The 235,296-nt window shown below is 39.4% G+C and overlaps 32 protein-coding genes and 5 long non-coding RNA genes across 72 annotated transcripts; 18 read left to right on the top strand and 19 right to left on the bottom strand.

Annotated features, from left to right (window-relative positions):
* Positions 1-9,666: 9,666 nt before the first annotated feature.
* LOC110844021 (spectrin beta chain) lies at positions 9,667-32,982 on the bottom strand. 17 transcript variants are annotated; one of them, XM_035847590.1, is made up of 44 exons: positions 32,296-32,982; positions 27,741-27,898; positions 25,889-25,950; positions 25,709-25,798; positions 25,590-25,643; positions 25,343-25,462; positions 24,863-24,916; positions 24,587-24,767; positions 24,459-24,506; positions 24,374-24,396; positions 24,134-24,229; positions 23,813-24,051; positions 23,641-23,742; positions 23,503-23,569; positions 23,239-23,407; positions 23,018-23,151; positions 22,916-22,933; positions 22,775-22,802; positions 22,615-22,703; positions 20,799-22,538; positions 19,663-20,707; positions 18,955-19,518; positions 18,621-18,863; positions 18,494-18,526; positions 18,178-18,261; positions 18,013-18,097; positions 17,856-17,946; positions 17,674-17,788; positions 17,485-17,614; positions 17,332-17,397; positions 17,100-17,257; positions 16,934-17,023; positions 16,746-16,852; positions 16,479-16,541; positions 16,028-16,196; positions 15,775-15,831; positions 15,503-15,634; positions 15,146-15,238; positions 13,039-13,083; positions 12,602-12,692; positions 12,477-12,527; positions 12,276-12,404; positions 12,080-12,195; positions 9,667-11,907 (listed from the first exon to the last, which is right to left on the bottom strand). In XM_035847590.1, exons 2-44 carry the CDS (start codon positions 27,871-27,873, stop codon positions 11,828-11,830), a joined length of 7,284 nt encoding a protein of 2,427 aa, XP_035703483.1. In that variant the 5' UTR covers positions 27,874-27,898; positions 32,296-32,982; the 3' UTR covers positions 9,667-11,827. The 17 variants fall into 17 exon arrangements, 11 of the variants coding, with proteins under 11 accessions (XP_035703483.1, XP_035703484.1, XP_035703480.1 ...); XM_035847591.1 differs by lacking the exon at positions 16,479-16,541 and having other exon boundaries at positions 32,296-32,981; XM_035847587.1 differs by lacking the exons at positions 27,741-27,898; positions 32,296-32,982 and adding an exon at positions 26,068-26,598.
* Positions 32,983-33,650: 668 nt separating this feature from the next.
* LOC110842828 (vam6/Vps39-like protein) lies at positions 33,651-37,881 on the top strand. Its single transcript, XM_022088658.2, has 14 exons — positions 33,651-34,007; positions 34,096-34,302; positions 34,371-34,468; positions 34,557-34,760; positions 34,841-35,072; positions 35,146-35,520; positions 35,580-35,722; positions 35,797-35,934; positions 36,051-36,191; positions 36,261-36,690; positions 36,773-37,071; positions 37,155-37,289; positions 37,387-37,481; positions 37,560-37,881. Exons 1-14 carry the CDS (start codon positions 33,866-33,868, stop codon positions 37,648-37,650), a joined length of 2,730 nt encoding a protein of 909 aa, XP_021944350.1. The 5' UTR covers positions 33,651-33,865; the 3' UTR covers positions 37,651-37,881.
* On the bottom strand, positions 37,689-42,478 carry LOC110842829 (REST corepressor 1). The gene is made up of 14 exons (XM_022088660.2): positions 42,179-42,478; positions 41,700-41,834; positions 41,528-41,607; positions 41,255-41,451; positions 40,882-41,149; positions 40,725-40,787; positions 40,522-40,599; positions 40,221-40,435; positions 39,902-40,141; positions 39,139-39,236; positions 38,996-39,053; positions 38,623-38,772; positions 38,368-38,539; positions 37,689-38,087 (listed from the first exon to the last, which is right to left on the bottom strand). Exons 2-14 carry the CDS (start codon positions 41,777-41,779, stop codon positions 37,924-37,926), a joined length of 1,863 nt encoding a protein of 620 aa, XP_021944352.1. The 5' UTR covers positions 41,780-41,834; positions 42,179-42,478; the 3' UTR covers positions 37,689-37,923.
* Positions 42,479-43,008: 530 nt separating this feature from the next.
* On the top strand, positions 43,009-45,624 carry LOC110843855 (activator of 90 kDa heat shock protein ATPase homolog 1). Its single transcript, XM_022089903.2, has 10 exons — positions 43,009-43,220; positions 43,316-43,372; positions 43,444-43,486; positions 43,558-43,637; positions 43,756-43,806; positions 44,051-44,199; positions 44,277-44,397; positions 44,473-44,705; positions 44,798-45,022; positions 45,197-45,624. Exons 2-10 carry the CDS (start codon positions 43,336-43,338, stop codon positions 45,296-45,298), a joined length of 1,041 nt encoding a protein of 346 aa, XP_021945595.1. The 5' UTR covers positions 43,009-43,220; positions 43,316-43,335; the 3' UTR covers positions 45,299-45,624.
* Positions 45,625-45,635: 11 nt separating this feature from the next.
* Positions 45,636-47,204, bottom strand: LOC110843854 (E2F-associated phosphoprotein). Its single transcript, XM_022089902.2, has 2 exons — positions 46,987-47,204; positions 45,636-46,883 (listed from the first exon to the last, which is right to left on the bottom strand). The coding sequence occupies exons 1-2, from the start codon at positions 47,064-47,066 to the stop codon at positions 45,734-45,736; spliced, it is 1,230 nt and encodes a 409-aa protein (XP_021945594.1). The 5' UTR covers positions 47,067-47,204; the 3' UTR covers positions 45,636-45,733.
* Positions 47,205-47,609: 405 nt separating this feature from the next.
* Positions 47,610-51,761, top strand: LOC118434335. Its single transcript, XM_035847592.1, has 11 exons — positions 47,610-47,800; positions 47,939-48,523; positions 48,595-49,068; positions 49,140-49,274; positions 49,342-49,482; positions 49,544-49,896; positions 49,984-50,216; positions 50,301-50,374; positions 50,475-50,999; positions 51,077-51,328; positions 51,540-51,761. Exons 1-11 carry the CDS (start codon positions 47,786-47,788, stop codon positions 51,645-51,647), a joined length of 2,895 nt encoding a protein of 964 aa, XP_035703485.1. The 5' UTR covers positions 47,610-47,785; the 3' UTR covers positions 51,648-51,761.
* A 3,678-nt stretch (positions 51,762-55,439) lies between these two features.
* On the top strand, positions 55,440-57,441 carry LOC118434358. Its single transcript, XM_035847661.1, has 5 exons — positions 55,440-56,327; positions 56,419-56,737; positions 56,825-56,941; positions 57,007-57,087; positions 57,221-57,441. Exons 1-5 carry the CDS (start codon positions 55,440-55,442, stop codon positions 57,439-57,441), a joined length of 1,626 nt encoding a protein of 541 aa, XP_035703554.1.
* Positions 57,442-57,613: 172 nt separating this feature from the next.
* On the bottom strand, positions 57,614-58,678 carry LOC118434572. The gene is made up of 6 exons (XM_035848370.1): positions 58,541-58,678; positions 58,427-58,468; positions 58,274-58,364; positions 58,023-58,163; positions 57,859-57,939; positions 57,614-57,786 (listed from the first exon to the last, which is right to left on the bottom strand). The coding sequence occupies exons 1-6, from the start codon at positions 58,583-58,585 to the stop codon at positions 57,710-57,712; spliced, it is 477 nt and encodes a 158-aa protein (XP_035704263.1). The 5' UTR covers positions 58,586-58,678; the 3' UTR covers positions 57,614-57,709.
* A 1,608-nt stretch (positions 58,679-60,286) lies between these two features.
* Positions 60,287-62,948, bottom strand: LOC118434357. The gene is made up of 5 exons (XM_035847659.1): positions 62,939-62,948; positions 61,897-62,388; positions 61,403-61,809; positions 61,034-61,321; positions 60,287-60,935 (listed from the first exon to the last, which is right to left on the bottom strand). The coding sequence occupies exons 1-5, from the start codon at positions 62,946-62,948 to the stop codon at positions 60,288-60,290; spliced, it is 1,845 nt and encodes a 614-aa protein (XP_035703552.1). The 3' UTR covers position 60,287.
* Positions 62,949-63,411: 463 nt separating this feature from the next.
* On the bottom strand, positions 63,412-65,521 carry LOC110844894 (keratin, type I cytoskeletal 9). Its single transcript, XM_022091221.2, has 7 exons — positions 65,398-65,521; positions 65,288-65,323; positions 65,172-65,204; positions 64,596-65,101; positions 64,190-64,532; positions 64,067-64,089; positions 63,412-63,998 (listed from the first exon to the last, which is right to left on the bottom strand). Exons 1-7 carry the CDS (start codon positions 65,441-65,443, stop codon positions 63,543-63,545), a joined length of 1,443 nt encoding a protein of 480 aa, XP_021946913.1. The 5' UTR covers positions 65,444-65,521; the 3' UTR covers positions 63,412-63,542.
* A 313-nt stretch (positions 65,522-65,834) lies between these two features.
* Positions 65,835-67,487, bottom strand: LOC110844047. The gene is made up of 4 exons (XM_022090156.2): positions 67,268-67,487; positions 67,011-67,166; positions 66,504-66,950; positions 65,835-66,426 (listed from the first exon to the last, which is right to left on the bottom strand). The coding sequence occupies exons 1-4, from the start codon at positions 67,353-67,355 to the stop codon at positions 65,906-65,908; spliced, it is 1,212 nt and encodes a 403-aa protein (XP_021945848.1). The 5' UTR covers positions 67,356-67,487; the 3' UTR covers positions 65,835-65,905.
* Positions 67,488-68,239: 752 nt separating this feature from the next.
* On the top strand, positions 68,240-72,081 carry LOC110843669 (neurogenic locus notch homolog protein 2). Its single transcript, XM_022089677.2, has 18 exons — positions 68,240-68,479; positions 68,559-68,749; positions 68,814-68,917; positions 68,993-69,117; positions 69,247-69,374; positions 69,446-69,509; positions 69,589-69,759; positions 69,911-69,937; positions 70,003-70,073; positions 70,198-70,555; positions 70,627-70,676; positions 70,755-70,775; positions 70,892-70,910; positions 70,984-71,211; positions 71,285-71,345; positions 71,416-71,468; positions 71,554-71,634; positions 71,713-72,081. The coding sequence occupies exons 1-18, from the start codon at positions 68,404-68,406 to the stop codon at positions 71,850-71,852; spliced, it is 1,968 nt and encodes a 655-aa protein (XP_021945369.1). The 5' UTR covers positions 68,240-68,403; the 3' UTR covers positions 71,853-72,081.
* A 573-nt stretch (positions 72,082-72,654) lies between these two features.
* LOC110843038 (cysteine sulfinic acid decarboxylase) lies at positions 72,655-75,585 on the top strand. The gene is made up of 13 exons (XM_022088948.2): positions 72,655-73,242; positions 73,313-73,343; positions 73,411-73,482; positions 73,654-73,785; positions 73,855-73,942; positions 74,018-74,149; positions 74,208-74,295; positions 74,404-74,463; positions 74,535-74,644; positions 74,714-74,832; positions 74,898-75,098; positions 75,171-75,209; positions 75,269-75,585. Exons 1-13 carry the CDS (start codon positions 72,896-72,898, stop codon positions 75,401-75,403), a joined length of 1,554 nt encoding a protein of 517 aa, XP_021944640.1. The 5' UTR covers positions 72,655-72,895; the 3' UTR covers positions 75,404-75,585.
* A 403-nt stretch (positions 75,586-75,988) lies between these two features.
* LOC110842607 lies at positions 75,989-78,290 on the top strand. Its single transcript, XM_022088370.2, has 3 exons — positions 75,989-76,374; positions 76,447-77,665; positions 77,746-78,290. Exons 2-3 carry the CDS (start codon positions 77,550-77,552, stop codon positions 78,155-78,157), a joined length of 528 nt encoding a protein of 175 aa, XP_021944062.1. The 5' UTR covers positions 75,989-76,374; positions 76,447-77,549; the 3' UTR covers positions 78,158-78,290.
* An 8-nt stretch (positions 78,291-78,298) lies between these two features.
* LOC110842605 (2-oxoglutarate dehydrogenase, mitochondrial) lies at positions 78,299-88,180 on the bottom strand. 7 transcript variants are annotated; one of them, XM_022088368.2, is made up of 31 exons: positions 87,895-88,180; positions 87,646-87,743; positions 86,448-86,740; positions 86,338-86,371; positions 86,183-86,200; positions 86,093-86,113; positions 85,831-85,994; positions 84,602-84,648; positions 84,467-84,522; positions 83,927-83,962; positions 83,659-83,856; positions 83,541-83,579; positions 83,418-83,442; positions 83,167-83,348; positions 82,950-83,048; positions 82,195-82,212; positions 81,991-82,115; positions 81,780-81,909; positions 81,560-81,687; positions 81,341-81,467; positions 81,116-81,256; positions 80,964-81,030; positions 80,706-80,880; positions 80,459-80,609; positions 80,337-80,395; positions 79,975-80,126; positions 79,801-79,891; positions 79,558-79,732; positions 79,434-79,483; positions 79,116-79,342; positions 78,299-79,034 (listed from the first exon to the last, which is right to left on the bottom strand). In XM_022088368.2, exons 3-31 carry the CDS (start codon positions 86,712-86,714, stop codon positions 78,938-78,940), a joined length of 3,099 nt encoding a protein of 1,032 aa, XP_021944060.1. In that variant the 5' UTR covers positions 86,715-86,740; positions 87,646-87,743; positions 87,895-88,180; the 3' UTR covers positions 78,299-78,937. The 7 variants fall into 7 exon arrangements, with proteins under 7 accessions (XP_021944060.1, XP_035703075.1, XP_035703076.1 ...); XM_035847182.1 differs by lacking the exons at positions 84,467-84,522; positions 84,602-84,648 and adding an exon at positions 85,043-85,163; XM_035847183.1 differs by lacking the exon at positions 86,093-86,113 and having other exon boundaries at positions 85,831-85,937; positions 86,189-86,200.
* Positions 88,181-88,759: 579 nt separating this feature from the next.
* Positions 88,760-96,468, bottom strand: LOC110843963 (nuclear factor related to kappa-B-binding protein). 2 transcript variants are annotated; one of them, XM_022090033.2, is made up of 18 exons: positions 96,044-96,468; positions 95,801-95,958; positions 95,673-95,731; positions 95,395-95,558; positions 93,157-95,302; positions 93,070-93,083; positions 92,726-92,941; positions 92,579-92,640; positions 92,199-92,471; positions 91,949-92,096; positions 91,786-91,881; positions 91,596-91,712; positions 91,480-91,516; positions 91,328-91,404; positions 90,512-91,265; positions 90,290-90,446; positions 89,346-90,207; positions 88,760-89,222 (listed from the first exon to the last, which is right to left on the bottom strand). In XM_022090033.2, the coding sequence occupies exons 2-18, from the start codon at positions 95,951-95,953 to the stop codon at positions 88,957-88,959; spliced, it is 5,601 nt and encodes a 1,866-aa protein (XP_021945725.1). In that variant the 5' UTR covers positions 95,954-95,958; positions 96,044-96,468; the 3' UTR covers positions 88,760-88,956. The 2 variants fall into 2 exon arrangements, with proteins under 2 accessions (XP_021945725.1, XP_035703228.1); XM_035847335.1 differs by having other exon boundaries at positions 92,732-92,941.
* A 1,609-nt stretch (positions 96,469-98,077) lies between these two features.
* LOC110844538 (transcription initiation factor IIA subunit 1) lies at positions 98,078-101,126 on the top strand. The gene is made up of 6 exons (XM_022090759.2): positions 98,078-98,234; positions 98,988-99,174; positions 99,267-99,514; positions 99,611-99,910; positions 99,985-100,080; positions 100,164-101,126. The coding sequence occupies exons 1-6, from the start codon at positions 98,205-98,207 to the stop codon at positions 100,269-100,271; spliced, it is 969 nt and encodes a 322-aa protein (XP_021946451.1). The 5' UTR covers positions 98,078-98,204; the 3' UTR covers positions 100,272-101,126.
* A 175-nt stretch (positions 101,127-101,301) lies between these two features.
* Positions 101,302-103,785, top strand: LOC118434271. Its single transcript, XM_035847336.1, has 6 exons — positions 101,302-102,200; positions 102,280-102,501; positions 102,595-102,673; positions 102,742-102,801; positions 102,891-103,370; positions 103,447-103,785. The coding sequence occupies exons 1-6, from the start codon at positions 101,846-101,848 to the stop codon at positions 103,634-103,636; spliced, it is 1,386 nt and encodes a 461-aa protein (XP_035703229.1). The 5' UTR covers positions 101,302-101,845; the 3' UTR covers positions 103,637-103,785.
* A 905-nt stretch (positions 103,786-104,690) lies between these two features.
* On the top strand, positions 104,691-108,121 carry LOC110842696 (DBH-like monooxygenase protein 1 homolog). Its single transcript, XM_022088481.2, has 12 exons — positions 104,691-105,022; positions 105,219-105,368; positions 105,491-105,613; positions 105,864-106,037; positions 106,116-106,362; positions 106,438-106,506; positions 106,622-106,905; positions 106,994-107,119; positions 107,183-107,355; positions 107,450-107,596; positions 107,663-107,771; positions 107,849-108,121. Exons 1-12 carry the CDS (start codon positions 104,744-104,746, stop codon positions 108,023-108,025), a joined length of 2,058 nt encoding a protein of 685 aa, XP_021944173.1. The 5' UTR covers positions 104,691-104,743; the 3' UTR covers positions 108,026-108,121.
* LOC110842695 (ubiquitin carboxyl-terminal hydrolase 2) lies at positions 108,109-124,724 on the bottom strand. 2 transcript variants are annotated; one of them, XM_035847298.1, is made up of 9 exons: positions 124,414-124,724; positions 121,640-121,842; positions 120,684-121,511; positions 111,045-111,149; positions 110,841-110,964; positions 110,646-110,751; positions 110,418-110,531; positions 109,772-110,326; positions 108,109-109,690 (listed from the first exon to the last, which is right to left on the bottom strand). In XM_035847298.1, the coding sequence occupies exons 3-9, from the start codon at positions 121,428-121,430 to the stop codon at positions 109,603-109,605; spliced, it is 1,839 nt and encodes a 612-aa protein (XP_035703191.1). In that variant the 5' UTR covers positions 121,431-121,511; positions 121,640-121,842; positions 124,414-124,724; the 3' UTR covers positions 108,109-109,602. The 2 variants fall into 2 exon arrangements, with proteins under 2 accessions (XP_035703191.1, XP_035703190.1); XM_035847297.1 differs by lacking the exons at positions 120,684-121,511; positions 121,640-121,842; positions 124,414-124,724 and adding an exon at positions 118,977-120,677.
* Positions 124,725-124,911: 187 nt separating this feature from the next.
* On the bottom strand, positions 124,912-126,037 carry LOC118432931. Its single transcript, XM_035848432.1, has 3 exons — positions 125,699-126,037; positions 125,549-125,635; positions 124,912-125,474 (listed from the first exon to the last, which is right to left on the bottom strand). The coding sequence occupies exons 1-3, from the start codon at positions 126,020-126,022 to the stop codon at positions 125,016-125,018; spliced, it is 870 nt and encodes a 289-aa protein (XP_035704325.1). The 5' UTR covers positions 126,023-126,037; the 3' UTR covers positions 124,912-125,015.
* An 11-nt stretch (positions 126,038-126,048) lies between these two features.
* Positions 126,049-127,158, bottom strand: LOC110843555 (ubiquitin carboxyl-terminal hydrolase 26). The gene is made up of 3 exons (XM_035847658.1): positions 126,996-127,158; positions 126,107-126,918; positions 126,049-126,060 (listed from the first exon to the last, which is right to left on the bottom strand). Exons 1-3 carry the CDS (start codon positions 127,156-127,158, stop codon positions 126,049-126,051), a joined length of 987 nt encoding a protein of 328 aa, XP_035703551.1.
* A 693-nt stretch (positions 127,159-127,851) lies between these two features.
* On the top strand, positions 127,852-131,529 carry LOC110843967 (glucose dehydrogenase [FAD, quinone]). Its single transcript, XM_022090038.2, has 16 exons — positions 127,852-128,060; positions 128,139-128,288; positions 128,367-128,460; positions 128,517-128,622; positions 128,735-128,807; positions 128,925-128,970; positions 129,033-129,068; positions 129,145-129,176; positions 129,264-129,395; positions 129,476-129,597; positions 129,654-129,824; positions 129,894-129,938; positions 130,267-130,368; positions 130,443-130,827; positions 130,981-131,279; positions 131,354-131,529. The coding sequence occupies exons 1-16, from the start codon at positions 128,024-128,026 to the stop codon at positions 131,387-131,389; spliced, it is 1,866 nt and encodes a 621-aa protein (XP_021945730.2). The 5' UTR covers positions 127,852-128,023; the 3' UTR covers positions 131,390-131,529.
* A 1,909-nt stretch (positions 131,530-133,438) lies between these two features.
* LOC110843048 (inositol hexakisphosphate kinase 1) lies at positions 133,439-135,532 on the top strand. The gene is made up of 6 exons (XM_022088960.2): positions 133,439-133,914; positions 133,992-134,150; positions 134,214-134,326; positions 134,413-134,699; positions 134,764-134,939; positions 135,054-135,532. Exons 1-6 carry the CDS (start codon positions 133,831-133,833, stop codon positions 135,489-135,491), a joined length of 1,257 nt encoding a protein of 418 aa, XP_021944652.1. The 5' UTR covers positions 133,439-133,830; the 3' UTR covers positions 135,492-135,532.
* A 103-nt stretch (positions 135,533-135,635) lies between these two features.
* Positions 135,636-138,706, bottom strand: LOC110843049 (coiled-coil domain-containing protein 85C-B). The gene is made up of 6 exons (XM_022088961.2): positions 137,141-138,706; positions 136,808-137,059; positions 136,522-136,750; positions 136,326-136,445; positions 136,187-136,245; positions 135,636-136,112 (listed from the first exon to the last, which is right to left on the bottom strand). The coding sequence occupies exons 1-6, from the start codon at positions 137,468-137,470 to the stop codon at positions 136,074-136,076; spliced, it is 1,029 nt and encodes a 342-aa protein (XP_021944653.1). The 5' UTR covers positions 137,471-138,706; the 3' UTR covers positions 135,636-136,073.
* A 151-nt stretch (positions 138,707-138,857) lies between these two features.
* Positions 138,858-143,132, bottom strand: LOC110843771 (mitochondrial basic amino acids transporter). The gene is made up of 7 exons (XM_022089803.2): positions 141,928-143,132; positions 141,800-141,843; positions 141,170-141,253; positions 140,736-141,090; positions 140,609-140,662; positions 140,205-140,466; positions 138,858-140,110 (listed from the first exon to the last, which is right to left on the bottom strand). The coding sequence occupies exons 1-7, from the start codon at positions 141,959-141,961 to the stop codon at positions 139,432-139,434; spliced, it is 1,512 nt and encodes a 503-aa protein (XP_021945495.1). The 5' UTR covers positions 141,962-143,132; the 3' UTR covers positions 138,858-139,431.
* A 3,649-nt stretch (positions 143,133-146,781) lies between these two features.
* On the top strand, positions 146,782-161,092 carry LOC110845319 (protein numb). Of its 2 annotated transcripts, XM_022091719.2 has the most exons (12): positions 146,782-146,897; positions 147,861-148,328; positions 155,120-155,459; positions 155,931-155,978; positions 157,022-157,093; positions 157,183-157,260; positions 157,454-157,557; positions 157,623-157,659; positions 158,331-158,351; positions 158,447-158,876; positions 158,954-159,189; positions 159,275-161,092. In XM_022091719.2, exons 3-12 carry the CDS (start codon positions 155,367-155,369, stop codon positions 159,908-159,910), a joined length of 1,755 nt encoding a protein of 584 aa, XP_021947411.1. In that variant the 5' UTR covers positions 146,782-146,897; positions 147,861-148,328; positions 155,120-155,366; the 3' UTR covers positions 159,911-161,092. The 2 variants fall into 2 exon arrangements, with proteins under 2 accessions (XP_021947411.1, XP_021947410.1); XM_022091718.2 differs by lacking the exon at positions 146,782-146,897 and having other exon boundaries at positions 147,680-148,328.
* LOC118434369 lies at positions 152,975-154,602 on the bottom strand. 2 transcript variants are annotated; one of them, XR_004833965.1, is made up of 3 exons: positions 154,301-154,602; positions 154,000-154,239; positions 152,975-153,897 (listed from the first exon to the last, which is right to left on the bottom strand). It is a non-coding gene; the product is annotated as an uncharacterized LOC118434369 (long non-coding RNA). The 2 variants fall into 2 exon arrangements; XR_004833966.1 differs by having other exon boundaries at positions 154,000-154,235.
* On the bottom strand, positions 161,086-165,071 carry LOC110845318 (DDB1- and CUL4-associated factor 5). 2 transcript variants are annotated; one of them, XM_022091715.2, is made up of 12 exons: positions 164,932-165,071; positions 164,459-164,852; positions 164,199-164,379; positions 163,982-164,118; positions 163,780-163,909; positions 163,423-163,709; positions 163,233-163,348; positions 163,055-163,150; positions 162,914-162,955; positions 162,641-162,830; positions 162,111-162,575; positions 161,086-162,019 (listed from the first exon to the last, which is right to left on the bottom strand). In XM_022091715.2, exons 2-12 carry the CDS (start codon positions 164,670-164,672, stop codon positions 161,307-161,309), a joined length of 2,571 nt encoding a protein of 856 aa, XP_021947407.1. In that variant the 5' UTR covers positions 164,673-164,852; positions 164,932-165,071; the 3' UTR covers positions 161,086-161,306. The 2 variants fall into 2 exon arrangements, with proteins under 2 accessions (XP_021947407.1, XP_021947409.1); XM_022091717.2 differs by having other exon boundaries at positions 161,086-162,016.
* A 271-nt stretch (positions 165,072-165,342) lies between these two features.
* On the top strand, positions 165,343-167,627 carry LOC110843983 (acidic fibroblast growth factor intracellular-binding protein). Its single transcript, XM_022090061.2, has 9 exons — positions 165,343-165,680; positions 165,750-165,951; positions 166,034-166,153; positions 166,281-166,388; positions 166,462-166,490; positions 166,709-166,974; positions 167,065-167,200; positions 167,313-167,364; positions 167,441-167,627. The coding sequence occupies exons 1-9, from the start codon at positions 165,596-165,598 to the stop codon at positions 167,517-167,519; spliced, it is 1,077 nt and encodes a 358-aa protein (XP_021945753.1). The 5' UTR covers positions 165,343-165,595; the 3' UTR covers positions 167,520-167,627.
* Positions 167,628-169,359: 1,732 nt separating this feature from the next.
* On the top strand, positions 169,360-170,297 carry LOC118434367 (pancreatic lipase-related protein 2-like). The gene is made up of 4 exons (XM_035847695.1): positions 169,360-169,430; positions 169,524-169,635; positions 169,717-169,885; positions 169,969-170,297. The coding sequence occupies exons 1-4, from the start codon at positions 169,389-169,391 to the stop codon at positions 170,084-170,086; spliced, it is 441 nt and encodes a 146-aa protein (XP_035703588.1). The 5' UTR covers positions 169,360-169,388; the 3' UTR covers positions 170,087-170,297.
* A 133-nt stretch (positions 170,298-170,430) lies between these two features.
* Positions 170,431-176,949, bottom strand: LOC110843601 (protein suppressor of forked). The gene is made up of 18 exons (XM_022089574.2): positions 176,672-176,949; positions 176,104-176,432; positions 175,719-175,910; positions 175,417-175,449; positions 174,143-174,240; positions 173,879-174,032; positions 173,574-173,807; positions 173,421-173,493; positions 173,213-173,331; positions 172,926-173,117; positions 172,386-172,433; positions 172,071-172,223; positions 171,962-172,007; positions 171,801-171,870; positions 171,623-171,719; positions 171,446-171,534; positions 171,164-171,351; positions 170,431-171,086 (listed from the first exon to the last, which is right to left on the bottom strand). Exons 2-18 carry the CDS (start codon positions 176,104-176,106, stop codon positions 170,671-170,673), a joined length of 2,205 nt encoding a protein of 734 aa, XP_021945266.1. The 5' UTR covers positions 176,107-176,432; positions 176,672-176,949; the 3' UTR covers positions 170,431-170,670.
* Positions 176,950-178,312: 1,363 nt separating this feature from the next.
* On the top strand, positions 178,313-190,459 carry LOC110843054 (DNA-binding protein Ets97D). Of its 6 annotated transcripts, none has more exons than XM_022088968.2 (14): positions 178,313-178,587; positions 178,674-178,738; positions 183,783-183,954; positions 184,055-184,230; positions 186,926-186,966; positions 187,059-187,168; positions 187,248-187,388; positions 187,503-187,715; positions 187,819-187,959; positions 188,047-188,190; positions 188,266-188,362; positions 188,431-188,461; positions 188,546-188,576; positions 188,753-190,459. In XM_022088968.2, the coding sequence occupies exons 2-14, from the start codon at positions 178,730-178,732 to the stop codon at positions 188,848-188,850; spliced, it is 1,404 nt and encodes a 467-aa protein (XP_021944660.1). In that variant the 5' UTR covers positions 178,313-178,587; positions 178,674-178,729; the 3' UTR covers positions 188,851-190,459. The 6 variants fall into 6 exon arrangements, with proteins under 6 accessions (XP_021944660.1, XP_035703586.1, XP_021944659.1 ...); XM_035847693.1 differs by having other exon boundaries at positions 178,670-178,738; XM_022088967.2 differs by adding an exon at positions 179,590-181,481 and having other exon boundaries at positions 178,313-178,738.
* Positions 190,460-191,956: 1,497 nt separating this feature from the next.
* On the top strand, positions 191,957-222,147 carry LOC110844461. Of its 3 annotated transcripts, none has more exons than XR_004833962.1 (3): positions 191,957-196,069; positions 220,500-220,589; positions 221,717-222,147. It is a non-coding gene; the product is annotated as an uncharacterized LOC110844461 (long non-coding RNA). The 3 variants fall into 3 exon arrangements; XR_002547435.2 differs by lacking the exon at positions 191,957-196,069 and adding an exon at positions 211,495-212,053; XR_004833961.1 differs by lacking the exon at positions 191,957-196,069 and adding an exon at positions 215,382-216,074.
* Positions 201,146-206,713, bottom strand: LOC118434368. Of its 2 annotated transcripts, none has more exons than XR_004833963.1 (3): positions 204,950-206,713; positions 201,366-201,581; positions 201,146-201,304 (listed from the first exon to the last, which is right to left on the bottom strand). It is a non-coding gene; the product is annotated as an uncharacterized LOC118434368 (long non-coding RNA). The 2 variants fall into 2 exon arrangements; XR_004833964.1 differs by lacking the exon at positions 204,950-206,713 and adding an exon at positions 201,656-203,324.
* A 5,355-nt stretch (positions 222,148-227,502) lies between the features above and the next one.
* On the top strand, positions 227,503-228,542 carry LOC110845046. Its single transcript, XR_002547482.2, has 2 exons — positions 227,503-227,974; positions 228,057-228,542. It is a non-coding gene; the product is annotated as an uncharacterized LOC110845046 (long non-coding RNA).
* A 4,935-nt stretch (positions 228,543-233,477) lies between these two features.
* Positions 233,478-234,800, bottom strand: LOC118434517. The gene is made up of 2 exons (XR_004834090.1): positions 234,085-234,800; positions 233,478-233,882 (listed from the first exon to the last, which is right to left on the bottom strand). It is a non-coding gene; the product is annotated as an uncharacterized LOC118434517 (long non-coding RNA).
* Positions 234,801-235,296: the final 496 nt, after the last annotated feature.

The raw sequence follows: 235,296 nt of genomic DNA, 5'->3' as shown, positions 1-235,296 counted from the left end.
ATGCTCGGGAGTGATGATTAGATGAGCAAAATGTATGTTTTTGTGCAGCTCTCTACCTCATTATTCATCTTTTTGCCTGGTGTACAAAAAACGTCGGAAGAAAGCACATCGAGGAGGGTGCAGCACTGACGAATGTGAAGTGGTTGAATGAATGAGGGCATTTCTGCCAGCCTCCAAATTTCCACTCTGATTCATTTCTTTTAATAAAACCGAATTGAACTTGAAGTACAAGTTTTCTCCTTGCTTCAAGAAAATCGAAATATGCGATGTCTGAGTCACACTTGCTAGTTTGTGGATCGGCGCACCACTGGTTCGCAAAATATGCGCACCGAACCACACCGCGAACCACACCCGGTGTGGATCGCGGTGTGGTGCGCTGGGTTTTCGACTTTGGCTGGTGTGGTTCGCGGTGTGGTGCACTGGGTTTTAGGCTTTTGCTGGTGTGGTTCGCGGTGTGGTGCGCTGGTTCGTAGCTGAGGTTCGCGGTGTGGTGCGCTGGCTCGGAGGTGCGATTCGTTATTGTTAATCGCAAATGAACCTTTAAACCTTTGGCACCATTTTAAGCTCTGGTAAAAACTTGGCTCAAGAATGATTCAGTGTTTCGTTTTGGACGTTTTTTTTACTTGCAGTGTCCAAAATTGTCCAATAATAAGACAATTTGCCTATTTGCTACAGCTTCTGTATTCATGCCGTTTTGGTAAATGCATTTTCAGATATAATGTCCTTTCAATTTTGGGAAATGTAATTCCCAATACCACGAAATTTGAGGATAGCCTTTTACTAAATATGTGGTATTATATACGAACACATGCAAACAAATATATCTTACGCATATATCTTGAGAAGTCAATCATAAATTCTCTAAATCGTGCCGTGTCATACTGTGTATACATAATATGCTCAAACTGAACAGGAATAGCATCTTCCAATAAATAATCCAGCAATACATTTTGGAGCTCCGAACTCTGAGGTCCAAAAGTGGTTAAAACCATGTTTGGACTGCTATTTTGGCCGGTAGTTACAACCACCACGAAACACTGGAATAATTATAAAAATATATTTACTATACAAAATAATAAAATGTTCCATTCTGAATTGATAAAACTGGTGAAAATGTGAAAATGTAGAATTTTAATAATTATGTATGGGGAAAGTTTTTTACAAGTCACAGTATTGTTTAAACATAACATGTGTGTTTGTCGTATCTGTCGTATCACCATTGGTTCGCAAAAAATGCGCACCGAACCACACCGCGAGCCACACCCGTGTGGATCGCGGTGTGGTGCGCTGGGTTTTAGGCTTTTGCTGGTGTGGTTCGCGGTGTGGTGCGCTAAGTTTAAGACTTGGCTGGTGTGGTTCGCGGTGTGGTGCGCTAAGTTTCCGACTTGGCCGGTGTGGTTCGCGGTGTGGTGCGCTGACCCAAACTAGCAAGTCTGTCTGAGTTGGAGGGTTTTGGGAGGTGGAGTGTGATGGTGGTAAAGAGATCGAATGATGCAAAAGCTGCCAATTTCACCTCCTCCAGTCATTCGATAGCTGGATCAATGATCATTAAGCAAACCGCGTATAAATGCCGCGATCGTGTGATCGAATCCGCATGCACATCTTTCCATACGGCATGTACCGCTCTTTACCGCAAAACCGCGTCGTTCTCACTCCTTGAATCGGCTGTGTGTGATCTCTCTCTGGCCAACTTGGAGATGACGGCCCCACGAGAGTGTTACTGTTATTGCTGTTCAGGTTCAGTGCAGCAGGACAAAAATCAGCTCCCGTTCCGCCCGGTTTTAGGAGTGGAAGACAGGTGTGTTTATTTTATGGAGCTCACACACAACCCACGCTGCTGGTCTGCCTGATGGGATGTGAACCCATCACATTGCATTAGAGTGGTCCGGACAGACGAGGCGTGTCGTGGATAGAAAAGCTTTTACTCTTCCATCAACCAGTACGTAGTCTCACTCCTCGTTTACCATAGTAGTCAACGGCCTTTTGCTGGGATTTAAATCCACATCCTCCTCGCTTTCTCTCGCTCCGAGGTAGTTCTAGTCCTAGGTGATTTTCACAAGTTGGACAACTACTTACTTTTGCGTGAGGAAAGTGGAGTGGAGTGAGTTTCACTCATTAATGGAGCTCTTGGGCGAAATTCAATTTCATTTTGCGACCTTGGGATTTATTGAGTAGGATTTATTCAAGGGGTGAGGATGACACCATTTGTCGGATTTTAGATATTGTGAAACCCTTCGCCTCCGACGTACATCGTATGCACGCCGTTAAAGAATAATATTCCAGAGTAAATATTGACAGTTGTTCATTCAATGGAGAGAATAGTAAATGAGATTGAAAAAAAATGCTGTAGGCTTGGATTGCGCAATATGTTAGTTGTGTGTACACATTTCCGTATGCGAACTGCTGAAGTACAATATACTTTGCAAGGAAACGCAAAATTAGGATTATCTCTGGATTTTCACCAAGTTTGAATGTACATGCGCTTGTGTTGGTAAAACTTGAGATTAGAGACTTATTTCTTTTTACTATCTGTCTGACGTCGAAGTGATCATATAATTTGAGAGAAATTTTATTGTCTGGTACGACCATTCCTTCCGACGGATTGAATCTTGCACGACTACATATTGTTGCACAAAGTCATCTTTTGAATAATAATAATAATGTAGCTTTGCGAAACGAAAGTTTTAATGCGTAGCCATCCATTACAGAAGAGTTTAATTAGTTTCTCTTCTATGGCAAACTTATTGTTCGTTCGTGGTGGTACATTTTGGGAGAAAGTTGTGGGTTGTGGAGCAGAAGTACGTTCGTACGTATCGTGGCAGAGATTGCATGAGTGCCGTAGGTGGTAGTAGTCAACTATCAAACTGCGACATGGTTCACCTGCAAATGTGGAGGGGGACAGGAGAAGGAGGAAGCAAAAGCCATTTCGAATCCATCCTCGAGTAATGTCTTCTCGTTGTGTGTGTTAGGCAGTCGTTTTGTACGTAATATTTGCTTTTGTTACTCCTCATTTTATGTCTCTTAACCTCCAACTAAATCAAATCGAATGCTCCGAAACACAACAAAGATACAGAAAACGATGGACATAAAAGCTTATCAGTTTTATTAAGTTGTACCAAACTTTACAGCTTCTCTCTTATTTATGTATGCGCTTAAAACCCCAATATTTTACTTTTCTACTTTACTGCTCCCTGTTAGGAATGTCTTATCGTGGTTTGATTTTTTACCAGCTCACTCTTTCCACCAGCAAATGATGATGATTTAGATTAATGTCCTTATATTTAAATAATGACGACAAGAATTCATCACAAGGACAAATATATTATTCAAATTTATGTAATGCAGAACTTCTGCGCATCACATAATTTGTTCATCGACAGAATGGGAACGGTTTGATTAAGACGACGCACAAGAATAATAAAACATCCACCTGAACAAATTCGACAGACTTAAATTCCATTGGGCATTGTTTATACTTTCTCCTCTAATAAGAAATCAAATTTCACTCCACTTTCCCCGTTCGTCTGCTGCTGCTGCTGCTCCCAGTGTTTCTGCTGTTTAAAAACACCTGCACAAAATTAGTGCATAAAAATGTTTTTATGCGTTTAATAACACCCACCAAAAATCCGGAAAAGTGCACAAAATGCACAAAAATGCATAAAAATAATTTAACTGATTACAATGCAATAAAGCTGAATGTTTAAGATATTGGACGAGTGCTAAGCTATGTTACGATGTTTTTCAACAATATTAGCAATGTCAAGCCATTTTCTAATATTTAGAATTTACAAATATTTTTCGTAATTTCCGACTTGATAAAATTTTCATTGTTAGAAAATGGCAATGCTTAATTATTGTTGAGCGTATATAAAAGTCAAATATGAAATTAGCGGCATCCTGCCTCCATATTCATTTTTATGCATTTTTATGCATTTTTGTGCATTTTTGTGCATTTTATGCATTTTTGTGCATTTTATGCACTATGCATGCATAAAAATAATTTTGTGCGCACAAAAAGAAACACTGGCTGCTCCTTCGCCGACATGACACAATCGATAAAGACTTGGCAGCGAGGGAACGCCGATCAAATCCAGTCTCACTTCAATACTGTGCACCGTCTCATGTTCTCATCCTTTAAGACAACTCGGTAAACCTAAACGGCCACTGTTGAGCAAACGGTGAAAGCAAGTACACAAACAAACAAATAAATATCAAGGACTGACTGATGGGAGAAATCCGTTGTTGAATTCTGACACTGCACACGTCTCTTGATGATTTTTGCATAGTGGGCAAAAAAACGAGAGTTGAGTGGGTGAAAAAGGGTTGAAAGATGGTTATTTTTTTCAGCACTATGCATGTTGTCGGATATGCGAGACAAGTTGTTGTGCAATGAGGAGCGGAGAACGAGGTTCACAATTGACAGGTGAACGGATTGATATCGATTTCCTGTCGCGGTATAACTCTCTGATTTCACTTTCAATTTCCAAAAAAAGCTTCTGGGAATTGCACACACACACATAAACGTCCTTACTTACTTATGGGGCTCGTAATCGCAGACTTGGAGTGAAAGAGCTCCATTTTGAAATATAATGATATGGTGCAACCTACAGACTATGGCGACACTTCTCTCTCTCTCTTTCTCTTATTGACAGCATGTCACACAAAAGGACAATTTTTCCATAACGTTGTGTACACAAAGGAAAATTCCATCATATCTGGCGTACGAATCTTTCCTGATTTTCTACTTCCGCCACCAAATTCTTTTTATCACAATCATTCCTCTTCCTCCGTTCGTCCTGCTCAGCGATGCATCTACAGAAATCCATTCACCTTTTTCCTTGACTAACGATGATGATGGATTTTCCCGTCCCCGTTTTTTTCTCAGAGCGAGAGCAAAACAAGCGATGACTGATTCCAAACTCTCATTTTTGCACTCTATCAAAATCAATAAGAGACACGCTTCGAAATTAGTCGGCGAATATTAAACAAATGCAGACGCCGCGACCGTGCACGAGAGACAACGTCGTAGATGTGATGATGAGCTGGATTTAGACATCAAACTGCGTCAGTTTCATCTTTCAGTGCTGTCACTTCAAACACATTCCAGCCAGTTGTTGACGGAGATAAATCGCGTCATCATCCAGGACCAGATACATTTATTTATTACAGCCGTACCAATAAATAAGCTACATCAAAGCATAATTGCTTCACAATGAGGGGAAAGAAGTACTAAAAATGTTTCCAAGTGAGACGGAGCAGAGCCAATCTGATTGATGTGAGATTGGCTCAATGCGACGAAAATATTTCAATATTCCAATTATCACAAATAGTTTTCAAACATCAAAAACTGACTAATTGTCCTCCATTTGTATGACATTTAGGAAATATGCATATCTTTAGGATTGAAAATGTACACGTAGGCATCAAAATGACATCGAAATGAATCGAGTTACTTATTTTCAGCTAGAATATGTAGCTCGAAAGCTGAAGAATGAGTAATGGTCTGATCGCCTGCATTAGTTGGAAATTGGGGATCAAATGTCGCATTGAGTGGAAAACCTGTCTCAATGATGACGACGATATCAGTTGCAGGTCTCCTGCTATTATTATTCCAGAGTTTAATAACACTTCAAATTTGGAGGTATTGAGCGGAGAAAAGAAAGTCGAAAGGAAAGCCGTCCTTCCCAATTTCACTTTTCAACTCGTTAGAGAGAGATTTTGCCTTCTCCAGGCGTCCACGTAACCGAGGCGACCTGGCCTGAAAATGGATCACTCCTGACTACATGATCGAACGGGAAAGTATCATTCTCCTCCAAAAGTAAGAAAATATCCAGCAGACGACTATTCACAAAGTCAAACATGAATTTGAACTGATGAGCGTTCTTCACTGCTGTACATCATTACAGGTGCACAAATCGAGCCACTCTGAGCCAGGAACGGAGAACCCATCTCTTTCTCTCCCTTCCCTCACCAGTCACAGGATAGAAGATGTTCACTAACAAACGAATGGGGAAATGGGAGCAAGAAGAGTCGCAAAAAATGGTTACACAAGAAGAAGCACTTTATTTCCACCACGTTTAATTTATAACATCAAAGTGAAGGCAGAAGAAGGAGAGATACTTTTTTCAGCAGCATCCGACCACACTTTGTGCAGAGAGGAGGATGGAGAAAGCTTATTACTGCACGAGGACGAGGAGGAGGACGAGAGGGGCGAGAAAGAGCAGTGGGCACTAACTAATACGGAATTAGGCTGATACAGAGAAAGCTATGAACAATTACGCTGGCTGGCACACCTCCTTTAAGGACTTTTCCATAAACTTTCTCCTGACTCATCGCCACCATCACGGCGTTATTCTTCTGTCGACACGAGGTAAATCTTGATCCTTTCACTGCTCAGAGAGCTGAATGGGCAGTTTGGCCTGTGAGAAAATAATTTAACTGTATGGAGGACGAAGACGAAGAGCGGGTTGGGCTGAGGAGAATTCCGTCTCAAGTTTTCTATACAAATCTCCTGGAATCGGAGGAACGGAATCTCCACATCTGTCCGGACTATTAGCTGAAAATGAGTTGGATAATAGGATTAATGCTCAACACAAGAGGAGGAGGGGGGCAAAAACTAAGCATTTTCCACGGTGAAAGCATAACTAAGCTGAGCTTGAACAGCTTATGAGCTGGCTGAAGAACAATTCATCAGCTCCAGATGGCAAAACGTTTACTTTACGCAGACAATGCACGCAAGGAGGCAACGACGTAGCAAAGTCCGATAAGAATATCCTTCACGACTTTCTCCCATCCACACAGATATTTACTCATGCACATACATGGAATATACGTATTTTATTTATATTCATACGGCCAAGTCGTCGGTTTGCCAATAACCAATGTAATTATACCACATAATAATGGTACATAATGATTTACGATGCTGCAATGCATGTTTTTATCACCCTGAACCATCAATCTCTGAAAAAGTGAGACGTTGAATTACTAAAGCAATGGGGTTACTGGCTAGAACTGAGGTATGCAAATAGGCAAGTTGACGTGGAAATGGGTGAAAGACAGCGAGTACGAGCTCTCTGTAATAGCGAGATGGTTCATATTTACATATATGCAAGTAAGCACAAGCACGTAGGCACAAAGTTCATACGATGCATAGATGTCTCATAGTTTTTCCTTATCCTGCGGCCCGGAGTATGTGGCAATGTCATTATTTATTATTATGTAACAAACCTCGCATGCTTTTGTACGTCCGTTCCTTGCACAATAGCTTGTTATCAATCTTGATACATACATACATGAATAGGGATACACATTTTCGAAAACATGATGGATGGAAGATTGCGTTTTTCGCCGTTGTCTTGTTTTCACGATCAGGCAACAATTTGTAATTTCGCTTCCTTTTCTCACAATAATAACGTAAAATTCTCGAGTGCTCGTAGCAGGGAAAAAGCTCCTTTCGCTCAGCTACTAACCGGAAGAAGCCACTAAAGTCTTGACTCGAGCGACTCGAGGAGACTCCTCTTCTTCTTAATCCAGACAACGTAGACTCACAAAAGTCAGATTTTATACTTTCTTCTTGTCTAAAAAATGTAGACAAATGGTGTAATCATCATCACACTTCTGCTTCTATGTATACTTACTCGTTCCATACAATCCAACTATTGGAATAAAATCCAAAGACGCTGTACTTTTGTAAGAGTTTTTTTCAGTTCATCTTTACTTTCTTTACTCTCTTGTCTGCCTGCTCCTCATTCTCAGTCATTGGAGAAAGGTACAAAGTTTAATGAACCAAGCTCGCCTGCATAGACGTACAGTGTCGGACAGATGTCTACGTCCACATAGTCGCGTCAATTTCATTTTCAAATTGTCACTGAACTACTGAACCAATTTTCATCATTGATATATCTAATTCTCACAAATTTAACGTAATTTCATAAAACATATGAGTTATTTCTGAAAATTCTGGGAAAACTGAGAATCATAGTGCAGAGCGAGAGAGGATGAAATTTGAGCGGACAAAAGTCTACGTCCACTTCACTTTAATTGTCAACAACAAAAATCTCTCCAATTTATAAAATCAGGTAATTTAATAAATCTATCAATAACATATGCCGCATTAATTTTTAAATAATTTTCTTCCAGAAAAATATGATGGCGTCGACACGCAAGGAAATTCCTATCGCTATTCGAGATCTTGTCATTCAGGACTGGAAGGGTGGACAAAAAGGGGGGCTGTCGCAGAGACAAATAGGGACCAAGTATAAATTAGCAAGGACAACCATCCAGACAATCATTAAGAACTTTAGAGCTAATGGTTCAGTCCAAAACAAGGTCAGAAGTGGTCGAAAACCGATTTTGGCTCACCGAGAAGTACGCCACGTGCTCAACAAAGTCAACGTTAGACCCTCACTTAGTGCTCCAAAGCTATCGAGATCAAGGAGATGTTCGACAAACAAGTTAGTCCTAGGACCATCCAAAGAACTGAACAAGGGAAATTTGAAATCCCACAGAGCAGTCCGGAAGCCTCTTATTGTACCGAGGAATGCAACCAAACGAGTGAAGTTTGCCAGAGACCACATTTCCAAGCCACAAACATTCTGGGACAGTATTTTATGGACTGACGAGTCAAAGTTCAATGTCTTTGGGTCAGATGGGCGTCGTAGAGTGTGGAGATATCCAAAAGAAGCATTGAATCCAAAAAATCTCAACCCCACAGTTAAGCACGGCGGCGGGTCGGTAATGGTGTGGGGATGCATGGCTTCAAGTGGGGCAGGAAAAATGGAATTTGTTGACGGAATTATGGACCAATACAAGTACCAGGGAATACTTGACCGTAATATCCAGGAATCTGTTCGAAAACTTGGACTTGGACGACGATTTGTCTTCCAACAAGACAACGATCCGAAACACTCTGCCAAGTCCACCATGGAATACTTCAAGAAAAAAAAATTTCGAAGCTAGAATGGCCTCCCCAATCTCCAGACTTGAATCCCATTGAGCATCTGTGGGACCACATTGAAAGAGAAATAAGAAAACAATCTTTTTCAGGAATTCCGGGCCTAAAATCCAGAATTCTTGAAGTTTGGGAAACCATTTCTGAAGATGTGACCAAGAATTTGGTAAACTCTATGACTCGACGCCTTGAATCCGTCCTTAAAGCGAACGGAGGCCCAACCAAATATTAAAAATTAATTGTTATAACATTCCTTATAAATTACAGTTTTTTTTGTATGTTTTCTCTGACTGGACGTTGACTTTTGTCCATCCAATTGTTTTCATTTTGAATTAAAATACATCTCTGGCCTAAAATAAATTTTTTAGCGGAAAACTAATAATGTGCTATGAAATTACGTTAAATTTGTGAGAATTTGATATATCAATGATGAAAATTGGTTCAGTAGTTCAGTGACAATTTGAAAATGAAATTGACGCGACTATGTGGACGTAGACATCTGTCCGACACTGTATATGCATACATACATATCTGCGTATGTACTTAAGTAAAACTTTGCCAGAGAGAAACTGTCTGTCAACGTGGAACAAGTTTGGACGACCGAGGACCAAAGTTTAGACTTTTTCCCATCGTCGTCGTCCGGATGAGAGCATGCCAAAGTTCAGGAGAGATGAGAGCGAACGAGCAAATAAATGAATCTGAAAGACGCTGAATTCATTACTGGAAATTTTTATTTAAAAGAAAGCACAAAGCTAATAATTACGTTAAATAGTTAAACACATAGTTGAACACCGAACCAATGAGTGTGGCAGAGTGAAGTTGGATCCACGGCAGTTGCAATATTTTTCAAACCTTCAACATATAATAAGGGCAAATAGTTTAAAGAGCTATTTATATCATACAATTAAAATACTCGTCATCCTCTTCTTCGCTACTGCTATGAATAACATAATGATGCCAACGTCAAAATTACTAAAAATAAAACTGAACATGACAAAGAGCATTTGTCTCTCTGGTATTGTAATAAGTATAATTAGTAACCGGATTACTTAATTTCTGTCTCACTTGCTGGTGGGATGGTTGGCGTCATGAATTATTATATTGCTGCTTAGGCAGACACGGTAGGTAGCACACACTCAACACTACTTACTTACGTACAGAGGTTCTAAAATTATAGCAGCATCGTCAGCAGCAGCATTAACAACATCTTACTTTTAGTCGGTTAAAGGAATCGGCATAATAATTTTGTTGCGACATGTATGACATTTTTTTAAACCTTTTTGCTACACCAGTATTTCATATATCTCTGATTCAAGCACAATTCACTAGACATTTAAAAAGGTAACATTCGTTTCTAGCTTATAGATTAGTTGACATTTCTCTCGCTTCCACCATTAAACAATTGCTAGCAGGCCCAATAAAACTCCTAAACGTTAGGTAAACCTTAATTAATAGTAATTAGTTTTATCGTATTACATGCATAAACCAACTTATTTACAACAACTAATAGTCAAGCAAACAAAGCTTTGCATAGTCTTCATTTCATAATTATTTAACGCTACTAATTGTTCAATTTGGTGCCCACATAGTATGCTTTTATATCATTACGTTAGTTCATAAATGTTCCAAAACCTAATCCGTGAATACAATGCAGGTAAGAAAAGCTTCAGTGCAATATTATTATTATACATAGCCAAGTAGCAACTATGAAAATTTTGCTATTTTTAAACAAGTATGGAACTTTTCCCTTGTCGACTGTCGGGAATAAAATAATAATAATAACGATAATAATGTGAAACACGAACTTGGAATTTTTCAGTTTCGATTAGCCACTAACTGTTTTCTAGTATTTATAGTTTGTAGTAACAATTCATGTCGATACAACATTGAGGAGACAAAAAATTATCATATCATCATTATTATTGTGTATCACTGCAGTGACTGTGGGTTCAAAACAGTTGAAGGCAATTCTGCAAGTTTTGTTTTGTTGGTATTTGGCGATATATTCGCATTTGCCCTGCATGTCGTCGCACTCATTATTATTTTATTAGTATTATTGTTATTCTGACACTCACTTGCTCAGGATCCATTAATGCTTATCATGTGTGTGTTGAGTGGATTTATATCTTTGCTAACACTAATGGCAGTACAACTTTGAATATGACAAGATAAGTAAAGATATTGGAAACTTGGTGTGGTTCAAGTAGTCAAAATGTACAAGATGGGGAGTTATTATTCATAAACAGTATTACATTCGTTTCTACTAATCACTTTTCGATTTTTTTTTCAGTCACAACACCAAATCTTCTTGTCCAAACGTAGAAACATTTTATAAACGAGAGGCATACAGCGTAGATAGGAAGCGCATATCATCAAACTAAATAGAATCTACTAAATCTATTTGTTGGTTGGGCATGGTAAGCAATGTCAAAAATTGTCCAAGTAAATTTGCCCATGTTGAGGAACTGCTTTTACAGAGAATGTCTAGAAGAATTAGTTGGGAGCAGGAGGGTCAGCATGTTAATTGTAACCTGTTGTCCATATGAAAAAGTCATGAAGTCACCGTATATAGTTCATCAAAAATGAAATAGTAGAGAAATTTTAGAAACCTTATTCCATAATTAGTTGAACCTACGTATTTATGTATAGCGAACCAGATAATGCTGCTGTTGAGAAGCAGTAAAAGTGTCTTCATGTATGTTGTTGTTTTCAACCTAATAATTATGAGGAGGAGGGGGTAAGGCTAATTCTGATCCTCTTATTTTGGTGTCGTCAGTGTTAAAGCAAATCCAACTAGCCAAGTTTTCGTCTTATAAATACTTGTAACATACATAATCTAGCTTAAATTGTAGTATAAAGCCTTTCTGGTGAATTTTATTTCTTCTTCAGTGTAAAAAATCCTCTCTTCTTTGGCTCATCCTTCTTTTCCATGGAGGAGGCTGGAAGTGTCTGAGCTGTAAGCATATAAATTAAATGCATCAACAAGGGAAACTAAATTTTTCTGCTTTAAATAGTAATTGTTTACTAGATAATTTACTACGTAGGTTGTAGTTAATTAATTTACAAGGTCAACCATGGATTTTTAAGCATCAATCCATAAATTGTTCTTGTTCTAAAATGAGTTACCTCTCGATGGTCCTGCTCCAGCAGCTTCTAGGCTAACTTCCTGAATTCCTCGAACCCACAGGTTCATTTCCTCATCGTCTCGTGCTTGGAATAGGTATTCTCCTCCAGAGGATAACCTATGATTAAGTTTTTACAGATTGAGAAATAAGTTACAACGGACGTCAATAATTAGTCAATCAGTAATCAATGTATGTACTTCAGCCTGAAGACATTTTTCTTCTTGGTGTAGTCGGATGCAACTTCAACATTGCCACTGGAAAGGTCCACAGGGTTTTCACCACGGAAATACGCATCGGGTTGAGTTTTAAAGTTCTTCTGGTCTTTGCTGAAATATGATTTTCATATTCACATTGTGTTCAACAGTTTATTTTACACTATGAACTGCCAGTTTACTTACTAGAAGAGCAGAGAACCTCCCTTCAACACGGTGTAGACTGCAGACCAAGATCTGCACATAATAATTAATATTTTGTCTCACATTTCAGAATACAAAACTTTACCAACTTTCATTTTCTGACATACCTGTTGGATGCTTTCTTTGTTGTTGATTCCCACTCATGCTTTCTTATCAAGGAACCTTCAATTACACCATCTTCACTTGGACCTGGCCGTTCTATTATAATACAAAACAGCGCAACAAGGCATTAACAATAATACAACCATTTCGAAAGTGAAATTTAAAGTTTATTTAGTTTAAGAGGTATAAATAAAAAGCACGAATTATAGCAAACAGCTTTACGTGAATACGGCGAAAATAGAGGACATAAAGCGAACTTTACATGTACTAATATTCATTATTACTTGTCAAACACATTAGATTTACCAGAATCATGTCAACCCATCACCGCAAGAAATACCGTGGCCAGATGTAATAATAAAGAGTTAGCACCGCTACAAGAACTTTGTAGTACTACTGATAAAGAAATTGATGTAGCGAAACATAAACTTGTTAACAATACCTTTGTATTTCTGAATATTGGATTCGTCATCAGACGCGCTACCGCCTGGAAAGTAAATATTTGTTTACTTTTATCAGTCAGCCGGCTTTTCTCTCTCTCCACTCTCCAGTGCAAAAATATTATATTTTTAAAATTACAAAATGGATAAGTCAGACGAGAATATTAATCAGGTAAGGTCCATATTCTAATTTAGTTGTTGTTAGCGAGTTATGAAATGTTTTCTTTTGTAGGAGAATCCAGTCCCTCTCAAAAGGATCAGGATTTTGGTGGATATGCCCGTGTCAAAAGCCCCATTTAATTTAATGACCTGTAATTCTCAAGGAGAACATGTTGAAGTAAATGGTGAGCGTACTGCTTATAAAAATTGTTGTTTATGACATGATAATAATAATGTATTTATTTGTAGTGTTACAAATTGAAGACGAATCACCGTCGACTTCGTCTAAAGTGAAAGTGGATTCAATCCTTAAAGCTGTGCTGCAGGGGATGATTGACAGTAGTGGATATACAGGGACAATGGAGTCTTTCTGGAAATCGGATGAGAGGAAGACATTGACTGATGACTGGGCTAGTCACGTTAAGAAATCCAAGACTGACACGGAAAAGTATACCCCCCTCGAAGTATTTTATAAGAAGGACAAGATTGCGATGCAATTGGTGGATGGGTTGCTACAAGTGGTAAAAATGGAGAAAGTTGGGAATGAATGGAAATTCAATAAGTGGTCGGGTCGCCAACAAAAATGTAGTACCGATACTTGTACTGCTCTTTGTCATGTAAATGAAATCATGATCGTTAATTATGATTGCAATTATAACTACCGTGAGCGAATAAACGTTTATATTATTTCGTAGGTTGGAAAATTTTGCTCGTCTCACGGTCCTAGAGAGGTTATTTTACTCCAGGATATGCGAGCTACTACACCTGTGCTGGCCTTGTTAAATCCTGAACCCACCGCTAACCCTTACACAGATAGTAAGATACGTGAAAAACTGGCTGAATGTGGGGTTATGAAAATGTGGAGAGGAAACCAAATAGAAGGGGGAGCGGAAGTAAGGAATCAAAGCATCAAACTCTATGAATATGTTGTAACGAAAAGGGCCAGTAAAGAAGAGACTTTCTTTCGGATCATAAGGCGATGGCCTTTTCAGGGCGACAAAAACAAAGTCCGTTGTTCTGCATATGTAAGTGTGCTACGTACAATAATTACTGTAACCATTACTTAAAACCTATATATCGGTAATTGTAGTTGGCTGTGTCATTGATGGTGATGATAAAGGGAGGTGCTACTCTGCTGAATTCTAGTATTCTCTTCGATGGTGCTGATTTGACATGGATGAAGTCCTTTTTAAATCAAAACGGGGTGCTATTCGAAAAGGGAGAACAACTTCAAGAGTCTGCCAACTCAACTCCACCAGGCGTGTCGGGAGAAGTCAATCGTTCTCTGCCGTATGTCTATTTCGGCAGAAATGATGAAGGTCAATTCTACACAGGGATTCAATCTGAAATAAGACCACGATCCTCTGGGGCAAAAGCTTCATATCATGAAAATGTGAAGGCTGAAACGGGGATGATTTCGTTCAAAGAGGATGAAGAAGAGGTTCTTTTCCAAAGCCCTATCCCTAAATCGTTGGAATACGTAAATTACACTACTAAACGTATCAAATTCAACCCAGAAGAAGAAGCGGAATTTTGTAAAATGGAGGAGGCTGCCAATAAATATGAAACCCTTGCACACTCAGTTTTGAAGATTGGAGAGATGGTCGGTCAGACCTACAAAGGGGCGCTAGTGAAGGGAACTCCAAAGCAGTTGAATCATTTTAATGGTGCTATTAATGTTGTTGATCTCATGTCTACTTACTCTTTCTTGTTTGAATCAAATCTGGTTATGAATGAAGTTAGTCAATTAGAGAAAGGTGGTGATGGGAAGGTTGTTATCAATTTTGTTGTTTAGTTATTTTTTGTGTCATTTAATTGTTTCAAATACTCTTATAAGATGAATTTCTCCTATTTGTCTCAAATGATTTAATTAAACTTGGAATAGTCTACTGATGGTTTTTTACCCACTACATTATTTGCAAGAATTATTAATAAAGCATTTCAAATCACCTGGAATAGCTTCTAAAGTAGAACTCTTAGATTTTTTCCAGCGGAAACTCCTAAACGGTGATTTTGACCGAGACCGACTGCCTTTCTTGGAATCTTCAAGCGTGCAAGATTAGTCACAAAAATTTAAAACAATTTGCAAAACATGACAAAAAGTTAAGCACATTAGTATAATAATAATACATTTGACATAATACGTCACACAAACACACAAAGCATTAAAGTTCATAGAAAATAGATGGTAAATTAAATAGACGACAGAATTATGAACCATATATAAAAAGTTCACGTCTTGTGACAATACGAGACACCCAAATGCTGCCCCGAGAAGACAGATGGTTGTGGAACTAGTAGACTCACTGGCGTCGAAAACAAAGTCATCGTCATCATACGGATTGTGTCCGGTTGAACTGCTGGGCGAAACGGGAGAGGACACCCTTGAAGACTGGGACGGCGTCATCCTTGGGGACTTTACTGATGGTTTTTTACCAACTACATATTTAATTAGCGGACTATATATTGACTTATTAGTAAAGCATTAACGAGCAAAATTACTATTCTACTTCATGATTACGTTGTCAGTTGTTTTACGGAAATGAGTTTGACGCACACACACGTAATTCATCAAGTACCTTTTGGTTTCTTGCCCTCAGGAACCACGGGTGGTGGAGAAATGGCTCGTGGCCGACCTTTATTGAACCAAAAGCATTGGAGAAAATCATGCAAAAGAGCAAAAAAAATCATGCGGAACAGAAATCTGCTCACAGGAACAGATTATGGGCTTTGATTAAATTAGGAACGTCAGAATATCAGATCAGCAAAAAAAGATGATAACACACACATACACACACACCACTACTTATTAAATTAGCTAAATCACAATACCGGCCGAGGGTGGAGAGTGAACAGAGGTGTCTCGTGAAGTTTGTTCAGGTGACCGACTGCCAGCGTCCCGTTCATCGGGTGACTTGGGAGGCGATTTCTTTGCAATTTCTTCGGCACGTCTTCGTTCTTCATCGTCTCGTTTTCTTTTTTCTCGATCTCGAATTTCAAACTGTAAACAATGCATATCACTTTAGGTTAGTTTGCAGCCTTGGTTTTTGTGAACAGACATGTACTAAATTATTTTGCTCCTTCCTCATCGGCAAAATAGGAATCCACATATATACATTTTTTAGAAATATAAATGTGTGCACGTAGCACATTGATTTGGGAAAATTTAGTTAAACAAAAATAAATCATTAGATGAACAGTGAAATTGAAAGCGAAATTCTGTTAATTTGAGTTAATCAACAGTTAGCGTTGCTAAACACTGCAGAAAATAGAAATTGGTCACCATTTCATAAGGGTAGTATCCCCCTTCCTGCCCCATACTCTTTTCGTGCTCTCTTATTTCCAGCTAGTATGAACATAAATCAAGAGGGATAGAGTTAGATTGAAGAAAATATATCCAACAAGTCTAATTGAAGACGATACGGGACTAAAATCACTATTATCTTTTTAAGTGGATACAATCTGGAGCGAACATTCAATTGGAAATTATTGTACCAACGATATGGCGACCATACTTGACTAAACATTCACAAAAGGAAATTATTAATACCGTGGTTAATCGTTCCAGTGCAATAAATCGTTCTTCCTGCGCTTGTGCAGACTTCTCGAATGCTTCGTGTTTCTTTATCAGATTTTCAACTTCATCAATTGTGTATCCTAATATGAAAAATAAATAAATCAAAATATTCTTTGCGTGTGTAAGAACAATAAGTTGTAGGGTCAAATCAAAGCCTTTACCTAAGTCGGAACTCAACAAGTATGGTTCTTGGGCAATCAACCATGCCTCGGCAACTGCTGCGTCGCGAGCAAATTGGTAAACTTCCAGGACTACAAGTTCACAAAATGCAATAATGATGTCAATAACGTCATATAACGCTATATAACTGATTTTAATGCTACTCACTCAGTTGAAGATGTTCCCATCGTTCTTCCCATCGGTGCAGCATGCCATTCCTTTGATTTGTCAGACCAACGACCTTTTCTTTGATTTCGTTTGCGGCATAATGACTACGAGACAAAAGTTCTTTTCCAAGGCGGAAACATGCGGAAAAGTTATCCTCCCTGCAAAACCATCAGAATATTACATTTGGACAGAGGAAGTTAAATGCAATTCGCATCAAATTATTATTCCTAACCTTGCGTCAACTTCAGCCTTTAGACTCTGGTGGTTGTTCATCAGCAACTCGACACCGCTGACATCCCTGATGATTATCAGATAGAAAATAGATAAGTAAATTCCTGCCGTGCATAGAATTACAGCCACCCCTTAAATGATAGTCACTAAATACCTCGGCTTCTCAGAGGTATTCATCTGGATAATTACATCATCCATCCAGAGCATCAATGTTCTGACCATGTTGAAGAATCGGAATAAATCTCCAGTATCACCGAGTTTGACTTTTCTAGCCTCGCACATTCCTAAAACAATGTACAAATTGGAGCTCTACATAGTAATTCCAAATGCAGGTGAAACCAACCTTGGAGATTCATCCATGCATTAACAACTTCAGCTTCTCGGTTGGTAATCTCCTTCGCCTTGTCACCAGCATATGCGGCTTGCAGTTTTCGCGAATCGTCTTGAATTTGCTCAACCTATGGTTTGTTTTTATGTTATTAATTATTTGACTGTCTATTAGCATTTCGAAATAGTGATACTAACCTCGGACTGTAGAGCTTGGAGGTCTTGCATGTACTGCACGTGTTTCCTCTGCAGCGCAGAGACGGAACCGGTATCTCGACCAACTTCATCACTATATTAGTCATAAAGTAGTAAACCTTACACCTTTCATGTTTCTTTGCCATATAATCAAACTTACCTGTTCAAGAAGCAGTGTTTCTCTGCAATTCTTCCCAGTACGTCTTTGCAGTCATGGAAGAACTTGTGGAGTTCTCTGGAAGCAGCTAGATTTATGAAAAAATTTAATTAGCAAGAGTTTCAATGTTTCTACGATAAATATTCGTTACAAAAACAATAACCTAACCCAGCATTTGCGTGCGAGTGTCGATCAGTTCAAGGAGGTCAGCCCATGCTTCGTTCAGTCCATCTTTCCATTCGGCAATGGTTGCTAAAATATATATTATTACAAATATTATAAGGTACACCAATTACAGCACTTACTTAACATACATATACAAAATATTAAGAGTCGTAGTTCGTGCAAAACCGCCGGAAACAGAAGTTGTCGACATCAAATTTCATGGTTTGAAGGAGACAACTTCTGTGATTTCTCAACCGGACAGCGACGAATGGCCTCTATTTTATCAAAACCTAACCAAACCACACAGAATTGTACCCACCTGCGTCTGAATGTTTGCTGGCAATGAGTCCATCTGCAATTTGTTAAGCAATAAATAATTAATTAACCAGTTGTAACTGTAATATGCTTAGGCATTTAGAAAGTAGCTCTTAACAAGTAGTACTTACCAGCCATTTCGTTGACTAAGGCAACTCGTTCATTTCCGGTGGATTCCGTCTCTCGTGCAAATTCCTTAAATCGCTCCCATAACATCGTGACATGGTCATAGTCCTGTCCTAATTCATGTGAACTAGCGACAACCTCACGTTCAGCAATCCATTGTTCCAAGTCATCAACTTCTCTATTCAGCATAAACAGTTTCAATGCTTCTTCGAGTTTAGATCTTCGCTCATGTGCCAAATCTTTAAGGCCTGGAAAGCAGAAAGAAAATTTATGCATACATTTTCAGTAATTTTCATAAGTTTCATCGACCATAATTTACAAAAGCAACTATATTTTTACCGGCATAAAGTTTATCAACTTGGGCTTGCTTCAGACCAATATTATCGCTTTCTGGATGCTCTTGTAAAATGAGTTGTCGAGCAGTTTCACCCAGTTGTCGAATAGTGTCCGCATAGTCGTCAATGTCATTCTCCAAGGCTTCGTGTTTCTTTATTAGATTTTGAGCGGAAATCTCGTCTTTGCCTCTATCTTCCGCCATCATGTAAAGTTCTTGCTCCGACATCCAGGCTTCAGCCTCAGACGCGTCAAACAAATATTGCTGGGCTCTTTCGGACTGAATTAGTCTTTCCTTCCGTTGATCAACGGCATCCTTTAGTTCGTCCCATTTCTTTTTCAGTTCGTTATTTAATCTCTCAAACTCATCGGAATCTTGATGTCCTTCATCTATCAGCTTCTCTCCGTTACGAATAATTGTAATGATTCTGGGCTCATGGTTCTCAATTTCATTCATCATCGACTTGTTCTTCTTCTTCAAAATGGTAACATTGTACAGACTATTGCCCAAGTCGTTCGAGTTAGCCAGGGGAATTTTCTCGTCGCACCACAACTTCTCATCCTCAACATCTTAACGGGAAAAAAACATTAAGTTAGTACGAATTTAAAAAAGATGAAATGCATCATATTATCAAGCACTCTTATAAAATGATCCATTCCATTCGTAGTATTTTCGTTAATACATTTGAAATGTAAATTCTTTAAAAACCTAACCTCGACGGAATTGGTATGCTTCCTTCTTCTTCTCAAGTTGTTGCTTTCTTTGCACTAAGGGATCCTTTAGCTTGGAAAATCTGCTTTCCACGGTAGACTTCTTTGCAACAATCTCCTCCACCTTGTCAGGGTCCATTTGCTTAAGGTATTCGGCTTGGTTTTCAAGCTCTGTGACTTGTTTCGCCTTCACAGCCATTTGAGTTTCAATCATTTGTTGTTTCTGCATTAGAATGTTGACAGATGCTAAATCTGCACCATAATCGCCTTGGTCTATTTGCTTTTCCAGATCAGTAATCCAGGTGTCGATATCATCACAAGTTTGTTCATACAAAACTTGACGGTTAGCATCAAACAATCTCTCGCCCTTTTCTTTGGTGGACCTTTCCAAGTCATCAAAATGACTTTCAAGTTCTGAAACCTTAGGTTTGAGATACTGAGCGAACTCTGGTTTTTCTTGCATTAGGAGTTGTGCGGCTTCCTGAATGGCAGTAAGTCTATCCTTGTTGGACGCAATTTCAGCTTCGAAAGCTTGGTGGCGAGTCCATTTGCTATGAACCGTCTTAGCACTTCGGTATGTCTCATCTTGAGCAATCATGCTCTTCTCTTGTACCCATTCACCCAACTCTTCGCAGTCTTGCAAGAACTGGTGAAGTTGAAGTTGTTCCTTAAGTTTCTCTAGCTGCTCTAATGCCTTTTGCTTATTGTTATCTCGTCTTTCGCGGATGCTGTCCGCCTTCTTTGCTATCTTGTCGGCTTGTGAATGACCTTCACGACACATGTTGGAAGCAAACTGAATTACTCCATTGATCTTTTCGTCGTTAGCATCCATTGTTGTAAGCAGAGCTTCATGTCGCTTGATTAGACTCTCTGCCTGCTCCAAATTGGAGGGAGTTTCATCCTTGGACAAGATGTGTTCTTGCTGTGACAAGAGAACTTCAGCCTGTTTTGCATCGCGCATGAAAATTTGTAAATTAAGATTCTGAGACAAAAAGTCCTGGCGGTTGTCCCACATTTGTCGAAGTTCGTCCCAACCATCCTTCAAGGCCTTTAAAATATTAGAATATTTATTAAATTTCCTGATTTATTAATTTATGTAATTTATTTAAATTTCAAGTTTAAAACAGTTTTTATCAAACCTTCAAACGCTCACGAAGGAACATGTACTGAGGATCGCTTTGAGTGGAAGGATCCGTAAAAATTCGCTCTCCGTACTCCATCATCTTCTCATAGTCCTCGACATAGTTCTCGATTTCGTCCTTGATATTTTGATGTTGACTGAGGAGTTTTTCTGCGTCGGCCAGACTGATTGGAGCATCCTCGGATGCAATTTCCGTTTGTGTTTTTGTTAGCCAAGCCTGGAAGTGATCAAGGTCTCGGAGGAATCGGTGAAGGTCTCCGGCTTCCTCAAGTTTGGAATCACGTTCTTTCAACATTTGAGTTAGTTGTTCCCATACTGTTCGGATCTGATCAATGCGCTCTCGAATCACAGCAGCTTCTTCAGGATGTTCGTCAGCAATTCGGTCAGCCTCCTTCTCGAGAGCTTCCAATTTGGCTTGAATTGCTGCCAAATCACGCTCCATTCCCGAAAGTCGCCGTTGTAAAGTCATGATGCCAGACAAGTCCATTTCCAGATTTGCCGTTTCTTCCAATATACGAGTCTTATCCTCAATCCATGCAATTGTCTCGCGACACTCAATGTGGAACGTTTGAAGTCCATGAGCAGAGTTCAGCTCGTCTCGTTTAGCTTCAGCCTTCTCTCGCAATTCCGACCATTTGGCATTCAGTTGATTTTGCCGGCTCACAATTTCCTCAGAATTGGGATGTTCCACATGAAGGAGTTGACGCGCAAGTTGATTGACCACGGCAACTCGGGATGCATTTGCATTCATTTCTTTGTCGAAACCGTCATAACGATGCTTTAGAATTTCAACGTCTTCAATGTCCTTTGCAGGCACCATGGTGTCCAACATTCGTTCCTTCTCTGCAACCCATTGTTCGACTCCCTCCGACTCTGAGAAGAGTTTATAGAGTGATAATGCATCCAGCAGTCTCTGTTTGCGGAGCTTTGCTAATTCAGTAAGCTCCTTGTATCGACGATCAATGCTGGCAAGTCTCTCCACGACCTCCGGGCTGTCTCGGTCCTGTTCTCCAAGTTGTTGTGCTTGTTGATGAAGGGCGTCAATAGTGCTCGTGTAGTTCTTTAGTTCTTCAGTAACGTCATCGTGCTTCTTGAGTAACGACTGCACGTTCGATTCATCCCGACCTACATCCTCACTGGACACCAACCGAAGCATGTCGAGCATCCATGTATCGACATCATCAGCATCGGTGAAAAACTGGTGGTAGTCGACAGCCTCAGTGAGACGATTCTTTCTGTAGACCAAGAGGTCTCTGAGATTTTGCCAAAGACTAGTGATCTCTTGTAATCGCTCTTGAACTTTATCGGCTCCAAATTGTTGGGAGTCGACGAGATCTTGACCAACACTGACAACGCTGTTGAGTTGTCCTTCATGATTACTAATCTCACTCTCTAGGGCTTTCTGCTTGGAGAGGAGAAGGTGCACAGTTGTGAGGTCATGACCAATATCAGCCTGGGACAAAATGTTTTCTTTCTCCTTGATCCAGTTCTCCTCTTCTGCCATATCCCAATAGAATTGCCATAATTTACGGCTTTCTTCTAGTCGAGTACGTCTCTCTATTGCCAGTTTCACGAGCTCCGCATAGGCTTCTTCCAATTGTTGCACTCGTTCCATAACAGCGGTTGGGTCAGCGGGTCGATATCCCTCCAAACCGGTTGTGTCCATGTCATCGGAAATAAATCTCTGAGAGTTCTGAACAACCGCCTTCACTCGGTCCCCAAGAACATTAATGTCAGCCTAAGTAAAGGTGAGAATTTCACATTAATCATAATTATTAGTTACCAGTCACCAATTATTACAGCAATTTACTTACTTCTACCAAAGAATGTTTTTGCAACAAATCTTCAACTCCCATGAGATGTTTGCCGTAGTCGTCGGACAAGAGACGCATTTTTATTTCCTCTATTGAAGGACAAAACTAATATTAACGAGCCATTTTCAGCGTAAGGGATGATTTGTTACTTATAACTTACCCATTGAATCCAAAATGTAAAGCATCTCCTACAACCAAGAAACACGATTATAATGATGACACTCACATTCGACCATACATTATAGTATTTATTCTTAATGGAAGCTTGACAGGCAACTATATAATTCAAACGAATACTAACCTGGAATCCTTGTTGTAACTGAAGAAAGAAGCAAAAAACAATGGTTTAGGCAATTAGTAATTGAATAAATAACGTTTATAGATTCTACTTTATAGTACAGACCTGGAGAGATGCTTCCAATCGTAGACGGCGTGCCCGGAGTAACTCGAGCAGGTACTCCCACAATCGTAACACATTTTCCCTTCTGCTATTAATTCTTTCAATGTCATGATAATTCTCTGCTTCCAATTCTTGGGCTGAAAATTGATTTGAAATTTAAATGGTGTATTTTATGAATGAATCAATGCACTATGGTGAATTGTAAGTAGAAGAGGACTAATTACCAACAGCGACGACGGCAAGTACGCGCTCTTCGTATGCAAAAATGTCGGTTTCAATTGCTTCATGCTTTTTAGCAGCGGCTTCAACTGCGGGAAGATCGAAGCCAAAATTGTCTTGCGACACAAGGCGTTGATTTTCACTCAGCCAAGTTTCTCGCATACTGGCCTTTCTCTACAAATATTAATTGCATATTAATTTAGTTTAATTTAAAATTCATTCAATGTACAGATAACTAAAAAATATATGACAATGTTTCGATTTCTTACATTGAAACGAGCAGCAAGTTGCTCCAGTTTTTCTTGCCGGATGAGTTCTTCTCGGAGGGCCAACTCTCTGTAGCATAAATTCGAAATTATTATTAGAACTTGAGTTATAAATCACGTTTAAATCATTAGTTTACTAACCGTTCGTGCTCCGCCTTCTCAAGACGTTCCCAAGCTTTATTAATATCGGAAATCAACTTTCCTTCTCTCGGAGTGTAGGGTTTTTGGTTATTTGCTCGCATTCTTGAAGAAAAAATTGTATTAGAATTTTTAAAAACAAACGAGTATGGGACCGTAGTGAAAGTGAAGATACCGTGACTGTAGTGTGAAAAGGAGTACTTCCAAATTGCCCTTCTCGTCGAATTTTGGAGGCTTTTCCACAGTTCTGTAATTGTTGAACTGTCCCAACTGTTGCTGCACGCCACCCAAGGAGTTAGCAAACTTCCTGTCTCCAAGTTGTTCGATGGTCTGCTCAATCCACTTGAGTAAGTCTGAGGTGAGTCCTTCATATTCTTTGACCATTCGGTCATTTTCCATCGCAATGCCCACAACCTGCCCACAATTCCCAAGAATTTTAGTTTTAAACAATAATCAAGTTTTCAAGGATGAAAAATAAACGCGAAAATCAAGTGACCTTGCTGATACGTTTTCCCTGCACAGTCTCTTGCTTCAGTTTGGAGAAGTAATGGTAGTACGTAACCACGTAGGTAATGATTGACTTTTCATCAGGCTATGTAATAATAAAGGTTAGTTATCGCTAGGAATTTTTAGCTATTTAATAATACAACATCCGTGTAAATGCATAGATTCTTGTTGAACTTGGTAGAATCACACATGTACAAAGTGTTGTTGTAAAATGTGCAAATCTATATACCTGCTCCACAAAAACATCCTCGGCTGAAAGCGAACAGATTATTATTGAGACCTATTATCAATTTGTAATAAAATTTTCAACTTACCGTCCAAAAGTTTGGTGAGACCCAATTTTGACTCGGCGACATTAAACGCTTTAAAATTAAAAAATATATATTGTAAATATTTATAAAATAATATTACATAATAAATGTGAAATTAATACCATCCTTACCATTGTTTAAATTGTGCATAGCATTGCTATGGGTCAGTTTTTCATACTGAATCAAGTCTGGTCGGTGTTTATGAATTAATGCGTTGAAGGCTAGCCCATCCCTCCAAGAAGTCGTAAAGTTTCGAATATTGACATTCGAGTAGCCCGCAGTTTTCATCTGGCACCATAGCAGGAGAGCGTCCTTGGTAAAAAAAAACATAATTTATTAGGTGACATTTCGTTTGGGGACGATAGTGTTTCTGTATAAATATGACAAATTGAGTATCAACTATTCACCTTGGCGGATTTAGTCTCTTTACTATCCACTTGCTCAAATGTGATATCTTGAATCTAAATTTAAAATGTTGAGAGAATTATTATTAGCCTGATCTCTTTAGTTCATACAAATATCAACATCTTGGAATTCTTGAAGATCAAATAAATCAAACTATTGATGTATGCAAAGCAAGGAAGGTAAGGATTCGGGAAGTTTTGAGTGTTACCCATAAGCGGTCATGGAACAAATGAGGATAGTGTTGTCTCAGGACAGGTTTGATAGAATTCCATTCATAGTTTACACCTTGACAGAAATCGAGGAATTCAAGATCGTCGAGAATAGGAAGGTTTCCTATCACATTACCCATCTACATGGAGGAGGAGAGTAACAAGCAATAGGAGGCAGATGTATAAGAAAGCTAGATAGATATCCGCCACATTTTAATGGATTTATAGCAAAATAAAGCGACGCATCAAAATCCACACGAAATAATCAGAAACCTGAAATCGGAGAATAATTGTCCAAATGAGACCCAGAGTTAAACGGGAACTGCCGTCAACAATGTCATGGGATCCCATATTTTCCAAATGCACTCTCTGTTCTTTCAGGAAACTCAATGCCTAGAATAAAAAATAAAAACGACATGTTAGCGTACGACGGAGCATTACTTGTATTTTATGACACTTCATACTTCGAAGTAGAATTAAGTTCTATCTTAATTATATCATATAAACATTATTTGCTTACTTTGTCTACGTTTTCCAGGCAGTGAATTCGCATTTTTCCTTTGGTTGGTCGAGGCTGAAAGCACAAATAAAAAATATACATGAATAATTTTTTTCCTGGTTAATTGGATTGATTCTTACAAGTCTTTCTCCTGAAAGAACTTCCAGTAATTTGAGGAGCATTTTTCCATCTCGAAGGTCTGTATAAAGGTCGCTGATTCGGCATGAAACCTGTAATTAGAAAATATATACAATTTAAAATGGTGAACACTACAACAAGATGTAAAAAAATAGAGGATAAATATAATTTGCTTTACTTACTCGAACCAGGTGAGAATTTATCCATTTCGTAAATGTCTTTTTCTGGACTGTCTCTCGTTCGTCTGCAAAAAAATACAGGACACCACAATTGAGTATTTAAATATCACATTGTCCAATCATGCATTTATATTTGGCAATTATGTAATCCTGATCTCCTCTATCGTATCAATTTGATCTACCTTTAAGATCACGAATATAACGCTCATAAACAATTGCTTCCACGTGTTTCAACTCCTCTCTGTTCATCGAATCGTTTCCTCCATTTTCAAACGAGAAGGTTCGTATGCTACTAACATTGCTCTTGACAATGGCAGTCGGAGAAAACACTGGGGGATAACTGGGGGACGGGGACGGAGAGGGGATGAAATCCCCGTTGCTTTCCGACAGTGGCGTGGCCATTATATTTGACAAACTTCGAATTTCCACTATGGATTTATGTAACTATTCTTACTATATAAATAAACTATGCTAGGCACTAGTTCACTTTGGTGAAATGCTACTAGTACACACCAGGGCAGTTATTACTATTGTTTCATAATGCGGACACTTTTGAATCACCCAATTCTAGTTATGCAGACATATGCAATTCAAAAGGGGAAGATGCAGTGATGCACTACAATTCTTAAAACTGCAGTTGACTTACTACACCACCCACTATAACACTTGACAAACTTTTGGATACGGGATCCCCTGGTTTGGTTCAGCCCAAAGTAAGTCAATTACATTGCTATGTACAATATCCATTGGCAAACAGAACGAACCGATTTCCTCTTCAAACATTCCTTTATCTTTATCTTTCACCCATCCATCCACTCAAAATATGACCACTATGAAGTATAACATTAACCAAAATGAGTTGTTCCAGCCAGTAGTCTAGATTAGATTATGAAATATAATATGCATAATGTAAGTACAAACCGGCCGGCGCCCAGAAATAACATCCTTCTTTAGTTGCAGTTATTATTATGACATTACATTTTATTGCAAAGTCCTCCTCCGTAACATAATACGTGCACACAAATTTATCAAGTGGTTTTCTGACGATAAGAACAAATCTCTTTGCAGCACAATATAATAACCACCAGCAAATGTAGGTTCCGATCCTGTCTATTACTAATACTAACTGCCATACATGCATGCATTCGGTTTCATTTAATAATGTGTATCTAATTTGCATAATATGAATCGTGTTGCATACACAATTATAAATACTGTTTAAAGTTTTGCATAGTACATGAATCCGACTCTCCAACGCCGGAATTGAAGTTACAACAACACGAGTGGTTGAGGTTGACCAAAGAACAATTTTATTTGTCACATAATATGTAATCTATAATAATAATTCGCCTCCGACACTCGATGTTAAGCTAAGGAAATATTTGCCTGCATTTCCACCACAAGTAACTAACTGAACAATTAGTGTGGAGTGGTAGTATCAGTGTCAAAAAATAGTAATGTTTACTGGATCCCTACTCACTTAACCTTCTCGCCAGTGGTGTGCAATAACAAAACCAACATTTCCCGTGGGATTCAATCATCACTTCATTCTGTAGACAAATCTCCGTTCTTAAATAAACTTATCCCGAGCAAATGTAAACAGTGTGGTGAGATACGACCCTTTCCGCACTTGTTCATTTCGATTACACTACAAACAAGCATACATTTGAGTATATATTTATTTACTACCATGAGACAGGGACCGGAGGACTGTAAACGCTAATTCCGAATTTATTTTGTCCCTAATCATTCCTCGCAAAATTATTTACTCATCCTGACATTCGAGTTAAGGTCGTTTAATGATAAAGATACACCTGTAATTACTTCTTTTAAACATGATGTACAAAAAACTCACCGGCAAGAGCTTTGATACGGGATCTTTCAAAGAGTCGAGATGAGGAGTTTCCTCCATCGTACTCGATATCTTCGTAAATGTCTTGTTGCGTTTGGGGGTCCCATCGGACGTTCACACTGATATCTGTCGTCATCCTCGCTGTCAATTAGTAAAACAACCTGCAACATAAAAATGTTTTAATTGTAATTGCATCAAGAGTCATAATCCAACGGATTCAAAAAATCAGAAATGCACGGGGCACGGAGCTTTCGTGATTACGAGTAGTTTTCAAAAACTCGTCCTAAAAATTTTACTGAAGGTTTGCATGACTTTTAGCAAAGAACAACAACGATGTCATCATCGTTGTTGCTGTTTGGTAAAATTTGGCATTCTAGAGAACATTCCATTGAGTGGGGTGTGGTTAGTCTGCCGTTTAATCAATTAAAAAGGAATAGGCATTTGTATCTCGCATTAACTGCTCGTTAATATAAATGTATCATGTGACGGTTCAGTCTGGTTGAGCGAAATGTGTTTTATCCATCACAAACATAACTCATAAGAAAATGATTGCATTCCTAATTATGTAAGACATTCCTGACTTTCTTTCCATCAATATTTATCCAGCAGCAGCATCTTTCTGATCAAAAAATTGTGGACATTCCGCAGGTAACGACAATAACAAACCAACCCAGTATTGATCCTGGACACATTAGTGCACCCCCTTCAGGCGCAATTAAAACAAATTCTACCCATCCAACTATCATGCTACATCTGCTTAAACAAACCATGAAATAATGGATCCCTGGAAAGGATACAACCATGGCACGAAACCCGTCATATAAACCAAACCGGTCAAATAGAGTTGTTTAAGGAATTTAGGGTAAGCTAGAAACCCCAAAATGTAGAAAGTTTCAGCTGCCAAAGATCCAAATCCATTCATGTACATATTTTGCACACAGGTAAATTGACATGATTACGACAATACAATTAATACAAAGCACAGATCTGATCTGTGTGTATGTAAATTTATACTTTGATGCATATACAATTTTTGAACAATTTGTGTCGTGAGTCAGCCAACCGTGCAGTCTGCTGCCCCGCCCCACCCACTCCTGAGACTCGTCCAAATAATAGTCAAGAATTATTAAACATGGTACGCATGTCCACATATAAATAAATACAAAAATACGATGCACGGCGAAATGAAGGAGGAATGCATGCTTGTTATTTCGAGGGAGAAAAATGTGTCTGGTTCAAGTTAGCCTTTAAAGACAAAAATAAAACAAAAAGCATCCCACTCACTCATTCTCAAAACTTCCATGCAACGAAACGACTCATTCACGAAACTTTACTTGAAGTAAAGGATTTGGACTCCTCAGTCTTATGTAACTCTGCATGAAACGAATTCCTACTTTATGATATTACATTTGTGCATGGTTGGGTCGGGTTTATGGATATTATTGAACGTGATTCCGGTTACATGCCCTCGTTTTTTGGTGGTGCGGGTGGATTAAAGAAGGTAGGAGGAAAATGGAGCGGATGAGAGCGTCGAAAAAGCTGGGTCATCCCATGCAGTAGTATGGAATTCGGTACGACCACGAATATTTGAGCATTTCCGAGACTAGCCAACGTTTTCATCTGTGATTCAATACTCTGCTCTCTTTCTCATCGTCATATAGCAGAGTGCACAATATTACACTAACGGAAGAGAAAGTAATATGAGAAGAGCTGTAGTAAGCCGCCGGAATTCATCAGCACAACGGATGGGTGGCGGACTGAGGAGGAGAAAGTACTCGTACTGACTGTGGTACTCATTCTTAACAACTCTTATACCCCTATACTGCGGAAACCTGACCTAAACCTGTGGGTGGGGGATTTCATTTGGTGGCTGCCAAAATCTACACATGGCTTTTCATGTTAGGGCTTATCCATATATTACGTCATCAAAAATTCTCGATTTTATCACCCACCCATCCAACGTAAACCTTAAGGGATAGGGATTTTTAACATGGGAAAGATAGGAAGACCAAAACCACCCACCCACTAAAATGATGACGTAATATATGGACGTTCCCTTATTGTAGAGTTGGAGTCGCTGCTAATGAATGTCGAGTTCACATTCTCACCACCACTTTACGCAGGATTTATAAGCAAAGTTTATGTACCATGGTTAACACTCGACTATGGATTTAATCTCATTGATGATAAGATACATGATCAACTCCAAACGACAAGCGGATATGGCTCTTGGGCAGAATAATGCCACGTTTACTTCACATAATCACCAATGCAAGCCAATGGTAAAGTTGGTCGGCAGCAGATTACCAGGCATACAAATGAGGTCTCCCAAAGAGTGGAGAGTGATGTGTGTATGTGATGCGATGACATAACAAATCCTCACCAAACTTTGATTAGGGGACGGTATTGAATTGACTCATCAACAAAATAAGTTGCATAAACATTCGCCCATCAGCCATGCCATGAATCGACCGACTCGTTGCTCATCGTGCATACTTCTTCATCAACATGTTTGTGCCAATTAGTTGTTAGTTCATAATAAATAATAAGCTGCGCTAACTGCAAGGTACATGGCTGGCACATACATACATGCAAACGTATTTCTAGTCTCCAGCGTTAGTTAGTTAGTATTAGGATGTGGGAAAGATGAAACTTTGCTAATTGAAGCTTGTACATTTATCAGAGTCCAACATTCACATAGTTTGCAGTGAACAAATTGTAATAACAAGTTGTAGACGAAAACCAGTGCATGAGATGTATACGTAATATGTATGCAACCCTGATTAATTTAAACACAAAATCGACCTTGCCTCGCTTTAAAACAAAGTATTAATTTTTGGCATGCATGAAACTGCATAATACATCCCACTGATCCCACACATCGACTGAACACTCAAAATCCTTCCTCATCCTTCTCTTCACATATTAATAATTTTATTATTATTATTTAAATCCCATTTACACTCACACTGAATACTGAATGTTAATGTGTAACGTGCGAGGATGAGACAATATTGACAATGATAACGTCATCTTCACATTTAGACGTAGTTGTGATGAGCAAGGATCAAAAGGAGGAAGGGTCATAAAACAAACCACTAACCAACTAAACTAGGCAGGCACGCTCTTTTACCAAATTCGCACCATCATCACCATCACACAACCTGTTTGTTTGATGTTTCACCCATAAAAAGTAGTGCCATTTAGCTTGTCGACTAGACACATGGATGTATAAGAACAGACTAGACATGAATTCCATGATTGTGGCAACTAGCTTGGAACTAAATAGGTGTGTATTTGTATCTTACGTTTATATAATTTGTATACAAAATGCAGTTTAGCAGCAAAGTCTTCAACTTTAGTAATCTCAACGACTAAAAGCCAGAGAGAGAAGACTTGATGATCATGATTCTGTTATATTATTTACAGAGCTGTTAATTTCACTTCATTTTGCATACATTGCCAACACACTCTTTCCTAAGCTTCAACTTGGCATAAATAACAGCCAAGCCTGCCCAAAACAAAATCACGCAATTAATTTGGAATGACATACATAACTTTTGCTCTTTATTTTCTGAATTGTTCACACCAATGAATATTTTCGGATGACGTTCGCTTTCTTCCCAGTGCCCAAAAAATTGCCAAGTATGAGTAATAGAATAGAACCCAAATTATTAAACCTTCTTCTATCTACAAGTAAATTAATTTTTTTATGAAAATGAATACTTGGCTGCTTGCATTCTGTGATGTGCTGCAAGTGAAATCTAATCAACAACTTGCTATGTTCATCATATTCGTTCTGTCCGTATTTTTTTGCTCTTTCTGTTAGCTTTCGTGTTGTAAATAAACACGAACCACTCGGCTTGATGTTATGAAATCATAAAAATTTTGGTATACAGTGCACGAACTAGAAATAATGTTTTCGAATCAAATGGATTTTGGTAATCGCATGTCGCTAGTTGAGGAATGTACTTATCCCAAAGTAAAGTGGACCAAAATTTCGCTGGAATTACAACAAACAGGGGAAACTAGTAAAAAAAATTATATTTGAAAAGTCCACGATTCCTTTAACATAAGAGCAATTATCCGCAAGTTTGAGTCACATGATGTCAAGCTGAGCTATCTAACTAACCAATTACCGCAAACTAAACCAACCGTAATATTACGCCGGCCGGTTCTTAACCAAACCATGACCCGATCATTATCTTTCCATACTTTATCAGCAATAAACTTTAAACTCGAGTTTCACTAGGTTGGATGTAATCAACTAATTAACAGTGTCTAATAATTATCACACTCCCAATTGCTTTTATGCTTATGAGGTAAAAAAATGCTTCTTGAACAAAGTTTAACCAAAGCCTGCTTATTTTTGTGAACATTAGTTATATTTGGGACAAACAGCAATCCGAAACAAGGGCCTCAACTGGCCTCAGCCCTTATTTTTTCAGATATAATACAGTTGGAATTTTGAACGTACCTCACCGGGCTTCAAAATTATTAAATCCAAACCCCTTAAATTTTATAAAGTATGATATGACAACTCAATACAAAAGCTCACCTGTGTAGTTGGGAAAATTAAAAATCAGAATAGTAAGAACATGAAGCGTTTCAGGAAACAATTAAAAGTCGTCGTCAATCCTTCTTCTGAGGTTTCTTGGATGAGATTTTCGTTATTTTAAAAGAGTTTGTGTTTCGAGAGGTGAGAGATTCTTTTTTGATATCCACCAGTTCCAGATCAATTAAAAAAGCCTTTCGTCGAAAGCTATGTTACACCAAGATCAGTCTTTTTGTAATTAAAATATGTAGTTTGCAGTTAGCTGCCTGCACGACGACGACAAGAAAGACAAAATTTGCACAAAAGCTGCACCCAAACAAATAGCTGCCCACAGAAATATTACTATTTTAAGGCGAATTCATAAATTGTGAGTTCATAAGTTTTCCGCAATTTAAAATGATTATTTACAAATGGGTTGTCGGAGAAAATTATTGTTTTGATGTTGTCTATTTGGGATGATGCTCTCTAGTTAAAAAAGTGGATAAGTGAGAGGAATGGTAAACAATGATGATAAGCGATAAGAAGATAAGACAGCTGTGTGGTTATGGAACCGATGATCACTCACTCCCACACCTCACTCGCTCACTTCACACACTTGCACTTTAAACAATTTCGATAGCTCCCAATTGTCGGTCTTCAAATCGCCATTGTTATTGTATGGACTTTCAGCAGCAGACAGAGCAGACCAAGCCCAATCCCGTCCAATGAAGGCCGCTCTCAGGGCTGGATGTAAAGAGTGCTGCTCGCGGAACATGCACAATTCACGTCAACCCTCGATTACATAACTGGAAACAATGCAAATTAGTATTTATTCAGTATTTACTGTGCAAAAGCTACCCAACAATTTTTCCTCACAGAATTGCAGCACTATTGAAAGGAATCATGCCTACTAAATTATTGCTAATTTTAAATGTTCTCCAGAGAACTAAAATACGCTGTCTCATTGGCAAAGTAATTTGTAGCAAGATTGACTATACTACTGTACGAATTATTATTTTGCAAATTAGTCTTCATTTTCTGAGAAATTAATCATTTTGGATGCACCCCAAAACTGCATTCGAGGTATGTAGTATAATATGGGCCACCGACACGCCCTATGATAATGCATGGGACGATCTTGGTAAATGCATCATACGAAGCCGGCTTGAAGGAAAGGTTGGAAGAGGAATGAGGGTAAAATTTTAAAATTGGTTTGGATCAGATTTTGTGAATTTGTTTGTAAGGATTAAAAGCAGGAAAGAGCAAAATAGCTGGATCCGCCCCTTGGGAAATTGTATTATTATTTTGAAGGGTGACTCATGCAGCGAGGCCAAAGTGCCCCAGCTCTTGCCCGCGCGGTTCTCAAATTTTGACCCATAATCAAAACAACAGGGAGGAAATATCATCTGCGACAAACTTGAGTTTGTGCTCTTCATATTTTTAACAACAACTTTAAAGTTTTGACTCGATTATTTGAGTATATTTACAACTTTTAGTGTAACCAGTTAGCTATAAGATTGTTTGCAATATGTTTGTCTGTTTGCTTGGTGCAAAGAAAGAATAAAATAGCTATACAAATTTTGAGTAAATTAACATGACTACTTTAACTACTTCGGCCTCTGCAACGAGCTTGGAGTCGAGCAATAAGCTGGTGTGCTCGAGTGGGAACAATGTTTATGAAATGTGCGGTCTTATCAGTGGATTACCTTTGCATATCGAATGCATGACTGGTTATGGTATGCCATTTAATAATTTGGAATAATTTGAGTCAAATTATTTGACCATGTGGGAAACGAATTAAGCACATGATTTATGCATTGCTAGATGATTTCGTCATTGTCGGGTCTAAAGAGGGACATTTGCTGATATACAAAATCACATTCCGGAATCAAGCAAAGCTGCACGCAGACATTGAAATTACTTTATCCAACAAAAACTTTACGACAGCTATAGGCACAACTGCAACGCGGAAATCTGTGATTCAGTTAGATGTTATTCCAGAGCACAAAATATTGATTGCGCTCACTACAGGTGAAATACAATTCAAACTGGATAAGAAAATAAAATACGATATACTTATTAGAATGATTATTTTCCAGAGGGTATAAGCACTCATGATTTGTCAATGTATCATTGCAAATGTATAAGTTCCATTGACGGAACGAAAGGAGCTTCAATATTTGCTTTAAATATTCAGGTAATCATTTGTGTTTAATGAAATAACGTGATAATTAGTACGAATGAAAATGCATGTAGTTATAAATGTGAAGATGTTGTTCTTTTAGAGACAAATGTCATTAACTGGTGGTCCCTCAATAACTGTCCGCATGTGTGTTGCGATTAATCGGTCTCTTCAGTTTTACTACTGGAAAAATAGAAGTTTTTTTCCACTCCGTGATGATTTAGCCATTCCAGATTGTCCAAGAGCATTGGCCTGGTGCAAAGAAGTTATTGTGCTTGGGTTCAAGAATGAGTATTGTGAAATCGATGTTAGTACACTTTCATAATATTTGTTTATGAAATACAAAGTATAATCCTTGAAAATAGTTTCGTTTCTTACTTGTTTTAGATGTTATCTGGCAAACAGAAAGACGTTTGTTCTCGTAGTAGCAAATATGGAGAGCCGATAATAACGCCTGTGTCTCCAACTGAATATGCCGCAGTAAATGATAAACATTGTTTCTTGTTTAAGCTGACCAACAAATCCGAAGTCAAGAAATCTCAACAAGAAGCGACAGAAGAAAAGAACATGAAGGAAAAAAATCCTGTAATTACCTGGACAGAGCATCCCATTTCTCTAGGTATAAATAACGTAATTTCTAATTATTGACAAGCTTAAAGTCACATTTTTAATGATTTCAATCTGTTACTTAGTGTATGATGAGCCATATTTTATTGGAGTACTTGGTGGTTTCGGCATGGAAGTTAGAACGTATAAACCAAAACTCAAAATTGACTTATTTAATATCGCACAAGCAAAGCTGGCCTGTTCTCCGAAAAGTGGATTCATTTATGTGGCGTCGCATGATTCTTTATGGGCTTTAAAATCAACCCCTGTGGTCGCACAAATGGATCTATTTGTGAAGCAAAATCATTTTGAGCTCGCTTTAGGACTTGCGAATATATGGAAAGAGGTTCCATCTGAGAAACAAAAGAAAATCACTCAAATTAAAAACCTGTTCGCCTTTTATCTATTTTGCAACCGAAAATATAAAGAGGCAATGACAATTTTTATGGAACTTGGGACAGGTAGACTTATATTTTCCATAAAATTATCCCGCAATTCCTTACCCAATTATTCCGTTTAGATGCCTCGCATGTTATTGGGCTGTATCCTGGATTACTACCTCAGGAGTTTCGACTCCAGATTGACTACCCAGGAGTTGTTCCAGAACTCAGGGGAGTTGATATTGATGGTGCAATGGCCAATCTAATCATGTTTTTAACCAATGTAAGTATCCTATGTATTCAGTATTACCTAATTCAATAAGAATTGAGTTTGGTTATTTTTTATGAATTATTTAGAGTCGTACGGTACTGCTAGGAAATTCAAGTCAAACAGTAACCGAGTCTGCTTCGATTGTTGAAGGTGCTACAATTATAAAATCTAAGAAACAATTGCTGCAAATTATTGATACAACTCTGCTCAAGTGTTATCTCCAGGTATGTTGCTTGTTATTTTCAGCCATAATAAAATAGAGGAATCAGATAGTAATTTACTGTTAGTACTAATATGAACAATATAATTTGTTTATGCATATATTACGTTTTTGTTATAGTCAAAGGAATCCCTTGTTGCCTCATTGCTCCGATTGAAGGACAATCACTGTCATATTGATGAAACAGAACGGGCTTTGATTAAACACAAGAAATTCAACGAACTGATTATTTTATACCAAACAAAAGGAAATCACCGCAAGGTATACTTTTTAAACTGTTCGATTCCCACACCTGGTACGCTTTATATTGGCTTAATTTGTATATTTCAGGCTCTAGAAACGCTATTAAAACAGAATGATACAGACGGAGTGATTGAGTACCTACAAAAGCTAGGAAGAGAAGAAATGGATTTAATCCTTGAATTTGCAAAATATATTTTTGAAGAAAATCCTGAAAAGGGGCTAAAAATATTTACTGAAGATTTGCAAGAAGTTGATCAACTCTCGCGTCCTCGTGTTTTTGATTTTATTTCCAAAAATTTTCCTCGCAGCAAAATCGGATATCTCGAGCATATCATTAATGTCTGGGATGAAAAGAATTCTCTGTTCCATAATGCTTTAGTTAACGAGTACTTGGACAAGTATATGGAGGAAACAGAGCCGTCACTCAAAACCAAGTTTTTGGAAACTCTGCGTCTCTTTCTTCAAAAGTCGCAATATTACTCACCAGAAATTGTCCTTGTTCATTTTCCATACGAGTGTAAGTAGCTCGGCATTAATATTGCGTAATTTTAAAAAAATCATCATTCAATTCAATTAATTTCCATGATTTTCATTTCTAGGCATGTTTGAAGAGCGGGCCATGGTTCTTGAGCGAATGGGAAGACATGATCAAGTGCTAGCTATTTACGTGACAGTGTTGAAGGACCCTAGAAAGGCGATGGAGTACTGTAAAATGATCTACGAGAAGAGTGATGTCTCTAAAAAAGAAGTATTTTCAGTTTTAATGAAAATGTTACTCAGCGGGCCTACTCCAGTCTCCCTCCCTGGACTTTCCCTTGAGCTTTCACCCCATGTATCTGACATTCCAAGTGTAATGATGTTGCTAAAAGATTACGCTCCTTATCTTGACCCAATTCAAGTACAATTTATTGCAGTTTTACACATTTTATAGTAAAATATCTGATTTAAATTATGATTGTTATTATTTTTGAATATATTAAGGTGCTAAGCTGTTTACCAGATGAAGTCCAATTGTCAGATATTCAGAAATTTCTCATGACCAGTGTTCAAAACCGACTTTCAGAAAAGAGAAAGTACTTGATTCAAAAAGGGCTAATCAAAGCAGAGTTCCTAAGAGTAAGATTATTTCAGCCTTTATTATGTAAATATATATCGTGTAATGTTGTTGGATTTAAATAATTTGAAACTAAACTTCGCATTACTGTTTATTTAGGCTTCTGGCGAAAAAAGTGGAGTCGAAGCTGAAAGATTTTATCTGGATGAAAGTACTCCATGCGCAATGTGCAATAAGAAAATTGCTAGCCAAAAGTGTGTACTTTATATCAATATATATCCCACAAAATATGGAAACCATTGTGAATATACATACATAATATTTAATTTCAGTGCATTTGTGCGGTATCCGGATGGGTTCGTCCTTCACTTTCACTGCCAACCAGGTGAGGTGACTCTGGACGAAAACTTAATGGACCAATAGAGCTGAACAGACAGTAACTTGATTTTAACTTTACCGACCAATTTTGTAACTTTTTTTATTGGACAAACATAAGGAGTGTATAAATATATTCCACTTTTTCGTTGTGTTAGAGAACTTTTAAAAAGCGAAATAGCCTAAAAATAATTTAAGCTATCAATAATTTCAACACAAATATATGTATGCGATTTTTATTTCGCCAATTATCATAATTAAACCTTTCCCAATGTTTGACATTAAGTATCTTTAAAGAATCATAATTATTCTAATATTCATTTACTTCTCTGAATGGTTTTCGTTCTCCAACTCATACTCTTTAATTAATTGATCCAAATTGTAACGCTTCTTGTGTGTGGTGTAAAAACATTTCATGTGAGCTTCGGTTTTCGTTCCAAGTACTTTTGCAATTTTTTGAAAATCTCGGCCATAACGACGTACTCCTAGAAATGCGGACAATGCAACATGAGAATAATTAATCAATTTGAACAATAAAAGAAAATGCTGCTAGTCTAAAAAAAACATACAGATCAAAAGCTTAACAGATTAATAAATGAGATGGGAATATGGTTGTTAAAATAATGACATGACTAAATATAGACTGAAGACATGCACTAAAAGTATCAGGAGTAAAACCATTTTAATTCACGCAAATTAGAAGTTCTTCAACAAAGAAAACTATAATAACAGCAAATTAGTTATGAGAGTCCTCCAGAGCCAAACCTTGTGTAGCCATTAGGAGCTCTTCTTGGGACCAGTGCGGAGTGACTACTTTAGTTCTAGTAGTGGCACTTGCACTTGACGAGGGAAGGTTATCCTTTGGGCGATACATGCCCATTCCGTCCTTCGGAAGGCCCCGTTTTAACATTTCAATCTCTTGTTTCTTTATCTGAACCTAATGTCAATTTCATAATTGTAAACATAATTATGGGAAACCGTGACATTAAAGAGGCAATTAATAGAGATGATTAATAATACTTTGCATTTTTCATCGAGAACAGCTTTTTCCAACCCTTGAATTGTAACATTCTCAGTTTGTGGAGGGGAAGTAGCTAGGGTATTTAAATCGTCATGGTTGATGGACATTCCTTTCGGAGGAGACCTACGCTGACGCAATGCACCCAAAATCTGCGCCAGTAGGAAGCAAAAAGTACCAACAACAGTTTATCAAATACAAGGAAGAGAATTCATGAGAGAAAAACTGATTTTGTCTCCTATGTTGATTTTTTAAATGCTGATGACTAAAAGAATGAGGAGAAGCCTTGCTTACTTCAATATGTCAATACACACGTTTTTCATGAGAATGAAATTGTACAATGTGAATAATATATATACAAATCTTTTCCTCTACCTGCCTTTCACCTCGCTTCTGTGGGCCTGTTAATGGCCTAAATGATCCACCAGATTTCCTAACAATCAGTAACAAAAAAATCAGAGAATTAATATTTATTTCTACATTGAAATTTCTATTTTAAAATTTTGTTCAATACGTACTTCCAATACAAAAAGCAAGTGTTGCACATATCCTCGTTCACGACCAGCCATTTGCATGGAATTCCGCAATTTGAACATAAATCTCCTCTTCCCTTTTTCTGTCAAGTGAAATACGAAAGTATTTTTAGAAAAAATTAATTCATTTCATTAGCTACTAGTGATAGGTCGAATATGTATATGCTTCTGTTTTGGTACTACTACAATTTTTTTCTAGTTATGACGCAAGGCCTATCATTCCCTAAAACCATATAATAAAAGTTACAAGTTTCATTATTATTACAAGTCATTTAATTAGTTTATTAATACTTTAATTTGTGTGGTTTGGCATATGTAAGTAATTTCCAAATTTATTCCATTTATGAAATCTAAAATGGAACAGTATAGGAATTGTCTGTAATAAATGAAGGGATATTAAGGTATGATAATTATGTAGCCTAGAAAGTAGTAAGTACAAATAGACGAGATTCAACCCGTAGAAATGCAAATCGGGAACGGGAGAAAACTTGTGTGTGCAAGAGAATATTTTTTGAGATAACCAGACTTTCCGATTCCGACGAAGCAGTCACATCACATCAGTTTACAATAAGATCGTTAAATGTTCGTTCATAACAATGTCCGAACAAAAAGAAGGAGATATATTGGGAAACCCTATATTGATTATAGCTAACTATATAGACGACATCTTAGCCATAATAAAATCCGTAAAGTAGTATGTAGTATAAACTTATTATTCGTAAAATTCGTCCTCCTCTAATTCTATTACTTCATCGCTCTCCACGTCTGATGACCCATTTCCATGATGAGAGGAAGTCTTGTACGTCGGCCCACCAGCGGCGGAAGTGGAGTGTTTGTTGTTATTGTTATTCGTTGCTCCCAATGGAGCTTCTTCCCCGTCTTCTTGGGAAAATTTCTTTGCTTGTCGATCCATCACGCTAGTCTTATTTTTGAACTTCTTCCATTTGTAATAGTATCTGATAAGATTGGACATGGACTTGTCAGGTAACTGCAAAATTCGTTATATCATCAATCACTATATCTTATGATAGAAATGCGCATAATTAAAAGCAAAGTGTAATGAATACCATCTGACGAATACGGTCAAAGGCTTTTCCATGAAACTGGAAGGCTTGTTCAAAAAGAACCTTATCCTCAACAGTCCATTCCTCTGGATGGGGTGTAAAATTTCCAAGATCTTGTAACGATTTTTCGACATCATATCGATGCCAAAATAGCAACCCCAAGGCTTGTTCTCCAGAATATTGGTATTTGTCTCGTGATATTTCCAAATACCTTTCAACTATATAAATAAAGAAGTATAAATGATAAATATATATTAAACAAGAAGTAAAATGTTACTTTAATAAAACATAAATAACTACTCACTCTCTTCCTCGCTCATGTGGACAGGAGGTGACCAAACCAGAAGAGCTTTATCATTATTTTCTTGGGGGGATTGCCTATCTATAAGAATTATAAGAAGAGGAAGTTTAAAGTATTAGTCGTTATATTTTATACTGTTCATTATTGGTTAGCCCTTCTTAAAATTATATAATTAAATTAGTTGTACATGAACGTTTTTATTATACCTTCTAAGGAAAGTAACGGAGGGATTTTGGATTGGAAATCCCGTCCAACGCGCATCCCACCAGCTATTACAGACATATTGTAATGTTATAGTATTTGAATTAGTTCATAGTGACAAGTGACCTGCAAAATTTGTAAAGGATATGAAAAAACACACACCTCCTTCACGCTCTTGGAATATGTCGATATGCGAAGGAGCTTGACTGTTGGAGGTTTCACTTTCAGCAACGTCCGGTTGATTTGTTTTAAGCCAAACGTGAGGTTTGGGTTTGGCAGGTGCGGAAGTGCGACTTGGGGCCCTTAGAACGTCCAGAAGGAAATAAACATAATTTTCGAGATGGCCACGCAATCTGGGTATGACGACGGAACGAAACGCTGCCATCAACCTATCCGATTCCGGTCGACGAATATCAGTCTGCAATTGTATCTGCACAGAAACACAACAGATTATCAATTTAATTTATTCCTATGGATTCAGCCAGACAAAAGTACTAACTTTCAAGGTCCAAGCTATATATCATGGCTTGCTTACCTTGAGATCATTTGCACTGCTACTGGAACTAAAATTGCTAATCTCTATTGTCCCAGTCACTGCTAACTCTTGAGCTTCTTTAGGCCTTCCTTGCCATTTTAGTTTTATAGTCCAGTCATACACTGCAGAGTACCCTTGGTTCCGAACTGCGTACGCATCACCTTCACATTTATCTATATCGGTAATTTTGCAAACTCCTGAAACGCAAAGGCAGTATTTTATTTATTTGACCCCATCATTATTTATGATTTACGTATTTGAAATAATACAGACCTGCATTTGTGTCAAACTGTTGATCCTTAAAGAGTTCTCTGAATTTGATTTTAGACCAGTCCCGAGCATTCCGATTGGTCCTGTGTTGTAACACGTTATAATTATTAATCCTGACATAGAGCAAACCAATATTCAATATAACTGGATAATTGATATAGTTTTCAATTCTCACCATTGAAAACTTCCGGCTATTTCCTCCCGAGAAGGAGGAATGTAGACCCTGGGCCCATCATCATCTCCTTTTGCCGACATACTGCCACTAGTGTCCCAGCCTTATTGCTAGTGTCCGTATTATCGCCCACCGTGTCTGAAAATGATGATTTACAATTAATAGCACAGCATTGTTGCACTACTTGTACATACTCTGTTCTCATCAGCAATAACCAATAACCTAACATTAAGTACAAAGGAGTTTTGGTAAAAATAATAGCTTATTGTCTAGCTTTCGATTGCAAACTGCCATTTCACATTTTCTTGAGGATCAGGAGATAGTGACACTATCATAGTGTGATTATAATATTTTAGTACAAATTAATGAAAAGAACGTCCTCGTCACCGATGCTAAACATTTATTCACCGACAACGAAAAACTCCAGTCAATCACAAACTAAATATAAAGGGTGGGTAATAATAATTTTTTATTCATATTACCTGGGCAAGTCACGTATCGTCTTTATTCGCTTCCTGCCTGACCAGCGAATGATACTCAGCCACCTCTTGTTAATGAAACAGTATCCAGGCGCACGGCCTTGCCAATGATAAGTTTTTTACTGTGACCTCTGCGTCCTTGTTTTGACAGGACGAAGGGGAATAATTTTATTTCACAGGAGAGCGAGAGAGAGCAAGGCGAGAGTGGAGCCAGTTTTGTCCAAGAATGAACAAGAAGAAGGAATGGATAGACGATGCGGCCGCTACTCCGAAATATGAGAGGCTTTATTATTATACCAAAACTATAGGCTTTCTGCCTCCACCACCATCACGGACCTCACGCTCACTCATCCTCCACCCCAAAATGTTCCCATATTTTGTGCCTTGGATAGAATTTTCCTTCGTAAAAGGGTCTGCCTGACAGGCCCTTTACAATGGAAGGGTCAAGATGAGACTACCCTGAACTAACCATATGAATACTTATATGAATACTTATCATGAATGAATGAATGAATAATGGGTCTTCCGGTTTATGAACTTCCACCCACCATGCATTGAAACACTTGATTCATGAAATTGAATTATTAATTGGTTATTAATTGGTAACAGTCGTTTTATCAGTCAAGCAAATTGAACGAATCTGACAAACTTTTTATTCAAAAGGTGTATTCGCAAATGGCAAATGTTTTGTACACCCTGATAAGATTCATAATAATAATGTTATACCGTTATTTTTGGAAGGAGGACCATGACCCTGGGGGTGATGGTGGCGGAGGAAATTGAGAAATTCCTATTCCTTCGGATTGGCAGTTTCCAACGAATGTGCGAACGGTGAACGGCCCTAAAACGAATTCTAGAATCTTCACATGGTTTCTTTCTGGTTCCTCTCTTGAATTTCCAGTCATCATCCATGCACCGGATAAGAGTCGTTCCATGCTCCCTCAAAACTAAGGCCCAGTGACCCTGTTGACCTCACCCCCACAAAACACACGTGTGTTCGGGTGTGTTAGACAGCTTTTCTCTATTCTGTCGTGTCGGTTATTGCGTAAGTTAACAAGTCGGCAATTCATTTCGGTCATTCTTGAATTTGTTTCACTTCAATTAACATCACAAATTATGCATTGTACTTTTCTGTTTTAGGCTAATTATTGTTTATAAAGATGGCAAAATGGGGAGAAGGGGACCCGCGTTGGATAGGTAATTGTTCAAAGTTACAAAAGTAAAGTTAAAACCGTCTCAGTTTGTTTAATTTTTTTGATTGATTAAAGTTGAGGAAAGGCCAGATGCTACAAATGTTAACAACTGGCATTGGTATAAAATACAATATAAAAATAACATCAAGTTAATTACATAATAACAGCTCGTGGTTGATCTGTTTTTAGGACCGAAAAAAATGCCTGTCAATGGTCCAAGGATAAGTTGAAAGAATTGTTCACCGATTTTAAAATTGAAACAACCGTTGGTATGTATAACCATCTGCCCATAATACATGTGCAATTTCACCTACATAGTTTATCTTTACTTCATTAATTCAAGAATAAACTGGTCATTAATGTTTGTCGAAATTTTTTGAATCTCAGGGACTTGCAAGATAACGGAGTTAGAAAAATGTGAAGGAGATGCGTCTGCAAGTGAGTTAAATAAATTTTTTATAACAATTTGTACAATTAATAATTCTGTGATACAATCCAGTAAGCCTGAAAATTCAGGTGACCCATGACTTATTAGTTAGATAAAATCAGTGTTGTCAATAATATATCATTTTTTAAATAAATTATCTAGAGGATGTCAGGCATCCATTATTTTATTACATAATATATTTCTTTGTGCATCACTTACTCGATCTGATTTCGTTACTTGTTTTCAATATTACAGATAATAGGAAGGCAAAAATTATAATTTTCTTTGAGTGGGAATTGCGACTTAAATGGAAGGCTAAACTTAATAACGAATCAAGTGAAACTATCTCAGGAACTGTAGAAATCCCAAATCTAAGTGATGAAAATGGTATCAACGATCTAGATGTGAGGACGCAACATTTAAATTCAAATCCCAATCTGCAATTTTTTTAAGCACGTTAATTTGCTTTGTTGCTTTTTAGATTCAATTTTTGACAGAGTCTAAGCTCGCAGATGCTGAACTTCTTAAAAAAGCCCTTCGAATTGATGGCACAAAGCAAATTCAAGCCCTATTAGAGAAATATGTTGAAGCTCTTCAGCAAGGTATTGAAGCAAAATGAAACAAAAAATGCAAAATATAAATGAGCTAAATAGATAAATTGTTTGTGCGTTTCACAGAATTTACGCAAGGAATGATTCTGCCCAAGAAGGAATCCGGCACTAGTTCCACTAATTCATGCATGTCTAATCTTACTTTGGAAGACTCGTCCACACCTAGTGTCCCAAAAAATGGAGTCAAAACAGAAAGGAAATCAACAGAACCAGTGAAATTAAATTTAACTGATCTAAAAACGTCTTCAACAATGAAATGTGCTGCCCAGGACGTTTACAATGCTCTTACGCGACCTGAGGTACCTTTAGGATCAACTGAATTATCACACATTCATTATAATGGCGATGATTGAAATAATTTAAACTATAATGTGTTAAATGAATGTTTTAGATGTTTGCCGCTTTTACGAATGGTTCAGGACGAATGGAGCCCAAAGTTGGTGGAACCTTCGAAATGTTTGGAGGAAACGTGCATGGAAAGATATTAGAGCTCGAAGAACCCAATAAAATTGTGCAGGACTGGCGATTTAAATCTTGGCCAGATGGGATTTTCTCTCGTGTAACTTTTACAATTACACAAAAATCAGACTCAACCGAAATCACCGTTCGACAAAAGGTTAGGTTATAGTTAGGTTGGACATTGGCGATATAAATTCATGCTTGTTTTGGAGAATATCATTCTATTCCGGGTCACTATTGTCGTCGCCATCATAACTATCGGGCTCAGAGTAGTCTTTTCTTGATCCTCTCACTCTTCTTGATGATGAAGATTTATTTATTAATTCAACAGGGAGTTCCCGAATCTGATCTAGAACGAACTAAAGAAGGATGGGATAAGTATTACTGGGATGCGATGAAGCGGACCTTTGGCTTTGGATCCATGATGTTATGAAAACTGTTTCCTTCTAAGAAATCTAAACTTTTGTACACTCATGATTTCCAAAATCATTTGATATTCAACTCTATTATATACTAACCTTACACTCCACTTCAATGAGTTCCAAGCTTGACCCGGTTGAGATGTAGCTTTCTTTGATTCAAACATGGCTTTAGTGTACACACTCAGGATTAGTAAGAGTATTTACTTTACATAATTATTCATGCATATATAATAACTATCCCTCATAAATATATGCCATGTACTTATGTGAGTCAATCGGTTGATAAATTGTGTAGGTCGACAAATTGGTCTTTGAAATAAATATCACAAAACCTAAATATTATATTTAGTTTGCGTTATTTAATCTTTAATATTCATACTTTAATCATATACCAATGTAACTGAAAATACAAAAATTGCATATTATCCTATACGTTAGTCCATTAATCAAGGATGGGAAGCCAAGCAGTTGAAAAAATGATAAATTTCCTCAGAATCATAAACAGCTACCTGAGAATTGCACACCCTACACCGCACAGGAAAAAACTTGTCCGAGTCTGAACTTGGAACATTGGACATTGTTTCCTCTGCAGGCAAACCCTTTTTCCTATCCCTCTTCCCCTTGGACTTGCTAATTTTTAATGGAACAGTTAACGTTTCACTACGATCGATTTTGCAATTCATTGCAAACATTGCTCTAAACTGGCCTGAATAAAACTCGTGTCTTTGACAATCCATGCATAACACGGTAAAGCAAGCTGGACAATTTAAAACAGCATCTGTACTAGGAAGTGGAACCTCAGTGGTAGTTGGTGTTTCTGAAGCTGAGGTTTCCTCCAAAGGTGTGGCACTGGCGCTGGTAGAATTGGCTTTTGTAGCTGATGATGATGACGAGGATGTTGCAGAAGTAGCGGTATTAGTCGCCGTCGCTGAATTTACTGACCCTTTGGGTGGTTTCTTTCCAGGTACAGGCCTGCAGTAGCGACGTCGTTGCTTATCCACCCAAGCTTGATCAGCAACGTCGGAGTCTGGGTCATAGAACAGCTCGTCATTTGACAAGAGCTTTCTCTTTGCTTTGCGGTGTTTTTGCAAATCTTCATTCTCTCCATCACTTTCATCAGAGTCAAAGTAGATGTTGTCGTAACATGAATTATTTTCTTGTCCGACGTTTGATCCCTCAGGAAGGGGATTAGTCGAGATTGCAGGAGTACTTATTGTTCCAGCCTCGATAACTTCTTTTCCCACTACTGAATTGGTGTCCGACTGAAATTTTACCCTCTTCTGTCCAGAAGATGACGACGTTCCAGCCATACAGCTTGGACGACCAGGCGGCGGTGCATCTCCAAGAATAGCTAACTTTTTATTGCTACCTCCACCCAAGGAATGAAGGGACGATGAAGAAGAAGACCGATTTAGTGACCGCTGGTGTTCCAGTCCACCTTCGTTTTCAATTAGGGACGCTCTCCGATCCAGTTCGGCCTCCATCTCTGCTTCAAAGTCCAACATTTTCTGGGCACTTTTCGAATTCGAAGTTTGTGCGGATTTAAGGCTTAACATTTTCAAAATTCGATTGTTATCGATCCGTTCTTCTTCGTCGCTATACACAAATATAAATATATCCAAAGATCAATAGTTAGTCAAAGTTAATAGTTATTATCCTAAAAAATTATATACATAATGCACAGCTCTTTACTAAATACCTGTCCATGGCACCACCAGCTTCACCACGAGAAATATCCTCCTCGTCTGAATCGGAGGAGCCAAGGTCGAGATAATCCATCTTGGCTTGATATTCGAGGCGTTATCAACTAGAAGAGACTATGACTTTAAATTCTTTGTTCTTACTTCTTTTAAAAACTTGAACGTTGAGTGTGCGCAAAGTTTGTGCAAAGTGTGTACAAACAATTACCGCAGAGAATCACACTCGATGGGGTTCGGTTCCATGGTCCTTGTGCGACAAGCATGCGATAAGTGACATTTTCATCTATACTTCGGGTTAGAGATTTGAGTAATTATGCAAAATAGTGTTCAGATGATGTCATACATTCAAATGTAAAATGCATACTGTAAAATGATACAATTTTTTGTGATGCAACAACGTGTGTAATTTTATAAATTTTGAGATAGAACGAGCAGATACGTTATTTTGTCTCTGATAATTAACTCTGAGAATTATTTGTCTCTTCTGGATGTTTCGTGAGTTCATAAATCTTAAAAATATGTTCAATCAAGTAGATACAGTAATACATGCACAAGGCTTTGCTTTGGACGCTATTATGAGTTTGACTTGCCATTGGGATTTGGGCAACGAGCTGTCGCATGTTTATGCAGACGTTGCATGGTTACGGTGCATGCATGTTGACTAACTTTCACCTCTGAAACTTTCTCCACTCAATGAAAACTTACTGGTGTCATTTTCTAGTTTAAAAATAACCCTTTGATCAATCGGATGTTTTTCAAAATATAGTCAACCTTTTTGAAACATTTGAAATAGAAAAGATGCGCCGAACACAGGTATGAATTGCATGTTCGTGATAATTGGCTGGGAAAGGGACAGCAAATTCTGCACTAAGGCTACAATTATTCATAAACTATTCAGCACCATTTATAATTTAACACGTATTGATTGACCATTTTAAACTTTCCATTTAGGACAAGAAATCGATACCCAGTACGTCTGGCAACAAAAGTAAGAATGCAGCAGCAATACCTGCAGAACCTGAACGTGGAAAAATTAGTACTGCCACTGCCAGTACTAAAGCATCATCATCTCTGGAGAAAGCGTATGGATCCACAAAACCGAAAAGTGTCGTTGGGAAACCTGGAAAACCATCGTCCATCATTGCCGCATCTAAGGCGTCGTACGCAGAGAAGTACGGACCAATCAACGCCACAATGAGCAAACCCCCACCGGCGAATACGGCGACAACGACGACTGTACCGAAAAAATTGAACAAACCAAAACAAGGACAACAACCAACCAACAGCGTGCCCTCAAATACAAAGTCTACACGCGGAGTCATTCCGGTTCAAAAGTCTCCAAATACCCGACTAGGACAAAATATAACTGCCCCACAACAACAACGACTGAAAGCAACGACTACGCCTCAAGCTATACAGAAATCCAGCGTGTCCCTCTCGCAAATAACTAAAACAACGTCTAGCCCGTCCCAAATAGGCAAATTACCTAGTAAAGTGGAAGCTGAGGGTGATGTAGATTACGATGAGGACTTTGAAGTACATATTTACGATTAAAAATTGCTGACTAGCGCGCAACAATAATGATTTGCCTTTTAATGTAACGTTAGGAGGACTATCAGTCTGATTTTGAGCAAGACCCCAGCACTGACGACGACACTAATGATGCCCAATCTACCACAAGAGATGCAGAAGGCCCAGATGTATCTAAACAAAAATATGCTGCAGAGATGGATGACCAGGACGACGTGAGTGAACTGGAGGGACAACGTGGTCCAGACTTCTTGGTGGAATCGTCTGAAGACGACGAAGCATTAATTGATCAGCACTATTCAATAGCTTCTCTACCGACAAACCAACCAGGATTTTTTCGAAACACGGGCGGTGCTTCGGGTGTCAGAAAACTTGCAGAAGCTGGAGAGGAAACCAAATCGACACAACAACAAGTTTCATACAACCGTTCAGAGAATATCTCTACTACATCTCCACCAAATTTTCCAACACATTCGAATAGCATTGCTGATCCAGCAGGTCCACGTCGTCGTACATTTGATTTTGAAAGTGCTAAAGCAGAAAAAGGAAAGGTTCACATTTAATGATTTCTTGCAATTAATTGAGTAAATTTGTGCATAAATATGGTTGATTTATTTCACAGGAAAATAAACTGACGCGATCACAGAAACTGCAACAACTGATAGTGCTCCATAAAATCAATTCGGTGACGTTATTCCATTTAGAAAACTCGCCCGAGCAGTATGCATTTTCCGTATTTGGAACACTTAGCCATCACGTAATGCAATATCACTTTTTTATATTTCTTTTGCAATGGCAATTGATATTGTGACGTCAACGTTTAGAAATCAGTGCAAACAGAAAAACTTCAAACAAACTTTTCTGGTCAGACGGATCGTGCTCTATCTTGGCACAAATGGACACAAAAACCTCCAGCGTGGTCAACTGATCAAGCTCAGCAGTCTGATATCCATATTCTTCGTGAGGTATGCTTCATTTTACAAATATCTTGAGATGACGCTACATTTACTCATTTATATTATGCAGGAATCATTGGGCGTTGGTGGAGAACCTGGCATAGCAAATGTTCAATACGAGGAGAAAAAGGGGGACCAAACTTGGAGCAAGCCCAGCTTACAACAAGTGCAGTGGGAGTACGAAGTGGGGACGAGTTGGAGTAGAATTTCAAAATTTATCTCAAGAGCGAGTCGCAAAGTGTTGTACGTTTTAGAATCACAAAAGCGTTTAGCCCTTTCCGATGGTCAAGCTGTAGGATCCCGTTCGGAGGCCAAGCTGAGCCGGGGTTTAGCGGTTTTCAACAGCTTGGAAATGGCATGTCTCACATGTTCTGGTGATTTTGTGGCGTGTGCCAATTTTTATCCGGTTGAAAAGTCCCGTAGGTAATTAGGTTGATAAAAATAAAAATGTATGCATGAGTTGGCCACCCCGTTGTCCTATGAATAAATTGCACATCTAATTTCATGCAGGAAAAGTGATGCAAAAAGTGTGATAACCATTTGGAATGTGAAAGAACCAAGTTGTCCCAAGTACTTTTTACGTATGTGGGGCAAAGTTACTGCCATAACGCTGTTTGTGTACGGTCACTTGGTGGTGGCTGGAGGTCGAGATGGTGGGTTAGCGATTTGGGACTTGGATGAGCATCAAGACTATCACAAACTTTACCAGGATCAAACTATTCGAACTGCAACTATCGACACTGGTAAATAAATATTCGAAAGGCTCACAAGACACACACTTAATTTTTGTGCATACATATTCTGCTTCGTTTTACGAATTTATGTAGCTCTATTGGATCAGAGTCATAAGGAGGCAATTGTAGGAATCAATGTTGTTTCACAAACAGAGGACTCTTCAATGGTAAGTTTTCTAGTGCAGTCTTTCTATATTCGCAATTATGCAAACTTCATTGAAACGATGCTTGACATATCGTGGCAACCTAAAAATTGAATGCTAATAGATTTTGTCCATGGATCGTTCCGGTATATTTAAATCTTGGTCCGTACTTCGTTCCAGTGAAATAATTGAGAATCCTCAGTACCCAAAACACACGGCGTACTGGTCCAGACTGAATATATGTCACAAAACTACCCTCAATCTGAATGACTCTTTAGCAGAGAAAGTTTTACTCGTGTCAACATTCATGACCCCAACAAATGACCCAAACAAGAATATTGGTTCCACTACAACAATTCCGGATTTTATTTGTGGGACCGTAAACGGCTTCGCCATTCGCTCAAGCTTTCTGAAGAATAAAAAGGACGAAGCTAAAGTTCGAGAATACTACAAAATGACATCTGAAAAAATCAATAGAAATTTATCAAACGGTGAAGGTGATGGATTCACTGGAAGCGAAGAGAAAGGAGGACGAAGCGGAGACGACACAATTGTTTCAAAAAAGCTGTTTATTCAAAAATACTATCCACCCGAATATAATACGTCGATCACTGCGATGGACATTAACTCATCTTTGAACATCCTCCTGGTTAGTATTGTTTACTATTCTTTGCAGCATGAAACAAGCATTGAAGTGATAAAGATGTCGAATACTGAATATTTTAGACTGGGTCAACGGACGGAAAATGTCGACTGTATTCCCTTCAGTATCGCAAAGTATTGTTGACCATTAACTGCGACGCTCAACCTTTGAGAGTTCACTTTAGTAAGAAACGCCTCTCCGTGATCTATGTCGCCTTGAAAGAAGGGATCCAGATTTACGACTTGGTCAAAAACGAAAAGACTCCGTGGAAAGTTATTTCACTACCAAATATTCGAGACTTGGAAATATATTTCTCGGTTTTTAATGAATTTACGGTAAATGATGCTATTATCCAACCGTTTGGTCAGCGAACGCGCCACGAGGTCACGAATCGAGGTCAGATGTCCTACTCCACAGTGATATTCTAACACTGTGGTGTTGGACACATGACGCGTGGCGCGTTCGCCGACCAAACGGCTGGATAATTGGTCAGATTATTATTTCTACAGCTTGTAGAGTTATTTTTACCATAAGAATAATTTGCAGGTTGTTCTGGCATCGAACGAGTTGAAAGCGTCAATGAGCGACTTTCCGGCATTGACGGATCAAGAATACAAGAAGTTCTTGTCACGTTTAGATGTACTATGTTCTTAACCAAATGTTGTGTATCATATAATTTTAATCGAATGTTATTTCTAAGCGGATACATTGAGTCGTTTTTAGGAAATAAATGTAACAATAAACACACAAATCAAGGGACAGATTCAACATCATCCCCATTCTTGTCGCCTATAAATTACAATTGAAATTCCATCAAGTTTGTACATAAAACGAGGATAATATGCATACCATCCCCAAGTCGCCTGTCGGGGTCCCTCAGGGCCGGAATTCCTTTAAAGTGGGCAAAGTCTGCAAAACAGACGTTTTTATGATGTTTGTTCTTATACCAATCCCGATGTGGCTTCAGTGATGGTTTCTACCAACATACATTAGAAATGAAGATGAATTTAGTTACAAAAGGGTCGTGCATGCAAACCCTTTATTGTGTAGAAATTCAGACGCTATGAAAAACTATTCAATAATTGCAGAACTGAATACTGGACTGACCCCTAACTTGGCTCGTTGATAAATCCCAATCGTGATCACAACTAGCAGAGGACACGATGAAATCAGGGCTCCAATGTACTTTCCACTTCCACTCCAGTCAGTGAAACCCTCATAAGGATATTGTCGACCAAACATGGAGCAGATCATTCCCACCTGTCGAATAGGCCCAATAATTATTAAGGCTACTTACATTGTAATTTTTTAATGCTCACTCCGAGGAAGCCCAGCACAAAGTATCGTAGGGTTCTTGGAACATGGTAAGAATGCTGCTTGGACTGGTAACCTTTCAAGTGAATAATGTTGAGAAAGTCGTGGATAAATTTTCCCATGTCATGTCCGAACGCAACTGCACCAAAGTAGCAGCCAAGTATGAAATAAGGGCTCCAACCCCTGTGCACGTAGTAATTGAGGAAAATGAGGTATCGCAATCCGTCCTGAAATTTTAAAGTTATTTTTTTTAATCATTTTAATGTTTCAGAAGAACATGAAATAGTAATGCGTATTTAATTATTTCTAGTTCTGACAGGTTGCATCACAAGGATTGGGACGATGGTGCCGAAGAAGGTCACAATCACCACCAAGATCAGCGCTTTCAAAATCAACTGACCACTTTCAGGATAGGAACAATCCACAATTATGATAATGTAGACCAGAAATGCACACAATGCTGCGGAAAAAATTTGAATTTTTACTATAAAAATCAGACTAAAACATGCATACATATATTTAAAGTATGTATGTATGTACTAATCATGTAACTTATACATACCTGCAACACCAACAATTGCGTAAAAACAACCATTAAAGAATAACAGATCTCCTTGCACTTGACCCGTCATTTCAGCCTAACACCAAAAGAAAATCATACATACTTATAAGATTTTTCGGAAAGTATGAAACGTCATGACCATTGTGAAGACGATAATAATTTTAACTTGCCTGAAGATGCTTCAGCATAAAGACGATTGTGAGGCCATAGTGGCCGAAAAGGTGCTCATTCGCATTCTTCATCTGAATCTTGTTGACTCCGACATATCCAAGCCAAGACAATGCTGCAATGCTGGAGGCGAAATTCCAAGCCATCGCCAACAGGATAAGGTACAAACCATCCCTGGTTATAAATAATTTTTTTTTGTAGCTCCATGTTCAACAAGTCATACAAAGAATCTTCCAGTCCTTATTTATAAATATTAACGTGCAAATGTACCTGTGGCATCGGTAATGAAAAAAGTTTTTGGAAGCCAAATAGGGCTGCAAGGGAACGAATGCTTTAAGTGAGGCGCGTTCTCTTGCTTATCAATTTCAAATATCTGGAGTAGAATAAAGAGCCAACCTGGACCAATGTCCCCAGTTCTAGTGACTGTATCACGAAAATCATGGCGTCCATCCAGGCCTTCCCTTTAAATATTTTCATCCACGAAGGACGGAGTGTTTCTAGCAGGGGGCCGTAGACTACGGAATTGCCTTTGGCTTCAGATATCCTGGATAATCCCACCAGCAGATAACCGGTCATTGCTAAAAGGAGGACACGAACAACAAGCATTGCCACCTGCCCCAGCAGTTTCAAGTTCTGACCGACGAGAATCTGCAAAATCATGCGTACAATATTCCTTGAATGTGTTCAATGTTAATAAAAATCGCATTAAATTGGTTACCAGTAATGCAACTGTGAAGATAATGAGATACCACCAATGGTACAAATCATGTTCAAGGGTCCCACCCTCTGCTCTGCTGACGTTCAGAAAAAATAAATGGAACTTTTTATTTCTGACTTCCGCATCAAGAAATCTGTAAACTTTATGAAAAATACGTCCCATATATTCGATCGTGGCAAGAGGTAAAGAAAGTTATAGATTTTCCATACCGAGAACGTTGTCACTCCTGCAGAAGAACATGCTAAACGCCAGAATTGCACAGTATAAAAATGTCCCAAGAGCGTTCACAGCCTTCACAAGTGTCCGCAAATACAGCGCTGGGCCAATCCCTGTGCGCACAAAGTAGGAATTTTAAGAAATGTCTTTATTTGGAGTAAGAAAAGTGTACCCGTAAGAGCTGGCAACATGAAACGCAGCATCATCAATGGTTTTCTGGCGCTGTACTGTCCCATAATTGTTTCTATATCAGTGCCCATGAAAATTAATTAGAACTTAAAAACATTGTGTATCATGTACTAGTTGGGGCAGAAAATAATGCTTACCAAAGACGTACATTGGATAGCCGACACTATGCCAATAAAAATGAGACAATCAAGATAAGCGTTAGGTTAAAAATGTTTTATGCCCAAAAATGATCGTTTACCTTACGTACACCAACACCAGAACTACCAGGAAAGCAACGCCACCGTGCATACGCATGTAATAAATTAGGTTGAACATTATTGAGCCTTGACCTGTTGGTTTAGTTGGAGAAACTACATTATAATTCACGACACGTCAAAATGTGCATGCTTTAAAGTTATTGTGCTGACTAATGACGAAGAGCGAAGCCAATGAGAAATATGATGTGTTGAGATTTGCAAATCGTCCAAATCGACTGGAGCAATAATAAACACCTAATAATAATATAAAATATTATAAAATAATACTTTATAATATAAAATATTTAATAATAAACACCCCAATTGTCCCACAGTCCAGCTTCCGCCCCAGTTCCAATTTTTAAGTTCGTGGCAGACACCTCATTGAATATCCGAAGTCTCCGCTTAAACGTTGATCGTAGCTTCTTAGCTGCATAAAGAACGAGCAAATTATTTTACATTTTATTGAAGTCATTGAAAAAGTATGAAAATTTAAGTAAATATCTTGACTTAACCACATTTGCATGTCGCTCTGTCGCCACCGTCATCATCGCTGTCTCTGATTACGGGCAATGGGACAACACCCCCATTTTCATCCTCGCCAGCCAAGTCAAGAGCAAAGTTAGGAACACTCTTGGCTCTTTTGGGCGTAAAAAATCCTGTATGCTCTTGGCTTGGGTGACGTCCCTCAAACTCTGGAGCAGTCAGGAGAGTTTTCCGTATTTTCTGCAAGGAGTTCATGACTTGTAACTTGACTGGGCTTTGGTTCAATAATCCAACTTTGCCTTGTATCAAGATAACACGACGGTCAAATATAGATAAATAATTCCAAAAGAATACTTTGACCCTGATCAATATGGCAACCAAAGGGATTATTTGTATTATAAATTATTTTACATAAGTACCTGTAAAATTTTTTTTCGACAAGGCACGATAATAAGTGAGAGGTCCGTAAGCAATATCACCCTTTGTACTACACAAGATTTGTTTGTAAACAATACGAAGAATTCAGCTCCCACTGATCTACTTCCAAACTGTGAATAATGGCCGTCGTTCCGTCCACGGCACCCTCAGCCACTGGTTTGTATGATGAAGACGAGTACGATGAGTACGAGGAAGGCTACCTCGCCCCTGTCGACGACTCCGTTGAAATGAAGCGGATGAAGCTCTTCGTCCGACCCCACACCACCCCAGCCATGAAACAGCTCTGTGGTACGAAAGGAATTCGGAGCACGCTGGATACGAAGGCGATTCCTCACTGTGATAAGCTCACGATTCGGAGAAAGACCCGTTTGGACCTCATTCGGGATCAGATTCCTCGTCCTGAAGGAAGCGTCCCACCCACCGCACTCCCATCATGGTTCGAAATGGACATGAAGTTGAAAATCCCTTATGTTAAGGCACCAGAAAAATACATTTACTATGCTCGTGGCAAGTTGGGAGAACCTCTTCACCGGTGTCACCCTTTCTACACGGTGTACGACCAGCGCAACCAAGATCGAGTTGTGACCACTCCATACAATGCGCTCCATGACCCAAGCGTAAGGACGTACTTGTTCCAACCAGGTGTCAAATCCTTCCTCGGGAAACAAGGTTTCATCAACGAGCGGAACGAGGTGTTCTGCTCACACCGAGAGTTTAACCAGTTTCGAGGCTATCTCGGCACCATGTTCAACGATGAAGTTGGTGATGCCGTATTTCGACGGGACTCGGACTGGAAGTACCAGCGACAGCAGATGGTCAACATTCAGAATTACTTGAGCAGCACGATGGGCCGTCAAGCCTTTTTGAATTCTAGGAGAATCAGAGCCAAAGCATTTCAGAGGGAGGCCCGACAAAATAGGATGCACAAACATTACAATCGAGAACGACATATAGAAACTCAGATGACGCACTTTCGTGAGCAAAAAGCGCAAGAAAATCTGATCCGTGTAAGTTATTTATTTCATGCAAATTAATTTCTTAACTGTAGTTAAGCAGAAAGCTTATGAGGGTGTTATTCATGTATTTACCCTCTCATAGGTCATGATGGGTTATCAGCGGGACAAGAAAACTGCAGAGAGACTTTATCGCCTTCGATTCGAGAGGATGATGGTTCAACGGGAAATATTAAAGAACGCGTCTGTAGTCGATGTCCAAGCGGAGACGAGAAAAAGGAACAATATTATTTTGGCAGCAAAGACAACCGAACTGGCCAAGATTAACTGGTTGGATAGCAAGTTGGAATTTGGAAGGGCGAAAATGGAACGAAATCGTCAGTTGGAGGAAGCCTTGCGGGTGGAAAATGAGACAAACGCTAGCAAACGTCAGCGACGCGTGGAACATGACAGGGCTATGCTGCGTAAGATGAATTGATATACGTACTTGTAATACCTTAAAACTAGCAAAATCTTAAAAATGCACTGTTATCATTATTGCAATACCTTAGCCGCCAGGATCGAGATGGCGAAGGAGATTACACGCAAAAAGTGGGAGATTGTTCGTAAATTCGCAATGCGCTGGTTGGACAAAGTTCGTCGCCGTCTTAACGCACCCAAAGATCTGAGTAAGACTTTCTCTAAAGAGGCATTGAGATTGATGACAATTTTGTTACTAATGTTGTCGTTGCAGACCATGAAAGTGTCTGGATTGGAAAGTCGAAGGGAGTTTTGGACGACACGCTCAAATACTTGAAGGAACTTTCTGGCTACGGTAATTAATAATTAATCAATTATAACTAAATATAATGGTGCTCATTCTGCATGGTATTTCTATCACGTGATATGTCACGCTGACATATGTTTGTTGTGTCTGGTCTGATTCTTTGAATTTGTACGTTGACCAGAAAAACTGGACGACTTCATTCTCAACATCATAAAGTTGAAACGCCAGATCCAGCACCAGATTGAGCTGGAAGAGGCCGAAGAAGCCGTCGCGGCCGCAGCTGGCGAACGAGGTGAGGTTTCTGCTGAAGGGGCGCAACCTGGATCTGACCTTACTCCCGTCACGGACGGTTCGAACGACGCCACGGGTGCGCCTCCGACGACGACGAACAGTGCGGAGTAGCTGGCAAAAAAGATGAAAAGATGATGCATATCTACCTCTACCATATCATACCTACCTCTAGTAAATTTGTATGCGCATATTACTTAATAGTAGTTAATAGCATATGAGATCACATGAAAATGTTTGTATACAGTCGAAAGTCGTGGATAAATGAAATAAAGTACAGGACGAATTTCCGTAAAAATTGTGTTTTTTTATTATTGCAACTGATATTACAAGACAAACATCGAAGGATCCTAATATTCAACCTCAAAAGTTATGATTTCACTCAATGTTCCCCTTCCGATTTAGTTTGTTTGGATAATTGGAATCCCACCAAAATGGACCAAGCCGTGAAGAGATAGCCTGCCGGACGTGGTTTATTGAGAGTAAGTTATTGAAACAAATTTAATTTCATGTGCATTTTCTGTATCTTACCGAAAGCAGTGATAGCGATTGGGGCCAATTTATCCTGGGCTGAAACAATTCCAAAACCGGCAAACACTACCCCGACGGCAGCTATGCATAGAAATTGAATATGCATTTTAATAATTTTAATAAAATGTGGAACCGTATATAACTGCTCGGACATATGTGCGTACCCATCAAGAGGGTCAATCCCACCCAGGTCTTCAATAAGGCAGGCTTGATCTCGGACGCACCAATGTACAGCATGCCAGCCAGTATAAGTTCCACTGTGAGGTAAACTCCTGGGATGAGAAATGTCATGGCCTGCTCCGTTGCTAAATTTTCAAGAATTTTATAATCAAAGTACTTTGTGTTTAAAAATCGACACGACAGAGAATCAGAATAATTTCTGGTGACTGGCTGTGCAAAATGTATATTTATTTACAAGAGCTTTCGACGAACTCTCGGAGGTTTGGGTATTTCTCCAGCTTGGGTTCATCCTTGGACAGTTCTTCCTTCTTCATGGAAAACATGACCTGATTGCAAGGACAGAATAATACTTTCTGAAAAACAGAGCACCCAAGATTTGTGTACCTACCGCAGCTACAACCACTCCCATGAGACAGCATGAGCACACAATCTACGAATAAAATTACCAACCATGCAGTTAATCCGTGAAGAATTGCTTAGGATAAGAGCTTAAAATTGTCACCAGTTCTAAGATGGCGATCAACTTTCCTTGAGCTTGATACGACATTTTGAGCTACGGGAGAAAGTGGCTTTCCCTTCACGGAAAAGCAAACGTTCGTGAGCTGCGACGATAGTCCAACTTCTGCGATAGTCTTGCGAGACTGAGATATTATTTCCCAGCAGAATGACGATCATTTCCTGTTATATATGGCATTTTTTGTAAAACGTGGACATCGTCACGCTCCATAAATTATGAAAAAGTGGTTCAACCATAATTTAATTTACTCGTGATCGATTTTGCGTGATTTGTGACATTGATTCGGTAAGAATCTTGTTTATATTTATATCTACATGATAAATTCGTCATCACAAAATTCACCGTCATATATAGATACGTGCATATATGAGACATGACACAGAGAGGGACATGGAGAAAGTTGACACATTTAAACATTTTTACATAAACTGTGTCACCTTTCTCCATGTCCCTGTCCCAGATTTATTATTTTATTAGTCAGCATATTTAGATCATGCATGTTAGTCAGTGACACATTTATTTTCCTGAATGCAAATGTAGTGCAGTATTGACCTCAATTATAGTAACTTGAAATTGGAAATCAATCCAGAACATTACTCACCCCTTACAACTTTAATTTACTTTAATAAAACATGAAACTATCTGTATTTTTTCAATCATCTTAATTGATGCGACATTCTCAGGGCTACAATGATCATTTGAATTAGAAATTGGCTTGACCAGTGTTATCCTTCTCCCTACTGTTTTGATACTCAGGGCTGGCTACTGAATTATGGAACAACAACATTAATTATTTGACACCGTGTCTATGGTGCGGTGCTTCATGTATGTATGTATAGAACGGTAAAGTGCCAAATACCTATAATCTCTCTACCCAAGGTCCTGAATTCAGGACCTTGTCTCTACCATAATCTCTCTACAACTATATAAATTGGTCAAAACTTTCATTTGCACGCTCGAATCAAGCACGGGAATAGAATGGTGAGGTTTAGGTACAAACGTCCTAAGGAACGACTCAAACACTTGGTTTACTTCCCCTACTACGTTGAAGTAAGTACATAAATTTATTTCATAATAATTTTAATAGTAATAATAATTTCAACAAATTTCTAACATTATTCTAGACGTGGACCAGTTATGATCCAAATGACACCTCCAAATGCACACACAACAATAGTTGGAATACTGTTTGGACAGCGGATTATGTACGTATGCTATGCTCGTTGATTTGTGCAGAGATTTTTGGCATCACTACAAAACTACAAACTAAAAACTAAAATTTTGCACTTCAATAAATATTTAGGATCGAGACAAATTACACCGAAAAAACTCGTATTATTATCGTCGCAACAGTGTGGACGACGAGGAAGACTTTCTCCAAGATTCGCCAAGTAATAAAAATTATCCCCTGCTATCCCTTACTGTAATATGGATCGGGGTACTCCTGTGCTCATCCAGACGTACAAACTATAAATTTGGCATTTGTGTTTAATCAGATTGCCAAGGTGAAATGAATCATGCGTTCTTCTATGCGATTTAAAAATATGCTTATGGGATATTGTATAAGAGAGGGTGATGACATAAGAAACGCAAACAACATAATTCGCATATTGAAACATGACATAATAATCACATTTATTGATAAAGACGAAATTCAAGTAATTCATTCATGTTTCAAATTATAAAGGGATTAACGACTAAAAGTGAACAAAATAAGTAATATTGCAACATTCTACCAAACAAATTGAGGTTGTCCATTAATTATTGGGATGCCATTCCCGACTCTCCTTACAACAATTGTACATCCAGTTTTAAATTGGAAAAGTCTTCCAAACACGTTGAAGTCAAATACTGTATCATAATGGGTAAGTTTTTCAGTCAAGGGTCGCATTCGATGTCCTTTGAAGTCTTGCTCCAAAATTGTCCCCATCAACGTGGCCAAAATCCCCATAAATTCTGCGTGTTTGGTGCGTGTCTCAGTCTCCTCGGGGTCATCCAGAATGTCCTGGTAGAGCGTCACGACGCTCTGAAGATGTTGTGCAAGTGGCATGTGGGGTAGAGCATTCCCTTTACTTGCACCTGAATTGTGGACATGTGTCTTTGACGTGGTTATCCCATCCTTCACTCCGCCATTTCCATCATCACCTTGGTAAGTGTGGTCTTGCTTCGTTTTGATACGGGCTGGGAACATTTCATCAGGGGTGAGTTGGTTGGTAGCTGGGGTCACAATAAATTTGAACTTGTTCTTGGCAAGAATCTTCCGAACTTCTTTCCAGTCAGCATCTTGGAAGGCAATCCAGCCCATCCTCAGCCGAATCATAGGGTGAGTGGAATTGGGGAAAGCATTGTTGTGGAAAAAGGTCATGATGCACGTTGCAACCTATTCGAAACAGAAGTTTATTAATCATTCATTATTATTATTCATTTTACTAATTATTATAAAATCGAAACATAACAGACGAAGAAATGGTTATTTACAGTTAAAGTGTTGAATTTCCCCAACGAGAGGGTTGTGGCAAAACCCTGTCGCATATCCGTCACAAACCGGCAGTTGGGACGTGTAGTAATGTACTTGGTAATGGTTGTGAAGCTCTCACTTATAGGGGTACCTCGGAGTATCTTATTGATGGTGTCTTCATCGTGTGGAGTCATGCGTAAGATTGGATGGAGGACGATGATGTTGGGTTGCAGATTGGTGGTGTCCCTCAACAGCAAGACCTCACGGAATTTGGACGAATCTAGACGGCAGTATCCTACCACTCTATCCTGTGAAATATAATATGTATGATCACGATAATAACATGTACAAGGGAACTAAATAGGAAGAATGTGTGAAAAACGAATTACCCTAGAGTTCAACCAGCAGTTAGGAACAGTGCACATTTTTTCTGATGCTTGCCAACTGAATGAGGGCTCTGTTTGAACTCTGTACATAATGGCTTTCACCTCGTCACCCTGCCATTTAATCCAAATGTTGTTGTTGTCCCCGTTTCGAATGGGGGTGGTGCGGGGAGTTCCAATTCCCAAAGTGTGGGTGCCACGAACCGGAAGAGACTCCATCAGTTCCACGAACTCCTCACTTTCTCCCAAGTTTGCATCCGTCTCTCCTGGATTGTCCCCCCATCTCAGGTGAGCCTTGATAGCATCGAAGATGCACTTTAGCGTCCCCTTGGGTGGACGCCACAATTCAATTTCTGCTGGTGGGGGTGGTGGAGGAACAGGAAATAATGAGGGTGGTGGTGGTGATAGATTAGCTAAAAAACATAAGTCACTCATTCAACATAATCTATATTTGTTGGGCCACTTATTATCATCATAATAAACAATCCGACTTTAATTACCCATTGGATGCACTCTGACTTGTGCTCCGTTCCCATACTGGATGAAGAGGTCAAAGGTGGCAGTTGTCGCATCTTCAAACGGTGGGGGAGGTGGAACGGCGTACTCTGTGACGCGATCTCCGTACGTCAACATGAGTCGCGGTGGTGGTGGTGGTGGAGATGGGGGTGCGTCAAAAATATATTCCTCCTCTTCGTCCGCAGAGTGTTGTGTGGAACGAGGGGAGAGTTGGTCGTCATCCACTTGACCCGCAGATTGGTGTTCGGGGTCAGAGGTGGGCTCCGTCTCAGAATTTGAGTGGTCGGTGTCATTGGAATGGGCCGAGTCTTCATCATCATTCATGTGATTGGAGTGGGGGTGGGCTTGTCCGTGGTCAGAATCCGAATCGTCACCTTCATTCGTGCTTTCCATAGGGGAGTGGTCGGTATCGGAGGCAGATTCCGAGTCGTCATACTTGTACAACACCTTCTTTCGCTTCCTCAAACTCCTACAACCTAAAAAACAATAAATTCAAGATAATTAATAATAGTAAATAGTATCAGGGGACAAATCCGAGTCGTCAACATCACTCGTGTTTTCCATTTGGGGGTGGTCAGTGTCAAGAGGGCGGTTCCGAGTTGTTCTCCGGGAGGTTCTTCTTTTTGGGGCCATCTTTGCGCCCTGACAAGGACTTAAACAAAGAGGTAAAGGATGGAAGGAGGTGGAAAGTTTGGAAAATGTGGAGGAGAGAGGAAGAAAAACACGTGAAACTCGCTGACAGTGCAGACGAGTTGTGTGAGAACTTCTTCATTTTGCTCCCTCGATGACAAAGGGACGCCAAGCTTTCGTTATCAGTAGATAAGAAAGTAGAGTGAGGAATGCGGCGTCGGTGTATTTTTAAGCATGTTGTGTTGAACAATGAACCCGTGTTTCGAATTTGGTTGTTGGAGGACGTTAAAAATTAAAATTAAAAATGTTTATGAATTTATGTTTCAGGTCCATCTCCAACGTTGGCGATCCTTCTTTTTGGATCAATCATTTTCTGTCTCTTTGTACCTCAAATACTGGACCTCATTCTTAGCGCTTTTTTCCCTCGACCAACACGACCTCCTTCGCCACCCACGCCTCCGCCAGGTCCCAAAAACCGAAAACGACTCCGACTTTATCACTACGCCGAACCAACAACGCTACCCACAAATCCAAAGCAAAGAAGAAAATCATTTGTTGGACGGGACCAGTTTCACTACGACCCGGATAACATACTAAACTACGTCTCGGCCACGAGGATTCAAGGTGTGACTTGCATATTACATATTTTAATTAAAACACTGATCATCTGCGTATTTATTATCGAAATAACTGCTTTGCATATTTGACAGCTTTGCATGCATATTCTGAGGAAGAGGAGGAAAAAGCAGTAGCAAAGGACCATACGCTCAATATTCCAGTTTAGCTTACAAGATGTAGAGTTTGGTTGTGAAGCCAGTTTAAACCCGTGATTTTTACTTTACTTGTAATAAATTGCAATCAGATTTATAAGACCAACTTTGTATATATTTTATTGACGAGATGTAAGGTAAATGTGCGGGCCAATATTATAAAATTGATATAGTTCGAAAGCCAATAATAATAGTGCTGTGAGAGTGAAGAAAGATGATGACTTTGATGATTAGAGTCGGGCGTTGACATCGATTCCGGACTCATATTTGATCCCACCCGCAAGGATCTTGGACCTGCTCTGCTTGAAGTGAAGCAACATGGAGTCGAAAAACTCCCCAACCTCCTTGCGCCACATCTCAGCCATGCCATCCCAGAAGGCATCCCCACGACTGTAACTTCCTCCAGAGGCTCCACCGGCACCACCCCCAGCACCACCAGCTCCTCCGTCCCCACCACCACCGCCGCCGCCCCCACCGCCTCCTGCCCCACCGTCACCACCACCACCATTTCCGTAGGGACCAATTGCTCCGAATCCAGCATTCGTCGTGTAGTTTCCAAACTTCCAGTCGTTTCTGACGTGGTCAGGTCCAAAGAACTCTGCGCTCTGCTTCTCCACGTTGAACTCTCCATTGTCGAAAGCACCAAATTGCTTGTTGGCCAACTTGTAGTTTCCAGCATTAGGATCCTACAGTTAAGAGTTAATTAGGCAATTAGTGGTTCCATGTAAAAAGCTGAAGAATTAAATCCACTTACGTTAGTCCAATTCTGCCATTTACCTAATTTTCCACAAATTCAGATAATGCTTATAAGAACAAATTTGACAAATACAAGCAGAGAGAGAGAAAAAAATTTTGATATTTCAATTTTTTAGCTAACCCATGAAATTTTCAAAGTTGCCCCATGCTTGGTCGTGAGTCTTTTCCCAAGTTGCGGGGTCCAAGGATACTCCAGACATGGACATCCCAGCGCCACCCGCAGCGCCACCAGCAGCGCCACCACCACCACCACCAGCAGCAGCACCACCACCAGCACCACCACCAGCTCCTCCTCCTCCCGCGCCTCCTCCTGCGCCACTTCCACCAATTCCTCCCCCATTGTTAGGTCCTCCAGCAGCGGCTGGGTTTCCGACCACTGGGTTAGCTGCCCATCCATTTTGCCATTGGTCCTGCTTCTCCTGTAAGAAGTTGTTGGCCTGTTCGTCCTTCTTGGCTTTACCGAGCTGTATGGAGAGAAATGCAGTGAAATTACTTGCTCGACCAACGCGTGTGAAAGTGGGTCATACCAAGCCGTTGAGTTCTCCGTTGATTTGCTCTTGTCTGTTTTTGAATTCAGTTTGGTATTGTTGGAATTGCTCCTCGGACATTGTGGACCGTTGAGAAATGGTTTGCTCATTCCTCTGTTCCAGTTCGGACAACTCTGTCTGCAGGGTCTGAATTTTGGAGGTGATGGACGACTGTTCCGATTTATAGATTTGTTCCGCCTTTTGGAACTCTTGTCTTTCAGAATTGAATTGTGACTGGTATTTCTGTGCAGAAGATGAACTGCTGCTACTGCTACTGCTGCTGCTACTCTGCATTTGGACATTTTTCGAGATTTGTTCCGACAACTGTTGAGTCTCTGAGGATTGTTGAGACCATTGTGCACTTTGACCCTGGAAACGTTGGACGACCTTGGACTGGATGGTTTGGATGGTGTGCTCCTCCTTCTTCATGAAGGTCTGCTGTGTTTGAAGGTCACTCCATTGTGAGGAAGATCCAGTATCTCGAACACCTCGTGCATGCGCTTGGGCTGAAACCAAGGCGTTTTCTCCATATGTTATCACTCGAGATATTTGTATCGTTCAGAGAAAAGTGCTTACCAATGGCTCCAGTGTTACGCTTGGACCTGAACCCTGTGACAATAAAGTTCCAGCAATAGTTAATCCACATATGGCTTATTATGCATGATCAATAGTGGACGTGGCGTTGGACATACCTGGATCAGCTTCCGCGGTGGGTTTTGCAGTCACGACTAAAATTTGTGCATGAAAATTCAGTTCAGCAACGTAATTTGGTGGGTGTGTGGGAAACATATTGTGAGCTTACCTGCCAGTAGGGCGAGAGAAACGGTAGCGACGGATAGCACCCTCATGGCTTTGCTGTCCTGTCAAAGGTGAAATGAGAATGACGCCCTGCCCTACTTACCTCGCTTGGGCTTGAGGTTGCGAACAATGGGAATTATACTTGGAAATTTTTACTAGTGGTGACCAATCGGGGCTAATTCCGGGTTTAAATGTCATTATACGCCGTTGCATTTCGCCTTCCGGGTGACAACGTGGACAATGACTTTCAACAATTTTGTTTTGTAAATAGCAAGAAATAGTGCTAAACGAGTAGGCGAGTGAGCTGCATTTGTCTGCTGATACCTATCTAAAGCACACCTCTGCAAAAATGCTCCTTATTTTAATGCCATATTTTGCAATTTATTCTGTGCGGTTCAAAAAAACAGACAGATTTCAATTAAACCCGGCGCACGAAAAATGTATCCATCAGAGACTACTGAATGTTTATTTAATGTCGATACAGCATACAATTTACATATGTACAAGAAAACTTAGGCTACGCATCCCACATACGGGTTCCCATAATACCCTTCCACGCATCCACACAAAGGAGTGTGATGAATAACCATGCAATTAGCGTTTGTTCCGCAGATAGGTGAGGCATTTCCTCCTCCAACGACTGGGTCCCTCCCCACGCCAAACTGAGCGACGTCTTTGCATGGGTCCAAACACTTTGAGTCGGCACAAACTTGAGTAGGAGCACATTCCGTGTGCTTTTGACAACCAGACTTTTCCTCCTGCTTTTCAATAGGGTCACATCGCACGCCAGGATCACCAGTATGGTCCACTGGACATCCACACACGGGGGTGTGCTTTATCATGCGACACACAGAGTTGATGCCGCACATTGTGTTGCAGTTTTTAGCTACGGTTGGAATTTGGTGGGACAATTGGTTTAAATTATTGAGGTTGTGGTGATTCTGATGGCGTGAAGGAAGTGGTGGTAGTAACGTGTGGGTGGTATGACTGACTTCTGGTTCAATCCGTCTACTTCCACCCATTGAATTGTCAGCTAGTGAAAAGTAAGTGAATTTTATAGAAAATTCATTCTCAATCATAAAGTTTCATGATATGCATAATGAAACCAACCTGAGTTATCTGCACAAACAATGACACCCTTGACAGTTACGCAGTTAGTGTACTGTCCCATGGGATCAGCAACCGCGGAGTGCTGCGGCGACGAAGAATGCTGGTTTTCATGGTCTGATGAAGGACGGCGTTGAATGTGTGGCGTGTGAACAACAGTCTCGTGGAGAATAACGGGGGACTGGACATGAAAATTGGGCTGATGGTCCATTGGCTGGGTTGTCAATTGCGTTGTGGGCGATGATCCAAGAATTGGAATTCGACTAATGTCAACGTCCGATGAGGGTTGATACTCGACAGTAAACATTCCCGGAGTTTTCTGAGTCCCTTCGAGGTCATAGATCACCTTCAACGAAGATTGGTTAGGATTAGTTGATACTTGACCAGATTGACCAGAGTGCATGGGTGTGGTTTCTAAAATTTGTGGGATGGGTGAGCCCGATCCAGCAACTATAAAATTAAGTAACATTTATTAATATGCAAAACAGATTTAGCATGAGAATTGTTTACCAGCAGCCCCCAATACTGCTGAATTTCCAGGCTCTAATTCTTGACAGCTCTCGAATGCATTTCCCGTGAAGCCGCTCTGACAATTGCAGAAAGCCAACCCATTCGGAGATGTTTTACAAATTGCGTTCTTTGCACACGGGGACAATGAACAAGGATCTGAAATAGTGGAGTTACTTAATTATAATGTGCATATATAGCCTAACTTTGGACGTTGTACATATGCACTGGGACGGAATTAGACTGTGGATTATATTCACCTGAAGTTCCGGAGTGAGACCTGTCGCGTGGAATGTTCAAGGAAAGCCCGGTCCCAAGAATGCCTGCAAACACGAGAACCACTCTCATTTTTAATTCAGAGTTCCTCAAGGAATATCTTTGGCGAGAGAGGGTCAAGATTCAAATAAGCCGAGGCATCAGGACGCCAGAATGTTTTATTCCCTGAATGGTCATGTTACTTGGGCACATCTTTCTTCTGACAATAATAGTTGAAGAACCGCAAACGTCTTCGTACAATAATCAAAATTGAAAATCTCAGCCAGCACAGTACATACTCTTTCTTATAGGAATCCATACGAACTATGCGGTAATCTACCCGGCATTGCTTCACGCTGGGATATACATACGCCATAAAAACCTACCACAAGAATGCATGAAGCACTCCATTTTAGCGATATTGCTAAAACAACTTCCTATTTTGTCGTTGGTGTGGGTCGTGCTTGTCAGATTTAATCGAACTGCAAAAGTCACGTTTGTTCCTCGAGTCAATGTATTCAGATAGTATCTCGGTCGCCCATCCTTGCATATTTTTAGACTCGAATTTCACGGGCTTCATTCATTGTGTATGTACTTACGTATGTATTTTGTGGTTAATTTCCAACTGTCCACATGATTAAATATTAAATAATGCACATCAAACATCCAACAAGCAGCATAACTTACAATATTACGTAGCAGTTAAATCTCATATTACATATGCAGCTATGTGTATGTACACATATAGCGTTTGGCGTGTTGCGTATAAAATGGAGATACACTTTTTGATATGTTTCCAAGTTCAATAACTTTTCCATTCGCAGAAGGTGTAAAAACATGTTGGGCAACTTTTGAACCCATTTGTTACGAGACAGTGACCAGGACTCCTTCTCCCACAACAATGAAGCCACACCAAGCGAGACTCATGTGGATGAGCTCAACTCAACAATTCGAATGCTATGATCACAACTAATACCTCTTCTCTCGTAATAATGAATCTTCTCCACGGCATTTCCTCCACTTGACCACTTGCGGATTGTGACTCAACAGAATATTACTATTATTTGAGCCCATTTGCTTAACTTAATAATTGGGAGGGTTCGCCTACGGACCCAATCAATCAATCAATCCCATTATCAAAATGCGGTATTACTCCAACTTGCAACTTCCATTGCTTTTTCTCCTCGTGCTATTTGCGGAAATATTTGCCGGAAGAGGTGACCATCTCAGCCCTTGATTAAAATTATACATGTTGCAATTGGACAAAAAAATATACGAATAATTGTTGTGACTTAGCCCCACCCTGCGAAGACCCCGGTGTGTGCGGTCCTTACAGCCAATGTCTCCAAGTGGACAATCTCAAGAGGCGAAGTGAAGACTCCGGATTCGACTGGAGTCAGACTATTTCGCGTGCCCTCAAAAAATGGCAGGCTCGTCCCGACCCTAACCATTCCAACGTTGGGAACACGAATGGAACGGCCCAAACGGTGCGGCAGAATAATTGCAGAATAATTTGCATTTTAATAACGCAGTTAATTTGCAATTTGACAGGTCCTGTGTGCCTGCATGCCTCATCACATTGGTGCACCACCGAAATGCAGACCACTGTCCTGCGCAGCCAATGCGGATTGTCCTTCGCAGTTCTCTTGTGTCAAGTATGTATAATCATTTCAGCAGTGTCATCATGACCAGGCAGAAGATATGTAGATTTGTTAAATGGTCTCTTTCAGGGGTTTGTGCAAAGACCCGTGCCAAGGAATTTGCGGAGTGGGAGCCGAATGCAAAGTTGTGAACCATTTTCCCGTATGTCGATGTCTGAGAGGTTTTAATGGAGATCCATTTTTCCAATGCAAAGGTAGTTCATGCCCTTATGATCATGATTTACGATTTTCTAAATGCTTCCTTATGAAACTACACAACTTTATGTCTAAGAATTGATTGCATTAAACTCAGTTCAACAACGTATATAATTGTGAATATATAGCTTCTTATTGCAACGACAACGAGCAGTGTCCGGCGGACTTGGCATGCAAAGGCAACAACTGTCGGGACCCTTGCGAGGGCGTAAAATGTGGGGCCAACGCTAAATGCTGGGTTGTGAGACATCACGCGGTATGTAATATCTCTAAACCATTAATTAGCTATTTAATTACTAATTAGTACAACGGCAACATGTAATTTAGACGTGTGTATGCGTTCCTGGGTATACGGGAAATCCATTTGATGCATGTGCTGCAGTTGTCGAAGGTAAGAAATCAGTACTGGATTTAAGATGACAGGATGGAAGCATCCATTATGTAAAACTGTATGGAAACGTTCTAAATAGACGAGATCGCTGCAAGATGCAATCTGGACGTTGACTGTCAACCGAATGAAGCCTGTGTCAATGGCTACTGTCGGGATCCGTGTGTCGGCTATTGCAAAGGGCTGTGGAAGAAGTGTGAAGTTATCGAGCACAAACCTCGGTGCAACTGCGAGGTCAATACTTATCCGGCAGGTAAGAAATAAGTTCACTCATCACACATTTAAAATGTGGTTTATTACAAACAAAATGACAAACACATGAATTTCATGATCATGAAGCTTGTTTTATAAACTAAAATTCGACTTGGTGGCATCTTCTGATAACATAATTTATTTTATTGTAGATGATGGAAATTGTCTCCTTAATTCAGGTCAGTTGTACGCACAAAGCACGACACTTCTTAATGTGTAAAATATACATAAAACTATTTATTAGGTTCATATTGTGGCCGTGACCCCATTCGCGTCTGCGGTCAGAATTCCCAGTGTATTGAGTCCACCGTGGGGGTAAGGTCATGACATGTACACAAATCGTCAGTAAATATTTCTCAAGACTTCAAGGATTTATGACTTCAAAATGCGTACTAAAAATTAAGAGAGTTATTTTAAGAGTTTTTCCTCTCTCTTGAAGCCCGTGTGTCGCTGTCTGGCCGGATATGTGGGCAACCCCCCGAACTGCAAGGCTTGTGTGAGTGCCTTCGAATGTGGGAAGAGTGACCAAACTTGTCTAAACGGGCGGTGTGTCCACGCCTGCACGACGATGCACTGTGCCTCGAATGCCGTGTGCGTGGTGGAGGAAGGAAATCCGGAATGTAAATGTCTGAAGGGTTACGAAGGGGACGGAATCGCCGAGTGCGTCAAGGTGAAGACGCCGATGAATCTCACCGCATGCGAAAACGATACCCAGTGCATTGGAACGGAAAGCTGCATCAACGCAAAATGCCAATCACCCTGCATCGGCACTTGCGGCAATGCGGCTGAATGTATCAGTAAGTGACGAATTGTGCTGGATTTATGTGCTATAACGGAAACTAATAATCTATTCGCCTTGCTTTTTAAGTACGGAACCGAATTCCTTCTTGCTACTGTCCGGCAGGGTTCACTGGAGACGTAAGTACCTGATTTTATGTTCCACAAGCTATTTACATTAAGTTTACATAAATCTACAATTCATTCTCTTTTGTGCAGCCATACTTTTGGTGCGTGCAGGTACGTTCTTGGTGGAATATTTATTAATTGAAATTTAATTCCAGACTTTGTTCACGTTTCAATCTTAAAGTTAAAACTACTTTGCTTTAACTAATATTTTTTTCTATACTTTCCAGGTTCCACCTCGCCCTCCATGTTAGTGGTCATATTTTTATTTATAATTCTGTAACAATCTTCATTAATTTCATGTGAAAATATGTGCTATTAGTTGAGGGGGATGAATGCGACACGGATGCCGACTGTCCGGACGACATGAGCTGTGGCCTTCATGGGTTCTGCGTCAATCCTTGCAATCATGTTTGTGCTGTTCATACTGGTGCAAAATGTGAAGCCAAACGTCATCGTGCGACATGTTGGTGTCCGAATGTTGGACAACCCTGGAAGCGTTGCTTTTCTGCGCAGGAAGTCAATAGCACCTCCACCGTGGGGCATGCAGGTAGCCAATCTTGCACAACTTACGCATTATTCTTTAACACACATCTCACATGTCCCTTCTAAAACATCTGCAGGTCCATACAGCTTGGTGAACAAACGGCGTGTTGGTCCATGCAACCCAAGTCCTTGTGGAACGTATGCGTTTAAAAAATTCTAAGTTGCGAATTTAAGAGTGTACTTTAATAGCAAACTTCATTGTTTGCAGAATGGCATCTTGTCATGTTAGCAGAAGTCGGGCCGTGTGTCATTGCCTTCCAGGTACGAATAGCTACACTAAAATACATGGATATCTGTCATATTTAACCGAATAAATAATACTAAAATACATAATTATTGGTCTCAGGCTACAATGGAATTCCTCCAGCGTGTACTCCAAAATGCTTTAAAGACCACGACTGTCCATCCAACATGGCCTGCATTCATGGTCAGAATATTAACATTAATTTATGCAGGAGATTCTTTTAAAAAACAATATTTTTCTAAATTTTTGCTGGAATTTTAGGCCAGTGCGGTGACCCGTGCCATTCCAAATGCAGTCGCAATGAGTACACGTTCTGCACAGTAATTGACCACAAACCAATGTGTGTTGATGCTACGAATGAGAATCTACTGCTACGAGTGGCGAACAACAATAATGGGTGAGCAGACAGGGTCACGATGAGCTTGAGCGACCACGATTTGCGAACCTCGCTCGTTTACCAAGTAATTATGTAGCTTATTATTTCTGTTCGCACTTGACAAACAATTATTTAAACCCACTGTTTTGTGTTACATAGTTCGTTATGATATAATAATAAGCAAACAAATTGTGCATGTAAAAAATGAGTGAACTTGGCATTATGCAATGAAATATTACTTTTCACGGCCAAAACAAATCGTACCTTTTTTCAAGATGCATACAGAGCATGTATTTATCATTCACCTTCACAATGGCCGTCATCAAACCAAACGGATGCATGCATTTTTACCTTCCTTGTTATTATACATTGGGTGGAAATGGTAATAAATTAACCAAATCAGTGTTTCTTTATGTTTTGCGTATGATTCTTCATGCCAGGTGTCGGAACTCGTATGCTTCTGATCGAAAATCATTGGTTGGAGAATTGATGATTGAAGGGTGCTAATATTTTGCACGGTAAATTAGGTCATTGATGATAGGCTGTCATTGGCAGCAGAAGCATACATGCAATTACGTACATATTGTCTAAATCGTGGTGAGGTAACTACTGGACTTGTGTACGTACGTAGTAGTAGCTGTGTATTAGATATTATGGTTATTAGGCAGGCGGTTTCGATGCCACAGCATCCTCTTACAGTCCAGGAAAACCCAATGGCTTCCTCTTTTTTCTACAATAACTTTATGATTTTGTATCATGTCAGTGCATGAAAAGCGAAATGTGAGTCAATGTTAAAGCTGTTTTGTTACAATTCAGTGTTCCCCAAATACACAGAAATTTCATTGCGTTGACCATTGACTGTGACACATTACGTTTTGCAATTAGCGTTGGAGAGGAGTGAACAAAATTATAGCGTCATTCGGGTCATTGCCAAAAACTAAAGTTGTGCATATAATAACTGACAATTCAGCCTCTAGCATTCTCATTCACCGTCTGCTACCACCACCATTCATTCACGCCCTTCTTCATGGTGTAGATTTTCACCAAGTAAGCTTCCTGACTCTAAAAATGGGAGATGCCAAAGTTTCTGAAAATGGGACAGAAAAAGTGAGCGAGTCCAAAGTTCTAACGGAGAATCCCAAATACTACAAGACGTATCCGGAGAGGGAAGTTCACGAAAAGTTCTTTCGCGACGTGTTTGAGATAATTTTGAAGGACGCCTTGTTTGAGGGGATTCAGCGAGATCAGCCCGTCGTCAGGTTCGAGCAGCCTCACGATCTCTGGAAAATTCTCAACTTGAAGTTGGGACGAGATCCAGCTCATAATCATGACGTTCTTCTCGACTTGGTCAAGGACGTTATCAAGTACAGCGTCAAAACAGGGCACCCGTACTTTATTAATCAGCTCTACTCGGGGTAAGTTAAGAAATCTCAAGTTTTTTTTGAGAGCCTAGTTATCAGTCTGTTTATTCTCTGACCTACGCAGTATTGACCCCTATGGCGTCGCTGCAGAATGGGTAAGATTACTACTTTGTCCAGCATTAAAACTAATTCTGTAATTAATAAATTTAACTGTTAAATTAGGTAGCGTCTGCCCTCAATGGTTCCGTGTACACGTACGAGGTTGCACCCGTCTTTACACTCATGGAGTTGGAAGTGAGTAATGATGATGAATCATTTTTATCAAAAATGTACATGCACACCGCGTCTAAATTTTAAGGACGAGGCTAAAATGGAAATTCAATCCAACTTTCTCCAAACCAACTTTCACTCCCCATAAGCAAAAACTTTGTGACTTGTATTTGTTTGACTTATAATTTTTCGCAGGTGTTTGAGAGGATGCGAAATATTATCGGATTTCCAAAAAATCAAGGGGACGGTTTGTTCTGTCCGGGCGGGTCACTTGCAAATGGATACGCCATCTCCGTCGCCAGATATAAGAAGCGACCGGAAATTAAAGTAACCGTTTTTTACGGTATCCATACTGAGACCTTTAATATAAAACTATAATTGTGGCTGTACCGACAGGAATTGGGATTGTCTGGAGTAAAACCCATGATAATGTTTGTCTCGGAAGACGCTCACTACTCATTCAAGAAATTGGCCTCTTTTCAGGGTGGGTGAAATAGTGTGCATATGAATTACTTGGCCTTCCTATATCGGCACCGTTATTCACATGTTTTCTGTGTAGGAATTGGTTTGAAAAATGTGGTTGGAGTGAAAGTTGATTCTCGTGGGAAGATGAACGTGACCGAACTGGACAAGGAGATTCAGAGCTCCATCGACAAAGGGTTTGACCCATTTCTTGTCTCTGCGACCGCCGGTATGCATGTCTAGTTGTTCAGCTTTAACAGATTTTAATTAAATGTATGAAAAACTAGGAACAACGGTTTTGGGGGCGTTTGATCCAATTGACGAAATTGCTGAGGTTTGCAAAAAGTATGGGCTCTGGTTACACGTGGATGGCGCGTGAGTAAATTTACGATACTACGATTTACGATACGTTTTCAGCTTTCAAGAATAATGGATCTCAATTAGCTGACCATATAATTCTCACTAATTTGTTTTTTGGTTCAGTTGGGGTGGCGGTGCACTGATGTCAGATACGTACAGGGACTTGATGAAGGGAATTGAAAAGTAGGTTCGCTTCCTCATACTCGCTCAAATTGAGTGTCAACTAATCATTCCTATTGTCGCGAATTCATCAGGGCAGATTCCGTGACATGGAATCCACACAAATTGCTATGCGCCCCCCAGCAATGCTCCACATTTCTGTTAAAGGATGGCACCATTGCGACCGACGCCCACGCGACGAGAGGTACAAGCATTCGCACATTATTTTTTGTAAAATAATAGGCATTACATAATTTCGTTCATGTTGATGCAGCGACATACCTTTTCCAGCAAGATAAGTTTTACGAGGCTCAATTCGACACGGGAGATAAGCACATCCAATGTGGACGACGAGCTGATGTCCTCAAGTTCTGGTTGATGTGGAAAGCAAAGGTTGTACGATAAATGGTAAACCAAACAGGAAAGGAAATAACTTTTCATTTTCATAAATTTTGCAGGGAAAGGACGGGTTCGAAGCTCATATTGACCATATCTTCGGACTGGCAAAGTTTTGCGTGGAGGAGTTGAGGCGACGTGGACCCAGCTTCAAGTTGCTCTTGGAGGATCCTGAATGCACAAATGTCGTCTTTTGGTACATTCCTCCAAGTCTGCAGGATATGAATCAAAGTTCTCCAGAGTTTTGGGACAGAATTCACAAAGTTGGTCATTTCTAATGAGTTATATGCAATTTTGTATATCATTGCAGTTCTGCATAATTGTGTATTTATTAGATTGCTCCCAAAATCAAGGAACGGATGATGCGTCAAGGGGTAGGTTGCATAATGCATGAAATTGCTATTTTTATTATTATATTAACAATTTTTGTCAGACCATGATGTGCACGTATCAACCATTGCGACAATACCAAAATTTCTTCAGAGTGGTGATTCAAAGCTCTGAAGTTAACGAGAAGGACGTAACATATTTCCTGGATGAGATTGAAAAGTGTGGAAAAGATCTTTGAGACTGGAAGTAATAACGTCGATGGCTTTATCAATTACGTGCTTTAATTTTTCTCTATACGATTATTTATTTATTTATTTTAACTTATTCACTTTTCAATTTATTTCTACATTAAAAATGTACTTTTATTTAAATTATCTTCCCGGATGTGTTACTAACCTCAATGTATGAACATAACTACTATATTTGTCTACCGAATTACACTGGCATTTAATTCCTCCACCCTTCAATAATACAGAAAAACAAAAGTAGTCGCATAAAACTAAAGCATTGCAAGAAACTGGAGTTCGAACTGAATTTCTGTACGTCTTCAGCTACTCAATTAGTGTAACTTGTACTCATAAATTGCATGTATGGGTATGTACAAAATTAGTGGTTCATGCAAATCAACCTGGACTTTCTCTGTGGATGTAAATATGTACATATCATCATATATCTGCATATATGTATGTATGAATAATGTGCACATCACTCGCTTTAAAAGTCAGTCAAACTTGTTTAATTTACTGTAGTCTAAGGACAGCAACATGCGTATAAATATTCGCGTGACAATTGTGCACACATGAATCAACTATGAATTTGACAAAGTCGAAGAATGCGGACTTCTTGCTCATTGAATGTATTTATTTCCGGTCTCCCGAATCGAAAAGCACCGAGAAAAATTCCGGGCGGGTCACGTTCACCAGTCGGACTTACTGGTTTACACATATTCGCTATTTTCAATTGAACAACGAAGTCATTTCCACAATAATACTTGTCCTTCTTACTTGTTGCTCAAAATGCGGTCTCATTCTCAGCGAAAATTGTGCACATCGTCTGAACTAACTTGAATCTTGGTACTACTGTTACCCAAGACATGGGCTCAAACATCAGCATCGCGAACGAAACGAATTGCATTCTTAATATTGCCATGAAACAAGCCACTCCACTTTATTATGAGAACAAGGTGTTGCCTGGTCAAGTCGTGAAACGGTGAGAATCGACCTGGGAATAAACTAATCTAATCCTAACACTCACATGATAATAAAAGTCTCTAAATTTCAGAGAAGTTGGGAAAATCTGGTTTTCCGTAGAAGCCAAATTGTGGAACGGTCTGAACGAATATGACGATTTTAGCGAGCTCGTGGCACCCATCACGACCATGTCCACGGCGGCTGTGATGGGGCTTCGTGGAGTGGCAGCCAGGGCCGGTCTGGTGAGTGAGCTCGTGGAGACCAACGACACGCAGCACGTGCTCATGGGAAAGGTCATCCTGCCCGTGGGCTCAACCGAGGCGACCCAGAAAATTATCCGCGAGTGGATCTCAGACTGTGTGGCACGGGATTTTCATGGGGTCGGACAAAATAATTCGCATAGTGGGAGGACCACCCGCGTTCATCGATGAAGGGAGAGAATATCAGTACGTCGAAAACACGGAGGCGTTCACTATTCTGCATTAATTAAATTACTTTAACATTCGCATTGTCGTGCTAAATCTGCAACAAATCTAAATGTTTGATTTTCTCGGTTGTGGTTGTGTGCCAATTCCATGTATTTAAAATTCATATATTTAAAATCTCGTAGGTAATGATGTTATGTTTTATCTGCATGAATTGACTTTTGCTGGACAATAAGTACGTTTTAACTGATCAGACATTTATGTACATTATAACAAAATATGCATGCAACACATACTATGTATTACTGTTTTATCATTCCACTTGTGTAAATAAAAAAATACGTTTGAGTACTGTTCTTTATATTACTATATATCTCGTTGGTACTATATTAAGGGGCAGATCGATATGGTTAAGTGCATGTCTGTACATAAATCTGCTTGAATGGAAAATGACCCTTTTTCTCGGAATTATTTCCTACTGGTGTATTGTGGTAGCGAAGGTGGTATCTAAAATATATGTAGAGCAGAAGCAGGAAATGACCCAACAACCGAGAACCTTTACAACTAACTGCATTAGTTGTATAGTATGGACACACAGCCAAAAAAGTACCTGCAAAGGACCTTTCCTTCCAACCTTCCAATAAAAACATCATCTGCAGTATCAGCATTGTAAATACAATTTTTATAAATTTTACTACAGGCAGCAGTAATTATCTATCATTGATACACTCTGTTTGCTGATTGATTTCAACGGAGGAGGATTGCAAAAATGGGTAGCACGGTCTCCATCTGCAATAATAGCACGTGCATCTTAAATATGGCAATGAAGCAAATAACACCCCTCTACTATGAGAACGAAATGCAACCCGGTCAATGCATTGAAAGGTAAAAAAAGTAAAATTTAACAATAAATAATGACCACTTTATCAATTTGCTAACAAGATATTTGTTCATATGCTTTGCAGAGAAGTCGGTAAGGTCTGGTTCACCTTGGAGGCAAAGCTATGGAATGGGGAGAACGGTTACGACACATTTCAAGACATCGTATTTCCTATCACGATCATAACTCTGACGGCTTTGACACTTTTGGCTGGAGGGATCGCGTCGGCAAGTTTTCTAGCAAGTTTGGCCGGAATCTCGTCCACTGCTGGGAAACTATTTCTCATTGGAAAGGTGATAATTGCGGCAGGAGCGTCCACGACGGCCAAGCAGATTGTCCAGGACTGGGTGTCGCGAAGTGCACTTTCCGTCCACGGTCTGTACATGGGATACGATCGAACGTTCCTTATCACGGGGGGACCGACATGCTATTTAGCAGATGGTTTCCAAGTTGTGAAATATCAGCCAGGGGACGAATTCCAGTTGGAGTACTTGTGAGGATGAGAGTCTGTACAGGAGATAAGTAGTTTTAAAATGTCTTATTGTTGATTAGGTATTAGTGTTATATCATACAAATATACACAATTTAATTGTGTAAATAAATAAATTATAATGATCAATGAAGAAATCACATCAGACTCGTGTACATTTTGTGCTTTATTTCAATTCAGTGTATCTCCGTGTCGACGTCTATTTTAGACACTTACGTGTTTAGAACTACAAAGAAATTATAGATTTTCATTAACCAATCAATAAGTATTATAGGACTATGCCACTCGACTCCTACCAGAACTACGTTGGTATACTATTCACCCAACAAATAGATAAAGTAATCTGAGATTTGGTTCAACCAAGTTTCAACAACAACTAGAGAGTAATACTTATTGGGTAATACATAGAATATCATGTAAATAAACTATTGTAAGAGCTAGTGGTAATAAGTCTGGTTCGTCGACACTGTCTGTCCCCTTCTAGTTCTCATCCAAGTAAGAGGGAGTGACACATTACGCATATAATTATAATTAACTAATTAAGGATCCTACCTTACACACTAGAGTTTCTACTGTTGACTTTCTGAAGATCACATATTTTAATTCAACGCTATAAAGCCGAATTCACATCAATTTTAAAACAATGTTAAAATACGGTTGATTTCGTAGTATGTCTAGTCAATCAGTAAATTTAGTCAGTGTTCGTGATATTGCGAAGTTATTGAAGCAAAGTTTTAGCAACGAAAAGTGCTACTATTTTATACAGAGATTTTGCATTAGAGTAACTCTATTTAAATGTGTCGTCATAAAGTTGAGCCTGCTCTTTGTAATGTTGATGTTTGCTTCCAGTGGCAGGAGATGCAGCCACAACTCGACCAGCATAACTATAATGAGGCCAAGATAATAAATTGAAACATAGATAGATTTCATATGTATAAAATAAGTATGAAAAGTAGAGTCCTTACGTGAGTGGCCTGTCTGGGAACAAAGTTCTAAACCTGGGCTCAATATATGTCCAGCATCCTTGATTCTTGTGCTCTTCCTGAGAAAAGACGAATTTTGCATTTGGGTGTTGCTTGCCGACTTCAAGTAACAGGTCGTATGGGAAGGGAGAGACTTGTTCAATCCTAACAAGGGCAACATCGTTATCAAGTCCGCGTTCATTACGGGCTTTCTTCAAGTCATAGTAGACCTAACAATAAATAGATAATTATCAAAAGTGTCTTAAATGATTTTTTTACAGACGCACATAATTAAATACAGTTTAATAAAAATGAACAAACCTTTCCGGTGGAGAAGACAACTTTTTTGCAATCACGTTGTCCCAAAGGATCTGTGAACATGTTATATTTTTGCATAAATGAGCATTTACAAATGTTTAAATTTGTCAATGTTATTGTTACTAACCCGGAATAATTCGTTGGAAAGCGGTGCTAGAAAACATTTCGTCAAAGCTTGATCGTGCCTCCGGATGTCTGAGAAGAGACTTGGGCGTCATTATGATCAAAGGTTTCCTAAATGGCAATGCAATCTGGCGTCTCAAAATATGAAAGTAGTTTCCTGGCGTTGTGCAGTTGGCGACCTGGACAAATCGAACCGAGGAAAATCTATAAACTCCTGCATCATTCTAAAAAAACAATGAAAACTCACAATCCAGTTAATGTCGTGCAGTTGACGAATGGCTACGTCATCACTAGGCGTTGGAATAACATCAGGATCGTCCGAACACATTTGTAAGAATCTAATACAAATTATGTATTCCAAAATTAAATTATTGCAATTAATGTTTTATTTAATAATTGAATGCTAAAGTTTATTCCTCACCGTTCTGGTCTTGCGGAAGAATGTTCAGGTCCCATTCCCTCGAGGCCATGAGGTAAAAGTAGAACCAGCCCAGTTTGTCGCACCCATTTGGATTGTCCGGACGAAATAAATTGATCAATGATGCACTGCGCAGTGTTATTGAAGTCTCCAAACTATTGACACAAATTACACAAGACAAGCTTAGAATCAAAGAGTCACTCAAAACAAAGTCTCGATACAATATCTCGCTGAAGGAAAGGACTTATCTAAAACTTTTAAATTAGGAGTAACTTAAACACCGAATGTTGTTTGCAGACATTGTATACTAATACAATGAATATTGTTTGATTAAAGGATAGCAATGTGTTACATTATTTACTCACTTGAGCTTCCCAACAAACCAAAGCATTTGGATTGGTCATTGAATAACCAAGCTCGAAACCTATACGAAGATAAAAATTGCTGTACTTTGGAAAGTTTCATAAAAGTCTTTTCAATTAAATACCTAAAACTCCAAACTCTGACAAACTCGAGTTGCAAACGATATACGGGGCTTGGTCGGGATACAAATTACACAATGGTCGGTATGTAGCCTTGTCTACATTTTGATGATGCAGAACGTGATGACGATGGCTGAAAGTTCCACGCTCAACGTCCTACATACAAACAGACAACCAAACTAAATAATTGTAGCCATTCCAAAAATCCGAGAACATGGACTTCATACAGTGTCAAAATATGTACGTAAATACCTGTCCACTCAACCTGACATGAATTCCCTCCTTCAACAAACTGCCAAAAGCCATAGCTTCTGCCAACGCCCAGTCGACCTGTCGATTTTCCACCATCTCCATTCGAGATTTCAAAATACGTTCTAATCCTTTGTGGATGACAAAGCCTGACGCATTAGGTGGTGGAGAACTGAATCTGCAAGGCCCAATAACAACTTAAATTATAACACTATAATGGAGCAAGATACCAATAATTTCTATATGATATAGTTTTTGTACCGCTTCCCAATGTGGGTAAGGGTCTCTTCATGAACCCCAGTTGGAGAAACCTTCATGGGATCCTTTCCTGCAAAAACGAAAAAAAATCACAAAATAAGTACCATAAGATGATACTTGCTGGATAGAACTCGTTAGTGTAATTTATTTCGTACCCTCGAAAAATCCGGACCATGGGGAATCTAACCAATCTTTGTACTTGATTGTCGTGACTTGCTGGGCACCAAGGTGAGCTTCCTCCAAAATTCGCTCATACTTTTCTTTAACATCCTTGATTTCTTCTTCAGTAACAACACCTGTATCGAATAACATAAACATTATCAATATCCTAATGACCAATACCAATATGTAAACGGCACTTTATTAAAGTTAATTCTAACCTTCATTCTTTAATTTGTGTGAATATTTCTCCAATACGTTCTTTGTGCTCTTGATTTGCCTGTACATAAGTGGCTGGGTGAACATTGGCTCGTCGATTTCATTGTGTCCATTTTTGCGATAGCAAACCTATCGGAAAATAATAGTTTCTTGACAAAATATTCACTACAAGGACTAAATAGTAATCAATAAAAATTAAATAGTAATTTATTAATGCATACCAAATCAACAACAACGTCCTTATGGAAAGTATTTCTCCACTCTGCTGCAACATTGCACACATGCATGACGGCTTCTGGATCATCAGCATTTACATGGAAGATTGGAGCATTAACCACTCTTGCCACATCTGTAATAAAATTAATAAATTCAAAATAAATTTAAACTAAACGAATGAGTAGTTAGATCCTCGAACTGCATAGATCAATATTAATATTTCACCTGTGCAGTATGGACTGGATCTTGAGTGACGGGGATCTGTGGTGAAGCCGATTTGGTTGTTCACGACAATATGAACCGTTCCATGAGTTGTGTAGTCAGGAAGATCAGACAAGTGGAAGGTTTCAAAGACCTAATATAATATTCAAGAGTCAGGAAAACTTGGGGTTACTTCTTAAGGAACAAATTAATTAACTACACGAATATCACTTACAACTCCTTGACCGCAAAAGGCTGCGTCACCATGAAGGAGAATAGACATGACCTTCTTTCCTTCGTTGTCTCCCCTGTAAAACTGTTCAGCTCTCGTTTTACCCTGAACAATTGGGTCAACAGCCTCTGTAAATCGTCATTTTACACATAATTAATTATTCCTAATGCAAATTAAAACGAAAATTAGAAGATTCATGTAGCATACCAAGATGACTAGGATTGGCTGAAACAAGAAATAAACGATTTATTAAAATTCCATATTGAAAAAAATATCAGGTTGATAGGTTGAAATAGTATGACATTTTGATACATTGCCCCGAAAATTAATATGCAGGTAGAAAATGAATGACACTGTGTTTTTCAACGTCACAAATGATACATTCAGTAAAAGTTAGAGCTATGTAGTTTGTTAATATTATTCCTTCAGTTATTACTTAACTATTAAAAATGCTTCCATCCACACCCACTTAAAGTAAAAGTTATATAGTTTCTCTGCTTTCCCCATCAATTAAGAACAGAAAGCTGCAAAGTGAAGTGAAAATGACTCGAAAAGAAAAGGATGCACTATTTTACTAACTTACTAGTTAGTACGAATTTAATCATAATAAAAATTAGGCGATTGTAATGGAGGCGTTGGGAATTACAGATCTTGTTATTACAGAAATGAAGGGCCAAGCCGTAATGGCTTCCTCATTCAACGTGACAACAAAATTTATGAGCACATAAATATTGCTAAGCACTGGAGATCGAGATTATGTTGTTTAGAATTTTAACTTGTCGTTCCTTGACCGTTGTAGTGGGTCATTCTGATGATTTGATTTTCAATGATCAGCTCTTTCTGTGAATAACTTTCTAATCATTTAACAATAATTAAATGACAAACTAAACCACGAGCTTACTTTATAAAAACTTGTCCTCAAAATAGGTATTATTAAATTAAGTATTGAATACAAAACATACCGACGACAGCTAGACGAATATTCTTGTTCGTTACACGATTCAATCGTTCGATATAAGTTCCCAAGTGGTATTTCACATCTCCCGTTCCCTCATCAGCAGCTACAAACAGACATCAAACCAAAAACCATGTCGGAACATGTTTTGTATACAATCCCGTAGATTTTGTGTAAATTTTGCCAGTAAAATTTTCTTTAAAATAAACTCATTCCCAACCTACCTTCCAGAGCAGCAAATTGAGAAAATATCTGTTCCAGTGGTTTTCGACACACGTTGGCTAGCACGTTCAAGCGTCCTCTATGCGGCATTCCCATGATGACGGACTCCACCCCAAATTCTGTGGATCTATCAATAATTTGCTTCATTGCTGGAATTAGCATCTCACAACCTTCGAGACCAAATCTGAAATATATTTTTATTAAAACATTAGAAAAATTGTGTACGTTTTCAGTTACGCGTTGCAACAATTACCGTTTCTCGCTAGACCATTTCTTTGCTGCAAATTAGACAACCAAAATATGTATTAATCATGAAAATAGACATAAACTATTACAAGATAGTCAAAAAGGTTTCAATTAAGAAGACGATGCTTACCCAGGAAAGCTTCTAGTCCCCACGCTCGAGTTACTCGGGCTGTAAATAATCAATGTAAGTGTCATAACACAAATAATGAATATTGTAAATTGCAATAACTGGTCTCATAAAACATTACCCAGGATGAGCCGCTTTGTTTCGTTGTCAAACTCCATCACACCTGGAGGTTCCATTTTCTTTCGAATCCAGTTGCACTGATCCAAACTGTTAATGTACATAAACTCCACCCCAATGCTTCGACAGTAGGCGTCTTCCAATCGCTTCAGAATATCACGAAGCTTTAAAGATGTCTCCTTGCCTCCAATGAAGGTGGTGGCTGCGTATTGAATTAAATTTTTGTTTGAAATATATGTGCAGCTACCCCTCGAATAATATTGGAGCCTTACCTGGGAGTTTGAAAACTCGGTCCATATCCTTCTCCTCTGCAGTTCATAGTGTTTAAAAATACAAAATAGATTAGTACATTACATGATGACATGCCTACAGCTTGCATAAGAAATTACAAAAAATAATTTTGTAATTTTGTTCGAAATTTAGGAAATTCTTATCGCGTATGGCGGCATAAAAACAAAATACGCTGTGCTTCTTGCTGACGGTTACATACGTGACAAACGAAAAATTTAAAAACTATTTGTACAACCAACGTTTTTCTTCTAAACTAGTCATTCATTTTCTATGAGCATTAATGAAAGGCACGATAACATTAGTCATACCATACAATCCGATGATATGATGCTAACAAATACAAGTTGTTAAACGCAAACCAATATTAACACTCTGGCAGAACAACTCGAAAAACAAGCTACCTGATGATTGATTTATTAAATACTTTGGATTAAGGTAAACTGAAAAAATTTGTTGCTAAACAAATGAGCTCATTAATGATGTACCTGAGAGTACAGTACTTTAAAATCCAAGAAAATTACCAAATGAATAGGATTTGTAGATTAGCTCCAGAGGGATGCCCTCATCAAGATCAGCACTAAATTGTATAAATATACAACATGGTTGTATTGTTTGTAAGAATAATACATGAAAATTTCTTAATGGACGTGCTCTACCTTGAAATACCTAGGGGGTCCAGGTGTGCAATGTTATGACCTCGAATCTAGTTGTAGTAATCACACCACCATCACAGCACATTAACCATGTGAAAAACATGCCCTTTTCAAGTACACCAAATTAAACACGGGGTTGTCAGTTCAATGTAAAGAATGCAGTGAAAAATAAATAAGACGAGTGTGTATAAGCCACAGTTATCATCATCATCATATTCATAATTACACATGCACATATTAAGGTCGCAATAAGCTTGAAGCAAAGCGTACTCATATTTAAATATATCCACCATTCACTATATATTAAACCCTATAAATAATCTTGGTTGTCATTGTCATTATACTTTTTGGCCAATCTGATTTAAATATAATGACTTTCTAAAAACTAAATTGAAAATATATATAACATTGAAAATTATACCAACAGCTACGAAATAAACTAACCGTAGCCATGCATGTAATTTCTGACGACGATTTCCTTTGGATTATGAAGTTCAGACTTGGAGTGCAGGTCAGCATACACGATTTGCAAAGGATCTAGTTTGGCAATATGATGGCCTCGACTCTAGAATTAGAAAGGTCAAACACGAAAATTGTCCAATGACTTTATCCAACAGTGTGCATATTATTGAATTAATTAATTGTTGTCGTTCTATCACATAAATGATGACGAGTCACTACTACTACTGTGTACTACCATGTCTAAATATATAAATATGTATATATTGAAGGGAACAGTGCGTCTGCAAATATCAATGGCTGCACAAAACGACAAAAAATACAGAATTACAACGTTGAACGTCCAAGAAAAGAAAGATACATGATTTATACTACAATCTACGAGAACTACACATTGGCCAACTTTGGAAAATATTTCGTTTACAAATTAGACATCAAATACTGAAATAGAAATATATAACAAATAAATACAAGCACAAAACCATAAAAAGTTTTTGCCATCTCATTTTGCAAAAGAATTGAATTGATCAAGCACCATTAGAAGTATAATTTAGTAACCCCGGTCCCGTCTAAACTTATGTAGTATAAATAAGCAGCGAGATATTCGCCCGTGGATTAGCGTCGATAAGTCGACTCCAAAAAGAAGCGTCCCAATAAATATTAATCAAACGAGTCATGGCGTAGTAGTATTATATATCTAGTCGTCCCATAATGTTAGTATATATTTATAGCTAGAAGACCAGCTCATTTAAATTGCATTCGAATATATGTACCTGGTAGCTCCGAATAATGGCCTGAACAGCCAAATGATCATCAATTATTTTTTCGGAAATGGGTGTTGAGCTCCGAACTCCTCCCCCCATAGGAACTGGAACTAAACCTGTTCCACCACCAAAGGCAGATAAAGGAAGAGTGTTATGTTCAGGTGGGGCAAGACCTGCCAAGGAAATTAACAAAATTAAGCTATAGTCGTTTAGTAATTTTTATTCTAACTTATTTTCAGATTTATAAATAAAACTTTTTATTGAACCTTACCTGAAGGAGGTCGAATGTATGCTGAAAAATAATAAGTTAGTTGAATGATTATTCTTATTGTTATGTTAAATGAATAAATCTATGCATTACCTTCACCTGGCTGTGCTCCTGCAATTTTCGAATGAAATTAAATTGTGCATAGAACCAAGACCATTTACCATAAATATAGTTACATATGTAAACTATAAAGTTTGCATTGAATATTTAAAGTAATATTCAATTTATAATAGTTGAATTATTATTACCGCCTTGCGTTTGTCGGAAAAAACTATCCCAGCTCTATAAAAATTGAAAGAAAATGTAGAGATTGTGGGGGAATCAATGTAGGATACATATTAGAATGGAAGTAATTTACGGCATGAACAGACGATGGGTTTTGTAGCCAGGCATTGTACATTTCCTCAACATAAGCCGAACTATTCCCATTAAGGAATGGTTCTGCGGCAGCAGTGGAAAATGTCTTTTGTTGCTGGTCCTTGGTGGTGCCCAGAGAATTCCCAGCAGTGGGAGCGGTTGTTGAAGTCAAACGGTGCGTCACAGCCAGTAACGATCTCTTCGGCGACCCCGTCTTCAGCAAGGTATTGGCCGCCGCAGACGACGAATTTACAATAAACCTGTACATCCTGAAACTTCGATTCCTTTATTTTCCTGCCAAACAAAATATATGCTTAATTAGAAATTTCCAGTTTTATTAAAATATAAGTGTACATTCTATTTAGATGGGAACGAATTTATAGGATTTATATCTTTTCTGTATCTTAGACAACGTCGTTTTCGAACACGATTGCATATTTCATCATTCTACTTTATTACTGACTTTATTACAAGATCCACTTTCGCTCTTGTAAAGCGTGCGATATGAAAAATTAAATTCTGATCGACTGGATGTGACTAACACCTGAATAAAGGTAAATTGAAATTACTGCTGGTCAGAAATTTTAAACCCATGCAAAGAATGTTCAAAGAATGCAAATCATGTTCGGTATTTTGTATCTTCTTGTATTACACCAAATTGCATATCATTTATCCTTTCTTAATAAACAAGATTATTTCTTCATAAACAGACTAATAAACTTCTAATTAGTTTTAATATTTTTTTCTATAATTTCGGGAAATGATCCAAAAAGTAATTTTTATGATGAATTGTGGGCAAATTGAAAAAAATGTATACACTCAAAATGCATAATTGCAATAAAATGGCCGCTATCGGCAATCGTACATTAATATTACTTTATAATGAAGATAGCTATTTTTTTATTTGACGCATAACATTATGTCAAGTAGAGTCAAGACCCTTGCCCTTTCGCTGTATTGTATAAGTTCATTGAAAAACTGACCTTGAACTTATCACACCCGGTATATAATCTAATCTGATCCTTGTGGTAGTTTATTTTTTTTAAATCAGTGGAGTTATTTAAAATTATTTAATAGGAATCCTATTAAACGATACCAAGCTGACCAAAACCTAACATAGGATATGACCTGCTTCTTACGACGTGGTCGCTTGAAAACTCTATTGATTCGGTCAATGAGAATGAGACAACAAAACCAACCTACGACAGTCAGCAGGACAAGAAAAACCGGGGGAAGGACAATTAAAGCAAAACTTTAAGAGATGGCCACCTTAGGACAGTTAGGACCAACCCGTCTTCTAAAAATATATATAAATTACACACCGTTAGTATTGCTTGCAGCCACAGCGTAGTGAGCAAGGGAATCCGTAATCTTCTCTGAGATAATTTTGCTTATGGTCTCGTGAGCCAATTTGTGATCTAATGCTCAACTCAACCTACTTAACTTACGTTGTACAATTGTGCTTAGAACAGAACACGGGATCACGGGACAGGGAAAATTCGGGCTTTTGGATTTTCCTTGCACCCACTTCTGCTCCCGGATCGTCTTTCTCTCGAATGAATGAAGGCGCTGCAGATGAACCGCTGGAGAAAGTGATGCTGGACAGAACCACCCAATAATTGCTTATTTTAATAGACGGCTGCTTCTTAAATTATGTAAAATTCCTACAAGTGTGACTTTCAAAGAGTCGGAATGGCAATTTTCTGGGAATCCACACCACAACCACACACCTATTGAATCATCTCATCCATCCCTCGCAATCTCATCCTGTTCATCCTGTTGAGAATTGATATTGCTGCATCAAGTTTGCCGACCAACTGAATCTCAATTTCTTTTCATATGTACATATGCCAGCAAGGACAAAATGAACTTTTACTTTTTTGCATAATTGACACATTAAAAGTTTTTACTGCTAAGTATTTTGCCTTGCTTGTGTCATCCCAGGTGCAATAATTATAGCGGCTCTAATATCGTGTCATTAAAAGTTACGTAAATGACACATTTGAAATTCGGGTTTTTGGGAATCATGCTATTTAGTAACGAAGTTTGATAAGGAAATTATCTCTGCTCTGCATTTCATACTCGGTAATTGACTCAACAACGTCACACCATTATGTAAATAATGCTTAATTGCATATATGCTAATGGCTTTAAATTATTTTTTGATAGTAATTATTTGATATGATTCAACACCAAATATTTTTACGTCAACGGTGGCTACATGCATATGGCTATATCATATATGCATGCACATCATAAAATATTAATGGTTTCGAGATCAGGTGACTACATGGTTAGTCAATAACATGGATGTATAGGTTAATAATCACAACTCGTTTAATCTGAAATTCGACATGAATTTTTCTTACATATTTAAGTCTTCTATAGTAAAATATTATTATTATTAATGAGTATAACGAATGAGATTCAGAAGAAAGAACAATGCAATTATGCTTAGCGACTACTTTACGGAAGCCATGGAACAAGCTACATAACGGTTTGGGTGTTGGTTACTGCTGTTGAGAAGTTTGAGAAGGACTGGCTGGTTTTGTTGTAGGAACGTTTGCGTTGAAACTGGTAGTAGTAGACGTGGTAATAACAGGAATGTCCGTTGTGGTCGTAGTCGCCAACGTTTTTGTAGTACTCATAGTAATGGGTAACCTCGGTTGGGTTGGTGGTGATGGTGCTGAAGTCGTGGTAGAGGCAGCAGAGGTAGGAGGGATTATCTTGGCCAACATTGTCTTATTTCCCACCGGAAATGGAAAGAGTTTGATTCCTGGAAATGGTGATACAAAAAGTCAATTAAACTGATATATCCTAGAATGACATCAAATTAATCCCCAAAACAACCCTCCACCCAAAATGTGTTTCATAATGTGATTATATTTAAAACTTTTACCTCCTTTGCCTAAAGCAATATGTCCAGGAAGCATAATGTCACCTTGCATAGATCGTATTATGATTGGGGTTGTGTTAGGCGCAAGTGCCATGGGGTTGCTTTCACTTGCGGTGTCCCCATTGTTAGATGGTGCAGAAACCGAGCCTGCTGTCTGATTTTGTGCAAGGATAGATTGCATCATTTGGTTCTGGCCAAGAGCTTGAAGTTGGATTGTTTGCCCACCAATAGTCCGATTAATTGTTGCAGCCTGACTGCCGGTGCCAAGCTGAAGGGACATGGGATTTCCACGCACGGTAGCAATAGTATATCCAACTGGATGTCGTTGAGGATGAACTCCGGCGAGTGTTTGACCTGACGATGTCACAACAAAGTCGCCGCTGCCGATGGCAGTAGTGGTGGTTGAGGATGGAGCATTTACTACTGTCGATACCGGTTGCGTACTCGTGCTAGCTGACGTCATGATGGCCGACTTCATCAGCCCAGATCCTCCCGCAATGTTCAATTGGAGCATTTTTGGTGTAGAATTAAGAGGACCACCACTACTACTTGTACTAATGTTCTGAGTAGTCAAGGGTTGGTTTGTACTTAAGATGGGTGAAGCTTGAGACAAAGATTTTCCTAGCATTTGTCTCAATGAATAAGTTGTCATTGTAGGTGACGACGAGGATGAGAGAGGTGTCGAAACAATTTCTACACCATTATTACTGCCAGTTGATATTGTTCCAATGGTTTCCTGCTGCTGTTGAATTTGAGACAGAATTTGGTTGCTTGATGTCGAAAGTGTTTGTAAGCTGCCTATATTCCCTCCAGTAGTCGACAGGATAACGGTTTGCCCTGATGATGTGTGTCCCAGAAGAATACCCTGCAATAGGTACGTCAAAACGATGATAAATTAGTTAATATTATTCTGGGGAATTGGCATAAATAAACGACGTTAAGCATACTGGTTGTCCTGGAACTGCGCCTCTGGTTAGCAGAATTCGATGCTGCTGGGGAACACGGATATTTCCAGGAGCCATTGTACTTCCAGGGAGTCTCATTTGCGACAATCTCAACGCGTTCGCAATACGAAGAACGGTTTGAGGGCCAAATAACATTTGTCTAAAATGTGATATCATCAATGTAGTAATTTTGTAATATATTCACAATATTTTGAATCTACTCACCCTTGAGGTGTTGCTGAAGAAGTGGTTCCGGTCTGTATTCCACTGACCATAACGGTTTCACCGGTTGATGTGGTAGCAATACTGGGAAATCCTTGAATTTGCACTGTTCTACCAGACTGGAGCTGAATTGTGTTTTGAGTGACTGGAGACATTGAGGATGACGTCGTTTGGACTAGAAATTGTGTGGGTTGTTGTTGTTGTTGTGGAATTACTGGAGTTGGAGTTGGAACCGGAACTGGAACCGGTGTAGCATCAACTTTTATCGACATAGAAGTTGATGACTCAGCTGATGACGACGACGCCGTTGTCTGTTTCACTGGTAATGTCGTTAATTTTATCGTCTGTAACATTGTATTGGAAGTGTTTGGCACATCGCTCTTGGTCTGATTTTCTGATCTTGGAGCAGAATTTTCTACCGAAACAAGAGTGGCGGACTCGGAAGTAGTAGACTGACTTTGAACCTGCTGTGGTGGGAGAGGAATGGTGGTAGTAATCAGCTTTATAGGTTCAGCAGCCGTGGGTGTTGGCACAGACAGATCGTCCATCCCAGTGGTACAGCTATCAGCAGTAGTTGACGAGGGTGATGTTGATGTAACTGGCGTAGAACACGTGGAGCTAACTGCAGATGCAGGGGTGACCGTGCTAGATGAAGCCGATGTGGGGGTTGGAGCCTTGGTTGAACGACGAGATTTTCGCGAAGTGTTGTTTCTAGATTTTGTGGATTTCGTGTAACTTCGATTGTGGTGAAGACGTTCTAAGTTAAAATTATTAGGATTATGAGTGGTCTTAAGCTGTCATAAGAAATAATGTGTTTACCAAATTGATCTTGAGTCCTGTCTCGATGCAGATATATCCAACTCTTTTTATGAGAGTCATATCGTACGCAAGGATCCCTGGTATTTGACAAACATAAAATATGTAAAACTTAGGAATATATTTCCATGTACAGAGAAAAAGTGAGGAGATACCTTTCATAATGCAATCTGTCCAATGCACCACTCACAACTACAAAAAATAATAAAACAACATATTATATATAGCACAACGAATAGTGCAGGTATAGTTGATTTAGTGTCAAACAAACCAGAATTTAGAGTCACGCTGGACGCATCAGGTGCAAGAAATGCAGAGTCGCGTAACATTTCGCATATCTCAGATCGTGTTCCCTCACCGTTTGGTAGTCGTGCCACTGCATCACGTACTAAAACAACAAAACACAAAGGGTTTAAAAACGAAGTGACAATATTGAAATCAAGTACAGAGAAGCTGGGTACCTAATGCCAGTATAGTAACATAAGGAGGTCGATCATACGGGTATACACCCCCGGCGACGGCCCATGACTCTGAGAGGACACGGGGGCCGATCGGAACTGGGAAGATAAGAGGCGATTTAAAATGATTAATAAGAAACATTAATAAGTTAAGCTAAAAACTTACTTGAGTCAACCAGCAGCGAGTGTCCCCTTGCTTTATTGGTCATTCCAACCTGACTAGAATACACACCCTTTACCGGCCCAACAACAGACTCGTAGCAATGCATAGTGTACGTGAATGCCTTATGAGGGTTGTCAAATCGCGAACGTTCCTAATTTTTAAAAACAATCACAGATAAGGGGAACCGAATTATTGTTTATATGATGTACATAGTGGTCCATAATTGTAAAATGGAAAATATAAAATTAAATACCTGCACTCTAAACAAGTTTTTTTCTTCGTCTGTGGAGGGTCGTACAGTCCAATCGGTCACACAACGAGGAGGTGGCGGAGTTATCGGTCTCTTATTTTTCTTTTTTGCATCTTCAGCGAGCTCCGAATCCTCATTTTCTTCATCTTCCTCCTCCTGATCTTCAGTTTCTCCATCCATTTTCGATGTTACGGAAGGGAGTCGTTCCAAGTTGCTCATCCAAATTCCGCAGAGAGGTGTCAAATTGTTATCCCCATCCCGCCCAGCACCAATCCACTATAAATTCATAAAGTGCATCATTAATAGTTAGAAAGAAAACATACAACCCTTATCGTTTCATCTATTTCTAATAATTATTCATGGGAAATTATTATCATTATTACTTGATAATATTTCGTTTTGTATTTGTACTCAATGTAAGGGACAAAGTCTTCTGGGTGTACATCTGAAAAATTGGATCGGAAATAATGTAAGAAAAGTACCTATGTGTAATTACTTGGTTTAGTTGGATTGGACGACAGTTTTCTTACCCATACCTTGATACGTGCCAGCCAAGAAATTCAGTGCCGTTACCAAACCATTATTCCAATCGGAGACGTTTAGAAACCAATCATTAAGTGCTGCACCTGGACTAACGGCCCACTTTCGTATTGTTTTCTCCAGACACAGCAATGTCATTCGATGGTCTCGAGTGGAACAGAGCACTTCCCGAATCAAGGAGAAAAAACTTGGGTACCTTTTCTCGTCTGAAAGATACATAAAAAATATATTGTGCAAAATTCCGCTCTCCTCTCCGAAAGCCAAGGATTTAAATAAACTGGAGTGGAACATCCCGTGGACAAATAAAAGAAATCGAACCAGAAATTGTGCTTACCCGACAACAGTCCCCTGCACAAAAAAAAACAATCAATTAGTTCTATAACAGTCAATGATATATAAATGTACATCTAAATGGACATACTCAAAATCACAAAGTCCCTCCACCAAATCCAAGTCTAGCCCATCGAGCTCATCACTTAAATTCGGAATGGAGTCGAAAGTCCCATCCAAAACTGACAAGTCATCAATTTTATCAATTTCTAGCTTCATATTCTCCGTGTCCATGATACCACCATCCAGACTTCCAGCACTAATATTGCTGACATTCATTCCCGTCATGCTGCCACCAAGTCCTCCTAAACTGCTGCCTAATGAGCTCAAACTCAGGTTAAGTTCCCCAGTCTCCAACAGGCTGGACGAATTGAGCGACAAATCATTCAATTTTAATGGTTGGCTTGCATTCGTTGCGAATTGTACCCCTCCCCCTCCAAGGTCCGAACTGGCAGTTACTATGTTAAGATTTGCATAAGAAGAGGTTGTGAGTGGATGATTGGAACAGGAAGAAATGAGTTGGTTGCCACTGCTTGATGAGATTATCTTGACTGAAGATGGCTGGTTTAAACCTGAAGATGTTACAGGGTGTAAAATCAAGTTTTTCCCAGAGTTTGTTACATAATGAACACTGTTGCCTGAAGTTTTTGCATTAAGCAGATCCGCGTTGGAGATTCTTATAATTTCTTGAGGCTGGTTTGAAATAATGGAACTTTGATGAATAAATTGTTGCTGCTGCTGATCTAGTCCCGAGGAGGAGGAAGAAGAAGGAGGAGATGATGAGGAAGTTCCTTTGACAATAATTTTCGGACTGTTCATCAAAGCCAATTGTTGGCTTGAAATTGGTATCGACTTTATTGCATCCTTTGGAATTTGAATTATTCGTCCATGCGATTGATGACCGTCAGTTAAAGTTTTCGTACTCAAAATGTACACTGGGCTAGAGTGTGATTGTAACTTATTACCACCACCACTACCCGCACTGGAGACAGTTACAGTAACGAAACTATTTCCACTTGCATCTTGCTGATGATGTTGTGGTTGGACTTGAATTATTTTGTTAGTTAATGCAGTCGTCATTGCAGTGGTTGTTGCGGCCGTTGTCAATGTTGGAAGAATGGAAGAAGACGGAAAAGTAGTGTTAATTCCAGTAGCAGGCGACGACAACATCACTTTCGCCAAAGTTGGCGTAGTAGTGGAACTCATTAACATTGCTGTTGTAATGGTTGAGGTGGGAGGAAGTGCAGTCGTAGAGCCAAAACCGATAGTGGGTTGTATTGCCTCAAACTCATCTGAACTACTTTCCAGCTCATCGTCCTCGCTAGACTTTTCTTCTAATTTTTGGTAATTGAGGGTTATACAGCCCGAATCATTTTCAGATTCAGTACTAAAGAAATTTAAGCTGTCTTCCATCTTGACAGAAACTTGAGGTGAGGCTTGCAATTGGGATGCCAAAATTGGCGAACTCTTTGTCGAACTGGTATAAATGCTGGACGACGAATTTGTTGAACTTTTCACCAATTTATCCGAAGTCAGTGCAGCATTTAAAATACTTTTAGTTGTAGAAGAAGCAGGAGAACTGGTTGAGGAATGTGATGCCGGCATAAAGCGTGTAGGTGTTTGAGATGCGGTGACGATAATGACTGGTTGATCTTGTTGTTGCTGCTGTTGCTGCTGCAATTTAATATCGCTTATCGAGGGTGAGCAATTTTCCACCTTCACGACAATTGTTGTTGGTGATGTTGGTGGCGGTGGAGCAGGTTTGTTTTCTACTTGATCGTTTGCACTTTGTCCACCAATTTTGTTTCCACTGCAAGTAGTAGTAGGGCCAGTTTTCCCTTTTGACAAGGAAGGTTTTGGTTTTGAAGCAATGTTTGAATTTTTCTTATATAGAGGTTTTCCACTATCAGCTAAATCTAAGGGGTCTTCTGTGTTTTTTCTCTTTTTAACATTTAGAGGGTTTAATGATGCGTCCGGCGGCTCCACCTTTGTCACCGGTTTAACTGGAGTTTGTGGCATTTTAGGTTGTTTCCCAGTGCCAGCACCCACAATAGGAGTGGACAATTTTGTATTCAACTCGGATGATGCATTTTGAAGTACTCCAGCTCCAGTTTGTTTCTTTGGTTTTAAAGGTTGCTTAGCCTTGGTTGGTTTTGACTTGTTTGTGAGGGGAATAATTCGAGCTTTTAATCTGTTCATATATCTCTGTCTGGAGACCACGATATCTTCCAACAAACCTGCGAATGTCGTGTATTATCATTAGTTATTTTAGAATATTAGTCGCAAGCACATACAATATATATGACTATATATGAATGTGTCCTCTTACTTGTATGATAATTTTTTAATTGTCGTATGGACTCCTTTCGTAGCTCTCGTTTTATATTGGCCTTCATTTCTGTTACTACCGGGTCGAACTGGCCACTTTCTAACTTGCCGTAGAAATTATCCAGAGGAGCTTCAGAGAACATGGTTAACGACCCATTGAAGAATCTAGATGAAAAAGACAATAGAAAGAACGAGAATAAGTAGCATTCTTAGGAGTCAAATGCTAATCTGATAACTCAGGAAGAATATTGTTTAGCGATCTAGAGGTTTATATATTACCCTTCTATCGTCTGCTTCGACATTTCTGGGGAGGCAGCAATCTCTTTTGGCAGCATTTGCTAAGCAAAGTAGAAAATATCATTAAGACGGATTATGTAGTTATGACATAATTTTTGGTTGGTACGTACAGTTAGACGGCATCGTTGTTCTGGGGTAAGAACATTGTTCCATGTGTCAATCGAGAATATTTCGTCAAAAATTTGTCTATTTGTACAAATATCGGAAGGCAATCGTATCTCCCACCCATCAATTTTGACATCCTCTGACTCAAATGCCTCCATTTTATCTGTCATTGTATACAAAATTATTTAGTAAATTACTGTGATAACCAATGCTTATTACATATTACATATCGCATGTTGTTAATTTACCTGGCCTTGTATGGAAAGCAATTGAATTTTTATTACAAATGTTAACAGTTCAGCTTGACGATAACAATCATTTTTCAGTGTTAATGAGTGTCACACTGTTCCACTCATTCACTATTATTTTATATCAACTTAACTAGTTTTGAGAATACCTAGATTGACGAAATAGTAACAAATAACTATTTTTTAAATTTTTAAACACACACACCATTGCAATGACTATTGATCTTTTGTAGCAGTAATCAAACACTTTTTTACGACGCTAGAAGAACTATTGCTTCTTCGATATAAATTGACTTAAGCTTAGAAATTTCGAATACGTTCTGTGCAGTGAATAATTTTGAATTTATTTAATTATGAATTAGGTGTAAATTAATACATTTTCGGTGATGGGTTTTGTTGTTGATGACACTTTTGAACTCGTGGCTCCCGCAACTCACGGGTGAAATTGACACTTGTTGTGGATTGAAAAAAAAATCGTTATACCGCATGTAACCAGAGAGTGAAACCTTTTACGTCAAAATGATTATCATAATGTCTATAAAATTTGCATGGCTAAAACGCTTTGAATACGTGACGTTTGACATGGTCCACACGGTCAGCGGACCACCGTAGGTCCAAATAACCTAATACTATCGATCGATTTGAATCCTCACATGGTGTTCTAATTTTTTAAATCATGACCTGGAGCCATGACCTTACGACCTACAGTACCCATCGTCGAATTCGCCGAGTGCTTTGACGTTAGGAGTTTATGTTGAAAGTTTCAAGTTTATGAATTTTCGTTCACCAGTTCTTGTACCAACGGACAGACAGAACGATCTCATAGCAGGGTTTCGTTTCACTCTCTAGAAATAATGCAAATTTAACCAGTAATATCAAATATGCAAGTACCAGGATATTTACTTTAGTAGTGAGATAATCCTAATCCTAAGTTGTATAACCTCATCTCTTATCATTATCATTTACCATATACAGTATGGAATCTCAACCAAATCCAATCATTTACTACATATCTTCAATCAGTCAGATTTACGAAAACAACTTAGCCGTTTATAGGAGTGTGATATTTATGATAATACACAAATGGTAAAAAACAAAAGTACCCAACTCAACTACCTGGAAAATGGGCCATTATAATGATTTTGCTGATTTTAGTTCATCTTCATTCATCATTGTATATTGCGTAGGACTTTTGGGAAAGAAAATCATGATGGCGACGACGTGGAGCTGAAGTAGAAGTGAGAGCAGCAGGCAACATGTGCAAAATGCGCCAAGTTGGGGATTGTCTCCCCTTAAATACTAGTTCGTCCGTTTCAACGCACTGTATGGAAAATACCTTAAAATATTGCCATAAATCATTTAGCATTTAAAATGGACCCGCAGGGTGAGATGGCATATTGGTATAGTGTATTTTGGTTTCAGGGAGTAGGCGTAGTCGAAAATGGGGGTTTTTGTCGAATTTTCAAAAAGTCTCAAATTCCCCCAAAAACCCACATCCCTTATGTAATGCTGGTTAAAATGTACTGTTGAACGACTCGCTTCTATACATAAACAATTCACGCTCTTGTAGGGCCTCAAGCAATACGGATAATGGTCACAAAAATTAGTTAAAATTCCATATAATTGATTTTTCAAGAATCATCTAAAGTCTTGGACAATAATAAGTTTTGTTAAAGACCTCGGATTCCAAAAAATAATTCCTCCGTTTGAGAAAGGGTGGCTAGTTCGTGCAATTGTTTCGAATAAAAGACATGAAACCCTTCAATTACATTTTAATGGATAAATTAATTTAATTCAACATTTAGAGCAGCATTAGAGGCCCTTCAAGGCGGAGGGGGTTTTGGGCGAATACGAGACTATAAAATTCTATAAAATCTCCCTTTCGACCACACCTACACCCTGAAACCAAAATAAATTCACTCAGATGCTACCCTCCACCTTGTGGGTCAATTTTATATACCAAGTGATTTATGGCAAAATTTGACGGAATTGGAGTGTATTTAGGACAGTGTGCAGTTTGAGAAGATGGTGGGGAAAACGAGGAGGCAGGAGGTATATAAGGAGAGTGTTCTTCTACCAGCCAGGCTGATAGCACGCAGCCCTCTTCGCTCCTCTTTTTTCGACTCTTTCGTCAACCCCACCACCTCCTCCTCCTCCCACCATGAGCCACTCGCAGGCCCAGTACTCAGTGGTAAGTAAACATTTCGCCACAAATGTCCCCCTTTTTCTGGCAAAATTATGAGCAGACAAAAAGTTCAAAAATTATTTCGGGGGAGCATTCACTCACTCCATGGAGGAGCACCCACATAATGGCAGGATACCCGTACTTATCTATGAAATCACACAGGATGAGACTGGCATTATTTCCTTTTGTTTATCCCAAAGTGGGATGAATTAGGAAATAAATAATTTAAACATTGCTCACTGCTGCGATAGGTCATTTTTCTGCGATCGGTTATTAGTGGATCTTGTTTTTAGGGTGTTTTATTGCTGGATTCAGATCATATGGAATGATAATAAAAGTTCTAGTAGGGTAGCGTTGTACAGTACATCTAGCCATTCTCCAGATTTTGAGTTGTTGCTGGCCGGTTTCAGAACTGGCTTTCATGACGTTTCTTCGTTATTATGCAATAAGAAATTGGTAGGTACTTGCTCATTCAGTTCATAGTTAATTTCATTTCATGTTGCGATGAAAGGAAGGGAATAAAGGATTCAAATGTGCGGTATTCGGCATTTAATGATAATATCATCTGCTAGTCTGCTGCTTCAATTAAACTTTCACGAGTAATTGTCAACTGGGTTCAAACACCCTGGTGGACAGAGTATGTCTCTGACTACTGACTGACGCATGCATATGAACTCCTGCTGTCAGTCAGAAATAGAAATGATTTAATGAATGATGCAGGACATTAAATGATGAATTGGTTCCCATTACTTTTTTCAGAATAAGCTGTACCAGAGTGTCATAGATGACGTGATAAGTGGCACTCGAGAGGCCTTTCTGGACGAAGGGGTAGATGAACAGGTCCAACAGGAGTTGCGTATGTTGTGGGAGTCCAAATTAGTTGCGACGCGAGCCATTGATTCGACAGACTCACAAGGTCCAAGCACAGCTAATGGAAAAGCCAAAGGTACAACCAACAATTCGCTATATGTCTTATGCCCTTACGTTTCAGCTGTACCGTTGCTCTGATGGATAGCTAACCTGTATTTTATTGATCAGGAGGTGGTCACAGCAGCTCCAACAATTCTCATGCACAATCGTCGAATTCAAACTCTAATAGCGTTCCTCCTCTTCCTGCGGCGACTGCTCCACATCATCCTCAGCCACTCCCAATGGTGTCTGCTGACCCTCAAGCCCTTGTTCCAATTCAGATAACCATGCCTCGAGGTCCGGCTGACTCATCAGGGTTTCAACGGACCATAACCATCCATGTTCCTGCGGCCTGTATTCATTCTAATAAGTTGCAGGTTTGTGTGGATTTATAACCCAGACAGAACAGCGTATTGTTTGATTTATGGTTTTCTAGTAATTACGGTCGTCATTAATTGTCTTGAATTTTTTAGGATATTTTATCGCTTCCCGCTATTCAAGGAACTTTATCATTACCTTCGGAATTGGCCGCTGCATCGCTCCAAGGTCAAGTTAACCAGGCTTTGTTGAATGCCGGCTTCTCTTTGGGGAGGCCCATCCAACCCAACAGACTTCCAACTATTATGACCAATGCTATACCTCAAATTGATGGTGGAGGAGATACGTCAAGTGATGACGACGACGATGATGATGATGAAAATGAGGACGATGACAACGATGATAAGGATGATGAAGAGGAAGAACAACAGGAGGAAGAGGAGACTCAGGATGAGGTAAGTACATTTATATATTTAAGTATGATTTATCTAGCTTGGTGAGTTATAATGATGTTGGATTTGTTTTACAGGAGCCTTTAAATTCAGGGGACGATGTATCAGACAATGACGATCCCACAGAAAAACTTTACGACATTGAAAACGTTGTCGTGTGCCAGTATGATAAGGTTGGCTAGCATATTAATCAATCCATTAAATTAAACTAATGTTTTTGTGTTTGATCGTCACTTAATTTCGTTTTTTATGTCAGATTACCAGAACGAGAAATAAATGGAAGTTTCATCTAAAAGATGGAATTATGAACCTCAACGGAAAAGATTATGTGTTCCAAAAAGCCAATGGAGATGCAGAGTGGTAATAGTGCAAACCTCATCTTCAAACCGTACCCTCCTACATACAAGACAATCTCCTCACCCACGATTGTCACTCCTCTGCCCTGTTCTCCTTTTCGTCCACAATTTTTAAAGAGTACTTTTCCAAATGGGAATAAGCAAGGTTAACCAAGAAGCCTTGTCGTACACACTATTAGTAACTTATAATTTAAAGTTTATTGAAATTTTAATTTAGGGCATCATACTTGTTGGATCTGTTGCATATTGTTTGAGTTGATCACAGATTGTAAAGTTTGAAAGTTCATGTCTGGTGCTTGATTTAACGTGGTCAGTTATATTTTACTTTAATTTCATTCCCTATTCTAATTTTATACAATTCGTTTTTAACCATAGCATATAGTTGGATCTCTTGTCAACTCCGTATAAAGTTTGTATAACGTACATATGTATATACATATATATTTCAATATCCCATCCGAGTTGTTAGTACTACATATGTATAGGTTACTACTGCTTTCAAGCTCCTCCAGAATTTATTATTATTCAATTATGGGTTTGTTCAAAGAAGTATTATGGGCCAGAAAAAACTAGATAATCCTCCTCTCTGCCCTAAAGAAAGGTTTTACCATTTTCGCTGTAAAAGTAGTCCAACACCTGTTTAAGATTTCTCGGTTGTTGAACATTGTCCGAGCGAACATGATGGCAACACTCACAATAATTCAACAGTATCCCTCCCTATATCGGTCCCAAATTGAGTAAAGTAATCAACTACCAAAATCTACGAGTATTTTATCACATTAAAAATTGTACTATTTCAAACCTATGTATTTAAACTGTACCGTATATCGAAACCGAAATAACATGTAATTTTACTAACTCCATTTCGTGCATTTTTTAATACAACGGATTTTTATTGTCCTGTTAAAGCAATTAAGATTGTTTTGCGTCTTTCTGAAGAATACCAAATATTCATGGATGTATTTAGCTTATAAACTGCTGGACACTATATATGTTGGTGTTCTTCCGTTCTATAATCAGCAGACTATATACGCATATAGCGACAAAAAAAAACAACGATAAGAAGTGTGTGTATAAACCTTAATTATGTTTTTGATTGCGCTTCAACATTCTCACCTTCTTGGCAGTCGAGTTAACAGAAGTACTATAAGTGCATAGTTCAAACGTTGGTGAATAGCGTAATCGAGCACTTGTGTGAGTGATAAATGGCCGATAAAAATTGCATGTCATCCATCACCACGGAAGGGAAGCATAGTTCTTTCTTAGAAGTGTTCATGGATTGATGCATTAAATTTTAAAATGGCAAAATAGCAGGTGGCTTGTTTAGCCGCGGCAGTGGTGGTCTTAAAATTTAGATTTTCATTAAGAGGTAGGTGATTCTGGTGGTAAAACATGCTCCACATTTATAATACATCAAGGAAGAAAGGTTACGCAGTTATCGCAGTTGTTGTCTCAAAAATAGTCCACATTTCTGATTAGTGGCATTTGCATGCACTAGTCGACGCAACAACTACTACACTGGACTGCTCCCAACTCCAACTAACAGGAGAAGTTTAGAATAATCACGACAATTTTTTTCAACATGGAGGGCGACACGTACGGAACGTATGTCTCATATTTCTCAATCGTAAAAACCTTTGGAGCGTTTCCGTACAACTTGGAGGGTCACTCAAGACGCCTCAAACTATGCACCTCGGGGCCGTACTACTGGTTGTACATCATCAACTTTGCGGGGGCCACCTTCCACGCCTTTTTCCAACTTTTCCAACTCTTTTTCGCCTTCATGGAAGGGCTGGACTTGGAGGTCATCATTTCACAGGTTTCCTGGATGCTCTTGGCCACACTCCCCATTGCGAACTATCTCAAATCTGTGGGGGAAGAGCGACACTTTGCGGGCGTCGTGGATGAATGGTGTCATCTCGAGAGGAGGATAATTGGCAAGTGCTCAGGCACTTATTATACCAATAATTCGGCATCTCACATTATTCCTGACTGGCTTGTACATATGTAATGCAGGGTCGACATTTCGTGGGCTTGGGAAGCACAGACAATCTCCCACCATGTCCACGTGTCACTTCAAACAGAAGGATCGGTTCTCCTTCATTTCAAAGTACTACATGTTCATTGGGTTGATTGGGGCTGTTGCGGTGGGGTGTCATTCGTACATGGCCCCAAAGTCCCACGCCTATCTCTACTCCCTGGCCGAGATGGATTCGGAAGTATTCCTCTACTTGAGCGGTATGCCTTTTCGTGACGAAATTCATAAAAACTTCATAAAAACTATGCTCTTATGTACATTATGTGTTGTATTATAATCTCGCCATATCACAGTTGTCTATCAACTCTGGATCTATAGCATAATTTGGAGTAACGTCTACGCTATTGAAGTGCTCACCACGGTCATGTCCAGGTAAAATTAGTTTCTGATTTGTTGTTTGTTACTATCCATAAGCAGTTACTAAACATAAAGATTTTCAGCTCTGTGGGTCACATTCTTGAAACTCTGAGCTACAAAGGCGGCGTGGTGATGACACGCTGGTAAGGCGTCACTGAGTTTTCGTTTACATTTTCCTTCGTTTGCTATTATTTTATAGTTTTGTGAGCTGTCTTATCCATTTTACGTTTAGGACTTGTGATCACGTCCCAGTGACGGATCTCATCAACAACAATAATCGAAGCGTCGCCACGGTTGACGCGGACGAGAGGAGTCACCCAGCCAGCGCCATTCTCGACAAGGCCAACCGGAAGGGAAGTGCTCTTTTCGGTCAAGGGGCAGAAGATCTCCAAGAATTTTTCCCCAAAACGGAAATGAGTAAAATAATCCAAAATTTGGTCGACATTGAGTTCGGGTTGGAGGGCTATCTTCGCGTCGAAAGTTTGATTGAAGCCTTCAACCACAGTTTCGCGAGAATGATTCCCGGCCACCAGTTCGCCTACTTGCTCATGCTCACCATTCAAGGGTTCAATGTGATTCAGTACTTTTCCTCAATGTCGCCCGGTGGGGTGACCCTGTACATGGTACTTATCACCCTCTTCCTCATGAGAATGCTAACCTTCTTCCCCGCCATGGGCAACTTGGACCATCGCTCCGACTCTTTCATCGATAGGTAAATTTTATTACTTGCAATAATTAAATAATTTAAAACAAAAATATTATTCATTGGCATTTTCATTGACTGACAGTTGGATGGAGGGGTTGCGTTACATTCCGAAGGGGAAGCAGTCGTATGAGCTGTACTGGTATCGCATCAAGTCCTGTCGGCTTCTAGATTTCAGATGTGGTCGCTACTTCAACATGGAGAGACAAACCTGTCTCGAATTTCTCTTCAGAGTTTCAGAATTTGTCATTGTCCTCATGCAAATTTCGTACTGATTTCACAACCAATGCAAAAAATGGCTGAGCTTTTTTTGCAAAATATCATTCACGTTTCTAAGACTTAGGCGAGGGTATGTATGTGATATAATCTATGTACCTATATATGCACGCCCATTAAGATAAATAAAAGGTGAAAGGTGAAACTGCATGAACAAGCGTTCTTTATTTAAGTACTTCCAGAGTCTCATCAACTTGGCATGATTTACTGAATAAAATAACGAGCATAAAGTTGGATATTTCATCCGTATCACATTTTTTCGACCATTTGACATCGATGGGCAGATGAAATATTGAAATGCGATGTACACGCGCTGGAGATACCTATTATAACGCTTTGATACCATCTTAGAGAATCTAGCACAATTGAAGACATCACGCACCAGCAGCTTTATTTATTTAGCTCATTAACATGGCACATAATAATGACTCCATTATCAACTGAGCAGGTACCCGTCAGTCCATCACTTCAATTTCATTTCCAGTCGAACTGGTGGTGGTGGTGGAATCCAATTAAGTGCATAGCGTGACTATATTGAAACTATTCCGACAGGCCACTACCACTGCTGAGTTAATGTGTAATAAAATCGTGGACATCACTTGTAACAAAGCCAGAGTAAAAATCGCGCATTGTTTTTTTGCCAAATTGGAAAAGCCTCCTATTTGCCGTATGCCGAGTCGTCGTACAAAAATATTTACGGAACCTGTCAAAGTTGTTTCTACCAACATAAAGGACGCTATAATCCAACCCGGTTGCTTTGCTGCTGACTGATTATCCGTGGGACTGACATGAAATGATATGAAGCAAGTGGAAAACTGTGGGATTTTTTTCACAGAATTTTACCTTTTCTAAACAAAGCGATGGTTAACTTAGGTTTACATGGTGCAACTTTTGCAGGATACTAGCAAGATACTAGCCCTAGTCATATAGGTACATATGTAATGCGTGTATCCCATTCATGCATCATCCTGGAGTCCATAATAGTGTATCGCTTTCTGCAAAATGCTCTGAGAGAGTGTGTGAGAAATCTGCAAACGGATAACAAATTCTCATGTAGTCAGTCTTTCGCTGTGTCTTCCAGCTTCACAAGCACGGAAAATCGCATCATGATGAGAAGGTTTTTCATTTTTCTTTGCACCCTCCATTTGGGAACTTTGGTTTCGTCGTCATCCGATCCAAAAGGCCCCATCGTCTGGACTCGTGACCTAACTTTAAACGACAAATTCACTGTCCGATTCAATAATGAGGACGAGGACAAGCTGGTCATGGAAATCAGTGCTCCCACAACTGGATACGTGGCCATCGGATTTTCTCCAAACGGGGGGATGAGGGGCTCCGACATTGTCATGGCTTGGGTCGATGGTGAGGGCAAAGCTCACATCAAGGTATTATTTCCATTAACTACGTAAATATGTACATAAGAATGACTGCGTTATGTGATGATGCCCGATTTATTCATCACTTTTTCCTCGCTCTGATTGGAGTGGGTACAAGTTGTTGTGAAATTGATGCGATGAAATTGTTGCTTGGTGTGTGATTAAAGTTCTATATCAACAACTAATTTATGACGTACGTGCGCAGGATTTGCACGCTGTAGGCAACTCGATGCCGATTGAGGATGATGTTAGCAATTACGAATTGATATCGGCTGAGGAAACTCAACACGGGACGACCGTAAGGTTCAGTCGACCGTGGAATACTTGTGATGACAAGCATGACTTTGAAATTACGGTAGGAACACATATTTATTTCACGCCGGCTGAAATATAGAACGCTATTCAAAAGCCATTAAACCCCAAGATTAAGACAAGACCTCGACGAATGACGGAATATAAGTTAATGTATGAACGTAGGAGGACACCGTTCGTCTAATTTGGGCCACGAGCCCCGAAGACCCCCAAATTTTCACTGATGGATCATTTCAATCAAATTATCACGGCCCAGACTTCCGCGGAGGGAGGAGCGTATTTCTCAAGGTGAGAAAAGTTACTGTTTAAGTATGCATTTTACACAATTTCATATGTCGTTAAATTTATTTACTGCAAAATAACTGAAGAGATGAAGTAGATGAACAGTAAAGCCAAACTTAAAAGACATTTTGTTATGCATGCATATTTATCAAAATTAATTGGAGACGGAAAAGCAATGCTCTCCACTCGCCGAAATTGTCTCCTTAAGCCCAGATGCATATATCTGGTGATTTGATATACGATTTGGCCACAATAGGTGGACACCCATCTTCAAAAGTTTCCCGATGACGATGATCACTCCGACCCTCACGTCAAACACTGGGATGTCCAAATGAATCGGGTAATTGTTCCTGACGACTCGGACACGACGTACTATTGCAAAATTGTCAAATCCCCGCACGTGTACGATGTTAAGCATCAGATTATTGGGGTGAGCCAGAGGAAGCACGAAATTCCTACGTTTCATGCACTGTTAACTGTCGTTACACAATTCATAACGCATCCTTAGTTCCGAACCCTGATTGAACCAACCAACAAGGACTGGGTCCACCACATCAACTTTTTCGAGTGTAACGTCCCCCAGAGTGATGGTGGTCCAGAGGCAGTATTCGAAAAGTACTTGGACCATCCTGGGGGTCACTGTTATCAGAAGAATATGCCTCCAGAGTGGGGGCAGTACTGCATGACGGTGCCCTTTGTGTGGGTGGCTGGTGCAGAGGGACTCTTGCTGCCAGAAGAAGGAGGAATTCCCTTGGGTAAAGAGATATTGATGTCCATTATTCCCATTAAAATCGAAAAGTGTGGACCACTCATTTAATGTATTTGCTTAGGCGAGCACAACAATGGGACAACGTATTTCATGTTGGAAATCCATTACAACAACGAAAAGAAAATACAGTGTAATTAAATTATTCCTCATTTACATAACTTGTATATATGTATGTATGTCAATGTGCATGTAACCACTAGAGTTGCATTTTTTCAATCCGCTCACCCATTTCCTGTCTCTCGCAGTTGAAGACAGCTCGGGCGTGAGGATCTTTGTGACTGATAAGCCGAGGCCTAACGACATTGGGGCAGTGACGATTCACACGAGGTTTTCCCACGGCTTCCACCTCCTTCCTCCAGGCTACAATGGGTTCAAAAATGTTGCTTTCTGCACGTCCGAATGCACCCAGAAAGCATTTCCCCCCGAAGGAGTCACCGTCACTCACGCCACCCTCCACGCTCACCTCACCGCCAGGAAAATCAAAATTCGTCACATTCGCAATGGGCAAGAACTTGAGCCACTTGCTCAGGTGAGGTTGCAACAAGTCATGTTAATTACGGACCTTTTATTAGGCATATATATTCAAATTTGTTTATTAATGCATGAATTTGGTGTAGGATGATCACTATGATTTCAATTACCAACAAAGCCGGATCGTGTCTCCGGCAAGGAAACTCTATCCGGGAGATATAATCCTCACGGAATGCGAATTTGATACGACGGGAAGGCGTAAAATTACTTATGTAAGGATCAATATTCAAATTTATGTGGGAGACTTTAATATTGACTGATTTGTCTGCGTAAAGGGGGGGACGAGCACGAAGGACGAAATGTGCCAAGGCTACGTCTACATCTATCCGAGGGTCCAACTCGCTCTGTGCAAAACTCAGTATGATTTTGACAACTTTTTCAACGCCCTAGGAATTCGAGAGGTCGAGGGCGAAGTTTTGGAAAGATTGCAGTTACCTTACAAACCAAAGTAGACCAAATTTTTCTATGCAACCATACATCATAAGTTTACATATGCCCCGAAAATATCCTGATAATAATTAAGTCCTTATCCTTTTGTGCAGACCAAATCAAATGTACGACCCAGGAGATGATGCCTACGTTCTGAAAAATAACAGTAACGGGCCCCAATATATTTTTGACTTGTTGGACGTGGCAGAACCCTCGCAGTATCGAAGGACAAGTGTAGCGGATTTCGTAGAAAATCTTCCGTAATAAAAAAAACTATACGGAAAACTTGGACAAGATTATGAAATGCGTCTTGTAAATTCTTACAGGTGGCAGAGGAACGACAATGAATTGACGAAAACCGTATGGAAAAAATGGTGGGAAGGAAAGTATGACACTTTCTGCACTGGACATCACTTTAAACGAATCCCTCTTGAAGTAATTTATGTTTATGATCGTTAAAAAATAAGTGCAATCATTAATTCTTGAAATGCGCAATTATTACTTTTCTTCAGGATTACTCCGTGTCGTATCCAAAATTTGAACCGTACGTGAAGCCGATTGACCAAAAATGTGGGGAACGACGGGGTCGAAAAAATCAACTTGGGTCATCGGGATCCTCTTCTGCATTCACTTTATCCATCATCTCCTTACCTTTCCTGCTCGTTGTCACAAAAATGTGTCTCCTGTAACAATGGGATAAAGATGCTTACATTGCTTGATGTAACTGTACACATGCACACTTTTTTCATAAATAAAATGCGACAATTCAGAATCTTAGTTAAAAATTTATTCTGTTTCGTTCTCATATTTTCGACAATCAAATATCATATTGACTTGGCGGATATCATCACGAGTGAACATAAAACGTGGAGGTACATAAAACGTTATCCTGCTGTTTAGTGAAATCCTTACAATGGTGGGTTAACAGAGTGGTACATATGTTAAGCTACACATGCAGCTACATATATTGATTAGACTTTGTATAATATATTATTTATTCGTGTCTGTAATAAGGACATGTATGTATTAATTAATAATTAATTAGTTTATTTGAAGGTACATCCGCTACAATCACGGCACATTGTTGTTATCGTATATATAAATCTGTCTGATAAATATTATGTGATCTTCGCCAAAATCAGGCGTTTGAGTACATATTGAAAACTATCGATTTTACACTATAGACGTATTTATTTACGTAATATTTAATAATAATTTATAACTCTGCTGACAATTTGAGAGTGAATAATTAGTTGGCGTATTGAGCTGCCTTTATGTTTTCATGTACTGGACACATCTTCCGAAATAGACGTTATTTTCTATTACATATTAGACAACTGTGAGCTACGTATACATGTAATATTATAGCTATCTAAATAATTAGCATATAGTGCAAGGTATTCGTGGTGGTTCTCACTAGTTATCTTGATTATTGTGAGTTCAAAAACATAAATAAATTAGTTCAATGATCAGTCTTCCATTCACCCCGGCGATAACTCTATCAATTAAAATCTTATTACTTTCTTGAAGGAAGATCATCATCCACCAGCAGATCGGATACATTTAAAGATATAGGATTTACGGAACACATTAATCAATTAACACTTAAGTATGTATTGTTGATGGCATAGTTAAAGTCTTAGTTTAGCACACACGGTAAGTTCATCATCAATAATCATCATACATTTCCTAGCTTTCTCCATCATTCAAGTACAACATGTGCATGCATCTGCCCATACATATCTTCAGACAATGTTGTGGCAATAAATTAAGTGACGCCACCGCCAGCGTGACGGCTGTTATTTTACAGTGATAACCATTTGCGATACGACGATAAGAAAAAAACTGGAAGCATGCAAGTGTAAAGTGTAATAAACTTATTTTTAGAGAAAACTTGTCTACAAATTTAAAAGAGCGGGAGGGTAATTATTTTTGTGGGTGGCTTATCGTGTCGAAGAATAAAATGAGTAAATGGTGGATTATAGTATGAGCAGATTATATAACCACTTTTTTAATGTAAACCTACATATAGCGAGTGAGACGTGACAAAATCTTATGGCAAGTACTGAAAATGTCCAGAGGAGAGAGTGAGACTAATAATGGATTCCAAATGGACACATGAGTAAAACTCTGTGCAGGTTTTCATATGTAAATTAAGAGTATGTGTGCGTAAGGGGAGGCAAGTACGTTAAATTGTCTTGCGGGCAGCAGCACCACCCCATTCATCGCCGTAACTATATATTGAATTCCAGGCTAGTGTTTGACGTTACAGAAGTGACGACTGTCCAACTTGCTCGTAAAAGAGGACGTATCCCTCGGGCGAAACAACGCTGTGAGAACTGATGGGGGAGACCCTTCAACACAAAGAACACATTGTTCAGAATCAAATTAACGACGATGTGACAACTATTACTTGATTACGTAAAAAAAAATACCTCGAATCGTTATAGCAATGCCACTCGTTCGAGTAGGGATGTTTACAGTAGGCGATGTAGTGACCAGAATAGGTTGACCCCGAGTGGTTGGCGACACCGTACAAGTTATAAGCTCCCACATTTCCCCTCGTCGACGAGAACGGTGTCAGGTCAAGTCCGTTCAACGGATAGTCGACTAGAGTGCTAAGTTTGCCACGGTACCTCTCCGCCAGCGAGAAGCGTTTCAAGTGGACGACAAGAATTTTGGGAAACTTTTGGATTGCCAAGCTCTTTGTGCACTTGCGGCGACACTGACACTTGGCGCAGGTTGGCTTTTCCTCCCCATCAAGGACTTCCTCCTTTGTGAGGAGTTCGAAACACTGGGAGAGTCGAACGGTCGAGGATCGACTGGGAATTGGGAGTGATAGATCCCAAAATGGGTCAAAGGTCACGGAGCAGTGGCCACACACGGTGCACTTTAAGGTCGACTTGAATTGCCCGACGAACATGTCTACGATTCGACTACTTTCGTAGCGCATGTACCGCCTCCAGGATTCGGTGGCTTTCTCACCATCACTACAAATAGTTGGACAAAATCAGTATTTAAATATCTCTCAAATATGATTAATTATTATTATAATTTTAGATTGTTGTGGGGCCTACGCACCTCAAGGACTCGTCAATGTCTGTGGTGATGGGTGTGGGTTTGGCCGTGACGCGATTGACATCTTCGTGCAGCCCTTCCAACAAATATCGAAGGAATTCCTGAGCATCTTGCTGACTGAAATTTTTTATATTTTGTTATCATCATTTTTGGCAGCAGCAGCCGGATAAACTCGCACTATTGATGCGAGTGATTGGCATTTATTCACTCTGATAACGTCAAGTAGCTTACCTGTATCCCATGAATCGGGGAGCAAATCTTTGAATCGAATCTTTGAAGGCGGACGTGTCAACCACGCGCTGATCTCGCCACAGTTCGTGAATGAGCTCTCCAAATGCTATGGAAGATGAGAGTGGTGCAAAAATATTAGATTTACTTAACTCTAGGTTAACTACACTTTGGCATCGGAGGATTAGGAATAATTACCTCGCATTAGGGCGCCCTTCATCCCAGACGTCGATCGATTTATGTCCGAGTCGTAATGTCCCATAACGTACTCGAGAAGAGGTCTAGTGTTGCTTAAGCACTGAAGGACCGTGTTCATGAAACACTAAGAAAATAAAACAAGATTATTGTTTTATTCGAATTTATCAACCAAACGAATCATCCATATTATTTATATAATCTTACCGTGTTTCCTATGTTCCGTAGTCCGGTAAGTCCTGCTTTTTCGAAGCCATCTTTGCTGCGAAACCTCCCACTGGAACGAGGGGAAGAGGTCAAAGCATCACTTTCCTGAAAAAAGTATTCCTTTGTTAAAATTATGGATTTTTTCGGATTCTGTACTCATGCACGCTATCTAAATCGAAACACTTGAATGAAATAAAATAGGAATGTCTTGTGCAAACACGCATGAAATAAAAGTTTAGGCATCACACACATAAGCTGTCAATAAAAAATTAAATCGGCATCCCAGACAAAAGAGGAAACCCATTCATCTATTGGCAGACATCAATTAAACGATAATGGCTCTGCTGAAGTGTATGGGATGCATCCTGTGCTGTGAATTGCTCACATGTCAAGGTCTCAAAATTAAATAATCAGACGAATCTGTGGTGCCAGTGAGGTCTAAAAGTGTAGATGAATTTCAGCCTGTACTACACTTTACTATCCTAAATTATGCCAGAGAACGAAATTAAGTTCACAATTAAACTTTACTATAATTTAACATTATGCAATTTATGTGACGTACACGTACCTCTAGTGCAGTCATTGATTATTCATCATTTGTCATGTGCATGTGAATTCATGCGGTGATCTACATACATTCTTTGAGAATTGCTTGTTGTACTTATTAAAAATCGTTGCTTATTGGCCCCGTGCTAACAAGGCTGTTCTGGACAGAGCTGGTTTCTTGCTCTCGTATAAATTCAAATCACCTTGAACTGCCCCCACACAAAAAATGCAATCCGTAATAAGTCGGCATTGTTCTTCTTCGTCTTCACTCACTCTAGTCCCACGAACATGCATTTAGTACATGGGACCTGATCCCCGAGTGAGAATGACACGATAATTTGACAACAAAGATTCGCTAATCTAAAGTGTGAGATAATAGGTGATCATGACATGTCATACCCAAATTGCAACACACACAACAAGGCAAAGATCATCACCACAAGTTGTTAAGGCTAAAAAATTCTCAGCATTTTATCTCAATTATCAGTTCAACAGGTTAAATAATCTGACATGCAAAATTAATAGTGCGTCCCTGTTATCATCAATCAAACATTGGGCATGAGAGGGAAATTATCAGCAGATAGATAAATGCAGATAAAGTGGTCTTACAAGGGACACTCACGACCTGTCGTTTGAGTCCAGGGTACCCACTATGTTTTTTAGAATCTACTAGGACCCCAGGTGAAGGATTCATTCGTATTTCCGTGTAAAACTCATATTTGACGCCATGGCGTGGCGCCATGGCGTCACGTCATGGCTCACCTGAGCTTAAAAAGATTTGTCTTTCACAATGAATCGTAATGAGAGTCGAGGCGTGTTACACAAGAGGATTATTTAAACAGCATAGGTATTCGTCTTGCTAATAAAAGTATGAAATAGTAAATGCACATTCTTGGTTTGCAGTACCTCAATTAAAGCCTCCTGAGCACAACTTATGTTGAAACTTGCCCGTCGCCTTTTGATGGGTTGAGGGAAAGTAAAGTTCATCATCAACACTTTGAGATGCATTTTCAAGTCTGTCACAATAATATCACACTGATGCTCCTAAATTCACAATCAGGTCGAGTGTACCACACTCAAAATCTCAGTCGTTGCTTTTCTTCTAGTAAATGATGTGATCCTCAAGGTTGACCAAGAGCAAGACCAACTTTTCCAAACTTTAATCCAGAGCGTGAAGACTTTAGTGAATTTGGTCACAAAGGCATCACAGTTTCACTTGTCGTTTGCAATACTAGTTGAAAGATTGTACTATGTTGCGTACATGTTCAATAAATCACAAAAAAGGAGAGAACACAACAACTCGAAAAACACAAATACTTTCCAAATTCCTCAAATCAACTTTCAAAGCTGAATTTGCACCAAGTAACAGGTTGAAGAAATATGATGGTCGTTCGTCGTGGTGGTGTTTTTAACGAATTACTTGAACAGTTAGTTATTAAACTGCCATTTAGTATTGATGGTAAGTGATACAAGAAAACGAGAGGTGAGGTGAGACGACAACGTACCCCGACCGGCTTCACCACAAGACTAAAAAGATTCTCTGAAGCTGTGCTCGTCGAATGCATAAAAAACAGGTTCCAGCTCAGGCCCACATTCGTCGTTATTTAGCAGCGTACGTATTATAATATGTTGTAATGGATGGTGTGTTTAAATGGCTGAGGACTGATGCAAACTGATCGGCCTATTCAAATTATTGAGATAGTGGAAGTTGGGACGTGTGGAATTTTGGCTTGGGATGGCCTGACTGACTGACTGAAAAAGAGGAGATGAATATGACGACGATGGGATAGCACGTTGGATGAGAGGAATGCGAAATTCCCTGTGATCTTCACGAAGTGGAAGATAACACTGCCAGCCAACCTATGCTACAGGTCGTTCTTTGCAATTCAAAGATTTCTATGTGTGTTATGTCATGACATTCCTCATCCACTCCCAGTAGGCGTTCTTTACTATGTAGCTCACCATCCACCCATTATTTCGGACTCTGTAAAAAATGGATCTAAATAAACTATACGCGAATTTGAAGAGGATCTGGATCTAAATTCAAATGTGGAATTCAGTAATTACTGGATGCACGACTTTTACTTGTGCCTCGACGTCACTATTCGCAAGCAGATGTATGCCTAAAGATAAAGTGGCTCAACAACAGCACTTTTCAACTTCTCACGCTTGCTTATGTATGTATTTTTATATGTACGTGGACTAATGTGCTATATTATTAAGTCAGTCAGAAGCTCCATTATTATTCTCCTGCATGCACGGGAGCAGGATAATAAAATGGAGGTCAGAAACCTGGCAAAAACTTTCCAACCTAATCAAAATCGACGTTTGACCCTCAATTCTCGACCGTGCTTAATATTGACTCTGTTTGATTATCATAAATTCGATAAAGAGTCGAGAAAGTGGAACACCGATTCTGACAATATTCGGCTTCTGGTGGGTCCTAGATAACTGACTGCATATGGTAAAATACGCAGAATATCTCAAACCACGCCAAACTTATTCAAGCTACGACTCCATACAATGAAATGACTGAGTGACCGCTTAATCCCAGTTTTAACAAGATTTTTGACAGTATAACCCTGCTCTGCGCATAAAGTATTTTTAGAATTTTAGAAAACAGATTCAGAGTTGGTGGTGAATATTAATTAATAAATTTTCAACTGTTCTAGAAGGCACGTGATTCTAATTTCCAATCTTCCTTCCCCATATTCACGTATTCAGTGAGGATGCAAGAGAGAAGCTGTTCCTCTTAAATGACACCTGGACGTGGATGGGGTATTTTACTACTAATTTCTTATGGGATTTCCTTTCCATCCATCAGCCATCCAAAAAAATGAAGCAGCACTTATTATCACTTATCCATATCTTTTATTCCTTAAACCAATCAAGGGGAATTCTGCTCATTGAGTTTCCTCCTCAGATTTCTTGTTACATTGCAATCGCATGCATCTAACTAACCGCAGCAGCAGCAGCGATGGGATGTAGCTATCGTGAATGAATTAAGAATAGTTTGTTGCCAAATCGTACATATATACTCGCATTCTTTCCTTTAAAGGTGCGCTTATGCATATTATTATGAACTGCATAATATATTAGACTCGAATCCATTCCGTGCGAATGCTGAGATCAAGAGAGAGAAACAAAGAGGGAAAATGATATGTGCATCACCACAACTAAAAATCATCAACCTGTTATATGCGTAAGTACGTTAGCTAGTACTTACTTACTTACGTATGTACATGCTTATACAACCAGGTATTTAGGTATGCATGAAGTTTGGTTGGTGAAGGTGAAATTATTCAATTTGCCAAATAACATCTCTCGAGGAGGCGATATTTTTCTGCTAATCTGGTTTCCATCTGCTTGCAAGCAGTGTGGACTTGTTCTTGTTGTTTCGCTTGGTTGGTGCATTCAAACAAGAATCATCGACTCAAGAATACGTACTCTTGGATTGAAGACATGCAGAAATGCCACAACGTCTGGTGGACATTCACCGTACGATACAAAGACAATGGACCAAAGTTGCTCTCCTTCACTTCCTTCCGCCAACCACCCACCCACCCACCCTCCACGATCTGCTCTTACTTGTGGATGATGCCTCATCATCGATCCCATTTACACCACCCACCAACTCTGGTAGTAAATGAATGAATGCATTGATTGCGATGATGCGAGGGAGTCCCCAAACGGACAGAGCGACAAATATAATTTAAATGCAAATTGGTTTACGAAATTGCAAGCCATTCCCTCGTCAATGAAGCAGCAAATTATTTATCGTCGAAGGAAAGAGAGAGCAATGTTTGTGTAGATCAAGAATGACACGAATAATGCCTACCAACCAACCACACACTTAGCCTTCACTCTGATAAAAATTCGATTTAATAAATTGCAATCTAATCTCCGAGTGAAAGGAAAATTATTCGCAAAGATTTGCACGTCATCATTACTTACTTATTTATCTTACAAGTCACTGTCGTCAGAGAGTATGCACATTTGCGACTTAAGTTGGAACGAAACAGATGAAATAATACAGAAATGAATCGCTTCCGCTTATGCACTTGACTTTTGCATCGTCTCTTCCTATTTATTTACTAAATACTCGTCGCACAAGATCAACTTTTTGATGCTGTTTTTCTCTGGCTTTTACGTAGCACATAGTGACGAAGCAAAGCTAGGAACTAGATGTAGAATTCGCATAAAAAAATACCATGACCAATGTCCAAACTTTGGTTCATTTCATGCCATAATTTTTGCGTTGACCAGGACAGGAAGGAAATATATGCAGGCTGGCTGATGTGGTAGACATGTCGTGGTCATTATGTGTTGCATCGGCGTGGCTTCAGGCTGAAGGCCGTTTCCTCAATTTATTATATCCGGATGTATCCGCACGTTTACCTTTTAACCACCTCCACATTTGTGCATAACTACTGCCCCAAGTATGTAGAATAGTTGGAATAGAATCAAATAATGAAGGATGAGCAAACTAATTATTACATTGGTTTGCTTATTGGGGTGAATGGCAACAAGTCCAGCAGGCTCGTCTCTAAATCTACGCCAGTAAAAAACCCACAATCTAATGAGCTGCCTAAAAAGGCGTGTGTACATTTCTGATCGTGGGAATAATCCACGAAATGGAATAATCCGCATGCAGTATATCCACCACACCACTAGCTGTTTTTTGGCATAAAAAATACGTACAAGTCACTGGTTTTGACTTTCTTTAGTGGACTGGAGTGATAGGCAAGACAATATAATGATTTCAACTACGTGCAATGTGTTACATGTCGAAATCAGATCAGTGTCTATCGTTAAAATATGTATGTCTGTCTGTATATGCTCATTTTTTTCGGCTAAATATGACTGGACTTAATTCCCTGCATTTACAATTCACCACGAACATTTTCAGTTGCGCTGTAAGTTTGCCAGCCTAGAAAATTTTGTGATTCCATTTGTGCATGCAAGTTTAATACCCATCAAAAGCCGAATGAAAATCGGACGTCCTTAAAACTGACACCTGAACTAGGATTAAAAATTATGCAATCAAAATACTCGAGTTGCACGTGCTTGTAAAACTCGATAAACAGTTTAATTCATCTCCCTATCCAACAACCGATAGTTGATCGCAAACTGATGATGGTGGTGAACGTGATGATAGAAGCAGGAAAACCTGAGCAAGTTGAGCCAGCATACATATTTACGTATCAAAGTAACCTTCGAATTGGCAACTTGGTAATTTTGTGAATAATGAAGAGTCAAGTTCTCAGGTGGAAGAAAAGGGTTAACTTAAACCACGTCTGGTGGGTTATTGTGTGCCAACCAGCAAAACAACTTGGTGGAAACCCCCACTCTTTGCTTGCCCACCGAGGTTAATACATATAAATAATGACGACGAGTCGATCCACTATCAGATATTATTGTAACCTGTGCAAGTGTTGAATCAATGGCATTCGTCCATTAATTGCCACACTTGAATCAATAATTATTGATACAATCTGCTACGTTGGCTTAAAACCCTCGGCCTACATGTACATACAGTGGTTCAACGGTTTTGTTGTTTTCGTCGTGTTGGACTATTGACCAAGTCATCGAGTTAATGATTCCTTAGATTTACGGCATTTACTTAACGCTATATGCTTCCCCCTCCCAACCAACAAAAATAGAACATCTACCTAAATATGTATTTAGCATGGCTGTCAGGAGGATTCTATTCAAACAATGTATGATCACACAGCTGCATATTGGATGATCTCACAATATGGAAATTCTGATATGCCACAGACTTTGTGGTGTTGACACAATTTTATTGCACGCGTACACATGTCCTGGACAAAAATAATGGTCAGAGATGACGCCGGCTGTTAAGTACATGCATAAATATTACTCATCACAGAACTGCATTTACCATTCCTAACATCCATTAGCAAATACAAAATGTCTAAACTTATCACTAATAAAATATCTGCTGCTGGAGGTACAGCTTCCATTCTTTTAAGTTCTTAGAAGCACCAGTGATTACATTTCGTAACAACATTAATGTTCACCGAAATGTTTATGAAATATGAGAATTATTGAGAATTCAGCTCTCCACGAGTAACACGTGCAAACATGTATGAACGCAATAATATGACGCCACTAACCATAAATGTTATGCCCGTGATTTTCGGCATTACGCAACGTCTTATGGATTATAACTATGTGATGTGATGCACACACTGCAAAATGCACTTACTCGGTTCTTCCACTGATGGAATAATGATGATTTTTGTGGAAAAATCCATACATTGCCTCCAGGCAGACAGGCATGATCCTTATTTGAACCACAACCGGTGCTGATTTTAATCGCCGGGACTGCTGGCGGTGACACTCCTACGACACGATGCGACAATATTCTCCTTACTCCCCACCAGACGAAAATCAGCACCATGAAGGTCACACAGAGAGCATGAACTGTTTTGGAAAACTGTGAGACGAGAGCGATTGGGCTGGCATCAGGCTGGAAGAGGAACGCTGAGGCTGGGACCGTCAGTTGCCGGAATGGTGCCATTGTTGTTGACCAACTCTCACTCTCAGCAACGGAGATTTGACTCTTCCCCAACGGAAAGGTGAGGTCATGATGAACAGGAACGACAAAATCACCCTTTTCCACTTTTGTATGAAATCCTCTAACTTTCTCCTCCGATGGAGAACCTTGTTTATTACTTTGAAACTTTCTTCTCGTCGGTTTTGCCATCTTGTGGGCAGATTAGAATTACTATTTGTGCCATACAGGCAGTGTCTCTACAAGTTGAAGACTTTATGAATTATGTCAATGACTACACAGTGACACGTCGTCGTAAAGAATAATATGTAATAATAATAACTTGACTGCTTACTTACACGTTGAAATGCAATGAGGAGACCACGCAACAAAAATAGAAATATCAGACGACACACAACTCTCTCGAGCCAAGTCGAACAACTGAATTTAAATCTTGTATGAATTTCTGAACTGCGAGTCACATTTGTGCGGCTCGGAATTTGTTACGTCGAATCGCAAGCCGTGCCAAAAAAAGTCTACACGAGACGACGACGGACAGAGGGAACAATGTCCCCAGCCGTTAGAATCGGAAAAAGTGCAGTAACAGTGAGTGAGTGGGGATGCATTATTCTTTCCAGCCATATGTATTCTCATCACGGCGACCATGGGACAATAAGCACACAAAAAAATGTTAAAATGAGCATCATTAATGATCTACTCTAAGTAAGAGCAGGAAGGAACTCTTCTCTACACTAGTCTCATGCGCCTGCTGGTTAATAATGATGATATGATGCAGAGTCATGCGGGGAGGAGGGGGCGAAGATGTCGTGGGGAAAAGCAGTGGTACAAGTGCAGAGGGCACTTACATTGTCCGAGGAATCGGCGACGTTGTTCGTGGAGGCGGCGGTCACGTGGCTGCTCCGCCCATAGCGCTCATTCCTGTTGGGCGAGTCTCGCTGACTCCCGTTCGTGTAAGCGTTGTACTTGCTCGAGTGAGGTCCCATGTGGACATCTGAATTGTTGATGTTGCTGCTGTCCACGTGAACTTCCCCGTTGGTCGTTTTCGTCTCAGAAGCGTTGTCGTTGATGGTGGGAGGCAGAGTTGCTGATTTTTCCTTCAGAGAGACCCCGTTGCTGAGCTTATTCGCTGTGGAAGAAGTTGGCGTGCTTTCTCGAGATTTTGAGAGGGATCGTCTTGTTGCGAGGGCACTTTTGGTCTTGGTTACTTGTTTATCTGGAGTGGTGGAGGGAGAAGCTTTAGCCTTGTCCACAGTGAAGGGACTCGCTTCCTTTTTATTCGTAGAGAAGGCCGGAGAACTTTCTTTTGATTCAGGTTTTCTGGTTGCATTCATACTATCAACATCTATTACGGTAATTAGCTTGTTATTTTGGGAATAATTTTCTTCAGAATCTTCGTCTCCAGCGTTTGAAGCGTTGTTATGGCCGTTTTCGAACGAAGTTGATGAAATCGCTGCAGTCTTGAGCTTTGGCAGCGTCACTTTGAAATCGGCACTCACGGTTTCGTTCGAGAGAGAGGGCGAAGGAGAGGATGTCTTCTTGGTCTTGGTCACATTTTTTATTTCAATCTTGGGTCCAGTCCCATCCAGGGAGGGGCGCGCAGTGAGAGTGTAAACTGGTTCGGGGGACACCGAGTTGCGAGGCTCCTCTTCCACTTGAATCGTGTGGTAAATCACTTTGGGTGGGGACGACGACTTGTTGATGGTCGGTTTGCGGGAGGCGAGTGAAGCGGATTTCGGACTGTAATTTAGAACTGCATCATACGGAGACTTTTCCTTTTTGTGTGAGGCAGAAGGCTCTCCATTGCAGGCTTCTTGTAAATTGTTGGCGTTGTTGTCGGACTCGCACTTTTTCAAGAAGCGACTGGGACCCTTTGTTCCAGTGGTGGTGGTGCAGGAGGGACCCAGAGGGGAGGAGCTGCTGCCCTTTCGACTACCACCAAGACCACTCCCTTTGACCAGCAGAGAAGTGTCCTCCATTTTGGTGGAAGGGGCAAGAGCGGTAACTATAGAAATGGGATTCCCATTGCTGTCACACCCATCGGAAGGGTGGCCGTCCATTGAACCAACACCGCCACTAATATTGTTACTACTGCTACTACTACTACTATTGTTGAGTACTTTTTCTGCCTGCGACGATGATGAAACTACACGAGAAGGATTGATGGATGATGATTTCCCACCAGTTGATTTCTTAGCAGGTGCCGCGGTAGAGTCGTCACCCCCACTTTTGCTCACCCCTGACACCCCAAAATCTTTCTCAGCGTCGTTATTCACTTTGTTCGAAGTGGTCGGAAAGCCATTCATCGCAGCCTGATTATTACTAGTCGCACTAACGGACGAGGAGGAAGCAACGGAAGAATTGGTCTCAATGCTGTTCGGATCATTATTTTCTACATCTTTCACACACTTATCCACCCCATCAATATCATCATCAACAATAACACTGCCAGTTTTAGGAGTGGTAGTAGTGCTAGTGGTGGTAGTATTAGCAGAAATAACAGTAGTAACACCCTTGGACGCACTACTAGAAGTAGTAGCATTTTCAGAATTTACCTCAATCGAGCCCAGGCGTGACGACAGCCCATTCTTCATCCCTGCGCCACTCCCACTCCGACTCAGCGGGGGTCCAGAATTTGGCGATGGCGACACTCGGCTGCTATTACGATGAAGATTCTCTGTGGAGGACTTGTTGCTACTGTCTCCACCACGCCCGTAGTTGTAGCTGCTGGAAATAAGGGGACTGCTGCCAAACTCTCTGCTTCCACTCCGGTCACGTGAGTATGAGGGGGACGAGCTGCTGTAGGCGTTGGATGCTGAAATGCTTTCACCTCGCGACGACCGCAGTCGGGATACTCGTGAGGAAAACCCTGTCGAAGGAGCAGCAGTGGTAGCATCTTGATCCGAACTTTCTCCTAATTCCATGGCTTTGATTCTCTCTGCAATCGTGGGAGCCGTGGCCTCGAGTTGGCGTCGGATGGAAGATGCTGACGCTCTGACGGGGGAAACGGAGGTTCGGTACGAGTTTGAGGACCCATAATCTCGACCACCCACCCGACTGGCAGAGTTGGAGAGGAAGCGACTTCCGATACTGCTGCTGTCTGCGTACTTGCTTCTGTACTCGTACGTCGGTGGTCGTGGGGGGAGGGTGGAGGTGGCTTTGGAAGTGTAGCTCAAGTAGGAGGACCGACCAGCACTTCCGCCAAGGGCACTGCTCGAAGTACTCCGGGAGTAGGTGCTGCTGTATGCGCTGCTATCCTCACGACCGTACCGTCGACTGTAGGAAGATTCCGGGACAGGCATGGTCACAAGAGGTCAATCAATTTGTCAATATAGCGAACGAGAATAAAGTAATGAATAAAGGTGGAGCAACTTAGGGAGACCCTGCAAAAAATTATAAGAGACTCGTCACACGCTGAGGAATAATAATAAATAAATAAAAAATACTTAGCAAGGAATTAGAGAAGAGGCCGGAATTTGGCCAAAACGGAGCAGACACAAACTTTACTTACAAAAAAAAAGATGTTCCACAAATCGTGAGTAATTTTTAGTGAGCTAAGACATTTGTATTTTGCGTCGCAGTTGAACAACTTGATGATGATGAGAAGATCACTCGTTCTTCTTCTTTTTGAACGTCCGTATGGTTTGAAGCACTACCGACAGCACTGACTGATGATCATGCTTTGATTCCTTCATTCACTCCAAACACGTCGACCTGTGAACCATAGAAAAAACAAAGCACTTTACTTGGAGAGTTACTCGTCCGACTGATAAGCAAGTATTGCAGATTTCTCGTTGTTTGTGAGTGGGACACATAATTGTGGTCCACGAGAGGAGAGAACAAGAACATGTAAGAACTAACTGCCTCTGAATGGATTGGAAATGACCCAAAAAGAAGGCTGCTTATGTTTTTACTGCAAAAATGTGGTTCGAGACCACGACTAGTGACAGCACTGATCTATCTCTTCATGATTTTTTCCTCGTCTTTTTCTCCTGCAATGTCTTTGACTCCTCGTCCAAGAACAAAATGCCTTTTTCTTGCAACGTCTCACACTACGACATATGCACACGTTCCGTACCGTACTCTTGGTTCAGCCACAGCGGAAAGACGACGACCACACGGTCTAATTTGGCTCGACTCGGCAATGGAATGACTATCTGTTCTAAAATTAAATCACTTCGCCTCCTCCTTAACCATATAGCCTGCTCGTAATAATAAGGACACGACTTGTGCAAATAAAACGAATTCGTTCGGTTTTAGTTTGTGTGAACGTGAACTCTTTCTTGTTTTGAAACTGCTCGGAAGTCAAAGTTGTTAGTGGTAACTTGACAAGAGTCTTTCCATTAGAAATGTAATAAGTACTTTTGTACGTACATGTATAGCTGGTTAGTGATGGTGGGGACTCTATATTTACTGACAGTGCGCTGCTGCATGTATGTACTTGTGAGGTTCTTACCCCAGGAACAGACCGACGTAGTGCTTACAACTTACACTTCCGGATGGAGGAATTTATCCATGGCTGCTGTTACGATTATAAGTATAAAAGTCTTTCGAAATATCGACATCTTAGCTCTTGATTAAAATATGACTGCAGGATTTGGCGAGAGAGGAAAGTAATTTTGGTGGAGGGGAAAGTACAACTTTATTGCCGGGAGAAAGGCGAGGAAAGTTGTGGGTTGCCTTGCACTCGTGTGTGCTGTCCCTCATGGACGTAGGCATGCCGTATAAATCAGACAAGAACAAAACCTCAGACATTATTCTCGACTTCTCTTTCTCCTGATTCTCCGGGCTCTCTCGACACGTCGGATCCTGCGCTATATTGCTGCTACACACATATGTACGGGTTATAGGGCTGCCCACACGTTTGCAGTAGCAGGACTTTCTCACAGCAGAGGAAATCATGATATGATAATCACCCCGTAAGGAAACTGGAATGACCTGCTAATAACAGAGAGATTTGGTACAACAGAAACAGAGGGGCACGGCATGTTTTCTCCTGCCCACATAAATATTTCTGGGTGGTGCAGCTCGGAATTTTGTGATTCGTTCCTTATACACATGCATTCAACGCAATCGATGGAATGTGCTGAATATGGGTTGCTGGGTTAGCAAAATGGTCTGATGACATCATCCCCTCGTCGTCTTGTGTGATGAAACTCGGATGAAAATAAATCATTTTTTATGTACGGTGTTTTTCTGTCCTGAATATAAAGCTTCCCACTTGCATACCCTACATGGGAACTCTTTCTACGCGAATGAATTCGCCCAGAATTCATTACAAGTCGTGTGATGGGGTTTTTACTGTGTACCAAGCACTGACTGGAACAGAACTATTAGTGTGTCATCCCATTATTTAAAGGATTATTAGTTCAAGTCATCATCCCTCGTGACACGACCCAATTTCGTTCATTCATTAATCGAATGCGACAAGTAGTTCAGGATCGATATTCAGCCAGATGTGAACAATGCTTACTGAATTATGAACTATGACACTGAAACTCAACTTGACATTTTTTGTGTGTATACAGAGATCCTGAATGTATGTAAATATGATGAGTTATACAATGCATGACTCAACTATGTGGTTGAGATGAAGATAGCCTTTTCTCCAGCCAAGAGAACACGGACACGGAGATAGCGGTGAATTTTCTCAAGGAGATGAGTCACCCTCTTGCATCATTACACGATTTCCGTGAATTCTTCGCGGAAATAATCAATAGTTTCCCGTGCCTAGCAGAAGCTGGCACCAGGGCCAAACCGATATGTGCTATGCACCGGACAAAATACTCACCTCACTTGTTATACCGCTTGCTCGTATTTATGTAGCAGCAAAAATACGGCCTCCGAAATCCTCACACTGAAGCTTTTACAAATTAATATTACACGCTTTGCTAGAACAGTTAGAGAGTATTAATGGTCAGTGTTTTAATAGTACTGTTTTTTTGAAAATGGGGAGATGTCTAACCTAGTGCAATCTAAATGAGTATGAGTGAAATGACTCCAATCCAAAGCATTCGAGCAATGACCCACTTTCTGAAAATGAAGCGTGTTTGTATGCATATCGGCATTCTTTTAATCTCTCACTCTCCACAATGTGTGTATCCGTGTTATTACCAACAATAAGCAGGTTTAGCGAATTTTATACAGACCAACCTGTCTAATATGCTAATATGCAGGTAAGTTTGCGGTCTGTGCACACGTGTAGGTGTGATCTTCAGATGCGTAAATATGCACAGACTCAGACGGGAAATTCACACTAAATATTTTGCTTCTATAAACACTTACGGCAAGCAAATTAAATATAAGGACGTGTTCAACTGGTGTATTCAGGACTTGTCTCATAATAAATAGGGACAAATGCCTGGAAAATTATGAAACTTAATTCGTGAACTACCAAAAATTCACTCACTCACTCACGAGCACGATCTAAACCACAATGAGTGTGGTCAACTCACTTTCTTCTCATCCAGTTGGTTTCCCTTTCAATTGTCCTTGATCTTTCAACACTGAGCTGTCCCCAATGTACTCAATTTGCATTCCTTTAACATACCAGAAGATGAGGTGGTTCGGATTGTTGCGAATTCTCACCTCATCATCTCTTCTCGTGGACTCGTGGACTGAAGCAGACGTCAGCCTTGACTCGCATTTATTAGAGAAGTAGTAGACCCATCAGCGTGGCATGCTCTATATGGGTGCATGGATGGATGTTGGTCTGGTGGGGAAAGACTCGGGAACAGCGGTATTGTATTATACATATTTAGTTCGGCAGTGCAAAAAACAGGATGACGTCATACATGTCGCCAAATCTTTGGCTATTTATGTATGCAATTTTTGAAGCGTATACATTTTTTTATATTTCTAAAGCATGCAATTTATTCCTAGGGCAATTATTGGTCGTCATAATGGTCCATGTCAGGAGTCCAGACTTGAATTTCAGCGTCAGGTATAATTCCATGATCGGAAATTGACTTGTCCAGGTCTAGCAGCTTCACCCCGTTGAACTCGATCGAAATTTCTTGCCAGCTTCTGTCCAGAATTAGACCGAGCTGGTACACCAGCCATTGAAGCGTCCTGCCGCCCTCGACGAGAAGAGGACTCCCATTTTGGCGAGGCTTTTTATTATCTCCTCCAGCCACCTTTGCCAAGCGTACGTTGATGGAAAACTCTTGGTCTTTCTTATCATTAGAAATGCCTTCAATTTCAACGTCTGTGTCCATTTGCTCCAACTCGTCCGATTTTCTTTGTTGTTCGGCTAACTTTTTTCTCATGAGGTCCACGCACGGTCGGCAAAGGTTTCGACCAACAAGTAAATCTGGTCCACCACCAAAAACTTCGTAGATTTTCGCCTGATTATAGGAAACAATTTAATTTTGTAGATTAGATAGATCAGATTTTTTCAATTAAAATTAGCATTCCGTACAGCAATTTTTGGGGGGACGACCCTATACGCCACGGTGGTTGGATTGGGTTTAGGAGGAGCGACCTTCCCATGAACACACATGATGCTCTTAAAGAGGGAGAAAAGTTAAGACTTGTACAAGTTATTTCAAAATCTGTTAAACTCGATTACCTGATTGTTGACAGGAATCAGGTCTCCTGGAAAGTCAATGCTTCTTAAAAATTCACGAATCCAACAGTTTGAGAAGAAGTAGTAGTCTCGCACTGGACCAATTTTAGGCGTGGATGCTACAAGATTAATCAGGTTGTAACGCTGGATAAAATTATGGTGAGCAGCTTTCTTCTTGGCAAGAAGCAACTCGTCCTCTTCCTCCACCTCAGTCTTGAGACGAGCCTCGATTGCGGAGTTAGACGTGGTCAGGTCATTGTCCGGGAAGGCTGTCAAAACTAGCTGTCGGATGTAGATGACCATGTAAACATTGTCCGATGCGTTCATCCCGTCCTCCTCTGCGTCCCACTGGTTCAAACTTGCATCTGAAAATTGGTGCCAAGTGCCGGTCGTGTGGTTCCTTATCCTCACGACAAAGTGACCGCAGTCAGCTCTTGACCCAGTGTGGACTAAGGCAGCGAATGCAGTGTATTTGTTATTCTCTGTCGAGTCTCCCTCCTTGAGTTCCAGGTATGGCGTAAAGTCAATCACGTCGGGGAAGTTGAAGGAGCTCTGGATCTTTATGTTTCTCTGGGCCGTGGGACAGTACCGATAGCGGTTGACCTCAAACTGGAGGACGGGTGGGAAGGTGAGAAACTGCAGTGTGCGACTCGCCTCCACCCCCAACTCACAACTTTCGCAACGATACTCCAACTTTTCCTCCTCCAGCTTTTCCCCCAAGGCTTGCTGCAGACTGTCGCAAGGGTTGAGACGGATGATGGAGTAGTTCTCCTTAACTACGGCAGTCTCCTGACAGCTCAAGCATTTCCGCTCGTACTGGAGGGAACCGTTGAGATTGGTGTCGAAAATGGTCCTCAGAGTGGCGTCACTCTCACTCAAAAAGTCGGTGAGTTTGAGTGCAAATTCCTGTGCGTCATGCTCATCGGTCTGATTCATATCCAGTGTTGCGTACAGTTCTGCGGGATCGATGGCTTTGAAAATGGAGAATTTAAGACGAGCAAACATCTTCTGCAAGGCCAGGATAACTTTCTTGCCCGGGTTCTCAGTTTCAGCTGCTATGGACAAAATTGCCCGTCGAAAGATCGGGTTGTGAAACCATGACTGGAGAGTGGAGTTGGCATAACACGTTCGCCCGTGGTTGATAAGGCCAGACAACTCTCCAGAATTTCGAATTCCGAGAATGTTGGTCTTATACTTTGGGTCATCCTCCTCAATCAGTCGACCTGATTGAATTTGTCATTTTTTAGCAACGCAGTGCATATGTATGTATCTAATACGTGGTAAGTAAGTTAATATGTACTTTGTGGTATCTTGAGCCACTTTGCACACCCCATGTTCCTGATCAAAAATGGGTTACAAATCGTTCCACCCTCATTTTCCAGCGGCTCTCTGGGCGTATCCTCGCTGAGGACATATGCCTGAAGCACCACTTCTTCAGTGATAGTTGGGTCAGTATCTCCCATTTTAGATTCAAATTTGTTCTTAGTAAAGATCAAAACTTTTAGCATCAAATAATAAATCTGCTTGAGAATTAGAGGGTTTGATCCATGCCTGTGGATTATCTTATCCACGATTGCTTGACTACTGTATCTAGGTAACATTAGTCGCCCTTGTGACGAAGTGTCGAATAATCTTGCTCCTCGTGTGCCATTCCACATTACCTTTGGGGTCCGTCCATCCCATTTGGATCGTGAGGCAGATACGGCCTCATCTAGCTTTCATAAAAGTCAATGCTTACAGATATGTGTACCTATGAGGATAAGACTTTATGCTTCTGTAGTGCATTTGTATGTACATAAATCCTGCTCATAACATGTCAGTGGAACTCTAACTGCCCCTGATGAGTGATGATGAATGAATTATGACTAAAAATAACTTTTCGTAGTATCTATCCGATTCCGGGTTATGGATAAAAGGTACATGACGCTGATTATAAAGTAGAATTTCTGGAAAAATTCTCGCTGCGCGACATGGGCCAAAACAATATTGTTACACATCTCGGACGGAGTTATTATAGAGTCAATTATATTCAGATGTGGTACCCAATCAGCGTTGGAACATGCTGAGAGCAGAAGAACAATGGGCCCTCACACCTGCTCCGCTCATATACAGTGTCTGCTATAATTGCTAATCAAGCAATAAGACGGTGGTTCATGGTTTTGTTACATTTTGGACGTCACGGCCCAATGGTTCATTAAACTCATCATCCCGTCCGCTCATATAGCCACCAAAATTCCAACTCGTATTACTATTCAGAGTCACTGCTTTTGAACTATCCCGTTACTCACTTTTTGCTAGGAGCATAGTTTTCCACAACCCTCCTTCGCGATGTTGCCCACCCCCGCGCCCGTGGACCCCTTCGCGGGTATTGCACATGTCACCAAACTCTGTATTTCTCACGCTCCAGTTACATAACCAGTTTGCTATTTATTTTGGTTTGTAGGGATCACCATTGGAGTCCTAACCACAGTTTTGGCATCGCTCAGTGTGCATCTCTCAAGTTGGTCCAACTTTGACAGGGTTTCAGATGCTCTGGGCAGCTCGGCCGTAACGTTTTGGGGTCAAGAGGAAGACCACTTTGACTTTATCATTGGTAATTCTTGTTCTTATATAAGAATCGCGCCCCCATGATGCATTAATAAATGGACGACTCTTTGGTGCACGTGTATAGTTGGAGGTGGGAGTGGCGGGGGGACCGTGGCTGCCCGACTGTCGGAACAGTTTTCAGTGCTCTTGCTGGAGGCAGGGGGAGAAATGAACGATTGGTTAGTTGGAGGTACACAAAAAATGGGTCAGTTAGTAACGCTTGCTTTCTCCACAGGCAACAAATTCCTGCCATGTCGCTCCTCATGCTGAGCTACCCTGAGATTGACTGGAATCACAAAACGGTGTCGCAGAAACACTGTTGTTGGGCTCTGCCAAGAAATGTACGATGCTCGTGATGCTAAGTGACTTTGTATTATTACAAAGTCATCATTACTATTACACGTTCTGTGGGACGTGAAAGTGAAATTAATTCGTCATCATTGATGTATTTAGAAGAGCCACTGGAGCCAAGGGAAGGGTTTAGGAGGAACAGCCAACCTCAACTTCCTTATCCAATCACGCGGAGGTAAGACTTTGAGTTGTTGTGTAAAATGTTATGAGGTTACAGGAAGTTAGGGTGTCAACATGTACGTCGTGCAGAGCGTATTAAGTTGCCACCAAACGTTAATCTTTCTTTCAACAGCTCCCAAGGACTTTGATAACTGGGCAGAAATACTCGGTGATCCCAGGTTCGATGTCAAACCATGATCCGCGTGAAGTAATTGTTAACCTAATCTTTTTTTCTTCATAGCTGGACTTACGATGCGCTCCTCCCGTACTTTAAGAAGTATGTAAAGCTCATAGAATTTCCTTCACTTTGAAAATAATTCATTGTTATTGGATAACACGTGCTTCAATTTCAGATCGGAGAATTATGAAGGCCGTTGGGAAAATAGTGCGTGTAGCGCTTTCACTTCATCATCAAAATAAATCTCAACAAAAACAAAATCGAATTTGTGAATTTGTTCATGTTGATTTGTAGATGGCCAACATGGGAAAGGGGGTGAAATTACGATTAGGCAACCGGACTATGTCGGAATGGCTGAAATATTTGTAGAAGCGGCGCAAGAACTTGGTTATCCACGAACAGATTTGAATGGCAAATACACGGACGGTATGTGAGACAATTATAAGTGTTTTGTCAATTAAGTAGTTTACCTACTACTACTAAATATTTATGAATGGAATACTTAGGTTTCGACGTCATTTTCTACCCTATCAAGAACGGGCGTCGTTTTGGCGTTTACGGAGCAATGATCAATTCCGTTCGAACCAGGCCATCTCTCACTATACGGAAATTCTCCCTTGTCAAAAAGGTGCGAACAGCATATTTTTTTCTCCTAGTTTTGAACAATGAAAATGCTCGTTACAGATTCTGATTGACAACAATAATCGCGCTTATGGGGTCGAGTACGAGCGTCATGGGCATGAAAAGAGGGCGTACTCCAACAAGGAGGTCATCGTGTCTGCTGGTGCCATGAACTCACCGAAACTGCTCTTGCTCTCAGGAATTGGACCCAAAGATCATTTGGACTCTTTGAATGTGAGTGCTTAAAAAAATTATAAATGTACCAGTGCAAATTAAAATACCGATTTTTGTACGAATCGTTAGATTCCCGTTAAGCAGGATTTACCAGGCGTGGGTCAAAACCTTCAGGTATAAAATGTTATGACCAGAAATACTGGTATAATAATTTATTACTTCGCGAGTATGACAATTTGAGTATGAAAGTTTTCTTATTCTGCTTTCTCCGCCCTGCTTTCTGTTTTCTTCTCGCTAATTTCCCTTGAGCGTGAGATGCGGAGGAAATTTTGCAAAATAACTCCGTTTACGAGATTAAAGTAAATATGTGTTAAGTATTAATATTTGTTTTTTGTGTATATTTCTGGACATGTGTATTTACTATGTATGTGTATTAATACTTTCTCCAAACGGGAATCTTATGCTTTCACCGCAGTTTAAAACTATTATTAATTTGATGTAGGATCACATGAGCACTTATCTTGGCCCCTTCTTTGTTGATCAACCTGTCTCATTCTCGATTGAACGGGATGTCATCAATTCCCAATCGATTGCAGAATACTTGGTAAAACATAGATCGGGACTACTGCCCTTGAGGGAGATACAGTTACTGACTTACTTTTTCTCCTGGTTGGATAGGTTCACGGGACGGGTGTGCTGACCACAACGGGCACCCAAGCCATGGGTTTTTATGCGACGAAATACGCCAAGCAGAATAACGAGAGCGACTGGCCGGACATTCAAACAATTATGATTGGAGTTTCTGTGGGGGAAAATTTTGCGAGTGACATTGCTCGTGGATTTGGGCTAAAGCATGGGCTCCTCACGCGATACTACAAGCACGCCGTGGGTCGAGATTCCTTCATGCAAATCGTCTCCCTTGGTCGACCCCTCGCTCGGGGTTACATCCAGCTGAAGAGCAATGACCCCACCGCACCCCTCATCATCCAACCCAACTACTTTGAGGATCAACGAGATGTCGACGTCCTCGTGGATGGGCTGAAGATTGCTGTGAACATTGTGGGTGAGTGGGGATGATGCAATTAGCAAAATGAATTTATTACGAAATTGCTAATTCAAATTCCCTAGTCTTAAATCTGCCTTGCTTTCCTTTCTTTCTTCATTCTCCAATTCCATGCCAAAAAGTAATTACCTTCGTGCATTCGTATACTCACAGAAAATTCGACAGCATTCCAACAAGTTGGGGGTAGGTTCACGGACCAAGTTTTCCCCGGATGTGAAAACGTCCGCTTCAGAAGTGACGCCTACTGGGAATGCTACGCCCGACATTTGTCCATAACTCTGCATCACATTGTGGGATCTTGCTCCATGGGAAGGGCGGATAACCCATATTCCGTCGTGGACTCCCAACTCCGTGTTTATGGGATTCAGTACCTTCGAGTCATGGACGCCAGCGTGATGCCCGTTGTTCCAGTCGGAAATACCAACTCTCCGACCATTGTCATTGCAGAAAAGGTATATTTGCTTCATTGTAAAATGTTTCCCTATATTAATTTGTATTATATATTTTCTCTGATTTCGACTTTTAGGGAGCTGACATGATTACAAAATACTGGAAGCCTTAACCCCTCCCAAAGAAAGATGTGCAGTAACTAATTAATTTATTTGCAGAATAATAAATGTAATTTAACTCGGGAATGAATGCACATGTATTGAAACCAAATGAAGAAATAAACTCTATAATTTTGGACGGTTTAGAAAAATATGTAGCCACATTTATTTGCATATTGACATTCTTTTGAGATACAGCATCTATCTTTTATGGTCTTTTGTGACCTCTGTGGCGTTGGTGTTCAACTATTTAATCCACTTCGCCCCACACACCAAAATGGCAAAAAGAGATGTATTGTAATCTGTACAACGGGACACCGGTTGAAAGTGAGTTGGATGAACAAGCTGACACGTCACTGGCTGATGCAATGACCATGTCGAGAAAATTATGAGTTGAGATAAATTTTCAATTTATAAATTATAATCTTAGAAATATTCGTAAAATATGTGTATGATTTTGACTTGATTTGTTGATTAATCCTGTATTAGCGTACATGATAAGTGAATGATCCTCTCATGCTAAAGAGGTTACGAGCAAGTAAGCAAAGCAAGTGCGATTCATTCGAGAATCCCACTTGATGACGGAAAGGTTGATTTTCTTCTCTGCTCAATAAATTTGTGTCGCCACATATTTTGGAAATTAATTGAGTTTTTGCGGACATTTCCTCAACCCATTTCAAGTTTTGAGAAAGGTAAGCTTGGTAGAAGTTAAGTACAATATTTACAATAAGTGTCCTTCCTTGTTTACTTTCAAATTGTATTTGAGAAATTGTGAAATTTGGTTTTAATTATTATTAGATGAAAGATTGTGTTAGAATTTTTCCATGAATAACCAAATATTAAAAGTTTTATACAATTTCATTTCTGGCAAAAGCAAAAGGTTAATGGATTCTCAATTTTCACTAACTTTAAGGAATGGTTTCAACTTTCACCGTACTTTCTATATTTACTAACTTTCTATACTAACGGACTCCTTATGCTAATAATAATTTTGCTTCTTGTTTAGTTTCGAGACCTCAACCAACGTCATGGATCAAGTCATGTCCTTTGTCGAGCCTGGGCGTCAATTCGCCAAGGATTCTCTTCGGCTGGTGAAACGTTGCACAAAGCCGGACCGAAAGGAATTTCAGAAAATCGCAATGGGTGAGTCTTTCGTATTTGATTTAGTAGAACAATTAAATTCTCTTATTTATTTGTAAATCAAATAAATTTGTGTTACAGCCACCGCGATCGGTTTCTGCATCATGGGTTTCATCGGATTTTTCGTCAAACTCATTCACATCCCCATCAACAACATTATTGTAGGATCATAATTATTCCACCTCTCAACGCTATTACTTACAATCCAAATTCTAATGTAATTATTATTATTATCTGATACATCTTGTTAAGACTATTGTTCTACCCCAGTATATATAAATACTACTACTAGTTTATAAGCATCAATCCTCTCCTCTACATTTTTAAGCAGAGTCAGAGCTGGAAAACGGAATGTCTCGTAAATAAATATCACTGAAAAATTATGTAGTCAAAAAGTCAATCTCAATCTATGGAAAATCAATTGGTCTTTATTTTTGTGAAAGAGAACGTTATTGTAGCGAGCAGGTATTAACTGTTTACTCATAAAATATGCGAAGCAACGACCGTTTAATAAATTGTTAAATTGTGGGTGACTTTGACATTTAAAAAGTGATTGTGTTTAGTTCAAACGAGTAATTAATTAATGCATGCAGGTTTCCACAAAGATGCGGTGGCTAAATTATATCAGCGTATTATAGTGTACACAATCAAATTACAAGAAGCAGTCGTCATCTTTTTTTTGTTCTCGAATGTCATTAAGATTCGATGAAGCGTATATTTGATTGTTGTTGTTGTCGTCATATTCACTGTTTAGTCAGCATAAATGATTCTGTGTGGTGTGATTGCGTGTTTCGTCCTCGGTTCGTGAAGAACGGCATGTTTTTCTTCATTATTTATTGCTTTTAAATGTTGATTGGTGAGACCCATATCATTTGCATGATATACATTTTATTAACTCAATGTTTTTGTCCTGATTCTCTTCATTGCCAACTATTCTAATTCTGCATTGATCTGATTCTGTTCCAAATAATCCTCTTATTCGCATGCTCCTCTCGGGTTTATACAAGCTTTACACGCTTATCGTCCTATCTCAGTCAGGAGGAGCATCATAAATACTTATATTAAGTCTAGACCACAACAAAAACAGTTCAATGCGAACACAGAAGTGTAATTATTCGACTCTGACGCTGTTGTTGGTAAAATATTATTATAAGAGTGTACAGCAAAGTGGTGGGCCTCGCTCACTTCCGAGCTGAATTTCGCTGCGTGCACTACCAAATCAAAGTAGTTTCATCACTTGTACAATTAACCGATATCAAAGAGACAGAATTGTTCCAACTAAAATTGTTTGAAAATTGCTGATCGCTCACCCACAATGCTACCAATCGGGACAACTTGCGTACTTCAGACTCAACACGATGAGAAAGTTGAGACAGAATTCTCACTCACCCAAATTGAGGTATAGTGTACTCATATCCGTCTTACTCTAACAATCTCACAATATTTTAAGCACAATGAGAAATTATTGGGTCACAGTTGGAACCTTTTCTCCATCAAGTGGGGGGCCACTCGTCCATTTTTATTTTGGACGAAGGAACAATTTGTAAACCTCTAATTGCGAGAGAACTACAGTTTTATGAGCTGATGCCGACCTGTCTCAAACCATTCACGCCAGAATATCGGGGTGTCATTCAAGTAAATAAGTAATAGAATACCCACAGTTGACCACCTTAACTTACTCCTCGTGTGTTAATGCAGGTGCGTTTCGTGGAAGACTCGGATGGGTACATTCGAGTGGATGCATACGCACCGAAATCAATTTCTACAAATCAATTGCATGAGTCCACCACAAAAAGACGGGGACGAAATCGGTACGCAGTATAAAAAATATTTTGAAAAGATTAATAATTTCTGGTTGTTCTGTAAATTAATGTGGTAAGTGATTTGCATGCTGCAGACGTATCCGACTCAAGAAATCTGGCAGCATTGACATTCAAACCGACTTTGGCAATAGTAAAGAAAGCTTATTGAAGAAAGCGGATCTGGATTTAAGTCAGGATGGGAATCTGGCGAGTGCATTGGAGAGACGTCCTTCCGTCTCCTTATCAATTCCAATGACCAGCGGGAGTAGTAATAGTAGCAGCAGTTGTAGGACCCCTCCCACCGAAATTCTCCACAATCCATGGGCAGTTCAATGTCAGAAAAGCCAGCTTAGCAAACTCAAGAGTCAGAACCATCCTCAAAGTAAGGTAGCATATCTTAAGACGCTTTTTATTGACCTTGAGTAAATTATTTCTGACGACGCCAGACTTTCTCCTGCTGGAAAACATAACTCGAAGATTTGAACATCCTTGTGTCCTTGACTTAAAAATGGGCACTCGACAATATGGCGATGATGCATCTGAGGATAAAATACGCAGTAAAAGTGCAAAAGCTGGAAACTCAACAAGTGTGCATCTGGGGGTCAGGATTTGTGGAATGCAGGTGCGATAACGTAAACTATTGTGACAATGTATATACACACATTTGGAAGATACATAATTGGCAGCTGCTAGAAAACAATCCCTACAAACCTCGCACCTTAATTAACTTTTGCAGGTGTACCAAACTTTATCGAGTAGTTTTGTTTGTCAAGACAAATATTATGGGCAGAAACTGAACGTGTCCGGCTTCCATGATGGATTGACACAGTTTCTGAGCAATGGTCACCGGCTCAGAGTTGACGCTCTCAACACATTGTTGGGCAAGTTAAGAGAGCTTCGCCAAGTGCTGCTGACTCTGGACACGTTCAGATTCTACACGAGTTCCCTTCTCCTTGCTTACGAGGGCCGGGACGACGATGTCGATGATGGCGTGAATAACTCATCGGGCATGATCGTCGATGTCGAGGTAGCAATGATCGACTTTGCTCATTCCACGTACTCCGAACTGGACAAAAAGAAACATGAAGGACCAGATGCTGGCTACATTTTCGGGTTGAACAATCTAATCTCTACATTGGAACAAATTTCTGATGAGAATATAAATAGCAAATAAGTGTAACATGTTTTTGTTTCAATAAACATTATTTAACATGATTTGTCCAGTTTGTCGGTTTTGTGGTTTCGGTTTGAGTAAAGTGAAGCTCAAGTTTATGTATGATGGTCAACAAAATACATGCATAAAAACAAATTTTCCATATCAGTTTTTATCCGCTGACCGACAACATTGTCGGTGCTTATTTATATAACGCACTGACAGTCAATACAAAAATACGAGCTTATCTAACAAAGTTAGGTTAATATTTCATCGGGCAATAATTTTGCAATCATATAAGTAGGCATTTACTCCCATGTATGTATACTAATTACTAATACTACTCTCGTCTGAACATGTACAAGTACATAACATATACATATACTTGCATGTATGCATATATGTGTGTAGGTGTATTCCTGCAATGCTACATGCATTCCAATAATAAATACTGACAACAATTATGATACAATTAGCCAGATATATTTAGTCAAAGAGGAAACAGCTCGATATTTCCAAACACCTTTTGTCCTCATGTAAACGACTGATGAAATATTTTGTACATCTTCCTTCGTACCTCCTTTAATACGGATGAAAAATGGATCAAAGTTTCGGATTGTCTTCTAACTTTTTCCAAACAACCTGGAGAGACATTTGGTTTAAATAAATAAATTGATTAAATGCATAATGAATTTATAATAAATGTGAGCACATACATTGCACATTTGTCGCACGAGTGCTTTCTCCTGGTCACCAATGTCGTTGTCTTCGAGCCCTAAATAGGCAGGCAGGCATAAAATTACCCTATTATGTAAATGTCCATGTAATACCACAATTGATTTGTAGAGTAATTACCTTGGCACACTTGCAATACTTGCAATGCGTTTAGGACAGATTCAGGACAGTTGACGGTTTCCTGTTTTTCCAGCTCGTTAACCCGAGTTTCCAGCCTTTTCACATACTCCACAATTTGACCTAATGAAATATGGTTTTAGTGAAATTATGAGGTTTCAGCCGCGAGTAAAATTGGCTGGGATTGGATGCAACGTACTGCTGAGATTTCTTTCTCGGGTAAAGTCCTCCCGATCCAAGAGATTTCCTTGTGTGCTGCTGGAGGACGAATTATTGCTGAGGGTCGAGTCGTTGGTGAGATTGCATTGATGGTAATCTTCCGTGGGGTTGGTCGAGCTGCTCCCGTCCCCGTCATCTCGGCGGAATGCAGCCCCACATTGCCCACACGAATTTTGGGACCGCTCCTCGTCCAAGTAGAGACACAACTCCTGCAAATACAGAATATCTCTACAATCTGCAAAAATTTAACCAACTGTTCAACACACTTTTAGCTCCTGGTTGTCCGTGACCAATTGGTGTTGCTTCAAGTCTAGATCTCTAAGTTTGGATTGATATGCAGCCACTTCTTGTCGCATCACGGAGGCCGTGTATCGCCCAAATCGTTGCCATTCCCTCGCCAACTTGCGACCTTTTTGTCGATCATCATCAAGAAAGCAGCAAAGGTCGCGTAGTTCCGCGTTGTCCTCTTCAAGTCGGGCAATGGTCGTTCGCATTTGAGCAATTTCTACAGTTTGACCCTGGAACAACAAGATTTGCATTTTACTCCTGTAACACTGGATGTGAATTTTGTCAGCATAAATAAATAAATAAATAAAGACCTGGATCCGGTGATTTGCCTCTCTGATCATGTGATTGTGGTCTGATGCTAATTTGATTAGGTCGGATTCGAGCTTTCTCACTCGCGTGACCAGGTCGGGATGGGTTAGCCGGGACACGTCCGTGGGACGAACGGGTTTCACAGTGAGATCATTTGCACTGCTCGTACTGCTGGAACTGGAATGTGAGCCGCTGTGCGTTGGCAGTGGGGCCACAGAAAGTCCCGGATTTTGTGGTTGTCCTCCTACATTTATGGCATTCGGGTTGACCGACATGGTCATTGGGTGTCGAAATTCTGTGCTGGGAGTTTGACTCGACCCCTGGTGAGACATTTTTGGGAGAGAAAGTGCACGCTTGCTTTTCACCGACGAACCATACTAATAAATAGCTTCACCACTCAATATTAACCAGGCACCGTATTCATTTGTTTATTTATTCCAGTACACGTAATGCTGATAGTTAGTGGTTGGTGGGTGGATGTTAACGAACTTTTTACTGGACGACACTAATTGCGTGTAACAAGTACCAATTACACCGTGTAAAAAAATGTAACGCTCTAATTTACTGATTTCACTCGAACCCGATATTACTGACAACCTAAGAGTTTGTCATTTTATTGGCTTGACCCAGTCACAAAGAATTCTTACTGAACATCTAAAATCGTCATGCTCCTGCTCCAGCCAGATTAGACAAATAAGTGATTAAGCAGATCTCCTGCTACAGAAGCGTAGAGGAGCCAGAGAAAAGAAAGGTACCCGACCATGAATGTACATAAAGTGCATTTGGTTTGTGTGTAGCACGATAATAATAATATGATGAGTAAATCCAACTCTATTTTATTTGAATATAAAGCGATGATGATGCTGATGCTGATTGTCTTTCTTGGGCATATGCTGCTGTGACCAAAAGTTTAAGAAGGGAGCAGCAGGCAAGTCGTCCATTGCATCTCAAAATCTCATTGGCTATGCTTTACTTGGTTAAATCAGGTATAACAAGTGGTGGAATAAAAGTTGTGGCATGCACATGGGTTAATTCACTTCTCATTGTTAGTGCAGTGCTTGGTAAAGTATGTAACATGCACAGGAACATGAACGATTCAGTCAAAATATGTGCAACGCATACATCTTAAATTACGTACTTTTTTGCTCATTATTCCGGAAGTGCGAGTCTTTTAACTCTCGATTTGTGAAAACTAGCTTTTCCATAGTGTTGATTTTTCTTACGGTCCAATCAATGTTTTTGAATGCACCCTCGAAATATTTTCCCTGGTGGCACAGGTGAGAACGCCAAGCAAAAGCTGATTGAAAAGATGCCTATTTTCTCTCCTGGCCTGCTCCAAGAATCGTCTTTCTGTGGCTGGACTCGTAGATGAAGAGGTGAGGAGCTCTCATCATGAGGTACAAATACTCATGGCGTGCAGTGAATTCCGAGAGGATGGCTATATGCACTGCACGCTGTTATTATGCATGATGCATCTCTTAGGAATTTCAGTAAAGGTGAGAGGCAGTCTTCGAATAAAGCTCTGAGGAGGTAATTGTGGTGGAGCACGGAATATCTGCACGAGTTATGTCACAGGGAAAGGAGTTCTCATAAGCTGAAGCAGCAACAGGAAATGAATTTATGGGATGCACGGGTTAATTGCCAGGAGTAATTCTCACCCTTCAAGACCATGACATGACGAATTTTTTGGACAGAAAGTGCTGTTCCAGGCTAGAGAACTTCTGAAAGGAAGTCATTTTTATTGTTTCCACGAGCTTTTGATTTCAGTGTTTTTGGAGTTGCTTATAGATTTGCTTTCCTGCAGGTGTTTATTTTATTCGGATTTCTTGTGCTTATTTATCATCAAGCTTTTTGGCATCATCACATCATCAATATTTTTGACAATTTTTAAGTGAAATTACATAATTTAACTTATTCATAAAAGAGCAAAACACTTTTATACGATTTAGAGAACTGCATGCCTCCATGTATGTAAATGAGATTTACACAAATAAATGTTGCATACAAATCACGTAAAAAAACAGCGTTTTGTTTTACAAAATATCTTAATGGTACGTAAGTAAGTAGCAGCAAATAACACAATATGCTAATTAGCTCGGAACAAGTTTGATGAAAGTCCCGTCCGAAAATTAGAATTTCGTAAGTCGTATACTCAGCAGCACACCTGCGTCAACTGCGTGGCATCAATGTGCTCTCTCGAGCATAAAAATAAGCTTACATAATGGATTCACTTTACTACCTTCGTATATATTTAAATCGTCTGGGAAAGGAAAAAAGTGTTGTTGTCGTCTCTTCAATTGAGACAAACGCAGTGTTCGTCCCAACACGAGCAAAGTTTAATTCTGGGAAGGAAATTGTCCCAAAAGTGAAGGATGAAGGACTGCAATCTGCACACCAGGTTTAGGATGAGAATGGTTCGAGATCCATCATCCGTGACGAAAAAACTGCTGGGATCGTGTCCTCCTGCACCCCCAACAACCTCAACGTCTTCCTCTTGGCTCAACTTTTGCTGCTGCTGGAATTCCTCTCCCACACTACCAGCTTGGACCACTTTGAGAGGAAGTGGACCGGTTGGCTTCGATGTATCCGGATTAGATGGGGTCAAATTCCTGATCAAGATTTCTCTCTCCGCCTCTGCCTTCGCCTGTTCCGTGACTCTCTCGTTTCGAAATGCTTCCGAGAACTTCTCTCGAATGAGGCCATTCTGCTCTTCACTGCCCTGCTTGCCGCTGCTCAGGCTTTCGTAAAAGTTGAAATAATGTTGCGAGTTGAGTCCATATTTTGTACTGAGGTTGAGGCAACTGGAGGCGAGTGAAAAGTTGGCACTGTCGCCATTCGTGGTACTGGAAAGGTAGTAATGTGGCAGGGGAAGTCTTAACGACCCTTCGAAGGTCTTGGCGGATTCACTGAGAATGTCCTTGATGTACTCTCGCCCATCCTCCACGCTGTCAATCCGGTTGCTTTCAGCCCATCTGGAATAAGAGGAAGGGAGATTAAATCACGTGGCCTGGCTTCATTATATAAAGAAAATTTGAAATAAAAATAGATTTGGAATAAGTTTGAAACCTCATGATCCACGTGACGACGGTGAAGGTGGCCGCGTTGGTGGGGAAAGCACGGATGACGGTGGAGACGAGACCACGGGAGAAAGCCGAGTAGCCTTCCGCCTGGTACGTCTTCTTGAGACAGTCAATGGCTCCGCTGTACTTGCCACTCACGTCGGACTGCAGCCTGGTTTTGACCACGTCAATTGGGAACGTGACGATCCAGGACATCACGCCGGCTAGCCCGCCAGCCATCATCATTCCAAAAGTGCCCACTTCTTGACCTGCGAGAGGAGTTGTTTCGTGACTTTGGCATTGGGGACAAATGCGCTCATTATTTCACTCATCCAATCATCAACAAAAGCAACATACTGCCGTTCACCCAAATCATGAACCCAAAAAGCTTTGCCATCACAATGTACTCACTTCGAGTGGTGAGGGCCTCATATGTGGCAAAGTATGTTCCGAATCCTGGGATTTCTGGAATTTGTTAACAAATTTATTAAGAGATCGTGATAAAAAAGAGTAAAGTAAATTCCTGTGACTTATTTACCTCGGGCTACGGTCACACCCCATCCCTTAAATACTCCGCGTATGAGGCCACCCTCCTTCTGGTAGATGGATCGCAACACTTCCATCGAGCTGGGGGCTTTGTTTGGGGAGGAGGTGCTTGGGGTGGCCTGAGACTCGTTGACCTGCATTCTCGTCTTGACCAGTTCCATTGGGGACGCGATGAAGGACTGCACTGCCCCTGACACGGAACCAGCAGCGAAATGCGCCCATAGCGCTCCATGTCCGGGTTCTCCGTGAACGTAGGGTCGCAAAGAACCGTAGACTCCAAAAATTAAGGCGTTTACTCCAGCAACTCCGAAAAGGGGGGAACTGATTCCTTTGTACAAACCTCGTGACTGAATAAATACAAAACCTTGTTGAGTTTATGAATGATTTTTTTTTCTGTGCGTATTTATTTATTTTTGGCTAGCTTACGCCTTCGTGTTTCACAATAGTTCTGAGACAGTCAAAGGTTCCTTTGTATTTTATGTTGTCTGAACTTTGAATCTGCAGGCGGACCTAAAAATGCATCAAAATACTTAATACAAATTCCAATAAGAATTATTCCATGGGGTTAATTTTCCATCCAATAATTAATAAGTAATTCTTCATTCAATAAAAAAAGTTTCCGAAAACAACAACAAATTCACAAGGGATCAGTTGGGGAAAGTGAGACGGTGATGATACGCATTACGTAACTATTATGGAATAAATTGAGATAAGAAAGCCAAAAGTGTCATTTATATGTATTGGAAGATCAACGTGCATGCCTGTGCAAATAAGATTTCTCAACCCACACCATGAAACGAGTCGCTTGACGTAAGAGAGGAATAAATAACAGATTCCGAATGTAGTGTGTCTTATTATGCGATAAGCACTGTGTCCATGCTGACCACTCATGATGACCAAGTGCTCTTGGCTACATGGACTGCGATACAATATCCGTGTATACTTATGAATGAGCTTTGACTTTGAATTGGCACTTTTCAATGGGTTCTCAGACCAACTTTTTATCCATGTTCTTCACCAGGTTTTATTTGCTTAATAGTGAAAAATGATGCTCACTTTTACAGTATCCAGAGGATGTCCCACGATAACCCCGGCAGCACCTAAAAAGTTTTTATAAAAAAATTATGAAACAAATTTTCTAAAGTTGGTTAAAAAATCGCTTAAAGATTAATGTGCCAATTTACCCCCCACACATCCGGCCAAGAAATCCAGTGACATGGCGATGATTAACAATTATATACTAAGTTGCTTAACTATTTCCACTGGTAATAAATATTTGCTAACAATTAGAAGAACTATTGGTTAACTATTGATATGTTGGGTTAGGTTTTAAAATGGATTAGATCAGATTAGAAGACTTGGTTCAGAGGTACCAAAACATTGAGATAAGATATTCCATAAATCCCATTTGAACTTTGTAGTGGATGCACATCTTGTCTCCCACTCTACGACTTAATTCTGATCTTATGATTTAATTCACATGAAGGCGACGACTTAAAAAAATAAATGCCTCTCGATGACTTGAACGTATTTTGACTGATAATATGTGGTAACTACTTGTTCTTAACTATACATAAAATTTGTTATGTCTTCTTCCTTCCTAGGCAGTTGGTTGAGATGGTACCGTTGTTGATACTGACGAGGAGGTCTCGACGAAGGGTTGTTGATTAATAATAATAATAATATTCCTACTCAGTTGCTGTTGACTTTGAGTCATCTGAGGAAAAGTGAGCCTTCAGAGGTTTGTGAGAAGGACTCTTCCTCCACACAATTTCGAGAGGAAAATCTGCAGACGTTGTGCAGAAAAGTCAGATTGAAGGTAAGCTCAAATTTGAGCTTGGGAGGAGGAGGATCCTTTTCCATTTAAAATCAATTTCGCCACGACAGACACGACTGAAATGGTGAAACGACGTAGGATGCAACGACCAACACCGAAGGACGAGCAATTCTTGATCTTGGTCAGTGCACTGTTTATTAATTGTCGTGGTGGCTGAATCAAAGGAGAGCAACAACGTTCCTGCTGCTGCTTGTCTAAAACTTTCCACGCACCGTTTATGCTCGTGTGTGTATTTTGTAAATTTTGGGTTGTGAAATCAGCCTTTAAATTTTGTTTATTTTTCCAGAGTTGATTCAGATTCGATTCAGTTTTGTTTTGTTTGTGTGGTGAATGAAAGGATGGAAAAGTTCCAAATTATTTACTACACATTAAGGTGTTGGTGTTGGTTCGTTGCTGAAATGGGGCTGACCGTAGCCTCTAAAGTTGAGTGAGAACTGATCTTACTTGGATTACTCGGGGTCGGTTTTAAAGGTTCTTAATGCAAAATGATCCTGATCGGAATGATATGACTTTTGTGGACGTAATCGACTTGAAGAATTATGTACGTACGTAGTAACCAGTTAGCAGCAGAGGTATGAATGCAGAGCTGGAAATCCACGACAAGACGCAAAGTCAAAAATGATCGAAGGTGTCCAAATCCAAAGGGTTCAAAGTTCGAAGTTTGTGTAAGTTGTTGAAAGCAAGTAAGATCCGCCATGGTTGACCAGTAGCAGTCACTAATGGCCAAGTCATTTTAATTAGTGCTTATACCACTAATACTGAGGATGAGTCTAACACGTAATGCGAGCCAAACTGTGACTGTGCTACCCCATCGAAGTCAAAACGAATGCATGAAATATATTATTATTATTATTATGATTTCAGTGAAATAATATCAAAATCCGTATCAAATGTCATACAAAATATGTAGAATGCTTCTGTCACGTGACACCCTCATTATTTTTATTCCTTGTACAAACAACTATAAATGTAAAACTCGGAAACTTATAAATTATTCTTGCAACCTGCCACTCGTTGCATGAAGCAATTAAATATTACAGAGGTACATAATGTTTACACGTATTGAGCCGAATTCTTTGTTACACTGCGTCGCCTCCGTTTGGGGAGCCCCTTGTAACGTTGACCAAAATCACTACGTCCACCTAATGTACATATGCACAGAATTATATAGTGGTGTGAAAATGAATGGAATTTTATGTATTCTTAATTCGTTCTTCGTATATACATAATACAACATGCGACTCGTCCATGCAATTCTTGCCTAGCTGCCTAATTTCTCTATCCTATAAACTTATCTGAATGAAGGTTGTCCAAAGACGGAGGCAGGGTCGGTCGGTCTGGAGAAACTCGATGGGAATTAATATGCGTTCATTGCAACGTAAGAGTTAACCAATCCTCTAAAAAACTGCGAGTTTATTTTATACAAAGCAAACATCTGTTTCAATCTTTGCCAATTTTTTGTCAACAGAATATTCCATATGGACAATAAATAAATGGACTTCATACGTATTTCCGTATTGAACAAAATACAAATATTTCAGAAATATTATTATTTAGGGAGCGAAAATTCATTTTGCATGAGAACCTCCTTCTGTCACTGACGCGTACAGTTGTTGCAGATGGGATTGCTTGGTTCTTGGGGTGCAATTTCGGTGAGTACTGGACCAATCAGGACAGGACCAGATTCTTCTGCAATGTCGAGTTACATAGCGTTAAATTTATCCCCAGCCCAAGTTGACTCATGGATCTTGGCTTTTACTTTTAATTAGATTGAGCAAGTCTCCGCAGGTTTATTTCCAGTTAATGACTGGCCTTTGGAATCCTTATTTTATTTCGAAAAAATATTTCACCGTTCCAATAAAATCATTAGTGTTAGTGAAGAGTTAGGGTAAATGATCATTTTATTTTGAGATAGCGGTGGTGAGAATGACATCACGGAAATAAATAGTGGCATGACTATGGACGTCAATATTGCTCGTTGTTTTTCAATTATTGTGTTTGTAGGTACGCAGGTTGAAACCCGTTTTAAAATTTGAATAATATTGTTCCAAACAAAATTTTCTTGGTGTGTGCAAGTGGTTTGTGGTTTGTGCTTGTACCCCTCAGGTCAAGGAACGGTCAATCAATGCACGTTCCCTTTTTTGCTAGGCGATGCCTATGTACACACAGTTCGAGTACGCGGACCAAGTCAAAACACATCATACGTATTTATTGTATTCATTATGTTTGGGAGTTTTGTATTGATACCGTCACCCGATGCGAACTCATAACTGGGCCTACGTATGCACTAAACATGTAATTTTCAGTCCTGAATTTTACCAAAAAAATGGTCCTATTGATAAAATTAATGCTTTGGCATCGTAATATGTCGTCTCTTTTTAACAGTATTGGTCAAGTCCAGCACAGGCAGTTAAGTGGTCGACTTATCAAGCGTTTCTCGGCCGTAGAACGCAGAAGTATTTCTATGAACAAATAGACTTGAAATACACATATAGGTTGTGCATCTTATAGATAAATAGGTGGCCTTATCAGCCCACAGATCATTGACAGTCCGTAGATGAAGATTTGGTTGTCCAACCTTCAGAACTCTAGCCCACGGAAAATTTACATGCACGTTATCTTTACACGTACGCCTTCTGCACATTGCTTAATTGTGCAAGCTCTCTGGCATCCACGCTCTCGATTCCGGATCATCAGCTCAGATTCCTCTCTTTCTCAGATGACGCTGGATGATGAATCAAAGTCAATTACTTGCTGAACAGTTTTTGAGTATTTTTATACCAAGTGGTTGCTCTGATTAGCTATTTATGCGGGGAGAAAGGTTATCAAAAGAAAAGTCATAAACATTAGCACAAAATCAGGCAGCTAAAGGAAGAACGAGCTAATCTACGCAAAAACATCAAGACAAGTTTCACAAATATGACCAATTTTTGTTCAGTTGATGAGAAAATCTGGCATCACTTTTGCTCGAGATGACCGCTCCCGTTGGGCAAACCAAACAAACCTGGCAGAAAACCTAATTTATTACATGTGATGTCAAGTCTGCATAATAATCTGTCATACGTAAGTTTGACGGCTATTGCGACACAGCGTGTCAATTTTACCAAGCAAATACATACATACATACGTGACATCTTGCAATTCACTATCCTCCGGTAATCTAAACCCACGCCTACAAAAACTCAGGATCACCTCTCTGGATACATATCTACATTCACATACGTATGTACATGTGTGTGTACATGAAGATATTATTGACGATTATGCATGCTGCTCGTGTACATAAGTAAGTATACATGTGTGTAACGACTTATTATAATTAACTGTAATACCATGATGATGTGAACATCGCTATATTTGAAAAATTGACAAATTATATCATTCATTTGAATTTCACGTATTGGTTTTCCGCTTGAGTTCGCATCTTGCGACTCGAGAAAACTAAACGGAAAGAATCGAACCCAGCAATGGTATTTTTTATTTTTGCTATTTAAATCACGCACCACCAGATTAGCGAAAGCACGCATGCATGAAAAATATGACGCCGCGTAATAAAGTAGAATGGAGGATAATTTGCATTCATGCAAAGGTTCATTCCGAGAATTCGGAGAAACTTTTTCCTCCCCAATGCTATCAAACCCTACTCCTCCGAGTCCCACATTGTCAGAAAAAGTTGGAGCCGATGTACATATTTTGTTGTACTTTATTCAAGACAATTCCATTTCGCCTGGGTCTCTCGCTTTCTCTTTCTCCTGCCTCTTTTTGTCTTAGGGGAATCAAGTTTTATCCACGAAATGAACTGGCGAATAAACCCACGCACGCATACATACAACATTCTCCCAAGTCCACCCGGACATTAACCTGAAACATAGGAATGGCGTGACAAGCGACTAATTATCGTAATTTGCCAAAAATCGATGCAAAGCATTGTTCACATGAGTACAAAAATTGGGCAGACTTTTGAGCGGTTTAAAGTTGTGAGGTGGGGATTGGTGGGGCGGGGAATGGTTGGCGGCGTGTGTGGGTGGTTCCATTGTGCACACACAATCATCAATTCATGCAAAGCCCTTGAACACAGACGTGTTCCCAGCGTCGCGAGTAACCCGGACGGACGGGAGAGAAAGTGGAGAAAGTGAGCGAGCGAGGAGTCTCATTTTGATATAATCGTGGCGATCGCTCCGTCCGCAGCCTCAGTATAGCCAAGACTTCGTCGCAAACGCTACACTTTCTCCCTCCTTTCTCTCTCCTCACCAACTTCGCAATTCTCCAAATTGGCAAACAACCTGGGCAAAACATCAAGGCCCTTTCTTGCTTGAGGTGAGTTGATTCTCATACATACGCTGTTGCATCTTATGGAAAAATCGTAAGTTAAACGGTAAAGTTGGGCCAACATGGGCCAACTGTAGTATTCCGATCCTCCCCATACTGGAAGGAATTTAAGGTAACTTTTACCCTATTGAATTTGCGAGTTGTATACTACAGAAAATTGTTACTCGTTCTCATCTCGTTAAGTCAGAGTAGCAATCCTTGTTGTAACTCACTTTATGATTTAAGATTTCAATAAAATCGTGATCCGAGAACAAATTCGGTTTAGATACATATTTAACTCCTTTAGATTTTATCCTAGGAAATTATGCTTTCACTGTGTGCATGTGTATTAGCGTCAGTTGCCGCATATAATGCTGATTATCTTTGAGCGTTACACACTAAACTCATCTGTTGTCCACTCTTTTGTACTACGTTAGCAAAGCAAAGAAGAAGGGTTGATCATTTTAACACCGTTGTTTTACGGGGCATCCATAGTCTAGCGTATATTTTCCCCTGAAATGAAAATTTCCTTAATGCGAATTTCCTCCTAGTATAAGACACATTCCAGGTGGAAATTTGATATTCACTTATTGCACGCTCCTAACAAAACCTTGGCAAACATCAACATTTATACATTACGAGTATAAGCGAGAGGGTTTAAAGACATGCCATACAATACTACACATTACGTATACAATGCTTTGATTCAGGATGTGAGATTTAAGCAGGAGGCAGACGGGGCTTTTAGCATTGAGTTGGTTGGTAGATATTTTATTATTACTGTGTGAGTTACGGATGGATGCAAATATCATCGGAGGAATGAAGCGCTGTTGGTGATACCAAAGGTGTTTCTATCACAAAAGCGATAGCACGGCCCTTGTCCTCTCAGGTGTGCTTGGCTACGGGAGGGAATGTGTGGGAACCTCCATCGTTTAACAGGGACGGAGATGCTAATTTACTTTTACTTTTCAGTCGGCGAGATACACAAAATGCGAATCGCATCGCACAATAAGCTACTCCCTAATAAACTCCAACTGCAAACTGATGGCACAACACCTCTGCAGGGACTGATACTTGAACTCTAGATGTTGGTAAATTTTCCAAAAATAAGTGGGTAGACGTAGAACACTAGCATTAAAGTGAGTTAAGTGAAGGAGTTGAATAATCGTTGGCCAGCCAGGTGTGTCCGTCGTATACTTATTAACTGGTCATCGTAATAACAATTTGGTTGTGATTTTGTGACTGTAACTGCAAGTACCTTTGTGACTCATCATCACAACACCTGCCCCAGCTTTAAGAGAAAATTGATCCACCGAATATTCGCTAACCGGACATTGCCCGCACCAAATTAACAACATTTTGATTAAAGCATATAGTGAAGTTATTCGAACCAAGTTTTCCTACGACAAACTTTTGGATAAACACGGACAGAAATCCAAGGTAAGCAGCATATTTGACTTAGGTTGAGGTTTTAGACGGTTGAATTTGAAGAAAAGATTTTAAGCTTAATTTTTAATATTGATTGCTTGTGTTTGGTATTTGGTGTCGAATGAAATGGTATAAAAGTTATAAGCGTGTCAAACGAGTGAGATAACAAACACTGTATTTACGATTAGCAGTGTCTGCCTGTAAAGTGAATTACTTTATCTTATTACTGGAAACGAAGGGAAAACAAATATTGGTTGTGTTGGTTGATATCAAATACACTCCACAGTATTGCCTTATTCAATAGTCAGTCAGTATGTCCAAAATTAAATTACTACTTTGTGCGTTTATTATAATTCATTCTGCGACGTTAATTCCTTTGATCAGAAATGAGCCAGCAAGTTGGTATTCATTACCGACAAATAATCACAAAATTAATAGGTTTCCCAAATCATGAACAGTGAGTCCGGGGTCCAAATCTACAGAAATTCCAGTTGTTCCTTTTATCGTTGTTCATAAGAAGTTGTTGTAATACTTTTGGTATATTTGAGAAATAGTGAATATTTGAATATTTGTCAAGCATATTATGTACATTGGTGAAAAATGACTCCAAAAAGTTTAATAATTAAAATTATCATCCGCATTCCAAGCACTTCTTCTACGTACATTTAATTAGACAAGTAAACAGTAAACCATAACATAAGCTTCTCCGTTGTGGTTGTTTTCTTTCATTTGTTTAAAAAGGCGTAAACATACAAATAAAGGAGTATGGGTTTATATGTATATACGAATGAGGAAAAACATGTCAATTTTGTACCCATTCACAAAATTTTAATATTTGTACTACGTCGTGCGTGTGATGATCTAGATAGGTGTACACACCTAGTTTTGAAGCTATAGGCAAAAAACTTAAACAATTTAATCGATCGTCATTATTGCAAACGTAGAAGATTTTTTATGAGCCCCAAAATTTACGGTTTTCCACTTCATACTATAGTCGTGTTGTTTCTGTGATTGAAATTAGACTATACATTGTTTTATGATCTGGAATTATTTGCGATAATGGTAAGCAAGTAAATAAATCTGCAAGGTTTTGAACAATTCGAACATACAGATTATGTAGCCCCTTTTATAGGGTGATCACCACGCACAAGATTATATACGTAAGTAATTTCAGTGTCTGTGTGGTAAATAAATAATTTAGAAGGCAAAATAAAATCCCCATCATCTTTGGTTGTCGTATTCTTGTCGATCGTCACTTTGTTGCTTTGAGTGAGGTTACTCCAGTTCAAGGCTTCGTCAACTCACCCTCCCAGTTGTTTCTTGTTGCTGCTTGTTGCCCTATAAGTAAATGTCGTCTCAATTAACGTAGGCATCGCAAAAATTCTCAAGTCGTCACTATTTTACTGGACTCACTCGTATCGTCATTAAAGTAACCTTCTCGGCTTTCAAAGCTCTCTCACTCCATTCATAAGTTTTTATTGAGAATAATAATAAATAAGGAACTGAATAATGATGGGTGCTTATATTGGAATGATTTTTGAAAAATCCACATCAACAATGCTATTTAATACTACAGTAATGCAGTTGGTGGTCATCACAAAGTCACAACATGAAGTACTCACGTAATTTGTTGGCATTATTTTTGAGACATGAGAAAGTTGGATGCATTACAAACCGAGTGTTTGTCTTTGAGGTTAATTCACCGCAGCAGTTGTCTAAAGTCTTAATGGTAAAAGTTGATTTAATTGCATTGGGAATGGTCGGAGACACAACAATCTTCATGGTCCAGTAACCGGCGGTTACTAACCGCTACTGTTTTTACATATGTATAATGCAAGTCACTCGGAGATTTACAATTGTACTTGTTCTGGCTGCGTGATCGTGGTCCTTTGCCATTAAATCAACTGCAACAGTTGGATTACTTTTTTACTTATTCGGAGAGAGCGAAGGAGATTAATATAATTCCTGTTTGAGGATTGGCTTATTAGTCTAAGCTTCAGGGGAACGGGAAAGATTGGAGTTGCCCAGATTTCGCAAAACTGTGTAATCAGTGTAATGTGCTGCATGCAGGATCCAAAACTGTTGAAGGAATCCAGACAGACGGGCCTAAACCAGTTTTATCAGCAGGCAGAGCCACTTTCGGAATTTATATTAAAAATTGGCCATGTTTGAACGGTTATATATATAATTTCTTCATAATCTAATTTAAGATGGTGGCAAATCAAATTATCGTTGCAATAATGTTGTAATTCTATAAAACTATTGGTCAAATGGATCCACAAATGCATCTCAACCTAAAGCTGCAATATATGAAACAAATAAATAGATACACTCTGCAGAACAGTTATTGGTAGAAGCTTGAAGAGTGGAATCCAATTTAGGATGAGTTCTAGTAGAAAACTTAATCAGGAAAAATGTCATTTGTCTGTCTCGGAACAAGGCATTATTACAGGCTCAATAATTGGCGGAGTGGTCGTCGTCGAGAAAAAAAAGTAGTTCCTAGAATCACATCACGTACGTAAAAAATAAAGTCGAATAAGAGGAACGAGTGGTGGTGGCGAGAAGTTGGAAATTATTGATTTATTTCGCAAACAAGATCTCTTCTTTTCCTTCTTGGCCAAGAAGTACGACGTTCGTATGTACATTGTACATCCGCTCTGGCTGGCTCTCACCTCATGCGAAAGAGCGTCCTCCTTGTGATACACATAACTTATTCGTCTTCTGGATTAGAGTGGAGCAAAAAATTGCAAAAATTCAATAAAAAGGAAATAGTGTTCAATGATGGGATTTTCCTTGATCTTCTGAATGACAGCCATTTCTGACCCAGCTTTTCTGAAATTAAATCTCAACTCGCTCAGAGATTGGATTTCAAAACGAAATCATGACTTTCAAATGCTGCAAATGGAGCTGGTGTTATTGGGCGTCGCGTCTGGTGACGTGAATGCTGGCGTCAGAAGTTCTTCTCAAAAACATGAAATATTTTAAACAACAAAAAAGTTGTTGAAGACTCGAGTACTCGATTGAAAATACGAATTGTGCGTTGAATTTTCTGCGATTTCCTTCATTAGGTGAAATATTTATTAGTCTATTTTTGCAATTAAATTTGTCTTGTAGGCTAACACATGCCTTCATGAAAGTGTCCTTGATTGTAGAAAAATGAGAAAGATCACAACTACTCGAGGTATGTACATTGGCACATTACACAAAATTTCACTTTGCCTTTCCAACTTTCTCTCCGAGTTTTCTCATTCATCCGCTCGTGAAGAAACTGGCTCCGTCCATGAGCGAGATAGTAATTTTGCAATTGCTTTCTCGGCAGAGAACATGGACGTGACATTTCTTTACTCGCTGCTCAGCAGAATTTAGACGGATGAGGTATTTGGATATAGGAGACAACTCTGTAGTCGTCGTATTGTAGTTATGATTATCATTTGTGTAATGGCCACATCGAATTGCAATTTTATAGTCACTACTACTGCTCCTTCCAGCCAAGGAATTCTTACTACCGATTCTTAAATAAACCATCCATCTCAAACTCATCAGTGCCCATTTGTACGTATTGACATTGACATTTATGACCACCACCAAATAAAAATACGTACATAATATGGGCTGAAAGTTATTGCGTGGGAATTACTTGCAGCCATTGTTGCTGGAATTTCAACTTTTTTTTCTAAACTGTAAAGTTTTCCAAGCTTACAAACTATCGATCCGATGGTTTTTAATATGTTGTGTAGTTGCGAAAGTGAGAAAACTTTTTTGTGGCCGGCTACTAAAAATGTCTTCTCTTCTTTCTTTTCATCCACACCAAACCTTAAATTTCAAATTTCCGACAAAGCAATTTATAGTCCACGCACGTACTTTTGTACCTGGCAGTAACATTACGAAATCCACCCCATACATTTCATATTTCTTTGCGGGCACATGAATGTCCTGCTTATTACCAAGTTTCTTGGCGGCTTTGCTTTTCTTGTTATTTTATTTCTTGTGTACTACAAGAGTGAGGTTGAGCTTGTACATAGCTGAGGTTTTTACTTGAGGATCACCATTATTGCAACAGAAGCTTATGTATTATGATGACTTTGAATGTGCTGTAATCACTGGTGGGGAGTGGCAAAGAAGGTTGTGAGCATTGCAGCCTGCAGTGCAGCAGGGACCAAGAATCTGGAATTGAGTTTTGAGTCTGTTCTGACAGGTTGAAGGATTTATGTAAATTTTAAGGACCCTTCGCTCGTCAGTCGTACCCGTGTCTTCAGCCGAACACGGCGCAGTCATCGCGTTGCCTGACGCTTAATGCATCATATCATGAATTATTGAAAGACGAATAATCCGGATGGAGGATGGGACGACAGACAATGAACATTAGACGTTAAACTTGACTCATGGAGAATTAGCATTGTATTTCAAAAGCAGAATGGGTTTAACACAGTACGTACTTACGTATGCGGCTCTATATGCTACACAAGTTGACCAAGAATTGCCAACCGTAAATGTGACCAGCACAAAGATGGAGAATATAATGAATGAATAATATGTAAGACGTGTATTTAAGCTCATGGTCATGGCACCTACATATTTAAGTACGTGAGATTGACCATGATATTGTGGCATCGCTTTCTCGTTAGTTTGTATAAACTGGCCTCGAATAATGCATGCAATGCAATTATGTAGTATTTTATTCTATTTATTTATTGTGTCGTACATATGTGGACTGGAGAATAGATTTAAATGGTGTTAATTTTTTTTTCACATCTTCTCAAACACAAAGACAATGGATAATGTCGTAGTAATAACATACGACGAGTGGGTGGTGGGCTGTAGGAGGGGAGATACCTACCTGTGAAAAATTTACTGTTGTACCTTCATCACACTTGCTTGTCTGAACCAGACTGCACAATTATCCTGCGAAGCTTTTCGCAATTGAATAGCTTCACTTGATAGCGGTGTTTATAGGCGAGTTAATTCAAGGAAATGAATCATAAATGGCCAAAATTTTGCAATAAACAGGACATGGCGCCAGTGCGAATGAGCTTCAAGATTCGTTATTATCATTTTTAGCCAGAACCAGGGCTTACGTAACCGTCATGTCTGTCTGCCATTTCTGTAGATCGATGGAGTTGAAACGTGTACACATTTTGGTTCGGGCTAAGCAGACTGTGCTGAGAGATTTTATTAAGTTGAAGTACCGGTTAGCAGAATCTAGTAATTAATGAGTCTGTGCAAAAGGTATATTTCATCACATATTTATGTACATCATCCTTTTGAGGCAGGCAGAAAATTTGGTGGTTGAAATGAACTAGACATTTATTATCGGCAATGTTCTTTTAAACACAAATTTCTGTGAAGATATTCCATTGTTTTCTCGCCCTTCTTGCTCTTTGTGTGTAAACCGAGCCGTTTTTAATTCATAACTCAAAGCAAATTCCAAATTCTCTCGAGACCATGATGATCGGAATAAATGATCCAAATTGTGTAAAGTTGAAAGCTTTGTAACGCAAAACCTCATCACACGCCCACCAAGACCTGGTGAATTTCCATGAAGGTTTTGACATGGAAAATGCCTCAGGACTGCATTTCCTGTCTAGAACAGACACAAACATTTATATATTGATTTGATTGAATCAACTCTGCTTTAATCCGCTGTGTTCATTCTACTGGTTGAAGATGCATGTATGTATCTCACTCAAATCTCTAATATTCGTACAAACGAGCCAGCAACTTTCATTCAAAACTGTGACATATGTCGGTCCTCCATCGATGCTGAATTATATCACAATCCGTAAGAGTAAAACGATAAGGATATTTTGGTTCGGCTGTGATGCAGAGGCCAGACCTTAATTAGAGAGAGTGGTTCCCAGGGAGCAGCATAAAGGTCCTTTCCCTACCGCCGGCTTCTTTTGGCATTGGGTGGCTGAAAGTCTGCCTAGTATAAAATGAAGTAAATGTACATATAATGGGGCTTGGAGGAAATTACATCTTCTTACCAAAGCCACCCAGGCCCAGCACTACTTAGTTACAGTTAAAGATGTCCATGACACGGATTTCCACAAGTAGGAAACAATAATATGTTGATCAAGTGAAATTGGTTTATGAAAGGAAAGCACATATCAGGACAGCTGAACGTGCCACTAAACGAGATATATGTGCGACTCTAATGCTCAACTTGATTAGTCAGATCATTCATTTTGCGCAATTCTGCTGCCATGTGTTGTTATTGGTGTGTGATATCCGCACCGCAATTAGAGGTTGTGTCATCCACATAGTCGCCGTGATTGGCATGTCGAAGGTACGTGCAGTCTGCAAGGTAAGCAATTTACATAGAACGTGTACCTGAATTCGCTACTCTTGCGGAAATAGAACCACACCACAACCTCATTTAGTCATCCGATCCGATTAATTCGATGAGTCACTTTAGATAAATTGGAGGCTAGCGCAGTGGCGACGGAAGTTGGGGACGTTAGCATGTAGGATTGGAGAAAGAGGGTCTTATTAACATGGGGAGAATACGATTTTGCTGAATTTCTGGGGAAAATGTCCCCATGGTTCAGCCGTCAATGGGCTAGTATAACGAACTGAAAACCCGAAACTGTTGCCACAAGTTTGTGTTCATTCCCTGTCATCAAATCTCATTTGTCTTTTATTTATCATTTTGTGTGCTTGGGTGTTGTTGTTACACGGCTGGTTTGGGTGGTTGGTGGACAACTCTTCGTCTTAAATGATTATGTCACTCACGAAATATATTTATCATGTCTACAGACCTCTTCTTCTGTTTGCTCATTTTCCATCTCCACTTTTCTCTGCAGGTGACCATCCTCCTCCTCCACTCGCAACTCCAACTAATCTCATCATCATGACGTGAAGTGAGAGAAAGTCAATTATTGACACAAGCAGCAAGGGAAAGTAAACAAGCACTCTGCAGAAACAAAGTCCAAATCATACCCTGGAGACGAATACCATCGAACCAAGGAGCAGGATAAGTTGTTAATTTGAAGTCTGCCTCCCACTACTTTGCGTCTAACGTAAGAAAAAAGTCTCGTCGTCGTCGTCAAGATGCAGCGGATGGACCGGTTGAGACGGTCATTACGAGAATCCTTTCGTCGCAAAAAGGATGGTCCTGAGAGCAGCAAACCACACCAATGGCAGGTAAGAAGACTTTTTTTAAAATTATTAATTCATCAATGCAATAACAACAACTACACATTGTGTTGACAGTTAATTTTTCTGCGTACATTCCGTGACAAAAATGTTCTTTACATATATATATATTCGGGAGCTATGAGACTTACATAGGGATCACGTCAATATAAGCTTCATGGACACGCAACGTCCATGAAGTTGGTATGCTAGCTGGCCTCCAGAAATAGAGAAAGCTTGAGACAGGAAGATGAGACATGAAAGCATGTTAAAATTGTAATTTCAGGGGTTTGGGGATAAAACTTGACCTTTCACTTGGGTGGAAGCTAATATTAGAGTAGTCTCTCCTTCCTAGTAAATATAATTATGTAACTGTCGAGATGATTATTTCTTCGGGAATTTGAACAGAAAAATTAAATGTTCAGACACCACAATGCGGCTGAATATATGTATAAACTGACCTTAACGTATTATTTTCAGGCCGACGAGGAGGCCGTTCGTGCTGGGAATTGCACCTTCCACGTCAAAGTAAGTCTTTTTATTTCCAGTCATCAGCGTTATGTATATCTATGAAGCATTTTAGGCATCTATGTACATAGCTGTCCATACATGTCTGTTCCTAGCTGCAGTTTTGCTAAATATTTCGCCGAGGCAACTTTCTCCACGAGAAATCTTTCACCCTCCTCTTTTGTGTCACGACTACATACGTAATGGTTCCTGTGTAGTCACTTATGTAATGGTGTACTTGTTTTCAAAAGGTTATGTATCTGCAGAAGAAAGTTGTGTTCAATTCTAACTCTGCTGTGTATTTATGCATTCGGCACCCACCCGTGTATGGTTTGCATATGTAATGCCTCGTTTTAAAAGTTTCACTTCACGCTATTATAGATTAGCTTGCATGTTGCAATGACAAACTTGGGGAAAAGCAGTCACAAGCCAAATGTATTTCATTTTCATTTTAAGCACTTTGTAGAGTTAGCTCCCATCCTCATGACAGAAATTGGAAAGGCGTACAAATAGTAAGTGAGATGACCTTGTCGTTTGGACTTTCTACTAAATTAGTCAACTTGGAAATTGTTACATCAGTCTGAAGTAGAGCAGTAGTGTAATCAAAGCGAAAATCTGCTCTGTGTTATTAGCCCCAAGTTGATGAGTGACCACAAAATAATGGATGACTCTATAGAATCTGTTTGAAGTTAATGAGGAAACTCAAAGTTGAGAAGAAAGAAGACAACAAATGGTCGCCCAACCCGAATAATTAACTCGCTATTCAGTAAACCATTGTATTGTGTAACAGCACTCACGCTGAATGACAATTTCATGAACAGCAGTTTGCTCTCTGCATTAAGGTCAGGGATATGTACAACATTGAACACATCACATCAGATCAGAGCCTGTGTGTATCATGAGTCTATAGTTCTTGATTAGCAGAAATCATCAAACAAAGCCATCGTCGTTTGGTTGGGTTCCTCCTGAGAATTAATTGACCCAAGTTTGTTTGACTTGTTCTCGGATTTTATGCAGTTGGTGATGAATTCTAATTTTGCGATGCTTCATTTTCTCTCTTGCAGTACTTGGGTTGCGTCGAAGTGTTCGAGTCGAGGGGGATGCAGGTCTGCGAGGAGGCAATGAAAGTCCTCAGGGTGAGTTGTTTTCACCTCATTTCCCAATTTTGTCACACACAAACTTTCGTGGTTGTGGTTGCTGCAACGTATGTTTAATTTTCAATCAGGGCTCGAGGAGACGACCGGTGAAAGCAAACTTGTACGTCACAGGAGATGGGCTTCGCGTCGTGGAAGATGACACGAAGGTAAACTGAAGCCAATGATTTCCAACAAACAGAAATTTGCAATTGATTCTACATACGGACAATTGAAACCGTGTTCTAATGAAAAGTCAAGAATATGCGCAAACATCTACGTACATATGTGCACGGATCCGTGTGCTAAACAAATATACGAACGGTAAGATTGAGAGATTCTAAAAAGTGCTTGTCGTTTCAGGGATTAATAGTCGATCAAACGATTGAGAAGGTTTCATTCTGCGCCCCTGACCGAAACCACGATCGTGGATTTTCTTATATATGCCGTGATGGGACCACTCGGAGGTAATGGTCATTTTGGCAAATATTTATTACGTACACTGATTACTAAGCTCTATAAATCTGTGTAGGTGGATGTGCCATGGGTTTCTTGCTACAAAGGACTCGGTGAGTGTGGTTTTCGTAATAAATGTAACACAAACTTGTCCACTAGAGAGAGAAAGAGAGAAAGTAAAGAGAAAAGAAAAGAGAAAGTTTGCACAGTTGCTCATCATCATGACCCAAATGAATTATGTGTTGAAGAGACTGCTCTGCTGCATTAGTGAAGACGTGAAAAGTGCTTCAAGAAATTAAAAGAAAATCTTTGCAGCAGAAGCAAAGAACAAATAAGAAATATATGCCTTAGATAGGTTTGGAGAGCTAGTTTGGAGAATGGGAGGAATACAGAGGAGTAGGTGCACATGGACAAAAATGTTGGTGAAAGTGATGAGCCCATTCATCCTCGACTGATGTTTTTTGTGTTTCTCCCGACTTTTACCACAACCCACATTTTTGTGCCAGTCTTCTATAAATTTAAGTTTTAGTGTTAGGCCCGAGGCATCAACTAAGAGAATAAAATGAACTCACAAAGGGAAAGTATATAGAATCACGTTGAGACGACATGGATCAGGGTTTGATTACTTAGCAGGACGCCCAAATAATAATCTTTGTCTTGTTTGGTTTGTCTTTCTTTCATGTTCACTCTTCCGACTCTCTCATCCGTCTCAATCTCTGGGGATCCTTTGAAAATCGGCTCATGAATGAAATGAACACCATCTTTCTAAATTGGGCGTAATCAGGGAGAAAGGCTGAGTCACGGGGTAAGTATGATTGGACAAAGTTACCGTGTGTTTTACTAAATACATACACAGGCGGACGGATTATGATATTGGAGACGCTTTATTATTGATTGCAGGTCGGATGTGCGTTTGCAGTTTGTTTGGAAAGGAAGCAGAAAAGGGAAAAGGAGTGCGGCGTGACGATGACGTACGACTCTAAAACGTCCACTTTCACCCGATCTGGGTCTTTCAGAGTCACATCGATGACCGACTCCTTGAGCTCCTCGTCCACCGAGAGTGCGATGAATGCAAATAACACGGCGGCTAATAATGCGGCAACACGACCTCCGGTAGCTCCGACTCATGCGATAGAAAGGCCGCATGCTCCTCCCAAAATGTTGGAAAGGCAGGGTTCCTTCCGCGGATTTTCGCAACTCTCGAACCACTCTCCCTTCAAAAGGCAAATGTCCCTTCGATTGAACGAACTGCCCTCCAATCTCCAGCGGACTCAAAACATTTTCGGAAATAATCAGTCCTCCAACATTTCCTCAAACTCTATACCCCCAGGTACTCTAAACTTGTACTTAAATTTTATCAGTAAATCTACGAGTGCGTTATTTTATTAATTTTTGTCGTTTTTTCAGTGTCTGCAAGTCCTGCTCCACCTCCAAGGACGCAACGCAATCGTTTGCATTCGTTGCCCGTGGGCTCCTTAGCTGGAGGAACAATTCCGGAAGTTTCGTCCAGTAATACCTCCTCCGAACTGAATTTAGGTCCTTCAATGAAAATCGAAAACAAGGATTTGGTTTCCGAACTATGTCAACAGGTCTCTCAGGGCTTATCGCTACTTGCAGCAAATCACGACGAGTCAACAAGAAAGGTATGACAATTTGTGGAGGTTGATTGATTGTATTTTCTTGGCATTTGACATTACTATTAGTAATTTGTGTATGGATTTTTATTAGGCCAAAGGACACAACTCATCTACTTCTAACAAGTTCCCCACAAAGTTCACAAACCCCTGGGATGAAGAAGTGGGTTCGAACAATAAGAATTCCACCCTGCCCATCTTTAATACTACAGCTTTATCAACTGCCAACTCTACGATTCCAACTTGTACGACGTTAAACTCACTGTCGTCGTCCACGTCTTCAACGACAACCAAATCGGGAGTAGATTCATGGATCAATAATTTGACGGCGAGCCATGAACCCAAAGCACCTCTACAACCAAAAATAACCCCGATCAAAGAGAATATCCCAGTAAAAACTGCTCCACAAATTTCCTCCGTTCTCATATCCAAACCTTCTGCCGCTTCTTCCGGAAATAGAAACATTTTTGAAGCATCACAATCGGCCAGTCCTTCCAATATCAAAAGTAGTAACCAAATCTCTGACAACAACGCAAAAGTGAGCAATATAGGACCCGTAGCTAGTAATAATTTAGTAAACGCTAGGCCTATGCATCGGGGAGCTCCCTCCCGGTCACAATCACTGGGCGCGGACCCCTTCGACGCAGACTGGGCAAATGCGCATGCTCGCACTGGACAAACTCCAACAAACCCGTTCGCGAGACAGCAGACATTCCAAGTTTCAATGTAATACATTTTAGGAGGAAACATACATAATAGTATTACCCTTATTATTACATTATCTGCGTTATCTTATTATTAATACCACGAGTTTAATATGGACTTTTAATTCAACTAGCAGACTTGTTAGAGATATGATGTGAACCTTTGTAATCGCAATATTAATAATCATAAGTAGGAAATATTTAAGTGACAACTAATAATATTAGTGACAAAAATATCCAAAATATAATAAGATGATCGAATTAAGATTGGCAGGTTTCCAGCCACAACAACAACAACAAGAACGCCGCCGCTAATTACATATTGTGTTGGGCCTGAGTCTGAAATTATACATAAAAATGTAGTATCAAACATAGAACAAGGGTATGACGCTTTCAAACTACTAACAAATTGCAACTTATGGCAGCTTTGTGTATCGTCAGAGGTAGATTAGAATCATGGAACTGTGTGGTATCTTTTACTCTTGGTATTATTATGATTTGCAACGTGGACCATTGATTGATGAACCAACCAGGAACGACTTTCTTCCTACTTGTAATATTCTTCCAACCCAGTATTTTAATAGAACCAACTTTTATAGAACACATATCAAACAATCTTTTATGGAGTGTCTCTACTCTACTTTTACAATACCCCGTTTTGTTAAATACTTTCGACGTAGTTTGGAACACTATCATTATTTCATTTTTATGTATATAGAGACAAATACTCGAGACGGTAGACTCTTGAAGAACTGGCGTTGGTGGCATTTGCTGACTTCAACTAACAAACAAAACTAAATGAAACTACTATGTGTGACTATATGACCGATATATTGTTCCCCAATTATTGACTGTATACTTGAAACAAAAAAATTGTCTACGAATTCAATATTCACGAAAAAACTTTGTAACCGGTACAAAACAAACTCCATTAGCCACGTAAGGAAGCTAAATAGGAGCCTAAACGCAGACCTTTATTTACCGTTCATAATCTAATATATTTACTTGCATTATGTAAAACTCAACATCACACTCTATCGAGAAATTTTATCATTCCAGTGAACAATTTCACCCTAAGTTAACATTTAATTTAAATTCATGTTATGTTTGTTTTAAAAAGTGGGTGTGCGGTTAACGTTGTAAGCACTCCTCACTCTTGACTTTTTCTAAAAATAAAAAAAGTGTTGAACAAACACGTCCGTAAAATATTTGCGTTTTGCACAAGCAAGTTTTAATTCAAAATTAAAATAACTATTTCAGCGTCATGGGATGTACATAAAACATTTCGAGTTTTCATCAGCGAGTAGCGAGAATTTACAAATTTGTCAAAGTGAAGAATTATTTTTTATCACACTAAAAATCACGTGATCTGGGTTCAAGGCGTCACTAAAACCGAGGAAAAATATATGCGTACAAGATTAGTTAGTCGCTAGATTCTGAATCATCGTCATGTTGATATTGATGCGACTGCCCTTCACCACTAGTAGCAATTGCTGTTGTTGTCGATGAATGAGACGCTCTCGACTCTATGTTTCCTAAAGCTAGAAAAGTGGGTGTGGAGTGAGAACAACTTGCTGTAGGTTGCAAGTCTAAATCAGCATCACTTTTAGAGACATCAATTCCGCTATCAGACGGAGTTCCTTCAGACTTTACTTTTTTTGCGAAACAATTAGCAGATAGTCCGGATAGCTTCCTCCTTCGTTTGCGTTTCCTGGTAAATTCTAAATTAGAGTTGGATGAGTTCGAAGACTCCTTCACTGTTGTTACGATACCAGTAGGAATCTTGAGGTGTTTTGAAACACGACTTTTTCTTGAAGACTTAGATTTCATATCATCATCGGAAGCAGTCGAAGAGCCAGACGAGGAGGAGGAGGAGGAAGAAGAAGAAGAGGACGACGACGTCGACGACAAATAAAATGGGTCACTGCGAGACTGTACAGTGATTGGCGTTGTTTGGGTTTCGAGGCGAGTGGATTGAAGATTTCGGGTCATTAGATTATTTATAAGTTCATAACTAGGTCCAGGCTGCGTCCTACTGTCGGGTAATATGGCCGAATTATTCGAGCTTTCATAAATGGGCGTCGTTTGAAGGCTTCGTCGTCGATTTCGGAGTGGAGACGGTGATCCTCGCACTTCTTCCGCGATAAAAATTAGTTAAATGTTATTTGTAACGTTTTGTACTGAATGAAAGGTTTGGAACCTATGCAAGAGTATGGGTTTACTTACCGGAACTAGATGGATGACCTCGTGCTGACGCAGTTGTTGTTTTGGACCTCAACTGTGCCCTCTCATCTTCTTTGTGTTTCGGTCTCGACGGTTGTTTAATCGATGCTAGTTTCCTCAGTTGTGACTCTCTGGTTGCAATAAGCTTTGTAAGCGTATTTGGTTCCGAACTTCCTACCGAAGAGTCTGGACTCGCGACTGGATTACTGTTTTGTTGCTCGTGATGAACATTATCAGGTGGAGGTGATTGTCTATCACGTAATTCTTGATCTGATTCCGAGCCGGAAATGGGTAAATCCTCAAAGTCTAATAATCTCGGTTCATCGTCTTCGTCGTAGTCATTATGGTTGGAAGAGGAGGAGGACGACGAGGATGAGTTAGCATCTCTGGTGATTGTTGCTGTTGCAAGCTGCTGACTTATCTCACTGTTCATCAAACCATGTTGTAAAGACTGTGAGTTTTGTTCACCTGCATAAACAAAATGGTCCATTGAGACGAACTTTCCTGATTGATGGAAAAGTTTAACTTATAACCTTCGTCGTCAGATGTTGAATTTTCGGTACTATAAACAGTATTTGTATAATTTGAATCCACATCACTTTCCTCAGACAATCCAGCAATGTCCCGTTGGACCAGAGCATCAAAAAAGGCCAACATGCGAGCATCCTCATTTGTGTTTCCCCCTGACTGAGACATATTGTCAATGTGGGATGGCGAGAAAAACTGTACAAAGCAATGATGCTTAAATTCATCAACATTTATAAATAACCAAAATTAATTAACACGGAATTTATATTTTATCATACATGGCCATGACTAGTTCGCATATACAGTCGAACATATTCTTCCTGTGTGTATCATACGAATAAATTTCATTAATGAAAATTTCTAATTTTGTGTTAGAAAATAGCTATGAAAATTCAGCAATGAATATGGGAAACTTTTACTTGAGAATAAATTTGTCTGGGACTTTCTGAGGTTCTTCCTGCTGGTTCGTCATCCGTCCAACAGGTTTCGTCTGGGATTGAGAAAGGGCTCCATATCTAGAAAGTATATACATAATAGGAGGTAAACCATAATGTACGGATTACAGATATCACCAGATATTTAGTGATAAAAATAAACCTTGATCATTTTTTCTACACCAGAGGAAGCAATCAGATTATGAGAGTAGTTATAGCGAACTTGATTTACGATGGAACGATGCCCTCGTAGAATCAGAGAAGCCTCGTTCACCCAGCCTGTTGAGTAACCCCACATCAATTCAATACTGCGTTTGATAAGCACACAAACCAAATAGGACATATTTTCTTACGATTACTCCCTTCTGGAGGAATTGCCCAGATGTGAAGATCAAAATTATCGGACCCAGACATGACGAGCTGATCGTCAGCTCCACCAAAAGTGCAGCTTTTCATCGTGCAACTATTGTAAAAGCTAGAATGGTTGAATTGGAACAAGTGTGAGCTTGAATGTGTCGAATACATCACTGGCGGAAGTCTTCGTCGCAAGGACAAAACGTTGGAGCCGTTTTTATTAAAACGCGCATTCATACAACATTGATCACCCATTTCAAGAGAAGCGCCGTACTTTAAGAGGACTCTAAAGAGCGACAACATTTAATAAATCACACAAATGAGAATAGCAATGTAAATTGCCAAAATTCACGTACTTTTTCGGCATGCGGACGTCCCATAACGCAGCCCCCTCTTTCGCATTCGCACTTAGCACAAGCCTAGGTTCAACAGGATGAAACATTACCGAATGAAATGCGGAATGGAATTTGGCGAGCGAAAATGGATCTGCAAAGATGCACATGTGTCAACTGTCAAGTCATATGCAGGGACCTATGTTATTGTTGCTTTATTACTGACCACTCGAATCCCGCATGTCGTATATAAGCAATCTTCCATCGTCTCCAGCAACCGCAAAATTGTTATCATTTAATGGATCTGTGCTAACACCGAATATTGGCTGTTCTCCAATACGAAAAAATTCCACTGGTTTCCCACTACAGGATAAAGTAATTACTATTACTATAAAAGTATAGACAGTACTCAATCAAATAGATTAGATTTACTTAGCACCCACGTATGAATATCATGCACAATGACTTGATCATCATTTCCTGCAGAAATAATCCTCCGTTGAGAGGAGTCAAACGCTAGAGCGAAAACGTTGCTTCGATGTTCCGCATCGCAGCTGACTGGTTTGTCATTCCCAACAATTGCTTTATGAATATTCCACACTAATACTCGTCTATCGTCACCGCCTATTAATCATTTATTATTAATAAATTATTAGTGGTTAATTAATTTGCGTATACATAATGCAGGCCAATGGCTTAGTACCTGAGGCCATTAGACTACCGTCTTCGGAGAACTCGATCGCATTGACGCATCCGTAGTGGGACAATAAATTTTTCCTAAACAGAATCCCATTAGATTCGGAAAAATGATGGTCAACCACCAATCTCGCCAAATGAGACTGGTTGTCTCCCCCATGATGGCGTCGACAAACATATTGGAAGGCACTGAGTCCTCTCTGAGGTGACCCCATGATCATTCAGTTTTACTTCCAAATTGGCATTCCAAAATTGGCATTAGGAGCTTAGTTCTTGTCGAATTATTGGTTATTGCATGGCGAAGGGATGATTTTTGTCAACTATTCTTCCAGTCAAATGTTATTTACAACAGACCATTCTAGCACATGTCCTCCAAATTGTAGATGGTGCAAATGAATTATCTATTGATCAATTAATCTATATTAAATATTAATCAAGTTTGTTACTGAAATTTACAATGTAAAATTATACATTGTGTACCTTCGCACTGTGTCACTTTGAATTAAAATTGTTTTGGTTGTGCCATTGTTTGGAAATTTTCCAATTGTTATTTATTGTTGCTTGCTCGATCATCAGCCGGAGGATTGAATGAATGAGTGGCACCCAATGTATCCAGTTTGCACCAAAAACAAAAAAACACTTCTATGCATGGGCTATTTGCCCATATTATTTTTATAATTATGAGCATAGAATTTATGAGAGAAGGACTCGAAATTAGTCATCATTGGTGAATGGCATTGACGGACATTCTATATAAAAAAACACCTTTCCCATGAAGCACACCCTCCTTAATATTCTTTACATGCATTTCATCCTTACATATAGCTGATTATTATTAGTAATTGTATATTTTATGAGCATATATGTACACCGTTAATTCGTTTATTTGTTAGAAAAAAATTCTTGGAGGCTCATGAATTGCAGCATTCGAGAAAGTTTTGTTTTATTGGAGACGTCGGATGACGTACAACGCGACGCGGGTCGACACTTCTTTAGATTTTGCGAGTGAGGATTTGAGGATTCTATTTTTGCAAGCACATGCTGGAAATTTTTAGCAAATTAAATAAACCAGCAGCCACTTCAAATGTGACTAATACCAAAGCAGTCTTTAAATCTAGAAGGTTGAAAAATCAGTCAGAGTAGGATGTTGGCCGAGGTCGATGTCTTTATTGGGAACCACACCTTTGTGGACCATGAAATATTTCAGCTCTGGATAGAAGGAAATTCAGGTATTCAATGTGTGCCTATTGATATTAACTGCGAAATTCAGTTAACCATAAAAGTGTTTTCATGTGCAGCACAAGAGGCAGCCGTGGTACTTCAACAACGTGGGGCCCTGCAAACCTTTCCGGGTGCAACGAGTGATTTTCTGCTGGCTGATGTTTGTGACCACTACCGAACGTACGTCCTCTTGGAGAAGCTGCTCCACACGCCTCCAAGGATTTTTGAACAATGGACCTTTCAAATGGACAGTCAAACGCAAAGAATGCTCATCGACCAGTAAGTCAACTGAGTTGGCGATGATGATATGAATTGATGATTTGCATATGTTTAGTATTTCCATACTATTATAAATATGTAGCTTCTACGAATTCGATGATATTGTGATGCGAGAAATACTGGGAAACAAACTCTCCACCAGACATAGGAAGGATCTGGACAAGATAACTGAAACTACGGGTGTAAATTTAAGGTCATGCAGGTAGGTAATGCATATATGCATCACGTTTGCAAGAACAACCTGCAGACTATTTTGACTAAGAACAAGTAATTACGATTGATACACTATATATACATAACATCATTATTATTTCTTTAAAATATTTTAGGAGACAATTTGATAATGCCAAGCGAATTTTTAAAGCCACAGAAGAAATGACTGGCTCAATGCATCAAAATATCAAGATACACTTTCTCCTCTCGGAAGAATTAGCAAAGTAGTTCCATCACAAATACTATTGTAAATATTACTAACGTTTTTGTGTATCTTCATTATTTATGATATTTTAGGAAATACTGCGCAGTGGTCTTTATTGCGGGTATGTTTAGTTAGTTGCTTTAATTATGGTTAACTTGTTATTTGATTAATTGTTGACGACTCTTGAAAGTCTAAAATATTTACCTTTATTTTGCCGGACGTGGTCTGTAGAACCCTTAACAAGTCAACCAACAGATTAATTTGTTCATTTGAAGTTATTATCTAATACTTTCAATTTCCGACTCTCCAATTGAATGGTTGGTTTGTACTTGGATCCAGGTTACCGATTTGAAACGAATAAGAAGAAATTGCAATATTTGTCCTTTATTGACTTTTGTAATTGCGCGTACGCATTGATGCAACACTGGACTTCACCAATTATGGACGATAATTCCACTGCAGACATTGAGCGTGAATTTCTAGTCGACTTGAGAGAACTAAGAATCATATTGGAAAAAGAGAAGGAACATAAAGCGTTGGTCTGTCAGAGACTAAAGAATCGAGTCAGTGACAAAATATTTGCGGAACTGGATCACAATTTTAAGGTGGAGTTTCAGGAGTTTGACATTGCTACTTCCTCAACAAATTGATACATTTGTCACTAAATTATACGTAATGTATCTTTTATTTAACAGGTTTATTCGCGTACCTTGATAAATCTGGCTTATTCATTGCACCACAATAAATCTCTGAAAGAGCTTTTTGTTGATCTGGTTGAAAAGTATATTGAGCCATGCAAACATTTGCACTGGACCATTGCGGAAATGAAAGGTCAGTTTATGATAAATGTAAATGATAGCCACGGGTGATTGATTGTTGGCTTTGGACAGCAAGGTTGAGGAATGATTATTTATGTATATATTTGTTGATCCCTGTTCCGCAGTTTTTCTGGAGGTATATTCCGACGCGGCAAGTCAATTGGATGTGGTCAGATCGTTAGTGAATGATATAAATAAATTACTCGATTCGAGGAAAAAAAGCATAATATTTTTATTGTTGTTCTTATTTCAGTCAGTCTCATCTAAGGTCGGTATTAAAACGATTCATGGATGGGATCTCTATGTGCTTGTTGACCATGTATCACAATTAATGGTCTCAAGCTTGTGTTCATTCTCAATTTATTTATGCAAAACGTATTATTTTTTTTGTATCAGTTAAAAGCACAAATAAAAATATATAAGCGAGTCAAAAAATCAAATTAATAACGAGTACATAAAGTAAACACATAAGTTTCACACACAGGTTTATATAGTTCTCATATTCCTAAGTATCAAGTATTAATTGACCACATTTGTTTCATTCATAAGTTTGACCCATCCATCGAATACGATGAATGCCATAACTGTGTAGCCCTTCCTGTTTATCATACGGTCAGTCAGAGGACAATGTGCATTATTATTTATAACACATTATCCCATCGATTGATTTCTACACCTACATATCATATGATAATGTGTATTATTGAGTATGCACTGCACTAGTATGCAGACTTCATTAACCAAAAACTCGTATCGGCAACATGAGGTCAATTCTGGCTCTTTCCTTTCTGATTATTAGTTTTGCAATTACTATCCATGCACGGAGACACGACGGAGTACGACGACATTATTCCACATCTAATGACGATTCAAGGGTAGGAAGCCGATCCCAATTACGAGGTCACCACCGAAGACATTCACATCATCAGCATAATTTCAGAAGAAAGCACACTTGGGAAAGACCTGTGGCACAAGGACGAGGTATCCTTTCAGAGTTGGTCGACACAAAGAACAATGTCATATCAAATTTATTTAATTTGAATCCTGTGAGGAGCATTAATTTCGTTTTACATGAATACGCTTGATTGTGTCAGACTAGAAATATGACAATGGAAAAATCTAGGTTGGGACATTTACCAGTTTGGTCGGAGGCGTGTATGGTGTGGCGTCTGAAGCCGTCAGCCATGCTGGAAAAATACTTGGCGATGTGCAGAAAAGCATCTCGGGCATCGTAGAAACTGAACTCAATGATTTGAATGATCCAGACACTCGAGATATTCGATTTTTACTTTTCACACAAAAGAATCGTAAAGTGCCGGAAATAATAAATCTTGATTGCGAGGGGATTGAAGACACAAACTTTGACAAGACGAAAGGTCTCAAGGTACTCATTCACGGCTTTTCTCCCACGGGAAGCCCGATTTTCGACGTTCTGGGGGAAGTGAGAAATGCGACAACAAAACTGACTCAACTTATCGTCGGAGTTTTTACTATCAAGAATAGTAGGAATTTTTACCCAGTTTAGTAAAATTGCATGTCATTCCACACAAGTAATTTCTATAATGAATTGCATAGCGTATCTGGAACAAAAGAGCGAGGAAAACATAATCATCGTAGATTGGACATCAATAAGTCGTACCATTATTTATCCTTCTGCAGCATCAGCCACGCTGGCAGTGGGAAGAATTGTCGCAAATTTTTTGATAAATCTCTATGACCAAGGAAATCTTTATCCTGACAAGGTTCACCTCATTGGTAAATTGCTACGAATTATCATTCCTCCCTCCATCGACCAGTATCCTCGAAAAAAATAGTTTAAAGGGTTCATACACATACGCATCATATTTTCAGGATTTAGCCTTGGGGCCCATCTTTCAGGAACTTGCGGGCGTCTATTTCATGAAGAAACCGGGGACAAGTTGGCGAGAATCACGGGTGAATATATCTCCGTGATAAATATACTTATCGAATTTATACTTCCCCTGTATTTCTGTAACGTTTTTTTTTGTGCAAGGAAGGATTGGACCCGGCTGGGCCAGGTAATATTCATTCGCACCGTCCTAACAAAATGCAAGCATTCATCGCCCAAATGTTGATCTTAACTGGTTTTCCCGAGGACTAGTGTGCATAAACTTTTGCTTATTGCAGGTTTTGACTTGATGTGGTCTCAATTGACGGGGTCGACTACGGCTCCAGAGGATATGAGATACATGTTAGACAAGGGAGATGCAAAATTTGTCGATGTACATATTTAATTATTTATTATTTCAGAGCTTATTTAGTAGAACTACAATGATTACACATATTCGCAGATTTTGCATTCCTTTTTGTTCTAGATTATTCATACCAATGCAAAACTTGGAGGTTGGGGCATGGTTTCGAATACCGGAACAGCCGACTTTTTTGCCAACGGCGGAAAAACGCAACCAGGATGCGAATTCACGGACGGTATCATACTTATAAATTTGTGATTATTAACCTCTTGCATATTTTTTAGTGGAACGAGTTTTTGATTGCAATGCATTTCAGATGTGCTAAACGGATGCAGCCATTCTCGAAGTTGGCAGTATTTTGCCGAGTCCATAGGGTCAGAAAAGTACCCAGCGTGTAAATGTCCAAGTCAAGATGAAATTAAGAGAGACATATGCAAATGCCGACAAAGGAATGAAATTTACATGGGAGACTTGTGCAGCACAAAGTTAGATTTTAATTTATAATTCATGTGTTAGATAAATAATAAAAATGACCACAAAAGTTCAAATGCGAAATAATTTATTCCAGAGCTCGCGGAAGTTTCTATGTTGGAGCCCTGTTAGAAAACCCGTACGACGATACATTAATTGTAGATCTTGAACTAGAAGAAGATGCGATATTTGAAGATAAAGAAAATTTTGTTTAGTTTGTATTTATTTTATTTTTCATATCTAATAAAACGACGAGCGTCACACGAATCAGGAAATTTCAAACACAAAAATATGTATTTAAATATATATTTCATGCAACGTTTCATGAGATTTTTAAACATTTAACTAGTTATCTTTAAACATAAGTTAGTTCTAAACTAAATAACACAAATACGATAACTTGTATATAATAGTAACAATAAGAAGTGTTACCAATATAAATAGAGTTGGATATAATTATAAACGACAGACTGATTGAAGATGATGAATGATGAGTGCTTATTCAACTTTTTCTCCGTCATTATCTAGCATTAATAAAGAATATTTGAAAACTAAGAGGTTGAATTTGTGTAAACGATTTTAATGCTGTTGTTATTGTTTTGTTGAATAAAATTTTAATGCGAATTGAGTAAATATTGAAAAAAATCAATCCAGTTACACCTGTTATTATAAAAATAATTATTGGATTATGTTAACATCATCTTGTATGTATAAATAAACTGTACAGCGTATAATATGTAATCTAAGAACTAGTGTGTAGTATTTCAGATGTAGCAAGATAACACTACATCAGAGATAATTATTTGTGTCGCTTTTGTTGTCTGACACGATAAAGGTCGTTGAGAGGTGGGGCAACAGCAGAGTCTTCATCTTCGCTGTCGTGATGATTTTGTGCTCCTCCTCCCATCCCGATCCGTCTTTTGGCTCCCCTTCGTCCCCCGCCACCACGCATATTATTTTGGTGGCCTTGATGATGATTATTATTATGATGATTCTCATTTTCGGAATTAACAACCCAGTGAACAGATTTGGCCAAGTCAAACTGTGATGGTTCACATCCTTCACCATTTGCAGTGGGAACATCTTCAGGTAGTTGCAGTCTTGCGAAAATGTCCATGAGCTTTTCCACTCCGACAAAAGGGCCGTGGAAATACATGGGCGGTGGGAGGAGCGTGTTGAGATGTGCTGCTGCTGGAGGCATAGGAAAACTTCCTCCTGCGAAACAAAATTTATTTGATGTGTGTGTATAATAAATTTTTCAATAAGCTTTTGGCGACGAATGGCGCACATACCTGGGATAATGTGCTCTCCAGGATAAGCATTAAGCTTAGGTTTGAATGGAATCATTTGAGAGAAATCAGGTCGAGAGGTCTTGTCCTCAACATCTTCCTCCGCCTCAGCAGCGTCGGGAACATTGAATTGAGGCAACTGTGCCTTGAAGCTGGAGGAGAAGGATAGAACTTCAGTGTATCCAATTGATCTATATAGAGCGGATAAATAAATATGTAAAATAAAATATTATTTGTTTCTTCCTCAATCAACCAGTGTGGATAATAAAATATGGTTAAAATTACCTTAGCTCAGCAGTCGTACAAGGAAACAAATCTAAGAATCTGTATCGATCAACGATTTGAGCAGTTTCCTTTCCTTCAAACTCTTTCAGCTGGAAAAATTAAGCAAGCGTTATGTTGGCTCTTTATAAATTCAACTGCCTTCTGTACAAAAAAAATATTAAATTTATTTCGACTCACTTGATTCAGAACATTGCTTCGTCTCTTTTCCGTTTTGACTATGCTACTAAGGTCTCCGATATTTGACTCGAATTCAAGGAACTTGTTCCAAATGTCTCTGGATAAGTATGTAATTATATAATTACTGAGATTTTATCTGCCAGGCATACGTATACAAAACCTTTTAAAATTTACTTACACAGATTTTTCTGGAGATAGATTTCCAGAAGTTAAAACTCTCTCGAATAATACCCGTGTGTTATTGTCCTCTGAAAGCGAAACAAAATAACGATGAGTCATTTATGAAAACAGGGAGCATTTCAAGAAATCTTGTGACATCAACTTCATGTTTTAACATACCATTCAAATGCGACAAGTAGTCCACATAACACATGATGTAATCTTGCTGCAAGGGGTAAAAAATATATTTTTCTCGTGTCATTGTTTTATAGGTTATTTATCAACTTACCTCTGCAGGAAATTTTTTGAGTCCAAGCTCAAAGATTCTGAAGGCAATATTGTGATCCTTGCTGCAATAGTATTCCATAAGGGAGGCTGCAACGTAAATGGGATACTTTGACCTTGGGTCTTCACGTGCCTTTTTGAAAATTGCACGAGCATTCTTAATTCGCAACGATGTCGATACAACAGCAACACAAACAGTACATGGAAATTGGAACAGAATAAAATAACTTTTCAACTGTGAGAAAACTTTTTTAATCATCTTTAAGAAGCAACGAGCAAATGGTCACGAGAATGTGACGATGAGAAATGATTTGCATACCTTAATTCCTTCCGCTCGACGGGCAAATTTCATGTATTGAATGTACACCTAAAAATCGTAGAAGGCGAAATTTTCATACTTCAATAATTACATAAGTAATAAAATATAAAGCGAAGGAGTGTTACACATCGAATATAATTATGGCACTGAAGAGGCATTATTGTGGCGTTGAGGTGGAGTAGTTATACAGAGTTTGGTGCATATATACATCGCCAACATGCAGTGTTTAAATGAGGAAAAGGTGCATGTTCTAATAGTTCGTCAAAATTACGCAAAATTTTGAGGGTGTTGTAATAAATACAATGCTCGTACACTTTGTTCTCATTTAAACACTGTCACGTATACAATGCGATTGATGCCAATGCAATAATCGATCGTCACGCATGTGGAGAAAAATTGTAAATTACGTAAATTTTTATAAAGAGTCAAATCAGTTATTGGAGGGATCATGAAATTCCCACTCAAATTCGCAATTATTGATAATAATACAATAAAGTCAAACAACAAATTTAACAATAATCTCCAAGTTTCTTTACGTACAAGAGTTGGATCTATATCTTCGATATCCAAGAGTCTCTGATAGATCGTGTGTACTTTCTCGTACTTGACTCGCGTCTCTTCAAAATCAGCATATGTAAAATACAGCAACATATTTTTTCCGAGGACGCCAGTAATAGCATTTTCATAAACATCTGCAGCTTGATCACTAAACTTTTTGGCTGATACAGCATCCTAAATTATTTGTAAGAAAAGAGATCGTTACAACAAATACAAAAAACTAAACCAATCGAAATATTACTACTTTCCAGAAAATTTTTAAAACCTACCCCCTTTTCATTCATCAGTTTTGAAATGTTCTCCAAGAACAGTGCTGCTTCGTACCAAACATCAGGGTGGTGACTGAGGCAGAGTAAACATTGGTCGTATGCAAACATGACACGTCGAGCTGACATGAAAGAAACACACGTGGATTAATTTAATTAGAAAATAGGACACTAAATAAATATAGCGTGCTTATAGTATATACTTTCTTACCCAGCAGAGTGAGATCCTCCGTTCGTAAAGGATTATTCTTTTCCCATGCGATATATTTTTTCCAAAGTGCCACCTACGGATAGACACGTTTAGAAAGTTAGTTTGTCAAATGTGAAATGATAGAAGAAGATTAATTTCGTAGTAAAATTATACCTGACGAACTTCTTCTGGGGAACCAGTGGGAGGAACAGAAGGAAAACTGCGGTTCAGTCCTCTGGTGATGGCTTCATGTTCTTTTGCCACTCTACGAGCATTCATGTAATCTCGAGATCTCTCCATTGACATTTTTTCTGCAATTATAGGGTTTATTCCCTGTTCGAACGTAATGTAGTCCTTCCACAAGGTCTCCACACTGATCATTGGCGTCATCACAGCCTTTTGGTATACCTATCATATGTATGCGGGAGGGAAATGGTTTTATACAAGTTTTCATACAATGTGTTAATGTTTATTACAACCTTTCGAACGGCGCTTATTCTTTGGTTTTCCGCATACGATCCGGATGCCTCTACAGATTTCAGAAAATTTGCATAGTCGTTCCAAATGGAAAAGGACTGAATATCCATCCCAATCTTATCCAGGGCAAAGTCGTACGACTGAGCCATTTTTTCTCTGTCGAGAGAAGAATAATAATTCGTCAGTCAATCAGGTCAATCATTGCGATAAATCATTGCATGCGGTGCTATTGAGGAGGGTTCGATGAAGGGAGAGGTGGAACTTACTTGTATGTTGGGAGTGCAGCCTTAGACTCGCGAATATATTGCAGGTACAGGCGCCACAAGTCGATGTTTAGCACCTTGATTAAGCATCGTGTGAACAGCTGTCAACAAAAGAAACACCAGAACTAAAAACTAATAATGAAACTTTCAGTGTATTTGTAGTGGCAACCACAAGAATGAGACAAGTCTATAAATTTCTGTAAATAAAAATAAGGGAATCTGCTAGTAGACCTATTTCCATAACTCAATCGATATATGACGTCCTTCGGTCGCGGCGACTTGGAAATATTTTATACAACTTGGAGTGATTGGAAATCAAAATTTGTGTAGGATAACATAACATAATTACTAAAATGGAAGCATTTAAAATACTATCTGCAAAAGTCCCTTACTCATATATATAAAAGACTTGTGCATAATTTTGCGTATGCTCAAATCAGGAACCAGTGTTTTAAATACATAAATTGCAAATTTTATTCACTTGTTGACTGACTCTAGCTACAGAGATCCCTCTGTACGGGAATTTCTGAAGGAAATTCTGAAAATATGAAAATCAAAATAGAAAGATAAGGACATGTGCAGGAAAATGGTCTGGATATGAAGGAAGGAAATAATATTGGTTAATAACCAACATGAACAGAATGATCAAGTAGTCGACACATACTTGTAATAATAATTCACAAATTTCACCGAACCGCCGACGTTTTTACGCAATAATAAATACACGCTTTCAGTTTCAGTACGTAGTAATGAGCCAAATTGAATAAAACACACACAAGTGACGAAATCAATCAACGAAAGGCAGGGGATTTGTGTTGGTCAGATCATTTCTTTATTTTCTCAGCCTTAATCTGTTTCTCTTTCTCCCTTTGTATTGAGATCAATGTTTCGTTTTATTCAGTTTTTTTTAATTCATTTTACTCCAGTTAAAAAATGTAAAGTTTTTAATTTCAAATACCAGTTTTTTTTCATTGTACGCACCACCAAAGTACTAATATCACAGTCAGTTTCAGTCTTAAAAATAAGAGAGCAAGAACACACTATAATCACTAAAAAAAATGTGTTTCATGGAGTGACTAACTTTTGATTGATACATAAGTTTTTTAGCGATAGATTAGAAAAATTTATGTCAAGGCATACGAACGATATTAGACACCACCCACTGCAACACGGATGAATTTCCCATTACAACATTTGGTGTTCATCTGATGAGGGCTCATGGATTGGTTTGAAGAAATTGATTGAATTTTTTGGCTTTGCCTATAATGATGGCTTACCTTTTCTACCTTGTCGTAAAGTCTTGCTTTCATCTGGAATACAAAAACCACATTTTTATCAAATGAACATTGCAATTTTAGGGGAGATACAAATAGGTAGCACCAATAAAAGATAACCCATAATAAATAACCGATCCAAAGCACAAGAGAGCAGGTTATCAATATAAATCAGAATCGGATTTTTCGTCCACCATTCGAGAACGAGGGGGAATCCATATTCTCATCATATGAAAGCAGCGCATCAGCAGCAAAAGTATTGATAGAAAGAAACAGAGAAGAATGATGATTTAAAAAAATCTCACCTCTTGCTCGATGTACATCTTCCAAAATCGTCCCGTCGTTGGGAAAATCTTTGCCAACTTCTCAAACAGTGGTCTAACATCTTCAATTTTCCTTGTTTGCAACTCCCGAAGGAGAACGTTCCAAGCGTCCATGTCGAAGGGATTCTCCTCCGTGGCCAAGTAGGCCTTTTGGACAGTCTCATTTGAAAAATGCTGCAAGTAATAAAAAATAAGTCATATTTCACGTCAATTATTTTCGGCTACTCGCACAATTTTGTTATTATAGGGTGTTGAACGATCAGAAAAAAAGCGTAATATCATAAAACATCAGTCAATGTAGGTAAAGATAAATCATCATATTCGAATTCTGGCTAAAGAATAAGCATGTCCAGAAAAAACGACTCACCATAATGGAAACGGAGTTCAGTTAACTTGTCTTGAACTTGAGTTGAAGTAGTTTAAAAATAGATACGGAGGAACGCAGTGCAATGAGACCAAGTCAATCAAATGGAGAGGGCAACCTGGGGATGACGACTACTTCGTACAGTGTGGAGCCCAAAGGAGAGGTGGAGAGAAAGAGGCAGCTCACGAATATTGGCACCGACGACAGGAAGATGATGAAAAATAATAGTTTGTTTGCGGTTGGTGATTGACGAACGATGATATGTTGAGAATTCAATTTTGACAAGCGCAAAGTGTCCAATTTCTTCGTTCAGCCGAAGCGATGACCTCTACCTGCACAAAAAATTAAATAATATACAAACGGCCATAGGCAACCAAAAAAGCTGGATGTAATTCAACAACATATTACATCCTAGTTGAATTCAAAATTACTTTTCTCTAGATTCTAACCCAATCAGCGACTTTGTATTATCATAACAAATCAATCAATGTAGGTAAAGATACACGATCATCATATTCGGGTTTACAATGTTCTATTTAAAAAATATGGATTAACTTTCTTTTTAGATTACCTCAAGAATTGTCGCCCTGTTTTAGTTTTGGATGTGAAGTCGGTAGTAATACAAATATCGAAATTTTCTCATTCAATTCTGCAGCGATGACCCTTGCTTAAAACGAGCTATAATTTGATTAGACTTAGCATAGCTAATGCCTACCGTTGACACGTCACCAATAAATTATGGCGAATTAGTTATTTATCGAATCGAAAATGTTTAAAATTACGGAGCAAGAGCAAATGTCTACTCGCCCGAAGTTGGAAATGGAAATGGGAATGCTGATGCTCCTCGTTGCGATGAAGTTGCGATGATGGCTTCCACCTCGTCCAAAATCTCGTCACTCGAAAAATACGGCATCTGCCTCAAATCGAGACCTTGAGTCAATCTCAGATTTCGCTCCAAATTCTGATGACACTTTTTGAAACATTTACTTATTATTACTTTTTACATAATCGCTTTATAACTTAAACTGGCATATTATCAAATGCGACGTGATGCTTGCATATTCGACGGAACTATACCACCAAGTTCGACAAAGAAGCATATGGGGGCGCTGTATTAGAGTAATTTACTGTGCGTTGATTGAATAATTTTATATCAATTTTTATTTATTTAAAGATTTTTAAGAAAATTAAAGATTTTTGCAGAACTATTAATTTATAACTGAATTTCTGATATGAGAACATGCAAGATTGCATATTGTGTTTAGCTGACTTCTTTATATTACATTATTTTCGGCTACGACAATGTATGAAAAGGAAATTTAAATTCTAAAAAAAAATTATTAAAAGTTTTAATTTTCTCATATTTTTCGAAACATATCAGCAAATTAATGAGGTTTACATTAAATCTCCTTAAAAGCTGATGCAAGTCGCAGGTTTCCTTCCTACTACAATGACAACCTTGACCATGAAACTTTTTTCTCATTGTTTTACTGAGCCCAATAAGAAACGTTACGCTAGCTAGTAAAGCAGTTAGTTAGTTGAAGCTGCTTTTTGGGCACTTATTATTTACTTTCAGCCTTTCTTCCTCAACTTTTGAGCGAGTTAAATAAGACGAGTTTTGCCATTATTCTATCGTCAATGTAATTTAACGACGCTTATGCTTCCTGGATGATGGACCAAAATGCAAGACTCAATCTTTCTCTTCAGCAGCAAATTCTTTCTTTTGATTCCAGGAAGAACCTCCACCTGCATTTTTTGCCGTCCTCTTGAACTCTTACAATAATTTCTCTTACTCGCCAGGTAATACCTCCACGCACTTCTTGAAGCGTTGGATGGGGGGCCCGGAGCAGGAATCCGGTCCTTCCGCTTGTTGTTTGTTGGTCAGCCCATGGTAATAAAATCAAAACCATCATCATCGCATCGCAGGCTGGGACAAAAACATCACCTTCACATTCGGTCATCCATCCATCCCGGCCAGATTACTTTGCCAAGAAATGTCGTATTCAATGTCGCCGGAAATTCGTCAATAAATGATGCATCTCCGAGTCTGGATGACTGTACTCACGGGAAGTCAGAGATGTTTTAACATATTATTTAAGGGGAGGAGGTCATGGGGTGAATGAAAGACCCTTTTTCTGGACAAGGAATGCGAAGAGTTTTGTTGGTTGGATGGAGGATCGAGTTCAATATAAACTACTTCCTCTTTCATCACCAGCAACCAGGCAGGCAGCAAGAGTTTCCTTCCTCCCTCTTCTCTCTCTCTCTCTTTCGAGCTCGTCAAGTGTCTGCTGCTTCCATCATCATCATCATCGCCAAGTAAACTTTACCAAAATGATGGTGATAAGAAGGTTAAAGATAAGCTGATGGTGGTGGTGGTGGTATCAGTGCTGCTGGGTGATATGGTGGTGGAAAAGAACAGGAAGGAAGTCAATTGGATGGATTCGTTGTGACATTTGAGAGGAGAGGAGAATAAGACATATTTAAGCAGTAAGTGTTCAAATGATTGAGGGGAAAATTTTGCTCAATAAAATCATCGAAAATATAAAAAGTGCTTTGTTAAATTCAAACGGCAGCAACATCAAGACTGTGAAGAATAGAAACATCAAAGAATCAGCGCCGTAAATACATTATGACGACGGTAAGACATTTTGCTTAATTCGGGGACAATGAATTTCAAATGTTGTTTAACCATTTGTTAATTTGTGATTTGAGAGCTTTTTGGTGTGTAGTAGTGGGTGGGTGGGTTTTTTTGTGGGTCGACCGTCGACGTGTATATTGTGTTGAAGAATTCAGAAAAAAAGAATATGTATGTTATGTATAAGTGTATAACATATTACATATTTATTATGTACGCATCCGCATTAGTTGTTTGGTTAGTTATTAGTTGACCCGTAAAATGTGAATGGGATTGACAGCAGCTCAGCAAATTGGTTAATGCATAATCTAGCTGGCTGGTTGTCGTGTCGTCGTCGTGGCGGTGGTGGTGCATATGTAAGTTGCTATTTATTTGGCTTATTTGGAGAGCGCAGAGCAGGAAGGAAGTGGCAATTCAATTCTCTGCTGCTGCTGCTGCCTTCTGCAAACTATTACTGCCCTTGTACGTATTCGCCACACAGAACCATCAACCAATTCTCATCTCTCTCTGAATTCCTTTGACGGAGGAGAGAGACAGATATAGTTGTTTAGCATAGTCCATCAATTCCTTCCCATCCATGATAAACCTCGTTAAAGTTAATACCAATTTGCCTCTTAATTCATATTCTGCTATTGCTGCCTGCCTCTCCTCTTCTCAACCTCCGCCATCCTCTGTCCCTGACACTCACGGAGGCGCACAGTTGATTATTATTATAGAAGAATTGTGTACTACTACAAGTTTAGTTTACTATATCTGCATATTATTGTTCAATACTTGTCTCTCACCCATCACCACATGCACTCGTCATTATACAAATTGTTATCCGACGCTAATTATCATTCCGCTTTCCGCAGCAGTGTCGAGTAGCGGAGTTGGAATTATTAGTAAGTCGACCAAGATAGTGCAATAGCAGTGCTACTACAACATAGATCTAACTACCCTCGGAAATATTATCTCCAAAACCGTACAGGCAAGGAAGGAATTGCTTATTGGGAACATTTCTTTTTGCCCTAGTAGTGCCGAGTTAAAAGCCAAAAAGTCCAGAGTCTATCATTAATTGATTAACTCCAACAACAAAACAAAAGAGATCCCAGTGGACCTGTCATCTTCTTCATCTCACCCAAAAAACCTTTCCCCGTCAACATTTCAAGTCTCAGTGGTCTGCTGCATATAAGAATAAGGAAAGATTGAGTCAGGTGCACAAAATTCTCATCAAGCTGTATCACTGCCTCCGGGCATTTGCCATACCTGAAACGAAACGTAGCTGGAGAGAAGCCAACACCAAACTGGAAATTGACATTCAGCTCATTCTTCATCATTTCACAAAACATCGTCTTCGTCGTCGTCCAGCAAAGCCAGACGACTCCTCGCAGCAGCAACATCAGCAACAAGTATTAACATTGAATGGCCATTAAAGAAACGAGGAGGCTCGCTAATACATGCATGAGTTGACGTAATAACAAGAAGAAGAAGAAAGAAACAAGCAGCAGGCAGGGTGCAAAAAATCTCGAAACCAGTTGCTGAGTCGTGGTTGATTTGATGTTCGATTGTGCCCACGACGATCACGAAACGAACCAGCAAGAGATAGATACCACTACTATTACCAGTTCCAAGCAACTTATAAAATACCATCCAATCATATTCGCATTTTTGCATTTTTAAGGAAAAGCCTACAAGATTCGCACTCCCAACATCCTCCTCTCCCTGCCTGAATTCACTCGAGAGAAATGAGAAGTGCCATTGCAAACCAACAACCAGGGTCCAATCGTCCAGCATTTTTTATCAATTGCTGCTGCTGCTACTGATGACGATGATGCTATTCGCCATTTCCTCCAGCACTAGCAACCCATATAATTCCAAGATTCAAGATCATCACACACACTGCTCTGTGTAAAGTTATTGCGTTTAAAATCCTTGTGTCTCTGCCATTTGGAACGTGTTACATAGTGGTGGTTATATATACGACGACGACGACTTCTCAAATCACTTGTGGTTTGTTATCTATCTGCAATATCAACCCGAACGGGAAGCCAGCCTCCAACAAAACACTGAAAAAAAGAAGCCTTCAGATTCCTGGACGATTTAAGTTAACAGTCACCCACTAAAGGCTACTTCATCATACATGCATAAATTCCCAACACAACAATTGAATCGAATGATAAATATTGCAGAACAAGAGGCACCAAAACGACGCTGATATAGTACAATAGTAGCAGTTCCAATTCAAGCACTCACGAGCAGATTAGATAACATACGGTGATGATGAGTGATAATAAGTTGTGGGATTTGTGCTACTAATATTATTATTACGGGGCTGGACGAACGAGGACACTATATACAACTAGATTTTTTAGAGGATAACCTCTGATAACTTGATTGGACTGATTTCTCGTGGCAGCTGAAGATAAAGAACAAACCTTCATTATATCATATAGTGGTACAGATAGAAGAGGAAATTGAGTTATTATTACAATTTAACAGCATTATATTATTACAATAACTCGGGAATTCGCCAGCCATAGACAACGAATTAAAGACAACGGATACTACAATTAATTGCAATTATTGAGACGGCTCAACCGCCACGTGTTCACTATTGTTAGACGGCAAGCAGGAAGGGAAAGGTGCTGCTGCATAAGCCATATAGACAGGAAGTGTCAATTCAAGGTCCTTCTCTTCTTCGCAGGATCAGTCTTTGCAATTGTTTCGCTAATAACCCTCTGCAAGCAAAATGATGGAATTTGAGGTATGCTTAATCCTACCTGTTGAATATTATTATGATTTTATTACGCCATTCATTCTACATGTTGTATCACAACATAACACCGCCGCTGGAATTTTCGTTGGTTGTGGTTTTGTTAGTTGAAAGAATAGAAAAGAGTAAGGATGACGTAAAGAACGAAGGCAAGTAATCAATTCATCGCTGCACACTTTGGTAACGGGTGGCATAAATTGACAGGAAATGAGCTTCATCCGTTTCAAATAATAATGGAGAACGATATTGTTCTAGACTCCTCCACTCCTCTCTTCTTGCATTTTGTTAGTTAGTACGTACACGGGTATGCCATTTCTTTCGCAAAAAAAAACATCCTGCAACCACCGATTACGGAGATATATTGTTGTTCCATATCTCTTACTTTTTGCTTTATTCTCGATTCAGCATGATATTCCAGCATTGGTTTTCCTTCCTTTCCTACGTGCATGCAAATTACACATATTTACCTGGCTTGGCTGGAGCTGTGGGTTGCACACTCCTCCTTCTTCGCGAATTCTACTACTTAGATATTTACTTCCACCACATCATCACCAACGGTTCACATGTATGCTTGAATGCTGTGCTTGGCTTGCTTAAATGATTATAATTTTCTAAAATGGCAATTTATTAAGGTCCTAAGACTGGCTTCTTTCTTGAAACGTGAGCATGAACGTTGTGGTGGTGTGTAAGTGAAATTGAGGAAGCGGTGGAGGAGGAAAAGTGGAAAGAATTAAGTGAAGGACACCACACAAGACATACTTCCTTTGATCATCATTGATCATATTAATATTTAACATGCAGACTTGTTCTGTCCTCTGCTTTTCGCAACCAGTGTGTGTGGACATCATAACTTTTATAAGTGGAACAATAACCAAATGTGAATGCAGTTTATGTTAATGCTTCTTCATCAAATTTGAGGGGTTTCACATCTTTAAATCTCTCTGTCTGATTACATGTTTCCTGCTTGACTCCATTTTATTCCAGTCATCTCTACTGTGAGACATTCATCGTATGTAATTTACATAATGTAAACAATGTTGCGGGTTAGACTCGATAGACAGACATAGAAATCAAGTAATAATTCTATTAAACGTCAACGTAATTTTAGTGAGTTTCTGTTAGTAGATGCATATCAAGAAGAATTCAAATAATTCGACAACTCCGTATACATACGTACGAAGTATACATGGTATTACAATATTGGGTTTTGTTGTTTAATCACTTCCGGTTCGTTTCGATTAGTGTTCCATTTCACTGCTTAGCTTATCGTCAGCATCATCGTCATTTGAATGATGACTCGACTTCTGCTACGAGTACTGCATATCATCATGAAAGCTGAGACCTGAGAGGCAATGATGTTTGGAGGAGGAGAACGCGCAGTAACAGCAGAAAGCTGAAGCCTCCCGGAAGTTGTCAATGAATACCAAACTGAATTATTTATGAGGATGAATTGAATGTAAAGTCTTGTCGGGTCTTCGCAAATGTTAAACCTCAACCAACTTTCAATTCAAATTCAAATGTTTAAATCATTGTCATTTGACTGACGACTTGTTTGTTGGTGCTGATGGTTGCAAGCATAAAGTTTCCTTTTATTTTCATAGCTAGTAAATTACTCGTGGTGGAATGCATGAGACCTTCACACTTTGATTTTACTTTATTCATTAGTTATCATGATTGACTTGAACTATGAACCGGCTAGCAAATACCTTGAGACATACTGACCATATTTTTTTTACTGATAATATCCATACATTATAGCCGTATTATTATTAACAAGGGGTAGAAACGCGTTGCCAGTTCTTTTTTAGACGCTTTAAGGGCCGGCTGAAGATGGTGAATACTCAAGGGAGAATGTCCTTCTTGTGGGTTTTGAGAGACATAGAGAGCGGAAGTGAAACACATTCCAACAGGTCCAAGCAATAAAAATTTCAACACATTATTTGATTGTTCATTGTTTCTGTTCTATTTGCTACCATTGCATTATTATTGGCTTCCTATTAACTTTATTTATTGCACATTGATTAATTTCTAGAGTGTTTACTGAACCAATATATCCACTCTTGAGCAAGAGAACACTTCTTTTTTGCTCAGTTTATTGTTTTTTTTAACTGGTTGCAAAAAAAACTCGAGTATTCAGTCCAGTATGGAATACTACGAACGACTGCTACTTGATGTATGAATTTTATTGTTCGCCAAACATTGTACACACACTACTAAACTAATATTCTACATATAAAGGATAAAATTATCTAGACATAATATTTATCATTTTTGTTTATTTATTTATTTCAGAAGTTCAATTCCTACCGAGGCCACGGCCAATTTCCGGGCAAACGAGAAAGGGAATTGACCATGGATCCATCGTTGTCGATAACTTGTGTCGCTGAGGACTTGTCGTTGCCTTCGAAAAAGAAGCGAAAATCAGTACCCAATTCGATTAATAATATCTCCTTCGATGCCAGGGGTAATTACAGCATAAATACAACAACAATGGCACTCTTTTTGACCTTTATGTGACTCCAAGAAAAATGCTATATTTGATTATTTACTACTCTAATTTCTAGCAATGTGCGACAAAGCAGAAAATTCCAGATTGCCGGAAGGAACATATCTGAAAACTGGGGTCATCACTCAAATTATGGATATTCAACAACCAGTGTCAACACTCCGGACAAATTTAGAAACAGAGTTAGGAATTGATCTTTCAAATTGTCAGATTTGGCTTCAAGATAAAATGAAGGTAGTTTAACAGTAGAAATATGTTTTTAAAATTAAGAGTAGAATTCTCGGAAGACATGGTTGTTGGTATGTAAAGCAATTTATTACAAGCTTTCGATGCCACACTTGCATCATCATCAGGCAACTTTTTTAAAAATAATATTTTGGAGATTGACATTTAAAATCAAGGATGAATAATAATGTTAGTGAGTTGTCATTGGTTATTGAGTAAGGGTACCATGAGTGAAGACCAAATGGGATTTATATTCATTCCATTGTCTTGATTTAAAGTGTTGGTCGTTTTCTTTATGTAAAGGCTTTCCAAAAATTTTCGATGAAAATTTCGTCGTTCCGGGATAATAAGACTTGCTGAGTCGGTATTGATGATATGGTTTGGATTTTCCAGTATATGTAACGCCACTGCTGACTTAATGTTTTTCTTTTTGATGTCATTGAGATGTTCTTTCACTCTTTTCTCGAGTGGTCGACGCGTCTCTCCTATATATTTTGATCTGCATGAACATTTGATCTGGTAAACCCCTATTTTTTCTGGTGGTGGTTTTTCTTTGTAGGAGCAGATGATTTGCTTAATTTTCTTTCCCGTGAGGTATCCAAATTGACACTGGAGTTTTCTCCTTAGGTAACCCGTCAAACGATGGGTGAGAGGACCCATGTAGGGAAGAATGATGCGAGGTGCGTCATTATTTTGGATTTGGTGTTGGTCATTTGTAAATTTTAGTTTCATTTTTGATATTCTTTTGTCGATTAGGTGTTTTGGATAGCAATTTGTTGTCAAAGATTTCGTGATGAATTTTAGTTCTTCTTCCAGGAATTCGTCATCGCAAATGGAAAGAGCTCTATAGACCAGGGCATCAATAACTGCAATTTTTTGGGACGGGTGATGATAAGAGTTGTAGTTTAGGTATCTGCCTGTATGGGTCTGTTTTCGATATACTTGGCGATGCAAATTTCCGTTTTCATCACGAGATATTAAAAGGTCCAGAAATGATATCGACATATCTGTTTCAGATTCACATGTGAATTGTAGGTTGGGATGATAGCTGTTCAGGTCTTGTAGTATCCGTTCTTTGGAGCCAGTCGGTATACATGCAAAACAATCATCCACAAATCTTTTGAAGAATTTGATATCTGGATGCTTAAGAACAATTTCTTCTTCTAAGTCTTGCAAAGAGAACTCTGCAAATTCAGGAGAGACCGGTGATCCCATCGGTGTACCATCTTTTTGTTTATAAATCCTTCCATTCCAAGTAAAATAGTTGGAATTTACTGTGATGCGCAATAATTTCATAATTTCTTCAGTATTTAATTTCGTGATGGTTTTCCAATTTGTTGATGAATTCAATCTTTTTCTGATGTATTTTAAAGTTGTTTCTACCGGTACTCGAGTGAATAAAGAGATTACATCAAACGATACCAGTTCATGATTGGGTGGGACGACGAAATTCTTGATACTTTTGGCAAATTCATATGAGTTTTTGATGTGCGTGGGAAAATTGGTTGTGACAGGTTTGAGAATTTTGTTTAAGAAGTGAGCCAAGTTGTATGACGGAGAAGACCGGAAATCTACAATGGGGCGGAAAGGTAGATCGGGTTTGTGTACCTTCGGTAAGCCGTAAAATCTTGGTATTTTCGAATTTGATGGCGAAATATAATGATGTTGGGATTTATCTAATTTCTTCATTTTCAGTAGATTTTTTGACAAATTGTTGATCTCAGTTTCCAATGATGAGGTGGGATCGTCAAGAATGGAGTAACTTGGGTCCAACAATAAGGTGTCGATTTTGTTGTCATACTCGGTCTTGGTCATCACAACAGTTAAATTCCCTTTGTCGGCAGGAACAATTGTAATGCTTTGGTCATTTCTGAGATTGTTGCAGATTGGTTTCAACCAGTCAAAATCTTTAGTGGATTTGTCCGCTTTGTTGACCTCGGAGAGAAGAATCCTTGCGATACCTGATCTTATATGGTTTTTGAACGTTTCATTGGTGTCAAAATCTTCCATACATAATTCAATGTTGATTCCTGCTTCAACAATTAATTCTTTGTGCTTGAAATAGGGAAGGGCGAAGTTTAGACCAAGTTCGAGGGCACGGGTTTCATTCCTATCTAACTGACGATGAGATAGGTTGAGGACACTGCGGCTTATTTCATTCATTCCTTCGTTTGAGTTAGTCGTTGGCATTGTGGTTTGAGAATTGTTCCCCGTACATAATTTGACTTTTTTCTTTAAAAGATTTTCTATCTTATTTATGTGCTTACGTTTGGTCTGTAAGTTGAAAGCCATTTTACCATCATCAATATACTTAAAAATGTGGTCACGTAAGTCTTGGGGGAGAGTAGTGAGACGACGCCTCTTGATGTTGATCGAATCCTCCAATCTTTTTAATTTAGAGAAATTAAGATAGATCTGTTGCTTCAGTAGGGTCTTCTCCATGTTTTGCAACAATTTGTTTGACTTGGGTATGTGATTCCAAAAATTGTTTATTCGTAACCCAACCGGTGTTAGATCGTTCTTTCTGCATCGTTTCAAGAAAATTATATCATTCTTGAGTTTAACTGAACTTCGTTCTTCTTTCTCCAAATATTTGACGCAGTTCAATATAGACACTCCGAATTGTCTTCTTATGAAGTTTTTAAAATTTTTCATTCTCCTGTATGTACAAATGTATTAACGTGTTTTGATATTTGTATTTCAGCTTTCAGCTCACATGTCTTTGGGAGAGCAGTGCATTCAAAGGTAGCATCTTCAAAAATATTACTTTCATCTCAATGTTTTCAAGCTTTTGTTTTACGAATTTTCGTATAACTGTTTTTGTTTTTCGTTCAAAGTGAGGGAATGGCTCAAGTCAAATTAGAGTTGAACCACGTCGCTGGGCAGAATCGGATCAATATCGTCGACGTTTTGCGTTGTCCAAATGAATACGTTGAAGTTGAAGAAGGTAATAACGTCAAGCATTAAAAATAAATAGCGTCAATCAATCCATGCAAGTGTTAATTATTAATTAAATTATCATACAGATGATAACAGCAGTACAGCAGAGGACCTCTCTCTCAATGGTTGTAATTCCGTCGATGAAGATTTGTGCAATGAAACTATTCCATCAAAGTGGATGATTTATGAAGACATAAATTCATTGTTTCCTATTTCACTTCCAAGTGGCAAGTACCCAATATAAATATTATTATAACGATAGTTTAGTGAACCATCAAGCGTGTTCGAAAAAAATTGTTGATTAACACCAATTACTAAACATATTATGATTGCATTTTTAGATCCATCACAATGGACGGAAGTCCACATAATTCACTGGTTGACTTGGGCCATTAAAGAGTTCAAAATTAAACAATTGTCCGATGCATTTTGGACCCTCACCGGAAAGCAGTTGTGTCAGATGACACAAGAAGAATTTCGAAAATGCGTGCCTTATGATCCTCAAAATCTATTTTGGACACATATTGAGTTGTTAAGAAAATGCCATGTTTTCGGTAATTTAATTATTAAACTTTATTGCATGACATTAGAAAAATAAGTCGGTCTTGGTGATGTAAGTGCACGATTAATACATGTATTATTATCATTGACGTGTAGCGGTTGTGGACAAGGTAAATCACCGATCGACCACTTCTCCTGTGTTACCTGAAGTAGCTGTTGCAGTTTTAGAGCCTCCTCGACAAGCTCAAAAAGCAGCACGTAAACCAAGAACACCATCGTCGTCGTCTTCTAATTCCAGTACGCATAATGCTCTTAATTTAGCATTTAGTGAATTTTAAGACCTTGAGCGAAACAAAATAATTCAATTGCATTTATTATTTGTAGGTACCAATGGCAGCCTTCAAATTAGTACTAAAAAGCCAACAATGACGGGACATAATGGCCAAATTCAGCTATGGCAATTTCTTTTGGAACTTTTAGGCGATAGGTCGAGAAAAGACGTTATTCAATGGGTGGGTTCAGATGGAGGTACGTCATATTCATGCATAGCGAAAATGCATTTAAGTACAACGATTTTACGTTTGAATTACATTACATTTTTAGAATTCAAGCTGAATGATCCTGAACTTGTTGCTCAAATGTGGGGTGAAAGGAAGAATAAACCAAAAATGAATTATGAAAAACTCAGTCGAGCTTTGAGGTACGTATTACTAAATATAGTAATGTGCTATGCTATAATAAAATTAATTATTCTATACATACTTATAGATATTACTACCACGACGGAATGATTGCAAAGGTAACAATGTTATAATCCACTATCCAGTCTAATTATAAGTGGGTGGTATACTAATAATTGACTAATTTTTTTTGTAATTTCTAGGTTCATGGTAGGAGATTTGTGTACAAGTTTGGTAAGTTGTTCATACAAAGTTAGATTCTGGCCCTCTGGAAGAAACAATTAAATATTTATGGACGATTCCGAGTAGCAAATCTTTATTCTTCAAAAGTTTTAGTCTGCAAAATTGAGCCGGTGTTGGCCATGTTATGTGCTAGCTTACTAACAGCAATATAATATTTTTGTTTTCAGAACGCAAACTCAAGGAACTTATGGGACTAACAACAGAACAGTTAATGTTACTAAACCCCGACCTGTCTCCGGATTCTACAAGAAGCGCAGAAATCTAGGAATATTTTCTGGTTGTTAATTGTTGTTAATCGTCATTATTATTATTATTGGAGAGCAGTAGTGGTATGGATGAAGACGGAGGCGTTAGTAGTGGATATCACGACGACCCATGGCGTTACTTCAACTACTATTATTACATAAGCTATAACGAGTTGGGGATGCGTTTTCGTTTATCTGGTCATTTAAAGTAAAGAGTGTGCCATATGCTACGGCTTGGAACGGGATTATATAGATTGTGAACTCAAAAAAATCAAAACTCATGAAACGTTTCTTTGTGTCATTTTGCGTGCGTTTAGAGACAATTAATTAACACTGAGGGGCCATTTAATGCTAGTTGAATCTTCTATATATTTTTATGTAAATAGTACTTTAGCAAGTTATAAATGTAGCAATGTAGATCTACTTGTAATAACCATAACTGGCATATTAAACGATTTCTAAGAGAACTTGCGCATGTCCCTTTAGAGTCAGTTGCAGCATTATATTGATGATATATAATTTTCGATTGCGCTGCTAGTGGGGTTTGTATAACAAGTGTAAATACGCAAAAGTGTGCTCGAATCAAATGTGTTCGCAATTAGATGTAAAACAAAATATTATTATCATGACTTGATTCATGTTCATCACGTTACTTGTATATTGTGCTCTTTCATTCCTTGAAGTGACTTTAGAATCCAAAATGAGTATAATTTTTGACGAATTCAGCCAGCCATCGAAGACAGCATGCATGTATTCAGATTAGTAGTACAACGATATTCTTACTTCTCCTTGTTTGTTGTTTTATAAAAAATCTTTGAGTGCTGTATCGTCTTCTGTTTTCGGAAACGGATATGACGCTGTGGTTGTTTTTTTATATAGGAATTGTAATTTGTACAACGAATTATTACTTGAAACAGATGAGTTTCATTCGTGCAGCTTTAAAAAAACGAATGACTGCCCTTGTGTTGTTTAGATTTATTATATTGTCGTCATTATTATTTCGGTTGTCTAATTGTTCGAGTTTAATCATAAATAATGTTAACGTTAGTCGTCCAACACCCAATAACTAACTACTAGGCATATCAGCAGTCCAACGACAGCCCAATTTTTTGATCATTTGTAACTATACATTCCGAAGAATAGCATACCAAACCCTATTTGATAAAATAATCTGCAGTCGCGCGTAGAGGGTAAGATAGATATTTACTAAAGAAATATAATGCCACGATGATAAGTATATGCATTTACATGATTCATAATAATCGAGGAGTATACTTGTCCTGGAGAAAGTACGAAACTAAACTAATCCATATCACGATATTTTATTTCAGGAAATGTGAGTACATAATGAACGTATGTATAATAAGTAATAGTGATAGTGATATGAAAAACATATTCAAATATAATATACAAAAATAATACATGCATAATACGTGTGGACAGAAACATCACTCTAATTGACAATACCTCAGTTCTTCATAATAACTACTAATTAAGTAAGAAAATGTCCATGCAAAGTACTGCACTTTCAACTGTAAGAGTTGTTCTATTTTAAAATATATATAAAAAGATGTTGACAAAAAGAAAGTAATTTTAACACGAGAAAATAAAATATTATCCTAATAATTATTAATGTTGTAATATTTTTCATTTTATTTCATCGCAGTTAGAATGATCTATACGATGCCAAACATATTAAAGTACTTATGTGTGCATATGTATGTCGGATTATAGCGTCACTCACAACGTAAGAGAGATGTGTGAGACGTCTCATTTTATTGCAGGCTGTGAGAATTCAGAAACTGCAGAGAAAATGACTCCTTGGCAAGAATTCAGTCAGATCTTCATTTATTTTTCAGTCCTCACCCAGAGTCAAACCCCGTTTATTTGGTAAAAGTTTCAAATCCCGTTCGTCGTCGTGATTAAAGTATGCTGCTCCAAAATACTTGAAATTCTTTCCAGGAAGACTAATCTCTTGCGTGATTGACAATAATTGATTGAATGTTAACCCGACGCATTAAGATGGATTATGGACACGGACTTGGATTTTACGTATAAGAATTATTTTTGGACTCTACGGAGGCTTATACATTACGAGTTGTGATATAAGAACACAAAAAATGTACTTGAGGAGAAAGGGCAACATTTTACACGTCAAATTGCCATTCGACTCATCTCGTTCAGATGGATTTTACATGATTTTAGATCCGGGTTGAGGACTAAAGAAGATCTCATCTTCACTTCAAATAGTGAGGAATTTTATAAATTTATTTACATATATTTCTGCTGCGAAATGAAAGCTAGTCGTTAAGTACGCACATACTTGCTTGATTCATGAAAAGGTTATGTTGTTGGCTCAGGCCATTACATGATATTTATTATTTATTTGATAAAAAATCCTCGTCCAGTAAATAAATACGTTGGGCAATTAAGGCAACGGTCAACCAAACATAATGCAAAACAGTTGGATGTTGATTTTATTCTACGTGCTTACGCCTGTCTAGCCAGCCTTGAGACATTGCTTATCTTTGACCACCAGACTGATAATGTGGAACTGCTCAATCACTGAAATAATAATGTATTTACACAACTACTAGATAGCAAAAGGATTATGCATTTCATGCTACGAATGCATACGTACTTGTTAAACTTCTCAGCTATTATTTTCAAATAAAATTTGAACGTGCAAATGTATCTTTGTTTCAATTTCCTCAGCAATAGGTTCGTGTTGGCAATCAAAGTGGGTAAAATTTGCGCCTCAGCCAGATAAATAAATACAAATTGAAATTTCGGATTTTCTATTCTACTTGAAAGCAAAGTCAATAAATATATGCATGTGTGTATCTAACTCCCCGATGGCATACACGTACTTACATATACTTAGGATTAGTTGTTGCATGTGTGTATGTACATATGTAACTGGTGCATTGGCTTCATTCTTCTCCACTGCATGCAATAAAGAGTGCAAAAAATTGCACATGACTTTCCTCATCCTAAATACTCCTCGCCGGATCGAAACTGAAACTCGGCCCAAGATTCGGGGATGGCATTATGCACCAAATTATTAGATATGTAGGTCACACATCGCAGTCAGTCCAATATTTAAAGAGGACTGAGAGATACTTGCTGCCCTTAGAAAGGACGACATGCGAGGACGAGGAGAGTGGCAAAAACGAGGATAAGATGGACTGGACGACAAGAAGTGAAAAACTGAGGGAAAGCGGTCCTCTCCAAGAGAAACACAATAGCTTCATCCAAAATCGACTGCAATACCCTGAAACAGGTTTCATGAGAGGCAAGTCAAGAGAGCAGCGTTTGGCATTGGCCGGCTGGATGAGAACTCTGGTTTGCGAAACTGAGCTCTGCAGCCTTCGCGAGAGTGGAAGTGTGCAAAAAGTGGGGAGAGTGAGCGTCGGCTGGGCAGGTTGGCCTAGAAGATTGGCGAACACTCCGTCGACTCGACCAGCGCAAACCTTGGTTGGGCTTATCCGCTCCACATTCATATCATTTCCACACTTCCCTACCTCACCAAGCCCTAGTAGACTCCGGCCCCCCTCCTCTCCCTCCCGCACTCTCTCCATCCTCAGCATCCTCCTCCTGCTAACTCGCAAAAATATTCCGGCTTGAACTCTGCTGCATATACATACAGACGTTCGTACGTTCGTCCACATGTACATGCGATCTGCTCCTTCTTGGCTAGTGATGCCACATACACGTTCCCATCCCTCCACCACTTAATGGAACCACGTATCACAAAGAGTTGCGAATATTATACACGGCAGAGGTTCGTGCATCAATTTTTGCAATGGTGGCCAAAGCACAAAACCTAACCAACGCTCATAATGAACAAGAGCTTCTCATGCACTCTCGTCATCAATGCCAATAACGTGTGGGCAAGGTGCCGTCGTGGTCGGAGTTGTAATGAAAACCAATGCGATGAGGTTCACTTTCTCAATCTGGTATCAGCAGGGCTTATTACATTGCCCATTTGTCGCATTGTGTGTGTGTACAAATACATTTGTGTGCATGTATGTATAGCTCAGCTTATTTTTGCAAAGTCTCCCCATCATCACATCATGTTTTTTTCAGTAGTTGAAAACAGTCCACCACTAACGCTAACTCATTAATGCACGGATTTTGTACTCTGCATTTTGCAAACCTTCCTCACCCCGAGAAGAGAGGCAAGTTAATATTGTGGTGTGGACACTCTGCGGCTGTTTGGCAAATTGCAAATTATACTTTGCAGATTGGGCGATTGCACTCGAGACTGAGAGAGAGGGAGCGATGCACTCTCGGTTGTGCTGTCTGGCCAATGTGTGTATACAAACAGAGCATATAATATATTACGAGTCTCGTTTGCCCTGTTATGCAATGCGTCGGAGAGAGGTACTTATTTTACTGCCCTGTATCCGCTTCCCCAATCACTGCAGACTGATCTTGAGTGCAACCAAGATGCACTTCTGGCTGCATCTTCTCGGTATTATTATTCTCAACCAACCCATTTATGTATGTACATATCCTCCGTGAGGCTGGATCACACCGGCTTAACTCTGATCTCCAAAATGATGGTCAGTAACAATAACTGACTACGAGGACCACGGATGTCCACGATGAAAACCACGTAAAAATAAAACAGTACTAGTGTCACGGCTCTTTAACAATTTTGCAGCTATCGGCCACGTAGGATTTAACGTAGGATTGCCTCCTCAACATTTGCAAAATCCGACCCCACTCAACTCTTTCCAGGAGAGAACTGACTGCTGTGTCTCGAGTCTCGTGGCTTTTTTTGCAATTCTTGAGCCAAAACTGAGTCGACTCAAAAATTGCCAAGTTGCCGGCTTCCACTGCTCGTCGAATTTTTGGCGAATTGTGCCTTTCAAGCCTTTTACTTGGTCTCTCTCTCTCTCTTGGTTGCTGCTGCTTTGAAATTTGCAAGTCTATCTGTCTGCCGCAAAGCAGAGTTCAGTCATCAGTGTGGCTGTGAGCTCGTTGGCTGAATGTTGGTTTGGTACTCTTTAGCATGGAGTCAGGCGTAAGTAGTTGTATTATTATTATGGGGTCTTGTTCAACTCTTTCCTCCTGACAACAACGGTTAGTTAGACACTTGTGCAAAATATTCTGCACACAAAATTTTGCAAACTCTAATTCGCAACTTCAACTTGGTCAAGAGTGCTGTGGAGTAGTAGTAATAGTTGGTTTGACTGACTGGCTGGTTGGTTGGAAAGGAAGCAGTTGGCTAGGAGTTGGCTGGACTAAATACTCTTCATGAACAAAGTCAAACGATCCCAGGTTTGCAAAAACTGCAATTGTGTGACAATCCTTTTTGTGTGCAGTGTTTTTGTCTAACTGGGTTCTGGGCTTAATTAAATGTGTCACACTTATTTCGTCGTGATGCATTATTTGCCCAGTAAAAGCTCATCTTCTCACTTATTAAAGCTCCTCAAATTAAATCGCACTTTTGAACACATTGGGACACTACTTATTATCAACTTTTGCACTCCCAAATGCATTCTGCCATCAAGGAGAACTCTCTCACTCGTCAGAGCGAATAACATTAATTACATGCACTCTATGCCTCAAAAATCAAAATAAACATCCGAATTGTAATATACAAATTATCATCATCTTGTGTTTAACTTTTTACAGTGCAGTTAATTTATCACTCAAACAGTTTAATATTATATTGTGCTATGCAATACTGTGAAAATAAACTATTTGGAACGAGATTTTGAACAACCGGAGTCATCGCTATTCTTAAAAATGACGAGATTTCGCACATCAAACCCACTTCAGAATTTTCACTGTTTCTTCGTGCACGGACACACACCTCACTTTTCTCCATTCATATGCGCTGGTATTTAGAAGGCTCGCCGCAATTTTTGCTCATAGTAATAAATAGTTAGTTGATTGGGTGAAGCAGATCCTTACATACGCCGTGTCATTATTATTTTTTTTACATGGTTGAAGAGAAAGCATCAAAAAATGAAAGAATTGTGTAATCAATTGACGACTTAATGATGATTTAAGTCCACATTTTGATCCATGGGGGATTTTATTAAATACATATCACTAAATGCTAACCGGCAGTAAATATGTATGTAGACTTTTATGAGGTAGTCTTTAGTGACGAGCATGGAGAAGTTGAACGAGGGAATGTCTAGACTGTGAGATTCGTTCTTTTTTATTACCCTGCGTCCTTTTACCCTCTGTGCTCTGAAAGTGGTCGTGGTGGCACTTGGTGGATTATTTCGCTGTGACAATTCAAAAATGTGCTAACAAAACGCCTCTTACTCCTTGTTCCCCTCATTTCAAGCCCGAATCTCAACAGGTGAATTATTACTTCCAAACCCAGAGGCTAAACCTGGTCCATACATGTGTAGCATACCCACCGGTATTTTGTGCACTCTAGTCATTGCATAGCTATTTATATTACATGGTTCTAATGGATCACTAGGTATCGTTACCTACGTGTACATAATTAGGTTAGGCTTCGCAAAAATTTATTATAGAATTTATTCCCACACAAAAATAACGGTCGGAACAAGATCCCTTAAACAAATTAGTGTCACTATATCGTGACAAAGAACATGGAAATATTTCCACAAATCAACAAATTGAAAGTGAGAGAAGAGAAAGAAATCCTCAACCTGGGAGAAAGTGACTCCAACAAAAAAATCTCATCATCAGCCACTCGTCACATTTTGTGTAGGAGTGATGAAACTTTGGCTTAATTTGGTAAATGAAATGTCAAGCCAAGCAACACCTTCGCCCGACACCTCTTTTCCCCTCCAACAACAACCAAATATATCCGTACAATTAGCACACAAGTGTACGAATGAACAAGGGACGACATGATGTGATGTGTCCAAAACTTCATGAATTCCTAATGTGAACGTCGCCCGTCGCTTAAGCAAACTAAATGAGAACTGACTAATTTACGAACTTAATCATTGCGGTGGTCTCCGATAGCACAAATTGAGTTTCAGTTTCAGACGACAATTGCAGTCATGCGGTGGAATTTATCTTACTCGTTCAAACCCGTAATTAACTAATCACAGAGCTCCGAAATATCCAATTTCTTATTCTTTTATTGACATTGGTTCATTTCGCATGTGTGCAGCATGGAAGATTCAAGTGGCAATAAGTGATAAGTGGTTGAGTGAGTGTCTTGTGAGTGATGCGGACAAGTGCAGATTCAACATTCTAATCCTCCCCGTGATGATGAGTACATCCTCAAAGGTAAGGTTTTAATTAACCTCTCATTCATTACTTACTGCCCCCTCACTCGCCAATTCTTATATTCATACAATGGAATCCATCCTCCTCCTACTCACTTGTTAGTACACCCCGAAAACAAATAGGTACGATTGTCACCACTTGTCGGATAGCAGGTGAAAGGGGAGAAAGCATTGCGTGAAAGTCTGAAATCAGTCGGGAAGGGAATAAAACCCGCTCTTGCAATAAACACGGAAGGAATTACGGAAGGAAGGGTGGTGGCCCTGCATGGTGGACGGATAATACCGCACGCCGGCCGGGCAGCCGATATCATTATTACTTTGTGTCCGCCCGCATTAAGTGCTTGTGCGAAGAGAAAGAAGGAATTTGTTTGAGCGCTATCTTGGAATCTCTCTTCTTTCTCGAGGAGAAAAGTTGAAACTTTAAAAGAACATGATGAAGTAGGCGAATGAATGAAGAAAGGTGGCCAACCTTTATTGATCGCAAATATGAAATTGTCGTGACCACCATTCTGCACACACACACGTCTCACCTTTCTCTTTGGCAAACTTATTGTATAAATTTTGATTATTCTTATTCGCATACGGACGTACCTACACACTCATGTCAACTTTCGAGCTGCACCACCAGTTGAGGTTATACATTTAATTGTAATGAGAAAATTGCACAAGACTGAGCAAGCAACTGACTGACTTTCAATCTAAAAAATTACACGGGACAATCATGGAAATGGAAAATGTTGAAATTCGATGCATATTTAAGGTCCAATTTAGCCTCCGTCGTGTTGAGACACATGTTCATTAAACTTTTGTCAATTGTCGATTGCTTAAAATGTGAGGAAAATATACGGATTGGTGGGTACAACTTTCATGCTTTATTATTATTAAATATTCCTTCCACCAGCGTCTAGCCAGCCAAGTTCGTTGCCTTCCAAATAAATGCATGAGCCGTCCATCTCAGCCTCGTCATCAAAGTCTAATGAAAATAAAACCTCCAGTTTATGCATGCATTTAAACGGAGGGAGGTTTTTTGAGTGCAAGGCAGAGACAAGGCAATAAGTTAAATATCCAACCCAAACTTAAATGGGAACTGAAAACCGGGTGTCATATTTTATTACCCGGGTGTATTCAGTTGCTCAACACGGGCCTCAAAATGATGATGCGGTTTTTAGCCAGGTTTTCTGGCTTTTTTCCATCATTTCACTGAGCGATAAGTAGAAAATATATATAATCTCTTCTTCCATTGCCACGCCTAATGCATAAATGTTGTCGGAGGAGCTTTACGACGATATTCAACACTGAATTCCTGGTGTAAATGGCTCTGCAAACAAGGTCTTAATCTCCTTTGACAAGCGATATCATCACCATGCAGAAATATTCTAAAACCATTTTCGAAATTATTGGCACTTGAACCAATAAGTCGCTCTTCATAACGAGGAATAAGGACGCAAGTACATGTGTAATATGTGTATTACAAGTTGCGGACTGTTGCTCTCTTCTCTGCTGCATTGATCATTTGAATAATGTCGAGTTTGCGAATTTGCAATGCAGCCAAGTGAGCCAAGCAAGTGGTGAATGTTAGGCCAGTTGGGCCAACTGGCTTTCTCTTGCCCTAGACTCTGCTCCCCGTCGTTTCTCCACAAGTGCGACTGCACGACACGGGGCTAGACGTTCACGGGGAAAGTTGAACTCCAAATTCGGCCAGCAACTAGTTCACTCATAACTTCCGTGCATGTATGTACGTATGAACACGAGCAGCAGGTTTTGCTTGGCTGCTGGATCAATAGTCCTCGCCTGTATTATATCCAACACAGATATTTCTGCCCTGCCGTGGTTTGGCTTTCTCGTTGAGTAGGAGATGAAATTGAATGTGAGCTTCGTGGCGTGGGAAACGGAGACTTTCTCTTTTGTACGGCTAACTGGAACTTCAATTGGATTGGGTGAAGGTGAGAATGAAAATGAATCCCGCTCTGATTGGCACCTCTTCACACGGCTTATTATTCCTCGTCTCTGAATTATTACAAGTCTCACCACCACTTGTGATCCACTTCCTCTGTGAGGTTCAGGTCCACCACGGAGAGTGCATTTGACACTCGGGCAGAATCCCCCCTATCACATTGCTAGACGACGAGACGGACTGGCGGACATAAGCACATGCCAAGTTTCACGTTTCAAGATTCCAGTAGAAAAAACCGCTTTTCAACAAGGGAAAGTTAAGCAGTTATGAAGAGGAGAAAGTTTTCACGACATTTGCCATTTATCCGCTCAACATTTTTTCCGACTTTCCAACAGAGGATGAAAAACAGGATCATTTTTATTATTATGGTTTTGGTCCCTTTGTACAATAGGCGTCTGTCTGTGGGCGTGTGAATAAAAGTTTGCCAGTTTCGTATGTATATGCCTCGTCTCACTCATAACTTTTGCACAACGTAAAGTAGCATTTTCTTCTTGCTGATATTGATTAGCCTTAGAAGAGATAAGGAGAGAGGCTCAAGTTCTGGGAATTCATTTAATAAGCGCAACCAACTGGTTGGCAGTAATTGGGGAAATTAAGCGATATCTGACAATAATTCATTAATTCAACCTCGCTTCCCCATTTTCAACACGTGTAGTTTGGTGAAGTAGAGGAGAAACCGGAAGTGATGGTGAAAGTTAGGTTCCTGCCGTGTTCCGAGTCGTCTGCTTTCTCTCTCTCCTACAAATGATCTGTTTGACTTGCTCGAATCAGAGTGGGAATGAAATATTGAGCAGTGTGTCTCTTAATAAATCCTGTGTATGAAGGTGCACATGGTCGTGTTTCATATTTGTGGGGAACGAGACCTGGCTTCCTCTTGATTAATGGGAGGGAAGGAGTCGGAGTGAATGATTTGGGTGCATTAGTGCAAACAAGCGTTGAGCGAGGGGAGCATGGATTTATTTGGGTAATCTACATCTTCATCAAACCATGAGTGAACTGGAGGAAAAATGCGGAGAGTCAACGAGTGTCTCCTTGTGCCGTCGGAGTTTCGGGATTTTGCCGAAGCTGGCGGGCATTGGGAGGCAGGGTTCATTCCACCCGATACCCGGGTGCTCGCTCGCTCTCTCTCCATGGCACAGACAAGACAACTATTATTGGTTTATTATTTGCCTCTGCCACTTTTTGCACAACTCAACTCCATTTCTCAGGTCAGGTTAGACTCGCGAATTCCGGTATTATGAACACACGGAAAACGTGATCCTCTCCCTGCCTGCTTGTCGTCTGACGCTGTCTTGTCAGATATTTTCCGACTGAACGAACCACACCAAAAGAGCCTGATTTTCAATACAGTCTCAGATTTTCTTCTCAGCTATTATTGCGACACCGGCAATCAGACCTCATCCTCGTCCCACAAAGTATAGAGTAGTGTGATTACTAAGAATAATCATATTTGGCAAATATACTGGCAAATTGTGCCCTAGCAATTTTTCTCTCTCTCGATCTCTGGACCATTAGTTGGACCAGTTGTTCTGCTCATGTACGGAAATATGAGAGAAATCGTATCCATGCACATAAAAGATTCGAGACTTTACAAGTGCTGTAGAGTAAATTTAAATGGATCTCGTCGTCTCTTTTTCCTTTGGAGTTTTCATTCTCCTGCTCTTACTTTATCTAAATGTATATGATCCGAGTCATTGTAGTTCATTTGTTAGTAGTCGGACAAATCGTAGGAAGTGAATGGCTTGTTCTTCTCTCGTTGCCCCCGAATAAATTGGATTGATCTTTCCTTCATTCTCTGGAGTGATGAAACACAGTATGCATTACGTATGTACAATGTGCCCACTATTACACAATGTCAAGAGTGACCACATACGTCGAACGTATGCATCTTCTTTACAACAACCACTTTAAGTAGAAAAAATGAGAACCTCGTAAAAAGATTTACAGCCTGAAAACTGCATGTACTTTAGTGATATTAACCTGCTAACCTGTCTTGAGTGTGAAAGCGACCGTTGTGTTCGCATAAATTGTACGAGCGTGTTTTACATTTTCCCCAAAAATTAGAATGTGCTGCTCGGTTGACTCAAAAATGCACGAGGTATAAAAATTCATTCGATTTGTTACATAATTTAATTTGTACCTCAGCCGTGCAGCGTGTTGTCTGAAAGTTTGTCTGAATCTAATGTTTGACAGAACATCATGCAACAAAAGGAGTCTTCTAATCAGTCTAATGTCTAATTAGAGACAGAATATGGCAGCGTGGATGAGGGACCAACTGTGTGCTCTGGCAAACTGTATCTTTTCGGATGAGTGATCTCGAGCCTTTTTCTATTTTTGGTCTCATCATTCCTCAAATCGGGTCCCTTTCTTTAAAACGAGTATTGCACAATGGTCACCCCAAGAGGTCGTTCTGAACTCCCGAACAATTAGCTGCAACTTTGGTGGCTTGATTTCGTAACGAGTGATTGTCTTTCTCAAAATTGTGTTTAGTTGCGTCGACATTCTTGCAGGTAAAAAATTATTGTGCTTCACAGTCTGCTGATGATTCTTTCTTTCCCAGCAGGCCAGGAGACGAAATGACAGAGAATGTATTAACGTAAGAAAACTGTAGTATGTACGTACATACATATGTATGGAACTACGTAGGCCTTTTTCTTTTATGGGAGACACATATTATTGCTTTAAATCATTCCGCCATAGTTTTCTCCAGGTTTTGTAAGTTGAATTTCCGCCCAGAAACCAGCTTTAAACAGACCGATGAACAAAATACAAACTTTTTCAACTTTTCTAGCGGACGGGAGTCATTATCCGTAACCAGAGGGTTGGGTCGAATGTCAATTTTCAGAAGTTAAAATCGCTTCTGCCTCCGTCTCTGTCACAGACAAATTATTTTACGTACCATGCTCAAGCTTGTGTAACTTTGGGATGGGATATTTTTTTTTGCCTCAAAGTATAAACTTGCAACATAAATACATAAGTCTGTCCTGCAATATCGGTGATACATATATGTATTGTGTGGTCAACTATACAAGAATAAGACTTAAAGTACACACACACAGTGTTATTCCTCATGCAAGAAATGAGCACAATGTGAGAAAAAGGCAACAATTGCATGCCGTTCAATAAGAAAACAACAAAGTTTTTATTGTTTGGGTAGGTCAGAGATTTTGTTACCATATATTGTGCGCGGTGTCGGAAGGAGCACAAAAAGCATTGTACGACTGTCGTCAATTAAGTCGGAAGTAAATAAACACATTTTGTCATCATTAGTGTCACGGAATTCTGCTGGATAAAGGTTTCATAAGAATTTTGCCAATTGATATTGCCAATTGTGTGAAATTACACGAGTCATCCTGGAGGAATTTGTCACCTCCGAAATGTTGTCACCATTCGATATGATCGGGTAATGATACGCGCGACCATGTTTCAACCAAACAATAATTGTTGACAAGGTCAGAATTATTATTTGGGCAACACCAGTTTCTTTCTTATTTGCCACGATAGAATTTCATACCCGGGATCATAATGATTTTTCTGCTAAGTGTGTATTCCTCTTGGTCTGAAAAATAAGATGAATGGACCAGTTATTTGCTAAATTATATAACTTGGTACCATCTCATTTAAAACTTGTACCAACGAAAATGTGCTTGTCAACGCAAGGTTTCACAACGTCCTGTTGGTGAAGGTGGTGGACGTCAATTTTTCTGTGAAACCCGATGCCACGAAAGGAAATAGACCTTAGAAATAAACAACTCATCTCATGCACGATCATATCAAGTTGCAAAAATCTGTGCACATTTCGCGTGTATGTACATTGTAATAACATGAAAAATCCAATGTTGCAGACGGTTGATTTGACTTGAGAGAGTTCTTGGTAGCCAAAAGCAGAGCCATATTAATGCAAATATGTTACACAGGTCCTTCAAGAAGCAACTCGAATATGCCAAAGTTGTAGACGAGAGTTGATTGCAGATGTGCTCGATGGACGAAAGGGGGGAGATTTCTCGTCATTTATTTTCTCTGTAAGGCTGCAAAGTCTTTTTTTGCAACATCACCCTTATTAACGTCCAACAATGTTAAACAGCATGTATGTCTGAGTACTAAAATGGCAAAAAGGGCGTGTGAACCTAAAAACACGTCGATATTCAATAATAGCAATGTATCGGGTGACTGTGTAATATATTCGAGTGGAGAATAATGGAAGGATGCTGGTTGGCTGGCTGACTCTGAATCTTGACTTGTGTGGTGGTAAAGTTTCGACATTGGCGAAATTTTAAGCAGTGGTGTCTTCTCAGGCCGGAACCTGTAATTAGCCAGCTCATAATAATTATACACACTGTCATTTTCATGCGCCAATAGCAAAAAAATTAAAGAAAGATGTGCATACACCTCGTTAACGAAACGGATTTGTAAGTTGGCTTTTTCTGCATAAGTTTGTGTTGGAGTCAGAACCACTACTGACCTGTCTACTAAATATGGTGCATGTAAAAAATCTCAAAATTGTTTAGTGGTCGCGTAATCCTCTGGCGCTGTTGTTGCCAAGATTGTCGGCATTTGCTAGTTTCGAACTTTTACTAAAGTACCAGAAGGATGCTTTAAACTACCAGGAGACCAACCAGCCATCCTCTCAAATAAACTTATTTTTTAGGTTGGACTTGAATCTTGAAAATCCTCTCGGTCTCCAAATACACTTGCACTCCAACCAACTTCTTCTTCCCGTGAGCATTGTTATGTCTGTCTTCATCTCTCTCTGGTAAAACTGCTCTCTGTATAAGCTCCCCAGAAAGCAAGGACTCGAAGCAATGTGCACTATCCCATGCTCACACTTTTTATGCCTCGTCGTCGTCTTCTGCATCTTCCTACAGATTACTCAACGTTGGGTCGCTCTCCTCCAAGTCCCCTTCCTCTAAAATCTCATTACATAAGTCCTCCTCGCTCTCCGCTCTGCTCTTTCCCAATTTCGAAATAGTGCGTGAGCAGTTTTCTGGGTGGAAAGAACTTATTTCCAAAAGTTTCGTGAAGGTCCCTCTGCACAGACTTCTTCGGTGGTGTCGGATATTTGGTAGGAAAAAATCATTCCGTTCGTGGCTTCACTACTTCTGTCATGCAACTGGTGTGCCACCAACTGCAGATTATTCGGACGGAGCTGGAAGTGCAGGAGGAAGGAAAAAGAGGGTTGATAAACAAATCAGTGCACAAAAAGGCGGACCCACTCTAAAAGAGGTGTCAGGTTGGTTCGATATTTTATATATTTATAATTCACTAGATTGTCACCCAGTACACATTAACTGCTATTAACGAAGGAAGATCCTGGTATCCGAGGGCACATAAATATTACCTTGTGCTGCTGGAATAAATATCTAAACTGACCCTTTGCATGCAAACTATTTAAACATGCAGGAGCAACTTGAGCGGATAATTTACTGTTAATTACCTCCCTCGAGTAGAGGAAAAATTGAATTACTGGGCGCACATGGCATATTGGATTATTTCCAATACAGGCCAATAATAAGAGAGGGGCCATTATAATTGTTGCATTTTACATGCTAATGTCGATTTGAATAATTCAGCATGCCGATTACTTCCTAACCCAAGTGCTTCGTAATTCGCCATGTACGTCTTCTCTGACGATGGGTGTATGTACAAATGTATGTACATACGACGATTCTCATGTGCACAACCTTTATAATAATTTGTTTGGTCATTGAGGAATCAAAAGAAGTTATAGTTTTGGCAGCTGTCATTGAATCAATTGTGACACGCACTGAATGCTTCTTTTGAGTCCTTGTATGCCAAACTATTTATTTTATTTGCACATAATTAGATGAACCGAGGGGACGATTACTGCCCTGATATTAAAATAATAAGAATAAGATCATCACCGTTCAAGCTAATTTGCATCTCCGCTTGACCATTGACCAAGATGATATTTGATATTTACGATAGGAATCGTGTGTGTCCGTGAGACATCAATTTCTCATTTGGTCACGTTCCTGTGCTGTAAAAGTGTTTGAAATCGAGGAGGACGGGCCTGGGAGAAAATAAGCGTGTGCATACGAGGTGATGTAATGACGAGGTGTTAGGTTAGGTTGGTGCTGCTGCTGCTGGGTTTTAGTGTGTGCAACAAAACTCGTGATGCTGCAGGAATTAATGCTAAGAAAACACAAGCCTTTTCCTTCCTCCTCCACATCCATGTGCACATGCAGATCGTCGTCGTCGTAAGTACTTGGCGAATAAAAAACACGTCTCGTAAAAAAGTAACAGCACAACTCTTCTTTCTTGTGCATATCATCCGAGGTTTGCTGATGTCTGGTTTCATCGTCATCATCGTCGTCGTCGTCTCCCTTCTTCTTCTTCTTCTGGCTCATTGTTGTTGTTGCCAGGCCAGACTGAGATTCAGCAGTACCTACGCACACCTTCTTTTTCTCCTTCCACACCAAGGCCAATGCACTGCACTGGACTTGCGGATGAATATATGCCTACTTGTCTCCCAACTAATTTCCCCTCCTTTCCAATAGGAACAGGTAACTGGGCTGAGAAATCATAATAATAATAGTGCATCAAATCTCTCGTATTCTGCACATCTGAACGAGTACGAGTTTGAGGTTGAGCTCGTGTCTGTCTGCAAAAGTTCCCTTAAAAAAGCCAACGCTGCTGGCCGTTGTTGGCTGGTGATGACGAGATGGAAGAGTTCATGCGGCCGTGATCTCACGGGATTTCTAAAATGCATTATTTAAAACAGTGCATTTGTTGCTTGCACTGGATTGGGACGATTTGTGTCCACTCTTCTCTCCTCCCAACCACCACACCACCACGTTAACAATATAAACGCGAGACGACAGACAAATAAATGGAGATGCGATCATTAAGCACAGGATTCATTGGTGCAAGTGTGTAAAGAGTTAATAATAAAAAATGGGCATTTACTTATCTCTCTCTTCGTTCGTCGTCGTGTGTGGAACTGGAGTGAGAGTGAGTTTGCTTATGCTCGTCGTCGTCCGTCTGGGTCTGGTCTGCTGCAGTCTGGCTTTTTTTTGTTCGACAAGAGACTGTGACACTTTGTTGTACGGAGCATATTGTAGTTTCCCCCTGCATGAGAATGCAACTTGCGCCGGAAAAGAAGGAGTAGTTGCAATGCAACTTTTTCTGAATAATGCATAACTGCAAGGAAAGAAGACACTCCTTCGCAAACTGACTCCTCTTGCACTGATCATTGAGCCAGCGAGTGCGATGCCCATGCAGTGCAATCCCATCATCGGCGAGTTCATCCGTGTGTGTGCCTGCTTCGGACATAAAAAACGATCGTTGGGCGATGCAGGCAGAGGTGGCTGGGAGTTCAATGCAATTAATACGAATTAATATGTAAAAGTACATAAAGTTCAGAGTACCTCACGTGTAATCGTCACGCTCCTAAATGATCTCTTCCTTGGTGGTTGGTGAACATAAATCGTCGATAAAAGTGAAGGTGAATTTCCGATCCTAAATGAATATTAGATATCGCTCGACATACATATGTAGTTCCAAGTAAATAAAATTATGTAGGGCAACAGGACAACTTTTTTGGGCTCATTATTTCAGGAACTTAATACGCGTGGTGTATTTGAAGGGATAAAAATCACTGAGTTTTTTTTATTTTCCGTCGACCTAAATATCTCATCTTTCAAAAATATATGTACGAGGAGAATGACGGGAAGAATTCATTATTTTCCAAAAAAAGCATTCTCATTTTTGTTTGAAGTCTGGAAGAATTGAAGTATTTAGTTGTAAGTATTTTGGGGAAAAAGCCAAAAATATATACGGTCGTCCGTGTGTGCTTATGTACAGCTCAGTGTTCATAATGATCCGTGTATAAGACGTGGTGGTGGGTTATTTCTATAATGCCTTCTCTTTTACCTGAACAAAGGGTCAAGAAAGACAACAGGACCTGTCAATTCGAAAAAGGTTCAAAAATTGCATCCATCGTCTCTCCTCCTCAATGTGCACATGATTACGCAACCCCGCACGCTGTACCCTTGCATTGCATACACCTCGAGAGGAGAAATGCCTGTAAAACACTCTATTAATAGAATAAAAGTAAAAATCCATCCTTGCATTCGACGATATGGGATGAATTTTCTTTTAGGGTCCATTGGCTATGTATCAGCAAAGGTAGGAATTGTGGAGCTCTTCAACAAAACCTGTGTATCTCGCACACACATTTATTTTCTTGCAGTCTCTTCATCCCATTTGATATTGATCTCCAAGATAAAGAATGAGACAAGGCTTTGGAGGATTCAACAAAAATATATCTCGAGATTTCATGAAAAAAATTGCTGATGCTCAAGGTTGGCATCTCCTTATTTACACAGTAATTCGGGTAATGCAATAGTTATTTGGGTGCAACGTGTTTTATCTGCAAATGTACGAAACGTAGAAGTATATATTGAGCATATTTTTAGGCTGCTTATTTCCGAAGACACTTTGCATCCCTATTATTAAGCAACAAGGAAGAAAATGTGTGTGCCTTATTCGACTTTTCCACCCCAACCGACGGACGGACGGACGGACCTGACCTACTCCCCTCCTTACACATTCTGGATTACTGGGCAAACTGAAAGGGCTTCCTCCTTCTTCTTCTTCTCCAAGTTTAGCTCAAATCTCAAAGAGGAATCTTTGAGTTGAGAAAAGACACCTGAACTCCCACGAATCCAACTCCTGAGAAAGAAACGAATCGAGAATTTGGTAAAAGTGAAGGTTTTCCTGTGTAATAATTTTACATGTATTGGTATCCACACAAGTAGGAACACATACACTTGCTCCGTATTCACTTCACTTGTGTCGGTGGTTTAAATGGCAAATCGTTGGTGCTATGCACATAATTGTGGGAATTGAATGTCGGATCCCAAATTTGACATGTCTGACCTAATTTTAGGCCCCTTCTGCAAACTTACTGCATACTTCCTTCGTCTACTAAAGCCAGACTCGATTCGAATGGATGCCAGAAATTACATATTTGCGTCAAGTGATGATTTCTAGCCCATGTAGAATTTCCACTGTATGGGCAATCGCTGGTCTGGAAATAACAAGTATTTCATTATTGACGTTGAAAATGTCAATCTGATTATAACGACCAGAATCAACAAATATCTTTGAGCAGGGATAAGCAAGGAATGCCTTAGAATCCACCAAATCCAATTATTAGTGAATTTGTTTGTAGGCAAATAACCTGTCAGAAATCTCTTTCATTTCTTGAGTCGTGTTTTTTAAAACTTGTCACCTTTTTGAGTCACTGGTTTTTAAGTCCTTTCCTTCCTGACATTATTTGATGGCCGGTCAGCAGCAGGAGCACAATAATAGTTCGCATAGGGCGCAGTTGAAATCTTAATGTGGCTGTCAGCATTGTTGGGTTGTCACCAAGTTCTAAAAGTGCCAGGGTTTTAGGGAGAATTTTATTGTTATATTGTTGCTGCAGCACGTCAAGCGTCGTTCGTAGCCTGGTAGTGATGTAATAATAAAATACTAGTCGATAGCAGCGGCGGCAGAGGTTGGGCTCCATTTCCATTTTAAGATACACAGCGGGTTCAAATAAGGAATATTGTTGAGAAGGAATATTACACCCATATGTACAGCTCATCCCGTAAAACTCATCTTACGTGGCAGGATATTTTTAATGGGATCGTGTCAAAATATTGGATACTCTCTTGTTTCGCCCATTGTTACAAAGTTGAAACTGACCACAATGAGTTTGGTTAGGAATATAACGGAGGAAAGGAGTCGTGCTGTGAGCAGAGTGCTTTCCTTCAGGACACGAGTCAATAAAGGCCCATTTCTCTCTCAGGCAGGTTGCTTGCGTTGGTCAGTACACGTACCCTTCGTGTAATTGAGGATGGTCAAGAGGCCTTCCCATCCGACACGAACAAAGAAAAGGGTGGTCACTTTGCTGGATGCGCGATTAAAAAGAACAGACTCAGAATAAGTACAAAGAGATCCTGAAATACATAAATCATGGATTTCAATCTTTTTGTTCAAAAATAGTCAATATTTTCCCGTGCTGCTTATCAAAATCAGTAGCCTTAGCACATTGATAATTTTCACCACTGTGAGGAGTAAGTTTAGCCCAGTCTCACTTTCCTCAGTCTCACTTTCACCTATTACGTGAGATATTTGTTGGGAGAGGAATTTGTGAGACGGAAAGAACGATTTTGCCATCTGCTCCTGCTCAGAGTCGCTGTTGTTTTGCCAGATGCGAAGATGGCATTCCGGTTCTCGCCAACGAGCGTCGGAGCTACGCCACGGCCACCACTTCAGTTTTTGGGCTTTTCTTTCTTGCATGTAGGAATATCTATTCGATTGTGAACTGAACACTCAATTACACCATTTATTCGTGAAATGTGGCTGTTTCACAATTTATGTGTCTCAACTTTCCCAAGTTTCTAATAACATAATTTGTAGGAGCAGAATCCTTGGTGAAGTTGTGAAAGTGAGACTTGATCACGCTATGCAAAACATGTAGAGCAAGTAATTAGGCTTGAAACTTTTTCTAAACTTGCCTCTTCTGGGGTTGGTCACCTGGGAAAGGAACAGGTGCAAGGTTCTCAAAGAGAATTAATCGTCTTCCTTGGTGTGCACTTGTCAAGATGATCTGCATTCGCGTTTGCGGATGGCATGAGAGTCGTCGCGTCGTGTTCTCATCCCTCAGATGTCGGCTGACCTCAGGTTTGTACTCTTGGTTGGCGAGGTCTGTAAAAATGGTCTCGGATCACATTTTACATGGGAGGACGTGTTCAAAGGGGTATCGAATTGGACACTTTTATTGAATCTTGATTTATTATACGAGTGGACAGTGGCACACATTCATGGGCGCCACAATAATAATAATGCTGGTGGTTTGGTGGGTCGGTCGTTGTACTTTTTACTCGTCGTATGCATCTGCATCATTCACTCACAGCATCTTTATATTCTTGCAGTGTTTTGCAGGTGGCAAATTGGCGGTTAAGGTGCCAGACGAGACCTCGTTGACCGTTTATTTATTTGTTGGTAATAATAAAAGTTGCACAATTTGCAATTCACGATCTCGCTTCGCTCTCTGGACGAAAATGAGGAGGATGAGGTAACCAAACCTCATTTAGATCGATCATCATCATCATCATCTGCATGCACGCAGGGTTGGAAAATTATTTGTGAGATCATACCGTCAACCTGTCCAGCTTTTTATTTGACAGTTTCTTCATTAACCATCATTTTGATTGTACATTTATTCCTCTTTGTCTCGACGTGAATCATGAGTACAATTGGATTTTCGAACGGATTTATTTACTTTTTGACCGTTGGCTCGTTTTTGTGGCGTGACATATCATGACTGGATTGTGATTAGGATCTTGATCTTTCGGACTCGCGAAATGGAATTTGATTTATTGCAGCTTTTAGTGCTTGCTCGTTTATTAAAAGTCAATCTGAAAAAGTTGGAATTTCATTAAAATCCTTGCTGGATAAAAAATATTCTTGACAAGTTTTATATAAAAGTCCAGCAGATATATACCGTGTGGTTACTCTTGTGGTTGGTCAGATAATTTGTAAAATTACAGGTATTTTTTAAACTAGATGTACACGGAAATTTAAGAAGAATGGATCCGGTTAGGTAATACTTTTAAGGTTCATTTAAACTACTTAAACCTAATTTGGCATTTGGTGGTGATGCAAGAACATTTAACGAGTCTGCTCACTCTCACTACGAAATTAAGGCATTTTGAAGTCTGGGAGCAAATAGGTGACGCTTACAATTTGCAATTGGCCCGAGATAAGTAGTTCCATACTGAAATTCTCCAGTTTCCAATGAACTCTAGCAATTTGCAGATGGGGGTTGGCATCACTTGTCAGATGGTGGTTATGAGGATGGATCGCAGTTTTATAAGCCAATGAGTATCATCACATGCTATCAAGTTTGATGCGTTCTCGGGTGTCGTGTGTGTAGGTATCACAGCAAATGCAATAAGATCATGCAGGCAACACTCTCTGGCGACGTTTATTTCAATTCGATCAGTGGAAAGTAAGTAGTTTTGGAACTCGAAATATGAGCATAAACCTTATCATCAGGCTGCGCTGTCGGTTTGCAAGTTCTGGTACGTCATGAAAATGTAGAAAGCCCCCACCCAGGTTTTTAATAAAATGGCCATCCAAATTTTTAAAATGAGACTGGTTGGAAATTTTATTAACATTTTTCTTCGCCGTACGGAGGTCAGAGTTGAGATTGACAACAATTATTGCATGTGCCTTGCATTTCAATTATTTATTTCTGAATTAACATGTACAGATTCATCTAATTGCGATAGTAAATATTTTTTGAAGGACCATTTTTGCCTATTGTCGACAGACTTGTCTTTAACGACTGCACATACAATTTTTCTTTGTGGCGTCAAATTATTCAGTAACATGGGTACAACTAAATATTTATTAGGCTTGTTGGGTTTGCATAAAGAAATGCGAAAAAGGAAATTTTGTACACATACAAAAATATATCTAAATTATAAAAAAACATTGGAGTACACGTACATAAATTTGTTATGCACAAAAAACTAATAAATATTCAATGACTTCTGATCACAAATTAGCCGATGATGAAATAAAAGGCTTTGGCATGATTTCCATAATGCCACCTGACATCAGATTCGATTACAACAGCCACAGGATGTGGGATCAATGGTGTTTGGGATGTCAACGTCACTCACAAATACAACGCATATGTATTTGGCTGCATACTTACGGTCACTAATTGCCCTTCAATGCAATATGATGACGTAGTCAAAATTCGAATGTGGTAGTGTCAGCATCGTCTTCGAAGCATACGTTCTGCACACACAGAAGCCATAAATGCATAATTTTCTCTAAAATAGCAAATGGCAGGTCAATTTCTAAGTAATTTGCATGTAAATCACCTCGACTGAGACTTTGCTGTTACGGGATTCGCAATCTGTGTGCCTGCATCTGAGAGGATCAGCATTTTCACTCGTTCCCTTTTCGCTGTTAAATCGCACCCTGACGGCAGCATTGTTTTAAGCGACTGATTAATCGCAAACGTGCATAAGCTTAAACGTATGATTTTGTTGGACGGGGAAGAAGAAAGTAAAAGTGGAGCAAGAATTGAGCTTCAGAGGAACAACTCCCACCAAAGGGCAACACCTTTCTGAACTCCTCCTCAGTTTCCGCCCCGTTCCTCCGTCACGGCCAAACATCCACGGAAGAAAGTCCGTCCAATGCTCAGGCCGTACAACACCCTTCGTCAAAAACTGTTCTCTCACATTACAAACTCACATTACGTACACGAGTTTCAGCTCTCTGATAATACGTGATAAGGAGAAACTACTATGTCTGCATACGTACGTACGGACATACATATGCACGTACGTTATCCAGCCCCACAAAAACATCGCGTTGGTTGGGAGCGAAAGCTGCTTCTGCTGCCTGCTTGCTCTTCAACGAGTTGTGGTAAATATAGTGAGTAAAACATTATCAAGTTGTTGGGAGTTGGGACGAGAGAGATGTGAATCCTCGACCAAAAAAGTCTTCAGTTCATCATCAGACCTGGCTTCGTACGGGACATCAAACAGATCATCTTCTTCTCACTTACACCGGCTTCAGGCGACCTCGTATCCTTCTCTCACACTTGATTACACACACACACTTACAACTTATTAGTTACTTAACAAGGCGTCCTTTCCCATTAATACGTAGTTACAGGCACAGTAGCTCTTGCACGCAGCAACTACTCCCAGATAGCACCAAGTTCATTAAAAGACCCGTTTTCCCATTAGCCACTTAATTTTCTATCTCGAGTTATCTCGTTCTAATTTTATAATCAGGATTAATCCTACATCGTTACTCGTGGGTTACATTTTCATTTCTACACAAAACACATTTTAATTGAATCTGCTCATGGATTCAATTTTGAAGTAAGGACGCTTATTACACCCAAGTCAACGGACCAGTGGACGGGAATACAATCAACAGCACTTGATTCGTAGCGGATATTGGGCACTTCGGTGTTGGTGCTGTCCGGTACGTACATATTTTACGGTACAAATTCGAATTTTGAGGAGGAGAGTGTCATATCTGACGCCACAGCTTTTTATGTCATTTAGATATGTTGTAGTTCGTCCTATCAGACCGGTCCCATTTGCGTCCGTCACACCCACTCAAATTTGTGAAGAACAAAAAACCGTTTTCACCCGTTTAAACCATTATAAAAAACTTTATATTCTGAAAATTCTTGCACCACTGTAGCCCCAGATAGATCATAGATTTTTTTTCTGGTCAAGAAATATTCTAAAATTTAAAAAAATTGAGCACTTGAGTGAGAGTACTACAACATATCTAAAAGACATCAAAATCTGAAAGAGACGACATGCGAGGCTCTCCTCCCATGTCATGATGACGTAAATATAAATATAGGCACATACATAATTGGAAAACTTTTCATTTCGATTAGTGGTAGAAACTGTATGATTTGATATGATTAGGAAGACTTTAAATATAAATTACAATAGTCGATTTGGTCGTAATAATGAGTAGCTGCATGGTTTATATTATGTGTGACTATGCAAAGTATTGTTGACCATCTGCCACTTCTTCTCCATCGTCCAAGCTGACCAAATCGACTCCAAAAGCAATGGACATAAAATTGTTCCAGGAATGAAACTTGTTTGTCAGTCTTCTGACATTTTGTGAGAACGCATAGGCAATCTAGCCACGAGAGATTTGGAAATAAGGGGCTGAATTTGATTTGACAATGATGAGTAGAACTGCCCAGAAATATTATTGAGATGCATATAGCCTGTGGAAAAACGGCTATTGCGACGACCACAAAATCATCAAGACTCGCTCAGTAGACCCTCGTTTTGTTTTACTATTCCACTACTTGCTTATGCACGCCTTTGTTACGGGAAGCACAAAAAATTATCTCGACTCCTTTAGTCCCTTGTTCCGAGCTAATCTAACCAGAAGAGTCAGTAGAGAGTTGTCGAGAGTGACTACCAATACAGAGTCCAAGTACGTACCATCACAGATCTCATTTTTTGCCTGTGTTTCTCCTCCAAGGGATAAAATCGAGTCAGATGAGCTGATTCATTTACTTTCTCAACATTTTAATTTCAACTCCATAAGGTATTTACATCAAGGCAAATGCGATGATATGTCAGTTGAGGGAGGCAACAATTCATTAAAAATTTACCCGCATGATACCCGGTTTCTACTTGTCGAGGAATATGTATATTAAGCACACAAAATCGATCAGCGTGTCGTGGATTAAGTTGCTTCATCGTCTCGCGTACATATTTATTACGGAGGCAAATCAATTATATTATTACTTGGGCAGTTTTTTTCATATTCATATTTTTCTATACACTTCTACATTAGTTTAAAAAACTTGGACATTTCCCATCTTAATTGTGAGAAATTCGTACGGCACCTCAATCTATCATCCTACCGTCCTTAATCGTGGAGAAATAATTTTAACAAAAGGAGGAAGTTTTTTTTGTATTTCTTATAATGGTGTGATTCTTAAAAAATAGATTCCAATTTACTCGCCCTTCTTCCAAACCATGGATTTTTTTAGGGGATCGGTGTTACTAGAAAAAATAATTTGCTGAGATCTTTTTTCCATGTCAGTCGCACGCAAGCTTAAAAAACTCCTGTTACAAAGTTACGTAGGCTGGAAGGGTCTCATTATATTGTGACTGGGGCGAGGTTCGTCTCAATCTCGGTCGTCGTCTCTTTCATCCTTCCGTATGCACCGACGAGTCCTTAAATGCTGAGGAGTAAATTACCTCATCGGCCGAATTAGTGAGGTATACGTGGCAGAAAGGTCGACACATTTATTTATATTATTCCCTATATACGACTCTGTGTACGCTACAACCTTGCACAGATACGTACGTACAAAGGAAGGTTAAAAGAGAGACATTACGTAAGATAACAGTAAATTTTTTCCACCAGAATCTGAATATTTTTTATGACCTGTTTGACTCCAGGTTTAAAGGCAAAGTGTTTTTCCTGAGCAATAAATTGAGCAAGAAATGACGGATGTTTGTCTCTCTCCTGCAATAACGTGTTGAACCTTAAAAAAGTGTGTAATGTGTCTCTTTCAAGTTAAATGGGGGAAATGCTTAGGCGATAAGGGCGACTGGCAGGACTTGGGTCTTTGAACTTGTCAAGCAGCACAACACCATTACGAGGGTCATCTCTGCTCCCAGATTTATGGAATTATTTTCGTAAGAAACATTTTTAAGATTTCTCACATAAACCTGCAGCAAGCATTCGAGTCGGAACGGATGGATGGTGTCTGGTCTGGAGTCATTATAAGAGTACAGTTATGCTAATGGTCACGAATGTGTGTATATCAGGTTGGTCGTGTCGTGAGGTCGTGACGACAGAGTGGTGGCACTGGCGCTAGTGATTCAACATGCAATTGGAAAATTAGGCTTATTTTCGGAAATTTGCTTCTATTCACACTCGTTTGTTTTATTGTCAACCTATACACTCAAGATTATTTGACACTTTATCAATCTATACTGGGATTTCAAATTTAATTTTCGAAATAGTACCCTCGAGATTTTGATCTTAAAAAATCAAGCTAAAAATTACGATGATTTCATCTTAACGAATTAAATCTCTATGTCTGCCCATTCAAAAGTTATTAAAGGTCAAAGTCGTTGGTACACACGACCATGGGACGTGTACCAACGATTTAAAAAATAATTATTTTATTTGTAACTCCACCATTTGTCGCAACCGTTAAAAGACACAAGAGTTACCTAGATACTAAATGTCAAGCAATCGTGCTATACACTCGTACCTACACATGTATTTACATGACTACCTATGTACCTACGGCAGTCCTGCAGTATTTCCTCAGTTGCATAACAATTAGCGTGCAATGCAATGAGTCTGTTTCTAAAATAAGCCCCTGGTTATAAATTACAATTTTCAGACGACAGGGTAAAAGGTGTTGGTTAATTTATTGTCGTCGCGACTTTCTTGACCCCATCAACAATTTGATGTAAGAGGGTGCCTCAATTTTTCAGTTCTTGTAGGCGCATGGTTTTGTTACCTCAAAATATTACTTGCATAGAAATCCATTAGAAATAATATATCAGGAAAGTGTAGTAAGAAAGGGGTTGCTGAATAAGTGACTGGGTTGGGTTTTTGGTCGTCCATAATAATAATCAAACGATTGCGATTATTAGATTTCTCAGCCTTATTTCATTAGTTTTGGTGGGTGAGCTCGGTCCGAATAAAGTTTGCACATAATACCGGCACCCACCCGGCGTCCACCCAGCCTGCGTGTCATATTATTGCACAACGTTGTTCAAATGGTGGCGAGCATCATGAAAAAAACCACGACGGCATTGTCGTTTCCTGGTTAAGATGGGCACCCCGAGAAAGTTTTGTGGGCATTGGCTAGTGGTTGGTTTGTGGTGAAAACGGTGGGTCCCACGTCGAGTTGTGGCTACGTAGCCCAGGGAGCTGATTATGATAAGCCTTAGGTGCGGATCCACCCTCACTTTTGGCGCTGTGGAAAGCATTATTAGTCTGGCTTCGTATTCTGATGATGTTGAGGAGTTTGTGGATATGTGCATATGAACAGCGAGACAACACCAGCCAGCCAACCAACCAACCAACTCTTTACCTAGTAGTGCTTGGTACAAGGTCGAAATTCGCGAATTATAACCGACTCCGATCCAGCCAGCCACACACTCACTCGCTCGTATTTCGTCGGTTTGGATAGTGGTTTTACTTCACTGACTGGGCGATTGCAAATATTCACGACAAAAGCAATTCTCGCTCTCACTCCACTCCAACCCTCCAACTCTGTCGGCGATAAAGGTGTCCGCTCTGTCTGCCACCATTAAGACAACACTCACACAAGTTTGCACAATGGAGAGGGAGCCAAGGCTGCCTCTGGTTCAAAGTACCCACGGGAGGAGAAGGAGTTGGCGTTGCAGAGAGATTATTCATGGGGCTAAGAATAAGCACAAGCCCTCGCTCACATATTCGCAAGGTCTCTCTCATCCTCAGCGTGGTAAGTGGTCTGCAAAATTTCTTACAATTCTATCATGTGCATATTTACATACACACTCACATACGTAGAGCCAGAGAGAGAGAGTGAGAGATGTGGTAGAGAAACGTAGAATTTTTAAGGATCCACGGTATTCTTATTTTATTTGCATGCACAAAGTCCGCTGCATAGAGATTACAGTAAAATTGGAGGAAAAAATGTCAGTTTATAGGAAGATTACGTAAAAATGCATACGTTGAGAGAGCAGCGTGAGAAATAAGTGATAATTATTCCATGTCCTATTCTTGTAATTCAGATTCTTTTATTTAATTTATTTATTTGCCTTTTCCATGTAAAGACGACCCTATTAAAGCATTTCTGGTAAAAAAAGTGCCACAGTGAACAAACGTCTTGTTTCATTTGTTATTAGAATGAGAGGAACTTGTTTAAAGTTTTCCCCGGTCGGTCGTTCTTACGAAATCTAAAAAATTGAAAGGAAAGTATTTGTGGCAAGTAGTGAGGGAAGAACCTTAAAAAAGTGGAGGAGATACAGGTGGGGTAGTTTTTTAAAGAATCGTGGGAATCCCGGATCCCCTGCTCGAGATCCGCAGTGAGAGGCATAAAAATGGGAATGAATCCGGCATATAAAAAACGGAGCTAAAAAATCGGAGATTTTGTGTGACAGTGACCAAATACGTGGTGCATGGTGGTTTGGGAGCGAAAGAAATCTCAACATTTTTAATGAGTTGTTGAGGGAAGAAGAGGGTCGCCCGGACGATCCTGAGCTCGATATCGGAAGGGATCTTCCCGTAAAAATGTTAAAAAAGCAGGTGCTAAAATGGGATCCTTAAAATCCTTAAAAAACTGTGTGTGGAAAAGGTTCTCATCAGATTACTCGCTCTCTCTCGGTCGACCCCAATCCAATGTTTTGTGATTCCGGAATTGATTCACTGTTGTATTTCCATTCTTTAAGTGCCTTTCTTATACATTTTCTATTTTTACTCATTTAATATTTTTTACTTTTTGATTCAAATCCTCTCTCTCATCATCCACCACTAAAAATCCGAAACACCGTGTGAAAATTTCCCTTGAAAGGTTCACCATTTCTTGTGTTGTTGCAATAATTGAGAATTTGTAATATCAATCAAATGTTCCACCAAAAAATCCAAGGGCATACATGTATGCACATCGGAGGTGGAGTGATTCACTATTTTGGGTAGAAAACATTGATACCAAGAATGACGACGGAAGGAAGTGATGATGAGAATGGCAGTTTGGCTATGGGTGCAGATACGTAGTTTCAATGCATTTGGTTATTGTTCACAACAAGTATTTTCTTTAGCAAAGAAAACATTCAATTTGTAAAGACATTCACTTTTAAAATTTTATTTCCTTCGTCATTTTTATTGTTGAGTGTTAATAAATGGTTTATCCATTTCATTTTTGTTCATATTCTCGTTCGCAATATTTACAGAGAGAGTGGGACCTTGTTTTTGTCTCTTCGTTTGTAATTGCTCCGTAAATGGGAAGGAGAGACGATGGTCGTAATTGTCTCGTCGTTGAATGATTCATAGATACTTATTTTAGACTTTTTCTTAATGTGCATCCATTCAGTATCCATTTCCAGTTGACATTAGTCGTTGTAACCGTTGCTAAAGTTGAAGAATTTGAGGTCGTCTCAGTTTTCAAGCGACGATCGAGCCTGTCCAGAACCACTGCTCGCTGCTCTGGTGGTTGAGCCAATTTTCCGTGACGTTCCTTGACAATCTCGGATTGCAGCATGAGATTAAATGGCAGTTCAAATCTCGTTGGTGGAAAGAGAAGTGGAAAGTTAATCGTGTTTGTGAATATCCGGCTGGACTTTATCGTGCGACTTTATGAATGGGCTCCTGCTCCTTGTTTGTGAGATACAATTTCCAAAAGTAAGCTACGAGTAAGAAGAAGAAGTCATTATTATTGTACATGCATTCAGCCACCGCTGTGTATGTGCTAGATCAAATATTTGGTCTGTTCTGCTCTTTACGGCGACGAAGGTATCACATTTCCCATAAAATTCAATGGAACTCGTATACATTTCTGCTCAATTTATTATTATTGTAATGCTCACGCGGAATATTGCCGACCTTCGTTTTTAAATAAATATGCAGCATAAGCCATAGCATCGAAATTGAAAACGAGTCACGGAACGACAATTTATTGTGATGTAATTTTCAAGGGAATATTTTTATATTGCCCTGACCAACCTCAAATAGTATTTTTTCTGTAAGAGACGCGACCCATGACAGAGGTGGATCTGAGACATACATAAATATACGCGTTTAAATGGATGAAATGTCTTCATGGTCGTGTCCAATAATAAAAAATAAGGGTCCTCATTCCACGGATCAGATATCATTCCATTACTACGTCGTCCGTCCGTCCGCATAATTCTTGGTTTGAAATCTTGAAATCCCTTCAACCCAAGACGACGGTCCCTTGTATTTATTTGCTCTTGTGCATCCAAACGTAAACCCTTGTGGACAGCAGACAACAATCGGGAGTAAAGATACCGAAATAGCTTTCATGCTATTTCTTTTTATTATTAGAGTTCTTATGGGCAGTAGATATTGGATCGCTTTTCTATTTCTGGGAGAGAAAGGGCTCTTTTTTAAAGAGGAGAATGGAATCGATCAAAATTAGGGCCACATCTGCTCCTTCTCCAGTTTCTTAATATTCTTCCTCCTCCACCCTTTGTTTGGAGCACATCATGAGCATCATCATCGTCGTCGTCGTCTTATATCCAACCATCCGTCTCATCATCCCTTCAATTTATCCTGGTTTTGGTTTAGTGCGTTTCCCAAAATTAGAAAAGCATGGTTTAATTCCAAAGTGGTTTCCAGCGCTTTTGAGCAAATTGATTGAAGGCGTAGTTTTAAATTTTACACATCTGCATCCCTCACTCGTATACGGCCAAGGACTTTGCTAGAAAAGTGGTGAATCCTTTTTTGGCTGGATATATCAGAGTCTGATTTTTTTAACCATGTGTGTTCGAGTGGAGCAAGAACCCTTAAAGTGCGACCTTTCCATTTATATTTCGTGTGGAAATTGGGTCCGTTGATCGTATGTTGGTCGTATTTTGTTGGTGGGAGCAGTTGGTCATGCGGAGGAGAGAGAGAGTTATCGGAGGAATTTAGGCCTGGCTGCTATTTCTAATCGATTTGAGTCCCTAATAGACCTCCGACAGTAGAGAGAAAAGGGAACAAACCAAACTCACCTTGAATGGCAGAAGGGTAAAAAAAACATGAAATGAAGGGGTTACACTTACACAATGCGGAAAGGTTTTTTACTGGACTTTGGCACGTACCCCTTTCAAGGGACACTTTCATCGGAGAATAATCTCAATTTTTTACGAGAAAAAAGCCACCCTTTGGAGAGCACGTGTGGGTTGTCGATTGTGGAGAGAAGGACGACGACCAAGGGAACGATCGATCTGATTGAATATTGAATTTTGGAATTGACACACACTGGCTGCCTCAGAGGAGCTGTAAATACATTATGGTTGCACAGCTCCTCTCCATGAGGCGCAAGGGTTGACACAGTGTTCTTGGTCCATTCATTTGTCGAGTTTTATTGAAATCCAAGGGTTATTCTTACTCATTTGTACATTTCCTACTTTGCCACCCTTTGCCTAGGATTTCAAATTCAATATTCAAAATCCTCGGGTTGTTCGAACGTGCTTGTGCAAATACAGCCGAGCAGAACCAGCCGGTGAATGAAGTCACTCTCAAATGCAGATAAGTAAGCTGGGACGCACTATATTTATGCGTAAGAGCGAGTCCACATATGTGTAAGCCTTCAGGGGAGCTTAGTCCGATTTCATTTGAATATCGAGTATCCACATGAATCAAAAAATCTGTCAATAGTGAATGTGTCAACCGTGTCACAAATCACTGAATATTATGCATGCATGGTCTTTGTAGCCATGCACCGTCGGAGAAAGTGAGGTATCAAATCTCGGCCGTGAAATGAAAATGCACAACGGAAATAATTTATTTCGTGTTCTAATTCTCCACCACTTTAATAAAGTTGACTCGTATAATTAGATACAAATTTATGCACACTGATAATTAGAAGGGACGGGTTTAATCAGAATGCAATGAGCTCATGACTCAGCCCAGAAGGGTTTTCCATGTAACTTGTTAAGCACGAGCTCAAAATCCGTTCCCTTGAATGGATTGAACAATGTCTGGGAGCAAGTATTTAATAATAAAGATCACGTCTTGAGCTTGGTGGGGTTTAAAGGGTTGAGGTCTCCAAGTACCTTTTCTGCCCAGAAAGAGACGACCCTTTGCGGGCAGACAGAGCGGAGACTTTTTTGTAAAGGGTTGCGGTGTGTCGTGTGAGATGATGTTATTAGTTTTGTTGTAATCGTTTGTCAGAGATTTAACCCTTTTTCTTTCTTTGTTGCAGGAGGAACTTGTTTGCTGCCGGAGAGAGAAAGACGAACCCTTCTTCTTGGAAACTGGAGTCAGCTCGTGCCCTCCGTCATCACCAACGTTGGTAATTGTCAACAAAAATAACACAAAAAATTGGGTGTAGGTGTTTCGACCGTCGCATCATCTCATACGAGAACGAAGATTGTCCAGGAATGAATGAGATCAAATTGTGAATATGTTTTTGAGGTTCTCTTGATTTTTTTTCGGGGTGAGGGGAAATTGAGATTTTTGAGACCTGAACATTTTTCGACGTCGTAAGGCAGTGCCCACCCCCTTCAATTCCTAATTTGCTCTGGGGGCACGTAATTTGCATCGTGATTTCATGGGGCAGAGTATGGGGGAGAGAATTACGCTGCTGCTGTTGCCGCTGCACAGACTCACATGCCAGCCTGCGCCTTGATGATGATGAATGTGTGTGGTGGAGATGAGCTAATTGTAATTAACTTTTAACACATACCCGTAGAACCGAACTTGTGTCAACTCATGCCTCACAAGTTGGGTGCCACGGGTCTACGTTGAAAAGTTATCGTCAACGCCGACATGCAGCAATTTCCCGTAAAGAAAAACGTCGCCCACGACCACCCTCGTCGTCGTCGTCGTCGTCGACACGTCCACTGCGCCGTGGAGACATGAGCCCCGTGTGTAACTCGACAGCATTTGCCTTTACCCATGAATGTACAGCTTCTCTATGTTTGTGACACCTTGACCAATTTCAAGTTCTAACTAAATGGGTCGGTCAGTAATTATTAATTGTTATGTAAGAATTGGCTATTATGTGCTACTCGTCGCGTATGAGATGAATTGTTGAATGTGTGTGATTGAATTATTTTGATGATTGAGTGCGACGTAATTACTATTTGTTACACAATTTCGTATGTCGTCTCGTAAGAACTTGATGTCGTCTCCCTGAACCATTTTCGATTCTCATTTCCTTCCCTTCTCTTTGCACTTTCATTCCATTTCGTTCAATTTCCTCAAACTGTCCAAATAAAATCGAAGCCTTAATTTCTGACTATTTTCACAAACCATATAATTTTGCTCTCTCTTGCACGAAATTTGGCGTTCCAATCGTCACTCTGCTTGAAGCGCCGCCGCCACCGCCGCCGCCGCTGTTGCTGCTGCTGCAATGTTGCAGACGGAGAGTTGGTTACGACGACGACGAAGCGCTAATGCCTTCTCTCTCTGTTTTAGATTTTGATAGTCTCCCTATTTATCTACCTACCACCACTGCTGCTGCATATCCTTAGCCATACGAGCATCTTGGGTGGATTAGTGGGAAATGAGAGCCCGCACATTGAATAGACGCCTCGGTGTGAGGTAGTAGGTTGTATAGTTGAGAACAACATCATTTCCACCGGAGAAACTGTACAACTTGCTAACTTTCTCTGGGAGCGTTCTGTGATCGTCGGTGGGCTCTTATCTTGGCAACCTCATGTCCAATCTCATCTCCTCCTCCTCTTCTTGATCCGAAAATGACGATGCTGCCACCTCCCTCTCCTCCTTCTTCATCCACCTCAACTATTCTCCCACCACCACCACCACGACTGTCACTTCTCGACTCAATGATACATAATTTCGTCGCAAATGAAATAAAACAAATTGTATTTTGTAATCAACAAGCATTTCAGTGTTTTGCTCTCGATTGATTTGACGCATTCACAAATAATCCCATAATAAATAATTTTCTTGCATGATAACAATACTTTTCTTCTGGATGCATGATGATGAGCGATTGCAGTAATATGTTACACACATAAAACAAAGTTTCAGTCAGCATCACCACCCACCACACCATCGTCGCATTGATGATAATAATAGTAATAAAGAAATAATTGTAAAAATACGACACCACGCTTTGCATACTCACATCTCAGGAGTAAATAATACGTTGATACTTTTGAGACGCTGTTGTTGGTTGGACAAAAAGGACAGTGTCGCTCCTCATTCTGCCTCCGCCTCCAGATTCACCAGGCACACGACAAAGAAAAAGGATGCCCTTATTTACATAATAACAACCTCTTGGAATATGACCTGGGACGTCTGCATCCGATTTCCTCCATCCCACGACGACACAATGAGCAAATGTCCCGCTATGACAATTGAGACCATTATTAGTTCATTGTTGACAAAAAAGTTGACCTTTCCAACTTGGTCCGTCCACTCATAAGTATTTAATCAGATGAGAAAATGAGGTTCCTTAATTGATCAACTGAAGAAGAGAGAGGGAAGAAAAGTGGTTTGGGTACTTTGCTTCAGTATGGAAAAAATCTTAATTTTCTTGATCCTTTCTTATTCCCAGCTCATAAAAGTGTTGTAGTAATAATGCAAAATAAATCCAAGAAGCGAAAGTCTCAACCGCCATCGTCATCTGCAACCCTTCCATCCCACAAGATCAGCATGGTCTCTCCGAGCGAGGGTGCACACTCTAAATTAGCAGTGGCAAATTGGTCGTGGTTTCCTCCAAAATAAATTTACGGCACCACAAAGTCGAGCTAGATACTTGATGATTATGCTTTTCTCGTAGTAACCAAAGCCAACCTGCCCAATAAATCTGTACCCCAGATGAGCACAATGAACGGGAGGCTCTTTTACAGACAAGTGCACATGAATTGAGCTTACTCATCACATCACCATGAGCATCGCACGGGAAAGAAAATCACCAACAGACGTTGGCCGTTGATAAATAAACCAAGTTGCGAAATGAATAATATGATCGCGAAACGATCAACTTGTACCCTGACTGACTGACTGACACCAGAGACTACCAACTTTTAGCCCTGCTTAACCAAGTAGTCAGATTTTATAACAGAGACACAAAATTAATCCCTTTTTAGCTCAATTTGCATGTGCTATTATTATTAACAAGATGACTTAAGCGTAGGACATGACATAATGATAATGCTCAATTGAATGTGGAATGAATGGAGTCCCAGACAGGATGTGCGATTTTTTCAATACTATCAGCAAAAATCATTACTAAAATATGATAATGATAGGAGATCTTGACATTGGCGTTATCCCGTAATTACGTAAATACATAATATTTTAATGGATCCATCTCATCTCTAAATCATTGGAAACATAAATATTTATTGAATCTCGGTTCTCGACTTGTCTGCCCGATTGGAAATAAATACTTTTGCTGCTGAATACAATTACATAGTCTTGTCCATCTAATTAAAGAACTAAAACTTTTCTAAATGTGGGAGGGTGAGTGACGTGCGTGGGTTCTTACTTACTCGATGTGCTGTTTTCCGTATCTTTCTCCCACATATTTATCTATCGGTTGATCTAATTTGTTTCGTGGTAATTGACTGCTTACAATTTTTGCTCGTTCGTTTTCACCGTCCGCCATGCAATTTGGAGCAACATTTAATATTTATGTCTGTATGAATGGATATTGTTTCAGATGGCGTGGGTACTGAATGACATGTCTTTTTTCTGCAAATTTTGACGGCATTTTAATCCCATGTCTCACATATCCGTCTACAACGGTTGCATTCAAACACATTTATGATCATTATTACTGCTAGTTCTGGTGCATGCAAAATAAAAAAAATCCATCACCTCCGCCCGGAAACCGAAAAATGAAAGTGTGTGTTTCATCTGTGATCAAGAGCTGTGCAATTAAACTAACTGACACCTCACTCACAAGCACAAGTCTATAACCAATGAGCATGCAGTAATTATGTAATAGCTCGCAAAGAGCTGTGAGCAAATTTTGCAAACGCATACACAAGGAACCAACCAGTTCGCCATCAGCCAATGATTATGCTTCACGAGAGAGAAGACTATAATTCGATCCACTCATTTAATTTGCAGGGGAAATCGCACATATAGTAAACACGAGTGAGAAGGTAAATAAATATAAACAGGCTCAACATGCAAAATTCTGTCTGGCTCTCTCCCTCTCTTGCAAGCTAATTCATATCAATAATATTCCATAGTGAGTCGACGAGCCAAGTGCCATATGTACCACCAGCCAAGCGTCGTCGTCACCCTTCTGCCATTGGTCGGCTCCGCGATTTTCTACAACGTGCACTTTTCGGAACACGCCATTCCTCACCGGTTTGGATCTACACATAAATGTGCATTTGTTTCACCGAATAAGGAGACCGGTCAATCCTTGGCCCAACGGCGAGAGAAAAAAAAAACTTAAGGAGGAAAAGTGGTGCAGAAGAAATCGCGTCAATTACCCACCGACTAGTGACCGTTGGACAATGTTGAACTGATTTCCGTTCCCTGAGACCCTAACTTGTGAAGTTGATGAGCTCACAGGTTGGTCTCTCAGGTCTGGACGTTGGCTCAAAGCATCACACGATTTACTGGATCATGATGATTCACCACCGGAAAGAAAGCATCACAAAAGAAAACGTACCATCCGCCATCCCGAAATAAAAAACCGTATGACGTGGTTCCATCCTCTCTTCCTTAACCATTAATCTGACCCAACACGGAAACAAATGACGAGGCGAGTAATTAATTCATGGACGGACGGTATGGATATTGGCCTCATGCACTTAAAACGTTCAGGTTTGGTTCTAGTTATCCGTTGATAATTGGATGAGCTTCGTGTGAGTCTAATTAGTATTTGCACTAATAAAGAGAGTCCGGCTGTAGGAAGTATCGAGATAAACATCATTTTGGATTGGGTCGCATGAATTAATTATGAATAATTCTTTGCTATTTTTACGTTTCGTGTTGGACATGTCACAGTCAATCGAAACAATAAGTACACCTGGATGGTTTCTCTCATCTTGGCAAATGGTGTAATAACTGCCCCGGTGGTATCACACACCACCTCCCACACGAATACATGTATACAAAGTAATTATCCATCCGGTATTCGATCCCGGTACCGCTAAGACTACGCATTTATTCCAAAGAGGACATGCGAAACAATAAGTAACACTTCAAGTTGAAATTGGTTGGTTTGGTGGTGTTATTTAAGGATGAGCATTATCGGTGGTCGCCCATCACGAGGCACGAGAATTTTTGGCATATGCGGACCCCAGTATTTGACGCCACTGCTGCTGCATTAACTAACGGCCGGCACCCGTTACTGAAATATTCAGCCGTGATCGATCCAGAGAAGAATGAGAGGGAGAGAGGCCCAAGAGGTGAGTAATGCTCAACGATCATGAGAAGACAATAGGCGAAAAAAGTGAGGTGAACAAAAGAGCGGATAAAAGAACGCCTATGAGATGATAATGGAGACGACGAAGGAGAAGCGGCGAGAGGCAGACAGACGAGAGACGACTATGAAGCGATTCAACCCTTCATGATGCCAAGCGATGCGATGCGACGCTGTAATATTCAGAGAAAATGAGAGACTAAAAATCCCTTAGGTTTTCTTACTCACGGAATTGTTGGCTTCTTTTCCATTGTGTGAGTCACCATCATGATCATCGTGATGGCCTCGCAATTTAACGCATTTATGGAAAATTTAGACTTGGACATTTAGACACTTTTGATTGTGCAAGTGGTGGTGGGCTTGCTGGCTATTTTGTACGAATGCGTATGTCGGTCTGGGGAAAATGACCTCTACATTCTTTATTTAGGTACGAGCACTAAAAATAGTTGACTCGTTGATAATATGCCAACTTAAAAATCGCAAAGATTTGTCACAAATTCTTGTGGTGGTGCTGAGAGATATGTAGAAAACTGTGGAAATTGTACATGCAGATTATTATAGACTATTTTAATGACATTATTGCTTTTACCAACAATTTATGAATGATTATGTGCAATAAATGGAAATACAATACGGGGAAACAAGAAAAAAATACGTATGCGGATTACGGATATATATGTGTGTGCATGTATATTAAAAATGTTGTGAGGTGCTAAAAGTAATTGACGTAAATTATATAATATATTTACTTGAAAGGCGAAACCCCTTTTTATGTACAATCCTTGAAATTCTAGAATAATAATGTGGAAAAATGTGTAATAACTTTCATCAATCTCAAAACATGTTGAAATTATTATTATGCTTAGTTTATTATTTATTCCACATAATGCAGTTTCAATCCTGCCATTAAAAATTAATTTTCCCAGCCTACCTTTCGTGTAACTGCTTGTTATGTTCCATTGAAAGTTTCGAGCCTTTAAAAATTCGACCAGTATAAATGACGTGGAGGGTGATAGATATACATTTGGGATATTTTTCTTGTTCTAGCTGAACGGACAAGGGAAAGGGTGCACTGAAGTGACCCCAATACTGATGAGACTGGTCGCCAGGATATTTAATTCCGGACTGGAAACTGGTTCAGCATGGTCAGAAGAAGGAGCAGCAACAGTGCTTTTAAAAATGTCGCCTCGTCTTCCTTTCTCTCCTGTCGTCGTCCCTCTCGGATTTTTCCAAACATCCCAACAATCGGGGCAAACGAGTCGGGTTGAAAAATTTGGTTTTTCATTTTTTCTTTCATTTTTACGAAAAATTCTACACAGTGCTGGACACTGGTCACTGAGACATTTCCCACGGAACAACAGTCCAATAACGTAAGTAGCTCCGATGTATATAGGAAACTCGAAGTCATTGTCAAAGAGTCACCATCATAGCCATCCATCGAGGCCGAATCAAGCAGTCGGTCCACATCTGAAGAAAAATTTTGGCCCTTCTTTTAATTTTAATCGTAACAATATGCTTCGATAAAACAAGGACGTAACGAATTCAGTGCTACTTGGAAAAGACAAAGGACTCGTCCGATGCATATGTCGGCGATATTCATCACGATGTCACGATCTCAAACATATGTAGCCAACTGCAACTGCAGTCCAATTTTTACAATCAAAAGCTGTTTCAGACCATCTAGTAATTGTATGTTACATATTTCTACTATTGTCATGTTCACGACTGCAACAATAAATAAATGCAGTTCAGAGTTGTTTCTTTCTTCGTCCCGTCGTCGTCATCGTCATCTCCTCGCACATAATGCAGCAGCCTTATTGTCGATTGTGTGTTGAACAACCTGCCGACGAACGAAACCAAATGGTCAGCAGCTTTCTTCGTGCACATTTCGTATTCATGTTCGAAAAGTTAATTCAATAATAACAGATGCAAGATGCACCGGGGGTTGATTTCATGCAGATGCAAATCGAAGTAAGGCAGGTCCCAGGTAAATAAGATTGATCTGGACATTGCACATTTTTAGCAAACAAGTATAGCATCCCAGGTGGTGGTGCAGCTCTGACAACCCTTTCTCCTCTCCTTCTCTCTCAAGATCAATGTCCAACAACGGGTTGTGAAGTTGTGAATCTTGTGAATTGCTATTTTATTACGCTCGTGATGATCCTAGTTCAACGCTCAGGATCAGTTCTCATAATCTTTCGCTTTCCTTGCCTGTGCAAGTTTTTGATCATCTGCTATAATAGTACAAGTACAGGAAAAGGAGGAAGGAGTAACCAACTATAAAGTTCAATTAACTCGGTCGGGTTGGTTTATAAGTGAGTGAATTACATTTATTTTTATTATTATTAAAGACTATCACCAAAAAATACACGGCTTGCTTAAAACACTTTTCAACAGGAGTGGGTATTGCAGGGAGTTGACAATGCGTGGAAAATATTATACGATTGGCGTTATCAAGTCAAATAATAAAAACAAACCCGTCCCAGCTCAACTCTGTATCATCACATCGCATAAGGAACGAGCAGCAGCCCCACGGACCAATTTATTTTGATACTCTGATAAAAATTATATAGTCTCGTCTCTCCTCCGTCTAGACTGTTCAATGCCAACTTTGACTGTTCCATCCATCCACCAACACTAATTTCTATGTGTTCACCCATCGATTTCACGAGCACAAGTAAAGCATTTAAAAGTATGAGCACACAAATTAAGTCGTGAATGACAAATGAATCATGAGTCGTTAATTTGTTGGGTGATTTGATTTAAGCTCATGAGCGGAGCTTCGGTTTATGAGTGAGCTTCAGCTGGATTTGATTTTTTGCAACAAAATTGTGCGGAAATACATGTATTTATGTAGATAATAAAAATCCGTATTTCCAGCAAGTTATTTAAAGTTATTGGCCAGCAATATCTGTATCTTTGCCATTTACTCGATGCATTATCACTCCTTGACACGACCAAGAAAGGTGAAAAGCAAGCCAAGCCAAGGACGTTCATGTGACGATATGTCTTCAAGTTGGACGGGGTAAAATATGTATCTACTTCATTCTTGGGCATTGATAACAACGAAAAATTAATGTAATTTGACATCCATACAAATACGTACGATGGGTGGAATTAGTCCGGCTCAACAAGTCTGGTTAATTCTCTCACCACATTTCGCGTAATATTATATCGCTGTGTAAAATATTCAGCCATTCATTATTGTAATCACAAATTTTTACTAAACGTCGGATTGTGCAACACTTATTGAAAAAAAAGCTGACATCTAAAGCCTGATTGAATTAAATTACGTAACTTTGCTCATTGTGGAGACTTGGAGGGGAGAGAGCTCAACAAAGGAATAAAATCAGAGAATTTGGAAAGTGGAGCTGAGAGAGCAGCCCAACTTTCCCTTCTCCCAATTCTTCCTCCCATCGCCATGCTGGGCCTTTGTTTCACAAATTATTCCTCGTCTTTAATTAAACCCTCAAGAGTCAGCAGACGTCGAAGAATCTGAGAGAATGCCACCAACCACCAATTTAATCATCCAGGCCTGAGAGCAGATCCCCTTCCCGAACACGGATCGTAGTATTCAATGTGCATGGATGGAGTCGTCCTTTTGCTGGAAGATTCTTTCTCCAAGCAATAATTATTCTCATCGTCTTTCGTGCATTCTAGATATTCTTCGCGTAAATTCAAATCCCACCGAAGCAGCGAACTTGCATATGTCACGAGAGAAAGAATCGATGCAAAGCTTAAAACAATATTTAAGAATGTCAACTGTTTGCGTTTATCATCATTTCACAATCTCAGATTTTCCTTCCTAGTGCAGAGCCGTGTGTATGCAGATATGCTTTTATAAGCAGCCAAGTAAATGTACGGGGGTTGATTGCGCATGTAAAACGTATGCAATATTTCTTGGGAAATGGAGTCAAAGCACAAAAAATTAAATCTTGTTTGAGAGAGGCAAACATTGCACAAGTCCCACCTCTTCTTACATAATCGGGAGGGTCAACTTTTTAAGAGATTTGTTGCATGAGTGAGGCGACGATTACACAACTTTTCTTTTGTATTAAACACTGCATATCGCGTCTCACCTTCGAAATGCATAACTGAAATAGATCAGACTCATCATCAACCACGTAGCGTATTATTATTTGTTGATGCAATCCTTCAAAGTCTGGTTCGGTTTGATTCGGACACTGGGAAAGGATCGGCGGACGGAAGGACAGGCCAGACTTGAATTGAAAGGAAAAGGATTGAGCAATGTATACAGAAATGCTGCCCTTCTTCCGTTTGTACTCCTCAGATTAATTTCCAACTGCATGTGAGGAGATGAAACCCTCATTCACCGAGATTCATCGACCAGATTTGCATATGTGCAATAGCTTCTCTCTCCACATACTCACATATGGACCACATCTCGGTTAGTTCTTCTCCACATGTGTGGAGACAAAATTGCAAATTTCACCAGGAAACGCCTCAGTTTTGCTACAGCATCAGACCAGCCCTTATCAACGCCACGGATTTCCTATCTACATTTTTTTACAGTTGTTTACACAAAAAGTAACTTGCAGGCAGAGAATAAGTTTGCTTGAGAATATTGATCACTCACATAAATATTTCCACTGGGTTCTACATTTAGTGAGAAAAGCTGCCAGAGTGGAAATTTGAGACATTTCTAAAGTGAGTGTCTCCTCAGTGAAATATGATTATTGTGCAATCTACTTTTCGTTAGTGACGCATTAGCGTTGGTGGTGACCATGCTTTGAAGGGAAAAGCACCAACTTACGTACTTACCATCCAACATTAGACGAAATCTTAAAATTTAATTGGCACACACTAATTTTGCTCGCCTCGCTGTCTGAGCTAAATCTAATCTTGTGCTGATGGTACGCCACGAATCAGAGCTGAATCATCTTTCTTCACATTTGGAACAATTAGAAATGCGAACAATGATAATAAATATTTGGAGTGGGAGGTATTCTCGGTGGCATGATGATAACAGTCACGGGACGAGAATTCCATTCATTTGTTTAAAATTGCGCCATTTTAAATGTACAACCAAAAATATGTGTCTAACAATAGCAACGACAAAGCCCCCTGACATGGTTTTATTTCACTGAGACTCTCCGGAAGTGAGAATTGCTATAAAAATGTGCATGGTTGGTGCATTAGTCAGTGCGCATAAATTTGGCCGTAGTAAAACTTTATTTTTAATCTTGGTGCAATGTAGTCTAGTACGTGCAGATGTGTGCAAGTATTTGTAGGCATTGGTGATGCTGACGGTGCCCTTGTTTCTTAAAACCCATAGACTAATATTGTTGTGGATTGACTGCATGAGACTAGAAATATTTAGTGCATGAATGTGTCCAGTCGTCGAAAATGAAATGGCGGAATTGATGCCATGTACAAGAGGGCACCATTTTGTTTTTGAACCAAGGCGAAGGCCTGCTTTTGAATGCAATACCCGGATTCGGGTATTACATGTAACAACCCTACAATAAGTAATACCCGGAACACGCAAACTCTTCCTGTGATCCTCCCTTCTTTTCATCCCTGAACTTTGTATCGATCCTCTGACTTTCACATTTGTTGGAAAACAATAATAATTACTAAACCAATGTGGTTATCCTTGAAAATACATATGTAAATAGGTAATTAGTTGAAATTCTCAACAAATTGTGTGACGACGATTTGAGAAGATATAAAATGCGAAAAATATTGCACTATTAAAAACGATTCCTTAGCTAGATGATTAAAAATATTTAAGTTACATGCCAATCTTATGATTTGTTCAAAATTAGTGAGACAATCAGAACTTCGAATTTTTGTGCAGTTTACTATTTCCCGACGATGTACTGGTCAGTGGCCAGTTTCATTCGGAAAATTTGAGTAACATATCCAAATTTCCAAACAACTTGAGTACTAAAGTAACAAGCTTAGCAAATAAGACAAATTTCTCACTTCGCCTCCTTTCGTTTATTCCATAAATATGTATAAAAGGATATATTTGGTGTTGTGAGAAGGTCTAGAAAAAGCTTTACAGTTTTATTTTATTTTTGTTCTTGATCTAAAATATATTTTATTTCTTACTGGGCACGGTTTGGGAAGACATTTAAATATTAATACAATTTATTGATAGATACAATATATCTATCCATAAATAGCAATGCGTTTCACTCATTACATTAGACCAGGAAAAGTTTCTACTAATTTCGAATTACATAAAATTACGGTTACATTAATTCAGAGGGCGGATATGTATATATGTATGTGTTTAAATTCCGCAAGATATGTATGTAATATGTACTTCAAAAACTCGAAAATATGCACATAAAAAAGTTTTTTCAACTGAAATTTTATATTATATTTGTATTTTATTCTCGAAAAGATTCAAATTTTTAACACACTTGTAAATAAATTATATCAGAATTACATTTGGAGTAATTTTTTGACTTGAGAAATGGGGCAAACTCGATTTCCAAAACGAATAAACACCTTTATCATGAAAATGTAATTTTGAGAAAATCTTATAACCACTGAATGAAGAAAAATAGCTTTACATACAAACTCTCGAAATATGTCTTAAAATATTTATATTTAAAAAAGACTCGAAATATGCAGGAAAATATGTATATGTACAAAAACTATGTAAGATATGTGAAACTATGTTCGAATTTTTGAGATCGTGCTTAGATGGGATGTTAGTTTACGAAGTTTTAGCTTGATCTGGTTTGGTGTTAAAAAGTTAGAAATATATACATATCCGTCGTCTGTATATTTGCATTATTTTGAGTACTTAAATACTCCAACAAACATGTTATATTGAGTTATAATCGTATTTATATATTTTATTTTATGACCGTGCGTCGTATTGCGGGTATAGCTTTTGGCGTAGTGTTCAATGGAATCAATCCGTGACTAATTGACCTAATTCGACCGTGAATATAGTAGTCTAATTCGATATGAGATAAAATAAAATAATATAATTATTATTAGATATTGTATTGTAAGGTTACAATAGTTCTTACCCAAGCAAAACTTGTATGCTAAATCTACTCGTTCCGTTCTTTCTTTATAAAATAGAGTAATTATATATTTTTATTGCGAGGAACATGAGTTCTCATAACTATTGTACCAGAGCTTCTTGTGATTTGTGTGGCAATTTTTGCCCAAAAGACAAATTAGTGAGACAAGTATACATTAATTTTCACCCTAATTTTAATGCACGGAATAAATTCCGCTAAATCTACAAGGAATTATATGTGTGATATTTTACAAATAAAATAATCTTCGAGCCGACAGATTGACTGAGGGCCCACAGATCGATCATAAATTAATATAAATAAATTCTACCAAAGGAATTTCAAAATAATATATTATTTAAAGGATGATATTTTAGTATGTATGATAGCACAATTTCGTGTTAAACTTTTAATTAATATATGCATGTGCATATGGATAATTATAATGTGATGTACATATTTATGACTTCTTGTCTCAGCATTGATTGAGTACTATAATTATACATTAGGGGTATCAAGCGTATCAAGCTTTGTGAAAAGGCAAGCGTGATTTAAAAAATAAAACGAAAATATACACCTGACCAGAGGCTGAGGCTGCTAATGTTATCATGCAAAGAAAAGTAGAATTTTTACTGGGCTGCAAATCATGTTACCTGTAAATGTTCTGGAATAATAATTTCTGAATATAAGTATGCAACCCCGAAAAACAACCCGGATTTCGCATTCTATTTGATGTACATATATATAACTACTTATTGTGAGTTTTTACTATTTAACTATTTTTAAGTAAACGACCTTGCCTCATTGGTTTTAAGAAATTTCAAATTTATTTTTGTTCCATTAAAAAGCTAGTTAAATTACAAGTAGAATGCATGTATTATGTGTACTTGACAATATTTTCCTCCTGCGGCAACGAAAAATTGAAGACGACAATATGTTCCCAACTCATCATAGGGTTCCTTGCATTTTTCACAATTGCACCAAAAGTCGAATTTTTTATTCAAGTGAGCCCTCCTCTCAACGATTCCCATCCACATAATGGTCTCGTAGTCGAATCGTTTCGTCAAAACGGTTCCAGAGGGAATATTTTGTGTCGCAAATAGCGCCTCCTCATTCTTCTCCTCATTGCGGATTGTTATCGTGTTGCCGACACAGCTGTGCGCTATGAACCTAGATTTTTCGTAAATTCCCCACTGCGATATTCCTCCAATTCCTGTAAATTTGTATTCACATCGTCCAGAAAATTTCCAGCAAATTCTGTTGCACCAACGCCGTTGGTCCAACAGAATTCATTGACAAAGTGTCCCATTGCCGGGTTATAAATGTTTTTATGACCCTGTAGCTAATATGGGGCTCAGAACAGACTTTTTCCTCAATTTAAATCAATAGTTGATTCTAGGCTCGGAAATATTTACCTGCAAGAAGCATGGATCTTAGCTAAATTTCTACATTGTGTTGCCCGGTGGAAAGACCTGCAGACCTGCACAAAGCTCCACACGTGAGGGGGTGTTCCAACTTCATCATGACGTTATCCAAATATTTTTTATATCGTTTCCTTTCCTTATCGAGGAAATTGGACAGTTTTTGGTCAATTCCGGACAATATGACCTCTTGCCTTGTAATCAGCTAACCTTTAGCATATTTGGCATAAGGTATCCTATACGTTTCCGTCGTATATCTATTCCCATCATTAAACGGATTATTGCTTTTTCATACCGCTTGTGGGGGGGGGTTAATTAGTTAATTTTTACCCTAACGTCTAGGATATCCTTAGCATGCGACGCTTTCTAGTCTAGGGATCTTCATCGTAGGGTCACTAGGATTATTTTAATAGTTTGGACAACCAGATCATACCTGTCCTTAGACTGATTCAGAAAATGTGAATTTGTCTTCTCGCGTAAAAACCAAAAATAATTGTGTGCGATTGGTGTTTTGGCTGGTATAAATTTTGATGTAGTGGGGACAGAAAAAAGTGGTTGATAGAAAGACTGGATCAGAGAATAATATGCAAAATATCTTTGAATTTTGCCTTAGTGGTTCAAAAACTGTGCTGTACTAACAGTTGTTACACTAAAGCTATGTGCATTGCAGTAAATGAAGAATAAATAAAAGTTTTCATAATTTAAACGAAATTAACAGGTATGTATCGACGAGTTGTACAGATAATGTTATAAGGGTGCATTAACTTTTGTGCAATCAATCCACCTAAAGTAAAACAAAATTTACATTACAATTTAAATAACGAATCGTCATTTCAGATAGCGAATTGACATCACGAAATTCACATTTCTACCATTTCTTCATGAACAAGTAGAGAAAAATCTGTTTAACTTTTGGTTTGTTGGTTTTCCGTTTATCTGTTGAATCCAGAGAGGAGCATAAAAATGATATGAGATAAGAACGCGAAGGGGAGGAATTGAGCACAAAGTAAGCGTTTGTATTCTGTTGTGGATTGGTTGGCCCGTTGAAGGGTACGACTCAAGGGTCGTCGCTCACCGTTGGGTTGGCTTCAATATTTGTGCTGGCGTGGCCGAGTCAGAGGAGCAAAAAATTATGCACTTTGTTGACTTTATTGCTCCACTTTCTCCTTCCATTTCTCATGAATATGACATGATACGATAATCATG

Source organism: Folsomia candida, unplaced genomic scaffold (genome assembly GCF_002217175.1).
Source record: "Folsomia candida strain VU population unplaced genomic scaffold, ASM221717v1 Fcan01_Sc002, whole genome shotgun sequence".
NCBI lineage: Eukaryota > Metazoa > Arthropoda > Collembola > Entomobryomorpha > Isotomidae > Folsomia > Folsomia candida.
This window is presented reverse-complemented; position numbering and strand designations above follow the sequence as displayed.

Coding starts and splice junctions, on each gene's coding strand:
- LOC118434572 (XM_035848370.1), bottom strand. CDS start 58,585: ATGTCGTATCAAGCTCAAGGAAAGTTGATCGCCATCTTAGAACTG. Junction 58,365..58,426: donor TGGGAGTGGTTGTAGCTGCG/GTAGGTACACAA, acceptor CCTTGCAATCAG/GTCATGTTTTCCATGAAGAA. Junction 57,787..57,858: donor AATCGCTATCACTGCTTTCG/GTAAGATACAGA, acceptor CACGTCCGGCAG/GCTATCTCTTCACGGCTTGG.
- LOC110844021 (XM_035847587.1), bottom strand. CDS start 26,287: ATGGCCACGCCACTGTCGGAAAGCAACGGGGATTTCATCCCCTCTCCG. Junction 15,635..15,774: donor TGAGGGCAAGAAACCAAAAG/GTACTTGATGAA, acceptor TTAAATATGTAG/TTGGTAAAAAACCATCAGTA. Junction 12,405..12,476: donor GGAGGTTCTCTGCTCTTCTA/GTAAGTAAACTG, acceptor ATCATATTTCAG/CAAAGACCAGAAGAACTTTA.
- LOC110843049 (XM_022088961.2), bottom strand. CDS start 137,470: ATGTCTCACCAGGGGTCGAGTCAAACTCCCAGCACAGAATTTCGACAC. Junction 136,751..136,807: donor CGGACAACCAGGAGCTAAAA/GTGTGTTGAACA, acceptor CTGTATTTGCAG/GAGTTGTGTCTCTACTTGGA. Junction 136,246..136,325: donor AGTATTGCAAGTGTGCCAAG/GTAATTACTCTA, acceptor CTGCCTATTTAG/GGCTCGAAGACAACGACATT.
- LOC110844047 (XM_022090156.2), bottom strand. CDS start 67,355: ATGAGAGTGGTTCTCGTGTTTGCAGGCATTCTTGGGACCGGGCTTTCC. Junction 66,951..67,010: donor AGCAGTATTGGGGGCTGCTG/GTAAACAATTCT, acceptor TTAATTTTATAG/TTGCTGGATCGGGCTCACCC. Junction 66,427..66,503: donor TGTTTGTGCAGATAACTCAG/GTTGGTTTCATT, acceptor ACTTTTCACTAG/CTGACAATTCAATGGGTGGA.
- LOC110843855 (XM_022089903.2), top strand. CDS start 43,336: ATGGCAAAATGGGGAGAAGGGGACCCGCGTTGGATAG. Junction 43,373..43,443: donor AGGGGACCCGCGTTGGATAG/GTAATTGTTCAA, acceptor GATTGATTAAAG/TTGAGGAAAGGCCAGATGCT. Junction 43,487..43,557: donor AATGTTAACAACTGGCATTG/GTATAAAATACA, acceptor ATCTGTTTTTAG/GACCGAAAAAAATGCCTGTC.
- LOC110842695 (XM_035847297.1), bottom strand. CDS start 120,434: ATGAATGGCTTTCCGACCACTTCGAACAAAGTGAATAACGACGCTGAG. Junction 110,965..111,044: donor TACGGAACATAGGAAACACG/GTAAGATTATAT, acceptor TTATTTTCTTAG/TGTTTCATGAACACGGTCCT. Junction 110,327..110,417: donor GACATTGACGAGTCCTTGAG/GTGCGTAGGCCC, acceptor AACTATTTGTAG/TGATGGTGAGAAAGCCACCG.
- LOC110843854 (XM_022089902.2), bottom strand. CDS start 47,066: ATGGATTATCTCGACCTTGGCTCCTCCGATTCAGACGAGGAGGATATT. Junction 46,884..46,986: donor GCTGGTGGTGCCATGGACAG/GTATTTAGTAAA, acceptor ATTTGTGTATAG/CGACGAAGAAGAACGGATCG.
- LOC110842696 (XM_022088481.2), top strand. CDS start 104,744: ATGATGAGAAGGTTTTTCATTTTTCTTTGCACCCTCCATTTGGGAACT. Junction 105,023..105,218: donor AGGGCAAAGCTCACATCAAG/GTATTATTTCCA, acceptor GTACGTGCGCAG/GATTTGCACGCTGTAGGCAA. Junction 105,614..105,863: donor GGAGGAGCGTATTTCTCAAG/GTGAGAAAAGTT, acceptor TGGCCACAATAG/GTGGACACCCATCTTCAAAA.
- LOC118434335 (XM_035847592.1), top strand. Junction 49,275..49,341: donor TTGGAACACTTAGCCATCAC/GTAATGCAATAT, acceptor GTCAACGTTTAG/AAATCAGTGCAAACAGAAAA. Junction 50,375..50,474: donor AAACAGAGGACTCTTCAATG/GTAAGTTTTCTA, acceptor GAATGCTAATAG/ATTTTGTCCATGGATCGTTC.
- LOC110844538 (XM_022090759.2), top strand. CDS start 98,205: ATGAGCCACTCGCAGGCCCAGTACTCAGTG. Junction 99,911..99,984: donor AAGAGGAGACTCAGGATGAG/GTAAGTACATTT, acceptor TTTGTTTTACAG/GAGCCTTTAAATTCAGGGGA. Junction 100,081..100,163: donor TCGTGTGCCAGTATGATAAG/GTTGGCTAGCAT, acceptor TTTTTATGTCAG/ATTACCAGAACGAGAAATAA.
- LOC118434357 (XM_035847659.1), bottom strand. Junction 61,322..61,402: donor ACTGCTGGTTGAACTCTAGG/GTAATTCGTTTT, acceptor TATATTTCACAG/GATAGAGTGGTAGGATACTG. Junction 60,936..61,033: donor GGAAATTCAACACTTTAACT/GTAAATAACCAT, acceptor TGTTTCGAATAG/GTTGCAACGTGCATCATGAC.
- LOC110842605 (XM_035847182.1), bottom strand. CDS start 86,714: ATGTACAGGTTTATTGTAAATTCGTCGTCTGCGGCGGCCAATACCTTG. Junction 86,372..86,447: donor ACCCATCGTCTGTTCATGCC/GTAAATTACTTC, acceptor CAATTTTTATAG/AGCTGGGATAGTTTTTTCCG. Junction 83,963..85,042: donor AAATTACATGCATGGCTACG/GTTAGTTTATTT, acceptor TATGAACTGCAG/AGGAGAAGGATATGGACCGA.
- LOC110843555 (XM_035847658.1), bottom strand. CDS start 127,158: ATGGGAGATACTGACCCAACTATCACTGAAGAAGTGGTGCTTCAGGCA. Junction 126,919..126,995: donor GTGGCTCAAGATACCACAAA/GTACATATTAAC, acceptor AAATTCAATCAG/GTCGACTGATTGAGGAGGAT.
- LOC110845319 (XM_022091719.2), top strand. CDS start 155,367: ATGCAGCGGATGGACCGGTTGAGACGGTCATTACGAGAATCCTTTCGT. Junction 158,352..158,446: donor GAGAAAGGCTGAGTCACGGG/GTAAGTATGATT, acceptor TATTGATTGCAG/GTCGGATGTGCGTTTGCAGT. Junction 158,877..158,953: donor CTCAAACTCTATACCCCCAG/GTACTCTAAACT, acceptor TCGTTTTTTCAG/TGTCTGCAAGTCCTGCTCCA.
- LOC110843983 (XM_022090061.2), top strand. CDS start 165,596: ATGTTGGCCGAGGTCGATGTCTTTATTGGGAACCACACCTTTGTGGAC. Junction 165,952..166,033: donor CAAAGAATGCTCATCGACCA/GTAAGTCAACTG, acceptor ATAAATATGTAG/CTTCTACGAATTCGATGATA. Junction 166,389..166,461: donor CTCTCGGAAGAATTAGCAAA/GTAGTTCCATCA, acceptor ATGATATTTTAG/GAAATACTGCGCAGTGGTCT.
- LOC110843771 (XM_022089803.2), bottom strand. CDS start 141,961: ATGTCACTGGATTTCTTGGCCGGATGTGTGGGGG. Junction 141,844..141,927: donor CTTGGCCGGATGTGTGGGGG/GTAAATTGGCAC, acceptor AAAACTTTTTAG/GTGCTGCCGGGGTTATCGTG. Junction 140,663..140,735: donor GGGTGTGACCGTAGCCCGAG/GTAAATAAGTCA, acceptor AACAAATTCCAG/AAATCCCAGGATTCGGAACA.
- LOC118434271 (XM_035847336.1), top strand. CDS start 101,846: ATGGAGGGCGACACGTACGGAACGTATGTCTCATATTTCTCAATCGTA. Junction 102,674..102,741: donor CTCACCACGGTCATGTCCAG/GTAAAATTAGTT, acceptor AAAGATTTTCAG/CTCTGTGGGTCACATTCTTG. Junction 103,371..103,446: donor TCCGACTCTTTCATCGATAG/GTAAATTTTATT, acceptor ATTGACTGACAG/TTGGATGGAGGGGTTGCGTT.
- LOC110845318 (XM_022091715.2), bottom strand. CDS start 164,672: ATGATCATGGGGTCACCTCAGAGAGGACTCAGTGCCTTCCAATATGTT. Junction 163,910..163,981: donor CGACATGCGGGATTCGAGTG/GTCAGTAATAAA, acceptor GCATCTTTGCAG/ATCCATTTTCGCTCGCCAAA. Junction 162,831..162,913: donor TGCGAACTAGTCATGGCCAT/GTATGATAAAAT, acceptor TGCTTTGTACAG/TTTTTCTCGCCATCCCACAT.
- LOC110843054 (XM_035847691.1), top strand. CDS start 183,634: ATGGAATACTACGAACGACTGCTACTTGAT. Junction 183,664..183,782: donor ACGAACGACTGCTACTTGAT/GTATGAATTTTA, acceptor TATTTATTTCAG/AAGTTCAATTCCTACCGAGG. Junction 188,363..188,430: donor AAACTCAGTCGAGCTTTGAG/GTACGTATTACT, acceptor ACATACTTATAG/ATATTACTACCACGACGGAA.
- LOC110844894 (XM_022091221.2), bottom strand. CDS start 65,443: ATGAGGGTGCTATCCGTCGCTACCGTTTCTCTCGCCCTACTGGCAG. Junction 65,102..65,171: donor GCGTAACACTGGAGCCATTG/GTAAGCACTTTT, acceptor CCTTGGTTTCAG/CCCAAGCGCATGCACGAGGT. Junction 64,090..64,189: donor CAACTTTGAAAATTTCATGG/GTTAGCTAAAAA, acceptor GTGGAAAATTAG/GTAAATGGCAGAATTGGACT.
- LOC110843963 (XM_022090033.2), bottom strand. CDS start 95,953: ATGGAGGCATTTGAGTCAGAGGATGTCAAAATTGATGGGTGGGAGATA. Junction 91,882..91,948: donor CTCGCTGCTGGTTGACTCAA/GTAAGTTTTTAG, acceptor TTATCTTCCCAG/TTCCGATCGGCCCCCGTGTC. Junction 91,405..91,479: donor GACAGATTGCATTATGAAAG/GTATCTCCTCAC, acceptor GTCAAATACCAG/GGATCCTTGCGTACGATATG.
- LOC110842829 (XM_022088660.2), bottom strand. CDS start 41,779: ATGTCGGCAAAAGGAGATGATGATGGGCCCAGGGTCTACATTCCTCCT. Junction 41,608..41,699: donor ATAGCCGGAAGTTTTCAATG/GTGAGAATTGAA, acceptor GTTACAACACAG/GACCAATCGGAATGCTCGGG. Junction 40,600..40,724: donor TCCGTTACTTTCCTTAGAAG/GTATAATAAAAA, acceptor TAATTCTTATAG/ATAGGCAATCCCCCCAAGAA.
- LOC118434367 (XM_035847695.1), top strand. CDS start 169,389: ATGAGATACATGTTAGACAAGGGAGATGCAAAATTTGTCGAT. Junction 169,431..169,523: donor GAGATGCAAAATTTGTCGAT/GTACATATTTAA, acceptor TTTTTGTTCTAG/ATTATTCATACCAATGCAAA. Junction 169,636..169,716: donor AGGATGCGAATTCACGGACG/GTATCATACTTA, acceptor AATGCATTTCAG/ATGTGCTAAACGGATGCAGC.
- LOC110842828 (XM_022088658.2), top strand. CDS start 33,866: ATGACTACTTTAACTACTTCGGCCTCTGCAACGAGCTTGGAGTCGAGC. Junction 34,761..34,840: donor ATGAGTATTGTGAAATCGAT/GTTAGTACACTT, acceptor TACTTGTTTTAG/ATGTTATCTGGCAAACAGAA. Junction 36,691..36,772: donor TGTTCATTTTCCATACGAGT/GTAAGTAGCTCG, acceptor TTTCATTTCTAG/GCATGTTTGAAGAGCGGGCC.
- LOC118434358 (XM_035847661.1), top strand. CDS start 55,440: ATGGCCGTCGTTCCGTCCACGGCACCCTCAGCCACTGGTTTGTATGAT. Junction 56,942..57,006: donor TAACGCACCCAAAGATCTGA/GTAAGACTTTCT, acceptor TTGTCGTTGCAG/ACCATGAAAGTGTCTGGATT. Junction 57,088..57,220: donor GAAGGAACTTTCTGGCTACG/GTAATTAATAAT, acceptor TACGTTGACCAG/AAAAACTGGACGACTTCATT.
- LOC110842607 (XM_022088370.2), top strand. CDS start 77,550: ATGGGTAGCACGGTCTCCATCTGCAATAATAGCACGTGCATCTTAAAT. Junction 77,666..77,745: donor CCCGGTCAATGCATTGAAAG/GTAAAAAAAGTA, acceptor TATGCTTTGCAG/AGAAGTCGGTAAGGTCTGGT.
- LOC110843967 (XM_022090038.2), top strand. CDS start 128,024: ATGTTGCCCACCCCCGCGCCCGTGGACCCCTTCGCGG. Junction 130,369..130,442: donor AATCGATTGCAGAATACTTG/GTAAAACATAGA, acceptor CTGGTTGGATAG/GTTCACGGGACGGGTGTGCT. Junction 130,828..130,980: donor GATTGCTGTGAACATTGTGG/GTGAGTGGGGAT, acceptor GTATACTCACAG/AAAATTCGACAGCATTCCAA.
- LOC110843038 (XM_022088948.2), top strand. CDS start 72,896: ATGGGAGATGCCAAAGTTTCTGAAAATGGGACAGAAAAAGTGAGCGAG. Junction 73,483..73,653: donor TTACACTCATGGAGTTGGAA/GTGAGTAATGAT, acceptor AATTTTTCGCAG/GTGTTTGAGAGGATGCGAAA. Junction 74,150..74,207: donor TCTTGTCTCTGCGACCGCCG/GTATGCATGTCT, acceptor ATGAAAAACTAG/GAACAACGGTTTTGGGGGCG.
- LOC110843669 (XM_022089677.2), top strand. CDS start 68,404: ATGCGGTATTACTCCAACTTGCAACTTCCATTGCTTTTTCTCCTCGTG. Junction 70,074..70,197: donor GTATTGAGTCCACCGTGGGG/GTAAGGTCATGA, acceptor TCTCTCTTGAAG/CCCGTGTGTCGCTGTCTGGC. Junction 71,212..71,284: donor CTCCACCGTGGGGCATGCAG/GTAGCCAATCTT, acceptor AAACATCTGCAG/GTCCATACAGCTTGGTGAAC.
- LOC110843601 (XM_022089574.2), bottom strand. Junction 173,808..173,878: donor GAATAAGCGCCGTTCGAAAG/GTTGTAATAAAC, acceptor TACATATGATAG/GTATACCAAAAGGCTGTGAT. Junction 171,535..171,622: donor GAAGCAATGTTCTGAATCAA/GTGAGTCGAAAT, acceptor TAATTTTTCCAG/CTGAAAGAGTTTGAAGGAAA.
- LOC118432931 (XM_035848432.1), bottom strand. CDS start 126,022: ATGAACGCATCGGACAATGTTTACATGGTCATCTACATCCGACAGCTA. Junction 125,636..125,698: donor TGATTCCTGTCAACAATCAG/GTAATCGAGTTT, acceptor TCCCTCTTTAAG/AGCATCATGTGTGTTCATGG. Junction 125,475..125,548: donor TCGTCCCCCCAAAAATTGCT/GTACGGAATGCT, acceptor TCCTATAATCAG/GCGAAAATCTACGAAGTTTT.
- LOC110843048 (XM_022088960.2), top strand. CDS start 133,831: ATGCTACCAATCGGGACAACTTGCGTACTTCAGACTCAACACGATGAG. Junction 133,915..133,991: donor TCTCACTCACCCAAATTGAG/GTATAGTGTACT, acceptor ATTGGGTCACAG/TTGGAACCTTTTCTCCATCA. Junction 134,940..135,053: donor TCAGGATTTGTGGAATGCAG/GTGCGATAACGT, acceptor TAACTTTTGCAG/GTGTACCAAACTTTATCGAG.